Genomic DNA, 264,920 nt, shown 5'->3' with positions numbered 1-264,920 from the left:
GGGTCCCCCCTGGGGTGCCTGGCCCACCTGGGTGAGGGGCTGAGGGCTGTTTGCACGCTGGCCACAGCCCTTCAGGGTGGGGGGATCCTGCTGGTGTGCCTGGCCAGCCTGGATGAGGGGCTGATGGCTGTTTTCAGGCTGGCCACACCCCCTTCAGGGTGGGGGTCCTGCTGGGGTGCCTGGCTAGCCTGGGTGAGGGGCTGATGGCCGTTTTCAGGCTGGCCATGCCCTCAGGCTGGAAGCAGGTATCTGGGATTTATTTAACTTCTATAATTGAAACTTTGTAGCCTTGGTCCAGCTAGAAGCTTCCTGGCAACCCAATGCTTCCTTGAGTGGAGGCCACACTGGCTGGAAGTAGGTATCTGGGGTTTAGTTGTCTTCTATAATTGAAACTTTGTTGCCTTGGTCTTGCTTGAAGCCTGGGTTGCCCCTGGCAACTGAGGTTCCCAGCCCCTCCTTGAGCGGAGGCCATGGCAGCTGGAAGCAGGTATCTGGGATTTATTTATCTTCTGTAATTGAAACTTTGTAGCCTTGAGCAGAGCTCAGGGCCGGCAGGGCAGGCAGGAAGCTTGGCTTTCTCCATTGCCGGGGGCAACCTCCAGCTCCATGTCTGCAGCCATCTTTGTGACAGAGTGAGGGTTAATTTGCATATTACTCTTTTATTATATAGGATGAAAAATGGGATATTGACATAAAAATAAAATGTGAATTTATTTTAAAATATGAAATAGACAAATATGAAATACTTATGCATCTGACAAAAGATGTATAAAATCTTTAAGCTGAAATCTACAAAACATTGTTTAGAGAAATTTAAAAATACAAATGGAATGCTATACCTTGTTCATGGCTTGGAAGACTCAATATTGTTAAAATGCCAATTCTTCCCAATTTAATATATAGATCCAATGCAACCCCTATAAAAATTATTGAAGTTTTTTTTGTTAGGAATTGCTAAGGTGATACCAAAATTCATATAGAAATATAAAAGTATGAAATAACAAAAAACACATTGAAAAAGATCAGTTTGATGATTCATATTTTCTGATTTCAAGGCTTATAAAGCTAGAGTAACTAAGTGGTATTGGCATCAAGATAGACAAATGGATAAATGGAACATATTAGAGTCCAGAAATAGATCCATCCATATGTAGACAACTGATTTTTGACAATGCAAGGAGAATCCAGTAGAGAACAGTTATGTACAGTTCTTCAAATGAACAAGTGAACAGTTGTGTACACATATGCAAAAAATTCATTGTGCACTTAAATAAAAAATCTAAAGTAACAAATTTATAAGACAAAATATTTGTGACCTTGGGTTAGGCAAATATTTCCTAAACATGATACCAACCTTATGATACCCAAAAGAAAATAATTGATAAGTTGTACTTTATTAAAATTTAAAACTTTTACTCTTCCAAAGATACTCTTGGGAGAATAAAAAGACTTGAAAACTGAGAAAGTATCTGACATAGGACTTGTGTTTCCATATATAAGCTTAATAATACTGGTAAGAAAACACCCCTAATACAGTCATTTCAGTCCTGGATTTTTCCTAAGCATTGAAGGTCTTGTTCATAGCAGCTGTATTGGTAATAGGCATAAATTGGAAACAACACTTATGAGCAGGTATTTAGATAAGCAGATTGTGGTATATCATATGATAAATGGTAGATCATACTACTGCACAATAAAAAGGAATAAACTCTTGAATTATTTAAATAACAAGAATGAATCTCAGAAGAACTATGCTGAGTGGAAGAATTCAGACAGAAAAAACACATAGCATATCATTACATTTATATAAAACTAGAGGCTCGGTGCATGAGATTAATGCACTGGATCAGGGGGAGGATCCCTCAGCCTGGCCTGCACTCTCTAACAGTCCAGGACCCCCCTCAGGGGATGTCCGCCTGCTGGCTTAGGCCCGATTCCTCTGGAGATCAGAACTAAGCCAGCAGTCAGACATCTCTCTCTCAGTTCAGGGTTCTTGCAGTCTGGGACCCCTTCCTCCTTACCACCCACCTGCAGTGGAGGTGGGAGAGGCTCCTGCCACTGCAGGTATGCTTGCCAGCCTTGAGCCCAGCTCACTGCTCCTTAGTGCTGCCTCGGAGGTCAGAGAGGCTCCCGTCACCGCCACAGGACTCGCCAGCTGTGAGCTTGACTTCTGGCTGAGCAGCGTTCCCCCCGTGGGAGCACACTGACCACCAAGAGGCAGCTCCTGTGTTAAGCACCTGCCCCCCTGGTAGTCAGTGCACATCATACCAACCGGTCGTTCCACTGTTCAATAGATTTGCATATTATGCTTTTATTTTATAGGATTCTACAACATTCAAACTAACCTAAAATAACTGAAAGAAGATTAGTTAGTGATTGCTTAGGGGTTGTTGGGAGGCACTGGAGGAAGTTAGACAAAGGGGGGAAGAAGATAAATTGTGGATGATGGACATGTTCATTATTTGATTGTGGTGATTTCAGGGGTGTATGCATACGTAAGGACATATTAAATGTACACTCTAAATATGTGCTACTTATATGTCAATCATATTTTAAGCTATTTTAAAAAACTAAAATATAACCACACAATGAGATACCACTATACACAAGCACCGACGCACATGTATACATATCAAATTGTGTACATGTAATGTCAATTATATCTCAAAAAGCTTATAAAAAATATTCCAAGATAAATTCATAAGGAAAGAAGATAAATCTCTACTTGTCAAAAGTGTAGAGAAATTGAAGCCAGAGTACTTAGGAGAACCTGTCAGAATGTAGGCGATCCGCATGGTTTCTGGTCAGATAAGGCCATTGGATTTGGGCCTTCTGGTAGCCATACCAGTACAGAATACTTGCTGTGGACCTTTCTGTGGTGAGAAATTACAGTCACCTGCTAGAGAAAAGTGGGAAGGCAAACTTGGAACTTTGGTAGTTGAAGTGTCATCTGTAAAAAAATGGAGTCATAGATAGAAAACAGACTGAGAGCTGTCAGGGCATGGGGTTTGGGGGCTGGGAGGATGGTGGGATTGATCAAAGAAGAAAAAAGAAAGAGACTTTACTTTGTGCAATGGGTGCATGCTGTAGTATTAGAAAGAAGTTTTGTTGATTTGTACACTTGGAACCTGTATGGTTTTGTTAACTGATGTCACCCCAATAAACTCATTAAAAATAAGCATGCACACCAAAGAGAAGCAACCAATTGGGGGGGGGGGAATTACAGGCTGTGCTATATGAAACTGTACAGTCTGACATTATTCAACTACATAGACTCAAAATTATAGGAATTCGCTATAAAATTTATTTCTGTACCATGGACATCCTTGCACTTTTTGTTGAAGGCAAGCCCCAATAATTCTTTAGTGAGACTTTCACAGTCTGGAGCACATTATTATGTGATTTGTTCAAATGTAAAAAGAAGACAACCAGGCATCCTAGAAGTCTAACCCTAGTTAAGCTATCATTCAAAAGTGAGTGTGAAGTAAAGGCATTCTCTGATAAAGTAAAAATGTGAGAAGTTACCACTCCCAGATCATCACTGAGAGAATGACCAAAGCAGTGCTTTGAAAGAGGATTGTGGCCAGAAGTAAAAAAGCAAGAAACAACAAGTTGCAAATGTAAAATAAACATTGGCTGTGTACACTAAAATAATTTCCTAAGAGTAATACAATGAAACTAAACTACTAGAATATAGGAGTTAAATTTTTAAGGATATTCTGTTCAGAAGCAGGACAGAGAATGCTTAATTTTGGGCTTTATTAACTTTTTTTAAAGGTACATTTTTGGAGCAATTACTGAAAAATAGAAATGTAATGCATAATATACCAAACGTGGAAAGGAACTGAAAAATTTGATCCAATACAAGGCCGGGAAGGAGGAAAACCAGGCATAAATAGTTCACATATTTATCATTGCAAAAATAAATAGGTCATAGATAACTGATAAAAATAAGTGCATTGCCCAGCCGGGGTGGTTCAGTGGTTCAGCATTGACCTATGAACCAGGAAGTCATGGTTCCATTCCTGATCAGGGCACATGCCTGGCTTGCAGTCTTGATCCCTAGTGGAGGCTGGCAAGGGAGCAATCAATGATTCTCTCGCATCATTGATGTTTCTTTTCTATTTCTCCCTCACCCTTCCTCTCTGAAATCAATAAAAATAGATTAAAAATTAAAAAAATAAGTGGGTTGGGATACATATGTAAAAACAATTGTCGATACACTAGGTGAAGGTAGGTGATGGATAAGTGAAGATAAATTATCCTTTCTCTTTAAATGGATGTGTTTGAAATTTACCAAAATAATTTTTAAAAAATAAACTTTTCCTATTATATATTTTGCCATGAGCTTAAAAAATTCCCCACAAAAAAACCAAAACAATAAATAGGTTGGTTCTTAAAAACTTAAAACTTAAAAGCTCTTGTTAACAACAAACTCATAGACAACAGTATGAAGTTTACTAACTACACAATGCAATTACTGATAATATGTTATAGAAATGTACACTTGAAAATTATACAAACTCATTAACCAATGTCACCCCAATAAATTTAATTAACAAAAACAAAATTAATAAATACAACAACTTACAAATAAACACTTTTGTTACTTTTTTTTTTTTAGAAGGACCTCCAGAAGGCACTTTACAGGTTGTTTGTAAGTAAAGAGAAAGAAAAAAAATACCAACCAAAGGCTGTGGGAAATTATTTTTTGACAAAAATGATTATAAGTTTTTTAAAAGGTTTAGAGTAGTTAGTACTTAGTGAGTAACAAAAATTTAATAAGAAAATACATTTATTAGTGAAGTTTCCTCATAGCAATGCCTTTACTTAGAAAATAAAATTATTAAAGGCATGAAAAAGGATTGGTCTGCATGCTTATGATCAAAACATTCTAATAATAACAGTTAATTTTATTATTTCCTGGGTCATCATGGCCACTTGAATAATCACTGAGCCTATGAATGGGAGAAACACAAAAACATACTCAAAGATAACTAAGGTCAAATAATGGTTTTAGATGAAAGGTTTCTTAGTGTGTAGAGGACACATTATTTTGGTAGGGGCATCCGAGGAATCAGAGGTTAAGAATAAATGAGGCACAGTGTCACTTTGCTGATGCTTGCTGTGTTTCTCTTATTTGGAGACTCCACTAGGGTGAGATGCAAATTGGCATGCTGGGTAAGAGCTGTGCAGTAAGGCAAACCTGGGCTTATATTCTGAGTGACCTTGAACGCGTTATTTTCTCCTCTGTAAAATGAGGATAATGCATCTGCTTTACAGTGTTGTTGTGGGAACTAAGTAAGAAGACCAGATGTCTAGCGGACGGAGTGTAATATTAACGCTGCAATATTGTGTGGGACAATGAGAGGCTATGAAAGCAGAGATGTCAGCATTGATCCAAGAAGTGTTTGTTTGTTTGTTTGTTTTTAATTTTTTATTTAAACTATTTTGGGGACAATGATTCTTACTCTGAGCTGTTTGTAGTCATATTTTTTAAAAAATATGAATTTCTAAGAATAGAAAATTGGCTAAATAAATCGACATAACAGCACAGGGATCATTTACAACTTTTTTAAACTTCAGTGATTTCATATGAAAAATGGGGATAATACCTACCCCTTGAAGTTGTGAGGATACTATGAGGTTATATAAATTTTAGCACTGTGCCTGGGACAAAGCAACCCTCCATTTTGTAAATTCATGTATAGATGCGTGGAAAAGTTTGGAAGTATATAGAAATAGGTGTAGGTCATGGTTTACTTATAAAATAATCTAACACAACTAATATGAATAGAGAAAGCAAAAATATTTTAATAAAAATTAAATGAAATAAAAAATAAATCCTTCGAAACTAACAGTAACATTCTGAATAAAAAGTCAAAAGAGACTATAAAACTTGTCTTCAAAGACTTCTTGAAGTGATGCTTCAAAGAAACTAGTTTGTGAGAAAAAAAAAAAGTGACTCTTAAGGGTCATTTTTTACCAAATAATTATTTTGACCAAAACTTTATTTTATTCAACTAGTTTCTTCTAAATTTCATTCAACCTAATTGTTTGTCCTTATTTTGGAGTTGAAGAAAATAAGAGTAGTCAAGACATTTATTATTATGTCCAGAACAAATTAGAATACATGCTTAATTCCAATTCCTGCATGTTGTGTTAATAAACATACGCTGTTTCCTAAAACAGTAGAAAGCACTGAAGGTTTTATTGGGCAGGAGAGTGACATCAGCAATGTGACATTTAAACAAAATCACCGTTATTAATGTGGTCAGTGAACTGGAAGGGACAGGGCTAATGAGCCGAAAACCGGTATTGACGAGCATGGACTCATTTTGTGGTTTGTTTTATGTGTGAGGCCATACTCTCAAGTTTGGTTTAAGGCAACAGGACGTTTATTCCTGGAAAAGTTGTTTTCATACCAGAGGGTTTTCCCAGAGGTACTTACAGGGTTCCTGGTATCATTGTACATGGACAGTGTGTGAGAAAGGGGTGATCTTTTTCCACTTATCTTTTCCCATATTTGGATGTTGACTACAGAGAGGGATAAGGGGTTCCACTTGGAAAACAAGACAACTGCTGCTAAAACTCATTTGAAAAAATGGTACTTCTAGTAGTGTGCAGGTACACAGCTTTCGGTTCCACAATTCCATTATTTTGTTTGAACATTCCATTCTGTTTAATTTCTACCATGAAGATATTGCAGGACTGCAGCTCAGTACAGCACAGTTTCCTTTGGCATCAGTCACTGATAACACTTGCACAGAGTGGGATCTAATTCTTTGAGGATGTGAGTCCTCCCTAGAAGTTTAAGAAAACAATTTAACTTCTTTATTATAATTTATTTTGGTAAAGGAAGGCACTATTAAGACCTTCCATTATGCTAATATAGATTGCTACTCACAGTGTCATCTATGGATCAGCAGTGTGGGCATCTCCTGACAGCCCAGACCTCCTAAATCATAACCTGCGTGTTAGCATGATGCCCACGTGACTGTGTTCTCCTCACAGCTAGAGAACACATGGGCACCTGTGTCCAAGAAGTAAGAGTCACAGACATGCATTGAGCATATTGGTATTAATAGGATAAATGACACTCCACTTATTGGTAGAAAAGACAAATAAATATTTAATAATGCTTGTGGGGGAGGGAATCTATCTGGTTTCTTCATTTCCTCCTTCCTCCTCCTACTTGTTTCTAACAGGTTAATAAAGATAATTCTCTCAGATCTTATACCTTTTCTAAGACTATGCCTAATGTTAGTAACAAAGTAGTAAGTCAATGAGATTACTACTTTCCTAAATGGTATAAAACTAGTTGGTTTTTTTTAAATTAAATGGCTGAATAAGATAGCCTCAGATAGAAACACCTTCTCTTTGCAGCTTCTCTTCTTTTATGCTCGGCATCATTAGATGGGTCAGATTTCATACACTCTCCCTGCCAAGCTAGGTGCCATTTTGTTTACGTCACTGCCAGTCATCACACATAGGCCAGTCTCCTTAAAATTACACGTCATATGTATTAGTAATGTATTTTTCAATTTAACCCTCATATTTTCTTATATTCTAATTGCTATTTTTTGTGTAAATAATAATATGCATTGAAATTCTGAAGTTTGTGCTATTGAACTTTCCCCATTCCCGGTAATTTCAAAAGTCTTTTGCTATGTCTCTGTTTTTAATAATTCAGGTGAGATGTAATTATAAGGGTTTAGAGGAGAAAGGCAAATGATCTTTCCAGAGTAAATATATCAGATGGTGCCAAGTATTGAAATCCCTACTGAATGTTACCTTAGCCATAGCTCTGGTTTCTCAAAATACCAGCTATATGAGCTGATACCCTGACCCAGAGTGGGTAATAATTTATGTGTGGTAGCTTTCTGGCTATTAACATACCCCATAGGTGTTTTCAGCATGATATTATGGAAAGAGTCTGGAACTGGAGTCATCCATGAATCTAGTCTGCACAATCACTGAGTGCCTGGGAGTGAGTCATCATTAACATCAGTGTCACTGTCACTGTCAGACACATGACGGAGGGAAGCACTGAGTCAGCCAAGAAGCCTTCTACAGTTACCTCATTGCAGAAATGTGAAAATGACATGAGATGAATGGAAATGGCCTTTGAAAATAGATCATTAGCCACTGTGATATTGTCATTTGAAGGTTGGGTTTTACATCACACTTACGCTCAAGGAACAGTAGGATTGGGCTGCAGGTGTGATCAGGTTATTTGGCAAAATAAATATTTCTCTATGTAATCACTTGATAACAGGTACAGTTTAAAGTGGGAATTCTAGAAGACATTTAAGATATATTTTAATTGAAGAATTATTGTAGCAGAATCCCCAATTGGAGAGATTTCAAAAAATTCTTTTGGCTCTAAAATAGTAGACCCTATGTATAAAGCAGTTTTTTGTATTATTAAAAAAAAAAAAAAAAACACCAACAACAACAGCCAACAATCTTGGATGTTAGAAGTTTGAATTTTAATGGAGTGAATTTGTTCTTATTTTTTACAGCCTAAGATAGTAGTATGTTGTATTATATACAATATATTTTGTAGAGTCATATCCTTTAACTTCTCTGTTATCTGTGCTTCATGTAAGCCTAGAAAATAACAATTATATGACATTTGCTAGCGCTCAGATTGTATCTACCACAATACCACCTCTCTCTGCCATTATAACTATGTGCTAACTGCCATTGCATCCAAGTATATGAAGTAATAAATAGGCCCCCAGTGCCAAGCAAATGCAAAAGCAGACAGAGTGTTTCCCCCTGCATATGGGAACCATCTCTTAGGGACTTAGCTTCGATCAAGATAGGCAGTTTGAATTGTTTCTATATTTCCTTTGTTAAGAAGCTGTTTTATTCTTAAAAATGAGCTTTGGTTTGGGTTCTTCTATGAAAACAATAGAAAACTAAAACCTGTTGCAAACTGGAGGGTTTTTACCACAAACTGGAGTTTTGCTTCTGGCGGTTTTGAAAGATAGTGTATGGGGATTATTATGACTTGGTATATTTCAAGTCCTGTACAGATTAGTCTCAACATTAGGTCCCATGCTGTCCCTGTACTGACGTTATTAGGTTTAGGCACATGTATAAGAGTGAGGGAAATGTTTGGAAATGGGCCATGGAGAAGGGGTGAGGAAAAGGGAGAAATTTAGGCTACACTGTTGCTATCAACACTTCCTCAGTGCAAGGCTATTTAATGAACTTAGTCTTCACAGATTTTTAGTAGTGTTGAAATTTTGGAAGGCCTATGTTTGAATATTCACACTGTTTTGCTATGCGGTTTCTGGTAAAAGGATAGAGAAAAAAGAAAATTGAAGGGACATTTGCTATGCCTCTCACTCTCACCAGGACGCGGCAGTAGCTGAGATGGAGCACCTTGTTTTTTCCTTATCGTTGCCTGTTTTTATGTTGTACATTGAGCATAAGAATATCTGTTTCTCTGATGTGCAGAATTATACTCTGATGGCCATTAAAAGTTTGGAAATGAGTGGTGTTTGGTATTAACCAGCTGTGGCCTTGAGTGATGAAATTCTAAAAATATGTAGTGAGCCTTCTCAAAAAGCATATGCCTTAAATATGTAGAAGTAATCAAACACATAAGACCAACCTTTAGGGAAAATTGGCTCTAGGTGGTGTAAGCATCCAGTTCTTGATTTCAAGGATTGCATTATAGGAGCTGGAGACTTTGATATGGAAATTAGAATGATTGCATTACTAACAATTCTAAAATGAGCAATAAAATAAACATTCCTATTTTATTTTATATCCTGATGTAATAGAAATGAGCACATGCACAGGCACACAGAACAACACAACTAGGTTATTTATATTTGTTTAAGAAGTCTTAAGATTTCCAAAAGAGTAATGTGTGACAGAAGAGAGAGCCAATGACCATCACTATGTCTATTTCCTGCCTAAAGTCATTTACTACTTGTTATTTCATACTGGTGCTCCTTCAAATGACTTTGGAGCGTAGAATTCCAAGAATCACAATAAGCTATCTAGTCATTACAGTCTTTTAAATTGTCTTTGATATTCCTATTCATAATTTATTCCAAGAATGAAAACCTTTTTATTGTTACGGGCAGTGTTAGCATACTCAGGAAGGGTAAGAATAGACCAGATAAAAAATGTGCATGTTGCCCTAGCATGTTTTTGCCTGTGTACAAACATAAAATTCATTCTTGAAACTCCCTGTAAATATTTTTTACTACATCCTGTGTTAGTTCCAGTGATTAAATTCTATCCTATGCTTATGTTTACGTGAAACTTTTTATTTAAATACTTGGATCAAAAATATTTATTTAGCATACTATCAGAAGATTCAACAAAAATATTTTTTAGGCACAAGTAAATGTTTTCGTTTCCTTCTTGCAGAATGTATTGATGTTACTGGATTTTCATCTTTTCTGAAATTGTTTTAATAATATTTTCAAACATTAATTCATGGATTTCTTCTTTTTGATCCACTTACAAAAAAAATATGGGGTCATTATGTCAACTCAGCACATATCAAATCTAAACCTCTCTTGCTACAATTAGAGCCGGTCTCATCCTCCTCTTGGTTCACTGCAGGAAGAGAACAGCTGTTAGACATCACCCCTTACAATAATAAGTCCCTCCTTAACATTCTCCTTTTCAGTTCATTAAAAAAATCCCAAGCTCTGAATTTTTTCTCATAGGTCCTATTATCCTAGTTTAAATGGTTGGATGCAATCTTGTAGTCACATTACCATTGCCCCATATGTGTGGAGCCCCAAATCAGGAAGATAGTCTCAGAAAGACCACACTTTATAAAAAATGTTCTGGTTGCCTAGCTCTAGCTCATGTCCATAACAGTTCACATAATTATGATAACAGAGTGAAGGTCAATTTACAGATATTTTATGACCCTTTAGTTGTTTTTCAAGATTTAGTAATTTTGTTTAAATTATTTTCTATGACCTAAATTAAGTTAAATATTTTATTAAATTTTTATTTTATTGTTTAAAGTATTACAAATAGTAGTACACATGTCTCCTTTTTTCCCCATTGACCTTCCCCCGGCCTCCCCTACCCCCAAGCACATGCCCTCATTCCAATCCCCCAGTGTCTTGCGTCCATTGGTTATGCTTATATGCATGCATACAAGTCCTTCCGTTGATATCTTACCTCCCCCCGCCGCAACCCTCCCCAACCTTCCTGCTGTAATTTGACAGTCTGTTTGATCCTTCTCTGCCTCTGTATCTATCTTTTTGTTCATCGGGTTATAATGTTCTTTATTATCCATAAATGAGTGATATCACATGGTATTTTTTTTCACTGGCTGGCTTATTTCACTTAGCATAATGCTCTCCAGTTCCATCCATGCTGCTGCAAATGGTAAGAATTCCTTATTTTTATAGCAGCGTAATATTCCATTGTGTAGATGTACCATGGTTTTCTAATCCATTCACCTGCTGATGGACATTTAGGCTGTTTCAAACTTAGCTATGGTAAATTGTGCTGCTATGAACATAGGGATGCATATATGCTTTCTGACTGGTGTTTCTGTTTTCTTGGGATATATTCCTAGAAGTGGGATTACTGGGTCAAATGGAAGATCCATTTTTAATTTTTTGAGGAAACGCCATACTGTTTTCCACAGTGGCTGCACCAGTCTGCATTCCCACCAGCAGTGAAGAAGGATTCCTTTTTCTCCGCATCCTCTCCAGCACTTGTCGTTTGTTGATTTGTTGATGATAGCCATTCTTACAGGTGTGAGGGTGAGGTGGTACCTCATTGTTGTTTTGATTTGTATCGCTCTGATTATTAGTGACTTTGAACATGTTTTCATATGTCTCTTGGTTTTCTGAATGTACTCTTTCGAAAAGTGTCTATTTAGGTCCTTTGCCCATTTTTTGATTGGATTGTTTATCTTCCTTTTGTTAAGTTGTCAGAGTTCCCTGTAAATGTTGGAGATTAAACCCTTATTGGAGATAACATTGGCAAATATGTTCTCCCATGCAGTGGGCTTTCTTGTTGTCTTGTTGATGGTTTCCATTGCTGTGCAGAAGCTTTTTATTTTGATGTAGTCCCATTTGTTTATTTTCTCCTTAGTTTCCAATGCCCTAGGAGCTGTGTCTGTAAAGAGATTGCTAAGACATATGTCTGCAATTTTGCTGCCTATGGAGTCTTATAGCATTTTTATGGTTTCCCATCTTACATTCAAGTCCTTTAGCCATTTCAAGTTTGTTTTTGTGTATGGTATAAGTTGGTGATCTAGTTTCATTTTTTTGCATGTATCTGACCAGATTTCCCAGCACCATTTATTAAAGAGACTGTTTTGACTCCATTGTATGCTCTTGCCTTCTTTGTCAAATATTAATTGAGTATAATGGCTTCGGTCAATTTCTGGGTTCTCTATTCTGTTCCATTGGTCTATATGTCTGTTCTTGTGCCAGTACCAGGCAGTTTAGAGAACCATGGCTTGGTAATATAGCTTGATGTCTGGTATTGTGATCCCTCCAACTTTGTTCTTCTTTCTCAGGATAGCTGTGGCTATTTGGAGTCTTTTTTTATTCCAGATGAATTTTTGGAGAGTTTGTTCTAGATCTTTGAAATATGCCATTGGTATTTTAATAGGTATTTCATGGAATCTATAGATTGCTTTAGGTAGTATGGACATTTTAATGATGTTAATTCTACCAATCCATGAACATGGTATGTTCTTTCATTTGTTTATGTCTTCCTCTGTCTCTGTTTTCAATGTCCTATAGTTTTCCGAGTACAGGTCTTTTATATCCTTAGTTAATTTTATTCCTAGGTATCTTAATTTTTTTGGTGCAATGGTAAATGAGATTGGTTTTTCATTTCCCTTTCTGTGAGTTCATTATTGGTGTATAAAAAGGCCATAGATTTCTGAGTGTTAGTTTTGTAATCTGCTACATTGTCAAATTCATTTATTAGGTCTGGTAGTTTTTTGATGGAGTCTTTAGGTTTTCTATGTATAGTATCATGTCATCTGCGAATAAGGACAGTTTTACTTCTTTTCCAACTTGGATGCCTTTTATTTCTTCTTCCTGTCTGATTGCTTTGGCTAGCACTTCTAGTATTATATTGAACAGGAGTGAGTGATGAAAGTAGGCCTCCTTGTCTTGTTCCTGTTCTTAGGGAAAATAGGTTTAGTTTTTGCCCATTGAGTATGATATTGGCTGTAGGTTTGTCATATAGGGCTTTTATTATGTTGAAGTATGATCCCTCTATTCCCACTTTGCTGAGAGTTTTTTTTTTTTTATCAAGAAAGGGTGTTGGATTTTGTCAAATGCTTTTTCTGCATCAATTCATATGATTATGTGATTTTTTGTCTCTCAGTTTTTTTATGTGATGTATCACATTTATTGATTTGCAGATATTGTACCATCCTTGCATCCCCAAAATAAATCCCACTTGGTCATGGTGTATGAGCTTTCTAATGTATTGCTGAATCTGATTTGCTAGAATTTTGTTGAGGATTTTAGCATCTATGTTCATCAAGGATATTTGCCTGTAGTTCTCTTTTTTTGTGCTGTCTTTATCTGGTTTTGGGATTAGGGTAATGGTGGCTTCATAGAAAGAGCTTGGAAGTGTGCCTTCCTCTTGACTTTTTTGGAATAGTCTGAAGAGGATAGGTTTTAGTCCTTCTTTGAATGCTTGGTAGAACTCCCCTGTAAAGCTGTTTGGACCAGGGCTTTTGTTTGCTGGAAGATTTTTGATCGCTGTTTCAATTTCTTTGGTAGTTATCAGCCTATTCAGGTTTTTTGATTCTTCTTGGTTGAGTTTTGGGAGCTTGTATTTTTCTAAGAATATGTCCATTTCATCTAGGTTATCCATTTTGTTGGAATAGAGTTGTTCATAGTATTTTTTCATAATTGTTTGTATTTCTGTGGTATTGGTTGTTACTTCACCTCTTTCATTTCTGTTTTTTTTTTTTTATTTGAGTCCTCTCTCTTTGCTTCTTGGTGAGCCTGGCTAGAGGCTCATCAATTTTGCTTATCCTTTCAAAGAACCAGCTCTTGGTTTTGTTGATCTTTTGTATTTTTTTTGTTTCTATTTCATTTATCTCTGCTCTGATCTTTATTATTTCCTTCCTGCTGCTTACATTGGGCTTTTCTTGTTGCTCTCTAACTCTTTGAGTTGTAGGGTTAGATAATTTATTACTATTGTTTCTTGTTTTGTGAGGTAGGCCTGTAGAGCTATGAACTTCCCTCTCTAGACTGCTTTCACTGTGTCCCATAGATTTTGGATTGTTGTGTTTTCATTGTCATTTGTTGCCATGATGCTTTTTATTTCTTATTTGATCTCTCTGGTAACCCAGTCATTGTTTAATAGCATGCTATTTAGCCTCCAGGTGTTTGATTTTTTTTTATTGTTTTTATTGTAGTTGATTTCTAGTTTTATGCCATTGTAATCTGAGAAGATGCTTGATATGATTTCTACCTTCTTGAATTTGAAGAGACTTTGCCTGTATCCCAATATATGGTTTATCATTGAAAATAACCCATGTGCATTGAGAAGAATGTATATTCTGTGGCTTTGGGGTGAAATGTTCTGAAGATGTCAATTAATTCCATCTGATCTAGTGAGTCATTTAGGATTGATGTTTCTTTGCTGATTTTTTGTTTAGAGGATTTTTCCAGTGGTGTTAGTGGGGTATTAAAGTCTCCTACTATGACTGTATTGCTTTCAGTCTCTCCCTTGATATCCTCCAGAAGTTTTTTAATTTATTTGGGTGCTCCTGTATTGGGTGCGTATATGTTTACCAGAGTTATTTCTTCATGTTGGATTGCTCCCTTTAGTATTATGAAGTAGCCTTCTTTATCTCTTGTTATGTACTTCACTTTCAGATCTAATTTGTCAGATGTAAGTATTGCTACCCCACCTTTTTGTTTGTTTGTTTGTTTCCATTCGCCTGAAAAACCTTTTTCCATCCCTTCACCGTCAGTCTGTGTGAGTCCTTTTTTCTGAGGTGTGTTTCCTGTAGACAGCAGATATATGGATCATGTTTTCTTATCCACTCAGCTACCCTATGTCTTTTGATTGGTGCATTTAACCATTTACATTTAAAGTTATTATTGGTAGGTACTTGTCGCCATTTTTATTCTTTACACCTGTGTTCCTTCTTTGATTTCTATTTCTTCTTTTTACAGCAGACCCTTTAGCATTTCTTGCATTGCTGGCTTGGTAGTGATAAACTCCCTCAGTCCTTTTTTGTCTGTGAAGCTTCTGATTTCACCCTCAATTTTGATTGATAGCCTTGCTGGGTACAGTATTCTTGGATTGAGACCCTTCCTTTGCATGACCTTGTATATTCCATCCCATTCCCTTCTGGCCTGAAGTGTTTCTGTTGAGAAATCAGTCGCTAGTCTGATGGGGGATCCTTTGTAGGTAACATTCTGTCTCTCTCTGGCCACTTTTAAGATTCTTACTTTATCATTGGTGTTTGCCAATTTAATTATGATGTGTCTTGGCGTCGGTCTTTTGGGGTTCATTTTGTTTGGGATTCTGTGAGCTTCTTGGACTTGTGTGAATTTTTTCTTCCCTATATCAGGGAAGTTTTCTGTCATTATTTCTTTCAAACAGGTTTTCTATTCCTTGCTCAGTTTTCTCTCCTTCTGGCACCCCTATTATGAGAATGTTATTTCATTTATGTTGTCCCAAAGTTCTTTTAGGTTCTCCTCCTGTTTTTTAAGGTTTTTTTTTCTAGATGCTGCTCTGCTTGGGTATTTTCTCCTACCTTGTCTTCTAGCTCACTGATATGGTTCTCTGCTTCTTCTAGTCTACTGTTGATGCTTTCTATTGATTTCTTTATTGCATTTTCCATTTGTTCTTGGTTCTTCTTCATTTCCTCTTGGCCCTTTTGAAATGAATAAAACTAAAAAAAACAAAAAAACCAGACTGTACCCTTTTATGTAATGATGTTTACTTTGAATTTATATTAGTTCACACAAACACTCCACCTATGCTTTTGTTCCGGCCCTCCGGTCCAGTTTAAGAACCCATTGTGGCCCTCGAGCCAAAAAGTTTGCCCACCCCTGTTCTAGACAATACATTTAGGCTGCAGGTAGCTGGACTCCCCACGAAGAGAGGGATTCCTGCCTCATTTGATATTTGAACAGGAGTTGTCAAGGGGGCAGATCCTTATCCAACAGAGTTGGAAAACTCTGGGCTTTCCAATTGGCTTTTAAATGTTGCTGGCATGAGAAACACTTTATATTTGAACAATGATTCCCTAGGAAGGCTGCATATTGTTATTTCTATCAGCTCAGGACCTCGAAGGCCACCCTGTTATGCCACCTTTTTCTAGATCTCTTGAGAAAGCCATGTTTGGGTCATTCAGCGGCTAAACTGAGTTCAGTCAGTAATAGTTGCCACCTGGGAAAAATGGAAACCCTAGTCCTGCAGAACTTAAAAAATCCCAATATTTGTGTGACTAAATGTTTTCCATGCTAATGTGCAATATGCACTTATAATAAAAATAGTTTTTATAGCTAAATCAATCATTTTACTTTTATCATGTAGAAGTACTGATTATTAATAACAAAATGGAAAATTCAAGTAGGATCCTATAAAGGTTAGGATCTATAGTCTATCCAAATCTATACAATCTTATATAATAAAAGCCTAATATGCAAATCAACCAAAGAGCAGAATGACCAGTGGAATAGAATGACCAGTCACTATGATGCACACTGACCACTAGGGGGCAGACACTCAACATAAGAATTTTATTACAGAAATGTTTTGTACTTATATAAGCAATACCCTGTTGATAGACTATACAAAATAGTTGATACACTAGAAAAAGGTTATCTATTTCTGCAGTAACAATAAAAATATTTCAGTCTCAGCCACTTGAATAGCAAGAAATTTTAACTCATGCTCCTCGACCATTGTTTATCTTGGTACCTTACTGTATATTCCTTCCTCAAAGGATTGAGTTGAAAGCCTTTACCATTTAAATATGAATAAATGAAAAATCTCAAAGTTAAGTTTTTCGATATCTTTGCTGGTTTTCTGTCCACTAGTTCTCTCTCTCTTACTAAGAGAGGAATGTTGATGTCTTCAACTAGAGATTAAAATCTCTAATACTCCTTTCAGTTCTGTCAGTTGTTGCTTTATGTCAAACTCTCTTGTTATCTGCTTGTGTTGTCTTGTCCATAGCTTTCTATTGCTGCATAACACATTACCAAATGTAGTGACTTAAATCAACTTTCACGTATTACCCCTTAGTCCCGTAGGTTAGGAGTCCAGGAGGGTCTACTTTGTTCAAAAGAGAAGAGCTGCAATAGAAAACTCACTACAGCTTCATTGATCCTTTGAATTCTTTTGCATTTCCTCTACCCACCGGTTGCTGTCTACTTTTCACGGTCCTCAAAGTGTGTCCATTTCAACCCATCCAGCTTTTTTACCTGTGTTCAGTGAGAGAAACAAGGTGGTATGTGTTCATTCCCATCTTATCCAGAACAAGATCCCCCAACTTAGAGTTTTTAAACATAAGCAATGGAAGCTGACTCTGGCTGATAAAGTATAAAAATTGTTTTGTTTTTCTAGAAGTTATTGCATAACTTACAGGATTGATGGTAGTACTGAAGATTCAGGCTAGCAGCCATGCTTCAGGAGCATTGCTGATCATCTGGTCCCAGCAGAACCTGTCTGAACTGGGGACAGCCGCCTAGCCACAGGAGTTGGCACTGCGCGGAAGCTCAGATTCTCCAGTGCTTCTGCTGCTGTCAGTGGGGAGTCAGTCTGCAAACCCAGGGCTCACACCAGTGTTCACACCTTCTCGCTCAAGTCACTCACTCCTAAACCCAAGTCTCTCATAGGTGAATCTAATTTGTGAACTTTGTAGGGTGCCTCTATGTGCAAATTAAGTCAGATGCCCTCAGTGTTAACGCTGAGAGGTATAGAAGTGAGTTTTATGGGTTCTGCCTCATGAGGAAAATCCCCTAAGCATAGCTAAGGGATCAAAAGGTTCTGGGCTACCAGGAAATGTGACAGATGTCTGTTGCATTTAGCAAACATTGTATATTACGAAAGAAACTTTGCTCCTTTATTTATCAACAACGTGTAATCCATTGTGCTAGTAAAAATAATATTTGTTTTATAGACCTAGAAGGCTTTATGAAATTAACTGGTATTTTAAGTGCTTTTATTATGGCATTGAAGATTGGTATGTGAGGAAGACATTGAATATAAGTGCCGATGTCTGTTTTGCACATAGAATTCATAATGACATAGGTTTCCTTTTTAGAATTATAAACAAAAAAATAACCACAACAAAACACAAGCTGGATTTTCACCCTGTGGAGTGTTTGTCTGAACATGTGGTAGTTATGAACACAGACTCTGAAGTGAAAAAGCCTGCATTGTATTTGTGAATAGCTGGGTAACCTTGGGCAGCTTACTCAGATTCTCTGTGCTTTATATCTATTAAATGGGTAAGAATAGCAGTTCCAAGCGCATAGAATTACTGAGAGGGTTGAGCAAGGTAAATGTAGAGACTAATACGGAGTAAACGCTCAATACCTTTTAGTTATGTTTAGTTTTATTAATGTCTTTTTTCTTTAATATGTTAGTAAAATGTATTCATTCTAAGGAACTCAAAGGTATCTTCAATGTTGAGTAAAATGAATACTGACTGTTTACAACTAGTGAATATTTTCTGACTCATGATGCATTCTTGGTAGTGATTAGTGAATCAGACAACTTCTAAATGTTAAATATGTTCACCTTCTTGTATGTAGTGGTCTTAGCAGCTAACGAATCTGGAATATCTCTACTGGAAACCCACTTAGGCTTATCTTCAAACACAAGGCGCAGGGCTCTTCAAAGTTAAGAAGGTGGGGCAAAGGTCAATGGAAACTCAGCTCAGGATTTTTATAACCCAGTCTGTGTGAGCACATGATGTGCAAAAGTCCAAACTTTTGAAAAAAAAAATTGTGAATGTTTCTTGGCTTCTGTGTGTCATGTTATAAAAGAGACCCAATTGCAACGTCTTTCGGTACTCTTCTCCGCCTCCGCTTAACGGGTGTTCCGTGCAGTTCTGGCAAACGATGTTTCCAAAAGTTTTGAAATATTTAACTGGTGCAGCGTTCTAAACTGGCTGCTACCCATGCAGTAGGATTTGTTTCCTCTTAGTATAAATCAAACATTTAAGATGATAGCTCAGAGAAAATAATTTGAGTTTTATTGCTTTGGAAAGAGTATCTGTGTGAGTCCTTCATGCTCCATTAGTTAGAAAATATTAAAGTGAAATGAATGAGTCCTGCTATGAATCTATGATCATTTGTGGCCTGGTCTCCATAATAAAAAAATAAAAACTCTAATCTTTACAAGGCTTTAACATGTAATACTAGATGTAATAACATATAGTTTTTTGTTTTTTTCTTTCACGTGGCAAGAAGTGAAAAAAGAAAATGTAACTGCTTTTGCTTAAGGTCTTAGGAAAAGTACCTACCCTGACTAACCCAGAAACTTCACAAAGTAGAACAGTTGATTTCTGATACTTTAAGTGGGTAACAGTGTGGTTTTCCATGAAGAGGGTTATCGTCTTCCCGAGTACCCTGTGGGTTAATTCTTGAAATGGGATCCTATTTCTGGCATATTGTACAGTTTCAGTGAATGCTGTTTTTAGGCCCTATTTGTAAAAATTAGTTGCATAGCTAGGTCATGTTGGTTCCATTACTTTTTAGCATCCCGCTGGGACTGCGGAGCCTCAATGTGATTCAGAACCAAAAAGGAGAGTTTATAAAAGTGCATTCCTGCCGGGGGAAAGCTTGTGAGCATAAAAGTTATGAGCACAGGGATTCCTCCCCTCTGCCTCTGTCTGTTTCTTCCTCCATTCTCAGAAGCTTGGGTTCTAATCAAGGGAGCAGTAGCGTCTTGTCTGGTAATTATGAAGCCACAGGCGGCCCTTCCTGTAGGTTTCAAGTGTGTCACTAAAAAGGTACCAGTCTGTCCAACTTCAAAATAAGTCTATTATATTATTTTGTCTTTCTAATAAAATACATCTTAGAGCCCAATAAAATAAGCACATCGATGCATCATTCCATCTATTTACCTTGATAAATTTTAGAATAGGCTACAATGAGGATTTTTTAAAATATATTTTTTATTATTGTTAGTGTTACAGATATCTCCCAACATTCCCTGCTCCCCCCGCCTTTATCCCCCTCCAACTAGAATTTTTAACAATGAATTAAATAATTGATTCATGTAACTAGTTCAATGAACATGGAGATGTGTTTTTTTTGCACCACAGGCTAGATTTGAGACAGATGACTTTTCAGTAATGTTTTAATTCCAGTTAAAAGCCCAAGAGGATTTCCAAACAAGAATAAAAGGGAAGGTTTGGAGCTGTCCTTGGATGAGGAAGCAACTTCTACAGCTGCAGCATAGCCACCTGGGGGATGGAGGCCGATGCTGTGCTAGCGAAATGATCAAGAGAGGGGGCACCAGTTGTTTCAGCATTGGAATTTCCTCCTAAATCTTATATTCCCCAGTCAACTATAATCTGACTTACATTTCCCTGTCTAAAACATAAAGGGTCAGTCTAATTAAGAAAATGTGTGTCCTTAAAAATTATGTGGTGGCTGCTCTGGTGAAGGAAAACTTATAAATACCCTGGCTGGTATGGCTCAGTTGGTTGGAGCATCCTCTGTACACCAAAAGGTAGGGCTTTTGATTCTCGGTTTGAGCACATACCAAGATTGTGTTTAATCCCTGGTTGGGTCATGTACAGGAGGCAACCAGTCTATGTTCCTCACATTGATCTTTCTCTCAAATCCTTATCTTTTTAAAGGAAACTTAAAAATGACACAACAGGGGAGTGTATTCTACTTTACACTCATATCCTTACTCGGCATAAATCACACTACCTAAGTTGATTATCCACCATGCTCTTCAAATTTTACTTAAGAAGATACTTGTCTGCTTCCAAAAACCAAACTAAAAGCAGAAAAACGATTGCCCATGAAGCCAAAATTAAGAATTTATTGATTTACTGTGTGATTGGGATTCATGTCTATCCTCTTAGCATAAACCCTTAAAAATATGCAGGGGCCACCAATGATTCTCATTTTATTATAGTCACATTTTTGTATAATCCCCTCTCCTTGAGTATGGTTTGAACCTGTTAACTCACTTCTAAATAATTGTAGATGATAGAAATGATAGGGTGTCACTTCTAAGTTTGGTTTCGAACAAGACCATGGCATTTTCTTGGTCACTCTTGCTGTCTCTCCACCTCTGATTACTTGCTCTAAGAAAGGGCAGATGCCATGGAATGAGATAGTGCCATGCCTGTGGATGAGAGGCCGTGTGGCACAGGACCCAGGGGTGCCAGCAGCTATGGGAGTGAGTATAGAAGTGGACCCTTGCCTAGCTGGCGTAGCTCAGTGGTTGAGCATGAACCGATGAATGGGGAGGTCACAGTTTGAATCACAGTCAAGGTCACATACCTGGGTTGTGGGCTCGATCCCCAGTGGGGGGCATGCAGGAGGCAGCCAATGGATGATTCTCTCTCATCATTGATGTTTCTATCTCTCTCTCCCTTCCTCTCTGAAATCAATTAAAAAATATATTTAAAAAAAGAAGTGGATTATTTTAGCCCTAATAAAGTTTTGAGATTACCAGCTAACAATTTGACTGTACCTCCCAACAGACCTTGAACCAGAGACATTTAGCTAAGTCTCATCCAGATTCCTGCCCCACACAAATTGTTAAAATAAATGTTTTGTTATTTTAAGGCCCCAAGGTTTGTGACAATTTGTTCTATGTCAATAGATAGCAAAATCAAAATACTCAAGTAAGTCCATTGTTTGAAAATAGAACATTTTGCTTTATAGACAGAGTTTAACTAGTGTATTCACTAATGCATACATATGTAATATGCACTACATTAATAATTTATATAACATGTAATTGTATTACTATACATTACATATTATTTCTTTATCTCTGTATATATTTGAAAAATAAGCTTCTCTTTCAACTCTTCTCCAGTGCCCTTTTCCAAATGGAACCACTGTTACTGTTTCACGTATCTTTCTAGAGATAGTCAATATGTATAGAGGTAGGCATGGCTCTATATCTTTAAAAAATGCATGGAAGCCATCTACATAACTATTATACATGTTGCCTTTTAACTTACTGGTATGTTTTATAACCACGTTATCAGGCACCTTCATGGTTTAAATGGCTGCCTGCCACAACTTGTTCATCAGTTTCTCAGCTGACGAATATTTGATTTATGGTATTTTGCCGTAGAAGATAATGCAAAAAGAAATATCTTTTATCTGTGCCTATAGGAATACTTTTTTAAAAAATGGAATTGTTGTATCCAAGGATATTTTTGAATTAGATCGATTTTGCCGGTTTTCCTCTACAAACTTTGTTCTAATTTAGAGTCTAAGCAGTGTTTACTTCCCCACACTTTTATTAACATGGTTCTCAAACTTTTATATCTTTAAAAAAAAATCATTATTGTTGAAAGTATTACATATGTCCCCCCCTTGACCCCTTCTAGCCCGCACCCACCTCCCACCTCAGGCGTTCACCACCCTACTGTCTGTGGCCGTGGGTTATGCATATGCATACAAGTTCTTTGGTTGATCTCTTCCCGCCCCCACTCCCCACCCCCAACCTTCCCTTTGAGTTCCACAGTCTGTTCCATGTCTCTGTGTCTCTGGATCTATTTTGTTCATCAGTTTATTTCGTTCATTAGATTCCACATATGAGTGAGAGCATGTGATACTTTTCTTTCTCTGACTGGCTTATTTTGCTTAGCATAATACTATATCTTTTTCAATATCAAATTCTAAATAAACAAATGGCTCCTTTTGGCCTTAATGTTCCTTAGGTATAATGTTAATTAGAAGTGGAATTGACCATTTCCCAAAATATTTAAAAGACTTAGTATTTCTTTTCCTAGGAACTGTATATTCATACTCCTTGCCAATTTTTTTTAAACTGGATCACTGTGAATTTCATTGTGATTTATAAAAGCATTTTATATATGAGGAAATTAGCTGCTCTCTATAAAACAGGGTGTACCAAAAATATAAATACACTTTAACAGCTGATAGCTCAATTTTGAAAATGAAATGTGTTTTAATAAACACTGCCTTTATCATTACTCAAAGTGTATGTATACATTTGGGGGGAACACCTTATGTATGTTCAAAAATGTTGCCCCTGTCATCTGTTTTTATATTTTACTAGAGGCCTGGTGCACAAAAATTGTGCACTCAGGGGGGAGGGGGGTCCCTCAGCCCGGCCTGTGCCCTCTCACAGTCTGGGACCCCTTGGGAGATAACGACCTGCTGGCTTAGGCCTGCTCCCGGGTGGCAGAGGGCAGGCCCAATCCCTAGGTGCAGCCCCTGGTCGGGCTCAGAGCAGGGCCGATTGGGGAGTTGGGGCACCGCCCCCTGTCATGCACAGAGCAGGGCAGATTGGGAGGTTGCAATGCCACCCTCAGTCACACTCAGGGTAGGGCCAATTTGGGGGTTGTGGCACCGCCCCCTGTCACACTCAAGGCAGAGTCGATGGGGAGGTTGTGGCGCCACCTCCTGTCACGCACAGAGCAGGGCCGATCAGGGGGTTGAGGAGCTCCCCCCTGTCACACACAGAGCAGGGCCGATCAGGGGGTTGGGGCGCCTTCACCTGTCATGAACAGAGCAGGGCCGATAGGGAGGTTGTGGCCCCTCCCCCTGTCACACACAGAGCCACAGGGCAATCAGGGGGTTTGGGCGCTGCCCCCTGTCACACTGATCCCGGTGCCGGGAGGCCTCTCAGCTCCGCTGATCCCAGTGCTGGGAGGCATATTACCCTTTTACTATATAGAATAGAGGCCTGGTGCACGGGTGGGGGCTGGCTGGTTTGCCCTGAAGGGTATCCTGGATCAGGGTGGGGTTCCCCACTGGGGTGCCTGGCCAGCCTGGATGAGGGGATGATGGCTGTTTGCAGCTGGTCACACACCCTTCAGGGTGGGGGTCCCCACTGGGGTGCCTGGCCAGTCTGGGTGAGGGGCTGAGGGCTGTTTCCAGACTGGGACTGAAGCTCCCAACTGCTCCTTTTTTTCTTTTTTATTCTGGGCCAGCTTTAGCTCTGAGGCTCCAGCTCTTAGGCCTCCGCTCCTGAAAGCAGGTATCTGGTTTGTTTCGATTCTCGAAACTCTGTATTAACTCCAGGTCTGAGATCCCAGCCAGCTGTAGCATCTACATTTGTTACAATGTTTGAAACTGCAGGCTCAGAGGCCTGCTGCGGCAGGCGGGGAACGCTGGTTTCCTCCATCACTGAAGCAAGCAAGCCTCATGTTAGTTTCAAGCTGCCTGGCTGCCGGCCGCCATCTTGGCTGACAGTTAATTTGCATATCTCGCTGATTAGCCAATGGGAAGGGTAGCGGTCATACGCCAATTACCATGTTTCTCTTTTGTTAGTGTAGATAGACTATTGAGGAAACTGAATCAGTCATCAAAAATTGGTTGGTGGAAGTTCAGCTGAGCTTAGATCACTTAGAATTTACGAAGCGCACCCTAAAGGGTATCGGCGAAAGGAGTGTACCCATGAGTAAGGATGGTTTGCTCTCATTTAGTAATATCACCGAGCGAAGGCTTAGGGAAGACTGCATGCAAGGGCTGCAGTTAGTGTTACTCTTAAAGAACAGCCACAACCATAACAAAGCAAAAATGGTCAGTGAATAAAGAGAGGAAAGGAAGGCAACTGAGAACATGGATAAATTAAAAAATAGGGGAGGAGAGCAAAGCAAAGTGAAAGTGCATTAAGTATACCTGTTTATCCCTGACTTTCTGACACCATGGACAGAGTCCTGAACTGCTTGTTAATTATGTAACTAAACTTACATGACTCCGTAATAAATAGTAAATACTTGTTAGTCCTCCAGGGCTGTTAGGTGCTTGAATAGGAATTCAATTCACTAACCAGTTGTTCAATTGACTCCTTCTGGAAAAGGTCTAGTGGAACCTAGCCTGGATGAAAACACTAACGGAAGTAGGATTACACCTCTGTGACATCAGGCACCATTAAACCCTTGAAAACAGTGAATTCAATGAAATACTAATTCTGCCGCCCTCTGGCATGTGGTCAGAGAGTGGTATTTCCAAAATGTAACGGAAGTTTAGTAACTATTTGATCTTGCAGCTACATTATAAACTGCCACTTCTAGGAGGAAATGCTTTGGTAACTTTATGTTTGAAGGATATTTAGGGTAATTTAGCTCTCTCAACTATACTGAGGACAGACTTACTTAGTGCCCTATATAGCATATAATAAAAGGCTTATATGCAAATCAACCAAATGACTGAACGACCGGTCGCTACGATGTGTACTGACCACCAGAGGACAGACGCTCAATGCAGGAGCTGCCCCCTGGTGGTCACTACACTCCCAAAGGGGGAGCACTACTCAACCAGAAGCCAGGCTCATGGCTGGCGAGCGCAGCGGCAATGGCGGGAGCCTCTTCCGCCTCCAGGGCAGTGCTAAGGACTCCTTGGGGGATGTCCACCTGCCAGCTTAGGCATCCACCAAGGAGTCCCAGACTGCGAGAGGGTGCAGGCCGGGCTGAGGGACTCCCTACCCCGCAGTGCACGAATGTCATGCACCAGGCCTCTAGTATAGCATAAATGAAGAATGAAGATAACATCTCTGTGGAACTTCAGAAAAATTCACTGTTCAACAAAGAAATCAATATCTTAGAAAATGTGAAAAATTTAAATGTTCCCTAACTGGTTTGGCTCAGTGGATAGAGCATCGTCATGCAGACTGAAGGGTCCCAGGGTCGATTCCAGTCAGGGGCATGTCCCTTGGTTGTGGCAGCTGATCGATGTTTCTCTCTCCGACGTTTCTAACTCTCTATCCCTCTCCCTTCCTCTCTGTAAAAAAATCAATAAAATATATATTTAAAAAAAATAAAAAAAATTAACTGTATAAGTAAACCAGTCAACAAAACACTATACTTCATGTATATCCTTTTGAAGAGACTATGATAGGTATCTGAGTGGCCTGGAAAATTCACCTACCTCTAATTAAATTTCCTTCTCCCTTCAGTTACTTGACAACTGCCAATTAAGCAATTATACAAGTTATTTTCTTTAGCATTCATTTGACATCTATGACATATGTTTCTGATTCTGTATCTGCAGAGTGGATTGCTCCCTCAGAATGAGAGAGAGAGAGAGACACTGACTTTTAGGGGCCTTGGCATATAATTCTATTGTTATTCATTTAACAAATAAGTCATTAGCTCTTCCCTGCCCTACTTTCTTTTTTTTTAAATATATTTTATTGATTTTTTACAGAGAGGAAGGGAGAGGGATAGAGAGTTAGAGACATCGAGGGGAGAGAAACATCGATCAGCTGCCTCCTGCTCACTCCCCATTGGGTATGTGCCCACAACTAAGGTACATGCCCTTGACCGGAATCGAACCTGGGACTTTTCAGTCCGCAGGCCGACGCTCTATCCACTGAGCCAAACTGGTCAGGGCATTCCCTGCCCTACTTTCTATTTTTCCCTCCATTCTCTCGCAATAAATTTCATTTCCATCAACTCAGTTACATAAGGCAGAAACCTAGAAATAATCCTTGACATCTCTGTCTCACCACCCATTTGTGAATTTGTGATATATCTTTTGAATATCCCTTGCATTTGTCCACTTCATTTCCACTGGAATCACTAAAAATCAAGTTATCATTAACCTCTGCCTTTCTGCTCTTCTATTTTATGCATGCACATGCATGTACACACACAGGCAATGGGATATCTATCACATTTTTTATCCATTCATCTATTTGTGGCACAGGTTGTTTCCATATCTTGTCTATTGTAAATAATTTTGAAATGAATATCATAATGCAAATATCTCCTCAAAATTCTGATTTCCTTTCCTTTGTATGAATAAGCAGAGGTGGGATTGCTGGATGATATAGTTCTATTTTTTGAGGAAAATTCATGGATACACCAATTTACATTCCAACTAGCAATGTACAGGTGTTTCTTCTCTACATTCTTAAAACATTTGTTATCTTTTGCATTTTGGTGAGGAGTAATAGTCATTCTAATACGTGAGAGGTGAAATCTCATTGTGGTTTTGATTTGCATTTCTTTGATCATTAGTCATGCTGTGCATCTAATTATATACCTGTTGGCCATTTGCCAGTTTGTTTGTTTTCTTTCCTTTTTTTTTTTTAAATGTCTATTCAAGTAGTTTGTCCAGTTTTAATCAGGTTATTTTCTGTTGTTTGTTTTGCTGTTAAGTTGTTTAATTTCCCTGTATATTTTGGATATTAACCTCTTCTTAGGCATATGACTTACAATTATTTTCTCCCATTCCATTGGTTGTCCCTTAATGCTGTTGATTGTTTGCTTTGCTCTGCAGAAGCTTATTCCTTATTCGTTTTCATGCAATCCCACTTATCTATTTTTTCTTTTGTTGCCTGGGAGTAGGAATTCTTTAGGAGGTCACCTTTTCCTAAGGGGCACTTGGGAATAAACACTGGGGAGAGTCACTCTGCTCTAGGTTCCCTCCAGCCTCATCCCATGTTCCTATTAGTTGTAGCTCAGTGGCTCTGCCTGTGAGAGAGAGATGAGGCACAGAGTACCTTCTTAGGAGGACCGTCAATGAAGTTTATGCAATTTTGTTGTTCATCTTTTCCAACTTAACTCTTTTCCTTAAGCTGAATCAATTTTATCTATGTTGAGTGTCCTACATTTTTCACAGTCCTGTTTTTATGACTTAAGTTGGACCTATAGAAAGAGCCTTTGAGCTTTTCATTATTATTTGAAGACATGGCTTTTGATAATAAGAGAAAGCATTCTCTCTTAAGTATCTGAATCTTGAAAGTCCAACTCTTTTGTATTTCAAAAATGTTGTTTCTGCTCTGAACTTAATCAAATTTATTTTAAATTCAATTAATTTATTAAAATTCTGTGAGTTCCTTTGTTTGCTCCTGTGCTAGAGTGATGAGAACATTTAGCTCTGGGACAGATATTGCTGTACAACAAGAAAGATTTAGGGGAGAAAATGGTAGAAAATATTTGTTATTAGCTAGTACATTTATCTTGCCATAATAAAAACAAGCTGAATTTCAAAAACTTTTGGAAAGCAAAGTTATGGAATGAACTTTGGAGATCAAGTTGGATACAAATGTCATTCTTTTCCCTAGTATGTGGATTTTCCTCCACAAGAGACTTGTTGGGAAAATGGATACTTCAGAATAAAGCTATTATTATTTCAAAACAGTAAAGAATTAAGAAATATGCTAGTTGTTTCATTAAATGAACTAACAACAGTATCAGATTTTCATGCAGGTAAATGAAAAAAAAAAGTTATTTAAAAAGACATAGGAGTAAAATTTGTCCTGGAATGTCACAATCCAGTATCTACTCTTAAATTTTTGTCCCCGTAGTCATTTGTTCCTGAATATTTTCTTGGTTTTAGGATAGTTATAAGGTTTTTATGAAGAATGACAGAGGTATTATCTGCCTCCTCAAGTACATAGAGTTTGTAGGAAAGACTGATTTGAGGACAATTTCTGCTGGCCACGAGAGCCCCCGACCATCAGTTCTGTGAGTTCAATTTCTGTGAGACAGGAATGATGTCAGACAAACTGCAGAGCATGGACATCCGTGACAAACCTGTCTGCAGAAACACCTGCAGAACCATTCAAGGATCCCTTACCACAAATGCTGGAACTTGGTTTCTAGCTGGTGAAGAACACTGTATTCTCTATTCTCAACAGCTTGCCATTTTAAATTGCTTTCACTTCAGTTTTCCCCTACATCATGAAATGAAGTGTAAATTGTGTGCAAATCCCACATTTTCAATGTCAAGGCATTATAGATTCAAAGTCAGCTGTTATTTACTCACAAGTACGTACCAGATTTCCACTGAGTGTTGATATTGATGTATTGTTATTGGTATGACATACAGAAAGCCTCGTCTTAAAGAGATTTCAAAAGATATGGAAGTTGCCAAGACCAGTTTGGCTCAGTGGATAGAGCGTCGGCCTGCGGACTGAAGGGTCCCAGGTTCGATTCTGGTCAAGGGCAAGTACCTTGGTTGCGGGCATATCCCCAGTAGGGGGTGTGCAGGAGGCAGCTGGTCAATGTATCTCTCTCATCGATGTTTCTAACTCTCTATCTCTCTCCCTTCCTCTCTGTAAAAAATCAATAAAATATATTAAAAAAATATATGGAAGTGACAAAAACTGAACGCTCTGTTAGGCAGAAGCATAAGAAATCTGGCAGATCAAAAATTCATTCAGATTGACCTATATTTATATTACCTATTGGTAATCAATTTATTAAGAAAACTTGTATGCCGAAACCGGTTTGGCTCAGTGGATAGAGCGTCCGCCTGAGGACTGAAAGGTCCCAGGTTCGATTCCGGTCAAGGGCATGTACCTGGGTTGTGGGCACATCCCCAGTGGGGGATGTGCAGGAGGCAGCTGATCGATGTTTCTCTCTCATCGATGTTTCTAACTCTCTATCTCTCTCTCTTCCTCTCTGTAAAAAATAAATAAAATATATTTTAAAAAAAAAAGAAAACTTGTATCAGCCCACCTGGTATGGCTCAATGGTTGAGCGTCGACCCATGAACTAGGAGATCACGGTTTGGTTCCTGGTCAGGGCACATGCCTGGGTTGCAAGCTTGATCCCAGATTTGGTGGTGGGGGGTGGGGGTAGTGCAAAAGGCAGCCGATCAATGATTCTCACTCATCATTGATGTGTCTGTCTCTCTCTCTCCCTCTCCTTCCTCTCCTTGAAATCAATAAAAAAATATTTTTAAAAAATAAAAGGTGTATCTTTTCCTCATTCTGATTACGATTTCTTTACAAAATGGTGTCTGATGTGAAAGTAATTCATTTCTATTATAATTACAAAGGATTGCTGTAGACTTTATAATAGAAATATAATTCCAAGAGAAACATTCTTTTGAAAAATAATATTTTTCTATTTGGTGGGTTTTTAAGTTATAGAATTATGCATATATATATATATATATATATATATATATATGTTTATCTATACTATAATGGGTGAAATTATTCAAAGATTTACAAAAATAAATTTAACTATTTCCTCTTTCTTCTTAATCTCTGCTCCAATCAATTTTCTTAAGGTAACCAATATTAATAGATTATATCCTATTCTTTTTTTATTAGAAAAGCATATGCATTATGAGTGTGTGTGTGTGTGTGTGTGTGTATATATATATATATATATATATATATATATATATATATATATATATACTAGAGGCTTTGTGCACAAAAATTGGTGCACTTGGTGGGGAGGGGGGGGTCCCTCAGCCTGGCCTATGCCCTCTCGCAGTCTGGGATCCCTCGGGAGATAACGCCCTGCTGGCTTAGGCCTGCTCCCGGGTGGCAGAGGGCAGGCCCAATCCCTAGGTGCAGCCCCTGGTCGGGCTCAGAGCAGGGCCGATTGGGAAGTTGGGGTGCCACCCCCTGTCATGCACAGAGCAGGGCGTATCAGGAGGTGGCAATGCCACCCTCAGTCACGCTCAGGGTAGGGCTGATTGGGGGGTTGGGGCACCGCCCCCTGTCACACTCAAGGCAGGGTCCATGGGGAGGTTGTGGCGCCACCTCCTGTCACGCACAGAGCAGGGCCCATCAGGGGGTTGGGGCGCTGCCCCCTGTCACTCACAGAGCAGGGCCCATCAGGGGGGTTGGGGCTCCTTACCCTGTCACACACAGAGCAGGGCCCATCAGAGGGTTGAGGAGCTCCCCCCTGTCACTCACAGAGTAGGGCCGATAGGGGAGTTGGGGCACCGCCCCCTGTCACACACAGAGCAGGGCGGATCAGGGGGTTGGGGCGCCGCCCTCTATCACCCACAGAGCAGGGCCTATCAGGGGGTTGGGGCACCGCCACTGTCACACTCAGGGCAGGGCCGATGGGGAGGTTATGGCTCTACCCCATCACACACAGAGCAGGGCCCATGGGAAGGGGGGGGTTGGGGGCCGCATCCTGTCACACACAGAGCCGCAGGGCAATCAGGGGGTTGGGGAGCTCCCCCGTATCAGGCACAGAGCAGGGCTGATCAGGAGGTTGGGGCGCCTTCCCCTGTCAGGAACAGAGCAGGGCGGATACGGAGGTTGTGGCCCTGCCCCCTGTCACACACAGAGCCACAGGGCGATCAGAGGGTTTGGGTGCTGCCCCCGTTACGCTGATCCTGGTGCCGGGAGGTCTCTCGGCTCCACTGATCCCGGTGCTGGGAGACATATTACCCTTTTACTATATAGGATAAAGGCCTGGTGCACGGGTGGGGCTAGCTAGTTTGCCCTGAAGGGTGTCCTGGATCAGGGTGGGGTTCCCCACTGGGGTGCCTGGCCAGCCTGGGTGAGGGGATGATGGCTGTTTGCAGCTGGTCACACATCCTTCAGGGTGGGGTTCCCCACTGGGGTGCCTGGCCAGCCTGGGTGAGGGGATGATGGCTGTTTGCAGCTGGTCACACACCCTTCATGGTGGGGGTCCCCAGTGGGGTGCCGGGCCAGTCTGGGTGAGGGGCTGAGGCCTAAAGCTCCCAACCGCTCCTTTTTTTCTTTTTTTTTTATTCTGGGCCAGCTTTAGCTCTGGCTCCAGCTCTGAGACCTCTGCTGCTGCTGAAAGCAGGTATCTGGTTTTTTTAGGTTCTATAATCGAAACAATGTATAACTCCAGCTCTGAGATCCCGGCTCGCTGAAAGCACGTTTCTGGGGTTTTGTTTAGCGTCTATATTTGTTACAATGTTTCTTAGCAGCTCAGAGGCCGGCAAGGCAGGCGGGGAACGTTGGTTTCCTCCATCACTGAAGCAAGCAAGCCTCACGTTAGTTTCAAGCTGCCTGGCTGCCAGCCACCATCTTTGCTGGCAGTTAATTTGCATATCTCCCTGATTAGCCAATGGGAAGGGTAGCGGTCGTACACTAATTACCATGTTTCTCTTTTATTAGATAGGATGTATTATATACATAGTTGACCTTGAAAATGAAATAAAAAGTCTTTAGCCAAAAGGAGTTTATATGGGAATAGCAAAGGAATTGCAATTCAGGAAACAAAGGGAAGGTCAGCTTTCATTAGGTTTTAAGAGGAAAATGGGGAGGGCTGTGATGGTTGATTATTGGCTGCAAGTGGTGAGCAGACTGTTGTTGCTGGGACAGAAGGAAATCCTCTGTCTTCCTGTGGAGGTCTGAAAGCTTTGGTGAGCAGTGCAAACCAGCCTTCTCTTCATGGCTTCCTCACTCCATTTTGATTTAGGGGTGGGGTTTTTTTGGTTTATTTTCACAATATATACATTATATATAAATTTTCACAATATATACATTATATGTAATACATGCATATTATATATAACACATGCATATGAAGTGTTGTTTACCATTTGTTATTTATTGATATTATCTTTAATATACCTATTACTATGCCTCTTACTTTCACTTCATATATTGGTCCTCCCTTTTGGTTTTGGGTTTGCTTTTCCAGTGTTGAACCACCCTTTGTCATTTAAGGTGATTTGGGAAGCCAAATATTGATAAATTATTTTTTAATGGAGGAAAGTTCCTGCTTCTAAATTACTTTTTTATTTCTAATTTTCAATATCACTTTGTCCTACTCTGTTGTTTTGGTCTAACTCCTAACAAAGGTGTAGTAAAATTCTCAATATTGCAATAGTGACGTTAACTGTGTCAGTCTTTTAAAAAACGTTATTGAATGTATTGATGTAACATTGATTAATAAAATTATATTGGTTTCAGGTGTACAATTTTATAATATATCCTGTACATTGTATTATATTGTGCTCACCACCCCTCAACCCCCTTCCCCTCTGGCAATCAACATACAGTTATCTGTGTCTATATGTTCTTTTCTTTGCTAATTGTATCAGTTTTAAGCAGAGTTCTGGGATCAAAGTTATTTATAACATTTTAAATTGAATCTTGTAGTTTCCATGTTTGTCAGTTGTATGGATAAAACAAATTATGCTTTGCAAATTGAAGCCAACTTAAGCGACTCTGTGCTCTTTCCTGTATGTCCTCTCACTGCCCTTTGCCCTGGACTCACGGAGCCACTGTCGTGCACAAGCACGCACACCCATCAGATTGGAGAACACAGACGAGGAGCACACGTGTCATGTTGATATCCATCCTGCACAGCCATTATTCTAGTAAAAATACAGGAGGCTGTATGATCAGATTTGGTCTGTGCTCTGCGGAATGTATGCTAGCTCTTTGGCTGAAACATCTAAACAAGTATTAGCAAGGATGTTCAGAGAAGAGATTTCTTGAATATGTATATTTTTAAAAGCTTTTATTTTCCGATGGATGTTTCAAGTCAATTTTCAAGTGTGTTCTTGTGGAGAAGTAACTTCATCACACTTATTTCAACTTTTGAGGGACAGTTGAATCGGGGTTTTAAAAGTTGATGTCACTGCAAGGAAGCTCCTCACATTGAGCTTCTCCGCAGGTGGGTCTGTCAGGAGTAAATGATGATCCCAGGGCCCTTCTTTTCCACGCACCGTCTTTTACAGAGCTGTTTCCCTTTATTAAATTTGTTAAACAGCTCATCACTTTGGTCTCTAAAGATCTTTTTCTTTCTTATTCTACAGATTTTAAAATGATACTATTGTGTCTATAACTGCAATGAAAAAAAAAAAAATACACAAGGGACCGTGTGCGAATACAAGGCACCTCCTTTGTTTGACTCTCTAGGGGCATATTACTCATATGTTAGTTTAACACATCCCCACAGGCAGCAACTCATTGCTTAAAGTTGAGAAATATGAATCCTCTCACTAAGCCATAAGCTATTCAGCTTACCAGCAATCGAATTTAAAAGATTTAGGTTGTGAGCCCAGCTGTAACACTGGAAACAAAGCATGTATAGTAACAATGACATATGGAAACATGAGGGAGCTACCACTGGCATGGCCAGGAAACGTAGACCCTTTGTTCTTCGTGAGAACATGTTACTGCACATTACTCATTCATGGTAACCTTCAGAGTTCAATTGCTATTCCATCACGCTCTCTATCTGCAAGTATATGTGTGACCCCTGCATGACATAGAGTACTAGAGGCCCCGTGCACAAAAATTTGTGCACTTGGGGGGAAGGGGGGGGTCCCTCAGCCTGGCCTGTGCCCTCTCGCAGTCTGGGACCCCTCGGGAGATAACGACCTGCTGGCTTAGGCCTGCTCCCGGGTGGCAGAGGGCAGGCCCAATCCCTAGGTGCAGCCCCTGGTCGGGCTCAGAGCAGGGCTGATTGGGGAGTTGGGGCGCCGCCCCCTGTCATGCACAGAGCAGGGCGGATTGGGAGGTTGCGATGCCACCCTCAGTCACACTCAGGGTAGGGCCGATTGGGGGGTTGGGGCACTGCCCCCTGTCACACTCAAGGCTGGGTTGATGGGGAGGATGCGGTCCACCCCCAGTCACGCACAGAGCAGGGCCCATCAGGGGGGTTGTGTCTCCATACCCTGTCACGCACAGAGCAGAGTCGATCAGGGGGTTGGGGAGCTCCCCCCGTCACGCACAGAGTAAGGCCGATAGGGGAGTTGGGGCACCGCCCACTGTCACACTCAGGGCAGGGCTGATGGGGAGGTTTTGGCTCTACCTCATCACACACAGAGCAGGGCCGATCAGGGGGTTGGGGTGCCGCCACTCTCACACTCAGGGCAGGGCCGATGGGGAGGTTATGGCTCTACCCTATCACACAGAGAGCAGGGCCTGTGAGGGTGGGGTGTTGGGGTGCCACACCCTGTCACACACAGAGCCGCAGGGCAATCAGGGGGTTGGGGAGCTCCCCCGTATCAGGCACAGAGCAGGGCTGATCAGGAGGTTGGGGCGCCTTCCTGTCACAAACAGAGCAGGGCGGATACGGAGGTTGTGGCCCCACCCCTTGTCACACACAGAGCCGCAGGGCGATCAGGGGATTTGGGCGCTGCCCCATGTCACGCTGATCCCGGTGCCGGGAGGCCTCTAGGCTCCGCTGATCCCGGTGCTGGGAGGCATATTACCCTTTTACAATATAGGGTAGAGGCCTGGTGCATGGGTGGGGCTGGCTGGTTTGCCCTGAAGGGTGTCCTGGATCAGGGTGGGGGTCCCCACTGGGGTGCCTGGCCAGCCTGGATGAGGGGATGATGGCTGTTTGCAGCTGGTCACACACCCTTCAGGGTGGGGGTCCCTACTGGGGTGCCAGGCCAGTCTGGGTGAGGGGCTGAGGGCTGAAGCTCCTAACTGCTCCTTTTTTTCTTTTTCGTTATTATTCTGTGCCAGCTTTAGCTCTGGCTCCAGCTCTGAGGCCTCTTCAGCTGAAAACAAGTATCTGGTTTGTTTAGGTTCTATAATTGAAACAATGTATAACTCCAGCTCTGAGATCCCAGCTGCTGAAAGCAGGTTTTTGGGGTTTTGTTTAGCTTCTATATTTGTTACAATGTTTCAAACTGCAGGCTCAGAGGCCGTCAAGGCAGGCGGGGAACGTTGGTTTCTTCCATCACTGAAGCAAGCAAGCCTTATGTTAGTTTCAAGCTGCCTGGCTGCCGGCCGCCATCTTGGCTGGCAGTTAATTTGCATATCGCTCTGATTAGCCAATGGGAAGGGTAGCGGTCGCACGCTAAGTACCATGTTTCTCTTTTATTAGATAGGATTATTGATGCCATAACATTTTTAAACGCTTCAAATGTTTATTCCTCATCTAAAGTGTTTGGATCCTCCCTCATGTATATTCCCCTTTGAGATGGTCTCAGTTTTATTAACGTGTGTGATATCCTGGGTCACATTACGGAGCGGTTGTGATAATGAAACAAGGTTCCTAAAGGCCCAGTGCTGTGCTTGATCATGTGATTTGTAGTTTTCGTGTTTCAGAGCAAAGTCTCATTCGATGCAGGAGTTCAGGACGCTATTTGAGGACTTCCCAGTGCCTCCTATCAGGCCAGTGGCTGGGACAAATGGTAGCTGATGCTAGCAGACAAGCTGGGCTCCCACAGCAGCTTCTGTGGCCAGTTCTCTTGCTTGCTACTAATTCCCAGCACTTTAACTCGTTTTCTCCGATCACACTCCTTATTCAATATCGCCATTCTCTGCGTTGAGCAAAGGCCAGGGTCAAGAAAGCTAGGACAAAGAATTTTCCTGGGTTCCTACCCAAGCATTTAAGCTCCCTTTCCCCTTCCTTCCCCTGTATCCCTCTAGGGCAGCGGTTCTCAACCTGTGGGTCGCGACCCCTTTGGCAGTCGAACAACCCTTTCAAGGGGTCGCCTAAGACCATCCTGAATATCAGATATTTACATTACGATTCATAACAGTAGCAACATTACAGCTATGAAGTAGCAACGAAAATAATTTTATGGTTGGGTCACAACATGAGGAACTGTATTTAAAGGGCCAGAAGGTTGAGAACCACTGCTCTAGGGACATAGTAAAGAAATCCTGCTATAGGTGCCAGGCAAAGGATTCAAAATGACACAACTTCTCCACCAATGAAAGCAAATTTGAAAACGGACCTGTTTTAAGGATGGCATCCAACTGACAATTTGAATATGGAGGGAAAATGTAGTAACTTGATATGATAATTCATTCAACCATAGAATGTTAAATATGATATAGATGGAATTTTGCTCCTTGTTTTTACCTAGTATAGTCCACTAAAATTAAGGGAGTTTTTCCTCTCCAGGACTCTTGCTTAGGCCTTGTAACAGTCAGGTATTCATCATATGTAACTTCTGACAGTCTAATCTAGTTCTGTAATGTTTCAGACTAAGTTACAAGTTGGTTCTTCACCTCGCCAGTGTCTCCCTTAGCTGTATGCATAGTTCAAAGCTTGGTCTTAGTTATCTATTTACCGTATTGTTGGACACAGAAAGAGAGATAAACTTTACTTGGAAAAAAAATCCATATAGAGTATAATTTTTTTATTTTTTTTTCATGGACATATGATTTTCTTCCAACTTACTCAAAATCTATTAGAATCTATTAGAATTGAATTATTTTCTCTCTCCAGATAATATATTTTTATGTGTTTCGTCTAGGTCACTTTATTTCCAGTTTGTAGGCACATCCAACTCTCTCTTAGGGAGGTTTTGAATTTTTATATTCAAAGGTTTGTTTACTTGGAGACTCAGGATATCTGTGTCTTAACAGGTAATAAACTCTCAGTTATTTTCAGAATATTTATGAATCCTCCTCTTCAAACTGCCTTTATGGAATGCAATCTTTCACCTTCAGATTAAGCAGTGCTCGATTTTATTCACAAAAGGCCCAATTAAGTGGTCATCAAGGGAAGTAAAAACATTCTAGGAACTAAAATTCTCCTTTACGGAATCCTCCTTTTCCAGGATATGAATAATGTACCACATATGGGTGAGTAATTGACTCAGTGTGCCAAGAGGGTTCTTATTATTTCAATTAAGTAATGCTTTAGAATTTGGGAAAGCTATCAACAGATTGATCTACTTGAGAAAGAGATGTGATGTGCTTACATTCACTATTATAGGCATTCAAGTGCAAGAATGCTGGGAAGAAGCATTTTAGTCATTTTAGAAATGTCATTTATCACTTCTGGCTACATGGATTAAGATGTTCCAAGTCATTTCCCCAATTCCTCTTTGTCTTACATTCCTGCTGGGTTCACAGTAGTAATCTTGAACAAAAAAGTGCTAAATCAAGTAGCAAAAGCTGACTCAGGGATTCTGAGATTTCAGACATATAGTTTCTCTTTCATCTCCCTTTCCTTTTTTATTTCTCCTGTGATTCTCGCTGAATGTTGTAGCTGAGCAGATGTTTTAGCAAACATCACACACACACACACACACACACACACACACACACACACACTTCCAGTAAAGCCATAAATCTGTCAATTTTATTATCTCTCATCTGGCTAATGTCCTTGCTAATCTCAGCTGCAGTTGACACTTTGGATCAAGAACACCATGTTGTATCGCTTCTATTCATTACACATTCACATTGCTATCTGTCTTTGATGATGGGCTTCAGTGTTATTTTCAACAAAAATTTCACTTTCAGCTAAAAAAATCATTATAAAAGTATAGACAAAATAAATTATAAGTATAATTCTTCAATAAGTGCAAAAGGCTTTAAAAGATATGTGAATACATAATTGATTTGAGTGGAATAGTTGCTAAAAGATGGGCTGATGTAATTTTCCAAGTGATATGTGTTCATATTTGCAAATTTATTCAGAAGCTATTTCCAACACCTGAGGAAATTGGCATAAAACAAAACAATTTTGGCACTTTTATCTCTTCCCTATATCAAAGGAGCAAGTTTTGTCAAGAATTTAATTTCAGTGTCTTTTAGATTTGTATATTCCACTTCCCTTTTCATTGCCCACAGTTTAATTAGTCACTTCAGGGCTTTCTAATGATTATTCTTGCTGTAAAATATTAACCTCTTTAGCCTAGTCTGCTTATCAACATTGACTTACACTTTTCCAAAAGACTCTGCTTGCATCACTTTACCTTTGGGGAAACCAACAGATGTTCCCTGATGCCTGTTGTATCAATATTAAATTTCTCAGACTAACCTTAATGGGTTTTTGTGGGGCATCATTTAGTTTCTTTATAATTTTCTGACCTTATTTTTCATTTTTATACATTTAACTTCTACTTGCATTAAATTTGTTTTATTGTTTTATGAGTACACATTCTTATTTCAAACTTTATTCCTAAATGATCTACTTGAAATTTTATCTTAGACTATTCCAACACACTCTTCTTCTGAGGCTACTCAATATACTAGTATATCTCCTCCATGAGCAATTAATGACTACATCAACCCATGTTTGCCTACCCATTTGATTCCTGTAACTCTAAGGCACGCTTGACCATATATTAGACCATAGGCATTCTCATTTTATATGAGTGGTTTTGACCTTTGCAAGATCACAAAACTCCATGTAATTTCTCCTGTAATTGGGGAGGCATCAGTTTGAATCATAAATGCCTTGAGGCTAGTGTGGGCTAGTGAGTCACTTACCAGTGAGCAAACTGGCCAATTAGTCTCTGCTTTATATTCACATTTACAGTTTTTTGTAACATAATAAAATTTTTATTTCATGTGAAAAATAACATTTACCCCAAATGTAAATTTTTGCCAATATGGAGATCCAAACAGGACTCTAGATGATACAGAGATATCAAGAACCTGGGTGCCTTATGTGGTTCCCTTTTTGCTTCATATATAGCTATGTGGTCTCCCTAGCCTATCAATAAAATTCACAGGAAAATGAACTATGTACTGAAATTCTCTATACAAAAATCTAACAGAGTCCAAGAAAGGATATGATTATGCCTTCATTAAAACAAAGTATATTAATTACCTACCAGGCATGGGACCTGTTACTGTAAATATTTTACTCACTCTCAGGACCTTACCATCCATTATGACAAGATACATGCTATAATATAGTTATGTGCAAAACCCACCATCTCTTAATTAAGGTGATAAATAGGTCTCTTAGAATGATAATTACTTCCAAAAAAACTTATATTTATTAATTTTATTATAAAAATCTAAAATAAGACAAATCTGTATCAGTAGAATGAATCAAAATACAAGGCTTATTCTTTTTTATATTTTATATACAAACATAATAAATTTTATTTATTAATAAAATATATATGTTAACTTTATATAAAATTTAAATATGGCTTTTCTTAATTATAAACCTCGTGTATAACATAAACATATTAAAATATGTTCATTTAAATAATAAAGATGCTGTGACCATGCCTAATTTTTTTAGTTTATTATGTTTAGCTACACTTTTTTCATTTTTTCTCATAAGAATTCTTAGATATAACTGATTAGAATCTTATTTAACCTTTTTTGGATTTTTGTATATTATGTGTTTGAAGGTGAAATGTGTGGCAAGTAGGTCTTCTACTTTTTTTATTTTTAGATGCATCCTATTATAACCTACATTTTGGCTCAAATGTTGTTAGGCTTCCACTTCTACTTTATCTAGGGTCTTCCTTGAGGTATTTATATATTTCAGTCATGGCTTCAGTTAAAAATGTTTAGAAACAAACAAAACCCCAATACTTAGGAAGCAGGAGTTCATAGAGCCTAATCCCAGCATACCCTCCAGGAGTGTGAGAAAATAAGAAAGGCTAGTTGAATATCTTTCCTCAATGAATTCTGCCCTTTTTCTTTGCTACTCTTCCGGGCTTCTAAAGTACACACTCCCCATCAGACCTGACATAGGAGGGTGGAGAGTACAAACATTATTATATAAAAGTTAATATACTAGTGTGTGTGTGTGTGTGTGTATATATATATATATATATATATATATATATATATATATTTTCATTTATTTATCATGCCTACTTTGAATACATTAATCAATGCCAGAGTGAATAGTGGAGGTGATGTCCAATAATGGTACAGAAGAAATCAATACATTGTTACATTTCTAAATTTTTAAGAATAGTACCCTTTAGTTTTAGAATCAGGGACTTAATGAGAAATGCAGCTTCAAGGAGTCATGAATACCAAAGCAGGGTGCCTGCTATTCTTGGGGTAGCATCCTTCTGAACGGCTGTCCCAGCATCTTGGCTGTTTGTAGATAACCATGATCTTAGTGTCTTTATAACATTGTTTTCCTGGGGAAAATGCTCATGGTTTAGAATATGAATAATTCATTATAAAGTATTAGTAGCATGGTTTGTGAAGGAATAAAATGCATGGCATTGGCCTAATTTAAATACAGGTAGCTGACAGTAACCCCCAGTCTTGTAATTTGGTTTGAATTTGAATATGTAAAAAGTCATTAGAATCAATATCCTTATAACTCTGTAGAAGTATAATTTATAATTTGTTAAAAGCAAAATACATTTTTGAGGAGATACCATTTTATAGGAAGTTGCATTTAAGGAATTTACAGCAAAACAAGTATACTAAAACATTTTTCACTAAAAGGACTTTACTCAGCCTCATAATACATGAGTGTATGAAACCAAACATGAAGTTCTCTCTTACCCCCTCCACATGTTCCAAAGGCATCCAGAACTCTATCAATTTCATCTTTTTTGGACATGCCTCTTCAGGTCCTTCCTCCTCTCACTCAGTTTTGTCAGCTTGCTCTGGAGGCTTGTTGCTGGTTTTCATCATCCTGTGTTAGATCCATTGTTTCCTGCAACCCATGTTTCCTCCTTCATGTTTTACCTTCTCTTTGGAGAAAACACCTCCTCTGGTAACTTCCTGAGTAAAGTTGCATGGACAATAAAAGCTTTAAAACCTATCAAGCCTGAGAATGTCATTAGCCCCTTCTCACATTTGATATATGTCCACTGGGTGCATAATTCTGCTTGAGACTTATTTCCCTTCCTCATATTTGAGGGGTTTAGCTTTCAGGGCTTTTTAATGTTAAAATATCTTTAGCTGTTTACAGTAAACTAAAAAGCTACTTTAATTACTGAAAATACTATGAAACTCATTTAAAAGTTAATTATTTAGCAGCCCTATAACATTCTGACTCCAGATAATTTGCATATAAACATTTTCTTGCTTTTCTCTCTTCTCTTTAAGTTTTTTTGGATCTTTGTTTCTGAAGTTGTAAGTTTTCAAAATCATATGCCTTATGTCAGTCTTTTTAAAACTATTATGCAATAATCTGGAATATTGTATTTAACTTCTAAAACATATTAAGTTATTCCTTTGATAAATTTTCTCTACTTTGTCTTTATTAAATGTCTATTATTTGTATCCATATATTCATAGTCTTAAACTGATTCTCAAATTTTATCCTTCCTCTTCTATTTTCTTTCTCCTTGTCTTGTTTTTAATTCTGGTGATTTTTTCAATCATATTGTCCATTATTTCTATTCAGTTTTTCATTTCTGCTATCATTTTAAATTTCAAATAGCACTGTTTTGTTCCTAATGATACCTTTTTTTTTTTTTCAGAAGGAAGTCCAGGATGGGTGGGAAGAGATCAATCAAAGAATTTGTAGGCATAACCCATGGTCACAGATGATAATGTGAAGGCCTAGGGCAGAAGGCAGGGTGGGGCTAGAAAGTGTCAATGGGGGTGGGGGAGTGGGGAGGACATATGTAATAATTTCAACAATAAATATTTAAAAAAGGAAAAAAAATGTTAATAGCAGCTTTATTTCTAACAACCAAAAACTGGAAACAAATACAAATGTCCATCAGCAGGATTATGGATTTCTAGAAAAGTATATATTTATACAAAGGAATATTGATCAGTAAAAAATGGGATAAATGACTAATACAACAATATAAATGAATTTCTAAAATATTGCACAGAGTAACGAATCAGAGAAGAATACTTATTGTATGATTCCATTTATGTGACTTTAAGAGCAGGCAAACTCACCCATGATGACAGAGATTAGAACACAATTGCCTATTTGGGAATGGAGAGTAGCTGAAGGAGGACATGAAGGGACTTTCTAGGGGTGATGGAAGTGTTTTATCTCTTTATCAGGGTGTTGGTTACATGAATATATACACTTGGTAAAACTCATTTAATTTTACAGTAGATAGATATTGTATGCCAATTTTACATCCATAAGAAGAAATATCGCCATATAGTTACCTTAAGCTGGGTTAAAGTAAGCAAGGTGTATCTTTTGTGCATGTTTTTCATTTCCTTTACCCCTGACATCTAGAAGAGTGTTCAGAGCACAAGGAGTGCCCAATACATGTTTGAGAAAAGTTAAACAAATTGTTTAGGCAGTTTGTTGACACACAATGAGACATCCGGGTAGCTTCTTTTAGGCATGTGTTTAATTTCATACAGATAACTCCTTACACAGAGAGGGACTCTCCTTCTGTGCTTTTCTTAGACTGCCAATGATCGCTCTAGGTTTGAGCAACTTAATTCTCTTTGGTAGTCAATCAATCATCTCTCTAAGGACATTACGTTTTCATGATGTTTTATTCTTTTGTCTTTACTGATTTTGTCTTCTCCTTGCTCTTAAATTTTTTTGTTTTGGTGTCAGTTTTCTAATTAAGTGCTTCTCTCATATGTGAGTTATGACAGTACCTGACTTTTCTTCCCTAGTTAAGAATTAAATCCCGTAAAGCTAGTAGTAAGTTCTATATTCAAGAATACGTCTTATTCCATAGCGGTATTACAATAGATTTTGTCAGCTAGTGTTCCAGTTAGCTTTTGCTGTAAAACAAATAAATCTCAAAACGAGCAGCTTCAAATAATAACCATATATTTAAGCTCGTGATTCTGTGCTTTAAGTGAAGAGTGAACCGGCCCAGCTGATCTCTCTGGGCTAGCTCATGCCTTTTTATCAACTGCTATGTTGGCTGGCAGTAGGATTATCTAGGCCAGTGGTTCTCAACCTTGGCTGAACATTAGAATCAGCTTGGAATCTTTTTTAAAATTCTGATTTCTGGGCCTCATCCTCCGGAAATTCTGTTTCTTTGTTACTAATGTTGTGGCCTCACCCCATAACAAAGAAACAGAATTTCCGGAGGATGAGGCCCAGAAATCAGGATTTTAAAAAGATTCCCAGGTGATTCTAATGTGCAGCCAAGGTTGAGAACCACTGATAGGCTGTTGGCTGAGATGCCTGTACCTTCTTCCTCTCATTTTCTGGCAATAATTGGCTGGTTCATTTGATGGTCTCAGGATTCCACGTGCAAGAGAACATGCCCAATGCACAAGTGATTTTTAAGCATTTATTTGGCATCATGTTTGCCAATGTTCCTTTAGCCAAAGCAAACCACATAGCCAACCCCAAATCAGAGATGGGGAAATTGTCCCCACCTTTTTTAAAAAAATGGATTTTATTGTTGAGAGTATTACTGATGTCCCCCACATTTCCCCCTTTGCCCCCTCCTTCCTCTTGATGGGACGATCTGTAATGTCACACCGCTACATGCAAGGAGGAGGAGAAGAGTAAGTGGCTATTTTTTATAATCTGCCACAGAATGGTTCCAGCTGCTTTGTTGGGTATTTTCAAATGCCGGGTTCTATAAGTCTTTTAAGAACATTTTACCCAGGAAAATTTTTTTTCACAGAAATGTGTTCATTTTGAGGCCCCCACACTCATCTTTGCCTGTTGACCCTGAATCAAGAAGCCCTCTGACTTAGCCTCTCTAGAGAGTAGGCTTCCACTCCTTTGCTATTGTGGTAGAGAAGGAGTTGACTGGCTGTGAAGACAAAAGACGAAGACACAAAATGGGGGAAAATGTACCTACAATGCAATGGTTGCAGTTAACAACGAAGTGGTGTTGAAGCATGACTTACACTCTAGTATGATCAGGAAATAGTCTATAAATACATCTTTTACTGATGTACAAATTTCAAATTCTGCACATTCCATTCATCAAACATTAATATCAATACAATAGGTCCAAGACATTCCACAAAAGTTTTACCATTCTAACTACAAGTAATTAAGTTGGGAACTCTTCTTAAAAAGATTTCTTGCAAGTCTCCTGTTTTTCACGCCACCTGTGTGTAGACGTTTTAGCGGTACCAGATGCCTGCACTCCTTGATCCTTGCTAGTTTTTGCAGTGCTTCTCCAGCTGCTAGTTGGGGATTTACTTTTCTCTGAGTACTAGGGGGGATATTACTCAAATGTAGGCTTTCAGGATTTCAACATTTTGTTTCTGTCATCTCCTTTATAGTTCTCCTTATTTTTTGTGGGTTTTAAAATATCACTTCTTTTATAGGAGGGAGTGGAGAAAGTAGACATGTTTCCCTCTGGTTTTGTTTTTTTTTTCCTTTTTACTTTTACAAGCAATGCTAAAAATAACAATCCATTTACATTAACTTGGTGTTAGAAAACTATTGTTGTGTTTATATGAAAGCCAATGAAAAATAAAGTGTGGCTACCAATGGCAGCAAAAATATAGTTCATGATTATTATTTCTATTCATAAATTTTTAAATTAGAATATAGAGTGGGTTTTTCCACCTAACATTTAATAGAGAAACAGACCATATGTGGGGATATTTGTTGCTATTCCTTAAACTGAATAATATTTATTTGATGGAAATATTCTTGAAATTTTGTAATTATCATCTTAAGATTAAATGCAGGAAGATTATATATAGGGCAGGCTAACAGTAGTTTACAGTTGTGAGTATATAAAACACAGAGTTTATTCTTGTATTATTTATTAATTATTGTATTATTTTCCATATGAACAATTATAAACCTACTTTTACCACACCCTGTACTATGCAATCTATACAATTTGAACAAAATAAACACCCAAACTTATTTTTAGCCAGAATGGGTTAATAACAAAAATATAAAGCTCATAGATATCTCCAAAACTTAATCAGAAGAAAAAACTTTAAAGGAAAGATTATTTATGTGCATGTAGTTAAAATTAGTTTTTATTATGAAAGTATTTTTAATTAATCTTAATCAGCTCAAGCTACTATAACAAAATAGCATAGACTGGGTGGCTTAAACACAGATATTTATTTCTGACAGTTCTGAAGGCTGGGAAGTCCAAAGTCAAGGCACCAGCAGGTTTGGTGTCTGATAATGGCACTCTCTGGTTTGTAGATATCTACCATCTTGCTATTCTATATATATGATGGAAGGTGGAAATAGGCATAGAGAGAAACAGAGAGAGCTTGTGTCTCTTCTCATAAGGGTGCTAATCTCATCAAGAGGAATCCATCATGAGGTGCCATCTCCAAGTACCATCACGATAAAGGTTATGGATGCAACATATGAATTTTGGGTAGACACAATTCAGTCCATAGAAATAGTCATTTTAATGCAATTAACTTATATCGTACAACTATACATTTTCACATATGAGTTTATATATCATGATAAATAGAAAAATAGCATGGAGGAAAGGTGGATATTTTGAAAAATATGACATAGTAAAGTCATGTCAGTATTTAGAGATACTTGCTATTGATTGGAATATCATATTTTGTTCACTAAAACAGAAATAGTAAGTCTTTCTTTTTAAAGCTCACCCAAAGATATGTTTATTGATTTTAGAGCGAGAGTAAGGGAGGGAGAGAGAGAGAGAGAGAAAGTAACATGGATCAGGTGTCTCCCATTTGAACTATGACTGGGGGATTGAACCCACAACCTAGGTATGTGCTCTGACTAGGAATTAAACCCTCCAACTTTTGGTGCATGGGACAAAGCTCCAACAAATTGAGCCACCAGGCCAGGGTACAGTACTTTTCAATATACTTAAATGGAACTTTAAGAATTGTTGTTCAAGCATACTTATAATGCTCTAGGGCAGCGGTTCTCAATCTGTGGGTCGCAACCCTTTGGGGGTCGAACGAACCTTTCACAGGGGTCGCCTAAAACCATAGGAAAACACATATATAATTACATATTGTTTTTGTGATTAATCACTATGCTTTAATTATGTTCAATTTGTAACAATGAAAATACATCCTGCATATTTACATGACGATTCATAACAGTAGCAAAATTACAGTTATGAAGTAGCAACGAAAATAATTTTATGGTTGGGGGTCACCACAACATGAGGAACTATATTAAAGGGTCGTGGCATTAGGAAGGTTGAGAACCACTGCTCTGGGGTTTCCAGTGTGTGAGTTTAAGGAACTATTTCAGTTGAGACTGGAAAGAAGACAGTTGTTTTTTCTGCATTTACACACATGCATTCGATGAAAAGAAAAAGTTGAGTTATCTTAGGATGAATTGGGCTTTTCCCCCTTTATTTTGATGCAATTACTCTGACTGGTCTTGGCTGCTCTCAAATAAACTTTCTTTGGATCTGAACTAATCTCTAAACTCTCTCTGTTTCTCTCTATGCCTATCTCCGTCTCCCATCATACTTCATTTTCTTTCTCAGTTTGTTTATCTAATGAATGTCTGATTCTCTAGCAGAAACACATACATGTTGGCAGGGTTTCCTTTCAGTCTGGATCAGGGCAAGGGAGAAACTGAACTTCTCTGGAGCCACTGACTTACTCACCAGTAAACTTAGAACTTCTCTGTGGTAGAGACCAGTGCAGGGTGTTGACTGTCTTTAAAGATTATATATGTAACTGTATATGGTGTTTCATGAAGGAGATAATAAAAGACAGGCTAGAAGACTTTTGAGGGAAGGTCAGATGTTAAGTGGTAGCAGAAGATTCTAGCTGATCAAGGAAATGGTTTCGAGTGGAACACACTCCATACAACAATTGAGAAAATTAGGGAGACTGCCAAGATTAATATCCTAGATGTTTACTAATGAGAAGTAAATCAATGTGAACTAAAAGGTAGCGAATTATTTTGGTCTAGTAGGAAGGACTAGAGTTAGTTGCATTAAAAGAACAAAAGTAAGTTTGTTTTTATTTTTTCTATTTCTTCTTTTTTAAAGTTTATTTTTATTATAAAAATGCTGTTTTTCTCATGACGGTAGAAGTCAGAATTGGAGGGACAGGAAGGCTGACTTTCTCGTCACCTCACAAAATATTAATGGCAGAAATAGAATGAGATTTCAAAGAATCTGACCTTTTCCCAGTTGGGTTCTAAAAGCAACTGATTTTTAAGGTGGAGTTGAACATATACTATGTTAAGGAGAGGTCCTGGGATCAACTCCTGAGAAAGGAGGAGAAGAAAGTAAGAATGAACAGAGAGAAAAGTGGACTAGTATCCACTCCAAAGGGAGTTCTGGTTGCATTGTCCCCAATTGGGCTGAGATGCCAAACCTTTATGCTCACCCTTTGATGTAGAAATATAGATCAATTTTTAGGATACCTGCTAAAAATAATTAGAAAAATTTCCTTAACAATTAGTTTATACTGTACAGAAGATTAAATAAAAACTGTGGTTAGGTAGGACATGAAACACGGATTGGCTAATGGAAGAACATTGGGCCAGGAAACAAGATAACTTGGGTTCAAACTTGCCTCTGCCACTAATGGTTGTAAAAGCTCATGAATCTTAGCTCCTCTTTCTAAACATAGGATGATTCATTTGAAATTATAAATATAAAAAGATGTTTTCTACTTTAGTGGGCTATTTGTCCCAATTATGGAGATATGTGTATGAAAAATACAACTTTTTTTTCAATTGTAATATCTTTTAACCAGTGTCTTATCAAAGAGATGAATTTATTCAATAGCTTGATGAATTCTTATTTCTTATTCCTCTTACTTCTAACTTCACCTACCATGAAGCAGAGGCCTTGTAGAGCAATGAAAATTCAAAAGGGAGCAATAGAAGAACACAGAAGTGATCTTTGTTTTGGATGACTAGCTCTTCAATAACTTGCACCTTTTCAATCTACCACATAGGAAAATTGTAGAGTGAAGACCTTATACTCTTTCATCTGTTTTGAAAAAGTAAACTGAAAGTTGTACTGCATTGTTATTTTGCTGGAAGAAAATTGCAAAGCACATATGATATTGATGAAAGCATAACCCCAAGGTTTATATAACAGTTCAGAATGGGTTATGAAAAAACAATAATACAACATTTGGAATAGATTTCTAAGTCAAGGGCTTGGAGAGGTGATTCAGAGGATTGCTTGCAGTGGTAATACTGATCACTTGTTATTGCAAAAGCTGGCACTGTAGAGAATAGATAAGGAGATCATCAATCTTAAAAGATTTACTGTAAGAGTTGGTGAGTAGACTTACAATTAGAAAGTTATTGTGACTTTTCTAAATCCAAATCCTATATAATAAAAGAGGGATATGCTAACTACCCCAGATATGCTAATTAGTCATGACCAGTATGCAAATTGACCATCACTCCAACACAATAATAAGATAGGAATATGCTAATTAGCCCTGATATGCTAACTAGTCATGGCCAGTATGCAAATTGACTATCACTCAAACACACAAGATGGCCACCCCCATGTAGTCAAAGATGGCCGCCTCCATGTGGCCACAAGATGGCCACCACAGATGGCCTGAAGGGGAGGGCAGTTGGGGGCAGCCAGGCCTACAGGGGAGGGAAGTTTGGGGGGGACCAGGCCAGCAGGGGAGGGCAGTTGGGGGCAACTGGGCTGGCAGGGGAAAGCAATTGGGGGCGATTGGGCTGGCAGGGGAGCAGTTAGGCATTGATCAGGCAGGCAGGGGAGCAGTTAGGGGGTTATCAGGCTGGCAGGCAGAAGTGGTTAGGGGCAATAAGGTAGGCAGGCAAGCGAGCGTTTGGGAGCCAGCAGTCCTGGATTATGAGAGGGATGTCCAACTGCCTATTTAGGCACGATCCCTGATCCCTGATTGTTCCTAAACAGGCAGTTGGACACCCCTCGAGTGGTTCCAGATTGGACAGGGTGCAGGCTGGGCTGAGGGCCCCCCCCCCCCAGTGCATGAATTTCATGCACCGGGCCTCTAGTAGGATAATAAATCTGTAGGCTAGGATATGGAATACTCAACTGAAGCAAAATTAGCCACCAAATAAAAAAAGTCATTTATTTCAATATGAATTTTCACTAATACCTACAAATATATGTACAAGGATGTTTATGGATACATTATATTATAATTATAAATGTATGTAATAGACACAAATGTGTTTCATTCTTATGCAGATAGAGTGTTCCAGGTTAGCTTCTCTATGAAGCAGATTCTGGAGTTACATGTGTAGGATATTTATTAGGAAGTATTCTTGGAATCAATATCTGTGGAAGGGAAGGGAGGGAAGCAGGATTGGTGGTCGTGGTGCCATGTAAGCCTGACAATAGCCTCTGGAGCTCATGTAGCCAGGCAGAGTTGACCCATCTTGGAGGAAAGGGCCCAGTCTTTTTTATCCCGCCTCCATCAGTCACAGGGCTAGGCTGCCCTGGGGAGGGGGCAGCTCTGAAACAGAAGCAATCCTCCCAAGTGCTGCCAGCTGAAGGCTTTCTGCCAGCAGCATATCTAATAGCCGGGGCTACCGATTCTTCATTGAGGGAATCTGAAAGCAGATCTCCTTGTCTGCCACCTACATTGCACAGTATGGATTTAATTGATACAAATGAATTTATATCCACTACAGCTCTTTGGCTAATTGACCTCCATATACTTTTAGTTTCCTCGTTTTTTGAAAAGTGATTGTTTCCCAGGATTTTTTAAAAAATCAGTACAAGCCAAGAGGCTTAGAACACTCACTGTAATGTAGAACCTACTGTATGAATGTTTGTGATTCTCAAATACTAATGTAAACTCCCTGATTTTAGCAAGGATAAATTCTTCATAATGGGTGTCATCCTAATGGTAATTGGCACTGTAGCTTTAGGTTTTTTTGTCAATTGGAATATTTTTAAGAAAAACATTTCATTTATTAACCTGAAAACTGAAAAAAAAAATACCCACACAACTTCAAGCTTTATATGTCAGTAGCCCTTGAACGTTCCATTGTTTTCATTATGTTTTTATATGTCCCCTAGTACAAGTATCACTATTTCTAGACTAATTTGTCTTAATAAAAAGCTTTCAGAAACTAAATGCACACTCCTTGAAAATGCAATTTTAAAAATTACAAAATATAAACCTGGACAAATCAATAAACACAAAAGTTAACTGAAACTAGTCTGGAAATATAAATACAATCATAAGGCTTAACACTTAGCTAGTTATGTGTGTTTGTCACATGCTTTGGCAGAGGTAGGAGGGGTTTGTTTCATTTCAAAATAACAATGGCAGTAAAAGAATGTGTATGATTTTCTTTTCTTCAAACTAATTTATATGGAATATTTGTTTTCTGATGAACTGGCTTGAGGTTCATATTTCAGGGTTTGTTTGTCAGTAGGAAACTTGGCAAGAGCCCTATAGATAAAACATTCATCAGTGGTGGAGCCTACAGCAATCAGGCTAGCTCCGCTGCACTTGACTTGTCTTCTCCTTTAACAGAAAAAAGGGAGGGACATTTTGGCTGGGACAGTTTTTATGAATGACCCTTCTCCCCACCCAACTCTACAGACACCCAACACACCACTTCTGTGTGGGAATAGATATTGAATCATGTAACTTTTGTACATACAAAATAAAATCAAGTGACATTTTTTATTGAATGTTTTCACTGAGAAAATAATCTTTCATACACGGTAGGAGCAGGAGGCTTCTTAATACCACTCCTAAGACACAAAGTGTGACATTCTTGTTGGAGCAATCATGAACTGAAAGATAAATTACTGTCTTTTAAAATAAATGTTTAGAGAAACATAAGCATGCCATAAACATTTTGGTTGTACAAAGTTCAGCAAGCTCGGTATCCTAGTAGCTTTCAGACTGGTGGGTTGTGATAAAAGACTAAGGTTAATGATGGGAGGATGCCACAATTTTCTCCACAAGAAGTCCTTTTCTGGTGAAACAAAATTGAGTAAGCTGGTGGTGTGGACATTTTTTTGTCTCCCAACTCATGAAGTAAATGAATCAAATACTGAGACCACTGAGAAGAGTTTAGTACTTCAAACCTGTACATTCCTGTGCGGAGTGAACACAAGAGATATTACCTAAAATGACAAACTCTCACTCTTTTCCCAAATTGAGCAATGAGAACCCTGGATCGGAATAGATGCATTCATGTTGCAGAAGTGTTCACAAATATATCCCTAGTCTACATTTAAAAGTGGAGTTTATTAACTAGAGATATAATATAATATAACCTAAATGAAATTTAAATAAAACAGCTCAAAAGACAGTTCCACACTTAAAACTGTGAACCAGGCATGAGTTAAGGACATAATATCAACATTACATATGAGAAAAGTTTTAAACATTTTTAGTTATATAGTCCATAATTTCAGCATCTGCTTTCAGCTTGGCACAGATAGCCATTTTTATTAAGGTGCCTAGAAGATAAAGCAACTTATCCAAAGAAGTGGTAGATTGGACTCAAGAATGATATAGTTTTATACTGTTCCTCCATTCTCTCCTAAATCAGCAATTCCCCCTTTGGTTCTTGGACTAGTAGCATCACCATTACCTGGGAACTTGTTAAAAATGCAAATTTTCAAGCACCACCCAGACCTACTAAGTAAAAAGCTCTAGGGCAAGACCCATCAATTTATATTTAAAGGACCTCCAGATGATTCTGGTGCAAGCTTAATATTGAGACCCATTGTTGCAGAGAAAGAAATGTTATTTTGTTAAATTATATACAGATCTCAACTTTCATATGTTTGAATTTCAGATAACATGTACTTTAGACATAGCTGACTCATTGCCAGTTGATTTCATCATATGGTGATGTCAACAATTCATCTTCCTCAGGATTATTTTCTCATCTGTATGTATTCCCTTGTTCAGTTGTTGAATATGATAATTTTTATTATGTTTAACTTGCTTTGATATGAAGAGTGAAAAGTAGAAAAATACCAAAGTACTGATATTATGTAGTGAAACAGAATTCTTATAAACTTCATGAGTGAAATAATACCTAAAATTATTAAGTGTACCAGAAGTTGCAAGTTTTTAGTCCCACTTGCATGCTTTATGGGACTTACTCTTATTGATTTTGTGTTTAATTGTGGAAGAAGATGCAAACAAGTCAATAAAATGTAAGAAATGCAGGAGACAAAAAAAATTGTGATTTTAAAGAAAATGTAATTACAGGTTGTTAAACATTTTTGGCTCTCTGGGAATGGAAATCCTCTTTAAACATATGTAGGAAAACCTTATTTTCTCTTATTGCTTTAGTTATTGATGTGTGTGTGTGTGTGTGTGTGCACACGCGCGCGTGAACAGCATTTAAACAATTGACCTCAAAGTAGAAATATCTATGACATTTCTTTTGGGATCAGAGAGTCTCACATAGAATGTCAGCTCTTCTTATACTACTCATGCTCTGTACCTTATTTTCTGCTGATTACATTATTTTAAAAATAATAATCTGTATTGTAATATTTTTATATTTTATTTAGCAATATAAGGTCTCTAAAGCCAAATGCAAGTATTTTAGAGAGATTATATGTATGTGTGTGTATATATATATATTACTAGTAAAACTTTGTTACTTATATTTATCCTATTTTGAGGCAGAGGAACTTTTATGGAAGCTATAAGAAGAAGCCTGTAAAGGAAAAACACTAGGGTTGAATAAATTACAAACATTTTGACTGAAGAAGCATATGTTGTAAAGTAATTGCTAAAAAAGTAAGACAACATACTTTGCTCAAAAAATATTATTTATGGTTTAAATATTTATATTGTATAGCCTTTATTATGATGAATTAATATTATAAAACATACTAATTAAGAAATTTGGTCAAAATCAGTGATTCATAGTCAAGTCAATTTTCTTAAGCATCAGTTTATATCCAATTCACCTTATAATTAAGGACATTTTACAATAGGAAAGTATGCCAATTTACCAGGAAAAAATGTTTTTAAAGATCAAGTCTTAAATCCGTTTGTAGTAAATTGATTACAAAAATGGTCAATTCTCTATTCATTCCTGCCTTTCTCAGTGTGACTCAGTAGCTTCAAGGAGTAGTCTAAGTTCTTACTCGTTGAGTTTGAGTTGAACTTGGAACATTGGCTAGTGGAATGTAGTGGGATGCCAGTTAAGAGACCTTGTGTGCTTCCACTGTTTTCCTTTGAAACCTTCTCAGCTACAATGAGAACAAATCAAGTGTATCCCACAGAATGATGAGTCATTCATCCCATTCACTCCTCCAATAGCCCTAGTCAATAGTAAGAAAACAGTCAGATAAGCGAGTAAGAAAATCTAAAGCCAGTCCCTAGCCTTTCCACCAACTAAATGTAAATGCTAGAGAAAGCTCGCCTAGGATTAGTCAGGCTTGGCTCAGATTAGGAGTGCCATCCAGCTGACCTGCAGACTCCAATTCAAACACAGTCCAGATTCACACGTGCATGAATGACACTGAGCTTTTGCTATTGGTGGCAATTAGAGTTGCCATGGGCAAAGGGAAGATTGTTTTTCTGCATTGTGATTACTTGCATTCATGGTTTATGCTGTAATAAAAGGAGACATTTACATGATAATCTGTATAATAGTAAAAGGAGTTAGTATTTTTTATATTTTTGCAGGTTTTGCTCTGGCACTTGAAAATTTGTTTGCAATTTTTGAATAAGAAAATGCTTCTGATAATTAGTACATTGAGTTATTTAAACTGAAAGACTGATGAAGATATTCATGTGGAAGGCCATTCCATCTTGTTTTCTTTGTCTGAATTTCCCTTCATAAAATATTTGTTATTTATCACTTTCTTTGGTACTAGTTTAAAATTTTAGCCGGAATATGCTGGTTTGTATCTGATTTTCCATAATTTTAAATATTGAATTAACAAATGCATACTGCTCAAATGGCTTCAAGATTTTTTAAATTATTTTTTAAATCACCATTTATCCCTCCTATACCATCTTCCACTTCTCTTCAGTCCTCTTCCTGCCACAGTCACCACACCACTGTCCGAGTTCATTTTCCTTGTTTAATAAGTGACCACTGTTCAGATTATTTATCGCAAAATGCACCCTTGCTTTTTGGGGTGAAAATATACACAAGTAAAAAATAAATAATAGCAACCACTGCAATAATAGAAAAGATTCCATTTGATAATCTCACAGCTACACAAGTGCATCTGCTATCTGGACTATGAACTCATAAATAACCATAATCAATGGTTGAATCTTTGAAAGAGTTGCAAACTAATAATAAGGGACTTTGGTATTTGATGGAAAATTTATTAACTTCTTATTTGCCTACACTAAAGAGATTATTTTAATATACAAATTCAAAGCCAAAGCTAGAGATGATCTTCTCTAACGTTTTGGAAATCCCAGCATTCTGGGATTAGTGGACTTTCACAAGTGGGCCTGTTTTTGATAGAGTGTGACCTGTGGTAGTATGGTTACAGGAGCAAGGCTGCTGTTGACTGGCTGACTTTCCCCAGTTTTTGGCATTAGCTGATTGGCTGTTGTAGACTCACCACTGACTGGTGGACTTTCAAAAGCTTTGGGGTGTCATTCATTTGCTAACTTTAAGAAGCAAGGCTGTTGTTGACTAGTGGGTTTCAGAGCAGATGTACAGATTCGAAGTGATCTCCTATTTATTGGTGACTACTTGTAATGACTTACAACTCTGGCCCAAACAGTCTTTTAACCATATATGAATGTGAAAGATAACTACTTTAAATTCTCAGTCACCCCTGTTGTTCTTCCCTCAGTCAAAATGTGGAAGAAACCATACAGGATTATCCAGATCTTTATTTGTGAATGTCATTTAGGTAATTTAAGTGCCAATACTGTAGCAGAAAAATAGGTCTCTTAATATTTTTATAATTTTTTGACAAAAGTTGAATAAAGAGCATTTATGGTATCCTATCAAATTTAGTACAGGACACAGACAAAACCATTAAATGCAGGACGTATACATGCAGGAGGTCATTTTATCATTGCCATTGGTAGTTCCTTTCTATGTTTTCATAGATAAGATAACAGAATAAGTGCAGGGATTTTTTTTTATTATTATTATTTCCATAGAATCCAGACATGTAATTTTCTGGGCCATGAGCCCTGACTCTTTTACAGCTTCTTAATATATCTTGTATTTCAATTCCCTCTTAACAACTTCTGTGTTCTTTTCAATCGCAGCTCTGAAAATCTGGGATTAATTCTTATGTAAGAACTGTTTTGTTATGAAAGAAGCTATGTCTCCATAGATAAAGCAGCTGTAAAGCACATTTAACCATTTACTTTAATATGCCTTTGGTACTCTTGTGTTGAAAAGGGTAGGCTCACAGAGGCATCATCTTTTCAACTTTATAAAATAAAAGTATATATGATTCCAAGATTTTTTTTCAAAATTTCTTTATTAAAGTATCATTGAGTTTATTTACACAGTGGTTGCAACTAAAGCCAAAAATCACAATATTTTTACTTTCTTATGTTAGGTTCCAAGAAATATCTTACATTGTTCATAACATCTAAATACTGCAACTTGACCTTGAAATAAAACCCAAATGAAACGTGGAAAAGCAAATTATACCCACATTCTGTTGGTGATAAAGAATCATTGCATTTCACACATAACATATTACTTTTTATACATAACATGTTATTTTAATATATTTTTCATTTAGTTAGTAGTATTTAAATATTTTTCCATGTTGATAAGTTAACAACTGGCTTTAGTTATAGGCTTTCTGTATTTTAATATTTTTCATTGATTTTTAATATCTACATAGTAAATATAATTGTCACAGCTGTTTTAAATGTAAAATGCTTAACTTGGCAGACCATAGTTTAATGCAAAATTGAGTTTCTAATCATATAAACTTCATGAACTAATTGGTGATAATAGATATGAAATAAAACAAATTTTATATATTATGTCAATTTTTTTTAATCTTAGGATTTTAAACAAAATTGCACATAAGTCCTCAATATGTGTTCTAGCTACTATTACTAAATAACAAACCACCTAGAGCAGGGGTGGGCAAACTTTTTGATTCGAGGGCCACAATGGGTTCTTAAACTGGACCGGAGGGCCGGAACAAAAGCATGGATGGAGTGTTTGTGTGAACTAATATAAATTCAAAGTAAACATCATTACATAAAAGGGTACGGTCTTTTTTTTCAATAGTTTTATTCATTTCAAACGGCCGAATCTGGCCCGCGGGCCGTAGTTTGCCCACGGCTGACCTAGAGCTATAAGTAATGACAATTTTATTAGGCTCACAGATTCTGTGGATCAGGAATTAGGAAAGGGCATAGAGAGGACAAATGTTTCTTGTTCCACAATGTTTTGAGCCTCCGTTGGGAATTCTTAGGGATGATTGTGGCCTTGAACATCTGGGGCTGGGAGATCTATTTCCAAGATGGCTTCCTCACTCATATTCTGGGTCTGGGCTGGGTCTGTTGACCAAAACACCTACCTATGACCTCTCCATGTGATGTGGACTCCTCAGAGCATGGTGGCTAGCTTCTGAAAGCAGCCTCCAAAGGGCAAGTGATAGAAACAGTTCAGGAAAAATCTACATAGCCTCAGAAGTCACAACACATCGCTTCTATAGGGCTCCATTGGTTAGAAAAGCGTTAACAAAGGTTGGCCCTGCATCAAGAATCGGGGACATAGATGCCACTTCTCAGGGTAGGGGTTTCAACGAACTTGTGGACATATTTTAAAACCATTACAGCCTATGAGTAGTACTTGATTATATATCAGCACATTCATTTTTTGACATTTTGTAATATCTAATATCTTTATCACAGACTAACTCTAAGATGAAACCCTTGTGGTTCTCACCTCCTGGGGTTCACATCTGTGTGATCCCTTCTCGGTGAGTGTGGGCAGAATCTGTAACTTCTAATTGATGGGATAGGGCAGTGGTGGCAAACTGCGGCTAGAGAGTCACATGCGGCTCTTTGGCCCCTTGAGTGTGGTTCTTCCTAAGCCTTAGGAGTACCCTAATTAAGTTAATAACAATGTACCTATATAGTTTAAGTTTAAAAAAATTGGCTCTCAAAAGAAATTTCAATCGTTGTACTGTTGATATTTGGCTCTTTTGACTAATGAGTTTGCCGACCACTGGGATAGGGTGATGGGATGTTATTTCTGTAGTTATATTCCATCATATGAGGTGCTGTCATAGAAGACAGGGGGTAGAGACACTTCTCTGGGTACATAGTAAGGTACATAGTCATGTTGGAGAAGCCCACCTGGCAAGAATTATGGGTGGTTTCTAGGACCTGAGCTGGTGGTTAGGACCTGAGGGCAATCTCCAGCCTCTAGTCAGCAAAAAGTCAGGACTTAATCAGACAAATGGGCTCTATTAACAACCCGGATGAGCTTCAAAGTGGATTCTTTCCCTTGAGAATAGAGCCTCCAGTTGAGAATAGAGCCCATTTACCTTGAACCCAGCCTTGTGAGACCCTGAGGAGAGGGCCTAATTCAGCTATGTGCAGACTCCTGACATATTGAGATGTGAGATAATAAATATATGTTGCTTTTAAGTTTGTGGTAATATGTTACACAATGACAGAAAACTAATACAATATTATTGCAGGTTTCCATGATAAAGAAATATACAAGATAAACTCATTAAGCAAGTTGTCTCTATAAATACGTTTTCTATTCAAATTTAATATCTATATCCAATATAAAAGTCATTAACCTATTCAATATCTACTTTGTTCAATATTTTTCAAATTAAATGTTGTGAAAGTATAAACCATCTCATTTAAATTTAATTCCTTGTAGAATATTAATTTATCTAAGAAAACATTATAATTTTTTCAAAATATTTCCAAATTTCAAGATATCACAAACATGTACAGTAAGTTTTTAAAATTCCCACAGTATTCAGTGTTCACTACTCTCTATACATCATAGCAGGACTTCTCAGCCTCCATTCTCTTATATAATTCACATATGCTTAGCCTATACTTTTCAATATCTCCCTCTGACCCAGGGGATTGGTATTCTGACAACGTCAGATACCTCACAGGACTAGGGACATAGGACTAACTACCTGGTGAGACCAAGAGACCAGCAGGGGCTGATGGGTAGATTGCTTTTCCCATCATCACTACCTGAGACCAGAGAGAATGAGCTATCCCTTGCTGCTTCTCACAAAGCACATTTTATTTTATCAGCTGGCACCCTGCATGCTGTCCTTGAAAGGGAGATAGCAGTTTTATGTGGCATCTGGAAAAGATCAAATAGAGAGGTTTGTTGCTGGTCATCGTGCAGATTTAACCACGTGTGAAAGTGAGAACTCCATTCTCAGAACAAAGGTCTCACACACAGCAAAATGAGATTACGGCAGAAGCTGGAGGTACAATGTGGAGACTGACTTAACCCATTCTAGCTTATTTTAATAAAATGAAAAACTCAGGAAATTTTAAATAGTACAGGACACCAGGACAAATATACCCCAGGATTGAAGCAAGAAAACTTGGTCTTATTGACATAGGTGATGGGAAAGGTCTGGGGGTCCCAGACTTTTAAGCTGATGAGAGGGGAAGAAGGAATATAAATTAACTGTCTAAGTAGTATTTTAGAATCATTATATTCAAAACTATTTTTATAATTAATACTTCAATTCATCATAAAATTCTTATCCACTGCTGCTAAGAATTTCGTAGATGGCAAAATTTTTAAGAGACCAAGTACATTTTCCTACTGTGATTTTCTAATTTAGTTTTTAGATAGATTTTATACTTTAATTCATATAACTAATCCAGGGGTCCTCAAACTTTTTAAACAGGGAGCCAGGTCACTGTCCCTCAGACTGTTGGAGGGCCGGACTATAGTTTTAAAAAAAACTATGAACAAATTCCTATGCACACTGCACATATCTTATTTTGAAGTAAAAAAACGGGAACAAATACAATATTTGTATTTGCATGTGGCCCGCGGGCCGTGGTTTGAGGACCCCGATCTAATCAGTTGATGAACACTATCATATAGGGTGATAAATCTCCCACTTTAAGAGGACAGTATACATTAAGTGAAACTGTCACAGTTCTGGTGCCAAATTGCTTAGCTAAATGCTTCCTAGCTATGTGACTTTGGTCAAACCTTTCTGTGGTTCTAATTCTCCTCTTTCAAAAATGGGAATTTATTTTTTAAAAAAAATATTTTTATTGCTTTCAGAGAGGAAGGGAGAGGGAGAGAGAGATAGAAACATCAATGATAAGTAAGAATCATCGATCAGCTGCCTCCTGCATGACCTACACTGGGGATGGAGCCCACAACGTGGGCACTTGCCCTGACCGGGAATCGAACCATGACTTTCTGACTCATAGGTCAATACTCAACCACTGAGCCACGCCAACCAGGCCAAAATGGGGATATTAAAGGTAACTACCAAAAGGGGTTGTTATGAGTAAATGAGCTAATACATGAAGAACTGTTAAGATAGTGAATGACACACAGAAATCAATCATACATGTAAGTTAAGTGTCAATTTTTTGTTACTATTTCAATCAACTTTCCTAGAAGCTTGAAAAAAATAATACATACCATGTATTTAATATTATATAAATTAAGTGTGCTTGATTGGATACACAACTTTTGTTATTAGACTATATTCCTTTTAACATTTTCTAGTCAGCCTGAAAGTAATTAAAACACAGTTTAAGAATAAGAGAAAAATAACATTTTCTGTAGAGACAGTACTTATAAAGGTTAAACCTTTATAAATTATGCTGCTTGACAGATTTTATTTTGTGTGAAAATATCACCTCTACCACACACAGGTAAAATGGAGAGGTAGAAAAAAGAAATCTAATTTTATCTGGCTACTATTGTAAAAAGATTTAAAAAATATTTGAATACTAAAGGAGCTAGCATAAATTCTGTGAACTAATTTTGGTTATTTTCTTCTGAACTAATGATAATAAAAATAAACAGATCCTCTTAATATTAAAATGATGATTATAAAGTAATAAAACACTTAGGCAGCCTTATGATATTTATGGGCCTCATACACATGACTACGGTATTGTGAGGATCACTATGGTGATCCCAGGAATATAACTCCTTGACTTGAGCTTTAAAACTCTGCCTGGGAGATCTGGTCTTTAATGGAATTTCTGCAGCTCAATGAACAGCAGTAATGAAATAAGGGAACTGGCTTATCTGAAGAGGTTTTCAATTTGTAAGAACTATATTTTCCAAAGGTTCAAGTGTTTGTAAAAATGGAAAAGAAATGAAACCTAAAATGATCCATAGTTTTGATGGATTTCTTTCTTGCTTAGTGTGATTTCAGCAAAGCAGCTATATATAGTTTGACAATTAAAAATGTAGGCTCTGAAGTCAGTACCTAGGCTTCCGTCCAGCTGTCTTACTAAGGAGCCACATGATGCTAAGTGACTCAGTTAACTTCTCTGCATTCAAATAATCTAATCTGTACAGTGGAAATCACAGAACCTATCTTTTTTTTTTTTTTTTAGTTTTGTTTTGCTCTTCTGATCATAGTTTTTTTTATTGACTAAGTTATTACATATGTGTCCTTATCCCCACATTACCCCCAACCCCACCCACTCATGCCCTCACGCCCCTGTTGTCTGTGTCCATTGGTTAGGCCTATATGCATGCATATAAGCCCTTTGGTTGATCTCTCCCCCTTACCCCCACCCTCTCCTACCTTCCCTCTGAGGTTTGACAGTCTGATTGATGCTTCTCTGTCTCTGGATCTGTTTTTGTTCATCAGTTTGTGTTGTTCATTATATTCCACAAATGAGTGAGATCATGTGATATTATCTTTCTCTGACTGGCTTATTTCACTTAGCATAATGCTCTCCAGTTCCATCCATGCCGTTACAAATGGTAAGAACTCCTTTTTTATCGCCGCATAGTATTCCATTGTGTAGATATACCACAGTTTTTAATCCACTCATCTATTGATGGGCACTTAGGCTGTTTACAAATCTTAGCTATGGTGAATTGTGCTGCTATGAACATAGGGGCACATATATCCTTTCTAATTGGTGTTTCTAGTTTCTTGGGATATTTTCCTAGAAGTGGGATCACTGGGTCAAATGAGAATTCCATTTTTAGTTGTTTTTTTTTTTTCCATTTTTAGTTTTTTGAGAAAACTCCATACTGTTCTCCACAGTGGCTGCACCAGTCTGCATTCCCTCCAGCAGTGCACGAGGGTTCCTTTTTCTTTTCATCCTCGCCAGCACTTGTCATTTGTTGATTTGTTGATGATAACCATTCTGACAGCTGTGAGATGGCACCATATTATTGTTTTGATTTGCATCTCTCGGATGATTAGTGATTTTGAACATGATTTCATGTCTTTTGGCCTTTCTTCTGTCTTCTTTTGAAAAGTATCTATTTAGGTCCATTGCCCATTTTTTGATTGGGTTGGTACAGTGGTCAGCAAACTATGGCTCGCGAGCCACATGCGGCTCTTTGGCCCCTTGAGTGTGGCCACGAAGTTTCAGTTGCACTGTATGTGCGCACTCACACGTGGTATTTTGTGGAAGAGCCACACTCAAGGGGCCAAAGAGCCGCATGTGGCTCGCAAGCCGTAGTTTGCCGACCACTGTAGAATCAACATCATCAAGATGTCCATACTACCCAAAGCAATCTATAGATTCAATGCACTCCCCATTAAAATACCAACGGCATATTTCACAGACCTAGAACAAACTTTCCAAAAATTCATCTGGAATACAAAAAGACCCCAAATAGCTGCAGCAATCCTGAGAAAGAACAAAATAGGTGGGATCTCAATACCAGATATCAAGCTGTATTACAAAGCCATTATTCTCAAAAAACTGCCTGGTACTGGCACAAGAACAGGCATATAGATCAATGGACTAGAATAGAGAATCCAGAAATCGACCCAAACCACTATGCTCAATTAGTATTTGATAAAGGAGGCATGAACATACAATGAGTCAAGATAGCCACTTCAATAAATGGTGTTGGGAAAATTGGACAGATACATTCAAAAAATTGAAACTAGACCACCAACTTCCACCATAGACAAAAATAAACTCAAAATGAATAAAGGACTTAAACATAAGACGGGAAACCATAAAAATACTAGAGGAATCCACAGGCAGCAAAATCTCAGACATATGCTGAAGCATTTTCTTCACTGGTACTGCTCCTAAGGCAATGGAAACTAAAGAGAACATAAACAAATGGGACTACATCAAAATAAAAGGAAACCATCAACAAAACAACACAGCAAAGGAAACCATCAACAAAACAACAAGAAAGTCTACTGCATGGGAGAACATATTTGCAAATGTTATCACCGATAAGGGTTTAATCTCCAACATTTATAGGGGACTCATATTACTTAACAAAAGGAAGATAAACAACCCAATCAAAAAAGAACCTATCTTGTGAATGAGATAATGTGTTCTAAAAGTACTTAGAATGAATAGTTCCTGGCACATAATAAGGTCCTTGTCACCTTCATTGTTATCATCATCATTGTTTAAACCAGTGGTTCCCAATCAATGGTGGTTTTTGCCTCCCAGGGGACATTTGGTAATCTCTGGAGATAGTTTTGGTTGTCCCTAGTTGGAGGAGGCTACTGGTATCTAGTGGATAGAAGCCAGAGATTCTGCTGATATTCCTGCAATGCACAGGATAGCCCACACAACAAAGAATTATCAGGCCCCAAATATCAGGAGTGCTGAGGTTGAGAAACACTGATTTAAGTTATTCTGATGTTAGAGATAAAGTTTCAAGGCCAAGAACCATTTCTAAAATATTGCAAGTGATGCTGGTTAATTATAATATTAACTCTATATACTTTAAGCTTCTGTTAAGCAAACTATTAATTACCAAGAATCAGAAATCTCTACGAATATCTAACTACAGCATAGGGAAAAGTTTCTGAGGGAATAATAAAATAAATAAGTTAACAAGTGTCTTTTTACAACATAGAGTAAGAAAGTAAAATAGAAGACCTTGGAAGAAAATGAATGAGCTGGAATGGGATAGGAAGAGAGGAATCTCAAGAAAATGATATAGGGCTCCTGTTCTATACACTGCTCCCCCAGGCCTCTGGTGTGAGACATTTCAGTTAATTTCAAACTTGAAATGAATGAGTGAAAAGTTATCCAAATATCACATAAAATTTTTAGAAGTTATACAAACTAATATTGCATTACACAGTAACTATATATTATTGCCTTAAAAATTCATATGCTTCCATATTGATGCATTCCCATTTGTGAATTTACTGGAGATTTGAGCTAGAAAAATTCAGGGCATTGAATAATGCTAGATATTAAAATACTCTTATGAGTAATATATATATATATATATATATATATATATATATATGTATATATATATATATATATATATATATATATATATATATAAAGCATAATATGCTAATTAGACCTGACGACAGATCAGATGACCTTCTGGATGAAGCCGAGGCTGCTTGGTCCTGGGTGCCCGCCAGCAGCTGGAGGGAAGCCGGTGCCGGCAGCCAGAAGGAAGGAAGGCCTACTCTTGCACAAATTTTATATATATATATATATATATATATATATATATATATATATATATATATATGAATGTATTTTTATTTATTTCAGAGAGGAAGGGAGAAGGAAAGGTAGAAACATCAATGAAGAGAGAGAATTATCAATTGGCTGCCTCCTGCATGCTCCCTACTGGGGACTGAGCCTGCAACTCAGGCATGTGCACCAACTGGGAATTGAACCGTAACATCCTGTTTCATAGGTTGATGCTCAACCACTGAGCCACATCTGCTGGGCTGTGGTTATTTCACATTTTAAGTGAAATGTTCTGGGAGTGATGGCATTCTAGTAAGGAAGGGATTCCATTATCCAATCAATCGGTTGTGAATTCTTTAGAGACTTGTATTCCAAGAGAACTATGGGAAACTGTTGGCAAGGCAACTACTTTTTCCATGATGGGAAAACTTCCTTCAGTTATAGAGTAAAAGTTCCATTAGTTTAGGTCAAAACAACAACAACAAAAGTGGGAAAATGTACTAATGAATATGCCAGGTCATAAAAGGGGGGGGGGAGGAATAGAAGGAGAAGGAGAAGGAGACGAAGACGGAGACGGAGACGAAGAAGAAAAACACTGGTTAGGAACTGAAAAATCATAATTCCTATCAGAAACATAGCTATTTTGATAAACTTATAGTCATAATAAATCCATAGCTTGAATGGTTTATAAAAATAGATATCCCACCACCACCATCACCACACATGATTATCAAGATGAACTACCCCTCTGCAAATTTTTGAAGATGTAGAACTGAGCATTAAACCCTCAAGTAAGGCAAAGTATACATACTGCTAAAGTTATTAAGAGAGTTCTTTAACCTTATGCTGTTCCCATGGACAGTCCTTTTAATGTCATCGAACTTTGAAAAGGTCCTTGGGTTTTACATTTAGGACAAGATTGATATCTCCGTATATTGTACAAATCTCATGGGATGCAGAGTCAGAAGACTTGAGTTCAAGTTCTAGCTCTGGAGAACCTCCCTGGGAAACATTTTAACTTCTCTGAGCAAAGATTTCCTTTTCTACAAGGTGTTAGGAGAAACAAATGGCCATGTGTGTTAACAATGTCTTTTTATTATTTACTAGAGGCCCAATGCACGAAAATTCATGCAAGGGACTCGGCCCTCGCAGCCCCGGCTGCCTTGGCCAGCCCTCGCAGCCCAGCTTCGTCTGGACAATCGTCTGGACAATCGTCTGGAAGGTCATCTGGACAGTCATTCTGCTGTTCGGTCTATTTAGCACATTAGGTCTTTATTATATAGGATTATTGAAAATCATGAGATGAAAAAGAAGAGCAAAGGCTTTGGCAGACACAAATTTGAGTCTACTTCTTACACTTCCCTTTTATTTCAGTGTAGTTCAAGAATTTGGAGTTTCTTCACCTGTTAAATGGGATGGTGATTCATACACATAGTTTAAAAACCCAGCAAAGTGCTTTATCTGTCTAGTCCAGGGGTGGGCAAACTTTTTGACTCGAGGGCCACAATGGGTTCTTAAACTGGACTGGAGGGCTGGAACAAAAGCATGGATGGAGTGTTTGTGTGAACTAATATAAATTCAAAGTAAACATCATTACATAAAAGGGTACGGTCTTTTTTTTTTTTTTTTTTTTTTTTAGTTTTATTCATTTCAAATGGGCCAGATCCGGCTCGCGGGCCATAGTTTGCCCACGGCTGGTCTAGTCACTCCATAAACACCATCTTTCCTCCCCTGCCCATGGAGAACAGGGAAGGTACACTTTAAAAAACTTGGAGCTTTCTATAAAAGTCTGACTTGCAAAATAAACACTTTAAAATGAATCTCTTTAGCACCTTTGGTAGATTTATGTGTTTATGTTCATCTGTGACATAACTGAAAATGATTATTTTACCTGTAATATCTATAGTGAGATCACTAGGGAGATAAGAATATCATTAAATCGGGTAATTTTTTTTGAAGAATTTTATGTCAAAGTTACATCTATATCTTGATGGTTCTTGGTAGTAATGCAGCCTGCTGTCAATTGATCTTTCTCTCCTCTCCCCTGCTCCTTCCCTTCATCATAATGGGCTCAGTCAGCTCAACTCTCTTGAGTGTGGCATCCTTCCTGAAGTCTTCTCTTATTTTCCCAACAGAACGTGGGTGGAGTCCACTCCTTTTGCTTCTACAGTTCTCAACATATATTATTACTTGGTGCTCATCAACATACTGCTGTCATGTGGATAATTGAGCAGCATCATAATTCAGTACCAAATCAAAGTATTATTTTTGTGTTAAAGACTGCCTTGTTCACTATTACTCCCCACATAGTAGTGTAGTGTCCTACCTAATAGTAATTATATGCAATTAATTACTCAATAAGTATTTGATGAATATGTAAATCCTGCTATAATTTTTTATCAAAATTATATAATTTTGGAATTTAATTTCTTACATTTCTCTGATTAAATTGTATCTGCAATACCTACTATTTCTAACTAGTTTTCATCTGATATTGCCATTTGAATGCGAGATCTTTAAAGTCAAAAAGGCATATCTTACATATCTGTTTATATTTATTTTCCCATTAGCTATTGAGTACTGGATTAAAAAACACATAAAAATATCTTAGTGGATTAAACTAATGTTCGATAGAAGTAATTAAATTTGGGTTTTACAGATTCCCTTTAACTGTGGCTATGTCACATACATTCTTAACAGTGAACTGATATGATTCAATAAGAGGAAAAAGAAAGCTAAGGCTTATTAAGCACTGACTATGTGCAGTACAAAACACAAAGTGCTTTGGATTTGTAGTCAACATTGACTTGTCTTCTCATACAATGGTACTTGATCCAGTTTCAAAGAATGATACCGTCCGTGGGCAAGAGTTAATATAATTTACCTGTTAAGGTCTGTTTACTGTAACACATCAAAATATATCAACTGATGGATAAAAACATTTTCCAAATAGAGTCTGCGTTTGTAGGCAATGGAATTAAAAGATACTTTTATAAGTATTGCCAAAAATTGTGTACACTGCAGCCATCTAATAAACTAATAACAGTGATGTCTGTATCTTTTTTATATAATATATTTGGCAAAGCTAATTTTTTGGAATCTTCTGAGTTAGTAAAAGAATAAATAGGCTTTTACATCTGGAGAAATGTGGTCTGCAGCTTTGTTCTGATTTCTGTATCTAGTGCCAGGTATCCATAACCTGGGGTGGGGTGTTACTCTGGTAAAATAGATCATTACTTATTCTCAAAAGAATGCTCTATTTCAGGACAATGCTATTGTTAATGGAAGTTTGATTTTAGTGACCAAATGCCAAGAATGTTTTAAAACACTCTGTTATCCTTCCCATCAATTTAGATCAACTAGACATAACGTCTGTGAGAAGTTTTCTAAATTTTTCAGCAATAAAACTGAGATGATGAAAGCTTTACTTCCCCTTAGATATCATCCGGGATTGGTAACCAAGTTGTTTCCGTTCTTTCTTTTGTATTGTTTAAGGCTGGAGCATATTACTCTTGCGATACTTGCCAAAGTTCTATGACATCATTGTTTGAGACTCACCATATGTGTCTTTGATCCCTGCCCAGTAGGTACTTTGACTACATGCCAGTTTGGCACTTACTACTACCACAATTTAATTTTTTTCATTTGCTTCTGATTCTACCCATGTTGCCATCATACAGACTCTCAAATACTCATCTTTGGGAACAAAGGGAGTTTGAAGATAAGCTGTTTTAACTGGACCTTCTCCCTCAAGGACTTGGCACTCGAGGGGGGTTGATACTGTCAATCTACTGGGTTTGGGGTTGACTGCTCTCTGGAATACAAACCCTTCCCCATTCTGTTTTTGAGAGCCTTTCTTTAGGATATAAGCAAAGCACAACTCTATAACCTATTGTCATCATTTTATATGGGGGAGAAGGAACATGTGTGGGATGGGGTATGAAGAGTTATGTGCTTCAGTTTAGTTTTCTTTCATGTGGATTAATGAAGATATGAGAACTGTGTTGTAAGATCCTCAGGTTCTCCGGGATAAATTCAATGTTCTTAGTTCAGTTCAGCATATGTTGGCTCCTACCTTCACTTTCCCAGAAGGTACAGGAACTCCAGAATGTTTTGAAATAATATGTGCAAATACAATAACCATAGGAACATTTACAAGTTAGAACTGTGGTAAATATTATATCTGAAACCAATACAAAGTAATATTAAATGTAAACTATAACTTTAAATTAAAAGGGGCCAGGCTCCCCTCCCAGATAATCCAAAATCAACACTGCACTATGGCAGTGGCTTTCAAAGAGGAAAGAAGTGCAGTAGAGAGAAGTCAACAGAAGAACAGAGAGACAGTGGATGGGTCTAAGATGTTTAACATTTCTGGTTGACAGATTGGATTTGGGGTGCACAGTTAAAGAGAGAAGGTAGTTGAAAACAATTCAGGACAGACAGGTAAAATAAAATATTTTGCCCATAACTTAAAAGCGACTTAAAGTCACTACAGAAAACAGAAAATTGAGTTCCTTTTAATTTGCAATGAATTTTTGTATTTTCTTCTGTTTGAATGATTGAAATGCCATGAAATACAAATACAAGTCATATGATGCAGTGAGAGTAATATGGAGTGTAGGTCAGGATATGCCACTAACCAAATTCGTGATTTTTAACAAGTGATTACTGTTCGGATGGAGCCACGGTCTCCTAACCTATCATATAGGGGGAGAAGATACATTACCTACCACACCTAGAGCTCTTTAGATCTGCAATAATGAGGATGCATATTGAGAATTTTCATTTTAATCATGGGAAAAAAATAACAGGCAAGAAGTACAGTAATACTAACTGCTCAAATCCAGGCATTTTAGGCATTACTGATTAGATTTAACATAAAACTGTACTTTCCAGAAAAAGCACATCTATTTTCATCCCCTTTTATTTCTAAGATTAAACACTCTTATTAAGATATTTGGTCTTCAATATTGCACATGGTTTTGGTATTTGAAAGAACTACATGTAAAATCTTTGGTTTATAGCATTTTTCCATATGAATTGCATTAAGATAAAACTGTCAACAAATATTTTCATATGTATAAGATTTTTTAAAGAAACTACTACTATGCTAAATTAAATGGGATGCTTTTTGAAAATCTTCATATTCAGAAAACTAAGCAGTGAAGTTTATATCTAGGTGTTCTTTTTCTCAATAGTAAGGTCGCATACAACAACTTGGCTTACTTAGAGGTCATATGTCCCTGAAGTTTAGATTTCAACTGTAATTGTCAAAATTTTTTCAAGTTTTGATTGACTGACTCCATTGCAGTTACTTTGTTGTTCAAATTGGGTCCTTTTAAATTCTTTCAAATACCGTGTTCCCTATTATAGAATTACACCAGGGGGAGAAAATAGGCGTTGATGTTGCATTTCAGCTGTGATAGGAAAATAATTATCCACTGAGCTCTGCTGAAAACAACATAGGAGAGAGATTTAGATTTAGCCCTATGTATATATACCTATAAAAGTCTTAATGGGAACTGTTGGTACTTTAGAGAGTTTTAAGGGTCTCTAATAGTTGCACGACTTCACTTAGGGAGCTCAGAGTATGTTCTCCAAGGTGACTATCTGTGGCCAAAGCTGTGAGAAATTTAAGATCTCCTTAGTCCAATGGTCCATTTTAGTTCTGTTTCACTAAAGAAGATACCTCTCCCCTTATTTGCGTTTTTTTGTCCTTACACCCTGATTTCTGTTGCTAGGGGTAGTCACACCACCTTCACAAGTAGTAATGATGGTTTGTTTATTCTGGGTGCTAAATTCTAAGTGGGATTATACTACGCTTTACAATGTAATCTTTGTACCCGTTCATCTGGTTGTGCAACTGTGTGTGCATTTGTCAGCTCCTGATTTATAGTTGCTGCAACAACTGGTAGGACTGATTGGTATCCCTAGTCATGCATACATGGTAGTATGAGACAATTCTTGATGAATATGTCTATTCAGTTGCAGGCTGATGGAACTAGAGCAGCGGTTCTCAACCTGTGGGTCGCGACCCCTTTGGGGTTCCAACGACCCTTTCACAGGGGTCACCTAAGACCATGGGAAAACACATATAATTACACATTGTTTTTGTGATTAATCACTATGCTTTAATTATGTTCAATTTGTAACAATGAAAATACACCCTGCATATCAGATATTTACATTATGATTCATAACAGTAGCAAAATTACAGTTATGAAGTAGCAACGAAAATAATTTTATGGTTGGGAGTCACCACAACATGAGGAACTGTATTAAAGGGTCGCGGCGTTAGGAAGGTTGGGAAACACTGACCTAGAGTGTTAGAGTGGGTCCATGTGATGCAGGTGTGCTTGTGAGAGAGGGGAAGGCAAGGAGGTGGTCTGTCCCAGGACCTGCTTCCCAACCTTCTCCCTACCAAGATCACATCACTCCTCTTCTACAGTCTTAAGATTTCTTTCAGAATTTTCAGTTCGAATGAATTTAGCCTTTAGGGCTTCAATAATTTTGTGTCACGTGTCTTTTAAGCAACTCAATTCCATTTCAGTTGTACTTGTAGGGCCAACTTATTGACAACTTACTGACTTACCAAGTCATCTGTAACAATTCTGCACCTTCACTATTTTCTTCTTTATTCGATTCTTGTATATGTATTTTAACCTTGCAAACTGCCTCAAAATATTTTAAAATCGAGTGAGTTCAATGCTGGACAAATCGACACTGTGAGCGCAAAAGGCTGCAGCTGGGAATGAGCAAACTCACCAACACAAAGCACATGCCCGCTGCCCTTTATTAGACCCCTTTCCTGTGGCGGACGATCTGACTCAGGTGAGAAGGCGGTTAAGTGGATCGTGTGCAGATGCAATCGGCCCTGCGCAGCGTGAAAAACGCGCCGCACCTGAACGTCCGCGGGCTCAGTTCCTTCCTCTCTTCTCAGGTTCCGGTGCTGCGGGCATCCCAGCAGGTACCTCCGGCGCCCCAGCAGGTACCTCCGGCGCCCGGGGCGCGGCGCGCCCGGCTCTCAGCCTTGTGGGCGCCGCCGCAGTGCGCAGAGCCGCGCTGGTGCCCGCCGCGCGCACGGGCAGGCGCGCTCCCGAGCGGGCGCAGTTTCGCAGCGCGGTGCGCCCCGCATCCCTCTCTCCAGGCTCCCGCCTGTCGCAGACTGCAGCCCGGCCCCGCCATGGGGAACGTGCCCTCCGCGGTGAAGCACTGCCTCAGCTACCAGCAGCTGCTCCGGGAGCATCTCTGGATCGCGGATTCAGTGCCAGGGGCGCTCGACCCCGCGCAGGTACCACCTCGCGGCCCAGGGTGTCCCCACCCTCTTGCGTTTGGCCCCGCGGGCCTCTCCCCGTGTTATGTCACCTCTGCACCCCATGGCCCGCCCTTCCTGCAGCGGTCTGCGGTGCGGGGCCTCACCCTTGACAAGGTTTCCCAACATCTCTCTGCTGTAAACATGTAGACCCGCTCTACAGAGCGGACCCAGCAAAGTCCCTACCTGTGGCCATTTGCAGGTCCCCTGAAGGAAACTGTTCCATCTGTTTTTCCGTCGGAAAGTCCGCATTATATAATATCATTTGTGGTTTTAGGCAGTCGGCCAAGGACAGTGTCCTTATTTTCAGTTCCTTTCGTGTACTGCGCAACAAAGAGGACACATTTGCCAGAATGTGAGGCAGAAAAGGGAAAGAAGCCAACACAGAAGGTTAGGGAGGCATGGTAGGAAGAAATGAGCCATCATGCCATTCATTGTCCCCCATGTAGTTATGCTTCAACACACTTGAACAGGCTTGAACATAATGGTAGAAAACACGGATTTCACACCAAAATTTAATCCCATGTAATTCCTGAAAGCCCATTTTTAGAGAAAAGCAACCTGAGTATCCACATACATGTGATTTAATGCATTCTCAACCAGAAATGGCAGGTAAATGTGGAAAATATATATATATATATATATATATATATATATATATATATATATATATATATATATATTGAGAGAGCGAGAGAGAGGAAATATATATATATATATATATATATATATATATATATATAGAGAGAGAGAGAGAGACATTTAATTTTCCTTTAAAATTTAAATTTCACAAAGTAATAACTGATAATTGTTACATGAATGTTAAAACATGGCAAAGGGGAGAGACACGGAGGATTTAGCAATTATTCTTTTGAATTTTACTGGATATAGAAAATGTTGATTCCTGATTTATCTTGTGAACAAAATAACTTGTATTATAGTATTTTAGTAGATAAGCACCATTTTACTATGTTGGCTCTAAATCAACTAATGTTCAAGTTTCCTATAGTTTTTCATTTTGAGTATTCTCAGTTCAGTGTATCAATATGTGAAATTGGAATTTAGCATTTGTCATCTGTGGATTCTTAAAAAGATACTTTGCTCCCACTTCCTTAGAAGGTGGCCATACTTCTATGACTCAGAGCCTCTGCTGACAATGTAAGAGGGGGAACGTTATTCTTTATCTTATATGTTCACAAATCTTTCTAGTTAATTTTCGTACATTCTGATTTGATCATTTTCATAACTTTTAACTTTCATATTCATTCTGTTGCATAATCAATTAGAAATTCTCAACTTTTGTTTCCTGAGGCTGAGACTTTATATGATTTTTGCTGCTGGGTTAACATTGTGTTTCTTGCCTGCCATGTTCTGATTTTGTGGGTTCGGGGGACAGTGACCAAAGCTAGGGTGCTATGTGAGGATTTCTGCTTTGCCCCGTTAAGATGTGGAAGCTAAAATAATTAAAAATGACTAGGATGACTGATCAAGAAATGTGAGGCATAGGATTTTGACATCCATCGCCCCAATGCAGACTTTTTGTTCTTTTTTGAGGAATAGCAATACCTTCTCTAAACATTGCCTTTTTATCCCTCAACTGCTTTGCCTGGGATACTCCTATTCATTCCTCAATCACAGCTTAAACATCAACTTGTTTTGACCAACTATTTTCTACTTTGAGAGGAGATGCCCCATTTCTGGTCTTTTACTGCATTTCACACATAATTCTATTTTAGTCCCAGTCTTATTGCATTGTAATTTTTTAGGTCTTATCTGATTTGAACTCCTGGCAGCATTGACACCTGACACTTGACTGTAATTTAGGGCCTTCCTTGGCTTCTGCTCAACAACACCCTTAAGTGCGTTAAGCCCCATCTCTGGCTCACAGTTGGAACCAGAGTGGCTCAGTGGCCTGTATCTGTCTAAATGTTCAAGTTCCTTATGGCCTCTTATCTACACTCAAAGTTTCAGGTACTGTTTGTATATCAGTGTCTTCCAGATTTATATTCCCATCTCTTTCTTAAGTTCCAGTCCAGATGTTTAGCTACTCACTTGACATTGTGACTTGGATATCTCAAAAGCAATTCAAACTTAACATTTCCAAAAGTGGACTCGTGTCCTCCCCTTTAGGACCCCACACCTTCTCTAATATTTTCTATCACAGGAAACACCATCACAATTCATTTAGTCCTGCAAGCTGCAAACAGAGAGCTCTTTATTTGCATTTCTCTACATCCAAGGCGTCATTAAGTCCTGCAGTTTTACCTCTTGAATTTCTCTTAAATCTATTTTTCCAACTTTACTGCTACTCTCAATTTTAAAATGGCATTATCTCTCATGGACTCCTAGACTTTTGCAATCCTTCAACCCACTGCCTGTATAGCTAGTTGGGAGATGTTCTTTTCTTTCCTTTTTAAAAAATAGAATCATGCTATTCCTTTTTTTCTCCCCTTTTAAACAAATTTCTATGAATTGCCCTCACTTTCAGGAATGAACACAGTACTTATAGTGTGTTCTCTGAAGCGTCGAATGGTCTTTTCATTGCATCTCTCTGCAACATCATCTTAACTATTCTCTCCTATTCTTGCCACAGTGGCCTTCTTTGAGTTCTCTAATAATGTTTCCTCTGGCGACATAGTCCTTGCTTGTTTTCCCCTCTTCTAGGAAGATTTTTTTGGCAACTAATGTACTTTTATTCATTCTTTAGATCTCAACTTAAATGTTCTTTCTCATGAAATCTTTCTTATTCACAAGGCAAGTAGCCTTGTTACCATATATTGCACAGTGCACTAATCTTTATATATATAATGTGTATTATTACGTACTCTTTTGTGTGATTATTTGATGTTTAATTTCCTGCCAAGCTCTTAGCATCATGTAAGTAAGGACAGAACTCGCCAGAGGATTCTCAGTATCTACTGTAACAGAATGCCTTGTTAGTTTTTGAAAGCCAATAAGTACTTGTTGAATGAAAAAATGAATGAGTGTTTACTCTTCCAGGCCTTAAGCATCACGTATGTATGGGGACCATGAAATTCTTGTCAGCACTTTTTAGGGTTCAAAGCAGTGATTGGTATATTACAGTACAAAGATAAATATATCTGCAAAATGAATGCTAAAGTGATGGAATGAATACATGGTGTCAGTGAAGTTCGGTCTTAGTGATAAATGACAAATATTATGATTGTTTGTGTCTAACCTTTTCATCTCATAGAACAGTGATGGCAAACCTTTTGAGCTCGGTGTGTCAGCATTTTGAAAAACCCTAACTTAACTCGGGTGCCATGTCACATAGAAATTTTTTGATATTTGCAACCAGAGTAAAACAAAGACTTACATTTTTGATATTTATTTTATATATTTAAATGCCATTTAACAAAGAAAAATCAACCAAAAAAATGAGTTCGTGTGTCACCTCTGACACGCGTGTCATAGGTTCGCCATCACTGTCATAGAACCTCGTCATGTTTTGATGAGGGTAGGAGTTGAAAATAGATTTTGGAGGCTGTGAAAAGATAGCACAGTGCTTAATCAATTGTTCAGCATGAATCTGCAGAGCAGTCCTGAATAAAATCCACTGTGATTTGAAAGGGGATTATTTGTTTGCAGTTGGGACAGACAGACTGTATTTTGAAAGAATCATGTGCTAGACAGTAGAAGGTTGGAAACCCAGACCCTTTTCTGTGACAGATTTATTCTGGGATTTTGTGCCGGCAGTAGTAGCCTGGCTAAATCTTAATATTTCAGTTTACCCATTAGAGATAGTAACATTTCCCTGATAAATTATTGGGATATGATTAAATATTGTGTGTGTTTGTGTGTGTAAATATACAGAGACATATTTTGAATTTAACAGTTTATTAAATAAAAAATATATCAATGTGCATGAAAGGCTTACACTACCACAGCTCCACTAATTAAAATATTTGAGTCTGTGGTTTTTTTTGCTAATGCCATTGGTTTTGCAGAAAATTTCCTTAATTAACCAAAAGGTTAAACTGAATCATTTTGTGACTTAAACTGTCTCTAAGGGACTGTTTTATTTTGGTCCCATTGACAATGGCTATGATGAACCTGGCTGAATTAGTATATATTAAAGTTTTGATTATACTTAAGTTTTCTAGTAGAGCAATCCCTTTTTTATTTCCAAGTGCTGCTTAAGCAGTTGCTAAATTTCTTCACATATTAATATCCCAGTGCAAGCATAAAATTCCCAAGAACCTAAATTCTAACACAAACAGTATTTCAAATGTATTAGATTTATAAAAGCAAAATTGTAGATTATGAGATTAAATTTATAGTTATTTTACATCATATCCTGATCCTTTAACTTATATTTGCTGTCATCAAAAATTAGGATTCAAAGTAGAGTATTTGGTGTTATAGGGTCTCTGGAATTTGCCTAAATGTATTAACTTTCTGCTTAAAGTTAATCAGAGGATAATGTGATTATATGCTTTTTAGTTTGCAACTATGCAGTTGTTAGTACATTTACTAAATACCTTAGAATGACTAGGGAGGATTTTTCAGAAGGGAGCCAAAGTGCCATTCCATTGTTTGTTTCCTATTTGTCTCAGGTGTTTCTCCCCTCCCCTTTTTCTTTTATGTTTTTTTTTTTTTTTTGGGGGGGGGGATGATATATTTTTATTATTTATTTTCCCTATGCAGTAGTTTGTTAATTTTATACTGTTTTTACTGCATTTTTAATTGTTATGTCAACACACAACCTTGTCTTATTAATTTATATACAGACAGCCGTCGGGTTACATCGGACTTGACGTACATTGTTTTGTGGTTACGTCGCCATCTCCCATTTATTTATTTAAAAAAAAAAGTTCTGTCATTTCAACGTACATATATGCTTTATGTTTTTTATTATTTATTTACCACAAGTAAAGGTCATAAATTATCTTTCTTTTAATTTTTTTTTTTTTTTTACTGTTTCACTTCATTACGCTGTGTATGTGCTCCATGTGAGTGACGTAGGTGCTTATGTAGGTTGGTTCTGACTTACGGCGAAAATCACGTTACATTGTGCAATAGGAATGGAATCTGATGTGACCCGAGAACCTACTGTATACTGGTATAAAAGCCTAAGCGACTGATCAACCCAATGGCCAGTCGACCAGTCGCTATGATGCACACTGACCTCCAGGGAACAGATGCTCAATGCACAGGATCAGGCTCCCTCCTGTCTGGATCGGGCCTGCGGGGATCAGGCCAAAACTGGCTATCCGACATCCCCCGAAGGGTCCCAGATTGTGAGAGGGTGTAGGCCAGGCTGAGGGACCCCACGCACTGGGCCTGTAGTGTATTATATAAATGAATACTATTACAGATATTAAAATGGAACTATAAATAACTCAATTAACTACCTTCTGCTTTTCATATTGTTTACATTAATTCTCTATGTGGTGTATTTATATACATGTAAATTGGTACTTTAATATATGCATAGTCGATGTATATTTATATTATGCACTTTTTTTCTTTCCTTTGCTCTTCATTCCTTTCTTTATTTCTATTTTTTTTTATCTGAAACTAGGAGCCCAGCACGTGATACGAAATTGCACAGCGCTGGCCACTACCTCTCTGGCCCTTGAAGCAGCCACAGCCGCTGCTGATCAGGCCCTCCCCCAGCATAGACACACAGAGGTCTCTGTGCCCCACCCCCAATGCTGCAGGCACAGCCTCCTCCTGTCCCATCGATCTGTTATGGAGTCCCAGTTAATTAGCATATTTCATATATATATATACACACACACACACACTAGGGGCCGGTGCACAAAAATTTGTGCACTTGGGGGGGAGAGGGGGTCCCTCAGCCTGGCCTGTGCCCTCTCACAGTCTGGGACCCCTTGGGAGATAACGACCTGCTGGCTTAGGCCTGCTCCTAGGTGGCAGAGGGCAGGCCCAATCCCTAGGTGCAGCCCCTGGTGGGGCTCAGAGCAGGGCTGATTGGGGATTGGGGCGCCGCCCCCTGTCATGCACAGAGCAGGGCGGATCTGGAGGTTGCAATGCCACTCTCAGTCACACTCAGGGTAGGGCCGATTCGGGGGTTGGGGCACCGCCCCCTGTCACACTCAAGGCTGGGTCCATGGGGAGGTTACGGCGCCACCCCCTGTCACGCACAGAGCAGGGCCAATCAGGGGGTTGGGGCGCTGCCCCCTGTCACTCACAGAGCAGGGCCCATCAGGGGGATTGGGGCTCCGTACCCTGTCATGCACAGAGTAGGGTCCATCAGGGAGTTGGGGAGCTTCCCCATGTCACGCACAGAGCAGGGCCGATCAGGAATTTAAGGAGCTCCCCCCTGTCACTCACAGAGTAGGGCTGATAGGGTAGTTGGGGCACCGCCCCCTGTCACACACAGAGCAGGGCGGATCAGGGGGTTGGGGCGCCACACCCTGTCACAGGGCCGAATGGGAGGTTATGGCTCTACCCCGTCACACACAGAGCAGGGCCCGTGGGGGGCGGTTGGAGTGTCGCCCTCTATCACCCACAGAGCAGGGCCGATCAGGGGGTTGGGGCGATGCCACTGTCACACTCAGGGCAGGGCCAATGGGGAGGTTATGGCTCTACCCCGTCACACACAGAGCAGGACCCATGGGGGGGGGGGGGTTGGGGCGCCGCACCCTGTCACACACAGAGCAGGGCTGATCAGGGGGTTGGGGAGCTCCCCCCTATCAGGCACAGAGCAGGGCTGATCAGGGGGTTGGGCGCCTTCCCCTGTCAGGAACAGAGCAGGCGGATAGGGAGGTTGTGGCCCTGCCCCCTGTCACACACAGAGCCCCAGGGCGATCAGGGGGTTTGGGCGCTGACCCCTGTCACGCTGATCCCGGTGCCGGGAGGCCTCTAGGCTCCGCTGATCCCGGTGCTGGGAGGCATATTACCCTTTTCCTATATAGGATAGAGGCCTGGTGCACAGGTGGGGGCCGGCTGGTTTGATTCAGGTTGGGGGTTCCGCTTGGTGCCTGGCCAGCCTGGGTGAGGGGCTGATGGCTGTCTGCAGCTGATCACACCCGCTTCAGGGTGGAGGTCCCCACTGGGGTGCCTGGCCAATCTGGGTGAGGGGCTGAGGGCCGTTTTCAGGCTGGTGGGTGACTGAAGCTCCCAACCGCTCCTTTTTTTCTTTTTTTTTCTTTTTTTTTTTTTTTATCCTGGGCCAGCTTTAGCTCTGAGTCTTGGCTCCAGCTCTGAGGCCTGGGCTGCTGAAAGCAGGTATCTGGTTTGTTTGGGTTCTATAATCGAAACACTTTCAACTCCAGCTCTGAGATCCCGGCTGGCTGAAAGCAGGTTTCTGGAGTTTGTTTAGATTCTATATTTGTACAATGTTTCAAACTGCAAGCTCAGAGACTGGCAGCGGCAGGTGGGGAACGTTGGCTTCCTCTGTCACTGAAGCATGCAAGCCTCATGTTCGCTTCAAGCTGCCGGCCGCCATCTTGGCTGGCAGTGAATTTGCATATCGCCCTGATTAGCCTATGGGAAGGGTAGCAGAGGTACAGCTAATTACCATGTTTCTCTTTAATTAGATAGGATATATAAACACACACACACACACACACACACACACACACACACACACACTAGAGGCCCAGTGTACAAAAATTTGTGCACTCAGGTGGGTCCCTCAGCCCGTTCGGTGCCCTCTTGCAGTCTGGGACCCCTCGGGGGATGACCACCTGCTGGCTTAGGCCCGCTCCCCGGGGGATTGAGCCTAAGCTGGCAGTCAGACATCCCTTTGGCAGCCCAGGAGCCCTCGGGGGATGTCCACTTGCCAGTGGGGAGTAGGCCTAGCTGCAGTTGGACATCCTTAGTGCTGCTGAGGAGGTAGGAGAGGCTCCCACCACCACTGCTGTACTGGCAGCCATCAGCCTGGCTTGTGGCTGAGCAGAGCTCCCCCTCTGGGAGCACACTGACCACCAGGGGGCAGCTCCTGCATTGAGCATCTGCCCCCTGGTGGTCATTGTGTGTTATAGTGACCAGTGATTCCCAGTTGCTCTGCTGTTAGGGTTAATTTGCATATTACCCTTTTATTTTATAGGATAGAGGCCTGGTGCATGGGTGGGGGCTGCCTGGTTTGCCCTGAAGGGTGTCCTGGATCAGGGTGGGGGTCCCGCTGGGGTGCTAGGCCAGCCTCCGTGAGGGGCTGAGGGATGTTTTCAGACTGGCCACACCCTCTTCAGGGTGGGGGTCCCCGCTGGGGTGCCTGGCCAGCCTGGGTAGGGGCTGAGGGCCGTTTTTAGGCTGGCCAAGGCCCCCAGTGGGAACCCTCACCCCATGAGGGTGTGGCCATCCTGGGTGAGGGGCTGATGGCAGTTTGCAAGCTGGCCACAGTCCCTTAAGGGTGGGGGTCCCTGCTGGAGTGCCTGGCCAGCCTGGGTGAGGTGCTGATGGCTGTTTGCAGGTTGCCCACAGCCCCTTCAGGGTGGGGGTTCCCGCTGGGGTACTGGCCAACCTGGGTGAGGGGCTGATGGCTGTTTGCAGGCTGGTCAAGCCCCCCCCAGTGGGGACCCTCACCCCATAGAGGTTTGCCCAGCCTGAGTGAGGGGCTGATTGCTGTTTTCAGGCTGGCCACACCCCCTTTAGGGTGGGGGGTCCCCACTTGGGTGCCGGGCCAGTCTGGGTGAGGGGCTGAGTGCCGTTTTCAGGCTGGCCAAGCTCCCCGCACGACGAAAGTTCTCAGCCTCTCATTTTTTTCTTTTTCTATTCTGGGATTTATTTACCTTCTATAATTGAAACTGTTGCCTGAGCGGTGCTCAGAGCCAGTCAGGGCGGGCGGGAGGGGAGCCTCCTGCTTGCTCCAGCTCTGTGGCCACGGCTTGCTGAAAGCAGGTATCTGGTGTTTATTTATCTTCGGTAATCGAAATTTTGTTGCTTTGAGTGGAGCTCACGCTGCGGCAGGCGGGAAGCCTGGCTTCCTCCATCATTGGGGCAACCAAACCTCCTGCTTGCTCCAGCTCTGTGGCTGCCGGCTGCCATCTTGGTTGGGTTAATTTGCATACTGTCACTCTGATTGTCTGGTGGGCGTGGCTTAAGGCATAGCAAAGGTATGGTCAATTTGCATGTTTGTCTTTTATTAATGTGTGTGTGTGTATGTGTGTGTATATATATATATATATATATATATATATATATATATATATATAATTTTTCTTCAAATACAACTATTGGTTTTCTATTTTCTTTAGTAAAAAATCTGATGAATTCTTGCAGTTTTTCCTTGTTTTAAATTGCATGTATTTCAATACACACATATACATATATAATTTGCATAAATATAAATGAATAATGACTATAAATATATATTTCATATAAAAATTCAACTACATGATATCAGTACAAAATGCAGATTTTTCAACAAGTACAGTACAAGCCAGAGACCTTGAAATCTGCTATTAGTCTTATTTTTATTTCTTTTATAATAATGTATCTCGTGTTTTCTTTTCATTGTCTTTGATTTCCAACAGTGTGACTATGATGTGTCTAGATTTACTTTTCTTTGTATCTGCTAATAGTTCATAGCACTTCTTGGATCTATGGCTTGATGATTGCTGGCTTTCATATGTTTTGGAAAATTTTCAATCCTTCTCTTCAAGTATTGCTTCCGCTTCTTTTTCTGATCCTTCCCTTAGACCTATAGTTTGAAGAATCTCAGAACTTTTCTTGGGACCAAGTTATTTCCTATACACATTGTTTGATTTTTCATTCTTTCTTTTCTCTCCATGTTCAGTTTGAATATATTTTCTTCTCACCTGTATTCCATTTCACTAATTCCTTCTTTAGCTTTCTTTAATTTGCTATTAATCTATTTTATTGAATTCTTCGTTTTAGTTACATATACTTTTTATTTTTTATCTTCATTGTTGAGAGTATTATAAGTGCCCTCCATTTCCCCCCTTGCCCCATACCACCACATTCCCATCACAGGCCTCCACCATCCTATTGTCTGTGCTCATGGGCAATGCAATTTATATTTGTGAGTTAACATATTTATATGTGATATTTAAAACCAGTTTTTAGCTCTCTGCCACAATTCTCTATTTTATCATAAATACTTGAATATTTATCAGAGTTATTTGAAGTTCCATGTCTGATAACTGACTTCAGTATGCAGATCTCCTGTGGATCTGTTTCGTGAATCTTCTTCCTGGAAGGCTTACTCATTTTTGGGTTTATTGTGACATCTGATTTGAAAAAATTATACACATAATTTGAGGCAGTGAGTGCACTATCCTTCTCCAGAAAGGATTATTACCCCCTCCCCCATTTCACTCACTCCTCACACCCTGCCTGTGGCAATTATCATTTGTTCTCTGTATCCATGGCTTAGTTTTTTGGGTTTTTTTTTTTTTTTTAGATTTCATATATAAGTATGATCATACAGTATTTGTCTTTCTGTATTTGATTTACTTCTTTAGCATCAAGTCCATCTATCTTGTCCCAAATAACAGAAATGTCTTCTTTTTATGGCTGAATCATATTAAATTTTGTATATATAAATCATATGCACCACACTTTCTTTATCTGTTTATGGACACTTAGGTTGTATTCGTGTCTTAGCTTGTAAATAATGCTGCTATGAACATAGGGAACAGATACCTTTGCAAGATAGTGATCTCAGATATGTACTATCAAGAAGTGGAATTGCTGGACTGAATGGTAATTCTATTTTTTAAATATTTGAGCATCTTACATACTGTTTTTCATAGTGGCTCCACTAATTTATATGCCCACAGTACACAAATGTTATGTTTTCTCCACATCCTCACCAGCACTGATTTCCTGTCTTCTTGATAATAGCCACTTTAACAGGAGTGAGAACAGAAAGGACTCTCTTTTGTTTCTAGCAGGCAGTAAACGTAAGGATAACTTATTTTAAGCCGGCTGGATGCTGAGTTGGTTTGAGACTGGACCTACTTCATTTCTGAGGGCCAGTACTTTTCTCCTCACCCTTACTTTTATTTTTTAGCTCTTCAGGGGTTCGAATTAAAAAGGCTTATGGTATTTAAAAGGCTTATGGTATTATCTGGCCAGGCGTTTCAGTTGGTTTTGGTCCCATACACCAAAATGTTACCTGTTCAATTCTTGCTGAGGGCACATTCCTAGGTTGTGGGTTTGATCCCTAGTCTAGGCGATTATGGGAGACAACTGATTGATGTTTCTCTCTAACATCGATGTTTCTTTCTCTCTCCCCCTTCCTCTCTCTCTCAAATCAATAAAAACGTATCCTCCTGTGAGGATTAAAAAGCCTAAGGTATTTACCCCGTTGCCTCCTCCTTGTTGGAACCTGAACTGAAAATATTACCTCCTTGGCCTCAAGGCTTCTGGAAGCTCTGATGATCTTCCCAGCTGCTAACGTGGTATTGGCAAATGCCTGGAGAGGAAAGTCATGCTCAATGTTGGTATCACCACTTATGTTTTTCTTCTGCGTGGTATATTGGCCACTGAAGTACTCACTACCTTGGCAACTCTAAGACGATCAAACAGCTGTCTTTCATTAATATTTTATCCATATTTTCTGTTTTTTCTCAGTAAGCAGTTTGTTCCAAACAAGCTAGTTGAAAGATTAGCAGTATAACAGGGGAATATAAAAAATACCAATTTTGCACTATAATGAGGATTGTAAAAATATATTTATTTACCGTATTATAAAAATTGAAGTGGATACAGTCCATGTAGTATGAACACTGTTTAGAGAAATTCTTCCTTAATTTATTTTTACAATCTTGTTGAGATACAACATTGTGTACCTTTAAGGTTTACAGATTTGACACACATTCATCTTTCAAAATTATTAGCATCATAACCTTAGCTAATGCTTGCATCACTTCACATAATTACAATTCTTTTTTGTGGCAAGAACATATAAGATATACTCTCGTAACCACTTTCAATTATATGATACAGTATTATTGACTATAATTATTATGCTATACATTAGATTCCAATTAGATTCCAGCAATCTTATAGCTGGAAATTTGTGTAGAGCAGTGATGGCAAACCTATGACATGCAAACTCATTTTTTTGGTTGATTTTTCTTTGTTAAATGGCATTTAAATATATAAAATAAATATCAAAAATATAAATCTTTGTTTTACTATGGAAGCAAATATCAAAAAATTTCTATATGTGACACGGCACCAGAGTTAAGTTAGGGTTTTTCAAAATGCTGACACTCTGAGCTCAAAAGGTTCGCCATCACTAGTGTAGAGTAACAATTTAAAATTCAAAAATAATAAATGAAAAGATTGGCTGCTTCATAAAAAGGAATACTTTATTTAAAAACAGACTATTGCAATGATCTCCACAATAAATATAAATTATGAGAGATAGAGAAGGTATTTTAAAAATGCCCAACTTCAGTCTTTGGCTTTAGAAAAAACAATATCTTATTTACTCTTTCTTTATGTGTGACATAGTTCAATAAATTTGTTGAATTAATAAATCAATGAATGATTACAGTTCCTTTATAATATTTTATCTCTATTGGTATGAGTTTACCTCAAATCTTTCTATTTTGTGGACAGGAATTTGTTATACATTTTATTATTATTCTTAAAATTTACTTTTTAAATATTTTGCTTAATCTCATCCTGGTTTATTTATTCATAATCAATCTCATTCACTTAGTAAGCTTTTTAGAAGTCTACGTATTTTATGAGTTTATTTAAAAACGTTTTTTTAAGTTTGTTGGTCCTCTTGTCCAGATGCATATGCTTGTATCTGTGTGTGCATATGTGTGATGTACTAACTGTTGATTTCTATTTTTTGAAAAAATTATTTTCTGTTTTTCTGAGTTCTGAATTAGTATTTTAATTTTCTTTATTTGAATATTTAACTTGTGTCATTTTAGTCTTTTAAAAAGTAAGTGCCTTAAGACAATACATGTCCATTTCTCTATTATTTTGCTTTAAATGTGTTCCTTATAAGCTACTTGTCTGATTATCTCAATCTTTAATTAGATGAATTTAACTTTTTTTATATGTTATGTGACTATTGATATGTTTATCTTATTTTCTGCCATATTTATCAGCCTCACCACTTTTTATTTACATTTGAGAGTGTTTATACATTTTAGTATTCTTATTTTACATTTAAATCAATAGTATTGTTTGAAGCAAAAGATTGATTTCACAGAATGAACTCATTCATTTTGAGAAAAGTCTGTTTCATTATTATCATCACACTGTGGTTTCTCAAACAGCATGTTACCAGGTCCAATGCCATTCTCAGGATCCTCTTTGTTGACATAATATATCTGACAGATGAAGTAAAAGTGGGGAATTCCAAAGACTTGTAGTTCTGATGAAGCCAAAGGCACAATAGAGTTAGAAAGTTGAAAACATAGGCATATATAGTCAGAGACTATGGATAAGTGAGCAGTCACAAGCAATAATAAGCCTTTTGTATGACCATGCCAATTAATGGCAGCTGAAATGTTGTGAAATTCCAGTGAATTGCACTGGAAATCAAATATTGGATGGGTGGTTCACCAGGACATTGACTATTTTGCCAAATAGTGTCAAAATTTGGGGTGAAGGGAATAACGGTAAACTAAGTTCTAATGATCGCGGTACGTAAAGGATACAGGTTTTTAAGCAGGGGTATAGGGAGGTATTGCCAAATCACATGAGTCTCAAATGAGCAGGAGTTTTTATACAAGTCAAAGGGATTAACCATCTTGCAGATGTAATGGAAACTAAAGATACCGTCTATGATCTATTCATTTAGCAAGGTGTAGGAGACTGAGCAGTCTCCACATGAAAGGTTTATAGGTCAAGGTGATCGAGGCTTCATTTAAGGCCAGAAGATGTTGAGAATATTCACCAAATAAGTTAAAAATGTGTTGGAGTTTGTTATGATACAGCTGGGTTTCCAGCTGGAAAAATAAAGACTTGAGTTTTAGCAGAGAACTATGTAGGATTCTACAGAAGAAGTAGATGATTGTTGGGGATGATATATTGGGAAATGACTGAAGAGAACAGAACTGTGAAATAAGGTGGGTTACCAGGTGAATGATCCCTAGCAGCTGGTGCTGGATATGGGTCTTAGCATAAGCCAAGCCTTGGATTTATTATTGCATTCCAAGAACATGGGGACTCTAGATCTTGGACTCACCTTGAATTTGAATTGACATTATGTGCTTTTGAGAAAAAAAATAAAGCATTTTGTTAAGCTGTTCACATATTAATATCCAAAAGGCAATGACTGGCTCATGAATGCTGAGACCAAGGAACACAAACTCTGAGGGTTGTGGCTTGGTTTCTGTGCCATTGGGAAGTATGCTCCTGGAATTTTATGAGAAAGGCGGCCTTTTTATGTCTTACTCATATTTCTTTTTTAATCAATTAAAATATGTTATTTTATATGTGTTTTCTATCCAAAGAACTTGTATATAGCTACCCCTGTTGAGTATTCAATATGTACTAGGTACTGCCTAACTACGTGATGTGTAATAACTCATTTAAGCCTCACAGCAACCTGTGTTATAGATTTAGTACTTGAGATGCAGAAAGGTGAAATAACTTGCTCATGGTCAACAACGAATGAAGAGCAGAGCGGGGAACTGAATTCAGGAAATGCTAGTTTCAGACTCCCCAATTTTCACCACCACACCAGCGCTTCCTGAACTTTCTGAGTGATTGAAATCACCCGAGGTGTTTATGAAATGTACTGGACATTCTGACTCAGTGGCTCTGAGTTGGAGCCCAACCATCAGTGTTTATACTTCACATAATTTTAGAAAACCCTGTGCCGGGTGATGGTGCCACCCTTCGGTGCCTGTATCTGCTGTCAGCGGGCCTGCTGTCTTACCATGTTTCCTCTAAACTGCCTTTCCAGAGCTCCTGGCTCCTGATCGCGAAACTCCTATGAGTTTCAACTTCCCTTCTATCCTCTTTGAGGTTGAGACTAGAGTTCTGCCTGGAATAGGATTGCACTGGATACAAAAGGAAAAACAACTTGGTTTCCAATACATTTCCTGTTCCCTCCAATCTCCAATACTTTCTGTCCTTGGATTTCTGTTGGCTCCTGTATTCCTTGCTTTCTCTTACTCCAGCTGGCTTTCGCATCCTTCCCTCCCCCGATCCTGTGTTCTTGTTTTTTTCATTAGCTCTGAACTCCTCCAAGTCTTCTGGCTTTCTCTATGCTTATTCACTCTGTGCTATAACTTTCCCTGACCCTTTCTTCTCTCCTCGTCTATTCCTTTCCAAGTTTAGCTTTTATTTTTGTTACTTTTTATTTTCCCTAATCAACTAAGGGGCTAGAGTCACTAGACTGTGCAGACCCATAATTTTATGGGCCTCTCTCATGTGACAGATGGTATTATAAGAGATAAAGCAAAATCACATATTTGGATATTTGAACAGAAATTCTGATTTGGAATGATGGCCCAAATTGTAGGCCTAATACTAAAAGCCACATAGAATCTCAGTTTCCTCCTGCAAGTCTCTGTATTGTTAGTTTATAAGTAGGAGATGCAAATTGGTTGCTATACAGGTAAGCCAAATTTAACCTCTGGAAATGGGCTTGTTTGATCTAGACTACACTTAAAAGTCAAAATAAGCCCGTCAGAGAAAGATACATATCACATGATCTCACTCACGTGTGGAATCTAATGAATAAAATAAACTGAGGAACAAAATAAATCCAGAGGCACAGAAGCATGGAACAGACTGTGCAATCTCAGAGGGCAAGTGGGAAAGAGTGGGTGGATGGGAAGAGAGCCACCAAAGACCTTATATGCATATATATGCATAACCCATAGACACAGACAATAGGGTGGTGAAGGACTGGGGTGGGGGCAGACTAGAAGAAGTCAATGGGGGAGAAGGGGGACATATGTAATACTTTCAACAATGAAGATTTTTTTTAAAAAAATGAGTACATATGAATGCCTTAAGCAGGACTTGCACTCTTTATTCATACTTGTAGCTGCTTGGGCATCCAGATTCTCTTCCTGAGCCTATGGATTTTTGATTTTGTGGACCTTAATGGACAGTGACATGGGGACACTTCAGTGAGACCACCCAGAACATTTCTGAGCACTGGCATCTTTTTCAACAGTGTAGTGCCTAGCCATTTCTATTCAGCAGGCAGGAAGGAAGTTGTCTTTAAATTACCAGAAGTTTCCCATCTTCCCTTTTGGACAGTCACCCTTTCCTGAGTGATGAGAATTCATTCCTAAATGAACACTCAGGTGTTTTTGAATTTCTTCTCACTGATCTAACCATCCTGATGAGCCATTATTTGTTATTTTCTTACAGAAAATAATGTTGATTGACAGATCTTGATCCCAAAACATTCATTCTGAGATCAGACTCTATATAAAGATAACTTTATATAAAGATGATTTAAAACATTTAGATTCAAAGTTTATATTTGAAACTTTTTTTCGTATCATTTATACAAAAGCCAAGTAATCACAGAATGGGGAAGTTCTCTAAACATGTAAAACACATAGGCTATTGTTTCTAGCCAACGAGAAAGGGACCAGGGCTGTGAGTTCCAAACACACTTTAGATAGGTGGAGCCGATATGTCCTTCCCTGGTCTGGAGAGAGGAAGAGCTATGTTCCGACTGTCTTGGTATTTGCAAGGTGGTGAGGACCTTGGCGGGGAAAGAGGAGCAACATGTTGTGGGAGATAGAACTGCAAGAGCTTTCTGTGCCTTAGGCACTGTCCAGGACACATCTTGATTCTTCATAGCCGTTTTTCTTTGAAAGTTCATTGCTTCGTTCCTGGTTTTCTTTGTTTGTTTGTTTGTTTGCAGTCCTTTCTTGCAATTCAATTAAAAACACACACATATTTTTCTAACTCACAGCAGAGGGAGTTAGTGATAATGGTGATAATAGCCTTTGTGTTGGAGGTTCATTTGAGGTCAAGTGGAATTTGGATAGATAGAAGGCATTCTTGGTTAGAATAAGATGATTGAAGATTTATGGGCAAAATTAACATGGTGAAATTATGGAGAGTTGTTTAGTTATAAATATATATGTGTATGAATATATATGTATCAATATACATTTGTATCTACACCTCTCTCTCTCTCTCTCTCTCTCTCTCTCTCTCTCTATATATATATATATATATATATATATATATATATATACACTAATAAAAGGGTAATATGCTAATTATACCAGATGTCTTCTGGACATCTTTCCTAACAAAGCTGGGCCTGAGTGAAGCTGCCCACTCCGTGGTCCTGGGCACCAGCGCCTACGACTACGGCCTGGGAGAAGCCAAATCTGCCCGCCTGCGGTCCTGGGCACCTGAGGCTACAGCCGACCCAGGTTCAGGGTGCCTGTGGCTGGCCAGAGGGAGGGAAGCCTGGGTCCTGGGTGCGTGTGGCTGGCCAGAGGAGGGAAGCCTGGGTCCCGGGTGTGGGGCGAGGCAGAGGTGGTTAGGGGCAATCAGGCCAGCAGGGGAGCAGTTAGGGACAATCAGGCCGGCAGGCAGAGGTGGTTAGGGGCGATCAGGCAGGCAGGAAGAGGGGTTAGGGGCAATCAGGGAGGCAGGCAGGCAAGCAGTTAGGAACCAGCAGTCCCGGATTGTAAGAGGCATGTCCAACTGCCAATTTAGGCCCGATCCCTGTGGGATCGGGCCTAAACCAGCAGTCAGACATCCCCCAAGGGGTCCCAGATTAGAGAGGGTGCAGGCCGGGCTGAAAGATCACCCCCACACCCCCTCCCCTGCCCATGCATGAATTTCGTGCACCAGGCCTTTAATATATATATATATATATATATCCATCCATCTACTTCTATCATATATCTAATCTGTCTCTTACAGAAAAAAAAAATAATTTAGAGGCCTCTAATCTTAAAAATTGCCTTTTTATATTTTATTTGAAGATGGATGCTCACTTTTTGCAGGTGGTGAAACTTTTCTCATAACTGTTTCTCATGTTCTTCACATCTCCCCACCCCCACCCAACCCTAATTCTTGTATAGTGATTAGTGGACACATGCAAAGCTTCCTACCAAATATGTTTAAATACATTGAAATATTTCTTTATTAAGTATACTAGAGGCCCGGTGCACAAAATTTGTGCACTCATGGGGGTGGGGTCCCTCAGCCTAGCCTGTGCCCTCTCGCCCTCGGTCGGACATCCTTAGTGCTGCTTTGGAGGCGGGAGAGGCTCCCGCCACGTCCGCTGCACTCACCAGCCGTGAGCCCAGCTTCTGGCTGAATGGCGCTCCCCCGGTGGGAGCACACTGACCACCAGGGGTTAGCTCCTGCATTGAGCATCTGCCCCCTGGTGGTGAGTGCGTGTCATAGCAACCAGTTGTTCTGCCGTTTGGTCAATTTGCATATTAGCCTTTTATTACATAGGACTAGAGGTCCAGTGCATGAAATTCATGCATGGGGGTGGGGGTCCCCTCAGCCCAGCTGGCACCCTCTCTAATCTGGGACCCCTTGGAGGACATCCCTGTCACAATCCGGGGATGCTGGCTCCTAACTGCTCACCAGCCTGCCTGCCTGGTTGCCCCTTACTACCCCCCCCCCCCGCTGGCCTGGTTGCCCCCAATTGCTCCCCTCTACTGGCCTGGTTGCCCCTAACTGCCTCTCCCTGCCAGCCTGGTTGCCCCCAACTGCCCCTCCCCCCTGCCAGCTTGGTTGCCCCTCATGGCCCTCCCTTACCAACCTGGTCTCCCTCAACTGCCCTCCCCGCCAGACTGGTCACCCCCATCTGCCCCCACTGCTGGCCTGGTCGCCCCATGCAGCCTGCTGTTCAGTCATTTGGTCATCCCTCACTAACTAACCTCCCTAACGCCCCACGCAGCCTGCTGTTTGGTCATTACTGTTACTGTGACAGCATCCCAGACAATTTGCATATTCCTTTATTATTAGTATAGATAATATTTGCAGTGTTAGACTGAGTTCTTTTCAATGGGTGAAACTATATTTTACTTGCCTATCTGTTATGCAGAAGACATAAATAGATGTTATTTAAATATTTATAGAACTAAATAGCTTGTATAATCCATAATATAAACTTCAGGTGCCATTAGCCAAATCAACTAATTTTCTAATTGGCAAATATATGTATTTATCAAAGATATTTTTGTAAACTAGTAGTTTTGCAAATTAGTAGTTTTAGCTCTTATTTAGTTTTCACATTGTACTATAATGTATATTTTTAAATCCAGGTGCTAATTTGGGAGATTGAAAACCTTGTGTGTGTTTTTCTTGGCTATCATTGTAAAGGTCAGAGAAAGCAGAATTTAGCTTTTTATTCACCTTTCATAAATGTGTTTTTATTGAGTTCATTCACACAGGGTACAATACGCATCTTCTCATAACTGCGTTTTACAGAAGTAGTAGAAAACCTAGTGGTATAATGACACCCTCAGGGCGAGGCAGCTTCCTTGTTGCAGTGTCTAATCCATGTCTCTGGTTTTGGATTCTGTGTTCAGACTGAATATCCCACTGATAGTAACCGCATCAAATGTCACCTTATGCTTGGAACTTTCCAAGTCACGCTTCCTTGGATTTGTGAGGTAGGGAAATGCAGATGGCAGGAAACTTCAACTGTATAAAAAATACCTTTAATGTAAGTTTCACTCTATGAAATCAGCATTTATACAGTCTTTTTGGTGAACTTCATTAACAAGCGATGGGGTCTAGGAAGCTTGGCAAATAAGGAGGCAGGAAACCCCAAAGAGAACACGCCTGTCAGACGTCTTTCCTTCTGGGGTTTCCTTCCAAATGTTTTTGGATCTTGAAGGAAGCGGAGTGGCTTTCTGCCACCACTTTCCTACATCTGTAACCCACGGGGTCTACAGTCTGGCATTCACTTTTGAAATTCTTTCCTCAATCTGTATTTATTTCACTGTGAAATAGAAGCCGATCATTGGTTAATGTTGAAGTCCAAATACGAATCTTTTTTTAGTTAGACACTATTTCTACTTTTTGAGAATTTTGATTTAAGGGCTGAGAAGTCTCTGATTTTTTAAATGCCGTGACACAGTTCAAACCTTGCATTTTACAGAAAGCTGTGGACCTGGTCAAACATAAAAGCCGAGGGCAATTTGGAGCTCTGTTTGCCTAGGTTTTCGGGCCGTACTTAAAAGACATTTTGCAAGACCTGTGGAGAAACAGATGTAGTTATTCAGACTTGCACTCCTGAATGTCTGCTATCACTTAGTCCCCATTCCCTCCTGACAAGATTTTAATATTTAATTTAATTCTGCTGAATGTATGCTCTAGAAAACATTGAAAGGAAAACCTGAGCTAAAGGAGGTGAAACATGAGCCTTCATAAATACTCATCTCTAGAGAGCTACATCTCTTAAATCTCTGTGCTCTTTGAAGAATATACAGATGTCGACCTTTTGATGGGAAAGACAGTGGTAACTTGTTAACAAAATTGTCAGTCATTCACCTAAATAAAAAATCATTATTTAGCGGCATTAGTATTATTTTAGCATACCTGCTCTATCTAGATTTGTCTGCTTTGGGACAAATGTAAGAATAGATTGGATGCCCTTGCTGGTTTGGCTCACTGGATAGAGTGTTGGCTTGTGGACTGCAGGGTTCTGGGTTTGATTCCGAACAAGGGCACATGCCTGGGTTGTGGGCTCGATCCCCAGAAGGGGGCGTGGAGGGAGGCAGCCGATCAGTGATTCTCTCTCATCATTGATGTTTCTGTCTCTCTCTTCCCTTCCTCTCTAAAATAAATAAAAATTATTTTTTTAAAAAAGATCTCACCTTTTAAAAAAAAGAATAGATGAGATACAAAATTCTACATTTTTTAAAATTTAAGTTCTTTATTGTTTAAAGTATTACATGAGTTTCCTTTTTCCCCCATTGACCTCTCCCAGTCTGCTCCCACCTTCCAGCACATGCCCTCACATTTCCGCCCCCCACCCTATATGTGATATTTATCTTTCTCTGACTGGCTTATTTTGCTTAGCATAATGCTCTCCAGTTTCATCCATGCTGTTGAAAATGGTAAGAATTCCTGCTTTTTAACAGCAGGATAGTATTCCATTGTGTAGATGTACCACAGGTTTCTAATCTACTCATCTGATGTTTCCACTTATGCTGTTATAATCCACTTATGCTGTTTCCAAATCTTAGCTGTGGTGAATTGTGCTGCTATGAACATAGGGGTGCATATATCCTTTCTGATTGGTGTTTCTGTTTTCTTGGGATATATTCCTAGAAGTGGGATTACTGGGTCAAATGGAAGATCCATTTTTAATTTTTTGAGGGAACTCCATACTGTTTTCCACAGTGGCTGCACCAGTCTGCATTCCCACCAGCAGTGAAAGAGGGTTCCCTTTTCTCTGCATCCTCGCCAGCACTTGTCATTTGTTGATTTGTTGATGATAGCCTTTCTGAAAGGTGTGAGATGGCACCTCATTGTTGTTTTGATTTGCATCTCTTGGATGATTAGTGACTTTAAGCATGTTTTCATATGTCTCATGGCTTTCTGTATGTCTTCTTTTGAAAAGTGTATACTTAGGTCCTTTGCCCATTTTTCGATTGGATAGTTTATCTTCTTTTTGTTAAGTTGTATGAGTTCCCTGTAAATGTTGGATATTAAACCCTTATCGGAGATAATATTGGCAAATATGTTCTCCCATGCTGTGGACTTTCTTGTTGTTTTGTTGATGGTTTATTTTGCTGTGCAGAGCTTTTTATTTTGATGTAGCAATCCCATTTACCATTGCAACAAAAAATTAAGATACCTAGGAATAAGGGTTCTATTCCCAGTCAAGGGCACGTACCTGGGTTGTAGGTTTAGTCCCGGGCTTCGGTCAGGGTGCATAGGAGGCAACCTGTTGATCAAACAAAATATAATTGATGAGAAGGAAAACATAATGACAAGGGAGTTGTTCTAACACCCACAATATACACCTAAGAGAAGAACATTGGGACACTTCCCTTTGAGAAACAAGGAGTTCAGGAACCACAGCCACTCAGATTATGGCTGAATATTTGAGTTGAATTTACACTATCACAGATGCAGCTTGATGCGGCTTTGCTGTGTCCTTCTGTTTCTGCTCAGCATTTCTAAAAACTGTGCTGGAAGTGTGGAATGTGAGGTGGCCAGGAGTTCTCTATGGCCGTGGCCGGAGTTAGTATTTCTCAGTTTTCCTCCCCACAGCGGCTAACTTTGTTCAGAGGGAGCATGGGTCTTGGAAGCTGCACTGTCCACCTCTGATGAAGCCACATGCCCCACGATACTAGACACCACCTTCCCTTCCCTTGTTAAATGCAAGGTCAAGAAAACCCACTTCTCAAACTGTCGACAAAACTACAATACTTGTCATTAACTTTGTATGAACTCCTACTTACCTCGTTTTGATGAAGCCACACATAAAACTAGGTATCAGATTATTTACTCAAACTACATGTAATAACTTTCTTCCATTTTCAGATTCATAGTATAGTTAGAGATATTTTCTATTAACCAGTAGGGACAGTAGAAAGTGCCGAGAAAGGACTCTTACTGAAAGTTTAAAATACTTAACATGGACTGCGACATACTATAAAATATTTCGTTAAATTTCAGGAAGAAAAACTAAGTATGAAAAAATTAGATTTGTGCCTAGTCACTCATAAAGTATACAATTTTCATATACCGTAGAAATCGCAGAAATTGAAAACCAGAAATACTGAGCATATTCTTATATATTTTTGCTGTTTGTATTACTGCTTTTGCAGAACAGTTTTATTTGTTCTATATGGTGTATGTTTTATTTTCTATATTTTGGCTTTAACATTCCTGCCAACACATTCTTACAACACTTTTATTTATTAGTTATCACCAGTAAAAATTTGAATACTTTTCAAGTGTTGGTACATTTTTAGTTGCTCTCATTTTCACAAGGACATACATTAATAGCTCATAAACTTATACTTTTAAATATGTTTATTTGTCAACATGTATATGCATAAATATATACCCACTGAAAATGACAGCATCCGTATCCATGCGTATTTGTGAATGTGGGGATGTAAGTCTTTATGCAGGTAGGTTTATGTGTGTGAATATATGTAAGTACATATTTATTAGTTTGGGGTAAATGATGGTATATCAGATACATTTGGGGGGTTAGAATGCCCAGGGGGAAATGGTAAGATGGCCAAAGAGAAGTTAAGGACCTGGAGCAATAGAGGACTTTGTGTATGAAATTGACCTAATGAGACTTGAGAGGAGGCACTGAGAAGTAGGCATGTGCGAGAAGGCATTGGTTAAGATAATCTCCACAATGCCTACTCTGTTTGTCCTGCCTACCTGCCTTATAGTTGAATGCTCAATGTGTTCTGTCATTTTTATTTTTATTTTTTTGGTATCCTTGACCCTTCAGTATAATTGGTATTTCTAAAATACCACTGGAAATTTCAAAAGGGATAGAAAAAAATGTTTAGCCGAAACTGGTTTGGCTCAGTGGATAGAGCGTTGGCCTGTGGACTGAAAGGTCCCAGGTTCGATTCCGGTCAAGGGCATTTACCTGGGTTACAGGCACATCCCCAGTGGGAGATGTGCAGGAGGCAGCTGATTGATGTTTCTCTCTCATCAATGTTTCTAACTCTCTATCTCTCTCCCTTCCTCTCTGTAAAAAATCAATAAAAAATATATATTTAAAAAAAAGAAAAAAATGTTTAAATGTCTTTGTGAAACTTATAAAGAGATTTTATAGAATATTTTGAGTTTCTAGTGTTATTGTTTAAATTCCATTCATTAATTCCTGTAGTGTATGCAGAGAAGACCAATTTAGATGGTTTAAGTGAGGAAATATAAATCACACAAACATAAAGTAGTGGTATTGGAAAGGAAGGGATTAGAAAGTGCTACTCAAGATACGGAATGATAATGGATACTATTATAAAAATTGGAATTGGAATTTTTATTATTTTTGTAATGGATGGAGGGATTTTATCGATTTTGTAGTTGATGGTGATGTACTATTACTTAAGCATACTCATGTAGTTATTTTTAAATATATTTTATTGATTTTTTACAGAGAGGAAGGGAGAGGACTAGAGAGTTAGAAACATCGATGAGAGAGAAACATCGATCAGCTGCCTCCTGCACACCTCCCACTGAGGATGTGCCCGCAACCAAGGTACATGCCCTTGTCCGGAATCGAACCTGGGACCCTTCAGTCCGCAGGCCGATGCTCTATCCACTGAGCCAAACCAGTCAGGGCACTCATGTAGTTATTTTTTAATTTGGTTTAAGCTAGACCTGTGGTTCTCAAATTGTGGTCCTTGGGTCAGCAGCATCACCATGGTCTGTGAGCTGGATGGAAATGCAAATCCATGGGCCCAACCTGACCTAATGAATTCTAATCTCAGCATATGGTCCCAGTGAACTGTTTTATCTGGCTCTACGGTAGATTCATATTCACATTAAACTTTAAATAATACGAATCAATAGTGCCTGACTAAAGGACACTATGATCTACACAGGAAACAACTTGGGATGAGGAGCTTGGGTTTTGTCTTGGTTTTATATTGTAGGGACCTTATTTCTTATATCTAAAGAAGAAGCTACCATAACTACGATTGCAGAAAAAAATAAGATCAAAGTTTTAAAAATGACTTTTATGAGATAATACAGTTTAATTATACTACGTTTTATTAGGAGTTTCAGTGAATAATTTGTATAACTATTGCACACTCTTAGTTTAGAATAAGCAGTTTGTTGGGATATTTTAGTTTATTGAATGGATTAAATAATGCTGCTGAAATGAACTCTTTATACACAGAATAAAATTAAACTTTATCAAACAACCCGATGGATTTTGCTAGAGGTTAATTTTCCAACTAGAAGCTTAGTTTGCTTAGCTGGAAGGCATAAAGACTAATTAGTCATTGCATATAACTGGTTCATTAACTATTCCAGAGGGAAAATTGAAAACAGCCGCTATGATTTATTTTTTAATAGAAATTTAAAAGAAGAACATTGATTTAGTGCCTAAAATGGCCGATAAAGGTTGCATCCAACTTTAGCAGAACTGTGCAATTTTTTTTCTTTGTTTTTGATGTTGCAGCCTGCAGATGTTAGCTGTTTTTGTGAGGAAATAATGGTGTTAGCTATGAGTTTTCTTGGAAAGAAAGAGCTTAAAAGCTTTGGAGTGCTGGACTCATGGTCCGCACAGCCAGATGAACATGGATGGAATGTTAGGTGAAGCCCACGGGGAGTCATTCTACAGCAGCATCTGGAAGGAAACAATAAGTGACTGGAGGGTGTACTTTTCAGGCCAATGATTAAGAGGCGATTAAGTGAAGGTGTTAGGATGTGAGGGAGGGAAGGAAGTACTGAAGGTGTATATATAATATGGAACGGAGGGATTATGGAAAAGACTTAACAGAATGAACTGTACATCACAGCTGAACTTCTACAAAGCTGGAATTGGAATTTGGACAGAACAGCTATAGGTATCGTGTGAAATAGAACATGAGATTCACATAATACAGAACATACTGGGACTTTTTTTTTTTTTTTAACAATAAAGGACAGTGATGATGTCCAGTTATTCAGAGCCACTGGAAATCATTTCTTAGAGTTGGAAAGACATCCTGCTATTATACCTTTAGTGGTCTTACTCTGGTTATATTGGCCTTACTTTAAAGTCTCAAGAAAGCTCTGGGCTTTGGGAATAGAAATCCATGTCTTTGATCAAGTGAGTAGTTTTAGTTTAGCCATTTGATACTAACTCATTCATAATACATACAGACAGTGTTTCTTTAAATTGCTGTATGTAATCATATCTTCCTGCCCATTTCTCTTGCCTACTGATAATTCCCTACTCACAACTGTGAATAAATGAATGAATTAGTGAATGAATGAATGAAACTCTGTTTGGCTTAAATGACATGGGATGAAAACTATGTTTTCCCAAAAAGCTCATGTTTATCCTTAAAAATAAATCTAGTTGTGTGTTTTTTCTGAATATGTTTTTCTTCTGATATTTGAGCATCTGACAACACGAGAAATTAGAGAGGAAGGTAAGGCAGCATTATGGAAGCTACTGCCCTTCTCTAGCCCCAGGATCCTTCCCAGCAGTTACTTAAAGGCCTTTTCATCTTAATGAACTGGGATTCTGCAAACACAGGCTGAATCTCTACTCAAGGCTCAAAATCTATAACACTTGGATTTTATTAGCCAATATACTTAAATGCTCTAACACGCAATTTCAGTTTCTCTGACCTAAAATGACCACAGATGATTTCTTGCTCAAGTGCAGTGAGGATGATTTGGTCATTTAGGGACTATGTGGTCATTAGGGACTCTGACTCTTCCTTCTTGTGACCCTGCCCTCCTGTGGGTTCTTTCCGTTTAGCTGCAGGATGGGGAAAGAGAACACAGGAAACACTCATGTACTTCTTACCACTTCACTTCAGAAATGACACACTTTTGCTTGACTCCATTGACCAGAATTCACCTGAATTGTCAGACTCAGATGTGATGGAGGCAGAGGTGTGTATTGCAGTCTCTTCCATATAGACTTATCCTTCCTGCTAGATCTCTAGGCAGGCCCCTTTTCTGGATTATAAGAAAATGTAAAACTACTTGGGCACATTCAAGGACAAACTAAATGGGCAAATTAAATAGAAGGTTGTATATATAGTATTTGCTCCACAGTAATATCTCTGTACTCCCCTCCTGTCCATCTTTGATGCATCTCTGGCTCTTTAGGCTGCATTCCCTTAGGATGATCATTTTATCAGATGGCTCTGAGAAGTCACAAACTAAGGAATTCCAGATTGCTAGCATGTGTCTTTGGATTGGTTCCACTGGTAGGTAAAAGATAAGGGGGTGTCTCCTTGCCCCAAACTTGTTCTGTGGTACCTCTGGATGAAGATAGCACTCGGATAACCAGGTTCGTAGTCTGGCAGATTATGGACAAGGTTAAGCAAATGTTGATGAGATTTGGGAAGGAGCAGCAGTTTGCATACTTCTAAGAATGGTGGACCTATTTAGAGATAGAACATTTTAAAAATATTTTTTAAATTTATTTTTTAGAGAGAGAGGAAAGGGGAGGGAGAGAGGAAGAGACTGAGGGAGGTAGAAAGAAAGGGTACATGGGAGAAAAAGTTGTTCTGTGGGAAAAAAGGACCTCAATCTGGAATGTATTGATGGCAGGGCCCCCCTTTTTAAGATTTTTATTGTTTCTGAGAGAAAAACATGGATGTGAGAGTGAAGCATCCATTGGTTGCCTCACACACACACCCCCAACTGGGCATCAAGCCCATAAACTGGGCATGTGTCCTGACCAGGGGTCAAACCTGTAACCTTTTGGTCAAAGGGACAATGCTCAACTTACTAAGCCACACTGACCAGGGCAAGAAAAATTTTTAAAAGAGTTATGAAGCAGCTTGAGGAAAGCAGGGTTAAAAACAAGGCTCCTTTTTTCACGTTGCCTGAAACTTACTCCCATTTCCACAAAAAATGTTCCAGAGAAACAGAGACTGGAAAAGGCTCAGTGTTTAGGGTGGTCCACATGCTGAGATTGAAGGGTTCTGGGAGGATTGCTTTGCTTATTTGGGACCATTCTTGTTCATCACAATCACTGGGAAGGACTGTGAGAATTATATGCAGGGAAGAGATCGGAACCTGTTCTGCTACTGTGTGAGCTCTGTATTCTTATAGGAGTAGAAGGCATACATATTGTAATTAAGTATGTATTGCTTCAAAATACATTTATATAGGAAATGTAAGTGAGATGATAATATAATTTATGATGCAAACATGGGTACTCTAAGAGCAAAAGGGGATAATGTTAATTACCCTGGGACAAGTATAAACCAGGACCACCTCTAACAGAAAGGGATGTGTGGTCACCAAAGTTTAAGACAGTGCTACTGCATTCATGTAACAATATGTTAAGGTATTTAACAACCCTCAACTTAAGAAAATGTCATCTTCACATTCAACCTACCATTTCAGTTAATCCCTGTGTTAAATAGAAATAAACAGAAACACTAATCTTTGTAGGGTAACCCAAGTAAGGCAAGAGTAGTACTTTATTATTTTTTTAAAATCTTTATTGTTGAAGGTATTACATAGGTCCTCCTTTTCCCCCCATTAACTTCTTCCAGCCCTCCCGCTCCTGTCCCCCCACATCCCAGGCCCTCACCACCCCATTGCCTGTGTCCATGGGTTATGCATATATGTATACAAGTTCATTGGTTGATCTCTTCCCACCCACCCTCCCCTACCTTCCCTCTGAGGTTCAATAGTCTGTTCATGCTTCTATGACTCTGGGTCTATTTTTGATCATCGGTTTACTTGGTTCATTAGATTCCACCTATGAGTAAGATCATGTGATACTTGTCTTTCTCTGACTGGCTTATTTCGCTCAGCATAATACTCTCCAGGTCCATCTGTGTATTGCAAATGGTAAGAGTTCTTTCTTTTTTATTGCTGCATCATATTCCATTGTGTAAATGTGCCATAGTATTTTTATCCACTCATCTGCTGATGGGCATTTAGGCTCTTTCCAAGTCTTAGCTATTGTAAATTGCACTGCTGTGAATATAGGGGTGCATGTATTCTTTCAAATGAGTGTTTCGGGTTTCTTAGGATATATTCCTAGAAGTGGGATGACTGGATTAAACGGGAGTTCCATTTTTAATTATCTGAGAAAACTCCATACTGTTTTCCACAGTGGCTGCACCAGTCTACATTCCCACCAACAGTGTACTATGGTTCCCTTTTCTCCACGACCTAGCCAGCACTTGTTGTTTATTGATCTGTTGAGGATAGCCATTCTGACAGGTGTGAGGTGCTATCTCATTGTGGCTTTGGTTGGCATCTCTGGGATGAGGAGGAGTACTTCAGATTGACACCAACGGGTGGAGTATCCTGGTGCTCACTTGTTCAGCTTGAGAATAGAAGGTTGTGGAATGAATTAGGCACAGTCTTCAAGTATATGAAGCACTTGTAAGTACAATATGGGTACCAGATGCACTCTATTCAGGCACCACAATTTATTGAGTGACCCCACAATCCCCGTTATATGGAGAACATTTATATGGCTAGATTTTGGCTTACATGGAATGAACAAATACACACATGATGTGATTTAAGAAGGATCAGAAATTCAGAGCCCCCAGACCACCCCTCACCAGCCTGCTCACATTCCCAGCATTAGAGACACCTCTGGGGTTCAAGATACAGCGCCTCTAAAATGAAATCGGCCACCTGGAGAGGAAAGGATAATAAAGCCAGTAGCCACATTATCAGCGGGGTTCAGAGCCCTAAGGAAACAAAACATAAGTTTTAATTAGAGTTGGGGTTAGGAGAGATCATAGTGTTAGATGCAGAGCCGGGTGAGGAGCTAGGGAGAGAGGCTGAGCTGGGGTTGCTAATGGCATGTGCTGTGGGGAGCACGGAGGTGAGATGGAGTGTTTTTGCTGTGGGCTGGCCTGAGGTTAGCTGTCACAGCAACAAGACAGAAGAGGCAAGCGCTCCGGCTCAAGAGCTCATAACCTAAAGTGGGAATCAGGTTAAGCACAGTCATATACTTTAAAGCCTAGTAACTGGGAAAAATATAAATCTTTGTATAAGCCTATTTAGTATAAGTTAGTATCTGCAGGTGAGGTCTTACTTTTGGGTGGCTGGGGAGCAAAATGGAGAGAACAAAATATTGGTATCATTAGGGTGATTGAGTTTTACTTTATGAAGTGTGAGAAAGCTTCTTGTAGGAAAATATTTAGTAGTATTCTGGGGGAAGGTAGGAAGGAGTTTAATAGAGAAGCAGAGTTTGAACACATTTAGCAATTTACTTGCCTTTTCCTGAAATTTCTCATAAGTATTCTGACTCTCTCTGCATTGTACATTGTCAAACTTCCAGGGAAATTACGGACCTAAGATCGTCATCTGTCCTGCCCAGCCCTGGAGTCAGAGACTGAGTTTGTCAGAGTGAAAAGTTGCTGTACACTCAGGGTCTCCTTTTGCCCTCTCTACCCTTACCCTCCGAGGCCAAACCACCATCATCTGTCATCTGGATTCTAGCTATAACCTCCTACCTTTGGGCCTCCTTTTGTCTATTCTCAGTACAGCAGCCCATATGAGCCAAGAAAAATAGACCATGTCTTCTTCTGCTCCTACACTCTCCAGGCTCCCACTGCCTGGAACAGTGTTTACCTGTGCCTTCCCTATGCCTCTGATCCCTTATCCTTTTATTCCACTCATTTCTTTTATCCATTTAACACTGGTTTTCTGGACCTTTCTAGAACAGTTAACACACAGGTACATTTTACCAGTCAATCCAGGGAACATTGCACAGGCTGTTAGAAAGCTCTTTCCCAAGAGATCTGTATAGCTTTGCGCCCATCACCGACACCCATCTCCTTCCGTTCTTTTCTCAAACCACGCTTTCTTATGTAACATTGCAACATGTGTCCTATCCCCAGTTCCTCTTTCCCTTCCTTCCTTGACTTTTTTTTCTTCATAATACTTACCACTATCTATTGTACATGTTTTTTTCTGTACATTGTTATTTGTAAGCTCCATGGGTTCACTGTTGCATGCCAGGTCTCACCAAAGAATGCATAATAGAAAGCTCAGCTTATTAATTGTCACAGGATCCCATGGGGCCCTTGGAAAGTTGATGCTGATAACAGTCATCACAGAATCCCCCACAGTTCCAGCACACTAGTAGAGATTTCGACCCTCAGAGTGTACTCTACCCCACCCTCCCCAGGGGAACCTTTGTAACAAAAACAGGTGTATCCCTCTAGACCACAGCACCTTCTGTTCTTAAAAGCAGCGGTCCAAGTGTTTGGCCCAGCTTCCTTTTGTTGAAACGTCCTCACTACCTATAGCTCTCATTCCACATATTTTTGAAGGTTTTCCTTGGACATCTGTGCAAATATGATTCTAAATGTCTTCCTCAGAGTTTCAGGTAGCATTATGTATAGTGAATTTTTGTTTTTTCAACACTATAATGTGAGTGTGACACCCTCCATTATTTGACTAACTTCTGTGAACTCTGGATGAATCACATACATTTATTTATTCCATAAGTATTTACTGAGCATGTTCTATATCAGTGATGGCGAATCTTTTGAGCTCGGTGTGTCAGCATTTGAAAACCCTAACTTAACTCTGGTGCCATGTCACATATAGAAATTTTTTAATATTTGCAACCATAGTAAAACAAAGATTTATATTTTTGATATTTATTTTATATATTTAAGTGCCATTTAACAAAGAAAAATCAACCAAAAAAATGAGTTCGCGTGTCACCTCTGACATGCGTGTCATAGGTCGCCATCACTGTTCTATATGCTAGACTCTGTTCTAAGGGCTGGAATACAGAAGTGAACTTAAAAGAGTCAATACCCTCAAGAGGCTCTTTGTCTAATGGGAAGAGACAGACAATAGACAAACAGATATACATATAACATGCAAAGTGGTGTTATATCATAATATAGATAAAGGCTGATAAAGAGTGGAAAGGAGTCTTGTTCTAGATTTTTAAATAATATGTAGGCTTTTTAGCGAGCAGAGATCTAAAGGAAGACAGTCATGGAGATATATGGGGGGCGAGCAGTCCAGTAGGGGGAAATGCAGAATGCCTAGGTCAGTGGTCGGCAAACTGCGGCCCCTTGAGTGTGGCTCTTCCACAAAATACCATGTGCGGGCACGCACGTACAGTGCGATTGAAACTTCGTGGCCACACTCAAGGGGCCAAAGAGCATTATGGCTCATGAGCTGCAGTTTGCCAACCACTGGCCTAGGTGGTCAATGAACAGCAAGGAATTCAGTGTGGCTGGGGCAGCAGTGAAGGAGGTGTGGGAGAGGAGCTAAGAAATGTGGTAAGATGCAATATTATGAAGGACCTCAAATGCCATGACTGTGGATTTTTCTCTGAGGAAAATGAGAAATCATGGAGGCTCTTGAACCAGAGGAATGGTGTGATTGGACTTGTATTTAAAAGTATTCGTGAGGCTGTTGCCTTGGATAGTAAGTGTCAAAAGTGGAAGCAGAGAGACCACTTATAATGCTCTTCCAATAATCGAGGAAAGAAACAATTATTTTGAAAATAGAACATGTGTGGCTTTTGGTTTTATCGCCCACATATGGGAGGAAGTCATATGACGCTTGACTTTTTCTTTCTGACTTATTTCACTTAGCATGATATTCTCAAGATCTATCCATGCTGTCACAATTGGCAGTGTTTCATCTTTTTGTATGGCTGAATAGTATTCCATTGTATACATGTACCACATCATAACGACCAATCATTTATGGAAGACACTGGTTGTTTCCTTGTCTTGGTCACTGTGAATAATGCTGCAGTGAGCATAGGGATGCATATATCTTTGTGAATAAAAGTTTTTGAGTTTTTTAGGTATATACCCAGAAGAGAGGTTGCTGGGTGATATGGTAACTCTATTAATTTTTGAGGAACCTTTATACTGTTTCTATAGTGGCTGTACCAGTTTACATTCCCACCATCAGAGATTTGCTTTTTCTCCTCAACCTCTCTAAGAAAAACAAACAAAAACTGCTAGACACAGACAATAGTATGGTGGTTACCAGAAGGAAGAGGGGTTCAGGATAGAAAATGGTGTCAAATATATGGGTGGTGGCACACAATGCAATTTATAGATGATGTATCATAGAATTATACACTTGAAACTTACATAACTTTATTAACCAATGCCACTCCAATAAATTTAATTTAAAAAAGGAAAATAGAACTGATTTGCTGATGGACCTGATGTGGGGTACAAGAAGCAGGGAAGAATCAGGAATGAGGCCACACGTAGACTTCAGCAGTTAATTTAGTCTGTTGGACTGCTATAATAGAATACTATAGACTGAGTGGCTTATACACTACAAAAATGTATTCTTACTGTTCTGGGGGCGGGAAGTCCAAATCAAGATTACTAGTAGATTTTAACATAAGAATTTGGTTGGGGTGACACAAACTTTCAGTCTGTAGCAGCAGTGTAGGATGAAAATATGCCATTTATTGAGATGAAGAGACCTGTAGATGATAGGTTGTAGAGGCATGAACTAAGTCTCACTTTTACACAAAACCACTCTTAGCCCTGGGTAAGCAGGGCCCCTACTCTAGGCTTCATTTCTCAAGGGGCTTTTGCATTGGCATAATTTTTCAGAATTGTCTATGCCACCTTCTACTGCTTTGATTACTCTCAGTATATTTCATTGCTCTTATAATTTGAATGTCCCAAATGATGTGGTTTCTGAAAATTCCATTGTATATATGCATAGATAGATTTGAGGTCAATAATCTTTTTCTTCCTATTACCTATAACAGCAATTAGAATAATCAGTGTACTCGAAGACTGATGGCAAAATGAGCAACTGAGTAACTTTAAGGCTATGTGAAGTCTCTTGTCTCTTTTTCTCAAGGGAACAGATCAACTTAAATCTTATGGTGTGGTGTGAATGTTTAACTTTTTACCTACCAGCTCTGCATTCCACAAGATCTATACCCCAAACTACTCTATGAAGCTGATAGGATACTCCCTGGGGTGAACCAAGAAATTAAAATCTAGCTTGTGCAGAGGATATAAGGCTTTTTAGATACTCTTGCCTGTGAGCATGTGATGCCAATCAGAATTACTAATGTATTTAATTTGCCTTTCAAATTTATATTTTTTCCATAAAAACATTTCCAACAAGTAAATAGCTGTGACTCCTGTGTTCATTTATGGCATTATTCAGCCAGATTTTGAATATGGGCTCTTATTTACCCTCATGATGGAGTGCCCCTCTGTTGCCTCTCAAAGGTTCAAACTGAGGTTGACATTGCCAAGTGGAACAGGATGGGTGGAGTGGATGGTGTCAGCACTGGAGGTGGATAAAATTGTTGGCAGACTCCAGAATGGGATAATGTCTCCAAAGTGTTTTGAGCTCCTTACTGAAAGACCTTGAATAATTTCCATGTATTATTTTGATTGCGGCAAGAACTATGTAAGGTAATCTGTTCTGCTATCAACAATGATTCCTTTCATTGCAGATTTTTAAAAAGTAGGCATATTTTTAAATGATAAATGGAATAACTTCAAGCTGTCCTTCTTTCACAGTATTATAAAAAACCTGTCATGTTCAAGTTAGCCCTAAGAAAGGCAAACAATAAACACTAAATATTAACTCTTCACCAGGCAGTGTGCTAAATGCTCTATATTCACAGTCTCTCTTAATATTTACAACAAACTATAGGCCACTGGCATTTGGCTTAGAGGAGAGGTAAATTTCTACTTTAAAAAGAAGAGAATGAGGAAGGGTAATTACATGATATTCCCAGGTTTGTGCATCGGTACATGGTAGAGCCAGGTAGCGTTTTCTCTGGTTTTTAACTACTACACTGGATGGCTTACTACACCATCCTTTTAGGAGAAAATAGTCTCTTTTAATTGTCTCTAAGAGACTGCTGTTTACTTCAGTAGTGATATTAGAAACAAAGCTACTAGAATAACTAATGTTTCATTTTAGGAATATTTTAACCGAAGTAACTCTTTTAAAATTGAATCTATACCAAAATAGGCTTTTGACTGTATTCTAGCATATGTGCCCAGTCAGAATTAAATGAATGAATGGGGAAAAAATTGCCTGTGACTCTTATTTGTCTGATGGCTACTATATACAACACTATTCTTGGCATTGCCACAACCCTTTGTAGGTTTTGTGATCTTCATTTTATAGAGGAATAAATGAGGTACATAATGGTAAGAATGCTTCACCATACCAGTTATGACAAATAGATTATTGTCTTGCCTGCCATTTTCAATTATTGATATAGTGGATCCCTGGAGCTAGATAGTAGTATCTACTGGATAGTATTTACCTGGTTAGTATACTGAGGTAGATGGCTGTACTGGGAAGATTAGGAGAGACCATATCTGGACTTGTGTGAAGACGTCCATGTTTGATTACTGTTGTCCACCGTGAGTCTGAAATGGAGGAGTGGTAGTATTGACATTTTTGACCAATACAATGTCCTACAGAGATAGATTGCCTATGATATTTTTTAGTCTATTTAATACTTTGCATTCTGTTCGGGTATTCAGCAATCATTTTTGTTCTGTTTTGTTCTGCTTTACAAAAATGTCCTCTGTATTAATTCTATAATTTCTTAATGCATTTTGAGTATCCTTTCATACTGTTCAAACTTGAACTATTCATTGATGTAATGGATCAACATGATGTTCTGCTGAATATCTAGATTTCTTGAACTATATTATGAGAGCTGATAGGAGAATTAATATATCCCTGTGAAAATTCTACAAACATAATGTCTGTCCTAAACAAATGAGAATTGTTTACATTCTCTTTTCCACCAGGTATAGAAAAGAGTGTGATCTCCTGATCAGATAGGTATAGATATAGATGTAGATGTAGCTGATATAGATGTAGATAGATATAGATATAGATATAGATATAGATATAGATATAGATATAGATATAAACACACACACCTGAGGCAGTGTTAATTAGTTTTTGAAAGTTACCACAACTAGCACAGAAGCACAAAAGCTACAGTTGGGATTGAGGTTGTAGTAATACATTGTCAACCTTTAAAATCTTAACATCTTCCTGGTTTTGCTGATAAAAGTAGGTTTATCAGAGAGTAGAAAAGTGGTTGCCAGGGACTACAGGGTGGGAGAAATAGGAAGAGGTTGGTAAAAGGGTACACACTGTGTTATAAGATAAATAAGGTCTGAGGATCTAGTGTATATTGTATAAGGTCATTATAGTTGATAGCACTGTACTATATATAATAATAAAAGCGTAATATGCAAATTGACAGAATGGCCGAACAGCAGAACAACCGTCTGGATGACCATGCTATGACACCCACTAGCACCAGGCCAGCCAAGGCAGGTGCAATGTGATTGGTCGGCAACCTGGCCATCACCCCACAGAGGGAAGCCCAGGCCACCTGCTGGCAGGGTGATCAATCACCACAAAGAGAGAGGCCCAGGCCACCAACTGGCGGGCTGCATCAGGTGGGTGGGGCCTCTCTCTGCGGGGTGATCTGTTGTGGGCTCTCGGACTATGAGAGGGTGCAGGCCAGGCTGGAGGGACAACCCCCCCTCCAGTGCATGAGTTTCATGCGCCAGGCCTGTAGTATAATTTATATTTGCTAAGAGGGTAGGAATTAGAGATTGTTACCCAAAAAAGGGTAAATATATGAGGTGGTAGATGTGTTAACTGGATGGGAGGATCCTTTCACAATGTTTATGTGTGTCAGTTCATCACATTGTATACTTTAATATCTGACAATTTTACTTGCCAGTTAAGCTTCAGCAAAGCTGAAAAATGAAGTGGGTTTATGATGGGACCATCACCCCTGTGCCCTTCACTCTTGATACTCAAGAATGGCAATAATCTGTCATTTTTTCCACTTTTCCCATGATACTTTTTTTCTTTATTCTTTTCTTTCTCTTCCCCTCCCTTTGCCTCTCTTCCTCCCTCCCTCTCTTTTTCCTTGACTATCTTGGCTGAACAGGAGGAATAAGCAGTTCCAGAAACTCTCACTTGCCCTTCCCTACCATAATAGCTCTTATATCACAGGTCAAGGAAAAACTGTACTACAGAGGCTGTTGCAACTACCAAGTATGCCTATTCCAATTATACACTGAGACTGGGAAATGACCAAGGGGAAACAGAGGCGCAGGACTCCATTTATATGGCCCGCCTATTCCCCTTTCTAACAAGGTGTGGGGGTGTATAATGACACCGTGGGTCTCCAGGTATCAATGTCAACTTGAGCCTTGTGTCCAGGAGCCTGCAATGTTTGGTATTCCCCTCTGCCCAGCATACATTTACTCAAATAAATGGTTCCTTTGGGGAAACATTAGATAAAATACTATATAGAGTTGCCAAAGTAGTAGAGGATCTTCCTTATAGGAATCTGGCTTTTTCTTCAGGCAGTTGGTTTTTGTTCTGTAAACCAGGTAAGGTAATTTTTATTGAGGCAGCTATTGTCACCTGACTGATTAATTACATCCTGTATTTATTTCAATTGTATAGATCACCTCAGTATTGTTGACATGTTGGGTTGGTAATTCTTTGCTTGTGGAAGCATGTCTTGTGCATTATGATATGTTTAGCAGTGTTCCTGATCTCTGCCCACATGGTGCCAATAGTGCTCATTGTGACAACCAAAAATGTCTCCAGACAGGGCCAGATGTCCCCTGCAGCGAAAAATACCCTGATTGAAAACTAGTGAACCTTTTAACAATTGCATTGCTACAAGTTACCGAGGAGTATTAATATCCCACATTTTTCCATGGATGAGCACTAACTGAAAAATAAATAACAAGTAATCTTGCTTTGAAACCTGTTTTAAAGACTTCGTCCACAGCTAACTTATGATACCAATTTTTTAAGGTCTGGTTCCCAGGAAACAGATTCTCAGGTAAAGAGTTGTGTGCAGGAAGTTGTTGCTGTTGATTCCATGCCTGTGGGAAAGTGAGGGAAGTAGGACTAGGTAGAGGGAGAACTGGAATCATGATATAGTCACACCAAAAGCTACTGTCAGTCCCATGGGGCTTCCTGGAGCATGTATGGCCTTTCGGAGTTGTCCTACCTTGAGAGAAAGAGGTTGGGCTTTTGCATTCCTGCATCTACCACTCATTGGATGGTCACATGAAGGAGATGTGACTTTGGGTACTTTCTGCAAAAGGATTCAAGGAAATGCATCAGGTGCCAGAACTTCAGCATCTGGGAATGTCTCCATCCTGAAAGGGTAATGGAGCAGCACACCAAAACCTCCTCTATAGGCCATTAATAGTAATCATAGCATAGGGTAATATTTCTATCCTCCTCTGATTCTGCTACCTTTAGCACACATTTCATCCTTTCAGAACGTCCAAAACTGTTTATATGTCATGCAGTATAAGATACAATAATTTATTAGATTGTCTGTTTTGTTACTTTCTAATAATTTTTGGCATATGTCTGTAACTATGCAGCTACTGAGGCATTTTGATTTATTTTTGCCAATCAGAAAATACATATTACATAAGGAAGTGTTCTAATGGAGGAACTTTATTGAGATCTAAAAAATGTACTCAAAGTTCAAATGGATTCTGTGGATGGCCGAGTAGTTTCTTTGTATTTGAAAGTATTATAAACCAGAAACTCATAGCTTATCTCTGATATCATTTCCCAATTTGTCAGTGTTATACAACCAATATGGCATAACTAAGAGTCATGTAAAGCAATGTAATTGTTTTTGTCCATAATATTAACGACCTAAATTTAAATAACTACTTAGAATAATGAATATTTAGCCAAAATAGTAAGGCAAGCTTCCCAAGCAAAAGCACTGCTATAGCACCTTGGGGATATGCACTCTAAAACTCTGACAAAAATATCTATTTTGACAGTTTTCTTAAACTTAGTGGCTATAAGGTCATTCTGCTTATACAAAAAGCTTTATATAGTTAGTTGCATTTTCTATTTTAAATCACTGTTTTCAGAAGCTTATCATTCTAAAAATATTGTCTTGGTGAAACTTGGTATATCAAATGGCATATCACATTTTTTCCTGGGAGATTCAGCTTTTCCAAATATATATTTTCCAAATATATGCATACACACACACACACACACACACACACACACACACACACACTACAGGCCCGGTGCATGAAATTTGTGAACAGGTAGAGTCCCTAGGCCTGGCCACTGATCAGGGATGATCGGGACCTTCTAGCTGGTTGCTGAAGCCTTCCTTCTGGCTGCTGTCTGGGGCCTCCCTTCCCTGGCTGCAGGCTGCTGGCTAGGGCCTTCCTTCATTTCGTGCCATCCCCTGGTAGTCAGTGAACATCATAGCAAGCGATAGAACTCCCAGTATCCCGGTCAAATGCTCACAAGGACACCTTGCTTATTAGCCTTTTATATATATACCAGAGGCCCAGTGCACAAAAATTTGTGCACTTGGGGGTAGGGGGTCCCTCAGCCCGGCCGTGCCCTCTCGCAATCTGGGACCCCTTGGGGGTGATCACCTGCTGGCTTAGGCCTGCTCCCGGGGGGATTGGGCCTAAGCTGGCAATCAGACATCCCTCTGGCAGCCCGGCCGCCCTCGGGGGATGCCCACTTGCCAGCAGGAAGCAGACCTAAGCTGCAGTCGGACATCCTTAGTGCTGCTGAGGAGGCAGGAGTGGCTCCCACCACCACCGCTGTACTGGCAGCCATCAGCCTGGCTTGTGGCTGAGCAGAGCTGCCCCCTGTGAGAGCGACTGACCACCAGAGGGAAGCTCCTGCATTGAGAGTGTGCCCCCTGGTGGTCAGTGTGTGTCATAGTGACCAGTCATTCCCGGTCTTTCTGCTCTTAGTGTCAGTTTGCATATTATCCTTTTACTACATAGGATAGAGGCCTGGTGCATGGGTGGGGGCTGGCTAGTTTGCCCTGCAGGGTGATCCGGACCAAGGTGGGGGTCCCGCTTGGGTGCCTGGCCAGCCTGGATGACGGGCTGATGGCTGTTTGCAGCTGGTCACACCCCCTTCAGGGTGGGGGTCCCCACTGGGGTGCCTGGCCAGTCTGAGTGAGGGGCTGAGGGCCGTTTTCAGGCTGGTGGGCGACTGAAGCTCCCAGCCTCTTTTTTTTAATTTTTTTTTTTATTCTGGTATTTATTTACCTTCTGTAGCTGTCACTGGAGCTGAGAGTCAGCTTTAGCTCTGAGGCTCGGCTCCAGCTCTGAGACCTCGCTGCTGAAAGCAGGTATCTGGGCTTTGTTTAGCTTCTATAATTGAAACACTGTTACAACTCTAGCTCTGAGGCCTGGCTGGCTGAAAGCAGGTTTCTGGGGATTGTTTAGCTTCTATAATTGCAACATAGTTGCTTAGAGTGCAGCTCAGAAGCCTGCAGCGGCAAGCGGGGAACCTTGGCTTCCTCAGTCACTGGAGCAAGCAAGCCTCCTGTTTGCTTCAGCTGCGTGGCTGCCGGCCGCCATCTTGGTTGGCAGTTAATTTGTATATCTCGCGGATTAGCCAATGGGAAGGGTAGCAAAGTTATGGTTAATTACCATGTTTCTCTATTATTAGATAGGATACTAGAGGCCCGATGCACGAAGTTCGTGCAAATATAGCCTTCCTTCCCCCGGCTGTTGGTACCGGCTTCCCTCTGGCACTCGGGACCCAGGCTTCTCTCCAGCTGCCAGCAGGCACCCAGTACCCGGGCTTCCCTTGCAGCCCTGGCTTCGTCTGAAGGTCCTCCAGTCTAATTAGCATATTATGACTAATAATATGAGTGCTTGACTGCTTCTGTATTTACACAAGGCAAAAACAACCTTAGTGGTTTCAAAAAATATAATTGAAGACCCTGAGAAAAAGAAAACTTTTCATATTTAAAATCGTTCAAACCAAACATTTTCTTTTGATTTTTTAATTAACACTTTTATGATTACTATTAAACGTTAATACAATAGTAATGATAATAGTAATGAAAAATACTAGAGAGTTTTGGCTCATTTTTCCTAAGACTTATTTTCTTAAATTGCCATAAATTCAAGAATAAATCATTTTATTTCTGAAAACTAACTAATGTAAATAGCAGCCACTGTTTAAAGAAGTCTAACAGCATATGCAGGATCTCATGTTCTGTGAATGCATAGACATTTTTCTTTTTTGAATTCTTTTCATTTATTTTAATGTTTTTATTGGATCAGTTATTGGATTCTTGCATTAAAAATTACTATTCTTACTGTCAAAAATAAAATAAAAAATACATACTATTCTTTATTTCTTCAATTTGTTTCTCCTTGTGCTTCATCTAACTTTTGTTTTGTTTTGTTTCTGTTATTTATTACCATCCATGTTTCATAAACTGTTCACATAATCTATTTTAACATTTCTATTTGTAATTGTCATATACTATTTTATTTATAATACAGTTATTCTTTTGTATTAAAACATTAATGGATGACTATGTGACTATTAAATGCATATGTATGCATTTATTGTTCAAGATACTTTTATTTATTTATTTAAATATATTTTTATTGATTTCAGAGAGGAAGGGAGAGGGAGAGAGATAGAAACATCAATGATGAGAGAGAATCATTGATTGGCTGTCTCCTGCACACCCCACACTGGGGATCGAGCCTGCAACTCAGGCATGTGCCCTTGGCCAGACTTGAATCCAGGACCCTTCAGTCTGCAGGCCGACACTCTACCCACTGAGCCAAACCAACTAGGGCTCAAGACACTTTTAGAAATGGAATTTATATAACTTGGAAGTAAATTTATGTGGTAGATGTTAAGAGCCTCATTTTTTTAATTCTAATAAATGAAGACAATCTCATATTGTTTGTCATTCTGTTATGTTTCATTTATTATGACAGATGCCCTATTATACTATTCTTATGCTTTTTTTGTAACTTCTTTATTTATCTAAGTACTCATAAAATTTACATATTTCCAGAAGGAATATTTGATCGTGCTGTATATCCACATTGACATCCAGCACTATTTTCCATTGAATGCCAAGAACAAGCATTAGCATACATACTAATGTTCACGTTTTTAGAGCTTGCTTTTAATCTCTGTTCAAACATTGCCTGAAAGCAGTTGGGAAAAGTACTGCACGTATTTCACTTTTCCTTCTGTTCGGCCAAAAAATGTTGAAAAGTAAGTGGTTGCCTTCCTTTACCTTTTGATTTAATAAAAAGCCAGAGCTTGCCCTTGAATCAACCTTGGGACATGAATATTCTGAAAGAAAAGTTTCAAACATTAGCTTTGTTGACTCAGCCCTTCATCCCAGAAAGGCACCCTGGGAGAGAAATACCCTTAGATTGCTCCAGAGGACCCAGGTTCTCATGGGTATCTGCTTCATTAGTGATAATGCTTTATGTGTTTCTCCTTGTATTTGATTAAAAGAGGAATTAATATCTAAGAAATAACAAATATCAGAATGTGGAGGGTTTAATGTTACCCCAAACTGCAGCATGTACATTTTCTGAGGAGATGACAAAATTAGATTCTTTTGGAAAAGTGTCGAACATCTAATGCCCCTTAAAACGTCAAATTTAATTTCAAAAGCAAATCATACAATTTCCTAATTCAGATTTTATCTGTGGAGTGGGAGTATTTGATTTGATCATTGATAGCAGTTCTCCATGAGAATACTGGCTATGAAATGGGATATTTCAGTATCCATACAGACTTTTTACACATAAAATGACTCCTTCAGAAATGGAGTGGAACATGTAACAATTTTTCTGAAAATTTCTACTGTGGATCGTGTTATTTTCCTAGGGAAAACAGTAGTACTTGTCTTTCGAGTAATAAGGAATCCTATCCGTCACCATCAGAAAGGGTTGATTATATGTATAGAAGCCAACTGTTATGACTGCTGTAAATTATATATCTGTGTGTGTTATATAACACGTAATGTAATAATATATATGTTATATATATAAACACACAGAGGGATTTCAGAGAAATCCCCATCAAAATAGGTCTTCCATTTAATTTTAGGTAAGAATGAAAAATGTGAGTAAAGCAGTCTATTTATGTTCTACAGTAAAGAATGATTCATTATTATTTTTTCAACCAAAACTCAATATTTGGTGATGTATTTAATCTCATGCTAAAGAAAACTAGAATAGGAGCCAGGGAACTTAGAAAGACATTTAATCTCTCTTTCATTTCTACCTACCTCATAGGGTAGCTTCGCAGATGAAATGTAGATAGAAAAGTGCTTTGGAATAATAAAGCAGCATAGGAGTGCAAGATAGTATTGCTTTTGTCCTTACTCTATGAAAGTGAACCATTAGAAATCTGATTCCAATGTGGGCATACACTGAGCCATAAAACATGGCTTTTTGAAACCCTCATTCTGGATAATAAATCTTTTGTTTTTCAATAGTATCATACACTATCCCACATTAAACAGGATATACTGAATTCAGTAACATGGGACATTCAATGCCATAAAAATAAACTTAGACTATAGGCCTGTTTAAGGATGATGTTGCTGACACCTGCAGACAATGTTTTTAAACTCAATTCCTTGAAACTTACAAGTCATTTATAAACTCATATACTCAGAGTATAAGGAAAGTAAGCTTGAATGGACAGGGATTTTTGTTTATTTTTATATATTTAATAACTATAATAATATTGGCTCGTGTGTGATGGCTAAATGAAAGGTCAACATTGCTTTTCTAAATCTTAGATTGTGAATTAACTCATTCTTTCATTTATTCATTTAACAAGCAGTTACCAAGTAGTTGGGAGGTATCCACTTTGGTGACTCTGAAGGTTCATATGAAAAATGGGAAATATTAAAATGGGAACATACTTAATACTTTCAACAATAAAGATTTTTATAAAAGAAAGAAAAATAGGAAATTGGCAGGCAAAGAAGTAATTACGGATGCATTTTAAAATAGGTCTCTACATAGTATTATGATATCATATTAATTAGAGTACTTAATTCTATCTGGAGAAGTCAGAAAAGTTTTTCTTGAGTAGATGATAAATTGAATCTTAGGTAATGAGTAAGAGTTTTGGTTAAGGACAGTAATTGAGTATTAAGCGAGGTAATAGTGTTGAGAAACAATTCTTCATTGATCTCTCATATTTCTTCATGTCTTACTAGCAAGGCACTGATCACGTTTCTTTGAAAATACCTTTTCAAGGTGTTTTTCTTGCAAATAGTCTTGACGGATAGAGACAGTGTTCCTTTCTGGAGGAAAGGGCTGTTATGCTTACTGGTCATGATGAAGTGTTCAGGTTCCCCAAGTAAAGCTCCTGTAATGCTCAGGGAACAGGTGAAAGAAAATGTTGATGCTCTGGCTACTGTTATTAAGATGAAAATAAAGCCTTTTGTCTCTGATTCAAGACTCACATATCTTCTGCCAGCATCCATAAAACTGTGGCAGGGTTGCCTAGCATATAGAATAAAATCTCAGCCCTTCACAGGTTTTGACAGTTTTGTTGATGAAGATAATGCTAAGGGACACATGACTTTCTGAATGGGAAGAATGAGGAATTTTCAGGTGGATTAAAGGAATTTGAGGAAAGTCCATGGGAATTGGTAACAAACATGTTGGCCAGACATTATAGTCTTTTTTGAGCAATAAATGCCTCTTTACTTAATTGCCTGCTAATGACGAGGGATTGGGATGATAGTTGCAGTCTGGTTTCTGGGAAGTAGGTACAAAGACCTAGTGGTGCCATGGTCATGCTAACTTTGCTCGGAACAGGGGAACTTCCTTGGCTATTGGGTAGTCAGCTTCAGGTCAACCCATAGTAACAACTAGCATTAAGATGAGTCCTGTGTGGGTTGAAGGTTCTCTTCCTCTTCCCATCAGCAGTTATTGGGAATGTAGAAGGAAGAAACTTGGCCAACATAATGGGCTTTCTGACAGCTTAGCTTGTCCTGTAGTCTGTCATGCCAAACGTAGATACAATTGGAGATGGCAGCAAAGGCCTCTGTAATGTTTTGTTTGTTGATTTGTTTGTTTGCTGTGAGTCCTGGCTGCTGTATGGGAACTTTGGCCTTCTTTGGGAGACTTCACTGGGGTAGACAAACTCCTGTGAGAAACTATTGAGGAGTCATTGACTAACATGTGGGTCCTACTGCCTCAGGTTGTATATGTAATCCTGAAATGCAACCCACTGGCAATTGAGAAGAGACCCAAGGAATTGTAGTAAATTTTATAGTCAGCTTTGTAATCTTGCAAAACTCCCTTAGCTCTTATAACTGGATGAAGATTTAAGAGATGTTCTCTTGGTAATGAAGTTTGTGCAAGTTAAGCCCCTGTCAGCCAGATGGAACAAACCTTGTTATCCTGATGGAAAACAATGCAACTCAGGGGTTCCCAAGGTTGAAGTAGATGGTGTCATTAATTATGATTATGAGGTTCAATATAGGACTTGGTGTGGAATTATAACATTACAAATTCATTTCATTAAGCTGGTCAGCAGCTGCTATACTGCCTGAAATTGAAACTAAATGTGCCTTGCTTACTAATTTGGAGCTGATCTCTCCCTCTGTGTCCCCTAATTCCCAACCGTCCTAATTCAACTGCTTTAAGGAAAATGATTATTGGTTCTTCATGATCACTCATCTGAGTATGCTGGAGAACTTTGGGGAAGAGCAAGAACTCAAACTTTTATGGCTTTCTTGGATAAAAATGCCAAAATCCTCACCCTACTCAGACCTGTGGGTATGGGAGTCCTGATTCAATTGATGGAGTTTGGGCAGTGTTCACAGTGGGCAAGGTGAAGCCCAAGTAACCTCCTGAGTGGGGCCTTTGGGGTCAATTCAGTGTACTTTGGTTGCTTCCACAGCTGAATGTATAGTAAAAATTAGTGTGTGATGTGATTGCAAGTCTATGTCTCATAAGTGCCAGAGGGAATCATCTCAATTAGGAAGAGCATGTTGTGAAGTGAACATACCTTTGGGTCGCGGGATGAGGGGGTTCCTCAGATCTTTCTGACCTCTTTGAGCTACAAGTCTCTGTTACTGGAGTTTTTACAAATTGGAACTTCTGACAAAGTCAGGCAGCTTCCACCTAGAAGTGCTGCTTGGGGATGTGGACCCCTACTGCCCCGATACAGCTACCAGGTATCTTTTGAAGTCAGGCGTTAGCTTGCTGTTGAGCTCTTATTGAAAGTGGACACCGGACTCATGGAGAGCTTGTGATTCTCTGGCCCTATTTCCATTGGGGGAGGGAGGGTCAATGTGGGCTCAAGATTAACAAGGTAGGACAGTTTCAACAGACTTCACTGATGGAATGGAAATTTATATTCAAGAAAGTGGTCAGCCTGTCCCCAGTGCAGTCTCAGCTTTACACAGAAAAAGTAGCAGTTGCCCTCTCCTGCTCACGCCACTGCCAGAAACAAAGGTACTGGCTCAATGGGGCCTTCTGTTCACAATGCTTTCCCTAACTCTTGGGCCTGGTTGGATGACGTTGTGGCTAAGCTGAAACCTGATGCTGTCCACTGGGCTACTAGTTGTACAACATCTGCAGCAGCTGTGCAGAACTGAAAATGTATGTGATCTCTCTACTCAGCAGAACTCCTAGCCATTCCCATATTGTTACTGAGTTGGCTTGTAATCAGTGGCCTAATTTATGTACCTGATGGATTACAACATCGTTGGGGGAGGGGCTGATTCAATCATCTGAGGCCCATACTCTGATGAGGCCCATTGGAGTCACACTGCTGAGTAAGTCTCCATCACCTGGATGACTACCATTGCTGATCAGTAAACTGTAGTGCTGATTATGCCAACATATCCACTGTCATAAAATAGGCACAAAGTAAACCTAAGCTTCTGATGCAGCAGCCACTACTCCCTCGGATTTACTCAACTGCTTGGATCCAAGGACCCTTGGGAGGTGGAGGCACGGCTGAAGTCAGTACTGGGGGTTGGCCTGATTTTCCTAGTTGGAGTTGTAGTATCCTTAATTAAATATCTTATGGTATAAGTTGTACAGATTTGGTCCAGGCCTTTGTTCATTGGAGGGGCCAACAGAGTAATTTACTGTCAGGAGAATTTGCCCTACACAAAGATGGTATAAAAATGAGGAGTGGATATGGAAAATAATTGTCCATGGGTGTTTTGAATTTCTATATGTTGCAAGTAGAGGCATGATTGCCTTTCTTCCAGACTATTTTTACAAGGATTTTTGTATGTGGAATAGCTCTGAATGATAGAAATATACTTCTGGAACAAGGGGTAAGTGTGCTTAAAACCTTGGATCATAGAGATAGTGTCTTCCTTTGAATCAAAAGGCAGGCATGCTCATGGGTCAGGCATAATAAACATAATGTCTACCTCTGTTGCCAAGGAAGATATTCTTACTGTATATTACTAACGATTCAGGTTGTCTATGCTTGGAATTCTTTTCCTAGAATGCAACTGATTGCCTGTGCAAGCATCATAGGGTCCACTTTGCTCCCTTCGGTGAGAGTTGAGGCTTGGGGGATCAGCACAAGTACTGATCCTCTAGCTACTGCTATTTGTTGTGAGTTAATAAGTTTTCTTCTTTTCTGACCTAGGAGTCTGCCTTTTGTCAGCATCCAAGGCAGGCTCACTTGTTAGCTTGCATGTAGGGCAAAATTGCACACTCGTCACTCTTCACAATTAGAAGCTATAAGAGATACAGTCAAACCTCGGTTCTCAAATGTCTCCCATCTTGAGCAGTTCAGTTCTCAACCAAGTTGTGAAATGAAAAAAATGTCTCAGTTGTTGAACAAAACTGGTTCTTGACCTGACACCCCTTTCATGTTGATACATCAGCAAAACAAAAAGTGTCTCCCAGGCCACAGCGGAGAGAATGCGCCAGTGTGAGTGGTGTGTTTAGAGCCAAACCTTGTCTTGTTAACATCTCAGGAAATTGTGCTGTGAATATTTTTGTATTTTGCGGGTGTTTTTTCTTTTGTTGCTGGCACAATTTTAAAACATAAAGAGGCTATCAAGAATGCTAATGTTGCTAAAGGTGTGAAAGAAACAATGGTCAGAGGCAATTGAAGAGGTAGAAATACTGTTATTAATTTGGATAAAGGAAAAGGAGTTAGCCAGTGACAGCATTTCAGGGGCAATGATATGCAGAAAAGCAAAGAAGCTGCAGCTGACCTCCTGAAAGACATACCTGGAATGAGTGCTGAAAAAGATTCATTTAAGGCTAGTAGAAATAGTTCAATAAACTTAAGAAAATAGTGATTGTTTATTGATTAAACAGTACATTAGACATCTACTGTATATAAGAAAGGTTAAAATGGAATCATTTGGGGGTCTGGAATGATCAATTCAATTTTCATTACTTCTAATGGGAAAAAATGAATCCGTTGTTGAACAAATAGCTTCTCAAACAGCCTTCTGGCATGAATTAATTTTGAGAACTGAGGTCCACTCTATATCTCTACTCTCAGTGGTATGAAATAGCTGGCATTTATTTCTGTCCATAAAAGTAAAAAATATTTCCTTTTTCTTCTTGGCATGGAATTCTTATTTAAGCAGTGATTTGGGGATGTAGGCACCTTTATATATTTATTTGGTTTTCATTAGCTTCCAGATTTGCCATACTCATCTGCATTAAGCTGGCTGAGGGGAAAAGAAGATGGGGGAATGTGTGTGGGATATTTTCATGGGCCAAGCTTAAAAATGGTACATATCATTCACTTTCATTGACTAGAACTTGTTCAAACATTACTCTTGGATGGGGAGACACGTGGTCTAGTCCTATGTCCATGAAGAAGAGAAATGAGTTTGGTGGAAAGTTTTTTTCCACAGATGGAAGGTATTTCCAACCAACAGATGTGAAAATGAGCAAGTCATGTCTGTAGCATGGCTGAAATCATAGGCTGCAGGAAGTAGAGTGTGGTAGATGATGAGAGGCGAGTCATGAATCACCTTTTACCTTAGGCTGATCTCTCTGAAGGTGACTGGCAAACGCTGAAGGATTTTAATCTTGGAATAACAAGATTAAGGGAGAATATTTATGAAGCTATAGCAACAGAGTGAAAAAAATAGTGAAGCCAGTGACAAAAGAGATTCACTAATACAATAAAAGTAATTATTGAACACACCCTGAGAGTCATGATGGTGATGGTGATACGGGAAAATTGGACTGCAACACACTGTGTTCCTCTAGGCAGGATGGTTCTTGGGTTCTTTGTCTGGTGGAATCGAAGAATGAAACCATGGAATAAAGGTGCTTTAGCAAAAGGTGGAAATTTATTGAGAACCAAGCATATGGTGGGTGGGGGGAAGAGTCCCGCTAAGTCCCTTTTCCTTCAGCATATAAAGGCTGCAGATCTTTGTGCCTTGATATCCCCTCTGATTGGTCCCTGCCCCCCTTAGATCGGTTGCTATAGCAACTCCATAGCTCAAACCTCAAGTGAAGTAAGGGGAGGGTTCCTCCTTCTTCTCCCTTATTGTTTCCCTATTCCCTCTGGGCTTTCTTCTTCCCTCTCTGAATGAGGAGCTCCCTTCCCTTTATTCTGTAAATGTCTACCTTTCTGCAGCTCTCAGCTCCCTTATCTTATGGAAATGTACCTTCTGCGACTCCCAGCTCCCTTATCTTATGGAAATGCACCCTTTGCAGTTCTGTAGCCCTGTGCTTTTTCCATGGACCCCTTACTTCCTAAAATTTCCTAAGCCTGCCTATTTCACCCCTAAAAACTCCTTTCAGTGGGTACTAGGTATTTGCCAAAATAAAACCAGTAACAAATGGACCAGTGAGATACCAGTGGTCAGAGAAAAGGTAAAGAATAGTAAGTGGTGGGGAAATGTCTGAGGAGAGGCACGAGGTAGGAAAATTATGGGGATCAGGTTTAAGTTACTGAATTCCATGAGCTTGTACAACACTTAGGGGGGTATGCCAAGCAGGTATTGCGTCTCCTTAGAAAAGTCAGTACAGAGTTGGTCATGCCCAGGAAGAGACTAAAGATCACCAAGATGGGGCGCCCACATTACACATATTCAGCGAGTATGTGTTAATTGACTTTCTTGTTATTTATTTTTCTGTTAAAAAGGAAAAGTTGTTACTCTTTGATTTACTGAACACATTTTGACTTTTTTCTGATTTCTCAGGTATTCAGGGAGAGTTAATAAGTACCCGTAGCTGAAAGATGTAATGGTAGCATTAGATTCAAGAAGAAATCTAAAATAATATTAAGTGAGCATATATCCTGCTTTGACTGAAATGGCTATCATTGGTGGTGGTCTGTAATTTCTTCAGATTGCTTGTTACTTCTGCTAGCTACAACAATGATGCCTTGGGAAGTCTCAAGCTCTTTAATTGTACACATCATATTGCTATCAGCTTAAAACCATAGCTTCCTTTTCTTTCTGGTTAAATGTTGCTGTTTTATAAAGGAGTACTCCTCCTCCATGTATGCTCCGAGCTAATTGCTGTTGCAAATACAGCTTGAGTTTTCAATCAGCAATAATGACACCACATGGCTTAAGATGACCTAGTTCTGTTTTTTGTTTTTGTTTTTGTTTTTGTTTTTGTTTTTCATCTTTTGCAGTTCTAGGACTGGAGGTAATAAGAAAGAGGAGTGAGCTTCTCTTTATTGACTCCACTTTTCTATGCCATCCATGCCTGTCCTTTACTGCCTGGTTGAAATGATGGCCACTCTGGAAATGAAGCATGATTTCATGACTGCTATCCCAGACTGAGCCTAAAGCTCAGGGTGGCCATACTTCCCCTGTCTGCCCTCCACCCTCCAAGTTAACCGCATGCATCACCATCTGCTCAGAAGACGCAGACATGAGAATTCTGTTCTCTTCTTGGTTAATTTTTGCATATTAAATTGCCCAAGTTCATGGAAATGGTGGAGGGTGGTATGTAAACATTGTAACAGGAAGCATCTGGGTTCTTCTACTGAGTTAGTTAGAAGAGGATGCTAATAAAACCAAATAACTGCTTTGGACTCTAAAAGAGCCAGTGAGCATTTTTCTATAGAAACAAACTGGATTTTCATGCTAAACTGTCACTTCACTAGTGTGTTTCCTTGTTACAAGGACAGGGTGAAACTATAAATTGGTTGACCTAAATTTACAAAGCCTTGAAGTACAGGTCCTGCTGATTAGGTTGATTCCATCAGCTATCCCTGTGAAGAACTTGATAATGAGTTACCCAGACTTAAATTGGCTCAGAGATACCAGGACATTGTGCTAGTACAGTCTGAGAAGGTGTAGTCTACTTCTGATTTTAATTGCAATGTGACATTTAGAAAGGCTGTTCCTATTTTTTCTCTTTTAAACTAGTGTCCTAAATAGGTGTGTCCATACTACTTAGTTTAGGGACACAGGCTCCAGAGTCCAGACCCTCTTGCCATTTCAGATTTGGCAGAAAGGTAGGACAGGGTGTTATGTTGGGCTGGAGCTCGGCTGTTTCCAGTGCGATGTCAAGCGCGAGGTCCTATTGGGCTGGGGGTTCTGTGTTTAGGTGCTGGTTGTGCTGTATGATACAAAAAAGAAAAAGGACACCTTCATTTCTAGCCTCCGCTTTCCAAGCACAAGCCGGAATACCAATTCCACATTCCTCAAGGACCAGGGGATAGAGGACACCATCTTGTATGACTCTGCTTGGTAGAAGTCTATTAATACAAACACCTAATTTTTCCATGAACGCTAACAATGGTTAGTTTATCATCACATGTAGAATTACTCAACAGGTTTGCTTTTTGGATCCCAAGTAAATCACCATTTCCATGTGTATCTTAGAAATTAATCTTTGAATTTTATCGTAATTAGGTTGAATATCATGAAGTTATAAAAAAAAAAACAACACACCTCATTTTGCCAATAACATTAAATTGGTATTTAGATTATGTAGTATTATTGCATTGATTTCTTACCATTTTAAAATTCTAGGGTGAGAATTTAATTTTACAAATTGTAATAGTTTGACTTTTCTAATCAGCAAGTTTAATGGTTTAATGGTTGTCTGTTTTCCTTGCCTTGTATTTTCCATTACAGGAAGCATCCCAGTTATCTGGACTCCCCGAGTATGTTAAAATAGTAGAAGTTGGACCTCGCGATGGATTGCAGAATGAAAAGGTAGCTTGATATCACTTTGGCACAATTTATTTTAAATGATAAATATTCATATTTTTTAAAACTCTAAAGACATATTTCATATGCTGCAATATAATAGTTGTTCTCAATTGCTAGTCGAATTTATAAATCTTAACTAGGATTTGCTTTCAGTTAAGAAGTAATTTTCTATTTATGTTTCAACAGACCCTATACACATTAATTATAAAATAACTTTCAATGTTTTTCTAGGTTATAGTTCCTACAGATATAAAAATTGAATTTATCAATCAACTTTCCCAAACTGGCTTGTCTGTAATAGAAGTGACCAGCTTTGTGTCTTCCAAATGGGTACCACAGGTATGTAATCCATAACTCCTTATCTGGGTCCTTAATTCAGACTTGCCAAGATTTAGAAAACAATGTGATGTGCATTGTGATATAATTATTAATTTGTCACCTTCTTACAAAATTATAGCGCATACACTGAGGTAAGATTAAGGAAAACCCTCTTTGATGAAGTATCTTATATAAATTAAGTCCTAAAAAGTTATTTAGAATTCCATGTTGATCCCACCTGATTATATGGCTCAGCATCATGAGCAGAGGATAAGGCTTGTCCCTGACATCTTTCACCCCCACTCAGTTTAAGGTTCCCCTGAGGTTCTGCCTTTAACAGTTTTCTCTGTCCTCTTTTGCCTATCCTTCCAACATTAATAGTCACTTCTAAGAGGGTACAAACCTGTGTTTCTAGTCCTCCTCTTTATGGTGAGCTTCAGCTACATGTAACACCAGTACCTCAAACCAGTGGGTTCAAAATCACTCATTGTCCATCCTAAATGCTAAAAGCTCAATTGTTCCCTTTGAAATCTTGGACTTGAATGCTCAACGGGTTGTCTCCTATATCTCTAGTCAGTGACTAGCAGCTCATACAAATTCTTAGTCCTCTTTAAAGCATATTTTTACCTCTTCTTTTCAGTCCCATTGATACATTAGTAACCCACACCCTTATTGACCAATTATTGTGATAGTCCCTTAAATGATATCCATACGCATTGTTTCTCTTTTTTATTTCTTTATATAGAGGATGTCTCCCAAAATGTACACACACTTTGAATGATTATAAAGCCAGTGTTTATCAATATACAGTTCATTTTCAAAATTTAAAATAATCTTAACAAAATGAATAATTTTTTGTTAATGCCTATTTTCAAACTGATGAATGCTCTGGTCCAGGCACTGCTGATAATGTGAAGCAATGATATCACAAACATCAAGAATCATTTTGTTCGGTATTTTTTGCCCCCAATTTGTCAACTATTGCCAGTTTTGTACCATAAACTTTATCTTATATGTATCTCCATAACAAAGTCTAGTGGATAAATATTCTTTGTTCAAACCTTAGTCTGGCTTCACCCAATATTCAAATCATTTAAACCTGAAAAGGAAAGAAAATTAAGTTAGTTGTCAGCTGTTAAAGTGTGTGTATATTTTGGGGGGACTCCCGCTGTCCCCCCAAAATGTATACTAGTATATACTTTGAATGATTATAAAGGCAGTGTTTGTACTTCAACTGAGTTTTCAAACATCCAGTAGCATTTTAGGTTGAATTTCTTTTTTTCTTTAATTTATCTTTATTATTGAAACTATTACACATGTCCCTTTTGTCCCCATTGATCCCTTCCAGCCAGCTCCTGCCCCTGCCCCCCAGGTATTCATCACACCATTGTCTATATCTATGGGTTATGCCTATCCTATCTAATAAAGAGGGAATATGCTAATTGACCCTCACACCATCGCAAAGATGGCGGCGCCCACAGCTAGTAAGGAGGGAATTTGCTAATTGACTGCCCTGCCCTCAAAGATGGCTGTGCCCACAGCCACAAGTTAGCCAGAAGGAGAGGGCAGTTGGGGGCAACTGGGCCATCAGGGGAGGGCAGTTGGGGGCAACCAGGCCGGCAGGAGAGGACAGTTGGGGGTGACCAGGCTGGCAGGGGAAGGCAGTTGGGGGCGCTCGGGCCAGCAGGGGAGCAGTTAGGCATCAATCAGGCTGGCAGGGGAGTGGTTAGGGGGTGATCAGGCTGATAGGCAGAAGTGGTTAGGGGCAATCAGGCAGGCAGGCAGGCGAGCAGTTGGGAGCCAGCAGTCCTGAATTGTGAGAGGGATGTCCGACTGCCGGTTTAAACCAGCAGTCAGACATCACCTGAAGGGTCCCAGTTTGGAGAGGGTGCAGGCTGGGCTGAGGGACAACCCCCCCACAAGTGCATGAATTTTGTGCACTGGGCCTCTAGTATGCATATGAGTTCTTTGGTTAAACTCTTCTCCCTACACCCACCCACCCCAGCCTTCCCACTGCAATTCGTTAGACTGTTCCATGCTTCTATGTCTCTGGATCTATTTTGTTCATCAGTTAATTTTGTTCTTTTGATTCCACATGTGAGTGAGATTATGTGATACTTGTCTTTCTCTGACTGGCTTGTTTCCTTTGTTCAAAGCTTAGTCTGGCTGAAAAGAAAGAAACATCAATTGAGCTGTCAGTTGTTAAAGTGTGTATACATGTTTTGAGGACAACCTGTATTTTCCCACTCCTAAAATAATCTCCCAGAAATACCAACCTTCTCGAACTTCTTTAGAGTTCCCTTCTCCCCATTAAAAAGGTCAGGAAACTTTGGCCTGGTATTTAGGGCTTTTTCCCTGGCCTCTTTTTCCTTTCCTTAACTCTGTTTTCCTATTTCATTTTGCTGAAATCCTGCCAAATCAAATTGCTTTTTGTTTTCTATTTACATGCCCTGCCTCTTTGGCTCTATAGCTCTTTATTAATACTTACTCATGAGCATCTCAATTTCTGCATTGCCTGAAGTTATAACAGGATGATGTACAAAGTCTTAAAACATTAAAGCCTTTTTAATTGCAAGACACTGGAAGCAGCCCAGCCGGCATGGCTCAGTGGTTGAGCATAGAACTATGATCCAGGAGGTCATGGTTTGAATCCTAGTCAGGTCATATGCCCAGATTGCAGGCTCGATCCCCAATGTGGGGTGTGCAGGAGGCAGCTGATCAATGATTCTCTCTCATTATTGGTTTCTATCTCTCTTTTCCTCTCCCTTCTTCTTTAAAAACAATAAAAGTATACTTTAAAAAGACATTGGAAGCAACAGAAACCACAGTATAATTATTAGTATTAGTAATGTGTCACTTTTCACAGAGTCAGTATTCAAATATCATTTACTTTCATTCATTCTCCAAATAGACCATAATTTTTCATTCATCCCATTGTCACTGTTTATACTCACATTTTTTGTAAATGTTTTTCAGTAATCTCCTTCCTTGGCTATAAGCCTTTTAGAGGCAGTGATGTGTCTCTCTTGTTTATTGTGTCTCTTGTGTTTGGTGCCTAGTGAGTAGGTGCTCAGTAAGTAATTGTGAAATGACTAGAGGCCCGATGCATGAAATTCATGCAAGGGCCTCGGCTCTCACAGCCTCAGTGGCTGCCTCGGCCCTCACAGCCCTGACTTCGTCCAGAAGGTCACCCGGAAGGACATCTGGAAGGTTGTTTTGCTATCCGGTCTAATTAGCATATTATGCTTTTATTATTATAGATTAGTGAATCAATTAGCCTGAAAAAATAGCACATTACTTTCCATTCTTTGGTTTGGACAAGTGACTTGCTTTTGGTCACATATTTGGTCCTGTCTAATGAAGGTCACAGATATTTTCCTTAGGAAGACACACATAGCTTGGTGAGACTGTACATATTTTCACTTTGTGAAATGCTAGCTATTATTATTTCACTTACTGTCATTAATTTTAAGAAAATGTGAGACCCTTTTATCATCTCCAAGACTTCATGAAATTGCTGCTGCGTTTGATTCAGCCGGTACTCACTCCACAGACTTGATTATTGGTGGAGAGACCCTGGAGTCTGGTGTCACTTTAGAATTAGGGTGAAGAGAGGGAACGGTTCATGGTAATATTAACTAATGACTAATGAAAGTTGTATTTCAGACATTATATTTTACTAGTCCTCCTCAAGATATTTTTATTTCCCAATAGTTTTCTAAAACTGCCTACAAAGTAGTCTTCTTTCCTATTATAATGCTCATTGGTCACATTTATTATTAAGCAATACTGGAAATTGATTGGTGGATTATTGTTCAGATTGATGGAGGACACACCCAGTGACATTTAGCAGGAAAAGGATAGGCCCCTTTCTAGAGGGCCATCCTTCTTCTTGCTAAACTAGTGAAGAGAAAAGATGGATACAACAAAAGGGAAGCAGTCCTCTGTGAGCAGTAATGGGAAAATGCCTTTTGGCCTCACATTAAGTAGATATATGTGATGGAGCCATGCAGTAACATGATTTATTCTGGACTCGGTCCTGCGGTGAATTTAGGACTTAACCTATTGAGACTTAATGAACTCTTCCTAGGCTCAAAGTATTATGGAATAAATGACGTAAGTCCCCACACAGCTCTTGAGGACAGCTGCGGTGATGTACACGTTCCTCTGGTCCTGTCTTCCTGTCTACATTCCTTCTTGAGCTTGAGCAAGTGACATAACCTCTTTGAACCTGGGAAATCCCAGCAGTGATGCCTGCAGCCTGTGAGGTTCGGGACAGCAAGGCCTGTGACTCGGTCCCTGAGGGTGAGTGCCCAGAGCACCAGACTCCTGACTAGCGTCAGTAATGAATGCCTGACTGACAGACTGACTGACCTGCCCTGGGTGCCACAGAAATTCACTGCCTTCTCTCTTTTTCTTCTCTCTTCTGCCTTTTTCTTAAAGCTTAAGGTATGTGTTTAGTTTAAATATTTGACTGGGCCCAATCTGAGTAATTTAAGATACTAAATACATTTTACTTTTTTTTTTATTAAATCTTTATTGTTCAGATTATTACATTTGTTCCTCTTTTTCCCCCCCATAACTCCCCTCCTCCCAGTTCCCGCCCCACCCTCCGCCCTCACTCCCCACCCACTGTCTTCATCCATAGGTGCATGATTTTTGTCCAGTCTCTTCCTGCATCTCCCACACCCCTTTCCCCCCCCCCCCCAAGAATAGTCAGTCCATTCCCTTTCTATGTCTCTGATTCTATTATGATCACCAGATTATTTATTCACTTGATTCTTAGATTCACTTGTTGATAGATGCATGTTTGTTGTTCATAATTTGTATCTTTACCTTTTTCTTCTTCTTACTCTTCTTAAAGGATACCTTTCAGCATTTCATATAATACTGGTTTGGTGGTGATGAACTCCTTTAGCTTTTCCTTATCTGTGAAGCTCTTTATCTGACCTTCAATTCTGAATGATAGCTTTGCTGGGTAAAGTAATCTTGGTTGTAGGTTCTTGGTATTCATCACTTTGAATATTTCTTGCCATTCCCTTCTGGCCTGCAAAGTTTCTGTTGAGAAATCAGCTGACAGTCGTATGGGTATTCCCTGGTATGTAACTGAGTTTCTTTCACTTGCTGCTTTTAAGATTCTCTCTTTGTCTTTTGCTCTTGGCATTTTAATTATGATGTGTCTTGGTGTGGTCCTCTGTGGATTCCTTTTGTTTGGGGTTCTCTGTGCTTCCTGGACCTGTAAGTCTATTTCTTTCACCAGGTGGGGGAAGTTTTCTGTCATTATTTCTTCAAATAGGTTTTCAATATCTTGCTGTCTCTCATCTTCTGGCACCCCTATAATTCTGATGTTGGTACGCTTGAAGCTGTCCCAAAGGCTCCTTACACTATCTTCGTATTTTCGGATTCTTTTTTCATTTTGCTTTTCTGGTTGGGTGTTTTTTGCTTCTTCGCATTTCAAATCTTTGCCTTGATTCTTGCGTTCCTCTGGTCTGCTGTTGGGAGTCTGTATAGTATTCGTTATTTCAGTCCATGTATGCTTAATTTCTTGTTGGTTCTTTATCATAACATCGAGGGTCTCATTAGTTTTCTTGAGGATCTCACTACATTTATCAGCGGCTTCTAGACAGTTCTTAAGAGACCTTAAAAGTGTGGTTCTGAACTCAATCTCCTCCATTGACAGTTTTGTCCTGTTTTTTTGTCTCCGCATTTTTTATGCTTTCTTGGTGCACCCCCTAGTGGTCTTTGTGCGCAGTCTTGTTGTAGTTAAGCCTTGATTGTTGTCGGCAATACCGGGGGTGATTTGACCTCCAGGCTAACTGGCTATGAGAGTCCGCTGTGTCTGCAGTGGGAGAGCTTCTGTACTGGATCTCTAGGGCGGTGCTAATCTAGCGTTTGCCTGAGGCTATCCGGCAAATGGCTCTGTGCAGGGCTTGGGCGGGGTGGGTCCCCGGGGATGTACAGGGCGGGCTGGAGCGAGTAGTTATGGCTGCTCTCAGTTCCGTCCCTAGGAACTCTGCCTCACAGAGTCCCAGCAACCGCTGCAAACCTCGGAGAGAAAGCTGCCTTCGAGTTCCGACCGAAGCCAGACAGTCCCGCTTCTCCCGTTTGAGTCTGGGTCCCTAGAGATTCGCCTGGATCTGGAGCTCAGAGTCTGAAACTCCCTCCTGATTGAAAACAGCAACCGCGCCCTCCGCCTCCAACCCGCTCCGCGTGCACTCCGCACCTTAGTATTTCACTTCAGCACTGCGCCTCCTCTGAGTCTCGGTATGATATTCTCTTTCCTCCTAGTTGTAGAATTTCCACTCAGCCAGCCTTCCTGTGGTTCTGGATGATAGCCGTTCCGTCTTTTAGTTGTTTTTTGAAGTGGTTGTTCGAGGCAGCAATCTCTGGCGTTAACCTATGCCGCCATCTTGGTTTCTCTCTAAGAATGAATCCTACATTTCACTTTTATTACTCATCTGGTTACATGCATTTGTAAACAAAAAAAAAAGTTTTTTAGATAAATCATGTATGTATAAAAGCAGTGCGCCTGAATCAAAGACATGATGAGATTCATATTCTAAAATTACACTGGTCACTTACTACAGAACATATCAAGTGTATGTTAAAAAGCAATATTGAGCCCTAGTTGGTTTGGCTCAGTGGATAGAGTGTCAGCCCACACAGACTGAATAGTTGTGGGTTTGATTCCAGTCAAAGGCATGTACCTCTATTGCAGGCTAGATCCCTGGCCCTGGTTGGTGCATGTGGGAGGCAACCAATTGATGTGTCTATCTCACAACGATGTTTCTCTCCCTCTCTCCCCCTCCCACTCTCTCTAAAAATCAGTGGAAAATATCCTCAGGTGAGGATTAACAATAACAAAAAAGGCAATATTGAGCATATTCCACTTTAGCTATTTTATTTTCCATAGTTGTGTTTGTGTTTTAGAATTCACTGAGCTTGACTAAGCAGAGCCAATTATTTTTGTAGCTGCAGGTCATCTCATTATGTAACTGCTGATTTCACTGGTTTTATACCAACAAAAAAGGCCTTAAGTCAGCAGAACTAATTCATAGTGATAATCCCTCTTTTGAAATTTTGTATCTTTCATATTTTAGAAGACGCTGTTATGACCTCAGATTCATCTAACTTAAAGTCATGTCTGAGATTTGTGACAGAACAATCTTAGTACAACAGCTTGTGTGTAATTGTCTGAAGTAACTTCTATTTCTTCTCAAGACTGAGCTTGGCCCCAAACTGGTATTCTGTTAACTCTGCATCTTCTGTTTCTTCCCGTCAGACCTAGGTCATGGGAACAGCTCTCTAGTTTATGTTTAGATTGCTGCTTGTTCACTTACTTCTTTTTTTAGTGTTTTAAAGTTTTTTTTACAGTTTCCCCTCCTACTGTTTTGTTTGGCAGTGGCTTTCTAACTAAATCAGCTAAAGAAAGTTCCATGTAGCAGGGTGCCATATAAAACAGGATCCCACACCTATACTCCAAATGGCCAGAGATGATAAAATACCTGCCATGAAAAAAAATGTTCTTTACAACTTATCTAGAAAAAGGTTTTCTTAGAGTGACTTACAAGAACATTTCAAATAAGTCCAGCTAGCCCCCCAATTCAGTGGGACAAACAACAATAACAGCTGAAAGAAAACTTGTTTATAAAAATAGGTTTACGGCAACTTAGAAATGTGGCTCCTAGTAGTCAGCTATTTAAATCGTTATAAATACATTAATTTTAAACAGCGAACTAGAGTTTTACATTCATCCTGACTTTAGGAATTTGGCTTAAGCATTTTCATTCACATGAATGATTCACGTGAACATCATTTATTTAAAAATAAGAATACATCAAATGTATACAATGCTATATGTTTATGTAGGTCATATGCAAAGTCTTGGTTATAAATATTTGCTCCCCATTTAATTAATTTTTAACTACGGAATGGATGGGTCACAAATCTTGACCTGTCAGCAAGGGATAGAAAAAGACTTTCTCTGTAAAAGTAAAAAGAAATAGACATAAAAGGCTGTAACAATTATTTACAAATCAGTCTAACACTTGAATATATGGCCCAAGTACAATGTAAGCAAGAAGGAATGTGTAAGCTTTTCCTTACCCTCCTTTTACTGTGTGTTGCAATTAATTCTTTATTGGTAATGAAAACACACTTACTGGATTGAAGTTTAAGATTCAGATTTTCATTGATGAGATGCAGGAGGCTGTAGCTTCTGTTACTGGGTTTCCTCCTGGCTTTATTCCTGGCTCTGCTCTTTTTGAGGGGGATGGGTGTGTGAATAGGCAAGGAAGGGGGTAATTTAGTGGGGATGTTGATTTTGTGTGTGAGAGAGAAAGAGGGAGAGAGAAACAGAAAGAACGAGATAATGCCCCTGGGCATGCAGACACACAGAGCCCCCAAATTATTTTGCTTATGAGGCACAGTTAGCTGGCAGGGCAATTTTATCATCTGGGAAGTATTCCAGGGTGAGTCTCATTCATTATATACCCCAGATGAGTTGGCCTCTGCCATCTCTCCGAAGAGGATCCTAGTAAAATTTACCAAGACCACAGTTCCCGTTTTATAGGGTTATAGGATTCCTTTTACTCAGCTAGGTTGGGAGGAGGAGAGTGGGCTGAACGGGGAGTAAGATTTAACCCAAACTCCATTCAAAGGAGACTGATTTGGAACACTCAGTTCTGGGTTTAGTACACTATATACTAAGTTTGCCCCTCACGTAACCCCTGTCATATTTGGTACCCTTATGCTTTCCACATGTTATTTCTATAATAGCGTTGCTTGTTTGATTACGACAGTTAGCATTAGGCTCCAGCCAGTTCAGATCACCCAGACTAGTCATTGGTGAAGAACATCTCCATTTCTTCTTCTTTTTTCTGGAATTGCCAGCCCGGAGCACACACTAGTGCTGCTTCCTGTAAAAAGCTTATATATATTAAAGATGTTTAAGGGTATATTCTTATTAAGTAGAGGCCTGGTGCACAAATTCGTGCATGGGTGGGGTCTGGCCAGCCCTACCTGATGGGGACCCATTGAGCTGAGCTGGCCAGGGAGAGGGGTGAGGGTGGTTAGCTGATCAGCCCCGCCCCCAATTAGGGTGTTGAGATCCGATTGGGGGTGGGGCTGGCGGGGGTGGGGGCGGCGCAGGCCGATCAGGGCCCGGATCAGGCTGGTTGCCTGCCACATTGCCACCGGTTGTTCAGTCATTCTGGTCATTCCACGGTTCCAGTCGCTGAGCTTTTATATATATAGATAGTTTCTAAATGTACTAGCCTTGTTTCATTTTTTTTTAAATACGTTTTTATTGAGTTTAGAGTGAGAGGAAGGGAGAGGGATAAAAAGATAGAAACTAGAAACATCCATGAGAGAGAAGCATCCATCCACTGTCTCCTGCACACCCTCTTGGGGATTGAGCCTGCAGCTAAGGCACATGACCTGACTCAGAATGGAATTGGTGACCTCTCGATGCATGGGTCAATGCTCAACCACTGAGCCATACTGTCCAGGCTTGTTTCATTTTTCAACTTATTTGAGCATGTTGAATTTCTTCCACATCAAATAATAATTGCTGTGTGTTCAAAATTTCATCTCAGAGAAGAAATAAAGACACCGAGTTCTCTAGTCAATGACCTTAGATGGTTATTGAAAGTTAAATGAGGATAAAATTGTTCTATAAGAACAATACACATAGAAAAAATATATTCATTCCTTAAGAAATAGAAAATAAACATACAATAGGTTCCACCTCATTTTGCTCCCAGCATTAAATGGAATGAACCATAGACTCTTTAGACTTGTCTGTAAGTCTAATTTTTTTTTTTTTTGCATTGACCATGTAGCTTGTGGAGAACATTCCAGCTGTATGTTTGTGCAAATGCATGTTTGCATGTGTATTCGAATAGGTGCAATTTTCATGTATTCTTGAAAACTAGTAAAATTAATGCTGGTTCTTTTGATTATCTGCATAACAAATAACTCCACAGTTCAGTGGCTTAATAACACTTGTTTGTGCTTGTAGTTTCTGTGGATCAAGAATTCAGGATGGCTCAGTTAGGTAGCTCTGGCTAGATGTCCCTCTGAGATGGTCGTCAGAGGTGGAGCAGCGGGGCTAGGAGTCTGGGAGCTGAGGGCTGTGGGCACCTCTCTTTCCCACTGTGTTCTCAGAGCCTCTCCTCATGGTCTCTGTACGGGTGAGTGTGTACTTCCTCACAGCACGGCAGCTTTAGACAAAAAAGTGACTGAGAACTGCAAAGGGGAGTGTTGTAAGAGGCAGGGAAAAGTGGTGTGCCGTTTATAACCAAGCCTTATAAATTTTATAGCGTTACTTTTAAGTAATATATTCGTTGAGCCAGTTACAAAGGCACCCAGTTTCAGAGGGAGGAGGACAGACAGCACCTCTTGGTTGGGAAGGATAATTTAGAAGAGCACGCGTGAGGGGAAATATCATTGGAGCCATTTTTATAATCCATGACACTTACGTGTTTTTAAATGGTCTAATTCCAAAGTTTGACCGCCAGAAATGAAAAGTAGCAATTAGGTTTTTCTGGCTTTTTGTTAGCACAAAACATCCTGCATTGTTTTAAGTTGCTATATTAACATGTTCATCGGAATCTTCTCCTTTTAAATGAAAATAATTGCATTTAATTAACCCAGTTATATGCTTTTTCTCACTAATAATTAAAGAATAAATAAAGAGAAAAGCAAGTTCTGCATTTTGAAAATCCCAAGTTAGAAAGAAAGAAAGAAAGAAAGGAAGGAAGGAAGGAAGGAAGGAAGGAAGGAAGGAAGGAAGGAAGGAAGGAAGAAAGAAAGGAAGAAAGAAAGAAAACGAAAGGAAGAAAGAATGTGAGGAAGGGAGGAAGGAAGGAAGGAAGGAAGGAAGGAAGGAAGGAAGGAAGGAAGGAAGGAAGGAAGGAAGATCTCAGTACTGGCAGGGCTGCTAATTCTTATCTCACTCCTACTCACTCCCTTTATAAGGTTGTTTTGCCTCAAATGGGGTTCAGGTTGGTATTGGAGGGAGAGGTGTGTTGCCTAGACAAGTTGCGAGGTGAGGGTGAGAAAGCTGCACCCACAGCCCCTTCAGATCTTCCTCCTTCACCTCTGTCAAAGGCAGAGATGGGGTCGAAGCAGGTTGAAACAGTCCTAGGCATTTGCTTTCCTAACCTTTTCTACTCTGGAGTAAAGCCACCTTTTCCCTGAATACCAGCTTCTAGCATGCAGCCCAAAGTAGAGAAGAGGTCCCAGGAGGGAAGAATCACCTCCTGCCAGAAGATGGGGCAGGAAAAAGGCCAAAAAACACACCAAAAAAACCCCCCAGAAAACAAGAGGTAAACATTCGTGCTTGCAGTTTACCCTCCAGATAAACCCTGAATCCCTGCCATCCACTCTGAAAACGGTGAGCACACACCGCGCGGGAGTCAGGGCCTTCACTGCAAAATGTTATTTCTTTACCCAGAAGCTGTGCCTCCATGTCTAGACCTGCTCAGTGGAGTCCTAGCTTCCTGACCGACACCTTTGCAGAGAGTCTGGTGTAGCCTATTTGGCATGCCTGGCACGCTCACACCATTCAGTTCCACGTGTTAAATTATTTAGGTAATGTCTACTTGGAAAGAATAAAGAACAGGAAGGTTTTTTTTGGGTTTTTTTGTCCGAGCAAAAGTCAGTGTACTCCAGAAATGAAAAGGAGCAATTAGATTTTTGTTTGCTTTTTAGTTTCTTTTATTTTCTTTTTCTTAAATATGTTTTTTATTGATTTCAGAGAGAGGGACGGGGAGGGAGAGAGAAACATCGATGAGAGAGAAACATCAGTTGGCTGCCTCCTGCACATCCCCTATTCAGGATTGAGCCCGAAACCTGGGGATGTGCCCTGACTGGGAATTGAACAGGCAACCTCCTGGTGCGTGGGATGGCTCTCAACTATCTGAGCCACATCAGCTGGGCTATTTTATTTTATTGTTGACAGTATTGCAGATATCCCCAATCCCTCCCCTTACCCACTATTTCCCAGGCCCCTTTTTGTTAGCATAAAACACCCTGCATTATTTTAAGTTGCTATATTAACATATTCCTCTAAATTTGCAGTCAAATTTGTCTCCTTTTAAAGAAGACAATCACATGCATTCTGAATACTATACTAGGCACTGTTTACAATGTGGCAGTGTATCTGATTGATATTCTATACTAGTGTTGGTTATATAATAGTGAGTATCACTGGCTATAGCTTTACAGTGATAAACTCCTTCATTCCTCTAATCCAGCCGTGGGCAAACTATGGCCCGAGGGCCGGATCCGGCCCTTTTTGAATAAAACTAAAAAAAAAAAAAAAAAAAGACCGTACCCTTTTATGTAATGATGTTTACTTTGAATTTATATTAGTTCACACAAACACTCCATCCATGCTTTTGTCCTGGCCCTCCAGTCCAGTTTAAGAACCCATTGTGGCCCTTGAGTCAAAAAGTTTGCCCACTCCTGCTCTAATCAGTGGGTTGTGTTTGCTTAACCATTTGTTTTTAAGCAGTGATCGACCCAAATGTGTTATTTTTAAGTTGCTTCATTGTACCATTAGCACATCATTGTTACTATAATCACTTAGAGCAAGCAAATTGCCCGAGGCAGTGTTTGTCAATCTTTTTCATCTCACGGAACACATAAACTGATTACTAAGATTCTGCTGCACACCCAAAATATATTATGTTCTTTATTGATTGGACAAAAAAAATATGTATAATTTTGATTCATATCACACCAGGTGCCTACTGTTGTGTTGGCTGTTGTCATTTTTTTTTTTTTTTTTTACAATCTAAGGGAAAAGAGCTCAGTGCCCCTGACTAAACAGGTACTGCATGTTTTAAAAATTCTTGTGGCACACCAGTGTGCCCATTAGGGCATAACTGACTGAAAATTTCTGGCCTAAAACATAATCACAAATTTTTGAAACACCTTTATCTCTCACAGAAAAGAATACAAAATGTGAATATATACTTTTTGTTATTGTTATTCGTAGCTCAGATGTAGTTTCATGACAGTCTGCAAAGCAAAGCAAAGACAGACTTGTAATTAAGAGCAATAATGCCAGGAATTTTACTGGTTAGATTTTAAAATTTTTCACACTGAAGGTGTAATTCTATATGTTTTGGATGTTTTTCCCCATGACACCAAAATTCCTGATTATTATCAAAGATTTATTAGGCTCAGTATGCACTACTTTCTAATTACTTAATTTGATCAAAATTTTGATTAACAAATTGGGTTTTGGGGTTCTTAGATTTATAAGTAAAACCATAACAAAATTTTAAAGGAAGCACTTTACCTCCCTTTTAATTTAATTATATTGTTTACCATTTACCAATTGTTTTTCCTGAATTTTCCCATAAAAGAAACTTTTAAAGCTACTTTGTTAAAATTCATTTTCATGTTAAAATTCATTTTTTGTGTCTGATTTAAATTATCTTAAAATTTGGTCTTGTAGAACTATCTGTATGCATTAGTAGCAGAAAGGGCTGTGCATTATATCCTATGTAGTAAAAGCCTAATATGCAAAGTGTCTGGTCAACCAGTCAGCCATTCAGCCAATCAAAGTGTAATATGCTAATGATATGCTAAGGCCACTCAACTGCTCACTATGACATGCACTGACTACCAGGGGCCAGACAGTCGACTGGTCGACCAGTCACTATGACATGCACTGACCACCAGGGGGAAGTCGACCAGTTGCTATGATGTGCACTGACCACCAGGGTGCAGACGCTCTGACCGGTAGGTTAGCTTGATGCTGGGGTCCAGCCTATCTGGACTGAGCGAGATGTGCCAGACATGCCCTGGAGCCCTCCTGTGGTCCCTTCCTGTCTGGCCAATATCCCGCACCCCTCCCCAGCCCTGATCGTGCACCCGTGGGGTCCCGCGGCCTGACTTGTGCCCTCTCACAATCCAGGACCCCGTGGGGATGTCGCAGAGCCGGTCTCACCCCGATCCCGCAGGCCAGGCCAAGGGACCCACACTGGTGTACGATTTCGTGCACCGGACCTCTAGTAATTACATAAAAGCTGAAGAGAGGTACAGTTTAGTACAGAGAAACTTGAATCTAACTTTTTAATGTTCCTTTTTTGCATTACTCTGATTAGTTGGTTGATAAACATTGCCAATCTTATTTTAGTGTAAACTCCTTCTATTGATATGACTCCTGACTAAGCCTCCTAAGTGCAGTCCACTGTAAGATACTCAGAGTATGCCCTCTGGGTGAGGCTGGAAGGAATTGAAGTCCTGCTAAAGTGCTCAGGGATGATTCTCACATGGAGAACCATAGCCATTAGTGAAATCTGGGTTTAAAGTGTAAAGTATTAAGAAATTAGTTGTGAACTGGTTTGCTCATCAGTTTTAAGTATGTGTTCAAGTAGCACTTGTTTTAAAAAATGTATGATCCTTGTACATGGAGCATTGAAAATGAAAATATGACACCACATATTTTTAAATTGTTAGGCTATGATTTTGAAAGATATTTTATTAATATGTTTATAAAGAATTATGTTTTCTAGTTAAGTTTTTAAAGTAATTTTTTGAATATTTTAGACAAACACACACATTGATTTGAAATTGCCTGATTAAATTATTGGGAACTTCTCTAGACGTAACATGTAGTAAACAGAGAATTAGAAAAATATGAATGCTAAAACCACATTATATTTAAAAAATAACCTTAAATAATAGTTAAGATTTATATTTACAACTTAGGCATGAATGAGACATGTCTATGTTAACATTTCACTTATTCCACATTTGATAAAAAAAGACTATAGATTTCTTTTAAATTATTTTTTTCACTTAAAGTATACCTGTACACAGGAAGCATACTTTAGAAGGCATTTTATTTTATTATACTTCAAAATTTTTATCCACATTTATTGAGCTTAACTGTTCAATTTGTAGAATTTATTGGTGATTGTAATTATAATTTTTAGAATATTAGAATATTTTGTAACATCTATGAATTTTAGATTTTTGTTCATTGTGAATATGTAGAAAAATGCTGTTTATTTTATAAATGTCTTGGGCAACTTCTGTGTACTCACATTCATATTTTCCTTTTAAAATGCACAATTAGGTGCTCTTTGGAAATATCAACATGTTGAAGCAACTTTATGCTGATAACTTTAGGACATCACACCACTTACTCCAGACCTCCTTTTACTGCTCGTATGTGGGACCCACTAGTAGATTGTAACACTATTCTTAGTCAAAGCTGATGCATTTTATATTAAATTCAGCTTACGGTACCTAGTATGAAATGTATTTCTAAGTACCCAAAATAGTTATTTCCCCCAAGTCCTCCAGGTTGCAGGTTTCCTGAGCGTTTAGTGATTTTTTTAAAAAAATATATTTTTTTGATTTTTTACAGAGAGGAAGGGAGAGAGAGAGTTAGAAACATCGATGAGAGAGAAACATCGATCAGCTGCCTCCTGCACATCTCCTATTGGGGATGTGCCTGCAACCCAGGTACATGCCCTTGACCGGAATCAAACCCGGGACCTTTCAGTCCGCAGGCCGACGCTCTATCCCCTGAGCCAAACCGGTTTTGGCTTAGTGATATTATTATGTCTATTGTTTAGATATAACAACATATCCATTTTCTGGTGGAACAATAGAAAATCTGAAACCTGATTCTTACTCATCATATGGTTTGGCCGTTTTTTATCACTTTATATCTTGGAATTTCTTCCCCATTTTTTTCACCCACCCACCCCTTCCTTTTACTGTGTCTCTACTAAAAAAAAAACAGTGAGTTCTTTGTTGGACTCCAAAATTGAATAACTTTTAGTTGCTCACAATAACCATAATATCTACATAATAAGGCACTTGTAAAGATAAAATAGATAATGAAAACAAATCACTGAAAAAATTAAAACTCATACAAAAGGTTTTTTAAGTGAAGTGAATATCTCTGTAAATGAGTTATAATAAAATCAAACCTAGGGATACATTAAGCAGTTTGTCACTGGCCACTCTGGCCAACCTTTCCAAGCTCTCCCTTCAAATCTCTCGTAGGCCTTTCGGCAAAGATCTAGTTCCGCCTTCTTTACTATTTACCAAAACAGACACCTCCAGATCCATATACTATCCAAATCATTGTAGTGTAAGCATACACGCCATTGTACTGAGCACATTGCTTGTCATGGCAGTAAGACCTTTTTTGCTGTAGCCCTTTCTTATTGCCAGTGTTTATTGGCAGTGAGATAGTCTCCCTCAAACAACCCAGGCTTACCCTCCCTTCCCATCAGTGCAGCTGTTCACTGTGGGCAGAGATGGCTAACAGCAGGAAGTGTAAATTTTGAAGGGAAACTCCATTTATAGTCAGTCTAGAATGGGTACAATTAGATGTAGTGTTTTAACAATCACTTCTTCCGTGCATGGGAAATAACAGTGTCAACAGGGTTATTATCAAACACAAAGGCATGATGTATGAGAGACAACACAGTTGAATGGAAAGAAAATTATACTGGGAGCTCTGAGACTTCTTGCCCCTGCTCCAGACTGATGTTGGGAACATGATTGTTTTGACACGGGAAGACCAGGAGGGTGGTCACAAAAGGCACTGACCTGAACAAAGAATAACTAACACTTATTTGTTATGTTTATCTTAGGAAACTGGGAAATGTTATTTCATAAAATGACTTTGGTTTCTCTGTCTGGAACTTTGGCCTTCTAGTTTATAACCCACAAATCCATTGGGTAGACTGGGTTGATTTTACAATTTAAAAATACAGATTTGTGCACATGATTAGGTTATAATTAATGTCGTCTGCATTCACAGTAGAAGAGTAGGGATCCTATGCGACTTGCTTTGGTCACTCTTGAGAAGCCTGTGTGTTCCATCGATAGAGGGCAGGACCAAAGTCCTTAGGACACAATGGTAACGTTGACTAAGGAAGTACTACAGGAAATTGTACACCAGACCAAATTAGTTTTAAGGCTTCTGGATTTTAGAAATTTTCTGAGTATGGTGTCAGACCATTTTAGCAGTGGCAGCCAAGACAGGGTATTGGGTAGGGGGAAAAAAAACTGGATGTTCAATTTTCCAGAGATTTCCTGTGTTTATTATTGTAAGACTGTGATTTATTAAAACTGTCTTACTTCTTCAAGCAGACCAAGGTTTCCTCTGTGCTACTGAGGCTAAGATATATGGGGTTTGTGCAAGGAGTCTGTGAATGAGACGAGGTTATAGTACCCAGGCTACAATGGCATTCGTAGTTGGGTAGAGCGTTTTCACCTGGGTTGTCAAGAAGAGCTCTGGTCTCATTTTTTCTCATTACTGCATTTACAAATGGATTGCCTCTAAAAGGGGCTACTGCTCAAATGGAGTTTCGAGTTATAGGATCTGAAACCACATTATTTACACTTTTAGAGCAATCGATGGCATGTGGTGAAGAAATTGCATGTTCTACATCCTGTCCTTCTGCTGTGCTCCTGCGTGTAGAAGGCACCATCATCATCCGTTATGTCTCATCTGGCCAGTGGAGATTGTAGACAAATACCTACTGACATTTCCTGCTTATATTTATGTTGTCCTGGGTGATGATGGTGGTGGTGGGCAAACAAAAACACAGGACATTTAAAATATTTTAAATCAGGGGTCCTCAAACTATGGCCCGCGGGCCACATGCAAATACAAATATTGTATTTGTTGCCGTTTTGTTTTTTTACTTCAAAATAAGATATGTGCAGTGTGCATAGGAATTTGTTCATAGTTTTTTTTAAACTATAGTCCGGCCCTCCAACGGTCTGAGGGACAGTGAACTGGCCCCCTGTTTAAAAAGTTTGACGACCCCTGTTTTAAAAGGTTCAGCAAACTGTATTAGTGAGCAGGGGAAAACGAGGGTTATAGGTCTATAAGTTTAAGTCTATTTCCTGGAAAAAAAATTAAAATGGCTTATTAGGCAGAGAATTCATAAAAATAAATATACAGTTGATTCTTGAATTAGGCAAGGGTTAGGGTGCCAAACACCCAGGCAGTGGAAAACTCATGTATAACTGTTGACTCCCCCCAAAACTTGACAATTAATAACCAACTATTGAGCAGGAAGCCTTATAGATAGCATAGATAGTAAATTAATACGTATCTGGTATGTTACATGTATTATGCACTATGTATTCTTATGATTAAGTAGAGAAAAATGTAACTAAGAAAATCATAAGGAAAAGAAAATACACTTACAGTATTTATTTTTAAAAATCCTCATATAAGTGGACGCACACAGTTCAAACCCACGTTGTTAAAGAGGCAACTGTACTCAGAAACATTATGGATCTACCAAGAATAAGCTTAGCTTCTGGCTCTGTACATTTTGAAACCTGTTTCTCCTCAAATATTTACACACTTCTCGTTCCAGATATTGTAGGTCAGGATGAATATGGATTGTTGGCTTAACTTGAGACAGTTTTAATAGGAGATACATTGAGTACTCTATTTTGTTATATATTTTAAGTATATGAGAATATTTATACCAACGTTTTTTTAAGAGTGCTGCAATTGTGAGCTTCCCGCCTGAGTGGATAAGTCTGTGTCTGGATTCATACATAAGGAAATATAATATAGCAACCTAAATGATTTAAATGGTATTCCAATCTTTGTGTGTGTTACTTGAAGACAGTTACAGGAGACCCATTCTATAAAGTAACTGTGTTTAATTCCTTTCTGTCTTACTTCTCACACTTTTTCACTGCCCCAGAGCAGTAAAAGCATCTCACCACCAAAACATATGTCTTGAACCCCATTTTGTATCTCCCCAAACTCGTTACTGTTTAGGTAATTTAGATTTTTCTGACTATCTCATCCTGCTTTTCCTAGCAGTTCATAGTTTCCCCCTTCTCTTCAATATACCATAAGCACTGTGATGCCGGTCTTGTTAGAGGGAAGGGGAGGGAAACAATTTCAGCTCTTTCGCAGGAGAATAGAGTGAAGGATAGTGGGTAGTGTTCACCCATCTATGAAGCTTGACTTGGTCGTATTGACTGGACTAGGTCAGAGAAAAGGGGATAAAAAGTAGAGTCCAATATACATGTTACAAGTCCAGTTGTAAGAGAGGAGTCCAGTTAGGTAATTTCACAGATAGCACTTTACAGGAATCACTGTAAAGATTCAGTATCTTAACTTTTTCCCCCTCCTACTCGAGAAATACTTGAATAAATTTTAGATCCTACTCGAAACATTTTTCCCATTTAAAAACACAGTACTAACTCACACTCTTACTGCTTCCCCGTCACACAGTCCAATCACCTCAACTTCAACAGAGCCACAAAGATGCGTTGAGTATTTTCCACGGTGATGGAAAACAATTCCTCTCACATACTTTGGAATCTTGTTAGTTACTAATCTCAAGTTAAAATAATCAGTGTAGCAGTTTTATGAATGATAAATGTGTATAAGGGACTTTCATATAAAATTTGTAATAAATGTAGCTCTGGAACTTAGCAACCTATACAGTGATGTATTTTTATAATTGCATTTGTTCTGGGAAACGGAAAAACATGTTAACCAGTGATTGTTTTCTAAATGAATAGAAGTGAATTTTTCTAAAAACTGGATTAGAAATTCTCAGTTTCCTCTGCACTTTCACCTAAACTATATCATAAATATTCATTTCCCTTTATTGAGTATCTCAGGCAACATATATTCTGTTGGAACTGAACAGAATTTGATCAGTGTATATTCTGTTTCCTCAAACAATTGTGTGTGTGTGTTTTAAGAGAAATAAAGGGTAATAAGTATTTTTACTTTTCATTTCAATGGACTTTAAAATGAAATAATTATATTATTTTAAAAATTAAATTAATTATGTAAAAAGTCACTATAATTATCTGCAGAAACTTTAAGCATCTTTTTAAGTTTAATCTTATTAAATGCTGTCCTTTTACAGTACATTAGAAAGTTAAATTTATCATAGAAAAATGTATGTATATATGAATAGTTTTGCTCTATGAATATTTTTGAATAATTTTAAGCTCTATGAATAGTTCTGCTTTATGAAACTCTATGAATATTTTGCTTCAAAGAAAAACAGGCCCCTGAGTTATTTATATTTGGCGTAGACAAGATTTAGTTGAAATGGTTGTCATTGTTCTCATTTAGGTTGCAAAGAAAAATGTTTCTTTATCTGTGCTCCATGGAACTGCAGATCACATGGTACCTGTACTGTTTTGTATTTGATACATACACAAACACACACACATATATCTTTCCCCACTAGCCTGTGTATTGGCTGCATCGGTTTTATTTTTTTATGCCATGATGTTAGATATGCAGTAAGTGTATAAAATGTTGAAATGAGTCAGTATTCAAATATTAAAGTGAATTATAAAAATGATGATATTTTAAGGTCCCATGATATTTTGAAATTAACTTTTGTATGCCCCAATGGTAAATTTTATAGTCTATTACAAAATGTAGTTGAAACTTCCAATATTTTCCTCTCCTAAACTTCTGGGAAACCTGTTGTCATTTTTTAATGACGACGTACTCATGCATTATCGTAAAATTCTGTAATTTTAGGGAATTTATGTGAGATGACAACATTTAATACTCAAACTATATTTTAGCCAGTGCTGTTGCCTGGAGAACACATTGAAATCCTAAATATTTAGGAGAGTTATAGCATTCAGATAAAAACAAAGTATTAGAAGAGATCTACATATGTATAATGTGTAGAGTGTCCAAATTTAATCACACCATGATAGAATGAGTAGCAGATATAATAAAATCTCTTAACTATACACCTGTTACATTCTAATCCTGTGACACTTTGCATATTTTTAAAGGACTCTTGGAATGTTGCACAAACATTGTGATTATTTGAATGCATATCAAAATATGAATGCCTATGAATTGATTAACCATGGTATAGCCTGTTTTGTTGGCTAGATAGACATATACATATTGCCATTTCCAGACTGAGGCAAGATGATGGCAAGGCATGTTACCAACCAAATTGTGGGTATATTTATGATTTTAAATGAAAAATTACAAAAAATATTTAAAATATTTTAACAAAACCAGATGTAGAAAAGTTATAATATTGGAAAGAAATAGGGATAGAAGGAGTCAATGGAGGAAAAAGGGGGGCATGTAATAATTTCAACAATAAAGATTTGTTTAAAAAACAGTTTTCTTATTGTTTGAATAATAAACGTTAGACATCAAAAGAACATCAAACTTAAAGTATACTTGGACACCTAAGAATTAAATAAATGATGAATAAATAAATAAGGCTGGGACTTTATACCTTTCATTGAAACCTGCTCTATTTTATTTATTATAATACAATTATATCCTATCAGCATTTCCTAAAGCTCTTTCCATAATTATCTTTATTGACCAAATTTAGACAGAATACTGTTATTTTTTTAAAATATATTTTATTGATTGTTTACAGAGAGGAAGGGAGAGGGATAGAGAGTTAGAAACGTTGATGAGCGAGAAACATCGATCAGCTGCCTCCTGCACACCCCGCACTGGGGATGTGCCCGCAACCAAGGCACATGCCCTTGACCGGAATCGAACCCAGGACCCTTTGGTCCGCAGGTCAACGCTCTATCCACTGAGCCAAACCAGTCAGGGCAATACTGTTATATTTTTAAAATACCTCATTATATTGTGACTACTTTTAAAAAGGAAATAAAATACTGATTTGGTGGATTCTAATTAATATATTTATCATAATTTCATTAAGGTATCTTTAATGATTATCAAAGCTTAGTTTTCATGGCCTAATAATTTAGTTACTTTGTTTCTGTTTATTTTCTGGTTCTACTGATGAAACATCTCGAGTCATTATTCCATTAGATAAATTTCTTCATTTTGGTTCAACATTTTTGTTAAATAACATGTAAAATGAAATAATCACTTACAGGATAATAAAACCTACATTTCTTAAGGATTAAATTTTGTGCCCTTTGTGCTCTTTTCTGATGCACATACTTTACCCTAATCTGTGTGTTGGTTAGAGAAGCACTCTTTATGCCTATTTGTTATCATGTGAATATAAATGTCTCTAATATTTAAGCATACTATGTTTAGTTAGACATAAGTGTTCATAGTACCGATTAACATTATTCTCTGGTAAGAGAGTTTTGTTTTAGATTTCATTGCAATATCCTAAAACTAGTTGTGACTTTGCTTTTCTTTCTCCTTAAAATTAGAAACAAAAGCTCTAAAATTTTTATTATAATTTGTGTGTGCATGTTTACATGTACATGTCTGAGAGAAAACTTGTGCTTGCAAGAGAGGGAGTGAGGGAGGAAGAAAAAGAGAATGAGTGACACTCTAGCACAAAGGCTAAATTCATGAAGATGCAATCGAGAATTGTGTTGAAATATGCGAAGAAAACATAAGATATTTTGAAAAGAAGGTTATATAATACCAAGGGCAACATTTTTAAAGCAAAGCCATGGCCTTATACTAGTAGCCACTGTGTCCCACCAGTTTTTTTTTTTTTGGGGGGGTGGGGGAATCTTTTCCCTGTGCCATTTCTCTACAACAGAACTTATCAAAATTGCCTCTGTACTCTCTAGCCTGCCCTTTGCATCTCTCCCAGATTACTCTTCCTAAAATACTGCATTTGTCCCAGGCGTCTCCTGTTAATTAAACACCCACTCCGTGTGGCTTTCTATTCCTTTCACAGCATTTGGGGCTTTTAGAGCAATGGGAACTTAACTCAAAGACATCACAGTGGCTGGCTCTTCTCTAGCCAAACATCAGGTTCTTATCTCTGCACCTGCCCTCCTCTTTTCCAGCCCTGTTGATTTTTTTTTTTTTTATTCAGCCTTTTTGGCTGTGTAATGAATTTCCTGAGAGCTTAGTGGTATAAATAAACATTTGTTAAACTAACAAAATCTGAGGATTGAAATCAGAGCAGAGTAGTATAGAAGGGCATGTTGTCTCTGGTTCACACTGTGTGGGGCCTCATCTGGTACTCACATGCTGGAGGATAAAGTCGTCTAAATCTCCCTTGGATCACAAATTTAGGGGGTCATGCTGATGCTGACTGCCCTCTATGTGGGCCTCTTCATGTGGCCTCTCTGCAGAAGCTTAGCTTTTCCCACAGCATATCAGCTCATTTCCCCACAATGGCCTCCCTCAATGAGAAACCCACATGGCAGATGTATCCTTTTCTAAAACCGTGCCCCAGAAGTCACATAGTATTATTTCTGCTGTACTCTATTGTTGGAGAAATCCCAACCCCCGCACCCCAGATTCAAGTTGAAGGTAAATAGAGTCCACCCTCCTCCCCCTTTGATGGGGATTGGTGAGGTTCTGGAAGATCATGTGAGACTGGAAATATGGTTGTGGCAATATTTTGGGAAATTTTAAGATTCCATGGTCAGAGATCACAGGGACCTACCAGGCTTTCTCCGTTCTGACCTCTTATTCTCTGTGCTCTCATTTATAGCCAGTATATTCTTTTGGATTGTTATCTTTCCATGGGCATCTGTTTTATCTCCCCCACTATATTGTGCATTATTCAGTGCGAGGACCTTACTTTTCTGTATTTATATTTCCCACAGGGCCTACCATAGGACTTTAGACCTATTAGGTGCTCAATAAACATCTGGATTAAAGTTAAATCAACTTAGAATGAAATGAGAGCCTTAGCTTTTATGCAGTGGCGATGACTGCAGTGGATAGTCGTAAATGACGCAGCTGTGAGGTGGGGGGGATATGATCCCTATGTACCTGTAACCCCTAAGAAATAAGTGTGCAAGAATCACATTTCAGATAAATAAATGCGTATGAAAAGAATGAAGCATGAAAGCTTACATGTCAGTAAGGCATGATGGTAGTCAAAGAGAGGTACTCTTTTTGCCTCTAAATATTTAATTTTAAATTTTTATGTAATTGTTCCAAATTATATTCATTGAAAGTATTAAATTTAATTCTACTGGCATTTAACTGAGAGTCAATAAGACCAATTGAAGAATAAGAGTAATATTATAACAATTTCATATTTTTAAAAGTGTAGTTATTAAGAAAAAAATTATACTTTGATCGTTTTACTTTTATTTCACTTTTAAATGAAAAACAATACATGTTCATTACAACAAACCAGTATTGTAGAGAAAACACAAGCCTTCCCTCATCCATTCCTATATTGAAGATACAAATTTTGGATTGGTATATATGTTTTCACAGCTTTATCCATGCTCATTTCATATAATTTTCATTGTTTACATATTGTTCCTCATGTTTATTGTTCATGCCATAATTTATTATCCAAAAATGTCTGAAGCTCAGGATTATGTCAGTGGTAATTTATCTATATGATGGTTATGGGATTGGATCATCAATTATTGTTCTAGGCGGCTAAATTATACAGTTTGTGGAAACTAGTAAATCTTATATTTTAATTCAAGGTTGATTATTTTTATGAGTCATAGAAAATATAGAAAAATGAAGTCTTGCAGGACAAGTTAAATTTTCCTGTTGTATACTCCATTGTGTTTTTTTGTTTGCATTATGAAAACACACAGTAATCTGATGACAGTACAGCATAAAGCGATATGAATATTACTAAATAAAACATATATGCAATATACTGGTTTCTCAACCTTGTTAAATTATCCTAACAGAGATGTGTAATTTTCACTGTACTAAGCATTATAAAATTTCATACACTGAAAATTATTTGGATCTAAAATTTTCATGTGGAAGGTAAATGCATAACATATTGTCTTTCACACTCTCCCCAATCTCAGGGGTATTTGAGGCTTGGTCTATGAAATGAAAGAAAGAGAATAAAGATCAGTAAATAAAAATAGTAGAATTTAGGATTCATGATCATTTGTAATAACTTTTTTTGTTTTTGTTAATTCTCACCCAAGGATATTTTTCCATTGTATTTTTTAGAGAGAGGAAGAGAGGGGAAAAGACAGAGAGAGAGAGAGAAGCATCAATATGAGATAGACACACAGATTAGTTGCTTCCTGCACTCAGCCCAACCGAGATTAGAGCCCTTGACCAGAATTGAACCCAAGACCCTTCAATTTGAGGTTTGATGCTCTATACACTGAGCCAAACCAGCTAGGACTGTAATAACTTTATGAATTAAGTTAAACCCAGATCTAGGTATTCTATATTTATGGCGTTGAAAACAACATATTTTTAGTGATATTGGTATAGTTTTGTTATTTCAAACATTGATTTATAGAATATACATTAATTAATTGCATGCAATTATAATCTTCCTGAAAAACTAGAAGCATGCTTCATAGAATATTGAGTGATATATTTACATATAACTATTATGTGTTTAAGATGGCTGATCACACTGAAGTGATGAAAGGCATTCGACAATATCCAGGAGTTAGATATCCTGTCCTTACTCCTAATCTTCAGGGTTTTCACCGTGCTGTAAGTATGCTACTAATTTTTCAGAAATCAGTGTCTTATTATTTTAAAGGTCTTTACAAAGTTAAAATGGCGTCAAATGTACCTCACTTGTTATCCTTTATAAATACTATGCTAATATATTCACATGAATACCTGGAGATTAGTAACCTCCTGGAACAATTAGGGATTAGAGTGCTCTGTATAAATGGTTCTTCCAAGTTAACCATTCAAAGGAATCAAAACACAAAAATACAGTTACCCATTTTGATGAATTTTTTGGATATTTTGTGCATTCCTTTTAAATAAGGACTGGAATATAACCTAACCACTTCTCAGTACAGTATTGTAGTTGCTAATATTGTAGTGAACGATTACTCTTGCCCACTTTGGGGGTCAGCTTTCTGCTGCTGCTGTTCTCTCCTCTGGCTGAAGCCAGTCGCTGTCATTGGAACCGCCTCTCACAGCCTTCCTGTTCCTCTCTGGCTTGTTTCCTCCTAGTCCTCTGCAATTTAGGGATGTATATGCAAAAGCTTTAGTAATTACACATAAAAGAATTAGTGCAATTTTAAGGAAAGGTTTAAGGTGTTACGCTTCCATAGCTTTGGTGCAAAAGTTTCGCAGCAGCTGTTTCTGATGTTAATGGATATTTTTCACTTTTGTATTTCGGACTCCATTGCATAAAGTTGAGGTGGTGGGTATTAGTGTGTCTTGTTAAAACCACTTTAGTTTGATTCGATATAATGATTTGTCACATTGTAAAGAAAAAAGAGTCATTTTAAGAAATTATAAATATTGCTGTCTTTTGGGCCTAAAAACAGCAGGGAATGTATTTACCTTGAAAAGATACTGAAAGGACATCCCATAATAGCTTTTGAAAGTCAGTAAAGGAGTGAAACAAATGTTGGCTTGGGCGTGAAGCAAGCCTGTGCTCAAAACAAGGCTCCAGAGTGTTGAGAGCTTCGTGACCTCGGGCTAGTGATTTAGCTTCTCTGTCTCCAGTTTTCTCAACTGTAAAACGGCATGATAATACACAGTAAACAAGATTGTTGATTTGAAATAGGATATGCAAAGTACTAACAACAATACTGGCACATAGTAAGCGTTCAATAAATTTAATGTTAGAGCTTAAAAATTTATTTGGAAAAGTGGAAGCCTATACACACACACACACACACACACACACAATTTAAATTACAGGAAAGATGACAGAATTTATTGTTCTTTTTTTTTTTTAAATATATTTTATTGAGTTTTTACAGAGAGGAAAGGAGAGAGATAGAGAGTTAGAAACATCGATGAGAGAGAAACATCGACCAGCTGCCTCCTGCACACTCCCCACTGGGGATGTGCCCACAACCCAGGTACATGCCCTTGACCGGAATCGAACCTGGGACCTTTCAGTCCGCAGGCCAACACTCTATCCACTGAGCCAAACCGGTTTCGGCAATGTTCTTAATGTATTAATAGGGTATCAGAAGGAGAGGAAAATTTTGGCACAATGCTAGAGATACATTCATAGAAAGTCTTAAATTTCAGCTGGAAAACTAGGAGGCTTGACATTTGAAAAAGTCACTAGAGAAGCCTGTGGGAAGGAGTGAAGATGGTAAAAGGGACCAAAAAAAAAATTGATTAGGTTAACTGGTTGGATTTAAAGACTGGCAAGAGGATTAGGCATTAGACACAGAAGAATATGTGGTAGCAGTCAAGGGATGAACCACTGGAAGCTAGGTTAAGAGGTGGAAGAGCCAGGCCAGTGTGGTTGAGTGATGAGCATCAACCCATGAACCAGGAGGTCACAGTTCAATTCCCAGTCAAGGCACATGCCTGGGTTGTGGGTTTGATCTCCAGTGGGAGGTGTGCAGGAGGCAGCCAACCAGTTATTCTCTCTCATCATTGATGTTTCTGTCTCTCTCTCCCTTCCTCTTTAAAATCAAAAAAATATATATATTTTTAAAAATAGGTGGGAAGATTTGGGACATTATCTAAATGATGAACTGGAGAAATGTTTTTCTGTTAGACTGTAAGAAGGGAAGAAAAGTAAAGCATTTACTGTACTCTATTTTAATAATTGGTCTAAAAATTATGTTTTCTATTGATATTAAGAGGTTTTATTGGGTGCTAGTATTTTCCATAATTAAGGTGAAATATTTCTGAGGGTAACGTCATTTAGGAAAGGCAATATTATATTGGAACATCATTACTGTGTTTTCTGTGCCTCATGTATTTATGAGTGTTGTGGTTTCTGGAATTATTCTGTTATTATAAAATATTTTTACATTTCAAAAGAGAGTATGTGGCAATATGAGAAGAATGTAATTTTAAATTCTAAGGCAGATGTTAAAGAATACAAGTATGCCTTTATAGAGTAGTTTTAAACTTATTAGCTTTTGCCTTTAAATTATGTTTTTCAGGTTGCTGCTGGGGCCACAGAGATAGCTGTTTTTGGTGCTGCATCTGAATCCTTTAGCAAGAAGAATATTAACTGTTCTATTGAAGAAAGTATGGAGAAGTTTGAGGAGGTTGTTAAGTCTGCAAGGCACCTGAATATTCCAGCACGAGGGTATGAAATCCCACTGATTCTATTTAGTTAACATCAGTTGTTAAAGACCATTTATAAACTATCTAAACATTATTTTATCAGTCATAAAGGTATACCTAGGGCGTCTTATTTGTTCTTTATGTGATCAGGGCCACTGCTATATAGTCGCACATCTCATTAATATCAGTTAATGATTACAGTGTCCCTACGTCGTGCGATGTGTAATGCAGTTGGGATCCAAGGGACAAGCATGCAGACCTGATGTTGTTACTCATTTTATTAATACTGAAATACCTAAATGCAGCCATCATTTTATCTCAGCCCAGTGTGATTTAATAAAGTGGTATAAACTCATACCAGCATTTAGAAAGGAATCATCTAATGTGGTTTCCAAATACTTAAAAAAAATGTTAGGAACCTTAACTGTATTCCTTTAAAGAATATTTTATTTAGAAGTCCAATAGAGTATGTAAAACAAATGTGAGTCTTTGAGCTACACTGGGAAGTTGGGCCCAGCATTTCACCCAGTCAGCCTCCCTCTCCGCAGCTGACTTTTTCTGGGTGACCCCAAAGCTGGGTATATAGAAAAGGAAAAGAGAAAGAAAACCTCTCTCTTGTCTGCTTCCAGGACCAGTAGTTGCAGCATCTATTGCAAACAGGTTCTATGAAATGTATAACAAGCCCTTTATTACTTAAAGAAATTGTTGGCCTGGCTTGTGTGGCTCAGTGGTTGAACATCAACCTGTGAAACAGGAGGTCATGGTTCCATTCCCAGTCAGGGCACTTACCCAAGTTGTGGGCTCGATCCCCAGTAGGGGGCGTATATGAAGCAGCCAATCAATGATTCTCATCATGGATGTTTCTATCTCTCCCTCTTCCTTCCTCTCTGAAATAAATAAAAATATATATATTTTTAAAAAGTTATTTCTAAAACATTAATTTTCTATTGAGTTTTATTATGATGGATATGTTCTAAACAGATCATACCATCTTAATAAATTCAAATGCATAGCATTTTTAAAAGAAGGCTGAGTTCTGCAATTGAATTTAGATGCAGGTTGTACTTCCTTTTGTTTAGGTGACCAAAGTTCCTGGTGGCAGGAAATCTTCAGCAACTAATGAGAAAGACAAGTGAATCCAATGTTGAGGGACAGTATTAGAAAACGATTAGAATTCAGCTAAGGTTATTGGAAGGGCAAGTGGAATTAGACTGTACCATCGTGAACTATCTTGGTGGATTGCATACTTTTGTTTAACATTTTTATTTCTATGTACTATGTTTCCAACATGAATTTTTTTAAAGATACAAAATTATTTTTGTAAATAAATATATGCATAACATGCAAACACATAGAAGAAAAAAATTTAAAAATGACATAATGTATTTCCATAGACGGAAAATAAAGGCTGTCTGTTACTAATGCAAAGTTATAAAACCACAATGAAAAAGAAGGGCTGTACTGTAAGATTCTAAATTAAAACATAAGTTGTTTTGTCTCCTTTAGATGAAAGAGAAAAAATAAAGGAGCTATTCTATTTCCATAGCATGTAGGTTTGAGAGTAAAGTAATTCTCACTGGAAAATTGAAAAAAAAACCCCACATAAATATGAGAAGTAAAATGCATGTGCAGCTTACACATCAACTAGGAAATTCTCTTAATGTTGAAGGATGGATGTAAACATAAATTGTATGATATCAGATTTTTATTATCTTAGTTTTCCACTTATAAAACAGAGTAGGTACTGTAATAAAACTAACAGAAACCCTAAATCCTTTTTAATATTGGTTGTTGGATAATTATTACTGATGTCCCAGCAATAAAGAAACTTGTAACCATCTCACAATTGTAAAAAGCTTCCCAGGCTTTGACAGGAAGGGCCCACAAGTACAAGATGGAGAGGTAGCACTTGGTCAAATTAGTTAGAAAGTACATTGGAGACTTATGGTAGACTTATACTATAGGCACATGTATACTGCTCAGTGCAAATCTGGATGTTTTGGGACAGATTTTCTGAAACACTATTCACTTTTAGAAATATGCCTTTCAGTATGTGAGTTCGCTATTTATTTGTGCAGTTGAAAAGCATCTTCTTCCTGCCCCAGACTTTTAAAGAGTATAAATTAGATTTTGTTTTCACTGGAGATCTGGGCTTTAGGTACTCATTATTAAAAATCATAGGCCACTGGTACTCATTTAAAGAAAAGAGCCATACTCACTCAACTACGTGAAGCTGAAGTAGATGCTTCAGCCTGTCTTTCTATGGCAACAGCTGCATCAACATGTTCTTGATCATCATCCAGAAAATTTATGTCGTCAGCTGTTGGATTTAAAGGCCATAAGGCACTATGCATTTTATAAATGCTCACCATTTAAATTTTTATAATAACAGTAAACTTTCATTTGGTCAAAACAGCAGTTTTTATTAAAGTATGAATGCCAATGTTTGATTTCCTCTCTCCTGAACACACTTATGCACATCCATGTGTACACATTTTTAATACATGCTCAGAACTTTAGATAACATCTGGGACACATTGGAAAAAGACAGCATGCCAAGTCATTGACATAAAATGCCGAGTCAGCTAACTACTGCTATATATACATTATATGTGAATGAGCAGTGAAATGTTTACATTTTGGACTTCATTCTTTAATGTGTAATTCACATGACATGTTTAAAAAAATCTCAGTTATATTTTTATTATGTCTAAATTTTTAAAAAGTTAAAAAGACAAAGAAGACTAAGTGCTTTATAAATGTAATCATTTTCTCTCTATATCAATGTCATTTATTGAAAGAATCATCTCTTCGTTGGTAAAGATCCTTTTTAAAATTGAAATCCTTCAAAATATCAACATAGTAGCTCTACTGTAAAATATAAGACATTCTGGTCTTATTCCTTTTTGTTTAAAGTAAGTGTCAACTCTTTAATGAATCACATGCACTAAGTGTTTGTGACAAGAATCATATGCTCAGGCTCTTTGTGAGAATATTGATTTAAAAAGGAAACTACCACTGAGGCACCCTTAGCAATTTTGCTATTAAAATGCTTATAAATGCATATGAAAAATTACAATTCACAGGTCAGCAGTAGTGCATATCAAAGCACAACCTTTTTACATAATCATTTTAGGCCTCTTGTTCTGACTTGGAATGACTTGATCTATGATTAACCTCCTGAAAGTCTGAGCCTACGTGAAGGTAAAAAACAAAACAAAACTGTACTGTAAAAATAGTTGTAGGACCCAAACAAAATTATTCACCCATTGTTTATAAAAATTTTAAAATACAAAAGTATTTGACTGTGAACTGTAACTGCACTATTTCTTCTCAAATTCCCAGAAAAAAATTAAGATACAGAATAATAAGAACAGGGAGTAAAAGCTAAATTAGTAATTAAACTAATAATGACAATCACAGATAATGTTTAGATACAGAAAAACAAAGACAGTTGTAGGATGTGATAATGTTTTACTCATAATTTTAAATGAGGTAAATTTATTGGTTTATAACATTATACAAGTTTCAGTTCTACATTATAATTCAACTAGAGGCCAGGTGCACGAATTCGTGCACGGGTGGGGTCCGTTGGCCTGGCCAGCGATCAGGGCTGATCGGGGCTGGCTGGCAGAGGGGAGGGACTGTAGGAGGTTGGCCGGTCCGGGGGGAATGGACCATGGGAGGTTAGTCGGCCAGGGGGAGGGATTGTGGGAGGTTGGCTGGCTGCAGAAGGTTGGCTGTGGGAGCGCACTGACCACCAGGGACAGCTCCTACATTGAGCATCTGCCCTCTGGAGGTCAGTGTGCATCATAGCTACCAGCCAGTCATCTGGTCATAACGGTCACTTAGGCTTTTAGATAGATAGATAGATAGATAGATAGATAGATAGATAGATAGATGATATCTGTATTCATTACCAGCAAAAGTCTCCTTTTCATTCTTCATCATACATTTGACCACCTTTATCCATTTTGCCCTTCCCTTAATCCCCTTTCTCTCTGGTAACCACCAATTCATTGTCTGTATTTGTGAACTTATTTTTGTTTTGTCTTGTTTTGGTTAGTTCATTGCTTTCTTTCCTTTTTTAAAAAGTATTCCACATATGAGTGAAATCATAAAATTTTTGTTTTTAATTCTGATGTATTTCATTTCACATAATACCTTAAGGTCCATCCATGGTGTCGCAAATAGCAATATTTCATCTTATTTATGGCCATGTAGTATTCCATTATGTGTATACCACATCTCACATACAGCCCCACACACGCCATACAGGTGCCATATCTTCTTTATCCACTCACTGACTGATGACCGCTTAGTTTGCTTCCATATCTTAGCTAAACTATCTAATAAAAGAGAAACATAGTAATTAGCCATACCTCCGCTACCCTTCCCATTGTCTAATCAGGGCGATATGCAAATTAACTGCCAGCCAAGATGGTGGCCGGCAGCCAGGCAGCTTGAAGCGAACATGAGGCTTGCTTGCTTCAGTGACAGAGGACTCCAGTGTTCCCTGCCTGCTGCTGCCGGCCTCTGAGCTTTCAGTTTGAAACATTGTTACAAATATAGAAGCTAAACAAAACCCCAGAAACCTGCTTTCAGCCAGCCAGGATCTCAGAGCTGGAGTTGAAACAGTGTTTCGATTATAGAACCCAAACAAACCAGATACCTGCTTTCAGCAGCCAGGCCTAAGAGCAGGAGCCAAGCCTCAGAGCTAAAAAAAGAATAAAAAAAGAAAAAGAAAAGAAGGAGCAGTTGGGAGCTTGACTCATCCGAGAGCCTGAAAACAGCCCTCAGCCCCTCACCCAGACTGGCCAGGCACCCCAGTGAGGACCCCCACCCTGAAGGGTGTGTGACCAGCTGCAAACAGCCATCATCCCCTCATACAGGCTGGCCAGGCACTCCAGTGGGGACCCCCACCCTAATCCAGGACACCTTTCAGGGCAAACCAGCCAGCCCCACCCATGCACCAGGCCTCTATCCTATATAGTAAAAGGGTAATGTGCCTCCCAGCACCGGGATCAGCGGAGCCATGAGGCCTCCCGGCACTGGGATCAGCGTGACAGGGGGCAGCGCCCAAACCCCCTGATCGCCCTGCGGCTCTGTGTGTGACAGAGGGCGGGGCCACAACCTCCCTATCCACCCTGCTCTGCATGTGACAGGGGAAGGCGCCCCAACTCCCTGATCAGCCCTGCTCTGTGCCTGATAGGGGGGAGCTCCCCAACCACCTGATCACCCTGTGGCTCTGTGTGTGACAGGCTGCGGCGGCCCCAACCCCCTGATCGGCCCTGCTCTGTGTGTGACAGGGTGCTGGGCACCAACCGCCCCCCACGGGCCCTGCTCTGTGTGTGACGGGGTAGAGCCATAACCTCCCCATGGGCCCTGCCCTGAGTGTGACAGGGTGCGGCGCCCCAACCCCCTGATTTGCCCTGCTCTGTGTGTGACAGTGGGCGGTGCCCCAACTCCCCTATCGGCCCTGCTCTGTGCGTGACAGGGGGGAGCTCCCAACCCCCTGATGGGCCCTGCTCTGTGCATGACAGGGGGGAGCTCCCCAACCCCCTGATCGACGCTGCTCTGTGTGTGACAGGGTAAGGAGCCCCAACCCCCTGATTGGCCCTGCTCTGTGCGTGACGGGGTGGTGCCGCAACCTCCCCATCGACCCTGCCTTGAGTGTGACAGGGGGTGGTGACCCAACTCCCCAATCGGCCCTACCCTGAGCATGACTGAGGGTGGCATTGCAACCTCCTGATCAGCCCTGCTCTGTGCATGACAGGGGGCGGCGCCCCAACTCCCCAATCGGCCCTGCTCTAAGCCAGACCAGGGGCTGCACCTAGTGATTGGGCCTGCCCTCTGCCACCTGGCGCAGGCCTAAGCCAGCAGGTCGTTATCTCCCGAGGGGTTCCAGACTGCGAGAGGGCACAGGCCAGGCTGAGGAAACCTCCCTCCCCCTTGAGTGCACAAAATTTTGTGCACCGGGCCTCTAGTTATAAATAATGCTATAGTGAACACAGGATATATATACCTTTTTTTGAATTAGGGTTTTCATATTTTTCAGATAAATGCCCAAAAGTGGAATAGCTGGATTATATGGTAGTTTTATTTTTAATTTTTGGAGAAACTGTTTTCCATAGTGGCTGTACCAATTTACATTCCCAACCAACCAAGCCTAGAGGCCCCTTTTCTCTACCACCTGTCCAAGGCTTGCTATTTCTTCTTGATAATAACCATTCTAAAAGGTGTGAGGTGATATTTCATTGTGATTTTGATTTGCATTACCCTAATAATTAATGATATTGAAGAGCTCTTTATATGCCTGTTGGCCAACTGTATATCTTCCTTGGAAAATTGTCTATTCAAATTTTCTGCCCATGTTTTAATCAGGTTTTTTTTTTATTTTTATTGAAACATTGTATGAGATCTTTACATATTTTGGGTATTAACCCCTTATTGAAAATATCATTTCAAATATCTTCTCCCATTCAATTGGCTGCCTTTTTATTTTGTTGATGGTTTCTTTTGCTGTGCAGGGGCTTTTTAATTTGATGTAGTCCCATGTGTTTATTTTTATTTTTGTTTCCCTCGCTCTTGGAATCAAATCCACAAAAACATTGGTCTTAGCAATGTTTGGTCCAGGAGCTTGGTGCCTATGTTTTCTTCTATATAATCTATGATTTGAGGGCTTACATTTAAGTCTTTAATCCATATTACTGGTTTTTCCTTTGAGAGATAGAGATAATTTATAACTCAATGCATTTATTAAAAAACTTGCAACCTGATGTTTGCTCGTCAAACCATTAGGCCATGATGTACATATTGTATTTCCTATCTTTCCTTGTCTAATGCAAAATGTCATTTTGGATTCGGATCCGGACCCTGAAGGTAATAGCACTCCTATTGAGTGAGATAATGAGCCTCTTATTTATGACTCAGTTTTTAAAATACACAGTGACTGGCAGGCAGTGTTTCTCAAGACTGATGTAACAAATACCTTCCATGGGTCTGACTTACACCAATGGAATTCACTTGCACACATGGCACCATCTTCTTCAAATCATAATTTACCAAAATATGTTACAAAAAAAACTCTAAAAAACAGACATCTGTTAAAATTTTCATTCATACATGTGGTCTGTATGAGAGTTTGTACTTTTTTAAATCTTACTAGTAGATATTATTCCATCACTGCTATGTGCTAGAATAATACATACCCAGCAATAGTTAATATGTATAAGCTGTGTTTGAATAGTCATATCTAAATAGCCATCATGAAGAGCTTTTGAGGAAAGAATGTGTTTTGCATTTCTCATAAAATTAGCATTTTAGAGCAAATGGAGAATTTTAGCAGAATTGTTTCTTGAGACCCAAGGGACAGTCTTGATTTCTTATATCATCTACAGTGATAAGTGCACAATAGCCTCTCAAACGTTTTTTGTTGGTTTATTAGTAATGGAATTTTAATGGAATAGGTTGATATATTCTGCACTAGTATGTCAGAGCAGCTCATATATTTAATATCTTGATTAGACATTGCATGCCATCTCATCACTCTTGTCATTGTTTGTCTCATCTGATGTTGGCATGGATGACTCTTCACTTCAAGTGATGGTGACATTCATTCAAGATTTTATGAATCCTTTTTCTTTTGTTTTGCCAAGATGATTGGAGGAACGTGACTGTGGGGAGGTAGACTTGAGTAAGGCTTAAGTGTAAGTGCTTTTTCGCGATTCAGTTCTACTATGTAAAGTTGTTACAGACTTGGATGCCTTAGGTTTGCTATTTATAATGATTTTCACAATACAGATGCTCCTCAATTTACAACAGAGTTGTCCCAATAGACTCATCATAAATTGAATATATCCCAACTTCAGAATGCATGAAGTACGCCTAACCTACTGAACATCATAGCTTCCGCTACCTTAAACATGCTCAGCACAATTTCATTAGCCTGCAGTTAGGCAAAATCCTCTCACACAATGACTACACAGTCGAGTATCATTTGTTTACCCTCACGATCGCATGGCTGACGGGGAGCTGCAGCTCACTGGCTCTGCCTGGCATCATGAGAGGGTGTTGTACTGCATATGGCGAGTCTGGGAAAGATCAGAATTTGATATTCGAAGTGTGATTTCTACTGAATGCCCATGTTTTTCTCACCATCCTAAAGTCAAAAACTAAGTCGTACCAACGTAAATCAGGTATTATCTGTACTGATAAATGGCTTCAACAAACACACATAAAACAACTCTCAACTCATTCCGCAGAGTTTATTTTAACACTGCACTTTTTATTAATTTTAACACAATTAGCTTCATTATGATTGGGGATTTCTTTATTACTCTGTCATCCTAAATAATGTTAAACTTGGTTCCAAATCTGAACTTCCAAATCTGTGCTATCATCTCTAGCTATAGGAGTTAGAATATCAATAGCCTGCATCTAGCTATACATTTATTTTATAGGTAATTTTATAGAAAATTATTCAGAGGGTGGAAATGACATTTTAGCAAACATATTGGTGCATTAATTCATTCAAGAAATAATGAGTGTTTTCTGTAATGTAGTGCCTTGTGGTACTATGTGGAGTATGAAAATGAAAAAATTGTCTGATTTCAGTGTTACCAGAAGAATGGTAATAATTATTATATTGCTCAAAAAAAGGCAAGTGCAGTAACAGAGATACAGATAAATCCTATTAAGTTTAAAGTAATACTATTTAAAATATTTTGGAGATATTTGGAGAAAGTTCATGAAGAAGGTTTTAACTGCAAAATAAAGTCATTAAAGATAGGTAAATATATGAAATATACTCAGAAATGGTGGCCTTTTTAATCAGGGTAGGAAATCTACAAAGAGCAAAGGAATAGTGAAGAGGAATCTCAAGAAATGTTTGGGTAACAGGAAGAAGTTTACTTTTACTGGAAGAGGAGTTTTGGAGGCTGTGAATGGAAGAGAGGAAGAAAGTTACACTGAAGCCCAGCTGTTGGGGCTCAGTACTTGAGCGTCAGCCTATGAACCAGGAGGTCACAGTTCAACTCCCAGTCAGGGCACATGCCCGGGTTGCAGGCTCAATCCCCAGTGTGGGGCATGCAGGAGGCAGCCAATCAGTGATTCTCTCTCATCATTGATGTTTCTATCTCTCTCTCACTCTCCCTTCTTCTCTGAAATCAATAAAAATATACTTTTAAAAAAAAAAAAGTTACATTGCGTTTTCACAAATTGCTGAACTTGAAAATTAAGCTTGTTTGGTAGACAATGGCAGGCCCGTAAAAGATTTTCAAAGTGGAAAAATATGTAGTGAGATCTATTCTCTAAGAATATCATTTTGGCAATAGAACCTGGAGGGAAAATGAGCAGTAAGAGACTAGAGGCAAGGAGAGCATGTAGGAGACGTCTATGGCTGTCCTGGAGAGGGGACACAGGGGCTGTTGTGTGTACTTGGGCTGTCATTGGCAGAGGCCACATGCTGTAGAGGCTGCAGGAGAAGAATTAGCTAAACTTCGAATATGTTCTCAAAGGTGACCTTTGAGTGATTTAGCAGGACAGACTTTGGAAATGACTCTGGTGTTTTTTTTTAAATGGGAAATGCGGGGGAAATAGGGATGAGCATCATTTTGGACAGATTGAGCTTAATATGTCATCTGAATGTTGCAAGCAATCGATTCATAATATTCATGAGATTGGAAGTTGTCCCTGGAGTTATCTGCATATGGTGAGAGAGAGGAGGACTGAGCTGATGCAGGGACTCCTTTTTCTATTCCCATTGCAAACACAAAAATATAACAACTTTTAAAACATATAGCCATTCTAAGAAAAGAAAAGTCCCAAGATTTTATCCAAAAAAAATGTGATTAGCATGCCGGTTGATGCCACTAACACATGGGTATCCATCCTAGCTATAGTCCCTCATGGCTTAGAAATAGGATTTTAATGTCTACAAGAGAAAAGATAGATGTTCTGCTAAAACATGGATTTGTAACTGAGCGTTCTTGGAGCCTGAAAACACTTGCTTGCCAATGCAGTCACTGGAACCTATGCCATGTATAGTGTGGATTTATAACACATGGGTACTGTAGAAATCCAACTAGAAATTAAGGCAGAAATTTGTCCAGGGACTGGTAAAGATCTCAGGGCAAGGGCAAGGAAGTCAGGTTTCCTTCTTAGGGACATTTAAATAATGCAAGACTCTTGTGGAACTCCAACAGAAACTAAAATCGCCAGGAGAACACACTAAGTAAAAATTATAAATTTAACCACGAGCCTTTCAAAGATGGGTAAAAATGCTGTGACATAGTAGCCAGGAAATTCCTGAGATTAGATACTGTCAGGTCTCTTGAATATCACTTTTTATATAAGGGACTCAATCAGGCACTCCAGATAAGGCGGTATTACTAATAGCTGAGTGGTTTTCAACTTAACAAATAATGGAACTTTAAAAATAATTTTAAAATATTAAAGATTGGATTCCATTTTCTAAGTCTCTGATTCAACTAGTTTGGAGAGTATCCTATTCACCAGGGTTTGATTTTGTTTGTTAAGCTCCCCAGGTGATTCTGTACAGCTGAGTTTGAGAACCACTGCCGTAAATTATTGGAAAAGAGTGGAGGTCTAGAAACTGCTGTTAGCCACTAGTCCAAGTAGACAAAGCAGCATATTTTCGCACTCATGATAATGCCTTCCTTTTTGCCAGTGGTTGACAAGCTTTTTCTGTAAAGGCCAGAGAGTAATGTTTTAGGATTTGTGTTTCTGATGGTCTCTATTTCAACCACTCAGCTATGCTGTTACAATACAAAAGTATCCATGGGTTATAGCTAAACAGATAGGCGTGGTTTGGCCCAATAAAATTTATTTGGTAAAGAGTGGTGAGGAGGACTTGCTTTGTGCGTTAGTTTTCTGCCCTCTGTTTTAGAGTGTTAAAGTGCAGTGACTGAACACAGTTGAGAACCATCACATTCACTTTGGAGAAAGTAGCCCCAGGTATAAATAGGTTAAAGAAGTGACTACCCAACTTACAAAGATGGAGAACATAGAAAGATGAAATATCATGGAATGTGAAGACCAGGCAAGCCATAGGCCTGGAAAAGACTAGCAGGAAAACTTGAGTGAATAAAAATGTACTCAGAGAGACTTAGGGTTATGGCATAGAGTAGTAGCTATGGCCAGATAATAGAAATACAGGAAAGGTTAGTTTCATATTGTTTTGCATTTGCTATTTTTTGCTTATTGTGTTTTTCACATTTAGAGGAACAGCATATAAATGGATGGCTTGGGTTTTCTATTTAATCACATCTAAATATGTTGGGTTCAGATTCAATGTACTTTTATTTCCAACACATTATCTATAATCATTATATCTGAATTAAAAAAATAATGCCATGTGATCCAGCCATCCCACTTCTAGGAATATAGCCTATGAATCCCGAAACACTAATTCGAATGAATACATGCATCCCTATGTTCACTGCAACTTTATTTACAATAGCTAATGTTTGGAAACAGCCCAAGTTCCCATCAGTAGATGAGTGGATGCAAAAGCAGTGGTACATTTATACAACGTAATACTATGTGGCCATAAAAAAGAAGGAAATCTTCGTTTGGTGACAGCTTGGATGGACCTGGATATTATTATGCTAAATGAAATAATCCAGTCACAGAAAGACAAATACCCTGTGATCTCAGTTATATGTGGAATCTAATGAACAAAATAAACACGAACAAAATAGAACCAGAGGCAAGAATACATGAACAGACTGACAGCTGTAGTCAGAGGGGAGGTGGGTGGGAGGACTGGGTAAAAGAAGGTGAAGGGATTAGTTAGAACATATATGCATAACTCATAGACACAGACAACAGTGTGGTGATAGCCCTAGGAAAAGGGAGGTGGGCTAGGTGGAGGTGGGCAACGGGGGAGTAAATGGGGATGGAAAGAGACTTTGCTTGGAGTGATGGGTGTGCAATGCAGTGTGCAGATGATGTATTTTTGAGTTGTACACTTGAAACTTATATGCTTTTATTAATCAATGTCACCCCAATAAATTCAATGAAAATATTTACTCTTTTACATCCTTAGACCTAACCTTCTCTAATGTTATGCTTGCAGAAGTACATTTTTCAATTTCACATATCTTGATCACATGTATATATTAATCAAACAATAAACTTAGTTTCTAGTAATCAGAAAAGCAGAGAGATGGGCTCCCTGTCCAGCAGGACTGTCAAATTTTACTTGAATTTGCCCTCTTTCTCCTTCCTTGTCCTTATAACGGCTTATTTAATGTCAAAACACAACTTTATTCATATTTACATTGAAATTAGGTTACATCTTTAGAATCAATGGATATGGATCGAATTTACTATATATTATATTTTCTTACTCCAAAACCTGTAATGAAATCCATCGTGTATCTTCCAGTTGACAGCATTTTAGAATCAAGGAAATACGATTTTTTCTTCTCTTCTGTTTTTGCCTCCACCTTTCTTCTGGTAACCACTTCTAGCATTCCCAAGGAGTTACATTTCTGGAAAACAAATCTGATCTTGTCAATAACTTACCTAATAATTTTGAGTGCCCCCAAGTAAGTTTGAATGATCTCAAAGTTTAGACTCTTGGCATGGCATTCAAGGCCCTTGCTAACTAAAACCTCTCATATTCTGGTCTGAGGATCTGGATCTGCAGCCTCATTTCCCACCACCTGCCTCTTCCTCCTGTGAATTGCTTCATTCCTGACCATCAGATGCATCATGCATGATTTTAATACAAGCGTTATAAAGTCTCTGAGGAAAGTTTAATAAAATAGGATTGGTGTTGAGCTGAAAATAGTGAAAGCAGACTTTTTCTAAAGCTTAATACTTTAAGATGGAAATGTATCATTGTCCTTGCAGGAAAGGCTTGACTTTTAATATTAAATTGTTGAAGAAGCTTATAGAATATCCTTATCTGGAACCTTTTAAAAGCAGACTGGACGCTCTTCTGTTTGGGATGATTTAGGTACAGCCACGAGAGATAAACAAGATGAACTTTGAGATTGTGGCCAGTTCTAAGAGTTTTGGGGTGATTAATGACTCTCTAAATGAGGCCAAGACATCCAGATGGGAGTGAAGAGCAAAGTTCAGTTAGTCATCTACATGATCTTTCTCTGTGGTTCCAAAAACCTGGATAGTTAAGAGTTGAATGTGTATACTTATTTAAATCAAACTATATTTCCCTGGTATTTTCCGCTTTGAATGTACACATGTTGCTATAGTAGAAACAATCCCATAGGATAAGCACCTATATTTTATTCCCATCTACCATCAAATAATATGTATCAAATTGTAATTATTAGGAAGATAAATATGTGAGTTAAATTGAAAATGTTCTGAAATTATTTTTGTTTGGTCTGAGCATAAAACTATATTGAAAGATGTAAAGTAAAATTTCTTGATTTTTTTTGGGGGGGGCTATTGCTTTATTTTCATAAAATGGAAAATAGGAAGTGGCTTATCCACTATACTCATATTTATATGGTTCTGTACTTTAAATCTAGGTATGTGTCTTGTGCCCTGGGCTGTCCATATGAAGGAAGCATCACACCGCAAAAAGTGACAGAAGTAAGATATGCCTTTGGTTTTCTGATTCATGGTAAAATGATGTATGCTATTTTTAAAAGGAGTCTATTTCCCTCACTATTTAGTGCATCTGCACAACAGAGACTAAAGGGAACCATGGAGTGGGAGTCATGTGATTGCTTAACTAATAGTTTCATTTAACACTGAGGTCCTATATATTGCCTATAACTGTTCAGAGTTAAATAACATTTGAGTTTCATCTTTTGGGTGGTCCAAGGTGGAGGGAATAAAAGTGTCTGCTTTGCTTCTCAGTGGGCAGACCGCAGTGAGTGTCCTTCCTACCAGTATGTCCGGGCAGTTTGTGCACACTTCAGCTTTGCCTTGGTTGCTCCAGTAGCATTCCTTTGTTCTCCTGCATACTTTCAGCACATGTATGGAGTATACACAGGACTTTGTTCCTTTGGGATCCTATAGCTCTTACTGCTGAGATTCAAGATGCTATTCCAGAACGATTTACAGGGATAGATTAGTCAGTTAGGACTTCTTATGAAAGTTCAATTTCAATCACTGTTCCTGTTTCTTAATAGATAACAATGGATGCAAAATGCTCAGTCTTTGAGATTGTATCAGACTATCTCAGAGACTCTTTTATATATGAAATATATTAATGTGCACCTGTTCATGTTCATAAATTTGTTAATGTGGTACTAAAGCAGTGAAGTTGGTACAGTTAGAAATCAAAATTTAGGCTGGGTAAACTTTCAGTTTGGCTAAAGCCAGTCCTATTTTTGTGTATTTGAACTTCTGAAATGCAGTGCAGATTTTTCAAATGAGGGAATAGCTCAGGGTCCATTATTTAAGCAAGACCTTTGCACACAGAGGCAAATATACCATGAGATAACGAAGCAGTTGTAGTCCTTCACCCTCATGGGATCCTTCATAGACTGTTAATGTGAATTCACAATTACGTATTTTTGTCTTAAAGAGCACTTCTAAAATAGTGTAATTTCAGACTCCACAAAATCTAACCCAACTCTGCCTATACACCAGACCCCTTGCTCTTCTGCCTCTGCTGTCTCTGGATGGACCACACCTACCCTCGGGTTCTCCATTCCTGCACCAGTATGCCTGAGCAGTTGCTGAAAAGAATTATGTGACAGGCAGATTAGAAACATTACAAATTCAGCAGCAGCAGCCTTTAATAGCCTTCTGTGTTATTCTAATATATTCTGTAGCCAACTCACTCTCTTACTTCCTGAAGTGACTGATGCAACCTGTTTGCACTCTCTTGTCCTTTAATTCTCTAGTTCTTCCCCTCACTTAGTCCCTGTTTAGATTCCTTCCCGTTTGCACTTGAACATGTTCAAGCCTCTTCTGTCTAAACACGTTCTCCCTTAATTTGGCATCCTCACCTAGTTATTGACTCTCTTCATCCTCCCGCATCTAAGTTTCTCCAAAAGACTGTCTACAGTGGTGGTGTCCACTTCCTCTTACGCCCCTCTTCATTATACCCGAGTTGACTTCTAAACCATCCATCACTCCACTGAAATCCCTCTTTATAAGATCACTACTTAACACTTGGACCAAGAAATGCAAGACTCGGTTTAGTCCTCCTCTTATCAGCAGAATTTGGGACTACTGGCCATTTCCTCCTTCCTGCACCCCTTTTATCCCTTTTATTCCCTTGACATCACACTTTATGAGTTTCCTCCAACCGGTGAGATTTCTCCTTTGAAGCTTGATTCTCCTTTCCCTGGCCATTAAGAAATTCTAGCATTTAACAGGCAGTAGAGGAGAATGAGTATTATGCTTTTTTTAAATCTGAGTTTTCATCCAATAATAGTCTTCTGAGTACCCTCCATTCTGTTTTTGATACTGCCTTTCTGAAAATCAAATCTGATTATATTACTACTAACCCAAATTCTGCCATGGCTTTCTAGTGCTCTTATGATAGAATCCTCAATCAAAATTCTAAACGTGGTGGATTTGCAAGGCCCTGTAGGATCTGCCCCATGCCTACCTCTCCAGCTTTGAGTAGCTTCATTCCCTTTTGGTTGTTGCTTTCTCCTCACCCTGTCCTTTGCATTTCACTTTTCTCTTTCCTGGAATGCATTTTCTATGTCAGCTTCCCACAACACACTTGCTTCTGCATTTGGTATTTGACCTGGAGCCTTCTTTTCATACTCTTCCTTCTCAACCTCGTCAACAAGTTAATGCTTACTTTATCTTAAGCTGTCACTTGGGTCCTTGCTGCTTGACAGATCTAGGTTAATTTCTCTTGCCACATGCTCTTAGAATCCTGTTTCTCTGTTTAAAAATTCCCATTTTAGCTGTAATTACACATTTCCAAATGGAATTGATTAAGGTCTGTCCTCACTTGACCCCAGGCTCTATAACAGCATGAGCCATCTCAATATTTGTCTCCCTATTATATCCTAGCACCTAGCACAGTGCCTAGCAAGCAGTGGCACCGAAGAAATACATAATGAATGAGTGACCATGTGCCAGATTGTGTACAAAGTTATTTATATATTTTCCCATTTCATTTTCACAGCCAAATATGTCATTATTGACATCATCTTTGTTATTGTAATTCTTAAAAATTAAAAAAAGGATTAGAAAATATGTGAAGTAAGGGTGTTATGGGCTGAAGTTTATAAAGTTTAATTTTCTGCCCAGATCACCTGACTAACATGGATGACAGCTGAGATTTAGATCCAGGCCTGTCTAGTTCCAGAACCCATGCCTTTGTTAACATTCCATGCTGCCTTCATGTCAATTCTTATTGTCCTTCAAAGTAAAGTTAGTCATTCAGTTTGAAGGAACCTTGAAGTAGATCTCTTTATAATATCACTTCTTAGCACTTGAGTCAAGAAATGAAAGATCATATTATATGTCCATTTATGAGACAGAAAAATTAAGCCAGAAATATTTTGATCCTCTACCAATTATAAAGCTACTGAGTGACAGAGCTGAAACTGGTATTGATATTTCTTGACCCCCTCATCTGACTCCTTAAGAAATGCTACTTCCAAAGTAAATTTGTAATGCTTACCTTTGATTAAAGAAAGAGTTGAGACAAGTAAGCCTGCCATAGTTGAAATTGTAGTTTATAATTCCTAATGGAACATGTGAATAGATAGTTATGACTCTAAGACAAACTTGAATATTAAAATATTAAACTTGAATATTAATCTTGAATATTAAAATATAGGTAATTATACTAATGCCATTCAGAGCTTTATATAATGCTTAGGATTTAATGAACAAGGAAATGAATCAGCAAATTAAAATGTTTCCCATGGATACATCACAATCTTAGTTGTGATGTTTACCTCCAGATGATGTTTGCTGAGGAACAACAGGGCCTGGGTCTGTTCGTTTCCATTCTTTTACAAGCTCTTCAACTATCCCCATAGGTATCTAAGAGATTGTATGGCATGGGCTGCTATGAGATCTCTCTGGGAGACACAATTGGAGTGGGAACTCCAGGAAGCATGAGGAGAATGTTGGAAAGTGTCATAAAGGAAATCCCACCCACTGCTCTTGCCGTTCACTGTCATGACACATACGGACAAGCCTTAGCCAATATCCTCACGGCCCTTCAGGTATTTTGTGTTATTTGTGTCTATGTAAGGTGTGTATCCTAACTTGTAATATAAACATGCTAAGAGCTTCAATAAGATAACATTCTTAAATGGCTGTGGATTTATATTTAAACAGGACGTGACAAGCACTCAACAGGTATGTCAATTGCACATTTTTTGTGTGTGGTTTTTTTAGAGCAATGAGATCTCTTATTACTGGTCATTTGATTTGATAGAATTCCTGAATTTGTTCTTCTGAAGGTATTAATCCTCTTAAAACTGCTTCTGCTTTTTTCAACTTCCATGTGCTTCCAGACATAAAGTTTAATAGGTTGAAATGGGATAGCGTTTTGAGGAGTGCAAAGCACAAAGGTAGTAGAGTGTACTGTTGTTATCATGTAACTAATGTTCTTTTTGATAATTTGGTGCTCGATGATGAGAAGATGTGGTGCTGAAATGTAGAATATTTTGTTTCAGGTGTTTTCCTGATGTTGGCAAGCATACTTTTGAAAGAACCTCTGGTTTTTGTCAAGTATATTCTGTTATCAGCGGTTCTCAACCTGTGGGTCACGACCTCTTGGGGGTCGAACGAACCTTTCACAGGGGTCGCCTAAGACCATTGGAAAACACATATATAATTACATATTGTTTTTGTGATTAATCACTATGCTTTAATTATGTTCAATTTGTAACAATGAAATTGGGGGTCACCACAACATGAGGAACTGTATTAAAGGGTCGCGGCATTAGGAAGGTTGAGAACCACTGTGTTAGGTGATTAAAATGAAGAGATCTAGAAAGTTGGAGGATTAAAAAAGTGTTTATTAAATTCTAATAAAAGCTCAGTTATTTTGAATACATTTACAAGAATAGATATAAATAGCATTTAAAGGGTATTGTTTCAAAACTGTTAGTTTCTTAAACTCGGCTAAAAATAGATTCATTTGAAGTTCTTAGAACACAAGATTTTGACGACTAAAGATAAGACTCTATGAAAGTTCTTTGTTGGAGCAGAAAATCAGTAAGTAAAGCTTCATGTCACAGTCCTAAAGGCTATATAGTCACTTGGCAGAAGTTAAAAAACCATGTGAAGATCAAGCCACACAAGGGCTTATTTTGACTTTGTAGCATATGTGCACAAATCCTTATTTGTCCGCTGGAAGCAGGCAAGGAACATTGTATTGAATTAGGAGAGAAAATCATAATCCCATGGAATTTGGGGCGTGGGAATTTTTACAGTTTTCCTTCTCTAGGTATTTTAGTTTCTAAAACAATAGAGAACTAGGCATCACTTCCGGATTTTGCGATCAGCTGCGACTGTAACTTATTAAGTGTTCCTGACCAGCAAGTTCTTCAGAGGTGTGTCTCAGCCTGTCTCTGTCTGCCCGCCTCTCTCTCTGTCTCTCTTTCTTTCTCTCTCTCTCTCTCATTTCTCTATATGAATATGTCCTCTATGTGGCAACACACTGGGTAATATTTTATTCCTGCATTATTACATAATAAATGATAGTTTAGTGCTTTGGGATACAGGCAGGGCTACAGTGCAAAAACCTGGGAACCCAAACTTCTGCTTCTGGGCAGTCTGCCTCTTGAAAATGACAAAGTGCAAAGTATTGCCGATGCCATCCTGTGACTTTTAAGAGCTCGGGAAGGCCCATCTGCGGGAGTGTGTGTGTGTGTGTGTGCATGTACACGTGTGTGTGTGCATGTGCATGAATGCACACATGTGTCCCAGGCTATGAAAAGAATGCTTCAAGCAGATAAAACACCGTTTGGGTAAAAGGACTTGGGAGAGGGGAGAATCTTGTCCTAGAAATGGAAAGAAGACAAATATTTATAGGAGAAGCTAACCTTTAATAATATTTGCTGAATTAGTTGAATTACATTGTTTCTGTTTATAGAGAGATGAGGACTGAAATCCTGGGGCATTTTCCCATCCTGTAACGGCTGCACAGCAGGGCATGACACAACCTAGGGCCTGAGCAAGATCAGGAATATGGGTGAGAACCTGTATGAAGCTGAGATCCCCAAGAGACCACACCTCAGTCAAAGGATAAGCCAGCAACAACTCCATCTCTCAAAGGGAGAAGGCAAGCACATTCATTCTCATGGCCTTGGCTCTGAGTGGAGGAGAAATTCAAACTCTCCCTCTGTCCTTCATATTCCTTGACCTCCCCCACTCCCATGTGGGTTTAGAGTTCAGATTCACATTGCTGCAGAATTTGAAAGATTCAAGAAGGTAAAGTACTTTGAAAAGGCTTGGGGTTAGTAGCACCTTCAGGTATGAAGAACCTTTTTGGAAAGAATGCATCTTCAGTTCAAGCCCAACTGGTGTGTGTGTGAGTGCATGTGCATGCGCATGTGTGTGGGTGTGCGTGCGTGTGTGGGGTGGATACTCTTCAGCAGCTCCTGTGATGGTTAGTAGGAAGTGTGACTATAAGCGTCTGTAAGTATTTTCTGTTCTTTTGCTATGTACTAGGCTCTCTGAATAGATGGAGGGCGGGGGAGAGGCCAGTTTGCTGGTGCCTCTTAAGTAGGTAAAGAGGGTGGCAGTGACTTGTGTAATAAGCAACATGACATTAAGCCAGAGAGGCTAGTATAAGTGAACAATTGAGGAAACGGTCAAAGAGTACAGATCTGATGAGGAAGCTAAAATTTAGAGTTGGAGAGGTTGTTTTTGTTTGTCTTTTCTGCCATCCACTTTCACCTAATTTAATAAACCAGTGACAACGTGAGAAAGAAATATACACTGCTGCTCTCTTTGAAACTGTGTGTAGCTCAGACAGTCTTTAAACATTTGGAGACTTTTATGTTGTTAAAGATGGCCAAATGTGGTCCAGAAATGTCATTGTAAGCACACGGTGTACTGTCCCAAGCACCACCGAGGAAGGCAGGGTCTTTTCCTCATCTCCTATCCCGCCCCCCAGTAACAGCAGCAACAACAGCAAAATAACCAGGTTTACTTCTAGTGGGGGAGGGAAGAGTGTCATGGAATAAACTGTCAGCGTTTCAGTAGAAAGGAAATCAGAGAAAGTTTCACTTCATTATGAACAGGGCCAACTTTGGCTTCAGGAAACAGTGGCCGTACTTCATTTTCTAAAATGGAATCTTTGAAGTGGCTTCTAGCAAAATTGGTGTAGGATGTGGAGTGGATATCATTTGCTTTAATTTAGGGGCTGAGAAACAGTTTACAGTGCTCCAAACTGGATGTTAATATTAAGGCAAGCAGACATGTAATAAGTGGAAACTTGGCCACATGGTAGGAAACAAAAGGGAGTTATAAATAGAACATCCCCCTCAGTCTGGGAAGCACATACTAACTGTGGAGTAGAGGGCAGTAGAGGAATTTTTCTTGGGTTTACAGGTTATTGTATTTTTAATGACATATACATATGACATAGGACTGTAGGTAGATGGTTATATGGAAGTCAAGAATTCATAATTACCAGATTCATTTAATATAGAGAAATAATTCTAAGACTATAGATTTCAGTGTGGGATACTTATAACTACTCAAAACCAAAAGAGCAAGAAAATGAGGTGAGAAGAGTCACAACATGTTAGGAATAGAAGAAACGTATTTGGTCCAGTATACTTGTCTTAATTTTTTATGTAAAAATCGAGCTTCACCCTTCTACGTACTCGCAGTACCTAAGTAAAACACCAGTGAACAAATTGTTTAATCTACTTACCCACCAAACAGTTACACAGTCTCTATTTTTCTCCATTCAAATGATTCTAGTCTTTACAATTGGGTAAAAACAGAATAAAACAAATAAGATCCCACAGCACAAATAACAGTACCATGTTAATGGGTAGCACAGAGACAAACCAGAATAGGAATTATTTAACTTTCTCCTGAAGAGACATTATGCGCCTTTTTTTCTCTTAAACTTAATAGACTTTTAGGTTAATGTGCTTTTTCCTCATAATGTTTTCCATATGTTTATTATTGTCCTTTAGAAAAACAAAATTATTTACCTAATTTTACATCAAAGCATTTATTTTTTATATGGACTTTTACTAAATAAACCATGTTCATATGCTACCAAACAGCACATACTTTTTCATGTAATTTGTTTTTGGGTTTCTTGAGGAGAATTTTTAAAAATTCCAATCGCAAGCCAAATGAGTCTGTGTCTCAGCTCTGTATCCGTAGAATGCACACTGCTGAGACAAGATGCAGAGTTTCTAGAACAATTGCTTTTGTAATAATGTATTTGGTTAATGCTATTATTACAGTCATTGCAGTTAAAGACTAATAACAGTAATAATAACTTGATTACACAATGTATTTGTGATAAGAGCCAGGAGACATAAAGCATTATGTTACAAACATGTTTTGTAAATACAAGGTGGGGCAAACGTAGATTTACAGTTGGTTGTACAGAAAATAATACAATAATTAATAATCATACAAGAATAAACTGTGTCTTCCGTAGCCACAACTGTAAACCTACTTTTGTTCTACCCTGTATATGCACTAGGTATTATTCATTTCTTTTACCTCTTTTAAAATACTAAATAGAAATTGATGAATAAGAAAGGAAAGAAAAAAATTGAAAATTGGAAGCCCTTAAAAAAGTTTTTTTCACAAAAAGCATCATTGCCCTGGCCAGTGTTGTTGAGTGGTTATTGTAAGCCTTTGCACAGAAAGGTCTCAGGTTCAATTCCTGGTCAAGGGCAAGGTGTTGGGTTGCAGATTTGATCTCTGGCCCTGTCAGGGCTCCTGTGGGAGGCAGCCAATCAATGTGTCTCTCTCACATTGGTGTTTCACCCTCTCTTTCTCTCTCACTCCCTCCATCCCTGCCTTCCAATCTCCCTAAAAATTAATAGAAAAAAATATCCTCTGGTGAGAATTAATTTAAAAAGTGCATCATTAATTCATTCACGAGATATTTATTTTATCAGACAGTTCTGGATGTTCGATTTAGTTGTTAAAGTTTTTAGATGATACTGCTGTGAGGAAACTGTTGAACTCTCTATTTCCAAAAGCTCTTTGAATTTGAGGATTTTTTGCTATACAGTAAACTTTCTCCAGCATGTTATTCTTTTCAAAAATATTCTTATAGGAAGATTGGATGATGTATGTTATCATCAAAAAAAGAGGAAAATAAATTTGTCAAAAGTTCAACACAGTCCAGGTTTTCAGTGTTCCTAATGTATAAAAATCAATGACAAAAGATGAACAAAGTAACTTTAAAAATTTGTTTTCATGTAGTTTAATTGCTTATATCAATCATGAAAAAATAAGTAAACATTTGATTAATTTTGTTTATCTCCAAAATATTTTTATTAATATAAACCTCTGTCTGATTTTGATAATAGGTCATCTATCAGTTTTTGTCTTCAGGGATAATGCAATTTTTATCTACCTCTATATATCCACAGGGATTTAAAGGGTATTTGGAAAAAGCTGCTTCTGAACTAGATGGCATTTTAAACTGGCATTCAGTTAATCAACATTGTAACACATGTGGAATTCTATAATGTGCTAAAAATGAGTGTTTAATCTTTATGTAATGGATTATGTTTAGATCTAAGCTTGAAGCTCACCCTGCAAGAAAACATATCCAAATCTGCTCTGCCTTCCCCATGCTGATCAAATAGGCAAATGTTACACATATTATTAGGGTTTTTTCTCGACTTAAAATTCTGATAGGCAGAAAAGCAATGAGAGAAAATACTGGCTTCATTTGCAGAGGTTTTCTGCTTTCTTTTTAATTGTGGTTTAACTTTTGAAATCATTGCTTCCCCACCTATATCATCTCTTTTAGTTTACAGTTGATTGACACTCTGGGATAAGGAGGCATGCATAGGGAATGATATTTATGCTTTGTGATATCCATTACTACACTTCACAACTCATAAGATCCAGGAAAATCCCTAACACAGGTAGTTAGAATACCTTTCTTGGGACCCAGAGATTAAGTAGGTCAGAAGGCGAGCCCTAGTGTGCACAGAGAGGTAGAGCCCTGTCCGTTCCGCTGAGAGAGAACAGACGGAGGAGAGCTGAGCTGCATGACGACTTTACTCCCCACAAGGCTACATGTTGTGCTTTTTGCTACATTTTCTTGAAATTCCCATGTCCTTCCAGTGGGTAATTTTTTATTTTTTATTTCCACTTAAGACTTGCAAGCAACATTATGATAGGACACTGACTTTTCCATTATCTATAAAATATAATATTTGGAAAGTCTCATATTTTCCTAGATTTCCATTTCCTCACATGCAGAAGAATTCTTTTACACTAGAAAATAAATCAGAGTACATATTCAGATCTCTTTTATGAAATTATCATCAATTCAGAGCCTAAAGCCAGTAAAAGCAAGGAAATAATATAAATTAGAAGAGAAATAAATGAGATATAGAATAGAAAGACAATAGAAAAAAATGAATGAAACAAACAGCTACTTCTTTAAAACAATAAAATTGGCAAAGCAGATATAGTTAAATCAAATATCATTACTCTTCTTAGAAATTTTGACTTTATCAGGGTGACCATATTATCCAGAAATTACTGTATATTAATAGGTGTCTTTTTAAAAAAATATTTTTTTATTGATTTTTTACAGAGGGGAAGGGAGAGAGATAGAGAGTTAGAAACATCGATGAGAGAGAAACATCAATCAGCTGCCTCCTGCACACCCCCAATCGGGGATGTGCCCACAACCAAGGTTCATGCCCTTGCCCGGAATCGAACCTGAGACCCTTCAGTCTGCAGGCCGATGCTCTATCCACTGAGCCAGACCAGCCAGGGCAGGCGTCTCTGTCTTTACCTTGGAACCAAGTTGGTCAGTTATCCTGGGCTGAGGCTGTTCTTTTCTTTGCACATAATAATGCAAGCTTTGAATCAGGAAGATCGACTCATCTTGTTTAGTTTTACTTGTAAAAATAACCATCCTTAATTTAAAATTAATCTTGCTGTTATCTTCTGGGGAAAAAATAACTTTATCTATTCATTTCATTACTAGAGGCCCAATACACAAAATTTGTGCAAGAGTAGGCCTTCCTTCCCTTGGCTGCTGGCTCCGGCTTTCCTCCAGGACCTGAGATCCGGGCCTCCCTCTGGCCACCAGCAGACACCTGGGACCCTGGCTTCCCTCACAGCCCCGGCTTCATCCAGAAAGATGTCCGGTCTAATTAGCATATTACTCTTTTATTATTATAGATTTTCTTACCAGTCTACTGATTTTTTTTTCTAGTTAGGACTTAACTTTGGATTTTGTATTATTGGTGGGGGTTGAGGCCAGCTTTTATGATTCTTTTCTTGATTTAACAGATGAAAATTTTAAAAATCAATACCTTTTAGAGTACCTCTCTTATCCATTCTGTGAATATTTCATCTTATTGCTTTAATATTTTCTAATATCTTGTATTCAACCAAGTACTTGTCACATCTTTCTCAATACATGTGGCTTTAATTGGGAAATGTTGTTTTGCCCTATTGTTTGTATAAAAACACATTTTTTCATTTTCTAATTTCTTTTCATGTTTTTCTCTTAATTTTTTCCTCTCTTGAAAACTTATATTTACAAGGAACTCTATGTACACACATTCTTGCCCTTGAATATAATATGACACAGACCTTTTCTTTTAGAACACTGATTTGATATTGGTCAATGCTCTCATGACCTTTTTTTATTTTATAATGATGTAACCAGTTAATGGTTATGTAGCCACCACTGAACACATACACACAGTTGAAACCACTAATAACCGTAATAGCCAAAAGTGAAGAATATTTAGCTTTATTGTTTGAACAGCTTTCTCAAATAGTTCCAAATATTTTTAGTTCTGGGTTTGAACTTTATGGCAGTAATACCATCCATTGGATCATAATGGATCATTTTTATAAAATTCTCACTTTAGAATACTAAACTTATTTAACATATCAGTCAAGGTTACATTCAAGACATTGGAGGAGGAGTTTAGTGAGTGCAAGTCAAAGATGTGGAATCGCAGTCTGAAACCTACGAAGTTTTTTTCATATTTATAAATTTCTACTATATAGAGCAGAATATAAAATGGAAATTATGTCTATCAATTTTTAATTATGATATGAATTATTTTAAAATGCTAGTTTAATGAAAAAAATATTTATTAGTTACATTTTGTGTGATAGCTTCTCTGCGATTAGGTGTGGTAGACAGTAAAGAAACAGGATAGAACACCATCCCTTTTCTCAGTTTTTTCAACTATCAAATAAAATGTGGAAATTATGTACACTTGATTAGGCAATAAGTTATTTTCATCTAGGTTACACCTTTGGTTATACTGACTTAAATTTTTAAAATCTGTATCAATTTTGAAACTTTAAGAGTAGCCTTGGCTGGGGTGGCTCAGCTGGTTGGGCATCGTTCCATACAACAAAAGGTTGCCATTTTGATTCCAGGTCAGTGCACATGCCCACAATTGCAGGATTGACCCTCAGAAGGGTGGGTGCAGAGGGCAGCTGATCTATGCTCTTGCATCAGTGTTTTTCTCCCTCTGCCTTCCTCTCTCTCTAAAAGTCTAAAAATTAAAAACAACACGAAAAAATTTTAGAATAAAGCGATGGCTATATATTCTACTAAAAACTTTTCAATAAGTAAAACTATTTTGTAATAATTATTTTTTCCACTTTTATTGAGATACTATCAACATATATCACTATATAAGTTTAAGGTGTACAGCATTGGTTTCAATTGCATATACTTTAAATCATTAGCACAGTAAGCTTAGTTAGAATTCATTATCTCATATAGATACTTTAAAAAGTAAAAGCAGAAAAGAAATAAAAACTTCCCTATGAGGAAAAGTCTTAGGAATCACTCTCTTAACTTTCACATGTATATACAGCATTGGTAACTATTGTATGGTGTTGTATAGGACATCCCTAGTACTCAATTATATCATAACTAGAGGCCTGGTGCACAAAAATTTGTGCACTTGGAGGGGTCCCTCAGCCTGGCCTGTGCCCTCACACAGTCTGGGACTCCTCGGGGAATGACCACCTGCTGGCTTAGGCCCGCTCCCCAAGGAATTGGGCCTAAGCTGGCAGTCAAACATCCCTTTGGCAGCCCGGCAACCCTCAGGGGATGTCCACTTACCAGCAGGGAGCAGACCTAAGCTGCAGTCAGACATCCTTAGTGCTGCTGAGGAGGCGGGAGAGGCTCCCACCACCACCGCTGTACTTGCAGCCATTAGCCTGGCTTGTGGCTGAGCAGAGCTCCCACTGTGGGAGCGCACTGACCACCAGGGGGCAGCTCCTGAATTGAGCGTCTGCCCCCTGGTGGTCAGTGTGTGCCATTGTGACCAGTCATCCCCTAGTCGTTCTGCTGTTAGGGTAACTTTGCATATCACCCTTTTATTATATAGGATAGAGGCCTGGTGCATGGGTGGGGGCTGGCTGGTTTGCCCTGAAGGATGTCCCAGACCAGGTTGGGGGTCCTTCTGGGGTGCCTGGCCAGCCTGGGTGAGGGACTGAGGGGTGTTTTCAGGCTGGCCACAACCCCTTCAGGGTGGAGGTCCTGCTGGGGTGCCTGGGCAGTCTGGGTGAGGGGCTGATGGCTATGTGCAGGCTGACAAAGCCCCCCAGCCACCCAAGCTCCCAGTGGTGGCTGGCTGGAAGCAGGTATCTGGGATTTATTTATCTTCTATAATTGAAACTTTGTTGCCTTGAGCGGAGTTCCACAGCTGGCCAGGGCAGATGGGAAGCTTGGCTTCCTCCATCACCGGGGCAGCCAAGCCTCTTGCTTGCTCCAGCTCCATGGCTGCCGGCTGCCATCTTGGTTGGGTTAATTTGCATATAGTCACTTTGATTGGCTGGTGGGTGTGGCTTGGAGTGTAGTGAAGGTATGGTCAGTTAGCATCTTTGTCTTTTATTAGTGTAGATTTGAAGTTTGTACCTTTTGACCACCTTCCTCTAATTTTCCCATCTCCCATACACCACCCCCAAACTGGGGTGGTGTATGGATTTTTATTGTTATTATTTGTTTCCTTGCTTGCTTGTTTAGATTCCATATAGAAGGTAATTCAGTATGTGACTTTCTTTATCTAACCTGGCATAATGCTCTCAAGCACAAGCACCATACATATAGTCATAAATGGCAGGATTTTCTATTTTATAGATATATAATATTGGTTAATATATATCTATTATATCATATATCGTATATGTACATATATACACATATCTATATCATATATAAGTATGTATCATATCATATACATATATATATATATTAAAAACTTCTTTATCATCTATTGATGAGCACTTAGGTTTTTTCCATGTTTGGCTATTGTTAATATGGGGGTTCAGATATCTTTTCAAGTTAGTGTTTTAGTTTCTTTTGGATCTATTCCCAGAAGTGAAAATGCTGAATTATATGGTAGATCTATTTTTTAATTTGTTGAGGATCCTCTATACTCCTCCATAATGGCTGTACCACTTTATAATCCTGCCAACAATACACAAAGGTTCCTTTTCTTCACATCCTCGGCAGTATTTATCTTTTGTATTTTAATGATGGCTATCCTAACAGGCATTAGGTGATATTTCATTGTGGTTTTGCTTTGTATTTTCCTAATGACAGTTACATTTTTTTGAGGCAACTCCATATTGTTTTCCACAGTGGCTACACCAATCTGGATCCACAACAACTGTGCACAAAGATTCCTTGTTCTCTGCATCCTTGCCAGCACTTGTTGTTTTATTGATGATAGCCATTCAGACTAGTGAGAGGTGATATATCACTGTGTTTTGGATTTGCATTTCTCTGATAATTATTGATGTTAAGCATTTTTTCCTATGTCTGTTGGCCATCTGTATGTCCTCTTTGGAGATGTGTCTATTCAGGTCCTTTACCCATTTTTTAAATTGGATTCCTTTTTTTTGGTGTCGAGTTGTCTGAGTTATATATAAATTTTAGATATTAATCCCTTATCAAATGTTTCATTGGTGAATATAGTCTTCCATTAAGTGAGTTTTCTTTTCATTTTTTGATGGTTTATTTTGCAGTGAAAACCCTTTTTAGTTTGATGCAGTCCCATTGTCTATTTTTTCTTCTCTTTCCCATGATTGTGTAGATATATCAGAAAAAAATATCACTAAGAGACATGTCCAAGATTTTACTGCCTATGTTTTCTTCTAGGACTTTAATGGTTTCAAGTCTTACATTTAAATCTTCAATCCATTTGAGATTAGTATTATATATGATGTAAAAAGATGGACTAGTTTTTTTTTTTTTTTTCGTGTATCTCTCCATTTATCTCAGCACCATTGATTGGATAGACTATCTTTACCCCATTGCATGTTCTTGTTTCTTTGTCAGATATTACTTAACCATATTGATGTGGATTTGTTTCTGGGCTCTCTATTCTGTTCCACTGATCTATGTGTCTGTTTTTATACAAAAACCATGCTGTTTCATTGCTATGGCCTTGTAGTTTTGTTTGATATCAGGTAGCCTAATTTCCTCCAAGTTTGTTCTTTCTCAAGATTGTTATGCCTGTTCAGGGTATTTTATGGTTGCATATAAATTTTTGAATTATTCTAATTCTGTGAATTGAATCAGTGGTATTTTGATAGGAATTACATCGCCTCTATGGATTCCTTTGGGAAGTATGGACATTTTAACAATTCTTCCTATCCATGAACACAATATATGTATTTGTATCTTCTTCAATTTCTTCCTTCAGTGTCTTATAATTTTGTGAGTACACGTCTTTTACCCTCTTGGCTAAATATACTCATTCCTAGGTATTTTATTTTTTGGTACAATTTTAAATAACAATTTTAAACGTTGCCCTTTCCGATAGTTCATTATTGGTATATAAGAATGCAACTGATTTCTGAATATTAATTTTGTATCATTTTCTTTTTTTTCCCTCCTCTAACTGGATAATTTCATATGCTCTGATAGTTTGCTGATTCTTCTTCGTGGCCTAGTCTGTCTTCAAAACTCTGCATTACATTTTTCTATTCATTTACTACATTTTTCAGCTTTAGGATTTATGGTTGTTGGTTGGTTTTTTAATAGTTTCCCTTTCTTTGTTGCACTTCTGTCATGTGTTGTTCTTTTAGTTCACTAAACTTTTAAGGGAATTTTTCTGAATTCTTTTGTCTGGCAGTTCATAGATCTCCATTTATTAAGAATTGGTTATTGGAGCTTTATTAGTTTCCTTGGTAGGGTCATATTGACCTGATTTTTGTGATCCTTGATTCTTACAGTGGTATCTTGCATTTGAGCAAGTAGTCTGCTCTTCCAGACTCGGCAAGTTTGCTTTGGCAGATACACTTTCTCACCATTCAACACAGTTTGGGTTTCTAGATGTGTCTGATGGTAATGTCCTTCAACAGGTAGGGCTTGCTCTTCAGGTCTATTTTGGGGAAGGCAACCGTTTGATCTCTGAGGTCTGGGGTGGGATGTATGCCCCTGGCTGAGAACAGATGGACAGGACTTCTGGCGTGGTTCCCTTCCCAAATTAGGCTGTAGGATGGGCTCTGTGGTTGCCTGAATTCTCTGGTCAAGCTCACTAGATGTTTGTGACTATGTACAGCCGTGGGCAAACTACGGCCCGTGGGCCGGATCCAGCCCGTTTGAAATGAATAAAACTAAAAAAAAAAATAAGACCGTACCCTTTTATGTAATGATGTTTACTTTGAATTTATATTAGTTCACACAAACACTCCATCCATGCTTTTGTTCCGGCCCTCCGGTCCAGTTTAAGAACCCATTGTGGCCCTCAAGTCAAAAAGTTTGCCCACCCCTGTACTATACTCATTATTAGGGGGAGCTATGAATTAGCTTCCCTTCCCTGGCAGGAGAGGACCCAAGGCCTGCATGGTTTATTTTTTGGGGACCCCAATCAGGCAAGAGTGTGCCCTGGAGATGCTGAACAGGTGAGGCCACCAGTTTTGCTTTGCAGACAGGGAATGCCATGGCCTGGGCTGTCTGTTTAAATGCTTCTGTAAGCAGGGATGTTGGATGGGCTACACAGCTTCCCATGTTCTCTGGTAAGCTTCTCTTATCAAGAGGGCAGAAGGCTATATTTAGCAATATGTGGTCCTACAAATCAGCTTCCCTGCCAGGACTCAGAGGGAGAGGCAACTCCAAGGCTACTAAGGCTCTTTGTTGTCTCATCGCTAGCCAACCTGCGCACCAAGTTTCCTGCCCCTACGAGGCAATTGACTTTACTTTCAGGGTGATCAGCTCTGCTTGTGTGACTCTCAGCTCAAGCTGTTGGGTAAGGTGGTACCTTCCAGGTGTTCCTGCCAGCACTCTCGTCAGATGGGGCCATACGCAGGCTCCACAGTGGGAAAAGGATAAGACTCAGCTCTCCTGCCTGGGTGGGACTGGGAGGACCTACTTTAGCAACTCCCAAATTTTCCCAAGCAGGTTTTCTGGTTAGAAGGGGTCAGAAGCTATGTGTACCAGATGGAGATGCTATGTTCGCTTTCTGCCTAGATGTAGCAAGAGGCCTTCTCCATGGCCATCACTGGCTTTTCTCTGAGGCTGATCGGATCTGCCTGCCAGCCTTTCTTTGTTTGTTTGTTTATTTTTTAATATATATTTTATTCTGCCAGCCTTTCAACTCCAGTGTAGCTCGGTTACACAGCTCCCAGGTCTTCTTGCTAGCCCTTTTGGTCAGATGGGCCTGGGGCCACACTCTGCAGCAGGTGTGACTATGATTCCATTCTTCTACCTTGGCATAGTCAGACCAGTCTTTAAGGCCCCAAATCAGGCAGACCTGATCCCTGCCAAGTTCCCTGGTCCCACTGCACCACCCCCTTGGTTCTGCAGAAGAGCAAAGCTGCTGGTTGAGACTACTATTGGGGCTCTTCAGGTAGGAACTTAGTTTGCCAAGATCTGAGTGCTAGTTGTTACAACTGCCTTTCCACCTATTTACTCACAATCAGATTCCAAGTGGTTGGGCCCCTCAGATTCCCCTGAAATCTCAGAAGGAAAAAGCCAGAGTTGGATCTCCCTACAATTCTGAGAGGGCTAGATGGCACCCCTGGACTCTCTTTTTTTCCCCTGGAGGTGCCATAGGCCAAGGGGAGACCTCCTGCATGGTACTGTGCTGGCCCGGGGGAGGGACAATGTGGTCAGTGAGTGGGCATTCCTCTCACCCTTCTAATGTAGTGTCTCTTGGTTTCTGTGGTGTAAAGGGTGTTTCAGCTTCATTCCATGTTCTAGGATTCTGTCAATGATGTCTTATACATGAATAGTTGTTACTTATTTTTCTTAAGTGTGTGTGGGGGAACGGGGTAAAATCAGGAATGCCCTATATTGCCATTGCTTGGTTGCATCTTTTTTCTGATATAAATTAAAAATTGTATATCCTATTTTCTACTTTATTTTCTATATTTATCTTACAACGGAAAGTTTGTGTGCATATTTATGTATTACATATACATATATATTTCAAACAGTGAAGTGCTCTAGTACTAGGGAGGATGCATACTAGAGTAAGCTCAGGTTACTGACCTTAGAGAGTTTCCAATGGAAGCACATAGAGTTACGTCACAGGAACCCGGAGGAGACACTGTTTGGACCAAATTTGAGAAAGTTTTTTGTCTTGTTTTTATACTTTTACTGGCATTGTACAACCACTGGATATATTTAATTTGGGTGGTCTGATTAATGCCTTGTTTTAGGAAATTCATTCCAAATTCTGTTTAGGGGATGGACTGGGATGGGGTGCTGCAGAGGTGAAAAGGTGAAGTTATAGAGACAAGACACACAGACACTAGGAATGATAACAACAATGATCATTCCCAGGAGTAAATGATGAGAGAAAAGACAAAATGAAGGACACATGTGAGAGCTGTCATTCCAATTTACAATCAGTTGAGAATTGCTTCTCAGTATATGTAAGGTGAGGGTAGTGATGAATAAGGGTTAGAAAGAAGAGAAGAGAGTAATCACTCTGACACTGCAAATTGGGAAAAAACAGGTGGAGTCAGTAGGGTACTTTCCAAGGCATTGCTACTTTTGTAAAAACAAATCCAGGGGCCTGTTAATGACAGTAATCCCCATGTTTCATGAAATCATGTTTCACAGGCCACAGCTTTTATGCAGTTATCCCTCAAGAGTGGAAATAATTCCTATGGGCTTCCTCAATCTCTCAGGCAAATAGACCTCAGTTAGGTAAGATGCATTTTCTTAGATTATGCATACAAATGGGATTATACAGCCTTTGCCTTTATCTGTCTGGCATATTAGACAATATAATGCCCCCAAATCTCATCCATGTCTTCACAAATGGCAGGATTGCCTCAATTTTTATAGTTGAATAATATTCCTTTGTGTATATCTACATATATGCACATATATATGTTTACACAATCAGTCTACTCTACAACTTCTTTATCCATTCATTCATCGATGGGTACTTGTATTGTTTTCATATCTTGGCTATTGTAAATAATGCTGCTACAAGCATGGGTGCAGATGTCTTTTCAATTTAGTTTTTTTTGTTTTCTTTTCATATATATATATATATATTCTGTATTTCAGAGTACAGATCTTTCACCTCCATGGTTAAATTTATTCCTAAGTATATTGTTGTTTTTGATGCTACTGTAAATGCGATCAATATTTTATCTCCTTTTTATGTAGGAGCACTGCTGATTTTTATATGTTAATTTTGTTGATTAGACTAATTTTTGATAAAGTCTTAAGGATTTTTAATATATGTAATCATGTCAACTGCAAATAGAGACAATTTTATTTCTTCCTTTCCAATTCTGATGCCTTTTTTGCCTTTTCTTTTTTCTTACCCGATTGCCCTGGCAAAGACTTTCATTACTATGTTTAATAGGAGCGGGGAGACTGGGCACCCTGGTCTTATTCCTTAGAGGAAAAGCTTTCAACCTTTTCCCCATTAAGTGTGACGTTAGCTGTGGGATTCTCAAATCTGGACTTTATTATGCTGAGGTACATTTCTTTTGGACCTAAATTGTGGGGGTTTTTTCAGGATCAGATGTTTAATTTTATCAAATGCTTTTTCTTATCTATTGAGATGATTATATATTTTATTTATTCTAATGTGATGTATCAAATTGGTTTGCAGGTGTTGAACAATTCTTGCATTCCGGGTATAACCAACCACTCGTTCTTGGAAAATGATTCTTTTAGTGTGCCATTGAAATTCGTTTGCTTGTACTTTATTAAGAATTTTTGCATTGATATTCATCAGGAACATTGGTCTGTTTTCTTTTCTGGGAATGTCCTATTCAGGTTTTGGTATCAAAGTAATGCTGGTCTAGTAAAATGGATTTGGGAGTATTCCTTCCTTATTGATTTTTTGGAAGACTTTAAGAAGGCTTGGCACTGATACTTCTTTAAATGCTTGGTAAAATTCACAAGCAAGGCCCTCTGGCCCTTGGCTCTCTTGCTGGAAGGTTTTTATTATTATTATTATTATTATTATTATTACTGATTCAGTCTTTTGTTTACTCAAACTTGGTATTTCTTCCTGATTATGTCTTGTTAGTTTTTATGTTTCTAAGAAGTTTTCCATTGCTTCTAGGTTGTCCAGTTTGTTGCCATATAGTTCATAGTAGCTCCCTATGTTCCTTATATTGATAATTTTGTTCATTAGCATCCTTTCTCTTTGTCTTTGGTTAGTCTAGCTAAAGGTTAGTCTTTTTGTTTGTTTTTTTTATTGTTTTCCTGTCCTTCATTACTTATTTCTGCTCTAGTCATTTTATTCCTTTCTTCCTGCTAACTTTGGACTCAGTGTGTTCTGCTTTTCCTAATATCTTAAGGAGTGGAGTTAGGTTGCTTTGAACTGCTTTTGCTATAACTCATAAGTTTTGTTATGTTATGATTCCATTTATGATTCCATTTTAATTTGTCTCAAGATACTTCCTCATTTCTCCATTGATCCATTGGTTTTTTCAGGAGAGTGGTAATTTTCATGTATTCGTGAATTTTTTAGTTTTCCTCTGTTATTGATTACCAGTTTCATACCTTTGTAGTCTGAGGAAAAAAACTGGTATCATTTCAAAGTCTTGTATTTGCTAAGACTTGTTTTGTGGCCTAATGTATGGTATCTTAGAAAATGTTCCATGTGCACTTGAGAAGAATGTATGTTTAGCTGTAGTTGGATAGATGAGCTGTATATGTCTAATAGTGTTGTTCAGCTTCTCTGTTTCTTTATTAACTGTCTGGATGATCTATCCATTGTTGAAGTGTAGCATTAAAGTCCCCTAATGTTATTGTATTGGTGTTTATTTCCTTTTTGCTCTGTTTTCACTGTATATATTTAGGTGTTCTGATATTGAACACATATGAATTTATATTTGTTATATCTTCTTGGTAGTTTGAATGCTTTATCATTAAATAATGACCTTGTCTCTTTTTACAATTTTTAGTTAAAATCTATTTTGTCTGATATAACTATAGCTACCCCTACTTTTGTTTTTTTTTGGTTACCATTTGCTTGAAATATCTTTTTAAGCCCTTCATTTTCAGTCTATGTTTTTAAGGCTAAAGCGAGGCTGTTGTTGGCAACTAATCATTGGATCTTGTTTTGATCTATTCAGCCATGCAATATCTTTTAATTAGAGAATTTAATCTGTTTACATTTAAGGTAATTATGGATAGTTAAGGATTTACTATTACCATTTTGTTTATTGTTTTGGGGTGTTTTACACTAGTAGGATCTGTTGTTCATTGTTTCTTATCCCACTGTCTTTTGTGTTTGGATGTCTTGTGATGTAAGTATACTTTGATATTTTTGTCTTTTTTCCCTTGTGGGTACCATACAGATTTCATAACTTATCTTAAAATTATAAGAACCTATTTTAACTGACAAAAAACTTGACATCAGTAGAATTCCTATGCTTTACTTCTCCTCCTCACAGTTTAGTATAGGTTGTTGATGTTACAATTTTTGTATGTTGTGTAACTAATAATAGATTATTGTAGTTATGGATGATTTTACATCATTCATGTTTTAACTTTTAATCTGGAGTTGCAAGTCAATTGTACTTTACCGTTATCATATTACAAAAGATAACTTTGAATACTATTACCAGTGAGTTTTACATTTCTTATGTTATTATGGTGTTAGTGTCCTATTACTTCCATCAAAGAATTTCCTGTAGCATTTTTTTTGAAGGCACTTCTAGTGGTAGTGAGTTCCTTTAGCATTTGTTTACTTGGGAAAGCCTATCCCTTTTTCATTTCTGTAGGATAGCTTCACCAGATACCGAATTCTTGGTTAATAGGGTTTTTTTTTCCCCTTCCAGTATTTTGAATATGTATTTCCTTTCTCTTCTGTCCTAAAAAGTGTTTTTCTGAGAAACCCAATAGTGTAGGGGGGTTCTCTTGTACGTAATTTTCTCCTCTCTTGCTGCTTCAAGGTCAGTGTATGTACACCAAGCATGTCAAACACAAAGGGCTGGAATAAATGAGTAATCGTTAACATAAAATTATAGAAAATTTTAATAAAAATTAATATTTTTGCTTGAACATTAACTTACCAGTCACTGCATAACTGCACAAATAAGCGTTATGCAAATAAACCTATTTTTCTTGTTTTCTGAAAGCGAGATAGTTCCTGTTGCGCACACCAAACAAGTTAGTCCAAGACTAATGATGTGGCAGCCGGCTGCTAGAATATTCGCTGCTAGTATTAGTGGAGAGAAATGGTGCGCCTGCACGTAAGGCGCATAAGGGAAATGAATGCAGTAGGATTATAGTAATCGGTCATTAGCGAACTTTGTAGTTCATTAATAATTATGTATAACAGGATATTGTAAAAATTAAGTTATGAAATTTTTATTAAAACGCTTCTTACATACCGTTATATTGGCTGGGCTGTGAGCTTGACATGCTTGGTGGACACTGCATACCCTGGTCAGGTGAAGCCACTGGTGTTTCTCTGCGGATGGGAAAGCTGTGGGCTGTGCTCTCTGTTCAGGGTGCACGGTAAGTAGGCCTGTTGGATGGACTACACAGCTTCCCAGGTGCCCTGGTAGCCCCTTTGGCAGGCAGGCTGAAGGCTATATCCAGCAAGGAGAGGGGCATGGATTAGTTTTCCTGCCTATGAGCATTGGAACTAAAGAATATAAGATGCTTTGTTTTTGAGCCTTAACTCAAACTGACCTGCACTCCAAGTTCCCTGGCTGAACAATGCCACTGTCTTTGCTCTGTAGACTATATCTGTCTCCCCCCTGCCCCACTAACCTGTTGCTCAGTTACACAGCTTCCGGGTGTTCTCTCCAGTCCTTCTGGTGAGATGGGGCAGTGATTCAGCATGGGCAAACCAGGCTCTGTGATTAGCAGAACTCCTCACTTGAGCTGTATCAGGCAGACCTACAACCCATCGCTTTCCCTGGCCAAAGTGCACCACCAGCTTGGTTCTGTAGATGAGCAAAGCCGGTGATTATAACTACTACTGGGACTATGCTGGTTGTTGTAGGTCCCCTCAGTCACAATCAGACTCCTAGTAGTTGAACCCCACAGATTCCACTGTGAACCCCATGGGTTGAGACGAGAGTAGGGGCTCTCATGCAGTGACCCGCAATCCCGGAGGACCTAGATATCCTCCCTGAGCTCTCTTTTACCACTGGCTAAGAGGAGCAAAGCAGTCAAAGTGTAGCCACTCCTCTTGCCCTTCTAATGCAGTCTGTCTTGGGTCTGTGGTGCAGAGGGGTCCTTCAGCCTCACTCCTGTGTTCTAGGATTCTCTCAGTGGTTGTCTTGTCCATGAATAGTTGGTACTTCTTCAAGGGAACAACCTGTGTTTCTCTTGGTGACATTAGTCCTACTACTATTGATTATTTTTCAGATATTTGGAAAATATGGGTAAGTGCAAAGAAAATAAATTACTTATAATCCCACCACAAAGGAAAAATTACCATTACTTACTAAATAGGTCATTTTCACACAAACATATATGTATAAACAGTCATGCACCACATGACATTTCAGTCAATAATGGAGCTGACAAATTCCTATCACCTAGTGACATTGTAGCCACTATAACCTTGTAACTAACTCAGTGCATTACTCCTGCGTTTGTGGCGAAGCTGGTGTACACAAACCTACTGTGTTGCCATTCACATAAAAGTATCGCACTTACGTTCAGTACACAATACTTGATGATAATAAATGACTGTTACTGGTTTATGTACTTATTGTACTATACTTTATTATCTTCGAGTATACTCTTTCTACTTATAAAAAAATCCCTGCAAAACAGCATGCTGGCAGTAGCTTCATATACATCATTTTCTCTTGCGCTTGATGTAATCTTTGCTGTTCGGTACAGTGACATGGTGTGCAGGCTGTAATGTTCACACAATGACAAAGCCACATGGTAATGCATTTCTCAGAACATATTTCTATTGTTAAGTGGCACATGACTGCATATATCATGAAAGCATGTTTTTGTATATTCTACTAAGTAAACCTGCACCTCGTGATTCCTATAACCCTCTCAATCTATGTGTGTCTGAGGGTAGGCTGCAGTACTATGGCGGTTAGGAAGGCAAGAGTGATCTAAGCAGAGACCTGAAGGAAGTGAGTGTTAATTCACCTGGGAGAAGAGGGAATAGTGATAACAAAGATTCTACAGTGTGCTCAGCAATGTGGCCAGTAAGGTTGGAGTTGTGTCAGTAGAAGAGGATGCTTCTAGGCCGTTGTGAGTCCTTTGGGTTTTACTCTGAATGAAATGCAGAAAAATTGCAGGACTGTGTAGATCTGGCTTGCATTTTAAAAGAATTACTCTGGCTGATCTGTTGAAAAAAGATGTAAGGAAGGGCATAATTAGAAGAAGGAGACAAGTTAGGGGACTACTGCAATTGTCCAGGCAACAGACGATGATGGCTTGGATCAAGGTGGTAACTACTGAAGTGGTAAGAATCTTCTTGATGCGTTTTAAAATTTGAATTGATTTCATAATGCATTACATGTGGAGTTTAAGGAAGAAAAAGGAATCAGTGATGTATTAAAGTTTTTACCTGAACTTTGATGAATTTCTGTCAACTGAGATGGGGAAGGCTAGCAGTAGATAAGATTCAGGAGTGAAGATCAGCATTCCAGTTTGGGCCATGTTGTAATTAAGAAATCTAAACCATCTACATTAGTGATTTTTAACCATTTTCACCTCATGGCACACCAAAAAAAAATAGGTTTAATTTTGATTCTTTCTCACCAGATGGTTCTTATTGTGTTGGTTGTCATTTTTTTGACAGTCTACAGGAAGAAGTCAGGTATTGCATTCTTTAAAAATTCTTACAGCACACCAGTTGAAAATCACTCATCCAGATAGATGTCGCGTAGACAGTTGGATATGTAAGAACTGGCTTGGGGTGAGAAATCTATGCTACAGATACAAATTTAAAGTGTATGAATACCTTGATCAACTTCCTAGTGAAAAACTTTCCCTGCAGACCATGGAAAATATGTTTACAATATCAATTTCCTGAGATAAAAAGTTGAGAATTAGATTCCTTTTACTCTGATCTCATAATAACTACAGATAACTAAATAAAGTTCACATTTTTAAAGAAAGCATTTGCTTTAGTAACCAACACCAACTGTTTTCATTGAGGCCCAAAGAATACGGTTTCTCTTCTATAAAAAGAGAAAACCTTATGTTTTTCTACCTACTGGTAGACATTTTAGAACACTTCCTCTTAAAAATACACAAGGCTTTATGGATACCAGACCTTAGAGTGAACAATAGTAGTAACCGCATCAATTGTAAGAATGCCACCAAAGTTATATTTCTTAAAAAATGAAACATTTAAAAGGAACTCTTTTTTATTGATAAGCCATAACTTCAATAAAGAGGTAAAAGCAACTTTCTGAATTTTAAGTAAATGAGGAAACAGTGTTAATGCAAAGCAGTTGTGACTTAGAAATGTGCATATGTTTGCCAATGTGGTTATGGTGTTTGTTTATTTAAAATCATGTTATCCTACTGTAGGAACAGGAAACAATAATTGTGTCCCTGTCTGAAATTCCAGGTGAGTGAGTTCATGGGTGGTATTGATGGGAAGAGGTAACCAAATTACAAAGAAGTGAAAATAAAACCATTATTCCTTTAAGGAAATTGTATTTGTACATTAAGCAAAAAGCAGTAGGAGTGGGCAGATAAACAGGGAGCCTTTTATGGCAACTATGTGTATTTTCCCTTCATTCTTGGTGCACGAAGAGATGGATAAATGTTTAGATATAGAGGCACTGATGGCTTCCTCATCTTAAATTGTGAGATTTCACATGAAAATCCTATTTTGCTGTGGATTTTAATGAAGTTCTAGCTTGTTTCTCAAAGTGAGTTCATATTCTTGCATCACAAAAATATGCTGGAACTAATTTATAAGTAGCCCTACATTGACAGAGCATCCTCTAAGATCTGGTTTGCATCTTGTATCCCCCTACATGTTTTATTCCTGCAAGCATTTGAGAAACCTATGATCTAAAATTTTAAAGAAGAGACAGTGGTAAGTGGGGTTAGAAAATGGTAAATTGGTAAACAGAATTTTGGACCACTTAGTAATTCTGGGTCCAAATAGAGACTCTGGTCTTTAGTTAGTAAGTAGGGGAATTCTGGATTAGATTAGTAAGAATTGGAGGTTACAATGAATCTCTTTGAACTACAGTCAGCTACAGTGAGTAAAAGTAATAGATCCGTACATTTGTAATTATCTTTCTGTATATATATTTTTACATTAGGCTTCCTCAGACTAAAGCACTGTTGTCTTTTCAATTAAAAAAAGGAAATCATTAAATGTCCACATAAGAGTTTCTACATCGCACTGACCTGCTGCACTAATAAAAAGATAGAAAGGATCTAAGATTATGTGAGGATCACATGTGGTTACATAAATACAAACGTTAGGAAGAGAGTGGCAAGGGATTTGTAATTTGATGTTCCATGAAAGTAGTTCAGGAAACTTATTAAACCTGCTCAGATGTTATTGGGACTTCATATTTCAGATAGACTCCAGAGGTCCTCAGACATTCCACACATGCGCACTGTGGGCCCAGGACCAGTCGGCTGCTAAGCAGGACAGGCAGCGGCGGCAAAAACACCCGGCGGGCCGGATAAATGTTTTCAGTGAGCCGTAGTTTGAGGACCCTGGACTACACCCACGCAGCATCAAAATACAAACATAATGTAAGAAAAAGTGTGCCGTTTCTGGGTCTCATACGTTTAGACTAAGAAAAAGAGGATTGTCAAGATTGTTCTCAGCAGGTGCTGAGCTGACAGCGAAGGCTCCCACGGAGCACGCAGACAGGCTGGTAGAGAGCTTGGTGCTGCAGAGCGAATGATCCATCAGTGAAGTCCGCACCTGGCGAGACACCCCTACATCCATCAACTCAGTGTCTCCAGCGGTAAAATACGAGTGTTGGCTGGGTGAACTCTGAGCTCCCTTTCAGTTTTGACCTGTGTTAATGTCAAAGACACATAAAGCTATGTGTAGTTCAATTAGAAGACAAAGGCAGAAAGAGACAAACTATGAGATGGGACATTTCAGATCCATGGCCTCCCAATTTTTAAATTTACTCATACATTTATAGATGGTCTTTTCTTTACATGACCTGTTTTATCATGGAAAGAAATTACTGAAGGGGTATTTTGCCCCAATTATAGTCCCATGTGAGAATAGCCTAAAAAGATTAGCTTAGGCAGTGGTCGGCAAACGGGGGCTCGGCAAACCGTGGCTCCTGAGCCACATGCGGCTCTTTGGCCCCTTCAATGTGGCTCTTCCACAAAATACCGACTTCTGTGCATGGGCCACAAAGATTCAATCGCACTGTACATGCGCGCCTGCACATGGTATTTTGTGGAAGAGCCACACTCAAGGGGCCGAAGAGCCGCATGTGGCTCACGAGCATCACCAAGATGCTGACATAGGTTGACCCTATGATCCTCCTCATAAGAACAAGTAACAACTATTCATGGACAAGAATAGTAAATAGAATCCTGGGACCTGGGAGTGAGGCAGAAGCACCCCACCTGCCTTTGTGAGTCACTTTACCCCACTTAGCTCTCACCCAGCAACTCTTGAGCCAAGAGAAGGACAGGCAGAGCTGATCACCCCCTGAAAAAAGTCAGTGGTGCTGTATGTCCAGGGTGGTTGAGGCACAGATGGGTTTGTGTCAAGACTACAAACAAAAAGTGATAATGACATTGAAGCTGCTGCTTCTGCTACATCAGGGCAGGGAAACTAATCTGTCTCCCCATTTATTACTGAGAGAGCCTTCAGCTCAGGGAACCCTACCAAGCACACGGGGAGCTGCACAGCCCATCCAACAGCCCTGCATGCTGTGGCTTTCTCTGCCTGTAGAGCAAAACCACTGAATCGCCTGACCATGATATTCATGGACAAGACATGAATTAGGTCCCCACACTGAGCTATGCAGAATCCAGGTCCCCTCCTGCTATCCCAGTAGGACAGGTAAGCTAATGTATGGTGCCAACTCCTATATTGCACCCACTCACAACTCTCTGGTAAGCCTGACCAAAGAATTCAGGCAGCCACAAAGCCCATCTTACAGCTTCGCTTGGGCAGGGTACCAAGCCAGCAAACCTATCCAGCTGTCCTCAGCCAGTGGTACACTCACCCACCCCTGTCTTTAGAGCTCAAACAATTGACTCACTCAAAAATAGATATAGAATGCCTACATGGACTGAAAAAAACAAGAATCAAATACGCTGCCTACAGGGGACTCACATTAGCCTTAGGAATACAGACTGAGAGTGAAAAAATAAAGCAAATGGTAGCACCTCCACCCTCAAAACACCACCACAAAAGCCAGGGGTAGCTATACCTATATCAGTCAAAATAGACTTTAAACTAAATGGTAAAAAGAGAGAAATGTCATTATATAATTATAACAGGGTCAATCTATCAAGAAGATTTAAAAATTGTAAATATTTAGGTGCCCAACGTCAGAGCACCTAAATACATACATAAAATAAGAACTAAGAGCTAATAGAAGAAATAAATAGCAATACAATTAAAATTGAGCACTTTAATACCCCACTCTCAACAATGGTTATTCAGACAGAGAATCAAGAAAGAAAAACAATAAATTTAAACTACCCTATAGACCAAATTGACCTAACAGTCAAAAATGGAACATTCTATCTTACATCAGCAGAATAATCATTCTTCTAAACTTCACATGAAATGTATTTTAGAATAGGCCATTTGTTAAGCCAGAAAATAAGTCTTGGAAAATTCAACAAGAACAAAATCATGGCAAGTATCTTATCTAACCACAATGCTATGAAATTAGAAATCAACAAGAGGAAAACTATAAATTCATGAATATATGAAAATTAAACATTCTCTTGAACAATCAATGGATAAAAGAAGGCAGGAAGAGATTACCCAAAGAACTTATATTCATAACCCATGGACACAGACAATAGTGTAGTGAAGGCGGGTGCCAGGTGGAGGGGAAACAAGACATCTGTAATACTTTCACCAATAAAAATACATTTTTAAAAAGAACAAATGAAACACCAATTTAATGAAAAAATTTGAGGGAAAATAGAAAAGTATCCTAGACAAAGAAAAAAAAAATGGAAACACAACATACCAAAATTTATGAGATGCAGCAAAAGGAAGTTCAAGCAATAAAGAATTACATTAAGGAACAAGAAGGATCCCAAGTAAACAACTTATATCTATGTGCAAGGAACTAGAAAAAGATCAAAACCTAAACTTAGCAGAAGGAAAGAAATAATAATTTTAGCACAAATAAGTGTAATAAGAACAGAAAAACAATAGAAAAGACTAATCAAACAAGAGTTGGTTCTTTGAAAAGATGGAGAAAAAAATGATCAAACATTGGAGAGAGAAAACCCAAATCAACAAAACTGTAAATGTAAAAGGGGACTTTACAACAGTGGGATGCCACGATGCTTCACTGTCCACAGGATGGTGGGCCACTACATTATTAGACTAAAACTTTAAAATCATGTAAGGTTTTTTCAATAGACAGAAGAAAGTGTTTGACAAAATTCAACATTTGTTTAGGATAAAAATTTTCTTAACTAATTAAATATAGGTGGGACATACCTTAACATCATAAATGCTATATGTGCTAAGCCCACCGCTAACCAGTGAACAATTTAAAAGCTATCCTAAGATCAGGTTGAATACAAGGGTGCCTACTCACACCGCTCTTATTTTAAACATAGTACTGGAAGACCTTGCCAGAGCAATCAGGCAAGCAAAAAAGAACATCGGAATTTGGAAAGGAAGAATTGAAATTGTCTCTGTTCGAAGATTACATTATTTGATATATTGAAACTTTGAAAGACGATACCAAAAATCTTTAGACTTAATAGACAGATTAATTTTGTAATCTGTTTACAAGTGTACTAAACATTCAAAAATCAGTAGCATTTTTATACAAATAAGAATTATCTAAAAATTAAATAAATAAAATGATCCCACTTATAATAGGACCAAAAATAAGAAAATTATAACATACTAGTGAAAGACATAAGTAAATTGAAATGTATTCTGTATACATAGATTGGAACAATTAATGTTATTAAAATGTTTATACTTCCAAAGATATCTATAGATTCAGTGCAGCCACAGGATTCCAATGACAGTTTTTACAGAAGTAGAAAAACAAACAATCCTAAAGTTTAATATAAAACAACAAAAGACTCGAAATAGCCAAAACAATCAGGAGAAAGAAGAATGAAGTACTGATTTCAAGCTATAGTAATCAAAAGAGTATGGTGATAACATAAAACACTTAGATCAGTGGGACAGAATCAAGAGCCCAGAAATAAATCAAAGCATATATGATCAACTAATCTTTGAAAAGGGAGTCAAAAGCACTCAATGGAAAAAGGACAGTCTCTTTAATAGATTGTGCTGGAAAAGCTGGGTATTCACATGTAAAAGAATGAAACTAGACCCCTATCTTACATCCCTCACAAAAATTAATACAAAATGGATTAAACATTTAAACACAAGACCTGAAACCATGAAACTTCTAAAATAGGAAAAAAGCTCGTTGACATGGGTCTTGGCAATGACATAACTAAAATTCAAACGACAAAATAAAACATAAGCAAGTTGAACTGCATTAAACTAAAAGAGCTTCTGCACAGCAAAAGAAAAAAAGTGAAATGTCAACCTTTGGAATTATAACATGTATAGGAGGTTGATTAAATAAGTTATACAACTCAATTATTTTTTTAAAAATCCTCACAGATAATCTAATTTAAAAATTGCCAAGATGCTGAAACCGGTTTGGCTCAGTGGATAGAGCGTCGGCCTGCGGACTGAAAGGTCCCAGGTTCGATTCCGGTCAAGGGCATGTGCCTGGGTTGCGGGCACATCCCCAGTGGGAGATGTGCAGGAGGTGGCTGAACGGTGTTTCTCTCTCTGATTGATGTTTCTGACTCTCTGTCTCTCTCCCTTCCTCTCTGTGAAAAATCAATAAAATATATTTAAAAAAATTGCCAAGAGTCCTAAACAGACATTTTCCCAAAGGAGACATATAAAAGGCTTGCTACTATTAGTCATTTGGCAGATGTAAATCAATTCTGCAGTGAGAGACCACCTCATGCCTGTTAGAATGGCCAATCCAAAAGAGAAGAGATAAATGTTGACAAGGATGTAGAGGAAAGGAAACCCTTGTGCCCTGCTGCTGGGATTAAACTGGAACAGCCACTAAGGAAAACAGTGTGGAGGTTCCTCAAAACCACAGATCCAGGAAGCTCAGAAAACAACAAGTAGGATGAATATAAAATATCAACACATATGCTTATTCTATTCAAATTGCAGGTAAACAAGGAAAAAGAGAAAATCTTGAGAGAAGCCAGAGGAAAATAAACATAGAGAAACATAGATAAGAATGACATTGTGTTTGTCATCATAAACCATGCAAGCAACAGAAGTTTGGAGTGAAATATTTAAAAGTGTAAAAGCAAAATCCCACAAATTTCAAATTCTGTATTCAACAAAATTAGTCTTTACAAGTGTCACAGAAACAAATGCTTTCTCCATCAAACACTAAGTTACTCAATTGTTAATGCATTTGCCCTACTAGAAATGTTAAAAGATACTCTTCATAGAGAAGGAAAATTTTACTAGTATGTGTGTAAAATATATATTAAGATTAGGTATAAAATCTGACAGGGAATTTAAAGTAACTGAATAATATGTTAAGGGCTTTAATGACACCTATACAAGAAAGGAAGAGTATCACAGATATAATAAATGAAGGAAAAATAAAATATTTAATTCATTTAATAGATAAGTGTTTATTTAAAATATTACAAAGTATAGAGTAAGTTTTATCCTGTGGATAAGTGAATGAATGATATCAATGTTATAAGAGATGGGAGGAAGAAATTAGAAATACTGTTATAAGGTATCAACACTATACATGAAATAGTAAATAGTATTTGAAGGTGAACTTCGACTAGTTAAAATTGTGTATTGGAAATTCTAACCAAATCACTAATATTTTTTAAAGAGGTAATTGATATGCTAAGTGAAGAAATACAATAAAATCATATAAAATTCTCATTTAAAACTGGAGAAGGCTGAAAAATAGGGGAAATACAGTGATAGAATACATACATTCACAAACATGATGGATATTAATTCACTTATCCAACCATGATCATCTTAAGTATAAATATCTGATCTGAAGACAGATTGTCAGAGTGGATAAAAAGCAAGACCTAACAATTTTTGCCTACAAAAAATCCACCCAGGTGTGTTAAAAATAAAGGAAGATATATATATATATATTCCTGCTAACACCAATCATATGAAAGCTGGAGTGCCTATATTCATTTCAGACAATAGGGACTTCATGACAGGGACAGTTATCAGGGATAAGTAAGTACATTGCATAATGGTAAAAGGATAATTGCCCAAGAATAAATAACAATTGTGAATGTATATGCATCCAAGCAGCATCATTCATGCGGCAAAATTCATGAGGCAAAACTGATAGAACTGAAACAAGAAACAGACAAACTCACTATTATAATTGGAGACTTCAAATACTTTTTCCAGTAATTGATAGCTTGTGGAGACAGGCAGACAGAAAGTAAGTATATAGTTGATCTGTAGAGCACTATCAATTTGTTTTAATTGACATTTGTGGAATACTTCATCCCATGACAGAATACACATAGTGAAAAATGTTAATAATAGGAGAAGTTGGATATTGTAATAGGGTATGTTTAATATGGTAACTCTCTGTACTACACATTTTTTCCAGCAAATCTAAAACTTCCTTAATATAAAAAGCTTACTTAAACAAAAACAGATACATTGTGAGAATAAATAAATAAGCCACAATATAGGGGAAAATATTTGCCTTTTACATCTCTGACAAAGTAATAGTACACTGAATGCATATAGAACTCTTACAAATCTATGAAAAAATAAAGATTAGTAATCCAATAGTATGGAAAAGTGCCTCAAAGAGACAGTTCACAAAAGAAGGTATATTAATGATCATTGATCTATGAAAAAGTACTCAACTTCATGAGTCATCAGAGATCTGTAATTTAAAGCCACAAGATACCACTACACAGCCTCAAGAATCACTAAAATTATGCAGTCTAATAAGTATTGTTAAGACTGGAACAAATGGCACTCGCACAGTGCTGCTAGGTGTTTAAATTGGTACCATCGCTTTATAACACATGCATACTTTAGAACACAGCAATTCCATTTCTAAATTTATACTGAAATGTCTACACATACTCACCAAAGGATATTTTCAAGAATGTTTACACTAATATTATTTGTAATAGCCCCAAATGTACATTAGTAGAATTCATACATAGATTTTTTTTCTACATTTATCATTTATGAGAATTAACAGGACATTGCTGTACGCAACATGGTTGAATTATTTTTAAAACCATGTTGAACGAGAGAAACCAGACCTGATAAAGTACATATAGGATTACATTTATACAACATTCAAAAACATGCAAAACCAATCTATAGTGACAGATGTTAAGCTAGGACTTGGATAATGAGGGAAGGGTGTCCTATACTGGTAATATTCTATTTTCTGATGTGGGTAGTGTTTTTTGTTTGTTTGTTTTTAATTTATTAAGTTATTACATATGTGTCCTTATCCCCACATTACCCCCCAAACCCCCCTCTCATGCGTGGGTAGTGTTTTTATATTGTGAACACTCTTTGACCCGTACACCTATGATTTGTACTCTTCTCTACATATATGTTATTCCTAAAGAGTTTCCTTTTAAAAAAATGAAAAAAAGAAACCAGTAGGAAAAGGTCAAAGGACCTTGTTAGGTATTACACACAAAAAGGAATACTGTGCTGAGTTAGCACGGCCAAGGGTGAACCTGAGTTGGGGTAGGGAAGGATTTAGAAAAGACAAACAAGAGAAGAAAGCTGGGTCTGGGTGGGACGCTGCCCTCTCTGATGGAGAGAGACAGTGCCACAGCCTGTAAGCCGTCTCTTTATTTTATAACCAGATTCCACGAGGCAAAGTAAGGGCGTGGTTACAGCGTTCTCGTGGGTTTCGAATCTACTCAGTTATGTGCACCTGAACTCTATCACGCCCACATCACTCAGGCACATGGGGGTAGGTGTTCGGACCATAGGTTCAAGCTTACAACTATAGCTGTTGGCTATAATTGTACTGGGAGGGCTTTGCCCTCCAAGCTGGGACTTGCACGTGACCATGAGAGGACTGTGCCCTCTCATTAGTCCAAGGCTTGAACCTGTCCAAACACTAGCCGCTCTCCACAGAATACAAATGCCACATAAACATAGTTAGCCTTGTTATTAATCAGAAAAATGCAAAATAAGCAATTTCAATTTATACCTTGTATACTGGCAAAAAATTTTAAAGTCAGTATCCACTGTTGATAATGATGGAGATTTACAGAAAATCTCATATACTGCTGATGAGAATGTGGTGACATACCCACTTTTGAACAATGTTGACTCTGTAGTAATTTTGAGCATTTGCAAATTCCATGACCCAGCAATCAATTCCTTGGTATAAACTTAGAAAACCTCTTGTACCTGGACAGCAGGAGACATGCGAAAGCGTTTGTAGCAACTTTGTTCATAATAAAAGCTGAATTCATTTCAACTTCCATCTCAAACTAGTGGAGTAAAGTATGACATATTCACACAGTGAAATAGTCCATGATAAGGAATATCTAGAGCTGTGTGTAAACACATGATAGAGCTCAAAAACCTAATAATGGGTGGAGAAAAGCAAATTATTGAAGAATATATAAAGTAATATTTTCCTTACATAAAGTTCAAAAGAAGACAAAATTAGTAATCAGATTATACTGTAAGACTATGAAGAGAAAAGAATGGTTTGCAGGATTTTCTGCAGGGGTTGGGGAAGCCTGTGTTCAAGGAGAACTTAGAGGGGATTCACCGATATTGGTGATGCGCTTAAACTGTGTGGAAAGTAGATGTTTATTATTTTTTATATCTTTATTGTTGAAAGTATTACGTGGGTCCTCCTTCCCCCCTCCATAAACCTCTATTTTAAACTGTATGATTACTTAAAATTATGCTGTTTTACATTTTAAAAAATACAAATTAAAAGTTCAAGAAAAAAAGAATGAAATATGTCAGTATAACCACATTTGGAATTTTGGCCATGATCCTAAAACAAAGCTATTAATTAAAATAAAAATAAAAAACATTATGGTGTTAGCTCCTGTTATTTTAGAAAGTGTCCATCTGATATCTTTGAGTCCATGGTCATTTGAGTACACAGCGGAGAGACCTATGGGGTAAATCACCAGGACTTGTTTACACAACAAAAAATGTGGCTGGTGAAATATTCTCCACTGATGTTTCTGAAACCAGAGACCGGAAACTTACAGTGGAAATGAGACCCTTTACTGTTCTTGTGCCAACACAAACAACAATTAAAGAGCTATGTGAGAAAAGTTGTAAGAAATATTGCTGGGTTTCAGTGGTTCAACCAAGTCAGCAGAAATCTGTAATTGTGGCATATTAGACCCCAAAACTTTATGGTCTTCAGCAGGGAATGGCTTTTAGACATTAAACTGATCCCTGATAAAACAAGCAGGGGTCATGAGAAGGCTACTCTGCCAATTTCATTTCACTGTGGGACCCACTGACATCTGGCTCAGCTGCGGAAGCTGGAAAACTTCTTTAAAATTCTCCTGACAGTAAAAATGGACATGTGGAAAACATTCTAATCTGTTAATCTTTGGTGCTCCTGAAAAAGGGACATTTGGCTTTATACTTCATGATGATAAATATGAAACCTTCCAGATCGAGTTGAACATAACTTAATGGCATTTGAATAAAGAATAATTTTCATTTCCCAGATGATGAATACGCACCTGCATCAACCACATGACACTGAAGCCCCCCGGATTCTTTGTTCAGACTCAGGTTTTGTAATTTGTCCCCTTCACACTGGTTCTGTTTGGCCAGTACAAATTAGCAAATAGTAGCAAGTAATTTCTTCTCCTCTTCCTCTCCCTCCCCTCCTCTTTCTCTTCCCTTCAGTCTGCCCCTCTCCTTCTGCTAACTGGGAGGGAGTGCTTGCTCAAGTACTCCTTCTTATCCTCCCTCCCCTTGCATTCACTATTTCAGATAACCTAGAAAATGAAACAAGAATACAACTATTTTCGCTTATATTATTTTCATGATACCAATAAGTGCATACATATCTGGTTCCAAGGTCAGGGGATTGTAGAAGCTGCCTCTGCCTTGTGGTACCCACAAGGTGTATGGAACAGCAGTAAAATAGAGCCACGATTGGTTGCTCACTCCACCTTGCTTGGTGACTCAGTCTGCCTATTGCTCCTCCTTCATGTAGCTTGTATCCTTGCTTCAAGCTGCTGTTTGAGGGTGGGGTTTTTCCTTGGTGTTTTAAATAGCCTTTTGTCTTTTTTCCCCCACTACATTCTTCTTTTTAGCCTTAATATTTTTATTCCAATTTTCAATACTGTTCTAAAAGTCCTGGATTGAAAGACATGAAACTAATTAGAAAATAAAGGAAATAGGCACAATTAATCTAGGCCTATGAAATTCCCATTTAGATCCATGCTATTCAAGAGGTTTGCTTTCCCTACCCTCAAACATCCTGTGTGGCCCCTAGTCTAAACAAATATCTAGATATATAAATAAATACGTAAATTATTTGATTAAAAGACTTTGCCGTGTGCTGGTTCAAGATGACAATGTAGGAGGATCCTGGGCGCATCTCCTCCCAAGGTCACACCAGATCTGCAGCTACAAGCACACCTCTGAAAAACACTAAAACTGGTCTTAGCAACTCTTCTGCTTCGGGGGAACTAGAGAGGCCCACGTGGAAACAAGTAGGCGAGGCTGAGACAGTCTCACCGTAAACCCCATCCTTGGCTCAGCAACTCAAAATCGGAAAGGAACTCAGAACCCGGAGTTTCTCCCTGAGGAGCAAAGGGTTTGAACCCCACACGAGGCATCCCAACTTTTAAGATCTGTACCTGAGAGATAAATACTCAAAACACCTTTGAAAACCACAGGGCTCAAGTTCACAAGACCTTCAAAGCTATAACAATTGGAGAAACAGCCCTTAAAGGGCTTGCATACTTGGACCCCCCCCACCCAAGGGCTCAGCCCGGAAGCAACTGATTTGAGAGGTGCCCAGAATTTGTGTGAATGACGCTCATTTGCTCATGTTGCAGTGTCAGCCTGAGGGACGGGCATCTAATTTCTCACATATCTAGGGGCCTGCTGGCTGGTGGCCGCCACCTTCATGCTTTCCCTAGGCCTCACTTGAGCCAGTGGACACCCTTTTTTTCCTTTGTTTCCCTTTTCTCCTGTGGGTGCTGTCTGTATGCTCCCCTTCTGCCTGTTCCAGCTGGCAGGTGTCTTTCTTTCTTTCTTTCTTTCTCAGGGTGGGTGCCATCTTCAGCTCTCCCTCTGCCATGCTCTAGGGCACCAGTATGTCCCAGAGGGGAGTCCTTACATGTCTGGTGCCCTGTGTTTTGTGGCTGCCACCAAGGAGACAGCACCCCTGAATCACCTTGTTCTGGAGGACAGGGGGCTTGCAATCCCAGTTCCTGTGGGGCTGTTACAATCAGAGAGACAGTTATTGGCAGACTACCACTCACAGGACATCACAGATAGCAGATTGAAACACACCCTCCGTCTAAGAAAAACATCTTAGTTGTCTAGGAGCTTCAGTCTGGCGTGTGGTTTCCCCACAAGCATGGGCCTATGGAGGCACTCTGAGGGAGCGGAGGCTGGTGGACTCAGTCTTTGCACAGCCCCTCTCCCTTGCCCCAGCCCTCCAGTATGTCCCAGAAAGGAGCTTATACCCCAGTCTGACACCCAATTTTTGTGGCTGCCACCTGGAGACATTTCTACATGACCTGGCTTTGGTGACTAGCTTTGGATTTTATGCCTGTAGATTCCACAGGACTTTAACCAAAAGAGAAAGAGTTTTTAAATGACAAGCCCCCCTCCCCACTCCCCACCCCCAAGGTACAGTAAGAGACAACAGACCCAGGAGCTCAGCCTTTCTGTGAAGATGGCCTATTATCTTATCGCAACTGCAGTATAGGTGCAGGATTCTAATTAAACACACATCTAAGGGTGACAGCAATCCTTTCAGGGACCTGCAAGGGCAGCTGCTATCTTTGCACAATCCCAGGCTGCGCTCCGGAGGTCTGTCATCTCCCAGAGGAGAGTTTGAGCAAGCATCCCGTCCCCCCGTTTTTGCGGCTGCTGACCAGGGGATGCCTGTTGATTTCTGGGCTCTAGTGGCCAAGGAAGTTTGTGTTCTTGGGTCCCATGGGATTATAACAATCAGAGAGACAGTGCTTGGTGGGCTGCCCCTCCTATGGCACTAACAGAGCAGCCTGAAACATAGCCACAGTCTTTCTATGAAAAAAAACCTATTTGCTTGTCCTGAAGCTTAGGCCTAAAGGGTAGATCTCACGTTCAGCAACATCTAGAGGCCTATGAACTGATCTCAGGGAACTGGTCCAGGGATGCCGTCCTGCGCTTCACTGCAGCTCACTGGCACCTCCCAGAAAACCATACACTCACAGAGCCTTGGCTTTGTTCCTGCAGCCAGGGGACACCTCCAGACCACCTGACTGTGGTGGCCAGTGAGGCTGTTGCTTTCAGTCCCAGAGGACTGTATATATTTGGATACTTTTCAAAATTGCTGCCTGAGAGTCTGGCTTTTAATCAGCCTGAATCTAGGTACTGAGATACTCCATTAGGACTTTGATTGGAGAACACCTTCAGCTCCTAGTAGCCATTACCAGTAAAATAGGCTGCTTGGACAATTGCAAAGGTTTGACAGATAAAACTGAATTATGAGAAAATAGAAAATCTGAGATAATATATATAATTACTTAACCCATGGACCAGCGATTCTTAACCTGTGGGTTGCGACCCCTTTGGCAGTCGAACGATCCTTTCACAGGGGTCGCCTAAGACCATCCTGCATATCAGATATCTACATTATGATTCATAACAGTAGCAACATTACAGTTATGAAGTAGCAACGAAAATAATTTTATGGTTGGGTCACAACATGAGGAACTGTATTTAAAGGGCCAGAAGGTTGAGAACCACTGCTATAGACACAGACAACAGTGGGGCGATGGCCAACAGGAATGGGGGTAGAGGCTGGATATAGGTGGACAAAGTGGTGGTGTGGGGCGGAATGGAGGTTCTGTGATAATGTCAACTATAGAAATAAAGTTTTTTTTTAATCTGAATACACTGATCATCACTAAGGAAAATGAATCAGTAGTCAAAACCCTCCCAACAGGTAATTGTTCAGGACTAGACAACGTCATTGGTGAAACATTCAAAGATACTTGAATATCTATCCTTCTCAAACTCTTCCAAAAAATTGAAAGGAAGAAAATCTTTCCAAATTAAATTTATGAGGCCAACATTACCCTGATATCAAAACCAGAGAAGTACTCCACAAACAAAGAAAATCACAGGCCAATATTCCTGAGCAACATAGATGCAGAAATCCTCAACAAAGTATTAGTAAACTGATTTCAGCAACACATTAAAAATTATACACCATGATTAAGTGGGATTTATTCCTGTAATACAAGGATTATTCAACATTCACAAATCAGTTTTGTTATAACATATTAACAAAATGAAAGATAAAATCATATGATCATCTCAATAGATTCCAAAATACATTGGATATTGGTTTTCAAAAATTTTTTGGATCTGTCTGCTAGGGCAAAGACAACAAAAGCAAAAAAAAAAAACAACAATAAAAATAAAACAAGTGGCATTACATAAACTAAATAGCTTCTGCACAGCAAAAGGATACGATCTGTAAAATAAAATGACAACCTACCCTAGGGAAGAAAATACTTGCAAATCATATACCTGACAAAGGTTACTAGCCTATATATATATATATATATATATATATATATATATATATATATAGAGAGAGAGAGAGAGAGAGAGAGAGAGAGAACTTATATAACCCAATAGGAAACACACACACACACACACACACACACACACACACACTAAAAACCAACTGATTTAAAAATGGGAAGAGAATCTGAATAAACATTTTTCCAAAGACAACATACAAATGGCCAACAGGTACATGAAAAGGTGTTTAATATCACTAATTATCATGGAAATGCAAATCAAAACAACAATGAAATATCACATCACACCTGTTAGAATGGCCCTTATAAAAAAGACAAGAAATAAGAAGTGTTGGTGAGGATGTGGAGAAAAGGGAACCCTCATGCACTATTAATGGGAACATAAATTACTGCAGCCGCCATTGAAAATGGTAATGGCAACCCCCCACGCCCCCCAAAAAAATAAAGAACTACTATGCTACTATTTGATCCAGTTATTTTACTTCCGAATATTTAAGGAAAACACAAGCACTAATTTGAAAGGATATCTGCACCCCATCTTCATTGTTGCATTAATCACAATAGCCAAGATATGAAAAAAATCCTCAGGGTCTATCAACAGAGGAATGGATAAAGAAGATATATAGTATATATGTGTATGTATATATTTATGTATGTGTATGTCTAGTATGTACATGTAAGTATAAATGTGTGGAGGCAATGTGTGCCATATAATATATACATCTATATCTATCTATATATAATATGTAATATACATTATATAGGTATATATAATCTATAATATATATTATAGATAGATAGATAGATATCCCCCCCCCCACACACACACACACAGTGGAACATTTCAGGCATGAGAAAGAAGACAGTTCTGTCTTTCTGAGACAATTTGGATGACTCTTGAGGGTATTATGCTGAGATAAAACAGACAAGGAAAACAAATACTACATAATAACACTTTTATGTGGATCCAAAAAACAGAACTCAGAGAAACAGTAGAGTAATGTTTATCAGGGACTTGGGTGGTGGGGGAAATAGGGAGCTATTGGTCAAAGGGTATATGTGTCTAGTGATAAGATTAAGTTCTGGAATTGATCACCACAGCATGGTGATTACAGTTAATAATACTGTATTAAGTACATGAAAGTTGCTAATTGAATAAATATTAAATCTTCTTACTTCAAAAAAGAAATGGTAATTATAGGACGTTGTTATTAGCTAATGCTATGGTAGCAATCATTTTACAGTATATAAACATTTCAAACCATATGTTGAGTACTTTAAACTTATACAATATTACATGGCAATTGTATTTAAAACTGGAAAAAGTAAACAAATAAGATAGGAAAACCTGCCTTATCAAGTTCTTACCAAAAAGACATTATGACATTATTATGATAAACAGCCTCCAGGACTGATTCTATCTGGAATGCTAGGCAGGTTCACAGTGCCTGGCAGGATGATCTACACTTAACTCTAAAACTGTTGGAAGTAGGAGAGGATGGCCTAGGGCCCAGTGATGGCGAACCTATGACACGCGTGTCAGAGGTGACACGCAAACTCATTTTTTTGGTTGATTTTTTTCTTTGTTAAATGGCATTTAAATATATAAAATAAATATAAAAAATGTAAGTCTTTGTTTTACTATGGTTGCAAATATCAAAAAATTTCTATATGTGACACGGCACCAGAGTTAAGTTAGGGTTTTCAAAATGCTGACACGCCGAGCTCAAAAGGTTCGCCATCACTGGCCTAGGCTCTGAGTGACCTAGATCTCACTCCACTAGAAATTTGGTTTTACCTGTGGACATCCACACAGACGAAACTTTGTTTTCATGTTAATCCTGACTGGGTTTTTAATCTGAATGAATTTCAGTCACAATCAGAACTGAATTGTTTGTGTTTGGAGAAGTTGGTTTTAGTTTATAATTATTTAAAATATTCTTTACGTGGTTATCCATGTAGGTACCTGGAGGACTGGCAGTAGAAATGTTTTCTTAAAGCCCAAAAAGTAATTACATCACTAAAAGCCACATTTATCAGGGTAATGGCAGCAGAATAGGCTTTATACACCTTTTACTTTGTCCTTTCTGGATTTCTACTTGAACCTAAAAGTCTAATTTTTTATAATAATCTTGTGAGATTTTTTTTAACCAGTAAATCATCCTATGGAAATCTAATGAGATAGATTTAGTTTTGTGTTCAGTTGATAGCATACATGAGCAAATTAAGAGAATTTCTCTTGGAATTTAATGTTAATATTGTTCACAGTCTCTAGAAATGTGTGTCTTGAATATATATATATATATATATATATCTCCTTAACCAAGGATATATTTTCCTTGATTTTTACAGACAGTGAAAGGGAGGGGAGAGACATAGAGAGAAACATCAATGTGAGAGAGACACATCAATTGATTGCCTCCCACACGCACCCCTACCAGGGCAGGATTCAGCCTGCAACTGAGGTACATGCCCTTGACCGGAATCGAAGCCAGCATCCTTCAATCCACAGGCCAAAGGTCTATCCAATGAGCCAAACTGGCTAGGGAAAATAAAAAAAATGATTCTAGGAAATTGTACAAAAACCACACTACCAATTTTACATGTAATATTTAAAGTATGTACAAAAGCAAGGAATGCAGCAAGCTAAAACCAAAATACAGTAAGACATTTTAGTCTAAAGCCTTGTGTGTTTCCTGATTTGCACCTGTTTTGTGTCCTCATATTTTTTAAATGATCCTGTGCATAGAGAGTATTGCCCTGAAGGTGAAACGCAAGACATTCAAAAGAGCTTGTAAATATTTTATCCTGAAGGTATATCCCATGTGTTCTCCCAGGAAAGCAGAAGTAAGAAATGAACAGCTCAATCAGACACAGAACAAAGACAGGGCCTCGCTCTCATTCAGTGGTGACTCCATCTGGAGAGGGGCCTAGGGGTTTCTACATTCAGGGGGAAAACGTAAATACTGTGTTGGAGACCTTTTAAAAATCTGCAGTTGCACCAGTGTTTCTGACCAACATTTTTATGTTTCTGTTAGATTTTTTAAACACTTGCATCAGAATGTATTTTATTGTCTTACAGGAGGGCTTTGCAAATTTGTATATAATAGCATAACTTCTCTGAAATTTTCTCTTCATTAGAGAGCTCTAAATGGAGGAAACAAAGGCATAAAAGTAATGAATTTTAACTCCCCTTTTACTTTGCTTTAAAACAGCTACACAATTTTTCACATTGCAAGGGCCACTTTTCCCACGTCTTAGTATAATCTATTTATGAATTCTGACCACATACATTGCTTCATGGGGAAGAGATTCTTTGTATCTTCTATGCACGATTTTCCTTCTGAAACTGTGTTTTTAAATGTGAAAGAGCCAGTGTCGTGTCTATATATTCTGCAGTGGGCTACTCCTGAGAAGCCTGGTGGCTGAAATGCACCTCGGCAATAGGAGATCTAGGAAACTGATGCCTCTGAGGCACCCCTGCCTGCCTGCTCAGTTTGATCGTGGGTGGTTTCAAAATAGTCCTCAGAACATTTAGCAGCAGCTGATCCAAGCACAGGTCAAAAAGACTGACATTTTTAATGATCATTTTTGGACTCTAGATCAAATTAAAGAATTCATAGGAGCCTTTTGGCATAATACTGTGGACTATGTTGTGAAACTTAAATCTCTCAGCAAGTTAAAATCATATAATGTTTATTTCAGATATAGAGGTTGAAGGCGGACATGTGCAGGAGAGCTCTGGAAGTCACGGGGAGAGGGAAGAAATCTGTGCTGTGGTATAATTGATAAAAGGAGCAAATCAACGAGATTTAAGAGCTGAGCATTAATGGTCAGCATAGGAAGAGAGGAAATGATCCTGTATGCGGTTACAACAGATAAAGGTGAGAGTTATGAGGAAGGCAGGGTCCAAGAGGGCAGATTGCAGCATTTGATACCAGAAGTAACCCATGTTTTAGAAAAGTAAGCAAAGAGAACCAAAGCAGTCTTTCTTTTCACATTTTTTAAATTATAAGGTATTTTCATATAATCTTCCTATTTTCATATAATCTTCCTTATTTGTCCACTCTAATTTTGACGGAAGTTTCTGTAAGGATGCACCAAAGGCTCCGTTACTGTATGTATATAGGGTGTCCCCCCAAAATCTGTACACACACTTTGAATAACTATAAAGGCAGTGTTTATTAAAATAGCTCAATTTTGAAAGTGGAATGTATTAGCTGTTAAAGTGTGTGTACATTTTTGGGGGGACATGCTGTATCTGGCATATCTGATGGGATCAAAAGAGTATCTTGATTTGCTACATTTGTCATCCATAGAGATCATAATGAATCATACAAACCTTCTGCCATGTTGGTAAACAGCCAGCCTGAATCATATTTTTATTTCCTTTTTCCACTAATTAACTTCCCTCTCTAAAGTTAGAAACATTATTTCATTATTAATATGCTTTAGGTTTTGGTATAGCTAAGCATTTGGAGGACCGAGAGTGGCCAAATTGTATTGAATATCTTGAGTACGTCTTCAGTGTAAGTCCAAACATTCCAATTAAGTGTACCTACATTTAAAGTATATGTCATTACTTTGTGGATATGTTGTTCTAATTATATGGTGCTATTTTTTTTAAGTTATGATAAAATTATGATTACCTTCTCTTATTTGAAGTATGGATGTAATTTTAAATGAAATACCAAAACAAGTCAGTTTTTAATACGTGGACTTAATAGTCAAAGTAACATGAAGGAAAAAAAATTAGTTAAGTTCTTACTATGTGCCATGTACTAGTATTCTATCCAACCCTTATTAGATTTCAGAATTAGCAAATCTTGACTTCTGGTCAAGATGGCAGAGTAGGAACACAGGATGGCTGTATTCACCTCCTCCCATGGCCACATCAAAATTACAACTAAATTATAGAACTCTCACTGAGAACCACCTGAAGACTAGCTGAACAAAAGTTCTGTAACCAAGGATATAAAGAAGACACAACAAAGTTGGTAAAAGGGGCAGAGGCATTGAACAGGCAGGCCCCAAACCCATGGTTTGGCAACTAAGAATCAGAAGAGCTATCTCAGCTGCAGAGGTTCCCCCTGAGGAGTGATGGGTCCCCCCAACACCTGGCTCCACACCCAATCTCCCCTCTGGGAGAAAATGGTACTCAAGGTCCAGCCTAAGAGAGTGCAAAGATAGTGGTCACGCCAGAGTAACAGTGCTGGAAAGAGGACTGTGAAACCAACAGGGATTATATCCGCGTGAAACAAAGGGCTGCTGGAGTACCAGGCATTCCCACTGAAGGGCTGGTGCATGGACTTGCTCTCTCACAAACTCACTCTGGGATCCAGTGCAGGGGCAGCAGTTCTAAAGTGCCAGGGACATATGGGAGGACTGAACTGATTAGCTTCAGGACAAGGGATAGAAAGAAGGGCAGGGGCAGAGCAGCTTTCTGGGAAGCGCTGGTAGGTGCCATTGTTCCTTAGTTGAACTCTTCTTCCTCCCAGGGGGCAGGTGCAGCCGGGTGCCAGAGCTGTGCTCTCCATTCACCTGCTAACACCGTTAGCCCTGAGACTGCAGACCGCTCAACTCAGTGCCTGGCCCAAGCCAGTTTTGCAGCTTTCCACAGACGCATCCTGGCTCAGCTCACTCTGATGACTTTCCGAAAGCCCCTCAAAGGTCTTCAAACCCCAGAACAGCAGTGCTGGCCTTGCCCTCTCCCATATCTCTTGCCAAGTGGCCCCAGGCCTGGCACAAGTGGCAACTTGCATTGTAGCTCCCATTAAGTAGCCACGAGTCTGGCATAAGCGCAGCCAGTGTTGTCTGGGACGTAGCTTCAGCTATCAGCCACCAATCCGGCCCAACTGGCGGCTGGCCTCACTCACATAGTGGTGCCTACGAAAGGGTCCAAGCTTGGCCCTGGTGGCAGCTGGCCTTCATTCACAGCATAGTGTTCCCAAGCATTTCTAACCCAGCACAGCAGCCACCAAGTGCACAGAACTTCACAGCTCCCACCAGGCAGCCCCAAGCCAGGCGCAAATGGAGGCTGAACTTGGCCTCCCTTCCCAAAAGGCTCCAGAACCAACATAATTGGTGGCTGGCTTTCGACCACACCAGAGAACAACTCAACCAACTCTAAAAATGACAAACCCACGGGCAGACTCAGCTGGCACCAGACTCCTGGTAAAATAACCCTGGCCATCTGGGGTCAGCACCACATTAGCCATGGTTTTAGTCCTCACAGCTAGTCAGCCTGAGGGGACAGTCCCTCACACTGACATGTCTACAGCAATCCAGGCTCAACAACAACAGGAAGGCACACACAAGAGCCATCACTGAAGGGCCCAGCTCAGGTGAACATAGAGATTACACCTCTGGGCCACCTAGGTCATCTACAACATATAGCCATTCTGCCAAAACTGGGAGACACAGAAAATCCACATAATACATAAAACAAATTCAGGGAGTCAGCAAAAATGAGGAGACAAATACATTCCAAATGAAAGAACAGGACAAAACTTCAGGAAAAGAAATACACAAAATGGAGAAAAGCAATCAGATAGGAAGTGCAAAACACTGGTTATAAAGATGCTCAATAAACAAGAGAACAGATGGTCTCAGTGAGAACTTCAACAAAGATAAAGGGAAATTTATAGCAATACAGGCCTTCCTCAGGAAATAAAATCTCAAGTACGCAACCTAACATTACACCTAAAGGAACTAGTAAAAGAAGAAAAAGCCCAAAGTGAGTAAAAGGAAATAATAAAGATCAGAGCAGAAAAAAAAGTCTAAATAAAACAATAGAAATGGTCAGTGAAACCAAGAGCTGGTTCTTTGAAGAGATAAACAAAACTGACAAACCTTTAGTCAGACTCAGCAAGAAAAAAGGAAAGAGGGCCCAAATAAATAAAATCAGAATTTAAATAAAAGTGATAACTGACACCACATAAATACAAAGGAATATAAGGAAATACTATGAGCAATGATATGTTAACAAAGTGGACAACCTGGAAGACATAGATAATCTCCTAGAAACATACAATCTTGTAAGACTGAATCAGGAAGAAAGAGAAAATCTGAACAGACCAATAACCAGTAAATAAAAAAAAAATTGGTAATCAAAACTCCTAACAGACAAAAGCACCAGACCAAATGGCATAATGGGTAAATGGGTTTTTTTTTTTTACCAAATATTCAAAGAAGAATTCATACCTATTTTTTCTCAAACTATTCCAAAAATTTGAGAAGAGGGAAGGCTCCCAAAACCATTTCATAAGGCCAGAATTACCCTTATCCAAAACCAGACTAAGACACTCCTATATGTGCATACCTTTATCACTGATGAACATGTGTGCAAAAATCCTCAAGAAAATATTAGCAAACTAATTTGAGCAATACAGTAAAAACAACATACACCATGATCACATGGTATTCATTCCTGGGAGGCAAGGTTGGTCTAATAACTGAAAACCAATTAATTTGATATACCACATAAACAAAACGAAGGGTAAAAATCAAATGATCACATTAATAGATGCAGAAAAAGCATTTGAAAAAATCCAAAATCCATTTATGATGAAAACTCTTAGCAAATTGGGGATAGAAGGAACATACTAAACATAATAAAGGCCATGGGTGACAACCCATAGCTAATATCATACTCAATGGTGAAAAGCTGAAAGATTTATTTTTTAAGATCAGGACTAAGATGAAAATATTCATTTTAACCACTTTTATTCAACATAGTATTAGAAGTTCTAGCCACAGCAATCATACAAACGGGAAAGGAAGAAGTAAAACTGATATTATTTGCAAATGACATGATACTGTATATAGACAACCCTAAAGATTCAACCAAAAAATATTACAACTAATAAATGAATTCAATAAAGTACCAGAATAGATAATTAATATTCAGAAATTAGTTGCATTTTTATACACCAATAAAAATTATCAGAAAGAGAAATTAAGAAAATAATCACATTTACAATTGCATCAAAAATAATTAATTTAACCAAGGAGGTAAAAGATCTGTACTTAGAAAACTATAAGACATTGAAGAAAGAAATTGAAGAAGATACAAATAAATGGAAGCATATACCATGCTCATGGATAGGAAGTATGGACATTAAAGTGTCAAAATGTACATACTACCCAAACTGGTATACAGATTAAGTGCAATCAGTATCAAAACACCAATGGCATTTTCCCAGAACTAAAACAAATCATTTTAAAATTTATGTGGAACCACAAAGGACCCAGAATAGCCAATGCAGTCTTGAGAAAGAGGAACAAAGTTGGAGCTATTATGCTACATGATATCAAACTATACGATAAGGCTATAGTAATCAAAACAGCATGGTACTGACATAAAAACAGACACATGCAACATTAGAACAGAATAGAGAGCCCAGAAATAAACCCACACCTACATGGACAATTAATCTATGATAAAGCAGGTAAAAATATACAGTGGGGTAAAGAGAGCATCTTCAATATAGAGTGTTGTCAAAAGAATGAAACTGGATCACTTTATTGTACCATACACAAGAATAAACTTAAAATAGAGTCAATACTTAAATGTAAGACTTGAAACCATAAAATCCCTTGAAGAAAACATAGGCAGTAAACTCTTTGGCATTGCTCTTAGTAATATTCTTTTGGATATATCTCCTCAGGCAAATGAAATGATACAAACAAACAAAAAAACACAAATGGGACTACATCAAAGCAAAAAGGTTTTGAACAGTGAAGAAAACCACCAACAAAACAAAAAGGCAACATACTGAATGGGAGAAGATCTTTTCCAATGATAATTCCCGAGAGAGTAATATCCAGAATATATAAGGAAGCCATACAACTTAACACCAGAAAGAAAAACAATCTGATTTTTAAAGGGGCAGAAGACCTGAATAAACATTTTCCCAAAGAGGACATACACATGGCCAACAGCCATTTATTTGAAAAGATGCTCAAGACCACTAATCATCAGGGAAATGCAAATAAAAGCCTCAATGAGATATCACCTCACACCTATCAGAATGGCTATCATCAATAAGTCAATAAGTAACAAGTGTTGGCAAGGATGTGGAGAAAAGGGAACCCTAGTACACTGTTGGTGGGATTGTATATTTGTGTAGCCATTATAGAAAACAGATGGAAGTTCTTAAAAAATTAAAATTAAACTGCCTACGACCCAGCAACTCTACTTCTGGGAAGTATCTATCCAAAGAAATGCAAAACATTTACTTGAAAAAATATATGCGTCCCATTTGTTTATTGCAGCATTATTACAATAGCCAAGATATGGAACAACCAACCTAAGTGTTCATTGATAGACAAATGGATAAAAAACAGTGCATAAATACAATGGAATATTACTCAGACATAAAACAGAATGAAATCTTGCCATTTGTGACAACATAGATGGGCCTAGAGAGTCTTACGTTAACTTAAATAAGTCAGACAGGGAAATATAAATACCATATGCTTTCAGTTATATGTAAAACCTAAAATACAAAATAAGTGAACAAACAAAACAGACAAAATCATAGATACAGAGAAAAAATGATGGTTGCTAGACGTGAGGGAGGTTGGGGGGTTGAGTGAAAAAGGTGAAGGATTAAGAAGTACAAAATTTGAAAATTTTTTAAGCATTTGCTTTTATCCCCACCCCATGATTAGTAGGCATTAAAATTCTACCTAAATCTTTCTGATAGCAGTATTTGATAGATATAGTATTATTTATTTGGAGAATTACAATGTGATTTGCCTTTTATTTTTGAAAGTTTCAAAAGACTATACATGTACCACTCACAGTTGGAGATTTCAGAAAGCTGAGGAATGTGTTCCACATGTGTCTTTCTTAGACTGTCTAAAAGACCATTTACTCAAAATAAAATAAAAACACCACACAACTTTACTGACTTAAAGAATGTCTAGATGATATAGTAGGTTATTATTCTTTAGGGTATTTACACTGCAGGCCAAAAAAACACCACAGAATAGATTGCGTATATTGGATTTTTTTCATATTCATCATACATTGTTAAATGACTTTGGTTTCAAATCCTGTAGCAGCACTCTAAGGGCAAAAGTCTTAATAAAACACATTAAGTTGTTTCTCATGAGAAGATATTGCATCTTATATATGTCGCATAGAGATTTCCTACTTTACTCGGTCAGATAAACGTTACCAGTGCTGTACCAATAAATAAGGTATGTTGACATTAAAACTTATCTTTATACTAAATTTCAGAAATTGCTGCATTAAAAAACACTGACACAAAAATGTTTACATACATAGGCTACAGAGCTCACAAGTATCAGTAGAGTGTTTTTCCTCCCTTGAATAAGGATGACAAGTGAATTCAATATATTCCTTTTAAGTAAGTGTTCTGCCCTTGGATCAGATTTATGTGTATGATTTTGAGTGTGTCTTTTTAGGGATTATTTTCTAGCAAATGGATGTAATGTTTTCTTCAGATTCCTAAAGAAATCTATGACAGAAGATATTTAGAACTGTAACTTAGAAGAGGCTTTTTTTTTTCTTGTAATGTTAATCATGTAAACATGCTGTTCTCTTTATGTTAAACATGTATTTTTAACTGTCATATTTTATCAGGCGACTAATACATCAGAAGCAAAAAAATATGTTCATGTAATCAACAAACCTGTATAGACTGCCTGCCTACCCTGTGTGACAGGTATATATATATTAGCACCTTGAATGCCACCTTAATAAAACTATTTTATAAGGATCTCCTAAGCATCTCTCATTTCCTTTATAATTAGGAGAGCACCCATGAACTTTTCTTCCTCTCTAAGGATATTGTTTTTATATTCCAAAATAGTAGTTCAAAGGGAACTATTTCAACAGCTCACTTTTTGAATGTGGGAAGTGGAGACAAAAGAAGTAAATTGGCTTTTCTAAAATCAAATATCCAGCCCTAACCAGTTTGGCTCAGTGGATAGAGCATCTGCCTGCAGACTGAGGGTCCCAGGTTTGATTCTGGTCAAGGGCATGTACCTTGGTTGCGGGCACATCCCCAGCGGGGAGTGTGCGGGAGGCGGCTGGTCGATGTTTCTCTCTCATCGATGTTTCTAACTCTCTATCCCTCTCCCTTCCTCTCTGTAAAAAATCAATAAAATATATTTTAAAAAATAAATAAGTAAATAAATAAAATAAAATATCCAGGTATTAAAGAACTGAAAACAAAACCAAAGGTCTTTGTATTGCGTTGTGTTCCCCCAATCCTTGTATGGTTTTAAATAATTTTTACAAATACAGTATATCCTTAAATAACATCATTTTGTTCAATGTCATTTCTTAGAAACTTAACTCTTGTTTAATTCAGGTAACCTATGATGAAATTGGTTTTGTATATGTCCTTTCTCTTAACATCATGGAACCTATTGGTGACATTGAGGATTTACTATATTTGTTTGGCAAAAGGGACAAAAACTTGGGTAAAGCTAAGCTTAAGTGCTTTCTGTGAATTTCAGTGGCCTGTCATTTGTCTCTGGTGAAGTGAAAATGAGTTACTTGTACACCAAAATGATTCCGTTTCGAGCTAAAAATCCACTTGAAAATACTGCTTTTGGGATCAGTATATTGAAATAGATAACTAGCACTCTCTTGCATAGACAACTTTACTGTGTTGTCCTTTGCTTTGTCTAAGGTTTTGGATTTCTCTAATCCTTATTGAGATACGGTGCCTGGAAGAGCTCCAGCTCTGTCCAGTTTCTAATACAGCTGTATATTATGGAAACATGCATACATTTGTGAGATGTAAATTTCTCCTGGACGTGTGAGATGATGTGAGTTATTGATACAAGATTAGGAACTGACCTGAAATACTGAGCAAGAACAGACGTACTTCTATTAAGAAATGCAGTAGTACTTATGAATATTCTGTAGACATTAGCTGTAATGAAAATGTAAATTCGAAATTAAAGTTATTATGTGATACAGCTGAAATATATGCACACACACCCACAGCTACAACTACACAATTATCTATGTATTTATGTTTAGCTATGTTAAACACATTCACTAATGTAGCAGTTGACTGAAATTTACAACATATTATATATCTGTGCATATGCTATCTTAAAAATCTATTCTATTAAGCATCTAGAGTTATTTATAATACTAGATGCCCGGTGCACAAAATTTGTGCATGGGTAGGGTCCCTAGGCCTGGCCAGTGATCAGAGTCTATCTGTGGGGCAACCAGTAGGGCAATCAGGGCAGCAGGGTCCTCCGGCTGTCACCCACCTTGGCTGGCCTGGGGCCTGCAGGCTGGGGGAAGCTCCTGCATTGAGCATCTGCCCCCTGGTGGTCAGTGTGCATCATAGTGACTGGTAGTTCCACTGCTTGTTCCACCATTCAGTTGATTTACATATTAGGCTTTTATTATATAGGATTGCATCTTACCTTATCTATGTCCCCCCAGTGAGCTGTCCAAAGAAACCACTTAATATTTTTTTAATAAATAGAAAATTAGTGCTACTTGAGATATGTCTACCAAATGGTACTACACAGCAGGAGGAATTCAGCATTATGTGAAGGCTAATGTGAAATGTCAGTAAATAACAAGGAAATTGTTATTAACAAGTTCAGTCATTGGTGTTGTTTTTACTTTTCTCTTAAGGACTGCTCCCCCACCCACATTCTCTATCTATAGAATCTTCCTACTCTTCAAGGCCAAATTCAGATGTCATTTCCTCCATGAAACTTGCTCTTGTTATCTCAGCCTGAAATAATTTCCTTCCCCTTTGAACTCATAATATTTTCCTAATTTACCTGAATTGGCACTTCTCACAGTTTCCCTTTTATTTTAAGTATCCACATATACATCAGATCTTTTCTACTACATTATAAGTTTTTTTCAGTCAAGGATTGTATTTTAAATATATTGGTATATTAAGTCTTTTGTAAGTGAATAGTTAGAAAATACTGGCTAAATACCTGATCTATTCTTTAGCTTACATAAAACTGAAAGTGCAACCAAGAGCTATCATTCTGTACTAGTTTTGACAGAAGAGGAGGTGTCCCTGTGAAGTGAGAACTTGTTCAACTAATAAACATTTATGAAATTTACATTGCAATGTCCAGTAAGAAACTAAAATTTCCTGTAATAAGTTACAGGAAACTTTTATTCAAGTAAACATTTTATTTGACAGAAAAGCATACATATAACCCCAATTAATTTGTTCATACTCCATATGAGCTTTGGCTCATAATGTGCTTCCTAGTCCACTGTGGTTTACTAACCCAAGATATCGTGGCCTATTAAACAGCAAAATGTGTTGAGATATGGAAGGAAGTGCAATGCCCAAAGGTATTTTATTGCAAAATACTGATTGAGACTCCAATCTGCTACACCAATGATTTTCAACTGGTATGCCATAAGAATTTTTAAAACATGAAATCCCCACCTGTTTACTTAGAGGCACTGACCTCTTTTCCCTTAAATTGTCAAATAAAAAATTGACCACAGCCAACACAATAATAGCCTTCCTGTGTGAATGACTCCAAATTATACCCCTTTTTTTTGTCAGATTGGCCAAAAATACTATATATTTTGGTGTGCCACAGAATTTTAGTAATTAGTGTATCTGTGTCATGAGATAAAAAAGGTTGAAAATTGCTGTGCTACACTAATGACACTGACATGATTAAAACATACTTGTCCACAAGATCTGGTCCTACACAGTCTGATGTTATTTTCTAAAATTGTCTCTATGGCTCCTCTGCACGGTAACAGTATTCTCTTTACTGCTCTCTAAATATAATATGCATTCTTTCTTTTCAAAGGTTTGTTCTGACCTTGTTCATTTTTGCATTAAACACTATTATTTCAGATAAGTTCCTAGTTCACTCTCCTACCTCATCTAGGTTTCATCTTAAATAGTACTCCTTTATCAGGGCAATGTTCCTCGAAAGAATGGTGTAAATTGACATTTCTCTCCTGTCCCTCGTTTTCCTGCATTATTCTTATCTTATTTAACCATTGTTTTTCTCAGAAATTTTGGTTTCTGAGGGTACAGTTTTATATGTACTATTTTACACAATTGTATACTTTGCACCCAGAGCCACGTAAGGAACTCAACAAATATCTGTTCAATGATCGGATGGACAGTTGCCACTACTGAGCATTAAATGTTTTAAGTTTCCTAAAGCAAAGATATAGTTACATTAATGCTCAACACTAATCAATCATTTTTTATGATATTTAATTTTAAATGGAATATACTGAGTGGCTTCTGTAGTAGGAAGTTAGTGAATATTTGTTGTTTGGTCTGCTCAAAAGTAATACCTCCCCCTTGTGAGGGCTTGGAAATTATAGCGCTTCCCTAACCCCCACCCCCAACACACACACACACTCCTCCTAGGTGTATGAGTGCCAGCAATCTCTGCACTCTAATGCATTTGACTTCAATAATTGGTCCAGAGATAAACATGTGACTCAAGGTGGGTCAATAAAGATTATTTGCCCAAGAATTTTCTGGTTGGAGCTCATGAAAAAGTGTTTGCTTTTCTTATATAAACATCGGTGACCTTTGTCATTGCAGACATCAAAAAATAAAACCAACACACACAAAAATAAATGAAGAGGGGAGGACAGAAATTACGAAAACTAAGAAAAGAAAGAGAAAAGAAGAGGAAGGATGTATAAAGGGGAGGGAGAAAGAGAAGGAGAGGGCAACAGAGAGAGAGAAAGAGAGAGTGAGAGGGAGAGAGAGGAAGAGGAAGAGAGTGAAGGGAGGGAGAGAGGGAAAAAACAAACGAGGAAAAGAAAAAGCAAGGGATCAGCTCTACTAAATTCTTCCACATTTTACTCAATTGAACCAATAAATTTCTATTTTTTTTAAATAGTTCAATCTAATGATCCTGATTAATACAGTATGCAATGTAGTAAAATGAATGGACAATATCTCCAGCAGGAGTCTTTAGGGTACGTGTGTGTGTTGGGGGGATCCCCCAGTAAAAGACATCTTTTAAAAAATATTTTGTAATGACTATCAATAAATTCAAGGGAATCACTTTAAAGTGGAATTCAGGGAAGTTATCTTTGAACAGTCTAAGCTAATGAGATGGAGTTATATGTCTTTCTCATGAAATAAGTTGATATAAGGATAGAACTCAAATTTTTAGAAGAGAATTGACAGGATTCCTCAAAGTGTCTTTCTTTAAATTTTTTCTGGATCTGCCTTTGACAAGTGCTATGTAGAAGCAAATTTAAGATTGATCTCCATGAAAAGGATGCTAGGATTTGTCAGGTTCCAGCCAGAAAGCAGGAGCCATATAAGCAACTGAATATGGGGAATTTTTTAACTGGTTATGGGAGAACTGTAAAACGAAATAGACAATGAATGAGGCAACCCAGAGATGAACAATAGTGTGGATTAGGGTGTGGTAAACCAGGTGCATAGGTACAAAATATAGGGTCCACTCACTTCCAGGTGCTTACTCTGTACTGGCCAATCCTAAGAGTGGATGCCTCCTTAACTTTTGTGCCCTGGGTGCCCCACTTTTAAGATTACCAACCATAGGAAACCACCACTGCAACATCAGTGAGGCCCCTAAACTGTATGAGCCACAGACAGGGATATTGGAGACCAGCCCCCTTTCACTAGGAGAAGGCCAGAACCATGGTGGGCTTGCCCATGGTCAAGAGTGGGCATATAGAGCCACAGAGGAAACAGGCTCTGCTGGAGAAAGAGAGAGAGGGAAGTACTCTGGCTCCTCCCTCCATCAGAGCCTTCTATTGGCTGAACCTGCAGGAGTCTAGCTGATAAGGGAATTTGGGGAATGCAGCCCCTCCCTGTCCAGGGAGCAGTCCTCTGTGATAAGGAACAGAAAAGGGATGGACATGCAAGACCTCTTAGAACCCTCACTCACTTGACTATCATGGAGGAATGTTCTTTGAAAATCAGATGGCACCTATCTAGTTGTTGTGAGAGTTGTGGAGACTAACCTGCATTCTCGCCCATATCAATCTGTTGGTTTTTTGTTTGTTTGTTTTTAACCATGAATTATATTTTGTGTATTTTCTTATACAGTGTGGCCTTGACTAACGAGTTTAATTTGTTCCGTAACGGAGCTTGTAACTCAAATTACTCGCACGTCAAATCTTAAAGTGAACGAGTGAGACACATGATGCTGGGCTGATGTTGTGGAGTTCACTGTGACGTTCACTGCGCCAACTAGTGGTGGGGTATCTGAAGCTGGCTCATAATACAAATTTTAGCTCGCAACTCAAAGCAAAAAATTGGCCAAGAGACAGCTCGTATCTCGAAAAACTCGTTAGTCGGGACACTCGTAAGTCAAGGCCCCACTGTATATCCTACTAGAGGCCCGGTGCATGAATTCATGCGTGGGTAGGGTCCAGCCGGACAAGGGGCCAGCCCCTGGTTGAACTCCCAGTCGAAGTTCTGGGTGAGGGGACAATTTGCATATTTGCCTTTTATTATATAGGATAATGTAATTTTTCTCCCCTAAATGTTATCTAGCCAGTGTGGGAAATAGCATTTGAATTGAACTAAATCTAAAGATTGCTATCTGCTTATCTATTTTATTTTTAACGAAGGGGGGCATCAAATTTGGAATAATTGGAAGTATTTAAGTAAAAACAAATAAGTATGTTACAAGTTATATGGCAGCTTTCATAAGTCTAGTGGTACTGGGCAGCCTTGCCACAAATACCAGATATGTGTGGGTTTGGCACCCTTCAGGAGAATCTTCAACTGTGTTTGTTTGTCTGTTTATTTGTTTTAAAAAACTATGTTTCATATTACTTTTTCTTGGTTACTAGCCCTGAACATCACAGCTGCATACCATCTGGAGGCTTATTGCATTTTTGCCTTCTTAAGAAATCACTGCGTCTTTGCTAAGAATTTTCCTGTCTTAGTCTAGATACCTAGTGATCTGACCTCATTAATGCATTGCTTCAAACTACAAGAGCAGAAGCTCTTAATATTTTAATTTGTCTATGTTTATAACTTTATGACACAATTGCATGTTATTGAGCAAACTAAATTTAACATGCATTTATAGAAAGCCTGACTTAGGACTGGATAACACCCTAGAGGCCATCAAAAAGACCATGGCTTTCACTCACTGTAGAAGGGATTTTTTTTTCTACAATTGTAGATTTTTATTGTCTTTTTATACTTTCAGTGGCAAGAAGATGGTTATTTTGAGAGTTAAACCATTCAGTTTGGGCAGCACTGAATGGCTAGAAATTTATCCCTCATAATCAAGCACAATCTCCCTCTATGTTTTGCTCTGGAGCTGTACAGAATGTGTCTACTTTCTGGACCACAAAATCATCTTGAATTATGTAACTACCACTGTTATCTACCTCTGAGTTTTATCCCAAGATAAATGCCCACAACTGCCGCAACCATTGATTATATCATGTTTTCCAGATCTGTTGTTTTTTTCTAAATCTGCTTAATCTCCTATATATTTAACTGTAATTACACCTACTCTTATTTTCCTACCTTCTTTGAATAATTGGCTTCCACTGGAGAAAAGCCCATTCTGATTTCATGGATGCTAAGCTTTCTTCTTTCAAATTGTACTCACTGCTTAGAAAAATTAATATCTTGTTACCATAAATATCTTGTGAGATATTCTGGTCAATGGTGGCACTAGAGTAAGCAAGGTCCTTGATAAGTTATTTAGAAATCAGGTTGAACTTGAGTTATTTGAAATGAACAATGAGAATGTGAGTGGTAATACACAGTGATGTAATATTATAAGATATTTTACACTCCATATCTATGCAAATACATAACAATGTCCAGTTTAATGAATCCTCCTAAATGCCCCTAAATATCTCCTAGTAAATGGCTGAATATGTGTGTTAATCACCTTAAGTCATTTCTGATTTAAAAATAAATGTCTCAAGTTTCTCCTGCCCCTCTTTTTCTACTGTCCTTAAGAGTGAGCTAAGTTGGAAGGAACTTTAAGTACCATCCTGCCATTAGTCAAGGGTTACCTGGTCTAATGGCATCCTCAGTCCCTTGTCACCCCTGAGATGGAGCGTTCCAGGCTGTTCAGCCTTGGTCCTTGTGATGGTACTCTAACCATGATCTGTGGTTATTAGCCCACACTCTGCACTTTCCTAGTCATGATTCTAGTGCCATTATGCCCACCAGTGCCCTCTTGGCCCTATCAGGGGAAATGGGAAACCCTTGTATGCTTTCTATGACAGGTTTACGTGCCCTTTTGTCTTTGAGGCTGCCTTGAGTCCTACTTGCCACACAACTCACTTTGACTTTGATGCCTTGTCATCTCAGCCAGAAGGATGGGAATTTCTGAGTCTTGTGTACAAACCCTCAGTTCTAGGGCTCCCCTAAACTTACCTAGAATGTCTATCACCCATTATCACCAACCACACCCCTATTACTCAGCAGAAAGGAGGAGCCTTGGACTCTTCTTAGAGACCCAGGACTAATTCCTTGGGTTATAAGAATGCTTAACTATGAATTAGAGCATAACAGAAGCCATGAAATCACCCCAGATGCAGTTGAGCAAGTGGAAATGGGTATGTAATGAGAGATCAAAAAGAATCAATGTTAGTTTTGAAACATCAGGGTTGCTTTAAGAAACATCATGTGTTATCTATCCAGTTTTCTACATTTATAATGATTTTTAAGAAAGCAATTTCTACCTTTCACTAGAGTTGATTCTATATATCATTCCAGTTACTAGAGAATCCTCCATTTAGTTGTTAAACTAAAAATCACATGCTTTTGTTAATTACACTTTTTTCTTCCATTATTCCTCATTGTTCTAGACAATATTTTACCTCACAAACTTATTTCAACTTTATTCCTTAAAAATATTTTTATTCCTTCTGCTTCATTTTAAATAGTCGTCACCACTGATTTGATTCATTGTACTTATTTTCTAGCTAGTATTTCTATTTACATATTTTTTAACCTTCTATCTATCACAATTATTGCTCCCTTGGTAATGAAATCTGAGTATAACAAAATGCTGATGAAGGCATGATTACTCATAAACTCTAAGTAGGTCTTTATGTCCTAGACAATAAAGCTCATACCCTATAGAAAGACATTCAGGGCCTGCCATGATGAGGATCTGTATTCCATCCACACCCCAACACTCCTTACAATAAGTCTCATTAAACTCAGTTTGTCCTTGGCCTGTTCATCGTATGTGTCTTTCTCACTGTTTCCTCTCTGTAGAGTATTCATTCCCCACTTTTCCACATTTTTCAAGGCCCAATTCAGAGCCAAACCATTCATCAAACTTTCCCCCCTACCTCTCCTTCCTTGCTCCACTACAAAATATAGAACCTATATCACTGGTGCTTCTGAATAGCTTTGTTTATAATTATTATAATAGCTACCACATTCTACCTTATATTATAGCTCATTGTATTTATGAATATCTTCTCTGCCAGGTCATTAACTTAATGATGTGTTAGGGACTACTCTTTGCGTCCAGGTAACAGTAGCCAACTGGAGCTCCTTAAGCAGAAAGGAGACTATTATGTGGATACCATGGTGTCCCATAGAAACCTCTTAGAGAAAGTATACAGGCAAGTCAAGAGCATAGATTTGGAAGCATTTACACCTATTCTGACTCTCAGCTTTCACCACTTACCAAATATGTGACATTCTGTATGATTATTAAACATTTTGTGGCTCAGTTTTCTCATTTATGAAATGAGAATAATAATAGTACTTACTTCCTGGGATTATTTTGTGGGTAAATGCATTTGGCACAGCTCTCATTAAATGTTTTTTTAAAAACAAAGGTAGGGAGGAAATTAAAGTTGGACCGCAGGAAGCACTGAAAGGCTGTCTGGAATTCAGGTGGCATTTCTCTGATTTGACTATGCTTCATTTTACCTTTTACTACAGACCAAATGTCTTTCCTCCCCATTGGAAAAAAAAATGCTGCTAAAGCCATATGCTGTACATCTCACTTCTGAGAAAAATGGATTCTGTCTTTGTCTTTGCTCCAAATTCTGCGGGAGGGCACTGTGATTGACCTCATGTAGGTCTAATCAGCTGCAGCCAGGATGAATAAAAAGTCAGTGAGCAAACAAAAAAAGCCCATCTTTATGATGAGGCACTTCTAAAAGAAGGTTTAGGGAGCAAACAAAATAGTGATCTATTGACATGTTTTATTTATTTGGTTATCCTTATTATGTAGTTCTGTGTCTCTAATTGAATTTTATCAAGTTAATTGATTACCCTGTGTAGACATACTTGCACCAAGCTCTTGATATTACATGTATTATTTTTCTGTGCATATCATTTACTTGATTATTTTTTAAAATATATTTGAATAGTAACTTATGTTCTGGGTACTAATGCTATATACTGAGCATATATGAATGAGATAAAATTCCTAACCTCATGAAGCTAATAGATATTGCTTGCTGCTTTAACATTTAAAAAAATATATATGGTCTTCCTATTATCACAACTAATCCAAATATTTTGTGCTAATAGATTAGAGAGAATGGTTGGCTATTAAAGAAGTAGAGGTAATATCCACTCAAGAATGGACAAAAGGAGATGATCCTGAAAGGGATCATCTATAGAATTTGAATTAAATCTAAGAAATTAGAAAATAGAGCAAGGCCTGTCTACTTTGGGGGTGGGGGTATTTTAGTGGTAGAAGAAGGGAATGATTGTGAAAGAAGAGTAAAAATAAGGTTCATTTGTCCTAATTACATGACTGTGAATGTGTACAATAAATTTATATATAGAAGAGGTTTATATATACAAGAGATTTATATATACAAATATACATAATAAAGTAGATTTTTAAAAATCTAGAAGAAACACTAATGAATCCTGCCAAACATAGAGGGCAGGATACTAATTGTCAATTTTCTTATAATCAATTTTTTCATACCATTAAATATTCTTTAAAAATGCCTAATTATTTCATAATAGTTTATCTTTGTTGAAGTATTTGTTAACCGTTTCTCTCTTGTTGAACATGTCCCTTACGAGCTTTTCCCACTGCTATAAATAATGCTACAAAGAGCATCCACCCTTGAACATAAACCTGTATTAGCATTTCTGGCTATATTCTCAGGTTAGCTTCCTAAAAATACTATGACTGGGACAACAATCATTTACTTTCTCAAGTGTCTTGATAATGTTGCTAAATTGTAATAGAAACTTTTCAGGAAGCTTAAGAAAGATAAGAAAATGAAGTATTTTCATTTGTCAATGCTCTCTTTCTAATTCACAATCAAATGAAATAATCTGTGTTTAGTAATGTGTCTGGCATGTGATCAGTTTATATTGACTATTGAGCAGTAGCCCACAGCTGTTAGACTGAATTTGTGTTCTTCCTCTATGAAGCACTTGCCTTCTCTGAGCCCTAGTTTCCTCATCAGTAATCTAGGCATGCACTACTATTACTATTCACTTCACATTGATTTTGTGGGGTTTTATCATATGGGAAGCATATGGTGCAATACTTACAACAAAATAAACATTTAATAAATGTTCACTAACTAATAGTATTTATTATCTTCTCAGTGTCACTACAATTGAAACTCCCCTTATCAGTTTTTCCTTCTACTTTCTCAATACCCCGTCTATGTACACACATTTGAAATATTCTAAATGAAGGTAAGACTATCTCACTGGATGTATTAAGGTGAGGAGAAACGAAGCACGTAGGAAAACCTTTCTCAGGTGAAAGATGTTATAGAAGACATTAGTAATCAATCACCATTAGCTTAGTCATCCCCTAAGGGCAATCTGTATACCTATCATTATTTACATACCAACTTTGGTATGTACTTCAGTTTTTTAAAACACTATGCTTTATTCTTGTATGCTAACTGTTCATTATCTGTGGCTTATATAGCATGATATTATGTTCACAACATATTTATAGCAAATAGGATTCTTTCTCAGCTGGTACTCAATATATAGTAACTGTCTAGAGTGCTGGTTGAGAAGCAACTCAAGGCAAGATCTGTATTTTCAAAATATTTTACCCTCCATGAATATGTGCCTTTTTCCCCCCGAATAAGTTAAATCCAAAAATAAGTACTTTGCATTATCAGAAAATTTATTTGAATGTAACATTATTAAAGATTTTTAAATAAAATTATATCTTCAAATGTAAACAAAGTAGCTGCCATTTCAAAAATAGCATTACTAACATTGTATACGCTCCTTGAGACTTTAGTATTATGTATCCTCAATACCTAAAATTTAGATTTCATTGAATATTTTGCAAAATGAATTTTTGGCTCCTCTTATTGCATTTCTCAGTTTTGTTTGGGAAATAGCAAGATCTGACAGCACCAAGAAAAAGTCAAGACGGTACTTTTCTTTTAGTTCACATGTTAGTCTAGTCTGGGCATCTAAACACCATAGAGAATCAGTACTCCTCAGAGCTCACCCAAAGTTGTAGTACAGAGCAATATGTTCATGATCTAGCTACACCAATTTTTCATTTTCCAGCAAAAGCAGCCACTAGTATTTTATCTATTTTCCTCAGCACTTAGATCCAAGCACATACTGGTATCTGGAGAGCTCAAGCAGGTGGAGTATTCTAAATGCACTCACCAAGTTTACCATAGCCTGGGTTACTGGGTTAATAGCTTTAATCATGAGCTTTGAGAAACGTGGGGGCCAAGGACAGCTCAATCCTTTGAGTTCTGAATTTATTTTGTTTTAGGGAGAATTCATTCCTTGAGCTCTAAAGAGATAATTATTTCTCATTGGATAATAAGCTGCTTCTCAGTGACAGACAAAATATAAAGTGAGTTTCATTTCTCATGCTTCACGAGGTACATGACTTTGTATGTATTCTAAGTTCCCGGCACATAGAACAGGATTAATAAACATGTTCAAGTTAAAAGAAGAATAAAAAATATAGACTGAATAAATTGACTTACAGTTTGTGTTACACACCATTTGTAAATTTTCTTATTTTAAAGGAAAAATATTTATTTGAATTACATAAAGCTATTTATTTACGTGTTTGCCATTTTCTTGCGCTGGAACACCATGGAGTTATTCTTGATTGACTTTGGGTGGATTTTGGAGCTACATTGCCACCATGTGGCTACTCATCTAAAGATGTACTTTCCTTCCAAGCAAAACACAGGTTTTGTTTTTGCATTATAGGATGCAAAACACTTGTGTTTGTGTGATCACACACACGAGGGTGTACACACACATACACACACACACAGGAGCCTGAAAGTTTAAAAGTAGTGCTTTACATTTGGAGAAGTGGGAAAATGAGTGTCTTTCTAAGAATGATCTTTCAATGCGGATAATCTCTTGTATCAGGTGGCCCATCAATTATTTCCAAATATACTATATTATATAGTGCATACAGTGGCATTTACTTTAATACCACAATTTCAATAAATTTTAATAATAAAGATTACAAAATATGGTCCCTTGTTTGCCATACAGAATTCATGAAGAGAAGAAATAATGGTTTTATTCTCATCCTGTTGAGAACTTGTTTACATAGCATTACCTGCCATTTCTAATGGGATAGAGAAGTAGATGCAGAAAAAACATGCAAAATAAAAATAAAATTTTCTTACTTAATATATGGGTAACATTAGCCATTGAGGAGATCTTTATTTCTGAGGAATAGAGTTTCACATTTAATAGAGGACAGAATGTAGGAGATATTCCATAAAAAGAAATATTTTAAAAATACTGTGTATGTGGGGTTTTGTTTTTTAATGTTTTGAGGGAATTTAAAAGGAACTAATATCTTAATATTCTTCTTCACAGATAATGTATACTTTAATAAGCTCTTTTTAAATTTGGTTCTTTAAACGTTAAATCCACATATTGCTTTTAGAGTTGATTCCATTAATGTGTGAAGAGCTTACTGAAAGAGAATCCAGGTCTAGATCTAGTCTGATACCAGGAAAGAGAAAAGACCATTTTCCAGGTAGCTTTTCACCCAGATCACATCTGCCTTTGTCAGACATGCAGAGCAGCTCTACAGTCCTGGACCCTGGGAAGATCAATTAGATGCAAAATAATGATGCTGAGAAATTCAGTCTTGGATTCATTTGTGCTCACTCTCATTTATCTACTGTCATTCTACAGCAGGCTAAAATTTGCAGAAATCTTACTTTTTCTACTTATATGTATGGTAATTAATAGTCCGCACATGCATTGGAAAACAAGGGCTCACAGAATTAAAAGAAATCACTTATAATCATACCACCCACTGATCACCACTGTTAGTATTTGGCATACCATCCAAATCCTATTTTTTGGGGAGTAAAATGTGATCATGATTCTATGTACTGTTATAACATTCTCCAACCTGTTTCTTTTCCTTAATTATTCATTTACATGGCATTTATCATTCCATTTTATAGCTACATCATAATTAATTTAAATTATTTCCCATTAGAGGTATATGAATTGCTTTAAAATTTTTATTCTTATAAATTTTACTGTGACAAATCTATATATAGATGTGTGTTAGTGGTGTGTTTCAGATACAAAACAGATTAAATATATATAATATATGTTAATCTAATTATAAGGGTAGGCAAAGTAGGTTTACAGTTATTCACATAGAAAATAATGCAATAATTAATGAATAATAATATAAGAATAAACTCCGTTTTGCATACTCACAGCTATAAACCTATTTTTTCCCACCATGTATTTACTTAGGATTTTTGGACTGTTCCTTGGGAAACACTTTTTTTTTTTTTATAAGAATTACTAGGATGACGGATATGGGCAACTAAGACTAATTGCTGATTAATTGCCCCTCAGAAAAAAAAAAATTACAATTTATTTCCCTACCAGTTTAAATTTTCTGTTTACCTGAATTTTCAACAACACTGCTTTTTTTTTTTGTCATTGATATTTATCAAAGTCTAATGCACACACAGAAAATTGGCCAATTTATAAACACAAACTTCTGAGAACTTTCACAAACTGACATTGGTGTTTCCAGCCCAGTTCAAGAAATGGAATGCTGTCGGCACCCTGGGGAGCTCTAACTGTGCCCATTTTTATTTACCTTTCAAAGGTTAACTATGATCCTAACTTCTTACAGCATTAATTGTTATCTATTTGAAAACTTAACTAAATGGAATCATAATGGATGCCCTCTTTTGCTCCTGACTTCTTTCATACAACTTTTTGTTTGTGAGATTTGTCCATATTGTTGACGTTTTTTTCCCACATCCTGTTGCTCTATGCTATTTCATTGCTAACAATCTTTTTGAGCTGAAAGTGTAAAATATCACAGTGTTTTAGTTTGCTCTCTCAGTCTTTGACTTAATGTGAGATTGTTTTTCTGTCTTTATGTTTGCTCAATTTTGACATTGGTTAATTATTGTTCCTCTCTTGTGACTCTGGTTATTTTATTATGAATAATCCTTTCATGTTAGTCACCCAATAAGGTACATTAGTTACACTCAGTAGGGCTTTAGTTACAAGGTAAGAGGGACTTGTTTTTTCACTATTTCTCAAAAGGCCAATTAGGACTGTGTGGCCCTGTGGCTGCAGGGCTTTCATCCTCAGTAGTGGGGAAAGGAACATGATATGCGGATTCCAGCCCTCATGGTGGGCTGACACCACCTTTCACCTACCTTGCTAGTACTGCTGGCTTTTGCTACCTCATACTTTTTGGGGTCTTCTTTCCGAAGCTGATGTCCTTGAAAAGTCCACCAGTCATGCTTAATTAACTGTTGCCCCCAGGGTACAGAGCTTCTCTCAAATTAAAGCTGACTCAGACCCAGGACTAATAAAGGAAAGATCAATGGGAAACTCTGCCTCAGGGATTCCCACACCTAGATACACAAAAGAATCACAGGGAACCAATACCTGATCTCATTCCCAGAAAGAAATTGTGATATCATTGGTTTGGGGAGAAGTTTGGGTGTTAGTTTTGAAAGGTCCCAAGGTGATTACAATGGGTAGCCAGGATTGAGAACCAGTAAAACTGTCTTGGTGAGGGTTAGATTAAATTCTACTGAACTGATAGACTTCTGTAAATCAAGAATCCCTCTGCCCACTGGATGTAATGGCAGACTCCCAGAGATGAGGCAGCATCCTGACATTTGTCTTTCCCAACCACCGGGCAATACCACAAATTTCACTCCTAGCACGTAGTTCTTATACTTAGTATTTTGATTCACAGCACTTTGGTAAATTTTTCCAAATCAGCAGTGGGGCATGTCCGGCCTGCAGGCCTTGAATCATTTGGTCTGATCCTGCCAAGGTATTAGGGGTGAGTTAATTAAATGTTTGACCAAATATAGCAGGCTAATTTTTAAGCTGTTAATTTTGTATGGTCTGCAAATGATGTCATAAATATCCAAATGCCTCTTGGCAGAAAAAAAGGCTCCCCACCCCTGTTTTAAATGGACAAGTACTTTAGCTGGTCACTTGTTAACACCTGAATAGGATTGACCTTGTAGGATCACTGTTTGAAAGAGGTTGTAATGGAGGGAGAGCTGTTGAGACCTTTCCATGTTGAGAAGTATAATCAGGAGAAATTAAGCTGCAGAAGCAAACAGATTATATCTGCAAACTTCTTTGGGGCCCCAAAGACATCCAGGGCTTTGGACTATGGCTCTGTCCTGATGAGCCTAAGGAAACATATCTTAAGTCTCACAAGGAAGAATCTAGAAGAGTGATTTAAAAAGCATGGTCCCCTTGCCTTACTAGAGGAATGCAGGAGCTAACAGAAAGAGCTCCCAATAACCAAATCTCAAACAACTTGAACAACACAATGTATAACACTGGGTTATAACCCAAAGTGAAAAATAGCTATGAGTCCCTACTGATATAAACAAATGTTTGAAAACAAATATGGGAGAATAGATAAATCTCCCTTATAGGAGAATTCCAAAGAGTTTATGTAGATATTGTCCACTCCTTAAGTATGAGCTGCACATGAGTTTTTTTCCAGAGTGCAGTATGGTAAGTGGGGCGTGGGGCTTCACAGTGCAGAAACCTGGGAAATACTACCTCCGCCAGGTGGTAAAGGCTAATACCATCAGTCAAAGGACTCTCACAGTATGATCTCTTTGGGTTTCTGGACTCAGTTCCGATGTGGGAGAGGTGGAGGAGGTTTCTCCCTCCAAACTGACAATTCTAGACCATTCAGCTTAATTCTGATGCTGGTAGAACCAGATTCCACAAGTTAAATGTTCAAGCCTACAAGCCTGCATTCCCCACCTTCAGATACCAGTTTCAAGCCCAAGTTCTCATCTGTGACTCTAACCAACGGGATACAGATTAGCATTTCCCACAACCCCCTCCTTGAACTTCCGATGCCAGTCACAGGTCCAGACTGTTCCCTGTACTTTTGACAGACTGTCCATAAATCATAGGTTTCCACAACCTGTTCCTTGGGCTCAACTAATTTGCTAGATGACTTATAGAATTCAGAGAAATGTTTTACATACTAGATCACCAGTTTATTTTCTAAGGATATAACTCAGACACAGCCGGATGGAAGAGACACATAGGATAAGGCACAGGGAAGGTCACAGAGCTCCATGCCTTCTGCAAGCACATTACTCTCCCAGCACCTGCACAGGTTCACCAACCCAGAGCTCTCCAAACTCCCTGACCTTAGGAAATTAAGTCAACCTCCAGCCTTTCTTCTGCCTCGAGGTCAGGGGTGGGACTGAAAATTCTAACCCTCCAATCACATAATGGCACCACAGACAACAACCAGCTCCCATCCCTAGGTGAGATCCCCTTGTCACCTCATTAACAAAGAAGACTCCTTTATAACTCTCATCACTTAGGAAATTCCAAGGATTTAGGCACTCTAGCCAGGAACCAGGGAAGACCAAATATGAGAAATACCGATATTCTTTGGCCATCTGAATGACCAAATATGTGCATTTTTATCAATCATAATATCACAGTACCCTGGATGTGAGGAATTAAGAACCACCTGTGTCATCTTCCTCACCTTACCCCAGAACTCCATTCTAAACATGAGGAAAAATAAATCAGTCAAACCCATACTGAAGAACATTGTACAAAACACATGACAAGTACTACTCAAAATCATCAGTCAACAAAGAGGAAGCAAGTCTGGGAAATGACCCCAGGCCAGAGGAGCCTAAGGAGACAAGAGCACTAAATGCAGTGTGGTGACCTGAAGGAGTTCCTGAAACAGAAGGACATTAGGTTAAAAACTAAAAGTCTGAACAGTGTAGGGACTTTAGTTAATAATAACTTTTGATACTTGCTCATGAGCCATGACAAGACTGTAATTATGAAAATGTTAACAATAAGGGAAACTGGGTGCAGAATATACGGGAATGTTCAGTACTAAATTTTTTTTTCTGAAAATCGAAAGTGATTCTAAAATAAAAAGGTTATTAATAAAGAAAAGAAAAAGGAAACAGTGATCCCCAGAGCAGCAGTGAGAGCAGCATCTGGGATCTTGTTAAAAATTCAAATTCTCAAGTTTCAGCCAAGACCTCCTGAATCAGAAACTCTGGGGATCTAGTGTTCTGGGCACGGGGATTCTGACTGTGATTGAGAACTGCTGATCTAGCAGGTTGGCCAACAGCTCTTGCTTTCAGGTGCTTCTCATTTTATATGAGGTCATGTTACTTTTCCTTTAATGCCCAGGAGTGAATCAGATAGGGCCTCCTGGTAGCTTTCGATTACCCAGTTATCATCTTTCACGGAGGCATGATACGTCTGCCTCTCTTCTCCTGTTATTCAAATCTCATCTCCAGGGCCCTTTTCAGAGCCTGTTGTGCTCATGTCTTCCAGCACACACAGAGCCCCTCCACCTCCGACATCCCCAGACATATAACATGTACCAACTCAAATGTTTTCAGAGGCCACAGATCACAGCAGAATGGGAATTCTCTAGAGACAGAGGTGACCTTGGGCAACATGTGTGATCCTTCTGTACTTGAGTTTCTTCATCTTTGATTCGGGGACATAGAAGAGCACCTACCTCATGGATTTTTGTGCAGATTGTGAGTTAATACTCATAAGGTGTTAAGGATAATAACTAGGTCCTTTGTGAGGACCTAGTAAATGTGAGCTGATGCTATTATTAGTTGTGGATGCTTTGCCTCTTAAATATTTCTTTACTACTCCCAAAGCAGCAGGGTGTTGTGTGTAAAATAATGGCTCAGAAAAGACTGGGTGAATTGACTCCACAAAAATCATATTTCAAATGCAGTGATGCTGCCACTACCATCACCAGAACAGTTTAAGGCACCTTGATTTTGAGTTGGTATGTTAGAAATATTTCATGTTGTTTATATAATGCTTTTAGGATAAAACTTGAGATTTGAGGTTGATGAATATATACAACCTAGATGTGAATTCATCTTACTTCAGGCTTAACCCCCTACAAAAGAAAAATGTGTTGCTAGCAATGAAAACACCATCCTAATGTTGATCTACGATTATTCTAGTTCCCAAGATCCTTAGCAGACTTTGTTAGCCTTAAAAAAATGAGATTAGTCAGAAAAGAAAGCAGCACCCCAAGGACTGTTCTAGCAGCAGGTGGGTAAGTGAATGTTTGGACAAGGGGTTCAGATTTTGCTTATTTGCTCTTTGGAACAGGTTAAATAGAAATGCAACAATTGAGACGCCAGAAATATACAAGCCTTGGGTGTTTCGGTTTGTTTTTCAGATGGGGATCAACGTGGTGGACTCTGCAGTCTCAGGATTAGGTGGCTGCCCTTATGCAAAAGGTGCTTCTGGAAATGTAGCCACTGAGGATTTGATATATATGCTTAATGGCCTGGGGCTCAATACAGTAAGTTAGTTTTACATATTTTAATATTCATGTATTCCTTGCAGATCCAGCTTGGAATACATCTCAGATTGGGAAGCAATTTTGAGGTCAAAGTTTTACTATACTTTTGCTATTTGCTAAAATGCACAGTGGGAAAATATAATAAACATTCTTTGGGGAGCCTTATAAAGTAACTTATTGCTCTAGTTCAATCACCAATAATGCTACCATTTCACATTTTTATAGTGCTTCATGACCTCCCAAGTATTTTTTTAATGTTTTATCTGATTTGGTTTTACATGCCTTGTGAATTAGAGCCTGTCTTTCCTGTTATGATTATTGTTTTCACAGTTTGGGGATTTTTTTTTTTTTTTATGGATGTTTTCCTTGGAGAAAAGGGAGATCTTGATTTTCTCCCAGTGACAACTAGGGCTGCTGGCAAAGAGCCCAGGGCACATTTAAAATGGTCAGTGGAGGAGTAGAGCTCCGTTAATACTTAGCATGTGAGACACTGGACAAGAAGAATAGTCTCTTTACAAGTGGTGCCTGAAAAGCACATACTTCACCCAAATAAGCACCTTGTTTGGCCACATGCTTGTTAGCATGACTTATTCCGTCTATAAGGCAGATTTTTTTAGAGAAAAAATACGAAAGGCAAGAAAAACAGCTCACAGATGATTAGAACTTCATAATGTTTTCTGAGATATAAAAGCATCATCTGGATTACAAAATGGAATGTTCTCTGTCCTTCTCCCTCTCTCCTCTCTTTCCTCTTCTCTTTCCTCTTCTCTTTCCTCTACTCATATTGATGCTTCTGCAACACCAAAATTGCCTGCAGTCTTCATTTCTACACCATTCTATTTCTCACCACTCATGGTTTCACAACCACTTGGAATGGCCTTACTCTCCATACTTGATTTCACCTGAGAGTGAAGCACCACTATCCTCAAAAATTCTTCATCTGGCATCTTCTTGCCTGTTCACAGGCCCATTCTGTTGGGTTCTTCCCGTTAGTGCTTCCATGCTACCCTCCATGCCTCTAACTCTGAACCCACTTTCAGTGAAGTTGTAGAATGAATTATTTTATTTATGTGTCTAGCTCCCCGTGCAGCCAGAGAGCAATTATTATAGCTTACTCATGCTCTATGCCCGTTATATAGAGATGCTCAACAACATTCATTTATATCATGTGGCACTAAACACTAAAAGCTATTTCTTGTAAACACCAAAAGTCATTGGCTATTTTCTATGATTAGGAAATAATATTATTTCACTTACAAAGTAGCTTGATCATTTCTATCAGAAATGTATAGTCGTGACAGAAACAGAAGAAAAATAGATCTTTTCTCAGAGATTCGATGACTGCATTGAACTTAGCTGATGCAGAATATGTGTCAGGTCATGTTTTCTAACTTTTTCCCTCTCCCTTCCTCTCTCAAATCAATTAAAAGAGAGAAGTAATTGGGTATTTCTTTTTTCTTGACTAGCTTTTAATTGGGTATATTAGAATGATGATCTCTTTATGATCATTGTTATAAAAAGCCCCCGATTTTTTTATACTTATTTTAAGAAAATTACAGACTCACATATTTTAAAAAAACAAACAAACAAAAAAAACTACTCCTTAATAGCAAGGAAGTCTGAATCTGTTCAATTTTAAGTCCACATTGTTTCTAGTTCATATTGAGGAAGAACATAGGAGCTTATGAAATGCTGCTTGAGCACAAATCTCTGGTTAATCCACCTAATGCTCTGCCTCCTCCAGTGACAATAAAGATGCTGGGTGGAGACCTGGAAGGTGACCTTTTGTTATGCTAAGTCCTAGAGCTGAGGAGCATGCCTTGAATTTGGTCTTCATACTCAATGGCCTGTCATACGTGGATTTACCTAAACTTTCAGAGTACAACCCAGGCAAACAAGTTCCAGATATTTCTAAATATTCTTCATTTCATTTGACCTACAGGTACCTCCTCCAGTAGCACACCATTAATGATTTTTCTGAATATGGTTTAAAAATATTATACATTCAACTGTCCTGTATTTCTTATAGCTTTACCAAGTTTCTTTGTAAAGAGGTATTTTTTCCTGCCTTTTTCCTAAACGTCTCCAAACCATTATTATTTTAATTGCCCTTCACTGATATTTTATAGATTGTTTCTAGTTTCAGTATTGTCCTTCCTAGAATCCAGGTACCAACCTGAATTAAACTTACTTATTCAGGTGTGGCCAGCCTGAATACAGGGTCAACTTCAAGATAGATTTTAATGAAGAAAAGTCTAAAATGTTGACTACATGGTTCATGAAAACAAAGCTTACCCACAAATCAATAATGAGCATTATGATTTTTAGTATTTTAAATGGTTAAGTAACTGTTAGTAAAATTAAAAGGAACCTGTTTTGTCCTCTTTCTCCCAAATGCCTCTTCCCCTCTGGTACCCTGGCTTTCTTTTACCAGGATGTGAATCTTCATAAAGTAATGGAAGCTGGTGACTTTATTTGCAAAGCGGTGAATAAAACCACAAACTCGAAGGTAGCACAAGCCTCCTACAATGCTTGACATGAATGAATTTGTGACTCAAGGCTGAGGAAATCCATTTCAGCTACAGATATGCGTCTAAAGATCATTCCTGTCAACTTGTTCTGAAATGTGAAGGAATAGACACAAGTTGGGGGGGGGGAGGGGAAAGAGATGCCTTTCAGAAGAGTACAAGTGGACCCATTTTGAAGTCAACACAAAGTGAGACCAGTCATCAGGTAAATCACAAGCTGAAGCTAAATAATAAAATTTGTAGATATGCTTTTGAACATGGAGAAAAGTCTACTCTTTGGTTCTTAGAGAACTCACTTGTTAATTTAGTAGATGTGAAAATTGAGTTCAGCTTTCCCTAAATACCAAATACTGTGTGAAATACTTAATCAAGCAGGCTTACCACCGTGTACGTACCGTCAGTAGTTTACGAGCCCTGCTTAGTGTGCAAAGTGTGTGGCCTTGATATGCGTTATGCCTTTGGATCTCAGCTTCCCATTTGCCAAGTCTGTTAAATAATGGACCAAGCGCCAGATCTCCAGCCGACCCCACATACTTGTTAGCAATAGAACTTCTACATTTCAAGTATGACGAACATCTGTTAACTATTTCAATGACTTTATCTTGTTCCAAGAGGCTGTGGTCAATGGCAAGACGCCATATCCTGGAAACATATTACGACCTCCCGTGTTTGTTACATGCTTCCAGTTTACCATGCTTTTTCTTTCATCAGTTATAGTAAAAACCAGCATGGTGTTACTCAACTGTGGAGAAACAGAAGGCATGACTTTCATCTTGCTGTCTAAACTGCAGTGATGAGAATAGATTGATACATGTAGCATAATCCACATTCATAATTGTCAGATCACGTCCAAATTGCTGGAGGAAATGTCATTGTAATCCTAAGAATGTGTTATTAAGCCAGTTTTTAATTTGTGAAATAAACTGTTTTTCATTGATTCAGGGCACTTTGATTAAATCACATCTTCTTGTTGACTTTTTTATGGTTATTTTTAAAGTTGAAGTGGTTGAAATTTTATCTTTTGTACTAGAAAGAATTGCCAGAAATAGCAAAAAGTAATATATCAAGTTGAGAAGAGGAACAGGAGGACTATGTTAAGAAAAACATTTCTGTAACTTATGCAAATAATGTGGAGACAGTATTATTACATGTGTGTCTAAAACATCAGTTCTATTATTTATGTAGACTTCTCCAATAATATTGGGCGATCTTATCTTTAAATAAATTTGAATATAACTTGAAATATGAATGTGAGCATTATGGACTTTCTACTAAATATTCATTAAAACATTGAAATGGAATTCAATAAAATAAGAGAAGTACTTATTATAACTAATTTAACTTTAAAGATATATAATAAGAAACGAATCAGGAGGAAAACATATTGATAATTGACAAAACCAAACTGTATTTCCATGAAAGAGGCCGATTCATCTGGGTTGTGATGGCTGGGAGAGCAGGAGCTTTTGTCCGCAATTCTTTGCATTTGGGTTAGTGTTTGGAGGTGGGAGCAGGGCTAGAAGCAAACAAAATCACAGCTCTTTATGGATCTGCTTATTACATACCCCCTGTGCTTCTCCCTTCACAAACAACACAGCCCTGTGCACTGGGGCAGTGATGGGACACCTATCCTGATGGTGCATAGCAGAATATACACCTCCTCATCTCCTGAGATGGACTTTTCCTATCTCTCGCAGAACTGTGATGGTTTCTGTTTTGAGGTATTTGGAAAAGCATCTGTCGATGCAAACTGTTTATAGAAGCAGCTAAGGGCAAAACTTTGCTGTTTTGAAATAAAAAGCACGGACTCCTTAAAAGGCAGAGCAAATAGTGAGAAACCAGAGGTGCAGCCTAGCACACACACAGCACACACACGAGTCTACCGATGGATCATTTCTGAAGCTATTTTGATACTTCTAATCACACTCACCCTGAGAACGTTTATTTTAGGTAGTTGTCATCTTTCCTCCACCCAAACCATCTAAAGCTCTCTGCTAGCTGAAAGAAAGTTTCTTTTCTGGTTTTGGGGGAGAGGAAAGTTACATAATCACATATAGCTGCCTAAAGTCCATAGGCAGAATCCCACGTAAAGCTACATTTCAACTAACCAGGGAAACTTGGAATCATTGCAAAACCCACCCAAGTAACCCACCCACACATAAACCCGTACAAGGGTTAGCCTTGGGGAAAGGCTGAGAAACAGCAAAGCAATTATGACCTTTATTACCATGCATGTCAAAATCATCTTTTATGGGATGTGCCCTTAAACCAAGGAAAATATCCTTTCTAGAATATGTGATATATTTTATCACATGTGTGTGTCGATGACCTATTATAGACTACATCTTTAAGGCTAAGTCACTGAAATAGAAATTTTCTAAATTCTGGATTCATGAAATTCATAAGCCAAATATGAATTTTTGTTTTGTTTTGAATTTTTTTTATGGAAATCGGCTATGACTTTCTGAGAAGATTCTGAATGCCCTTTTATGTTATGTATTCTGATCACTGTAATATTTAATAAATACTTTTTCAGCTGCACTTCTGTGACTCTTCATTTCTATATGTGTGCCTCCTGTATGTTCAAAATGATGAACTCCAGATATGAGTCACAGGTGATTTAGCATTCAGTAAATAAGCCACAAATATCACCCCTATCTCAGTTGCATAGAAGAGGTAAATACTAAGGCCTGGGTACCAGGCAGAAATCTGAACCGAAGTAATAGGCAAGTGAAGAATTGCTGTGAATATCAATAATCATCTGCAAATTGCTTTGTGTACAAGAAGATATAAGTTTTGTACTTGTGTGGGGCAGACCAAAAAGTTAAAAGGATAGTTTTGGAGATAGAGAGATAGGGAGGAGGGATAGGACATGGGGGGGGGGGGCGCGGGGGGGGGGGGCGTTGAGCAGCTGTGATAGAAAGGCACATTCCACTATGGTAGAATGTATCAGTTGAATGCTCTGAATTGCACATAATATAAACCCTTAACTTGATAGGCTTAAGGAAGGAACAACAAAAATTATCTCAAATATTTCAGAAAGACTGTGTTTCCACCCTCATCGGACCCAGTGGGTTCATTTATGTTACAAGAAAAAATTTTCTCCCCATTTTCCTGCTTTTCCTGTCTCGGAGTGTTGGCTCACCCTCAGGTTCCTGGCTCCTCAGAGTTGCAAGATTGTAGTACCACGGCCAGGCCTCACGTTCTACACAGTGCTCCTTTTTTTTTTATTGTTGACAGTATTACAGATGTCCCCATTTCCCCCACCTTTCCCCCCCTCCACCTAATCCCCTCCACATCCCAGGCCTTCATCCCACTATTGTCTGTGAATGTCTTTTTTTTTTTTTTTTAAATCATTGAAGAGTGTTTCTTCACCCCATTGCAAACTTGCTCTCATGTTTCCTTGGGAAGAATATCATCACATGCTCCTTCTTCAAACTATGATTTATGTGGGAAATAGGCCATTAGGATAGACCAATTAATGTCACTGGTGACTGAACAGATCAGTGAAGTGGTAAAAGGAAAACAAACAAACAAACAAAAAAAAAACGTGAACACATTTTATGGTGAGATAATAGCAAAATTGAAGGTAGGTGAGTTACCAACACTAAGAAAGGACCTATAGCCAATGTCTTTGCGATAGGAGGAAAAGGAGGAGGTAGAAAGTTTTACATTTGAGGGGTATAAGTTTTTAAGGGGAAATTATTTGATTTTGTTAATTGGTCTCTATTTTATTGGGAAGTGAGGCCTTCAGGTATTAGAGTTGGGGGCTTGAGAAGAATGGTAAAGCTTGAAACCCACCCAGGGCAGTATTAGAAGTTAACTTACTCTATGAAAGAAAGGTTTCCAGGGGCTATTAAATGCTAAACCCAAATCTACTTCTCTGTCCTCAGGTTATAGTTACCAACCTGTGCATTCCCACCTATTGGAAGCACCTTTGATTTCAGGGCACTGTCCTCTCTCTCTCTCTCATGTCCTGCCACCTCTTTAATCAGTTGGTTTCCTCTTTCACTCCTTTATGTTTAACTATGGATTCACAAATAAAAAATGCCTATATCCCACTAGTCTAAATGTGTTCCATTGCCAGCAGGGTTGTCAGCACTTGGAACACTGTGAGAAATGTAGAATCTTGGGCTCCACCCCAGACTGACTACATCACAATGTGCATTTTTAACAAGATCCTGGCAGGACTCATAAGCTCATTAAAGTTTGAAAAGCACTTGTCTGTTGGACACATCTCCCCTTGGGTGCCTGAAGCTTTGTTTATTCAAAATACCTTGTCCCACTTCCCCTCATGCATTGTGCTCCAGCCCACTGTCTTTTCTCTGCTCCCAAAACTAACCACACAAAGTGGAACTATAATCATAAAAATTTCCACTTCTTTAATATGTCCTTTTCTCCTTTCTTTCCTTTTGATTCATACTGGCCTCATCCAGCATCTTGGATCACCTGCCTGCCTCAGGACAATCAGGTTCTAATCAGCATCAAATAATCTTAGGAACAAAGCTTTGGGTCTGTTGACCACAGAAACAGAGTTTCAGTCAAACCAAAGATAACATTGGGCCTCAGTTGCGTTTCAGCTCCAGGCCCAGAAAACCTGAATGATTTCACCAACCATACCCTTGCGAAACAAGATGGGATGACACCATGGCTGACATCAGGACCAGAGGCAATGATCAATGACCACCCTATCCTGGTTCCCACAATGAGTAGAGACCATGACCCTAACTCCCTTATTCACCATGATTAGTGGTTTCTCCCCTGTAAAAGCCATCCCCTATTTAAATATCTTGAGCCTTAATAGTTTTTTTATGGTTTATTTGTTTGGGAGCAATGCTTATAGAAAATTCTTAAAAACGATGTTGAATGATTGAATTAAGGGGCAGATACATATAAACACCAAAAAGGATAAGAAATGTTAAAAATCAAAATTGTCAGAAAAACAAATAATCTTTTAAGCAGGAATGTAACCCTCAGAACTGGTACAAAAGGTTAACAATATCAATAATAACAAAGCCTTCCTGAGATGGAAAATAGGCATTAACTACAATAGGAAGTGCTTATAATTCCTAACTCTTTGAATCTCTCTTACATACCCACAGACACACATTCTCACACTCACAGGCACACGTATGCATAACATAGCATTCCAATTAGGGCCAGTAAATCTCAGTTTCCTCATCTAAACTTAATGGTACTTGTCTCTTCTCCTGTCCAAGGAGTGGGCACTACACTGTCTCGTCAAAGAAAGCAAGCCTGTTACATCAGCTGTCATCTGTGTGATTAAGTGGCATAACAATTTCATAATGCTTTGATATCAAGGTCCTATTAATTTTATATTCCTTAGGTAATTATCATTTATACTCGCTTCAGAATCAAGTCTTCGGATAGATATAACCCTCAATTCTCTATGCCTAACACACAACAGCAAACTTATTCTCTGCTGTCTCAATTCAGGCTGCACATTTGATCAGAGGAGGATGGGAGAGGGAGCTTAGCAACACAGATGCCTGAACTTCACCTACAGAGGTTCTGACTTAATTGGTCTGGAGAGGGACTTCAAGCATCAACATTAAAAAAAAGGGGGGGTATGCAAAGCAGTCTCCTATGAAGCCAGAGTTTAAAAATCTCCACTCTAGCACAGTGGTTTTTAAGGTGTGGTCCTAGGACCAGCAGCATCAGCAATGTCGTCTGTGGTCTGCTTTTTCCTGGAGTTTTAACCAGATGAACTTGGATTATATGAGCATCAGTTTACAAAATACATATCATTAATTAATGTATACTCCAGAGATGAGAGTAAGCAATGGAATATCAACTCATTAGAACTCAGAATTCACTAGAAGTACACACATTCTTGGGCTCCAACTCAGATCTACTGAATTGGATTGAGGCCCAGCAACCTGTGTTTTTGCAGGCCCTCCTGGTGATTCTCAGGGGCCCTCACATTTGAGAATACTATTCTAGGGTGAATTGCCTTTCCCAACAGTGACTCACCACCCTTGCAAGGAGAAAAGAAGAACGAGTCTATTTATTGCATGCTCTGCATTCACACAGCAAAGCATCATTTCAAAACTACACTCACCTATCATTTCTCATGTCCAATGTGAACAGGGTTTACAGGGAAGAAAAGGAGTATGAACAAATGCCAGCATCCCTGCCACATCCCTCGGGGACTCTGCGTCCCAGCTCCATGTGATGAAGACCCGTGTGACCAGACTTGGTGTCAGAATTCCTCTAGACGGCTTGGATCTGAGATAAATTCTACCAATTTTCTATATATGACAACCTTCAAGCTCATAAAGGTGTAAAAGAAAACTAAAGTGAATGCAATGGAACACGTGGGATAGCCAGAAAAGAAGATTAAAAATAAAGCATCAATTAATTGATGGAAAGAGACGTTATCACCAAACTCCATTCATTGTCCCAGTGAGAGAGGAGGTTTAATGGACTTACTGCAGACCCATTAGTCTTGAATCTTTTCTGGCACCATCTGATCTATTGCTCAATGTTGGTCAATTTACCTAATACTTTTGTACTTCATTTTGAACCTCACTTCCTTCACCAATAAAACGTGGACTATAATAGCCCTTATTTATACAGCTGTTAGAAGGATTCGTGAAATAATGCTTACAAGTGTTTGGCAAAGTGCCTGACACATAGTAAGTGGTCAATAAATGTTAACTATCATCATTTTTATTACCCCTTTCTATGGCGCTGCCTTGGACTGGAATTCTTCCTCCATTAGGAACTGTCTAACCCTCAGGGAAGCTCTTATAAAAGATATTTCTTTATCCCCTTCCATGTAAAGAGGGCGTTACCGTGAAGAGCCTGACATGATCCCAAACAGACAACTTACCGTCAAACCCCAGAAACACACCGTCTTAAACTGACACCAAAGTCCCATGCTTTACTTACTATGCCGAATCACTGGTCTGTGCATCCTGAACTAATTATTCTCTGGACTAATTATTCTCTGTATTTCTTATCACTGCAGTTACAGGGAGGGACTTACTATCAGATTTTTACTGAATAAGCCTGTTTGAAGAATGTCATAGCATGCTCCATCGCCATATTCTGCATCATTTAAAGTCAGAACTTTCATGAACATTAGGAATTTGCCCCATTCTTTTGGCAGCTGGACAAGTCCGCAGGGAGATCCATTGCCACATGAGTTGTCAGTATTTATTTGGTGGGCCGTCTTGCTGGGCAGGCTTCTAATTTATTCTTGTTCTGCAGAATATCATTCTATATGCCTCCATTATAAAGTCGCGTGCTCAGTTGGAGAGAGCTATTCTTGCTTCTATGGGAATCATGTTTCCTCTGGCCTGAGTCATAGTGTCAAGTTTACGTTGCTTGAATCCTTCTCAGACTCTAAAGAAAAGACCTCAAAACTCCTGGCAACTGTTTCATCTGAACATCCCTTTCTCCAGCTAGTTCTTTAAGGCCCCTGTCATTGACAGAGTAGACAAACACATCACAGGTAGCCAGATCATTATCCTGAATCATCTGAATCCTGAAGGCTGCCTCTCAGGTAGGTTTGCACAGTGGCCTCTATCTGTACATTGAATGCCAATGTGTTGGATTGTTGGCCACACATGCCAGAAGCATTCGGAGAGACCTGTGGCATTACCAGGAAATGGCCTGCTTTTCCCAGCAGTTCCATCCAGGTGGGACAGGGTTACCTGGGAGTCAGCTGACAAAATTCACATTCTGAGTGTGTGTATACTCCAAGAGAGGGGAAGCAATGGAATAGGAATACCAATGTCCAGTTCCTTTGCTTAAATTTTTGAAAATAGTTAATTTAGAAATAGTACCATTGTTAAACTGTGTTGCTAAAAAGTGTATCCTCCCCCATAAAAATGTCCTATCTACTCTTTGAAACAACATTGGAAAAAGACCACTTTACTTTGTCTTAAAAATCTCAATTTTAAAATGTATTTGTTAAAAATATAAAAACTAATTTCTTCTGATAAGTTTGCAAGAACCACTGACAGACATTAGGAAAGCTGCAATAAATTTGTAAACTTCAAATCATTTATTTATGAAATTGGTAGATGGGATTTAAAACCTCGGTCATGGTTTGTAAGTATAACCCTAAATGCACTTCTGTTTAGATCCATATATATTTATATCTTCCTCCCATCCACGTCTGCATGGCGCCTGGCCAGGGCGAGGTAACCTCAGGCCGTGCCCCCTACCCCGCAGGGCTTGATGGGGAGCCGCAGGCCACGCCCCCCACCTCCCCGCCTGGCAGGGCTTGATGGGGGACCTCAAACTGTGCCCCGCCCCCCCGCCCCAGTGCCGGGCCAGGGGACCTAAGGCTGCCCCTCTCACCCTGTGGGGCTTGACAGGGGACCTCATGCTGCACCCCTGGCACCGGGCTGGGGGACCTGAGGCTTCACCCCCTGCATGCCTGTGCCCCCCACCCAGCACCAGGCCAGGGAACCTGAGGCTGTGCCCCACGCCCGGAGAGGCTTGACGGGGGTGGGACCAGAAAGGTCTGGGTATCCTGCGTTTTCAAAGTGCATGTAGGTAGTAGGCAGGGAGTTGACTCTAGGTCCTGTGGCACGCCCCAGACTCTGACAGGAGGGAGATTTTAATATACACTTTACTAATTTTATTTCATCTCTGACACTTCTATTATAGAGAAAGGGCAAATAGCAATATTAAAATATTTCCTCTAATTAATTCCCTCTTAATGTGCATGAATTTCGTGCACCAGGCCACTAGTCTATTATAATCACCATAGGAAAATGGTTGTTACCAGGGTTCTGGGAGTAGGAAAACTTTGGTCAAATAGTACAAGCTTGCAGTTGGAAGATGAATAAGTTCTGGGGATTGAATATCTGGATCTTTCTCACAACAGCCTTAACACTAGGATATCTATTACATGTATATAAAGAAAAACATATGTAATGACCTGCCCTTAAATAAAAAAGAGTATGTCCTTGGCTTTGTTGGCTCTCAGATTCTTCATCGATGTTGAAGATCAGAGGAGTTCAGGTTAGAATTATGGGCAATGAGGAAGAAAAGAGAAATATGTGATGATTTGTTAAGAGCATTAGTGGGTGTAAGTGTGTGTTTCTGTAAGGGGTTTGCAGACACACGTAAAGGATGGTGTCCAACATGGGCATTGGGAAGCTCTTAGTCCTGCTTTTACTACTCAGGTGACCAGAGGCCGTTTTCTGGACCCATTGGACTTCTGTAGCAGCACTCCACCATCACTTGGATTTAATGTGCACAGGCAGGCAAGGTTATGCTCCAAAGCTGTCATCTGGGAAGTTATTGCCATTCATGTCAATAACATTATCTTTTAAAATTAGAATTTCATGGAGTCCCATATAAAAAACTGAATTTCACTAATATATAGTCACACTCTGTTTTTATATTATGCTGATATTGTTAACAAAGTATTAATATTTTATTTTTGTTTTGTTTAGTGTTAACAATCATATTAACCGATTCAATTATCCACAATATTCCTAGATTTGTATTCTGATGAAACTCAATTGTTTCTGAAACTCAATCCAGACTGACAAGAGAAGTTTCCAACTGTCCAAGAAATTCAAAAGAATGTGTCTATTTTTTCTAAAACAACTTCAGTGAACTATCAGTAAACATATTAATTTCATGGGCAGAATATTTGAATAAGTGTCCAGGTGCAAGACAGTGACTTTGCAGGATTATCACTTACTTCTAGCTTTAATTTTTTCAAAAAAATCATGTTATTTTTTATTTCTCATAACTTATATGTGGCACCATTTAGTATATCTACATGAATTGGAGCTGGACTTTAATGATTCATGGTTTTCCAAAATGAGTGAAGGTTTCCACTTTATACCAACTGTTTAAAGAAAAAGCATGTCTGTAGGAAGTACTGCTGTGGTCAGGATTCATTTGCACCCTAGTTTTAAATATGGATTTAATGTACCATTCTAATAACATTTCCCATTATCTTCTACTACCCTGCCCTCCACAGTCTCTGTCAAACTCCCTCAAAATGAATCACAACTCCTCAATGGCCTGCCCTTCCTTATGCTCATTTCTCGGCCTCTGATAATTTCCCTCAGGTAGCAGCTACTCATCCAGCAAGTCCTCACAGCAATGTGTTTATACTTGATCACTTGATCACCCTTCAGTGTGATTTTTCACTATGTGCCAGTCTTTCTGATAGATTGTGAGCTGCCGGAAATCACGAGGCTGCATCATGTACTAGTATACCTGTGCATCCCTGGGTCTCACATGTTATCTAACATATTGTAGCATCTCATCAGTATATAGTGAATGAATTGACATAACTAATAACCTTACAAATTTGGGGGATTCATGATAAACTTCATTTCATAACAGTCTCAGTTGCTACTGAAGTGTGCAGAGCCAAATATAAGCCCTGCCCTCAGTGGCTTAAGAATGTGATGTTTTGGAAAAGTATACCTTCATTTTCCTCATTTAGAGGCGCTCCTACTCTTCAGTAACCTCTTGGTATTTTCCATTTTTTCTTACTGTGTTAAATCCCTGAAGATTTGGATGCCCAACAGACGGTCAGTAAACAACTAAGACATATTTAATGTTTGAACCACTTTTGCTAGAACTGCCTCACATACAAGTCAACAAGCTGTTAAGGAAACTTGTAGGTTCTCCTGTAAATGAATTGAAAAAGCACAAGTACAAATCAAGGTTCTTATTTGCCTACAGGTTTCAGAATAGTAAACTTTATTCATCCATTTAACAAGTATTTTTTAGCAGATATGTAAGATAAACACTGCCAAATTCGGAGTTTCAATACCGAACAAGGTAGTAGCAGTCCCTGGCTTCACTAATTCTGAGAAGATAGTTCAGTGCAAGTTTGATAGTTGCACCAGGGGATAACAAGTACAGCTGAAATGTAGTAGCCCTAAAGCAGCGGTTCTCAACCTGTGGGTCGCGACCCCTTTGGGGGTAGAATGACCCTTTCACAGGGGTTGCCTAAGACCATTGGAAAACACATATATAATTACATATTGTTTTTGTGATTCATCACTATGCTTTAATTATGTTCAATTTGTAACAATGAAAATACATCCTGCATATCAGATATTTACATTACGATTCATAACAGTAGCAAAATTACAGTTATGAAGTAGCAATGAAAATAATTTTATGGTTGGGGGTCACCACAACATGAGGAACTGTATTAAAGGGTCGTGGCATTAGGAAGGTTGAGCACCACTACTCTAAAGTGTACCTGATGTGCTTGACAGGGACTTTCAGGTAAAGATCTGCATGAACCCCAATATACAGACCAGCTAATACTATTGGGAACCAATAACTAGATAGTGCATAAGTGGTAAAGTATGAAGGAGTTTCTAGATGAATGGTGTTAATCTCATTTTACATCTTTCTGGCACTATGTCCTTCTGTGTATTTGTCTATTTTTATGCCAATCTTTTTCAATCACCATGGCTGCACACTACTTACCTTGGGGTTGACTCACTATCTAACCTCAAACTTTAGCATGTATGGACAATCATGTACGATTTTAGGAGTTTATTACCTCTGTCATCAGTTCTTTGTCACAATGCTCAAGTTAAATGGCATAGTATGCAAAGGAAACAATGAGCATGAGGAAGGGCAGGTCATTTGATAGTTTGAAAGCCTAAACCTGTGGATAACAAATTCCTATTGATTTCATCATCATTTAATAAGTATTAATGAAATAGAAACTAAAAAGACAATAGAAAATATCAATGAAATTAAGAACCGGTTCTTTGAAACAATAAACAAAATCTGCAAACCTTTTAGCTCAACTTACCCTAAACAGAGAGAGGGCCCAAGTAAATAAAACCAGAAATGAAAGAGAAATTACAACCGATACCACATAAATAGAAAAGACAAAAAAAAAAAATACTATGAACAAATTATACACCATAAATTGGACAACCTAGAAAAAAATAAATTCCTTAAAAAATACAACTTTCCAACATTAAGTATGAAAGAAATAGAAAATTTTGAGACCAATATTTTTAGTCAGGAAATTGAATCAACCGAAAACCTCCCAACAAACACAAGTCCAAGGCAAGATGGTTCTAATGGTAAATTCCACCATAAATTCAAAGAAGAATGCTAATTATTCTATTTTTTTTTTCTCAAAAAAAAATGCAAGAGAGAACACTTTGAAACTTACTGTATAAGGCCATCATTACCCTGACACCAACAACAGACAAGGACACTCCAAGGAAAGAAAATTACAGGTCAATACCCCTCGATGAACATAGATGAAATAATCTGCAACAAAATGTTAGTAAACTGAATTCAATAATATTTAAAAGGATTATATACCATGATAAATTTTGGATATATTCCAGGAATACAAGAATGTTTCAACATTTTCAAACCAATGTATACACCACATTAATGAAAAAAAGAGATAAATTCATATGATCATTTCAATAGATGCCAAAAAATAATTTGACAAATTCAAAATATATTTATGATAAAAATTCTCAAATGGTGGGTAAGAGAGAACCAAACTTCAATATAATAAAGGTCATATATGACAAGCCCATAGCTAGCATCTTACTCAATGGTAAAAAGTTGAAAGCTTTTCCTGTAAGGTCAGAAACAAAGAAGGACTCCCACTCCTGTCATGTTTCTTCAACATAGAGTTGAACAATCTAGTCACAAAATTAAATTTAAAAAAAAAGATAAAAACACACTAAAATAGGAAAGGGAGAAGTATAACTCACCACTTGCAGATGGCATGATAGTATATATAGAACATTCTAAAGTTTCCACAAACACTCTTAGAATTAATAAAAATTAATTAAGTTGCAAAATACAAAATCAATATATAATTTTTTTTCATTTCTATATACTAAAACAAATGATCAAAAACAGAAGTTTAAAAAAGTCACATTTACCACTGCATCAAGAATAAAATACATAGAAATAAATTTAACCAAGGAGGTGAAAGATCTGTACAAAGAAAACTATAAGACATTGATGAAAAAAATTGAAGAAGAGACAAATAAATAGAAAGCTGGTCTATGTTTGTGGATTAAAAGAATTGATAGTGTAAAAATGTCTATACTACTCAAAGCAATTTACATATTCAATCCCTATCATAATTCCAAAGGCACTTTCCACACAAAAGTAGAATAATTATAAAATTTGTTTGGCACCAAAAACCTTTAATAATCAAAGCAATCTTGAGAAACAAAAACAAAGCCTAAAAGTACCATGCTCCCGGATTTCAAACTGCATTACAAAGCTATAGTAATCAGAACAGTATGGTATCAGAATAAAAACAGACATATAGATCAATGTAACAATGCTGAGTCCAGAAATAAACTCACACATATATCATAAATCAATTCATGGTGGAGGAACCAATAATGTACAATGGGGAAATGACAATTGCTTCAATAAATAGTGTTGGGAAAGCTGGATAGACACATTCAAAAGAATGAATTGGATCACTATCTTACACCATACACAACAATTAACTCAAAATGAATTGAAGACCTGACTGTAACACTTTAAACCACAAACTTATAGAGTAAAACACATAAGTAGTTAGCTCTTTGACATTAGTCTTGGAGATGATGACTTAGAAATAAGCAAAGGAAACAAAACCAAATATAAACAAGTAGAACTACATCAAACTAAAAAGGTTCTGCACAGCAAAGGAAACCACCAACAAAATAAAAAAGATGGCCTACTGAATGGGAGAAAATATTTTCAAATCATATTTGATAAGGAGTTAATATCCAAAATATGTAAAGAACTCATATAAATCAATAGCAAAGCAATTAAATAATGGGCATAGAGCTGAACAGACATTTTTCCAAAAAAAGACATACTGTTGGACAACAGACACATGAGAAGTTCCTCAACATCACTAATCATCAAGGAAATGCAAATAAAAACCACAAAAAATATCACCTTATCACCTCATACCTGGTAGAATGGCTATTATCAAACACACAAGATAGAACAAGTTTTGGTAAGGACTTGGAGAAAAGAGAATCCTTGTATACTGTTGGTGGGAATGTCAATTGTACAATCATTATGGAAAATGGTATGGAAATTCCTCAAAAATTTTAAAAAAAATAGAACTATCATATGATCTAGCAATTCTATTTGTGGGTATTTATCTGAAGGAACAAGAACAGTAAATCAAAAAGACATATGCACCTCCATGTTTATTGCAGCATTATTTACAATAACGAAGGTATACACACACCACACATAATACTATTCCACCATAAAAATAGTGGAATCTTGCCATTTGCAACAACATGATCAACCTTGAGTACATTATGCTAAATTAAATAAGTCAAAAAAAGACAAATATCATTTGATCTCATTTACATTTGAAAATGTTTGAAAGAGCTCATACAGTCAAACTTCCAGTTATAAAATAAAGAAGTCATGGTATGTAATGAACTGCATGATGAATATAGTTGATAATACTGTACTGCATATATGAAAGTTGCTAAGACAGGAGACCTTAAAAGTCCTCATCACAAGAAATCAAAACTCTGTATGGAAACAGATGTTAACTAGAATAATCACAGTGATCATTTTGCAATATATACAAATATTGAACCATATTTTACACCTGAAATTAATATAACATTGTATGGCAATTATATATCACTGTAAAAATAACAAGTTTTTTTTTAAGTGCCTATTGTTCACTTATGATTATGTTTACCTGAAGGTCACAAGAATACAGAGATACATGATTGCAGTTATTGTCCTAATTAATACTCTACGTAATAAAATGTCTGACTCCATTTTTGATATGTGACCACCAATAGCTTTTAAGCCCCCCCACGCAGCCATGCCCTTCTCTGCCTCATCTGGGAGAGCTGATAAGAAAGCCCAGGTTCTCCCTACATTGGTGCTGGTGGGGAAGTTCAAGTCAAGGAAGTTCTAACAGAGCAGGAGCCTCACCCTTGGCTGTACCCACACAATTACACCCGGAGGCATTTACCCCTTTCTTCTCACAAGCCATTTTCAGATCTGCTTGGACACTTCCCTGATCTTCTCAGAAAATTTATTAGGTGAATAATACTTATTCTCATATTCTCTTGGTATGTGTGGCCTCAGCAGTCTCAACATCTGAACTAATTTGGGTGGAGACTCATCCCACCTAAGTGGGTGATCAAAAAACCCTATAATGCTACTTATCTGCTTCACCACAATGAAAGCATGTTATCTTTCATCTTTATACTGGCTTCCTTGTGGTCCCAAGATAGCTTCTTAGCTCCAGCCTTTACCTTCACATTCAAGGCCAGAAGAAAGGGTAATAGCAATCTTGCTGCATATGTCTCTTTTTAGAAAGAAAATTATTGCTTTCCCATTGCCATTTGTTAGAACTGTGGCATATCACTATACTTAGTTGCTAAAGAGTCAGGGAACTCGAGATTTTATGTGAGCATATTGACACCTGAAAGTCATAGTTCTATATATAGAAGTAGGTAAGACTGGATAACTGGATAAGCAACTATCCACGTCAGTCGGGCCAAATAGGGGGTCAGATTGTTCTATGTGCTAGATATATAACAATGAGTAAAATCACCAATGGGTCTTCATATAACTATCAAGTGAGGGACTCACAAAAGTTATCATCAAGCGGCAATTTTACGTGTAATAAGTTCTCTGAAGGAGAAGCTTATCTTTCTCTAACAGTATATGGAAGAGTGTATGAAGAACTAAGGTGCTAAACAGTAGAAAAGGAGGAAAAGACCACTTCATATGAAGGAAATACCATGTATAAACATCTGTTTGTTGGAAGCTAGGGACATGATGCATTTGGGAAACTCATAAAAAACTAGTGTGGCTGAAGCATAGTGAGAAAACAGGGGAATATGGATGTGTGTACACCAGTCAATTAATTAGGAACTTATTAATTATATATGCAAGGAATTCAGATGGGCAAGTGCTTGGGAGTTATGATTTTAGAGCTTAAATCCAATCCTCTTCTACAACCACATGCTCAACAACCACATGCTCAACAACCACATGCTCAGTCTTGAGACACAGAATTCACTCTCCCCATCTGTATATTTGTTCAATAAAAAAAGGTAGATATAAAAAAATGATTTAATTATTTTTATTTTAACAAGAATGAATTTTGTTATGTCATAATATGTTATTATTTAAATGTTTCTCAAACAACACCCAGTTCCTTAAGACAAAACAAATATAAAGAAGAGGGTGATTTATCGTTCTTCCTATTGACTGGCTATTAAGGAACATTTAGAATGAGAAACATAGCTTTTTAAAAACTTTTTCAATTATCTGGAGGTTCTGGTAATGGTCAACTTCCTCCCCATTATTGACCATAAATTTGATATTCTAGTGTTGGTGAGGGGTTGTAGTAACTATAGCAAGAGAAAACTGTCTCTTTGGATTTGGCTACTCAGATGTAAATCAGAGGGTAAACGTTATAAAATATGCTCCAGAAAACAAAGAGGGTATAGTGAAAACTAGGGGTGTTAGTTATTTACTACTTAGCCTTCATTGCACATGACTTCGTGCTGTCTGCTTAACACTGTGATAAACTGAAATGGAAGAATCTGAAAGACAATGCGTAGAGAAATGAAAAATAATCATCCTATAATTAGATTTGACTTGACTGAGAAATGTTTAGTAGGATTACGAGCATTATTTCAGGGTCAACCTAGGAGATAGTTTGGGAATGGTTGGAATGGCTGGATCATTTTCAAAAGAAAGTAAATTCATGTATCGAGAAGAACTTATGTAAGGCCTGATCTACAGAGCCTTAAGTTAGAATTTTATGTCTTGTTTTCTAGAAAAATCTTTTAGGGAAACAAATTATGTCTTCAAAGTTCTTTGTGAGCCTCAAAGCACATGAAACAAAGCCCACAAACTACTGATGTGTACTTATTTATTTATTTGATGTTATTTTTTGTCAGTATATAAGTCTTTTTCAGGAATACGGGCATTGTTCTGGACAATAACCTGTATTAGAGATTTACAAATCTACAGTTCTTTGTGGAATCATGTCAATGTGAACCAATGGTAAGTACTTAGGATGGAATAAATATGAGTTTTATTGACTCAAGGTGCTTTGCCCCAGCTGTCAGACACAGACCAGACTCCTTAGCTATTCTTCACCCTGAATTCATAAAGAATAGCATTCCCACAGGACAATTTTAATTGGAAGCATATTTTACCCCTATAATGCAAACTCAAGGTCATAACAGGTAACCTGAAAGATTGTTCTACCATATGTTATCCCTAGAAAATATATTCCTCAAATATCATGATACACAAGGGGCGAAGATTACATAAGTCTTGAGATAAACTTCCCATCACGTCAGTTTACTATAACCAAGTGGTTGGGTTTCAAATGAAGGCAACATGCAATTTAGATTCCAGTATATACAAAGAAAATGAAAATTATGTTCTCCACCTGTCTGAGTGCCTGTTACTTTTATGCAAAGTTTTACAGTGTGCTTCAAGATATTCAAGGATGAACATAATATATGGTTATATACTTTAGAAACCAGAAAATATAAGGCTTTTTATTACAATAAAGTTAAATGTATAGTACTATTTACTTTTATAGATAGGCTTTAAAAGAAGTCTATTAGTAACATAATTTAAGTTCTCATATGAAAGAAATATTAATTAACAAAAGGTATTTTCTACATTAAGACCTATAAGTATGTTTGAAATATTTTTGAATGTTGATATATAATTTATTAAATATAATTTTTAAATTTCATGAGGAAATTAAAACATTTTAAGCCTTCAAGATATTTTTTCAATTCTTTATTTTTATTTTTTAAATATATTTTTATTGACTTCAGAGAGGAAGAGAGCTAGAAACATCAACGATGAGAGAGAATCACCTATTGGCCGCCTCTTGCATGCCCCTTACTGGGGATTGAGCCTGCAACCTGGGCATATGTCCTGACAAGGAATCAAATCCTGAACTCCTGGTTAGTAGGTTGATGCTCAACCACTGAGCCACACCAGCTGGGTGAGTTTTTAATTCTTGTAAAGATATTCCTAAATCCATTCTGTATAATTGTCCAGGCATTAATTGTTATCACCAAGACTAATGATGATAATTATTAAATAGTGTGAATTAATCATAATATGTCTTAGTCAGCTTGGGCTGCTATACAAAGTACCATACACTGGATGGCTTGTAAACAACAGGAATTTATTTCTCACAGTTCTGGAGAAAGTGCCCAATCAGAGTGCAAGCATGGTTGGAATCAGGCGAGACCCTCTCCCGGGTTGCAGACTGCTGGCTTCTTGTGGTAGCCTCACAGGTAAAAAGAAACCTAGAGAACTTTGAGTTCTCTTTATAAGGGCACTAATCTCATTCATGAGGGCTCCACACTAAAGACATTAATTCACTTCTCACCTAACTTCATCGGGGGCTAGGATGTCAGCATACAGATGAATTTTGGGCGGTTACAACCATTCAGCCCATAATGTAATATTAAAGTTGAAGTAATAATTGCCTACTGCTTTTCTATTAAAATGCAGGATACCAAATAAAGTGAAAATAGGATGTGCCACCAAAATGCTTTAATGCTGTCATAATTGATATTAATTTGCACAGGTATTTGTGTAATTATATATTCAAGTCATTCCCACTTGATTTCTAGCTACAGGAGGGCAGGTCCTTCATCCATCACATTTTGGGGCCACCACAATGAATATTATAATGAGTCAACATTTATTACATTAATGATCTTTCCCTCATTAAAGAAATCACACTGGAGAATAACAATGGGAAAGCAAGAGCAGTTGTGGATGCCAAGATAAATGGAAACCAGAAAAGTGGAAACCTGCCTATTTAATAACCAAGAATGACTGTAAGGTAGAAAACCACTGTGGTCAGTGATTCCTTAATTAGGGGACCCATTAATTACCAAGTTCTATGTTCATAAACAAAAGTATGGCACCTTAAAAAATACAAAGGCATTTAATGGGTTTGACTTTATTTCTTCCTTTGGTTCTTCTCTCTCATATATATACCTTAGCTACGTGTATATAATTTTGTATTTCAGAGTCTGGTTTGACCCCTTATTTTATTGGTTTTCTGCACACCTACTGATACCTGCCCCTGGTCTTCAGGCTAATGAGCTCCTAGTGAGAACAGATCACTAGGTCATTTGCAGCTACGTTGGCCACTGGCAGTTGGTTCCTCAAAGTTAGAGGAAAACTCACTATCAAAGTGGATTTTTTTCTTAACACTGGAGTGGTAATGAAGATCTTCCGGTTTCTAATTGAATTCTTGTATCTAAGCTTTCATCCTCTCTCCTTACCCTACACAGTACATAAACAGTACAATAAACAGGATTAAAGACTACTGGATTGCAGGCAGAAAAATTCCCATCCCAACTCAGTCCCTTATCAACTGTGTAACCTAGTAAGAATTTCTTAATCTCTCTAAACTCATTATTGTTCTTCTATGAGATAAAAAACCTAGCACATACCAAATCAGACTCTGGTGAGTATTAAATATGTGCCTTAGAGGAATGCTGTGCTCAGAGTGATTGCTTAAACAAATGCTGTCTGTTTTGATAGACTGTATTGCTATCCCCAAATATGCCCTGGACCTCTCTGGAGGAAAAGCATACTTCCCTGCCTCACTGACTAGGCAGCCATATGACTTGTTTTGGCCAATGAAATATAATTAGAAATGACGTATGTTGCTCCTAAATGGAAGTTTTAAGACCCAACATGTACTTTGTCTGACTCTTTAATTCCCCTCTGCTAATATACCAGAGAAAAGCTGCTTTGTCTGCCTGGGCATTCTGAGGAAAGCAACAGAGCAGGGTCAGAGCTTACCTGTAATGAACTTGTGGTGTGAGCAACAGAAGACTTTAGTTACTATAATCCACTGACATTTTGCAATCCCTACTTACTAGCTCATTCTATCCTGTTTGATACAATACTAGTCCTATATAATAAAGAGCTAATATGCAAATGGTTGTCATGCCCTGTGCCCTTGCACCAGGGCTGGGGTGACCTGAGGCTGCGCCTCCCCACCCTGGCGCCAGGCCGGGGGACCTGAGGCTGTGCCCCCCACCCTGCAGGGCTTGACAGGGGTGGGGCCGGCCAGGTCTGGGTCTCACATGATTTCGAGGCCCACACGGGTGGGCGGGGACTTGACTCTGGGTCCCGCAGCTTGCCTCAGACTCTGACAGAGGGGAGATTTTCATATACATTCTACTAATTTTCTTTCATCTCTGACACTTCTATTATAGAAAAAGGGCAAATAGCAATATTCAAATATTTTCTCTATCTAATTCCCTTTTAATGTGCCTATAATAATCTACTTATATAAAAGCTCCTTCGGGAATGCCATGTCATAAATTAAAATTGAAAGTGGGTGCAATCATCGTGCTATTGAGAAATCTCAATAGTAAATGGTGTCTTTGTAATGGTACCAGATTTATTATCAAAAGATTACGACCTAACATTATCAAAGCTGAAGTATTAACAGGATCTGCAGAGGGAGAGGCTGTTCTGATTCCAAGAATTAATTTGTCCCCATCTGACACTGGCCTCCCATTTAAATTGATTTGACGATGGTTTCCCGTGATGCCAGCATTTGTGATAACTATTAATAAATCACAAGGACAAACTCTAGACAAAGTAGGCATATTCCAAACCTGAACCCGTTTTTGCACATGGTTAGTTATATGTTGCTTTCTCTCAAGTTTGAAGAGCATGTGATGTTACCAGTTAAAGTTCTAAGTACTTCATCACAAAGGAAATTAGTCAAGCACTCTGAAAGTGTTTTCACTCTTAATGGGGTGTACAGGGAGATATTAGAATAAGTTTAATCACTTTATCAGTCATTGTTTGCATCACTGTTGTTTTTATATCATGTTTTTGCTATTTTCATATCATGTTTTTGTTGTTTTCATATCATGTTTTTTGTCGTTTTTATATCATTCCTCTGTTGTTATATCCTTTTGTTACTGTTTATTAATAAATTGATATATTATTTTCATATACACTTTACTAATTTCCTTTCATCTCTCACACTTCTCTTATTGAGAAAGGGCAAATAGCAATATTAAAATATCTCTGCTAATTAATTCCCTTTTAAAAAATATATTCTATTGATTTTTTACAGAAAGGAAGGGAGAGGGATAGAGAGTTAGAAACATCAATGAGAGAGAAACAATGATCAGCTGCCTCCTGCACACTCCCCACTGGGGATGTGCCCGCAACCAAGGTACATGCCCTTGACCGGAATCGAACCTGGGACCCTTGAGTCCACAGGCCGATGCTCTATCCACTGAGCCAAACCGGTTAGGGCAATTAATTCCCTCTTAATGTGTATGAATTTCGTGCACCAGGCTACTCTTAGTATTATAAATAAGGTAGATAGATATTGGAAATATAAATATTACAGAAGTGTAAGATCAAAGATACTTTCTAAAGGTTAGATGCAAATAAAACTCCGAGCCTTCTAGTAGCTACATCATAAAGGTAAACATGGTTGGCACAAGATTCAGAGTCTATTATATAAAAATAAATCCATGACTAAGAGGAATAAAACTACTTTTAATTCGGAAATCTTAACTGTGTCTCATGGACCTTAACAAAAGGGATTTTATTTGACCAGCACCTGGAATCCACTAGGGGGAAACTGATTTGGGGTTTTCATCTCTTGATTGGCCTGTTGCAATGATAATTTGCAAAACAACAATGAGACAAAAACAGCAATGAGACTGATCCAAAGGCCAAATTCAACAGGCCTACAAAAGAATTGTCTTATATAAGTGGTTTTATATTTAGAGCACTTCCTACTATATTAGGCACTCTCTTGCCGCTTAATTGCAGTAGAAGGCAGAAAATACAGGAAATGGAAAGACAGGAAAGAAGGGTTTGTGATACTGTCTATAGCACCAGGTTCTTTCCCCCCTTTCTCACTTTTTCTCATCTCCTTATTTCTTTTTTTCTTATTTCCCTTGCCCTTATTTCCTCTTTCCTCTTTATTAACTCCAGCTCTTAGTTGAACCACTGTGTGTATGCAATAGGAACATAGTGGAAAATTTTAAGCCAACAAAATTTTTGTTTTGTTTTGTTTTTCTTGAATCATGATTCTCCATAGCTCCCAAACCAGTGAAGCGATGGTATTCATTACTCCTGAGCAAGACTGTGTCCAGTCTTAGAACAAAGAAGTCATTGTTGAATCTAAGCTTAAAATGTAGCGTTTTCAAGCCCATAAAGAAATAACAGCACCAAAAGCCAGGCTCTGTGTAGAGACAGCAGTGTTTCTAAATTCTAAAAAGGCTTCCTTGTACTTATCATGATCCAGCTCTGGTGAACTCAAATCATAAAGCTGTACTAAAAGTTACAGAGTAAAAAATACGGAGGATTTGCAGCAAAAAAAAGTCCACATTGGATAGGAGTTTCCAACCTTGGAGAGATGGAAGGAAGACAAAGGCAGAGGCAGGAAGTTTAACTCTGGCATCCTGTCCCAATGCCTTCCCAATCATACACCCCCTGGTCCCTGGGGTTTTGGGACCAGGGCAGCAATGAGGGATAACACACCCACAGAAGTTTGCAAAAAAAAATCCCAGTACACAGGGCTTTACTTCTTTACTCTCAGCATAACTGGGCATTGCTCAGACTGCCAAATCAGCATGCCAGTGGAACTCTGGCAGGAAGGAAGCCATGACTGAAGGAAGGATTTGAAATTAGCTTCAACAAAATACTGCATAACATAGCAATGCAGAGGGCCGGGCCTGACCAGCAGACACCGAGCAACGGATCAATGATTACTCTGACACAATGTTTGCTGTGAAAGAGAGGGCTAAGGGACTGCTTAGCTAAAGGAACCAGACAGCCTCAATTGCCTGCCTCCTTAGGCTTTTATTGTAACAGCAGTTTGAGATAAAGTTTATCTTTTAGATACAATCAGTAGGGTAAGTAATCTTGGGAGGACACATGTGTCTGTAGTATCCTTTAAGCAAGGACATCCAAAGTTTAAGCATAAGGATTCCAGTAAACACCCGGGGTCTGCATGTGCACAGACTTTTTTGGAAAGGAATAATTAGGGGGCTCCGCCTTTGGCACTCCCCCAAGTCGGAATTCTGATAAACAGGGTGTGCTGCCTTCAGCACTTCCCTTTTTGGCATGTCCTCCTTACAAACTTTCCAGCCAAGTCTCCTGTGCTTCCCAACACAGAGGAAGTAGCTGACTATTTCCTGCAGGTAGGCTGAGACCCTCTCTAGAGCAGTGATGGCGAACCTTTTGAGCTCGGCGTGTCAGCATTTTGAAAAACCCTAATTTAACTCTGGTGTCGTGTCACATATAGAAATTTTTTGATATTTGCAACCGTAGTAAAACAAAGACTTATATTTTTGATATTTATTTTATATATTTAAATGCCACTTAACAAAGAAAAATCAACCAATAAAAATGAGTTCGCGTGTCACCTCTGACACACGTGTCATAGGTTCGCCCTCACTGCTCTAGAGGGACAGAAAAGGCCCAGCCTTAGAATAAAAAAAGCCACCACATACTGAAGCCTCAAAACTAGAAACCATGACAAAGAGCCATGGTACCCAAAGTATCAGGGTGGACCAAGCCCTGTTCAGCACTCTGCTACAATATGACCAGAGACAGGTCACTCCACAGCAGAGACCAGCAAAGATGCAGAGGGCAGCAAGTACACTTATACATATTCACAGATACGCCTTCTTGGGGAAGGAGAAGAGAAAAAGACGCGAGTAGCCTCCAATTGGAAATACAAAGTTAAAACAGCTGGTTAGTTTTTCTAAAAGTGTGAGTTCTTCTAAATAAGCATTTGGATTACATTTCTTGGCAATTTTATGATGTTTCTCAACATCACTGGGGGAATAGAGGTTTCAGAGATCAGACCATGAATAAACAAACAGATGCATATTTATTATCTTTGCATAGGTACTATATTATAAGGAAAGAGTCTACTGCTTTGATCCTTTACCATTTAAGTTGCTTTGATCTTTACTAATTTTCTGAATATTTATACACAAATATATAACTTATTTTCTAGTAGTTTTCTCTCTTTTTTTCTTCCTGAATGAGTCCAACACATACCTATTTCAGGATATGACTGGAAAGCAAGATTAATTCTTCCCCTTCCCCCAACGTTATTGAGATATAACTGACACATGACATTGTGCAAGTTTGATGAACAATGTAATGATTTGATACATTGAAAACATAAGTCAGTTAACACCTCCATCATATCCATCTCTTGGCAATATCTCATACCACTGAGCATACCCTCTTCCATTTTAAAAACCTCCATCCTCTTGGCTTGTCCTTGTATCCTTCAGTACTTAGTAGTTACCCCTTCACAGTAGCCTTGCTTTCTCATCGTCCTCTTCTAGACCACTAAGTATTGGAATGGCCAATGACATTTTTCTCCGTTTGTGTGTGTGTGTGTTTTGCCACATTTCTTTGCTAAGTGATTTCTTCCATTTTCATGATTTTAAATAACATTCTTATACTAATGATTCAAACTAGACTTTACTTTGGGACTCTCCATACAACAACTGCTGATTAAAATCTTTATTTCAGAATTGAACCAAAAAGAAAACAAAAACAAAACAAAAAAACCACCCACAGACATACATTTTCCTTTGCTCCCAATCACCAAGTATATTCTTAATTTACATTAAGAAAAGAAAAGAAAAGAAAAGAAAAGAAAAAGATAAGAAAAGGAAAGAAAAAAGCCTGTGTATCTACATTGACTCCTGAATTTTCCTCATCTCTCATATCTTTTGTAGCAATAAGCCTCCTTGGCTTTACCTTCAGTTTTATATTCCAAATAAGATTCTGTTTCACATCCCCCCTAAATCAATCCTTACCTCATTGACAGTCATCTCCCCCTCCATACAGAATCAGTCTCTTAATGGATTTCCTGCCTCAATTTTTGCCCACTTTCAATCTTTTTTTCCAAACAGCAGCCAGATTCTTCTAGAACTTGTTATATCATTCTCTCTTTGAAAGCATCTGAAGGGTGACCATTGCAATCAGAATAAAAGGCAACTCCTTACACTGTGCCCTCCTGCTTCCTTCTTTGACCTCACCTCTGCCACTCTTATTCTTTCTCTTCATTCTATTCCAAATCCTAAGTTCCTGTTATGTGAACATATAAAGCTCAGTCTCATCTCAAAGACTTTACACTTGTTATTTTTCTTCCTTCTGCAGATAACAGCTTTCCACCACATGGAAAAATCTACCCCATCTCAACTTTTAGTTCTCAACTCAAACACATGAAGTTCTCACTTAATATCTGCTATAGACTCTTGGAAACTGGGACTTGAAGGAAAATGACATACAACAAAACTGGTTTTCCCATAGGCTAATTGATATAAACAAGTGTTAAGTTCCTACAGTATATTTCTGATCACAAAAGCATTACCAAAATTCTAAATAAAGACCCAAAAAACTTCTAATATTAGACATTGAAAACCATGTGAACTATACATACATTTAAGAACAGGTAAGATCATTCTTTTCCAACCTGCTTATTTCAGTTCAGGGTCACAGGGCACAAGGCTAGACCTGCCCTGGATAGGACATCCTTCCATGGCAGGGCCGCTCAAACACTCCCCACACTCACTCAGGCCGTGACAATGTAACCAGTTTAATTCACCTCACATGCGCATCTTTGAGATGAGGGAGGAAACTGGAATCCCAGAGAAAACCTAGGCAGTCATGGGGAGAACATGCAAATTCCAAAGACAGCAGCCCCAGCCAGGAATCTATTTTTTTTTTTTTTCCTTCTCATTAACATTATAACAAAGCAACATTGAACTAAAACCTAGGCCAGTGATGGCGAACCTATGACACGTGTGTCAGAGGTGACACACAAACTCATTTTTTTGGTTGATTTTTCTTTGTTAAATGGCATTTAAATATATAAAATAAATATCAAAAATAAAAGTGTCTTACTATGGTTGCAAATATCAAAAAATTTCTATATGTGACACGGCACCAGAGTTAAGTTAGGGTTTTTCAAAATGCTGACACGCCTAGCTCAAAAGGTTCGCCTTCACTGACCTGGGTTATTCAAGGGCCTGCGGTAGTACTACCCCCTTATCAATTAGAGAATTTTCATGAGCTTCTTATCAAAAAACATTTGTTGACTGATGAGCTAAGAGAAGGCATTAGTATAAGTAGACTTAAATTTTACTTTGATGTTTCATTGTCATCATGTTGACACCTTATGAGACGAGGAATATACATATTTTATTTTATGAGGTATTTACCTTGAAATGCATTTGTGAAAGAGAATGAGAAATGCAATGACTATAAAGTGGTTGATCTAAATGTTTCCATGGAGGTGGTGCCCTTTCTACCTTGGTAGTACTTTTTTTTTTTTGCCTGTTGCTTACTGATCTCATGTTTCTTGAGTTTGTTTCTATCCTGTCCTTCATGAAACCAGAAAACAATTTAATGGATTAAAAAGGTGGGAGGAAAGAAGGAAGAAAAGATTTAAAAAAGGATTAATACCTATAATGACAGTTACAGTATATGTAAGACAATCAGATGAATGTGTAAAGAGATTTTTTTTTTATTGCCTAGTTGTGTGTTGGAAATAAGAAGTAATGCAATGGGTAGAGTAAGACATATGATTTGTACAGTAAACAATCCTTGTATGTTTCAAGATTGCCACCAGTAATTTCTGGTTCTACTCACTCCCCGTCATCGCCCACCTCCCTTCCATGGAGGTTCAATATAAACATGCAAGTGCAAAATATGTCTTTATGTTCCAGTCAACTATTTCATGCTGTGAAACCCCTTTAAACAGTGGTCGGCAAACTGTGGCTTGCGAGCCACATGAGGCTCTTTGGCCCCTTGACTGTGGCTCTTCCTAAGCCATAGGAGTACCCTAATTAAGTTAATAACAATGTACCTACCTATATAGTTTAAGTTTAAAAAATTTGGCTCTCAAAAGAAATTTCAATCGTTGTACTGTTGATATTTGGCTCTGTTGACTAATGAGTTTGCCCACCACTGCCTTAAAACATATCTATAAGCTCTTCCTCTCTTATTGGAATATTAGAGGCATTAACAGATTTTGCTTTCCTTTTATATATTGTTACTAGTAAAGTGTAATATTTTAGCCCAACTTCTCATTATTTACAGACTAATTTTGATTATATAATTCAAAGAGAATAGAGTGTTTCTTTGAATCTTAACAGACATCTACATCTGAATTCCCTCTTTATGGGAATTGTTTCCTATTGTTTCCTTGTATGCATTGTATCTCGCCTTTAACTTCTAAGCATTACCCTCTTGTCCTGGATAGTAACATATTAGACCTCTGATATGTTTTTTCATTGCTACTAAAAAACATCTATTTCTTCAATTTTTCTAGAGCTACTAAGGCAGAGGCACCTAAGCAATAAATGAGTCCCCTAAGAGCACCTCTATGTGGGTTGCAGTGCCCAGACAAGAGGAGAAATGCAGGCAGTGATACCTTGACTGTTATCAGGAAACCTTGTCTTTTCCTCTGCCCATGGACAGATGATCTCCACGTTCCAGGGAAAAGTTTCACTAGGAGGTAAATGTTCTTGCTGACACAAAGCAACCGAAAGTGTTCTCTCCTACACAGAGTTTGTTCATTAATAAATAGATAATAGTGACCTTGAATTGTTAGAGCTCAAGCCCCTGGATAGGCTGAGAAACATTTTTTTTAGGTTTGTGCTATTTAGCTCCAAATAGCCAAATGAAAAGTAGACCTTAAACCTAATTTGATCTGTATTTGTTCTAGGCTTATCCATCATTTAATTGATAATGAAGATAATCTAGACTTTCATAGCAGAAACTGTTGGCTGCTACAAAAGAGACCCAAGAGCCCTCTCCTGTTTTTCCATGTAATAGAAAATCTGATTTTATTTGGGAATCCATTCTTCTCCCAGATGATTCAGGATCAAATCCTCTTTAACCCCATTTAAAAACATCTATCCATAGAAAACAAAATAGAATATTTATGTTAAAGAGTATTAAACCATGCATCCAAAGCAAGATTTTACTTGAAAGATTGCTGTTTTATATTTACAGTTGTGTTTTTACCTAGGCATAAAATATTCAGAAAACTATTTTACCTAATTATGTTCCGATTGCCTCAGGTATATATTTTTATTATATGATAACATCAA

General features: G+C 38.4%; 1 protein-coding gene across 1 annotated transcript; it reads left to right on the top strand.

Moving 5' to 3' along the window:
* Window positions 1-70,808: 70,808 nt before the first annotated feature.
* On the top strand, window positions 70,809-239,298 carry HMGCLL1 (3-hydroxy-3-methylglutaryl-CoA lyase like 1). The gene is made up of 9 exons (XM_081094834.1): window positions 70,809-71,179; window positions 122,613-122,693; window positions 122,922-123,029; window positions 148,309-148,404; window positions 150,795-150,943; window positions 164,448-164,511; window positions 167,889-168,077; window positions 234,104-234,229; window positions 236,664-239,298. Exons 1-9 carry the CDS (start codon window positions 71,072-71,074, stop codon window positions 236,763-236,765), a joined length of 1,023 nt encoding a protein of 340 aa, XP_080950960.1. The 5' UTR covers window positions 70,809-71,071; the 3' UTR covers window positions 236,766-239,298.
* Window positions 239,299-264,920: the final 25,622 nt, after the last annotated feature.

This window comes from Myotis nattereri, assembly GCF_964212035.1.
Source record: "Myotis nattereri genome assembly, chromosome: 6".
Lineage (NCBI taxonomy): Eukaryota > Metazoa > Chordata > Mammalia > Chiroptera > Vespertilionidae > Myotis > Myotis nattereri.
The sequence above is the reverse complement of the archived record's forward strand: the minus strand, read 5'-3'. Positions and strand labels throughout refer to the sequence as shown.

Bases quoted from the DNA above. Each gene is read 5' to 3' on its own strand.
- HMGCLL1 (XM_081094834.1), top strand. From the start codon at position 71,072: ATGGGGAACGTGCCCTCCGCGGTGAAGCACTGCCTCAGCTACCAGCAG. The intron at 150,944-164,447 runs GTATGAAATCCC...CTTTAAATCTAG, and splicing joins CTGAATATTCCAGCACGAGG to GTATGTGTCTTGTGCCCTGG. The intron at 234,230-236,663 runs GTAAGTTAGTTT...TTCTTTTACCAG, and splicing joins ATGGCCTGGGGCTCAATACA to GATGTGAATCTTCATAAAGT.